A 227611-nucleotide genomic window follows, 5' to 3' on the forward strand; every position below is an offset into this window, starting at 1 on the left:
ATAACACCTAAATACACAATATATAATAAAATTATAAAATGTAGCATGACATATAACACAAAATGTATCATTTATATCATGCTATATGATGTATGAGTATATTGCTTACCACATCTATCACTTAAAATGTATTGAATATATTAATAGTATATGTCAGATATTATATATTACTCTAATAGTATATAATATATATTATATATTAAATTTCTACATTCTGGAAGCACATTTTAGGACTAGACCCAACAAGGGAAGAATCAACCAAAATTCAGCCAAATGTGCAAACAAGGGGAGCTGAAAGTTTTTTCTCTGATATTTCCTTTATGTGATAAGTGCTGTAAAAAGTTATTTTTATTCTTACAGTGAACCTTAAAGAATTAAGAGTTTAGTAGAAAACAAACATGCCATTCTAAGGTTCTATGAATATGGGTGATTCAAATTGTTTTCTGAAAAAATCTATTTGTCTCCTCAGGAGGGGACTGGACCCATGTGCAGCTCAAGGCAAAGGCACCTTGGCAGACAGGCGCCTCCCTGGCCACTCACAAATGCCCCTTTGGTGCTGTGGGTCAAGACACAGGGAAGATGATGTGCTAAAACATGGGATCTGTAGAAAATTCAAGGCAGAGAGTATCCAGGATGCTGAGGAGAGGTAAGAAATCCACGTCAGACCCTCCTGGGCTATGAGAACGCACCTTGTGCTTTTTGGGATGCAGAATGTCATGCCTCTTCTGCAGTTTGGTACTTAATGCCTTTTCTTATAAAGTATTAGGGCACTCAAACCTTTATTTAAAAGCCCTGACAATGCTGAAGAATGTTAACATTTCCTTCAGAGATTTTTAAAGGTAAGATTTAATTTTTACAGTTTCCTTTTCAAATCAACATTTCCTCGCTTACTTGAAAAGAGAGGAGATGGATGTTTCAAGCAATACTCCAGCTGCTATCTACAAGTGCTGTGTAGGCTAAGAAGACTTTTTTTTTTCCCCAAGCCTCTTTGATTTATATCATATACTTAAACACTCATTATAAGTGAAGCCCAAAACATGAGTCTTCCCCCATGTTAGATTGTTTCAACAATTAGCCTTTAGAGTCCTCCCCCTATTCTCAGTTTAACATGTCAGTGATTCATACTGTATGGTAGTGCAGGAACTGCAATGGGCAGGGCAGGCACACACACTGCACCCCACACAGCCACCAGCTGACAGAGCCCTGCCTCTCTCCAGGGTCCCCCCCAGCATGAGCCTGTCATCTCACGGGCCTGCCCTTGTCCCTGCTTGCACCTCCTGCCCACAAGCCCTCATCTCTGAAGCGCAGCCCCATGGTTCCAGCCCCATGGGAGGGCCGGCACTCGGCACTTCTGCACACGGGCGCAGGAGATGGGGAGCACTTACCTGAGGAAATCATCAAAAACAGCATTTCAAAGGAAGACAGGAGAGGCTGTGCTGGCTGGACATGTGGACAGAGCAGGACTCAAACAGCACCAGCTACATTTTCCCTCTGTTTTACTCCCGTTTTCCTGTGCTTGTTTCTCCTCACTACCAATTGCTGCCTTGCTTTCACCACCTTTGCTCCTTTCTCTAAACATCCCATCCAAAATACTCTTTCCCAATAGAGAATCTTGTTCCTGCAGGCAGTTCTTCCCCATCTTTCAAGTGTCCTGGGCAGAGTGCCTCCCATGTACTCATCTTGAGGGATCTCACCCAGCTCATGAGGTGGCTGCTCCCAGTGAAAACTAGGAGGGGCCAGGGCAGGGGAATCCACTGGCCCAGTCAACTCCATGGAGTTCACCTCCCATTCCTACCATGGGCCTCCTTGCTACTTCTGCAAGCCTTTTTTTAATCACAGAATCCAACAAACTTTTAGTAGACTCAGCAGAGGATAGAAGCACACTATGGCCATGTTTACTTTGGCTGGTCCTCAAGGAGCTTTATGCCTCAATGTTCTGCTCTCTGGAAGCAGGCAGTCAGCAACCCTGAGACTGAGACCCTTTCAGGGAATGGGGAATACTTTGTTCATGCCAGTCATACACAGATGTTTGAGACAAACCCACAGCAGCCAGCCCACTATGGTTTCCTTTGGAGAGCAGGACCAGCTTGTGATCCCTCTGGGCAGAAGGGTAGGGGAAATTCCACCATAGTCAGGAGAATGTGTGGGAAGAGGGTGGACTGTCTGAAGGAGAAAATAAGGCTCCAGAAAAAGGCAGTAAAATCACTTTAAAAACCCCATGTCTTTTCATATAACTGGGAGGAAACAAAAAGTCCCTGGGCATCATAAAAGCTTGCTATCAGGAGGTAGTTTTTGATAACCTTTCAGTAATGATTAATCAGTTGCTGTGTTCATTTGAAACAAAGCCTGTGGCTTATTTAGGAGGTGGCAGCATTGTAGCTTACTGGTGTTCAAAATACCATATCACTATCAAGGCTAATTTAACAGTGATGAAATCAATAGGGTTCCCAGGGCTAGGAGTAGATGAGAAACATGGCTCATTACATGCTGCTCTAGTTCTCCAAGCAAAGAGAAGAAATGTGCAGTAGGATGAGAGAAAGCAAACTGGGAAACTGTGATGTCCTGAAAAGGAAGCAGGTGCTTTCGGCTTGCTCCCGTGAAGAGGCATCCCTGAAACAGGGATAGAAAACTGGGAGAAGTTCCTTTCTATATCTGACTTTCTCAGGTGTGCCCCTAGACTAGAATGTCCTTTTTTTTGGCTGTTGTTGTCAACACTTGTTCACTTTGCCTTTTTTCTCTGTCTCTCTACAAAACATACAAAATCCAAGTTTTCTCTACAAAGTCTCTACGCATGTTACCGTTATAGTGCAAAAGTTCTAATGTCATTACCTTGCAAAGGTTCCATATTGCTAGTTTCATACCTCTTTGATGTTTTCTCATAGGCATCTCCTCTAGGCACCAACTCTTCACTGTCCTCACAGCAGCCAACTGACTCCAGTTCCCCTCAGCCAACCAACCCACTCTTTTATAGCACTCTTCTTATTGGCTACAGCTGTGGCCTGTTAACATCAGGCCTGCTCCTAATCTCTAATAATTGGCTCAGCTGCAACTCTTTAGGGGGTATGATTACTTTCTATACTACCTTTATTTACTTATATTCTATCCCCCTACATATTCAGCCCCATTATCTTTGGTGATACTAACGTAAGCATCTCTTTACACAGGACTGCTGGATATTGCCTGGTAAACACTGCTTCCTCCTATGGAGCTCAGAGTTAAGACACAAAAACACCTGGAGTCTTGAAAGAGGGCAGTGACAGTGCTCACACACTGCAGTGCAGGCCAGGTGCCTGGATGGCATGCCACAGGTGTCTGCGCCATGCCAGAAGAAAAAGGTGAACCCCTTGTCCCTCTGGGAATTAGGTATCTTTGCCAGCCCTGGATGGAAAGCATGGACCCCCAAAAGCAGTAGGATTCTTTGGTATTAAAGTATTAAATGAGATGAGAATGTGTGCCTTTTCATAAAAAGGGAGAACCAAATTTTGTATACCAGCTTAATAATTGAAATAGCAATCTATGCAGCAGACAAATAGAGTGCTCAGCAAGAAATTGGGAGCAATCAATTCCCTTTTCCCCCTGCCTGAAAGAATTCAGCTTCATGTTGCCGCAGCTTGGTCAATCAAAAGTGACAGTGTCACATTCCTGCATATCCCTTCTTCCCCTAGTTATGATTTCTTTTTCTTGCAAGTGGGACAACTATGGTACAACAGACATGGATTGGATTTTCATTCTGTCTCTACCTCTTGTACCATCCTAGAAGAGCCCATGTAGTCCTTCCTTCCTCTTGCAATTACTGTGTCACTGTGACTTTTGAAGGCTAAAATTTGGTTGAATTCTAGTACTTTTTATGTTAGACAAGCAAAGATGTATAGCCTAGGCCTTCTGGTCTCTATCAGAGGATGCTGACAGATCCTACATAGCTCCAAGGGTATGATAAGTTGAAAAGCATTGAAGGGTTCGACAAGGCCAGACTATTCCCTTCTGGTTTGCAGGTTCATACCCAGCCTGTCATTGCAGTGATGAAGAGGGAGCTTTGGATGGCCCTTGAGTGATTTATTTGGGAAGTGTTTATTTACAAATTCCTATCTGGCACATACATCATCAACAATCATATTTCATGGTAATGGGAAAGACACTCTGTGTAATTATCTCAAAGAGGCAGTCATTACCTCCATTTAGAGCAAAGATGAATCCTGAAACAGGGCAGTTCAGAAACACTACTCCTTTCCATGGCAAAAAATGGTGTATTTCATGTAAGAATCTTCTTAATTGAGAAAGCCAGCTGAAAAACACATTTGGACCATGATTTCTTTTCAATTGCTAAACATTGTTGCATGAAACAGTTCCAGGCAGTTCCTGGAAATATAATATGATAGTTTTGTACCTTGTTAGAGACGCTTTATTTCTCAAATATATTTATCCATCCCATTTAACTTCTCAGGAATGTCACACATGAATCTGGAGACTGGATTTTGTGGCTTCAGGTGCCTTTCTAGCAAGGTTTATCTAGCAGGCTGCAGATGAGCACAGCGCCAAAGCTTTGCCTCCCCAATAAACTCTGGTCTCTCTACACCTCCTGAAACCTCTGGAGCTGTACTGGAAGTGGCAGTGGCTCTTCTCACAGTCACACAGAACCAAAGAAGCCCCACCCTGGGGCAGAACCCCACATCAGGGACGTCGCCCTCAGTTGAATTTTCTGGGAGTGGCTGGCTGCTGCATGCCAGCCCCTGCTCCCACTGCTGCTGCCCCACCAGCTGTAAACCCACAGGATTTTCCTAGGCAGTCCAGTCCCCCCAGTCTGAAAGAGGCTCAGCCTCCCCATTTCCATGATCCTGTGTATGTGCCTGTTCTTGGAGTCTTTCCTCCTCACTGCAGCCCCTTTTCAGCCCATAAGCATAAATATAGAAGAGTAGGGTCCTAGAGACTTATGAGACTTTGTGAACACTGCAGCCATGGCACAGTATCTTGAAAGAGAAGAAGTGCCCTGGAAAAGTTAACAGAAAATTGAATACAGGGATGTATGCAGGGGTGTAAGGCCTCATCTTCTGTAGAATTTCCACGGAAGATAACTTTGAATGAAATGACACAGTCAAAGTTCAAACCAAAAGAAAATGAGCTCAAGTAAAAAATGAACAGAGCTCAGCTAAAACTAGAATCAATAAAGAATTTAATGACCTGTTCTTCTTAGTATCATGTAATTGAGCCCAAATGACATTTAAGCAGAAAGAAAACTGGCCTTACAGCTTGTTAATAATTACTCACATTCCAGTAACAAGTCTACAGGAGTGTTCCTTTAAATGCATGTTGTGTGACAGCATTAGTACCTACTCCAAGTAAGGGAAGCTGATGAACTCCAGCCATGAAAGAAGAATCAAGTACAAATTAAATATTTAATGGCTTTAGCAAATGCAGTGGAAGTAGATACATAAATTACAGGGAAAATAAAAAAGAATTCCCAAAGTAAGGAGAACTTAATTCAGCAACAGCCTTGTTTAAGCATTTTCAGCCACTTTTATTTTGGAGACTTGCATGATAATAACATTTCCAGTTCAGGAGTTTGTGAGCCCACATTTTTCAGTAGGTTTTCATGAAGCAAAAGGTAAGTAACATTTAAAAAGTGCACTGGATTTATGCAGTACAGTTTGTATGCTTTTAGTCTGCAAATAATTTCATCTACAGGTTTTGAGGCTCATGGTATCTTTATGCAAATTAGCCAGTAATACACAAAATTATGAGGCATCCTATCCAGCTGTAGAAGGGCATTTCCTCAGTTAATTGGCAGTGATGCTTAGTGGAACTAACCAAATAATAACCCATGAAATACATAGGACTAATTAGGGAAAGAAATGTCTTAATTTTTGAAGAAAGACTAGGTATCTGCCTGAGATGTTGCTTTTCCTGCTTATTTCCGTCTTTGCAGGCTAAGAGGATAGTGCTCAGTCATTGTACAAGGGGGAAGAATTACTTACATTGCAGTGGAGTGGGGATCTTTCCTCTCTTTTTTTTGACTAAACCCAGGTTTCTGTGTTTAGTCAGGACTGAAGCTCTCTGAGGTTAGCAAGCCTTTGGATTGATTCCAAGGGGGTTTCTACCAGGGATTAGCTCTGCAATCTCATAGTCTCACTGGTTGGGCTTTCTTTTCCTTTTGGAAGAATAAGTGAAGCCTCAGTACATAGGGACATGATAAAAAGTAATTAAGTTACAACCCCATAGCTGGAAGGCACTGCTCTCTAGCTGAGATAAAGCAACTGACCATGTTGGCTTTCAAAGCCCATTGGAACATGAAGTAGAATCAATTATTTAAATCAACAAGAGTCTTAATGGAACTGTTAGTGGAATATCAGATTTCAGCCATCTGTGACATCTAACATTTTGCATTTTGAATCACATTAAAATGATGTGGTAAGTGAAATAGATGTTGTGACATGAGATCATGAACAGCAAAACATTTTACTTCACAGTGTTACACCCAAGGAAGAAAGGTGGTTACCACAATCTAGCTGGGGAAAAACAAACTTCTTGTAAAGAAAACAACTTTTCCAGAAGTACTAATTCAATTGCTTGTGCTTATGCAAAAGTACCCATACCAGAGCATCAATATTTTCATTCCACTGTGGACCTCAACAATCAATGATTGTATCTGCAGCACAGCTTCTCTCTTTTAATTAGGCTTTTGAGGTTTCCTTTCTCTGCTTATTATGCAGATTAAACATAATTAAAAAGATAATCCTGCAGAAATCAGGTGACTGCAGATTCTAAAGAGCGTTATTCGATTAACTGATGTGTTTCTTTTCTTCATGAGCCAGGCTTCACGAGACGGAGGGCTGATCCAAAGAAAACATAGTTATTAAACAGAACTGGTGTTAGCAAATCAGATTTCAATTACACTTGACTTTGAGTATCCTGGAATTTTATGCAACGCTCATTTCAGAAGTCTTCACATTTCTGTTAATGTTTTTACTTGAGGCATGAGGATAAATCATTTTTATTTATCATTTGACCAATTCTCCATTTAGAAGAACTTTGCTTATCTCTGCTTCACTTAATTGTCCTGGATTTTCAATCATATATGGTATGGACAACATCTAACAGGAGTGTTTTCTAGCATTGCTCTCACATACAATCCTCTCTCTACTATGAAACACTTCTGTCCTAACTTTATTAGCTGGAAAAAAAAAAAAAAAAGAGGCAAGAAGTGCTGAAGAATCTTCATATACAAAACCCAGGGGTAGGAAACCCTCAGCAAAATGGCTGCTCTGATTTTAGTCTGAGTGACAAGGAGGAAATGAATGAGAAAATGTATATGGCATGTAGTTTGGCCAAGTGAGAACGTGAAATGGTGGAGGTCAGTATTCCTAGGAAAGAAAGACATAAGGCCAGGAGAAAAATGTGGGAGAAATTCACACCTTTTCTGAAGATTTGCAAAGAATTGGCCAGTAGATTGGTTACTTAGAAAGTTTATCTGAACTGCTTGAGGGTTTAGGTCCAGTTCCTGGGACCTAAGACGTCAAAGTATGACAAATCAAGAAATCTGAAATTTACATTGCAGTCTTGCAGCTTATGCTGTGACAAATTATATCTGTTAGATTAAATAATACTATTATTATTTTTATTTTAATTGGTAGTAAAAGGTTTTGTTTTCTTTAGATTTGTTTTTAGTATAATCTAATTAGGCACCTTTCTTGTATTTCTTGAGAATTTCCAGCTCCTCTCTTGACTGCTATCCTTTATGGAGACTTTTCTTTCCTGGCTTGTCCAAAGGCATCAAAACCACCTCCTTCTTCCAAAATAGCTAACATTGGACTGGAGAAAAAGCTTTACATCAAAAATCTGATGTGGGTTTTTGTTCCAGAAGTTTTTTATGGGTAGAGACAATTGTCAACAGTCTTATCATTAGGGCTATCACTAGAAACAGTTTATCTATTAAATAATGATATTTAACATTTTATTCAGCATTAGGCTATTGAAAAAATTTTGCAGTTCCTGCATTGGGACTACGATATTTTTGAAAATCATCTAGCACTTTTTCATGCTGGACCTGGGAACGCTCTGTGCCATATTTTCATCCAGCATGTCACATTTCTGTAGGAAGAATTTTTAATTGAACTTGCTGCTGGAATTTTATTTTTTTTTTAATTCCAAGATATAGATATTTCCATTTTTTTTTCCTGAAGACACTTCAGACATCTGCAAAACCATCTGGAAACAAGGAGAAGTAGGTGTTTTGTGACTAGACTTCTTCCAAACATCTACAATATAGTTTAACTATCTATTTTTACTGCATAATGTACATCATCTCCAAAAGTGTGGGTGCTCCAATCTAGAACCCATGGTCTAAAATCACAGAGCTTTGAAACAGGGGTTTAGGTAAACTGCTGTCAACTACAAACTGTCATTTGTAGCTTCTAGTTCTTTGTAGGAGAACAGAAGCAGCCACAACAGGTCACAACAGCACAATATAAGCATAAGGTCTGTATTTTAAAGACAAATAGAAAATGTGTCAGAGTGAACCTTATTTGGGTTATAATGCTGTAGGGGAGTTAAGTTGCAGAGGAAGGAAAACTACTCTGCAAAGCTTCCTGTGTCCATAAGGAAGAGTTTATACTCCCTTTTTCAGGTGCTGGATAAAAACACGGTGTGAAATGATGGCCAGTCTCAAGCCACTGACAATGCTGTCATTAACCAGGATGGAGCTCATACTCAGAGTTAAAACATGTCAGTCACTACCAAAATGCACAGCTCTTCTAAAGGTATTAGCTCAGTCGTGGCACTAGTCACAACCTAAATCCAGGGAGGTCCTGGACATACGAGGGACTGACAGAAATTCTGCCTCTTGATATCCAGCATGGGAGTAACCCTGAAAACTTTGCCTTAAATGTAGAGATCTCTCTGTCTGGGACTGAAATGAAACAGAAAAACATTAAAAGATACAAAGGGAAATACTGAAGATGCTTGGGCATTGGATTTAGCATTTTTATTGAGCAAATCTGTGAGAGCTAGTGTAGCAGGACTAGTGAATGCATTGATGTGCTCTGCTCCCTTGAGGCCTGAAAGAGATTCCTGTTGCAGCATGAAATGAAGGCTTCTGTGTTTGAAAGCATAAGTGGGTTCCACAGAGCTGGGTTTTTGCCTTTCAAGGGTCCATTCCACAGTGGAAAGAGAGTGTCATTCTCAGTGCTTTATTGGTTTCTTCTGGAAATAGCGAAGAAATTCTTCTGCTCCTCTCCTCCATAATTTTTCTGGCTTACACTTCCTGCAGCCTTTCCTCAGTGCCAGAAAATAGGTATGAATCAAGACATCATTGATCATTTGACCATTTTGTGCTGGTTAAAATGGAGGCATTTTTTGCCCACAGAGCTTCCATTCTTCCCAGTCTAAACAGTCAAGGGAAGAGTCTACCCTTTGTTCAAGTTGCAAAACATGGGGCAATGGATCAGGAACATTCTTAACTTTTTCTGACAGCACCCAGTATGATGCTTGGATTTAAGCATTGTCATCTTACAAACACTGTATGTCATGGAAATTTGTCTGAAATAAGATGAATTTTGAAAAAAAAAAAAAAGAGCAACCTCAATAGCAAATTTTATTTTTCCATAATGGATGAAGAAAGTTTTTTATACAAATAATTTACCATAGACATAAATTAATGTCTAACACTCTTGTCAGGGAGAGAAAACAAATTTGCATGAAGCACTTTGATGCAATTGTTAACTGACCCTTTTCCTACTTCCTTTAATTAGAACTTCATATTTGGTAAAATGTATCATTTGTTTCTGACTTCTATGCACCTAAAGAGGAGGGAGAGAGTCATTTCAGAATAAGCATTCACACCTGGTATATATATAGCTATACATCCTACATCTATTTCATAGCTAGCTTGAAGAGTGGATTAAAAAAAAAAAGGATGAAGTGCTGCACCATTTATCTGACTTTTCAAAACAACTATCATCTATTTCCATAGCGAGAAGGAGATGGAATAATAGAAATGTAGGTCTAATTTATTTATCACTCTGTTTTCCTTCTCACATTGTTTATCCAGAGACCTTCTGCCATCTTTATACTATCAAGAAAATAAATAGAGAATTAGGGTTCATATATATTACGCTCTTCCCTAGACACATTTCTAGAGAGGGGGAAAAATCCACAGGAAGGGCATGGGCTCAGCAGTACTGCTGCCTGTCTCAGCTGAGAGCTGGTGAGTAGAATGGGTGTTAGAGCTGAGAGGGGTCTTCCCTTTGTGCCACAGTGTCATGTTATATTAAAAATCACTCAGCCAGCTGTGCAAGCCCCCATGTGGGCTGCCTTGTTCTAGAAGAGCTGGGCACCCTCCTGCTTTGCTGCCCTCTTGCACTTCCTCCCCTCTTGCATTTCCTCCCTGAGATAAAACCATCCACTATCACAGACCATTTCAGTTGATTATTGCTTTTTGCAGCCACAGGCTCCTTCCAAACATAATTATTAAGCTGTGCTGCTCTTCAGAAATAACTGCTGCTTCAATTTCCCACTGTTTCCTGCTTCCCCTGGACTCTACTTGGTAGCAAATGAAACCCAGATCTCCTGGAAGAGATGGAAGGAGGCTCAGGACACCTCAGCAGACTATATCTACAGCCATGGTGCCTCTTGTGCAGCATAAGCACTCATCACGACAGTTTATTTGAAGGCTACCAACAGCCCAGTGCAAGCAGAACACCTCTGAAGCCCATCTGTCATCCACTGAAGTGTCAGAAACAAAGCCACTATCAGATGGACTGAGCTTTTGGATTAAAAAAATCAATGTAGGCCGTGATCATCATGAGTCCAAACTGTGTAAATTGTCTGTTGTAGGTAAGTCTGTATGTAAAGGATTAAGGACAATCTATTTTGCAGCTGGCCCAGGAGAAGATATCATGAATGAAACTGTAAAATTATGGGAAAAGTGAGGGCAGAGTCCATTAATTCATGAGGTTTAGAGATTTTGCTTTATTGTCTGCAATCTGTAGAGCTTGTCTTTGCTTGAAGCCTGAAAGGGAGGAGGGTTGGCTTCTACCTCTTGGCTGGGCTGTCTAAATCCCACTGAGGCATTGTATCTCCCTTATTTTCCCACCTCATGAGTGCAGATGAACATGGAAGGAAAAAAGGTAAGGAAACAGGTTTCTGTGAATCTGCTTTGGTCAGCTAATAGACAAGGATACTGCAAGATTTTAGCTAATTGGAAATACCACATGCTCTTGATTGCACTCATCCCCTGAGAAATCTTTTCTAGCTTTCCAGCACCAGGTTGTACCACTTCATAGTGGGTTAAACAGGTCTTGTAGGTTTTTGAGGACCTGTTTGCAAGTTTTGTCACCAGTGTTGTTCCTCTCCACTTGAGGCACCTGCTGTGTTTTCCCTGGATGCTACTTACATCACCTTCCAACAAATTACCTGCATATCTTAAAAAATACTCAGAATGAACCAAGTATATATATTGCAACATAGGAATGGTGGCTCAGATCTCTGTGGGAATTTGTCTGCTTTAGTTCAGGCTTTACATCTCAGACACTCCACAGGGACATGAGGACATTTCCAGGGGAAATGCAGCATCCTAAAAATTGCCTTCACGGTTTTCCTGTTCTTAGTTAAGAGGACAAATTAGTGAGGTGGATTACAGTCTCTTCTCCCAGGAAACAAACAATAGGGCCAAAGGAAACGACCTCAAATTGCACCAGAGGAGGCTTAGATTAGATATTAGGAAAAAATTAATTCACTGAAGTGGTTGTCAAGCACTGGAACGGGCTGCTCGTGGAAGTGGTGGGTGTCAGCATCCCTGAAGGTATTTAAAAGACACATAGATGTGGCACTTAGAGGACATGGTTTAGTGGTGGATTTGGCAGAGCTGGGTTAATGGCTGGACTGAATGATCTTAGAGGTCTTTACAACCTTAGCAATTCTATGATTCTAAAGGCACTCAAAATCTCACACAGCACACACAAGGCAAGAACACAGGGACAGAGAAGGATTAATTTCACCTCTGAGTTCATTTCCCTTGGCTTTTGGCATGGCCAGAGTAAGACGGGCACTCACCCGGGCTCACTGCGGGGTGATTCAGCTCCCAAGTGCTGAATTGCTTCTGAAGGAGCTCATTTCTTTTAATTGGCAATACTGGGAGCCTTGGCTCCTCACTGAGGAGACAAATTAGATGCCCAAAAATAAGTGGGGTGAGGAATCTGAGCCAATGAGCCTGAGGACAAACACTTTATCAAATGTTGATGCAGGAAAAAAAAATTTAAAAGCACACAAGGCTTTTGTGAAAAGTTGCCTTTACAAATGGGTCCAGGGACTATAGAGTTATACTGTAGAGAAGGTAGTTCCTCTGAACTAGCTATCTCTCTGATAAGGCTTCTATGAGCCTTTTATCTCCCTTATCTCCCAGTCTCTAGAAGCTGCAGTAGCCAGAGCTCAAGTTGTGCACATACATTTCAAAGTCTGGCATTTTCATAAAGTATGTGAACAAAAGATTAGGTCTTAGACCCTGAAATAAGATCCAGCACAATATAAGCATCAAATATTTTGGGGTCCTGGTAGTAGATTTTCTGTGTATCTCCTATCAAACGCTCCCAGGAAAATTTCACCAGTGCTGTTAACAAATGCCTGCTTTAGATAGACCAGTCAGTAGATCCCATAGATGACTACAGTACAAAAATATGCCAACAAACCTTTCCTGCAATTTAAGAACATTGAGAATATTTTGAGTGTTGCTATCTCCTTCATGGTGGTGTAATAGACACCCATTCACAATTACAAACTTTTAATTTTTTTCTACTCCTATTTATTGCATAAAGACTTCTCTATACAGAAATATTTACAGTGAGATTTTTAATTCCAAATTATCACTTTGACAACATTTTGTTGCATATTCACAACTGTTTGTGACATGATGCCAACTGCTGAATTAATTATTAAGTGAATATTTTGTGTGACACTTTAAGGAAAGTGACAAAAGTGCTGGCTCCAGATCCTATTTTAAGATCTCTTATTAACAAGTGCTAGGAGTACCTCCAGGTATGTTGCAGTCCTGGAGATTGCACAATACAACAAAGGAAGCGGAGCAGCAAAATAATCCTGAATTTCCTTGTAAAATGTAGGGACAGAGAACTGATTGGGATGAACCTGTCCTTTGCTAGCTTGCAATGAGGAAAACCTTTTTAATCTAGCTAGAAAAATGGTAAATATCCTACTGATACATCTTTGCACCAAGTCTGGAAATATTGCATGAGAGAGATTCCACTTTCCAATCATGTAATTTCTTCTTTTCTTTCCTCTCCTCATTTATTCTATAGCTTATTTCATATAAGTATTGCAATTAGATACTGCAAAAGCTTATTCAGTCATCTCACCCAAAGCCTTGCTGATCCTGCATTCCCTACAGTAAAAGGCAGTTCCTAGAAAATTCAAGTTTAGCTCACTACAGTACCAGGGATCACAGAGAGCAGACCTTCCACCAATTCACACAGGCACCCAAGTCTCAGTCTGATACTTCTGTGGTCTGCAGCTTAGTTTTTGTCACTCTAATTTCATCCCACTGCCTCTGGCTATAAAACTCCACAGCTTTACAGAATCTCTCTTCAGACTTACTGTCTTTATGCAGCCCCAGTTCAAAACACAAAGTGTTGATTTCTACTTGTCCAAAGCGACATATATTTAAGACAAAATTTTCTGAATGGGATAAGCTAAGACAGGGTTTTGAGATAGGAAGCTGATATTCTCCTAAGTGTTGAGAAGTACTGAAGGCATTGTTTGGATCTCACCACTTCAATAAACTCATTGGTCAGCCTTTGGCTATGAATTATTTTTAGGCAGCTACAACACTTTCAGCTTTCTCTCAGTCACATCTCTAGGAACTGACACCACAAAAGTGGACATCTGAGGCAAGTCTCCTACCTAAGGAAGCAGAGGGTGAGGACACTGTCATCATTTTCTTCAGTTTCTTCATGCATCCCAAACTTTTAGATCTCTCTGGAAGAGAGCACATCAATTTGAAGTAATAAGTTAATTACATATGGTAAAAATTCACTTGACCTGGTTGCTCATTTCTTTCCAGAACTGGTACTTTTCTTCCAACTGATGTTGTTCATAGCCAGAAGACAAGAAAAAAAAGCCAATTTTCATTATTTTTTTTATTTTCAGGTTCTGATGAATTTCAGTCTAGCTTTTGTGAGTGTCCCTCCTGCTTTTGAGAGTTTTCTGCCACAGTCTGAAAGGGAGAATCACAACAATACTTCTTGTGGTCTGAAAGGGAGAGTCACAACAATACTTCTTGAGGTGCTTAAGGCAAGTTCATACATATACACGGAAATTAATAGATTTATCCATATCTTAGCTCCTTCATCAATGAAAGATGATAAAATTTTAAGATAAGAATTTTCTCTGCTTTAAAATCTTGACATGCGAACACCTGGAAGTTACAAAGTGTACAAAAATATGCGCAAAATTAAAAGGTAAATCTTAGTACAAACAGACTTTTACCTCTGTGTAAATCTGAACAAGCCCCTCTTGGACTGAGGGCAGACAGGGAGAGAAAGAAAAGGGACACTCAGATAGAAGACAGCTTTGAAGTTCCCAGCATTGAGTATTTTAAAATCAACCCTTACCTCAGTTCCACTAGCTTGAATGTTATCAAAGCATAACTTTAAAAGATAGTTTTGCACAGTGTAACTTGAAAGGTTTCTGCATCTCAGGAATAAAGATGTTTAGAAACAATCTCAGTAGTTTAGCTCGAAATTCCTCATCTGTAGACATCTGGAGTGTGAAGAGATATTTTTAAAAAGTCAGGAATTTGAAACTTCTGGTAAAAAATACTCTTCAAAAGTGAGAACAGCAACTGTGAGTGAATATGTAGAGATGAAATCCCGTCTGCAGCCACCAGCACTACTCCTTCAACAGTTACTAGTATCTGAAAGAAAAATAGTTTTTCTCTGTGACTGGGGGGTGAGATCCTCCAACAGTCCAAAGAATGGCATTGATCAACAAAGAGGAAAAAACTAAACCCAGGTCTTAAAAAGGAACTGGTAGCTTAAAAATATTTGATAAATCTCTGTAAAACTTTTGCCCTCAGTCTTTTGCAGTGCAAAAAGAAAATGACAAATTGCTTTGTCTGGCACTGTCCCTGTCAAAAAAAAAAAAGTCCTCCCTGTTAAATAGCTCTCAGGATAAACTAGTCTAAAAGGTGCCTTGCACAGCCCTGGTCTTGGCTGCACCATGATGACAACATCCCTCTGTTAGCAAAAGACTTGACTTCCCCCACACACTCTGGTATCTCCCTGCTGGCTCCATGCTGTGAGCGCAGACACAAAGATTTTAATGCAGTCTTTTCTTCTTGCCATATCTGCTGGGCCTTCTTTGTTCCTGTGACTTTCCAAGATGATAGGCATATTAAATAGCTGTTTTAATATCTGGTTGGTATTCTATAAAGAAAGAAAGGTGAAGAGAGAGCATAATTTCCCAGGACGCAGGCTGGGACATCATTGTTAGTTCCACATTATTATAGGCAAGCAACATGCACTTGTTGCATAATAAAGCAAGGACAAATATTAACAGCTGCTACCAGAAGGGTGTTATGCTTACAATAATCAGAAGCAAGCTGCTGATGGGCTGTGTAATAGAATTACAAACCAGTAAAGAAAAACTAACACCCTCTCTGACAGGTTGGTGTAGGTAGAGATGAGATAATTATGACCAAATAAAAACCACAACAATAAAAACTCATAGGGAGGACAGCATCAGGCAGATGCAGCCTGCAGTGCAGAACTAATGAGCAAGTTGTTGGTAAAATTCTACTCTGTTTAGCTGCAAAATGGAGATTAATTTGCTTTGTTATAAGACACAGCTACTAAAAACCTCACAGGCCTACAGATGCAGTGCAGAGATGGTGGAAGGAAATTTCTATGCCAGGTTTGTATTCTTCAGTTATGTGTGAGGCTTTTGCATATTATTTAGGAATCTTAGATAATTAATGATTAAGAATTATTTATGTAGACCTCTACATTACTTTCTTTCACAAAACTGATAAAGATGGGCTTGCTGTCTTCTTTTCTCCCTCTGGTATCCTTCTCTTTTCATCCAGACATATGTCAATTAATGGATAAATATTCTTTCCTCTACTCATGACCCAATTGTGGTTTTTGGGAAAGTGTAAAAAATCATGTCAAAGTGCCAACATTTTGAGGTCCACTTGTTCTCAGACCAGGTCATTATGTTTTGTTGTTAATCAGGTGTACAAAAGCTTTTCAGAAACATCAAAAGTACATAATGGCAAGAGATTCAACTCCATAGCATCTGAAAAATGAAGAGGGATTGTACCTACACTACATCACCTGCCCAAGGCTTTGCCTGTGACAGACCAGGCTGGCAGAATTACCAAGCAGGTTACCAAAATCACAGGGAAATTTGCCAAGGCCATCAGGTCCAGCCTCCATCTGGAGAAGTGTTGGTTTCCACGTTAGCACAGGTGCTGCAGGCAGCAGTTACTTACAAGATCTAGGAACTTCAAGCCACCTGTCTCTGCACCTGGATGCTCTCTCCCTGCTTTGTCCTTGTTTCTAGCTGTTCTTCTTGAATTCTTGGGGGTTTTTGTGTCCTCTTTCATCATCCCTTTATTTTGCTGCATACTAGGAATGAGATTCCTTTTTACTCTAGTAACATGAAGTCCACCTTTATGCCACTTTCTTCTTTCAAGCTTTTCTAGGTATACTGGCCACAACTATTATAAATGTTATATCTCCTCCATTCCTTTGCCTTTCTTTGGGGTGTTTCTTTTAGACTCTCTTTAGATAGGAAAAAATTCAGGGCAGTGTGTGTCACATCTTAAAATCTCTGTAAAACGTTATAGGATACCATGCTGTCATCCAGTAAACCAATAATTATGAAGATAATGATTTCTTTCACAGCTGTCAAATTACTTTGACTAGAACTCAGTTTTTAAAGGTTCAGAAAATGAAGTGTTTGTCTAAACTTTCTGTCAAAAACATGAAGTTTTAAGTGAATATTAATTCCATTTTTTATCATTTTTTGCTCATTTATGTAATCAATCTGCAAAATCATTTGATATGCAAAAAAATATTGTGATGCTGTCAGTTTATGACTAATTTCATACTTTTAAAATAGTAGTTTATACTGAGTTTGCTGTAGCTCTCACATTGTGTCTTACTAGCACCTGCACTTAACAGCAACACCTTAATAACATTGCCGGCTCATCCAGGACTTAATATTTTTTCTTTGAAGGGCTTTTGTTTATATCAGTTTTTTAAAATATACATTTTTTTTAACTTAACAATGTGTTTCTATTTATGTATTTGTTTTTCCCATAATCCACTGGCAGATAGTTGAGGGTCATTAAGTTAAAGCAATTTTCAGGAGCATTTAATTGTAGGAGTATACTTACAGAAATATGTCTTTGTTTTCATGTGTGTACTTTCATTGAATTTCATGAGTTGGTTCCTGTATAACTGAGAAAATTATAAGGTCTATAATAAACATACATAGAAAATAAGCTTGAATTCATGAGTAGAGCTGTTTATTACTGGAGTTATCTGCCAGTCTTCACGGAATCATTTGAAAAGCTTGAAGAAAAAATTAGCAAAAGCTGAAGCACAAACATTTTGTTGCCCTTAAGGAGGATTTTTACAAAAGCAGAACACATCTGCCTAATAATTAAACATTCCTCATTGTACAAAATACTGAGGAATCATTTCAAACACATATGAGCACTGGCTTATTCTAGCAGATGAAAGCATATTTTGCTGTTTTCACAAATCTGATCAGCCATAAATCATCTTACATAACAGCGCATAGGTACATTTCATTCTTTCTTCTTCTGTGGTTAGACACAGGATCATCTCATTATACAGTTGACTGAAACCAGAAGAGGCTCTTCACTTTATTATAAAACTCACAGGTGAAACCTTATTTTTTTTCCTCTTGTTTCCAAAAATATATGTTAGCACAATATAGGGAACCTGGAAAACTTAAGTGCCGTACTCACACCAAAATATGTGTGTGTATATTTGTTACTTGATGACTTTGCAACCTATGAGCACTGTTAGAGCTGTACATGGTATTTGTTCAAAGCCTTCAGCGAAGAGCATCACAGGCAAACTCATTTCAGGATGACCAACTCATGATCTTGTCTGGCCTTAAAATGTTTATTTTGATTTCTGCATTGCTCAAGAGCTCTGCCCATCACAAGCATCCTGCTATGCTAGCTTTGTTGGGTGACTAGTCACATTATTGAACTTGGTTCTGTCCTTTAAAAACATTTAGGTGTCTATTTCTAGGCAGAATTCAACCCACTGCAACTTCAGAAAAATGAGCTTTCTATATTCAGGGTGAGGAAAAGGCTTTCTGGTGCCTAATTTGGTGAGAGGCTGAAACTGGAGATCCTGACCATTGGTGATGGAGTGATAGAGATGGAAATGGAGAGAAGACGCTTCCGAACAGTACAGTCCCTTCTTTACTATCTTTGGTCTGGTCCTAAAACATCAAATTAATGACTGCCAGAAAGCATTTCCAGGCTCTGGAATGAGTCCCCTTTACCAGTCTGGAGTGAGCACTGACACAGTGTGGGCCAAATTCCTGAGCACAGCTCAGACCACAGCATGGACAAATCAGTACTCCTGAAGGGCAGTGTGCATGCAGCCACCGTGTTCTGGGGAGCGAGAGCATTAATAGTGCGCACTTGGGCTCTTCTGTGCCATTTGACCTGAATGCCTGAGGGTGGTCGTTGGAATATTTATTTACCAGTACCTGCATAGTCCAAATGAGATGTAATCAATGAATGAAGTAGCACCAGTTCCTCTTCCTTAGCCTGTCTCTTTAATCAGTTAATGAAAATTGAGTAAGAGCTCACAACTTGTTTTTACACTGTTGATTTCTAGGCAGCATACCTAATTATTTTATTTAAATTTTCCTTAGCCTACTATCAGAATAATTGTGCAAACCATTACTTTCTTAGATCATAAACTCATCCAGAGATTCCTGATAACATGTTATTTAAAAATGGGATCTGACCAAAACTGTACTGTGAACTCATCTCTCCTAATATTGAGAAATTAATCACTGCAAGATCTGCTTTGATTTCAGTGAGGCTGGTAAGGGAACAGTGACATGTTAAAATAAAGAATTTTTCACTTTTAATATTCCTATTAAAACTTTTTACAACTCCTGTGTATTAATATGACCCAGTGTTAAATTAGTATTTTAGATGAAATTGGTATTTTAATTAATACTATTTTTTTAAATGCTTATATGTAGCACATCATATAATCTCTGAAAAATTAACACTTTCTTCAAGAATTAAATCCAGCAATGTTAGATCTCCTCAGAAACTAAATAAAACCAGTGAAAGCTAGAACATTATGTGCCTTTTAAAAAATAGGCATGATACTGGAGCATTACTGGATCACATTTGAAGCATAGCACTCTATATAAATGCAACCAGGTAGATAATTTAATTATTTTATTTGCTGTATGTCTAGAAAAGCTTCCGCCACTTATTTGTTAAGTCAAACAACTTTTTCAGTATTGCACATCCTTTTGAAACTGATTTTGTTGGGCCCCATCAGTCAATATTGAGTCCTTTACCATTTATTGTGTTTACAAAAGCTGCTCTGGAAGCTGTCTCATGCTGTAGTAAAAGAGGGGCTTCAGCCTGTAAATCTCTTGTTAGTTCAATTTTCAGACTTACATATTAATACATTATGAATTATGCTTCTGGATGGCATCATGTATTGCTCACCAGTTCAAAAAATAATTTATCACCTAGATGTAGCCACCTCCATAATCTTAACCCAGATGTGATCTGCAGTGTATTTATTTGTCTTATAACTCACTTGTAAACAGACAATCAATCTTGGTCCAGCATAAAATCTCAAAGGTACTCTAAAGGCAACACAAAAATTTTACACATAATAATATTATATCCCCTTTTTGTCCTAGATGAGAACATTACCAAACAAAATATTTTTGAATGTTTGTTTCTTTTGTTCTTAATAAGCTCCAAATATTTGGATGTAATAAATCTGCATCCTTCCCAGAAATTGCTATACTATGCTGGGCCTGTAGCTACAAGAGATGATTTTTACAGGAGCTTTTAATTAGCATGTAACACCCATCCCACTTCATGCTCTACATGTCAAGCTGCATGACTGACTAAAAATTTCTATGTGACTTCTAAAGCTCCTTGCCTGCACCTGTACTTCACCATCCAAATCCACCAAGGCCTTCAGTCTGGATTTGGGTTGTTTTCTGGCTTCATTTTTGCTGGAAGTATTCCAATGCACCATACACATATATATGGAAATTTGAACTTGCAAACCTAGAGTGTATGCAACCATGGTTCTCATGAATGCAAAACTCCAGTGAAGGCAGATCCATGAAACAGCTTCTTCAGTCCATGGAAGCTGCTTCTTTCTTCCTTTCCACTGCTCAGCTACCACTCCTCTTCCTCCTCTTCCCTCCAGCTTCTTTGTACATTTGGGATTGATAGTTATTCAAAAACAAGGAATCAACACCTTCAGGAGATGCATCACCTTTTTTGGGAAATTTTTTTAATACCTACTGTAACATGACGTTTTCTAAACAGAAGAGATGAAGCAAAACAAAGGCATACATAGCAAATTTTAATTGCATTTAGCTAGTGCCCAGCTGGACTAGTCCTGCTGTTGGCACAAACATATGCTTGTATTATTGCATAATCCTAGAGAAACAACCAGTATGCCTGCATTAGGAAATGGATCTCAATATTGTATTATAGATTTGACTCAGCTTCATTGCAAATCTGCATTTCCTCCTTCAGCTACATCAGTGTAAGTAAGAGGAGTGATAGACTGAGTGAGCAGCAGCTTTCCAGCATCTACTGAACCTTAGATTTTTCCTTACTCTTCCCTGTACGTTTCTGTAAGGCTGGCACAGTCTCCACTGGAAAAGCGAAATTTTCTATCAAATCTTCCTTAATATCCCCATCTTATACAATTTTTGACTGTATTTAATAAGAAATACATGAAAATTATGAAAAACCTTCTGCATGTTTGGGTCAGAACTCATTACTATGCAGAAGTGTACACAGTTCCAATGCGCCGCTCCAAAATTTTGTTGTTGTGGTAGAAAATGCTCTTGGAAGTAAAAGAATCAGATAAATAGAAGGTCAATTATGTACAGAATTGTTAAAGCAGATTGGGTTTCAACCTAACATTTCATCTATAAAATGTATCCTAGAGTTATACCAGTAATGTTCTGTTATTATGATAGAGTCCTCTTAGCAGTACAGCACAATACTTAGCTGGGAAAAAAACTCCTTTTCATTTTGTTCAACCAAAGGAACTGCAGTAGAACCTCATTTAAGTACCAGGATCAGCCAGAAACCAAGTGTGCTTGATGTTCTTTCCATTCCTGTGAACAAAGGCACAAGCAGCAGTACTGAGATATTATCAGTGCCAGAAGACCTTCTTCACCTCCATTCAAAATAAAAGCTTGCATTTGGAATTTCATCAGGTTTTTCCTTGAGTTTAGTAATAAGAGACCAAGAAGATGGGTGAATAGTTTATGCACTTCTGATTTTAAGCATTTAAATACAATCATCACACTTGACTGAATAGAATCACTTTCCTCCATCATTAATCATGATGGAGGAAAAAGACCATTAATCATTATGGAGGTACATACAATAAACTGTTCTCTTATTTTAAAAGTAACAGAGCTGAATTCTCACACACAGGGCTGCAAAGAGGCCTAATACACATTCTCTGTGTAAATTCAGTGTCCATTGATCATTACATTGTTTTCTAAAACTAGATAAATGTTAAATTTCAGCTATGAATTTTTTTAAAGTTGAAAATTAAAATTAAATTTTCATCTCTGCTTGAAAATCTGAGATTGTGCTCCAAGTAAAGGGACAATAATCTGTGTTTAGAATTAGCAAAATAGGAAAAGGGAATAATAAATGGGATATTAGTATTTTGGTTTAAAGTTTTATTATCTTTTTTTTTATTGCTGACTGTCTCTCTAGAAAGGAGTTCAACTTATTTGTACACAGATGACACATGTTCACCTCCCTTTTTCTTGCGATACCATATGGCTCCCTTATGAACGTTATGTCTGCTGAGGGACTCAAAAATGGATCAGATGACTACTGGAAAATTAGAAGGTATTTGTAACTAATTCCTGAGCTTCTGGTGGAGATGTGCCACTGTAACATTCTCCCCACCCTCCATTTCCTAAAAAAGAAGATGCATCAACAGGAACCATAAGGTTTATGGGAGACACATTTATTCTGTTTACCACAGCGTTGCTATATTAAGAGAAGACCTGTAGAAATGCGTAACCATTGAGAGTGGCTTAGAAGTGTAAAAGGCTAAAAACATTATTTCATTGAACTATATTCTCACATTTCTAAATTTCATGTATAACTGCTTTTCAGAAATCTCATGGAGGCCTGTCAATATTTTTTTTAAATTCAGGAAAAAGTAAATGGCTGATTGATTCAGTTGGTAGTTTTAATGTCATATGAGGAAGGCAAGCAGGCACAGGTAAGTGTAAAAACATGACCCAATAGCAGTAACCAAACATGTAGAAAAAAGTTAGCTCTCTTGGATAGTGAGAATTGTGTAAAAATATTAAAATCAGCTTGATTTTTTTATCTGCAGGTCTTGGAAAGTAGTGGGAAGAGACAACAATGGGGTACCACTCAGAATTGTCCTTGGGAGGCTCCTAACTACCCCTGCCCTACAGCAACAGGCTAATGCAGAGGGCAAGTCATTGAGTAAACTAAGCAAGGATACAGGGCACAGCATTTCCTGGGGCACAGCTTATATTAGAATGATCAGAGAGTTTATTTACAGAAGTAAAATATGGTTTTCTCTCATCAGTTTCTGGCTCCTTGTCTGCAGTCATAATAAATGGTGTACAAAATGTTCCTTCAGAATTAATTTTCTAAAACCAGACTATTACTGAATGAGTAAGTCCATGTGGGCAGCTCCAAGGGGACAAGAATTTTACCACCCCCCTCAAAAGATGTTTGAAGTCCAAGGAGTTTCTTAAGCCAGATCATAGAATAATCATGAGCCTTTCCCCTGTTGACAGATGCAAGTTGTTCCAGAGAGCTGCGCTGGAAAACACAACATTAGGTAGAAGTAGTAGAGCCTGAGGACAGAGCAAAGACAGAATGAAGGAGAGAGGATAGGCAGAACTACACATTGAAATCAATAGCTCTGTAAAGGGAAAACAGATATCCAGCAGAGCTTTTACTTGTTAAAAAATTACAGCTACTCTTATCAAGAATAAAATAGTGTAGAAGGATGACTGCAGCTATAAAAACAAAAGGCTTACTTACAGTGACGGGGTTTTTTGCTAATTCATAATGGTACAATAAAATCGTCAGGGAGATAAGGAGACCAAAAAAGCTTTAAAAGGTTAATGAGTTCAGTATCACACAGAGTAACAAAAACCTAGAAAACATTCACACTTCATACTGAGACAACATTATGGGACAGCTTTTGTTTATACTGTGGGAAATCAATGCTTGACTTTATTAAATTCTATATAGATGGTATGTGTATGGTTTGGATCTTTCACTGAGTAGAACTCTATTCTGATGTGCTCCAAGACATGCAGGATATCAGTTCAGTGCGTTCTGATTATTTTCTTTCCCCCTGTTTAGAACAACCAAGTTTTATGGCCTATTGCAAGACTTACAATTTGGCTTTGGTCTTGGAAAAACAAAAGATAGATGATTTGAATGGATATTACTGCTTTTATCTGTGCCATTTCTTTGGTTTGCTCAGAATGATAAATAGGAATATTTTGAAATAGATTTTCATGCAAATATAAAATAAATGTTTGGCACCTCATCTTCTTGTGGTATCAAGGGTCCTGAGCCTCTTCTTGGTGGGCTGTCAATCCTTCTTCCCATCACACCTCGTCATGGGCAGAGGTAGTACAGCTCCTCACCTGTGGGGCAGCAGTACTCCATCTTGGTTACACTGCTGAGGCTAGTGGGTTTCTGAGTAGGACTTCAGGTGCATCCCATTCTCCACCTTTGCAAAACCTGGAAAGCAGCAGATAGGTATTGGTTCTCACCACAAAAATAAGCTTGAGAAGTTCCCATCGTGAAGAACAATATAATTTTTAAGCCAACAGTTATTTTACAGGTTCAGAACATGCTCAAAGATGAAATTCAGACTGGACCATGACAGGGGAGAGACTATGAAAGAGGTGCAATGACACAGAGATACCCATTGTGCAGGAGGATCAGACTGCATGGAGGACCAGGATAGGATTCTGATGACATGAGAGACTAATTACTGGATCCAGCCTCTGAAACAAGCTGTGTGATTTTAATCAGACAGAGGAAGACTGAAAAGAGAAGGACATCATGCAGCTAAGAAAAATATAGATCTCTTTTGAAAAAGGAAAATACAGAGAAAAAAACTCATATGGTGGGGTACAATTATAATAGAACTGAGTCACAAAAGACCAAAAATGAAAAGAGTTTCTTGAAAGGATGTCTTCGTTGGTCTTTCCAAGGGGTTGATGACAAAGAGGCTAGAAATAAATTGTACTATAAAGAACTCCTGTAGCTGCATGGAAAATTTTCCAAAATAATTTACAGTTCTTTTGTGTGCTTGGTCTCAGAATGTGAGCACTATAAGGTATGCAGTTTCATAGTAGGATATTCTTACACAGTCCTTCTCATGGATTACTTCTTGACCACTCCTGAAAAGGGTAACATAACAATGACTACCCTCTGAAAGCCTTAATAGATATTAAGTCCTTTTTCAGTGCAATGAATTCACTTGTTTACCTATTGCCCCACATGCACTTCTCACTTCTAGCAGCAGATTTAGAAACCATCTTCATCTCTGGTCTTGTTCCATGATGGAGGTACTTGGGCTGCTTCAGCAGGAGCTGGTGTGCCTGCATTGTTCATCTGCCACAACGCCAGACACTGGCTGTGCTGGAAGCAGTGTGTTTGTGCTTACAGATAGTGTTATCCTTCTTGGATAATTAATCCAGATTCCCAGCAGTGCTGTGCATTTGCATTCTGAAGCCCACTCATTTGAGGGAGAGCAAGGTGCCATTTCTATGCATAACAGTGGGCACAGATGTCTCTGACTCCTCTGGACACTGATGTCTCCTCAGCTTGTAAGCACTGGGGAAAAGGCTGAGGTTTTCTGACCCAAACAAAATTCATCACACCAAATTTGAGGTGTCTAAAGTCAAGAGGTCTATTTCACGATAAGTACCTCCTTCTTATAAGTTGAAAGTAAAAGACATCTGGAGAGAGTGGCTCACCTGGCCTGCTTCCAACATTAAGGATGAGATGGACTGCAAATGGGAGGAGGCCTGTTTGTCTAGTGACCATAAAAGGACAGAGATCAGCTGTATATCAGGCTTCAGATGCTTGAATAAGATGATGACTCATCTCAACATCCCATTTCTATGGTCAATGAGGAAAAACAGGCACCTCCAGAAGGTTATTCTCCCGTCAGCTTAGAAAGGCGCTTTTTTTCCCCTATATGCTAAAACTGTGGCTCCAAAACAAGGTTTAAAATAGAAGCCTGCATATTGGATAGCTAAAAGAAGTGACATGACTTCAAGGGAAGGTGGACACAGTATTTTTTCTCTATATAGGTTTATACAGGAATATAAGACTTTGTGTTTTTCTCAGGATTTCTACATTTAAAAAATTTGCATGTTCAAATTAATAGTTTTACACTATTGCAAAACTTTACTAAATATGAAGAGATTGTTATTTTCTTTTATAACCTACATGGTTATAAACATAGTCACATTAGATCTCTTTCCTTCATTCATATCTTCTTATTTACCCACACTTTAAAGTGTAATTCTGAAATACAGTGAGTAGTATAACAATAAATTCCATCATAAACATTCTCTGAGTGAGAAAAGATGCTGGACTGCCCCAATGCTGAAAGATGGAAGGCAATAGTGAGCAGAGATTTACACTCATGTGTCTAATGCACTATGATGGAATAAAAATCCAGCATAATTTTGTGGATGGGTACCCATCAAAACTTGTGAAACAGGAAAGAAGTGGCCTTTATCTGCTGCACCTTGACTGCTTTCTTACCAAATATAAAAAATTGCCAGAAAAGTGTTGTCAGACTGGAGGGGTTTCAAAGAAAAAAGGCTACAAAAGGGTGCTAAGGAATTGAATGCAGCGTGGAAAACTAGGGAAGACAACAGTAGCAATCTAAGGAAGAAAGGTGTCACAAGCTGCACAAGATATGCATCTGATCTAGCATTAAGTGCCCTATCATGCACATTTTTCCCTGGGGTATTCTACTCCTGAAAATAAGCATGAACAGGCAATAAAATGGAAGAAACACTCTTCTATAAATTAGGACAACCCAAATCCTTCTCTGGGCTACCAGCTACTGCTCTGTTATCTGCTGCCTAATGTGATTTCCTCCTGTCAACGAGGTAGCAGTTTTTATGACTTTCTTGTTTACTCCACTGGAATGGACTTTGGGCTTTCTGCCCATATTGTTCCTCCAGTTTCTCTACCTATATGGGACATGCATCAGCAACTGGCTAACTTCTTTCTTGCTAGAAAATGAATAGTACATCATCACCTTTTAGCATCACTGTGGTTAAAATCATAACCTTGCCCAAAAGGCACAAACACAGTCTGAACTATAATGGGCAGAGTGAAGTTTTGGTGGATTTTCTGGAGGCAGACTAAGACTTCACTAAGTGAAGACCAGAAACCTTGAATTACTTGAGGATAAATTGCCTAACTTAGCAAGCTGAAGTCAATGTAATAGTCTGATGGTCTAATTTGAAACCCATGCTTTTATTGATGAACTAATATTATGATAACATCAATATTATTTTGTATTTATACATCTGGGTTTGGTGAGGTTTTGGGGCTGGGGGGTTAGGGAATGTTGTTATGTTATGTTATGTTATGTTATGTTATGTTATGTTATGTTATGTTATGTTATGTTATGTTATGTTATGTTATGTTATGTTATGTTATGTTTTGTTTTTCTAGAGTTGAAGAAGCTGAAGTATTCTCCAGGCTGAAAACATGAGATTGACGATTGGGTGGGGTTGATAAGTAGTGAAAGAAGAGAAGAATAAACAACTGCTCTGGAAGAAAACTGAAAATCAAGTTTCTGAGAACAGTTTCTTGCATATTGCTACAGAACATAAATATTTCTCAAACAGGACCCATTCTGGAAAAAAGCCAGAAACACCTCCTGCAAATATTTACAAAAACGGGTAGGCATCTTAGCAATCTGAAGTCATTGACCTTTTTCTCAATACAGCAAATGGAGTGTCTATATAAGCATTTAAGACTTAAGTGTCTTGGAAGAAATGCCTAGACTTAAATATGATTATTGGTGTAAAGAATTACCAAATCATTATAATGCACTCATTTATATAAATGTCACGTAGTTTGGTTTATGGTAAACTGTGAAAGGAAGCCACATAAAACATATGACCAGACAATCACTTCTGAAGTATTGCTAACACAGAACTGCTGAATTGCACTGGTAAGAACAAGAAAAAACTTGTTACAGAAAGGGAAGTCACAGCAACACATGCATACAAATGCTGGTGAAAGAAAAGGACCAAGAGAAGAGATGTCTTGGACTGGATTAATCTGGCTTAATTTTGTTTTCTAATTTTGATCTCCCTTAGTTCCTATTAGTGCTGACAGAGATCTAGTAAACAAGCAGTGGTGTATACAGGGTGGTTTATACAGTGGCTGTTTCAGACCACTGAGTTGCTCTTGCCACTGATATTTTGCCATCAAGTGGGGTGGAGTCAGGCCAATTGTTCACATACAGGCATTCACCTTGTACCTCACCAGGTTTGGAGGAGATGAAACAAAAGAAGAAAGGAGAATGCATGGGCTGATAAACTTATACTACAAATATAGTTATATTATAAAAGTATTTATAATATAAAAATTTTAAAAGAATCAAAATCTAAAAAGAATACCTGAAATTAACTATGCTTGTGGAAAATAAATGTGCCTTTCCATTTGACAACTGTCTGGAATGCCAACTGCATTTTTACCCACCAATTTCAATAAAGATGTGATTATATGGCTAGTTTAGCCATCAATCCTTTAATACAATTTTACATTTATATAATGTGCACAATTACATTTTATATAATTATTATTAGATCATTTTATATTTCTTTTTTGTCAATGGCTATATTTTATTAAAATTAAAGTAGTACCACAGCTTCATAAATCTCAGGAACTGTTCTTCGTTTGATTTGCTTTTTTAGTATCCCAACACATTAAGACTTTATGCATTTTTTGTAGCTATTCAAAAAGGAAATAGGCTTTTGAATGACTTAATAAAATTAAATAAATCATAATTGCACCATTAGGTTGCAGAGCAGATGAGTATTATGAAGGCAACTTATCTTCTAAAGATAACGTTTGCTTGTTATAACTTGAGATTTCATAAACCAAATTCAGACATCCCCAAGTGTCTGATTGATGGCAATTAATTTTCCTGGAAATTCTGTGAATCATAGAACCATACAGTGGGTTGGAAGGGCCCTTAGAGATCACCTAGCTCCATCCACTACACCAGGTCGTTCAAAGTCCATTCAACCTGGTGTTAAACACTTCCAGGGATGAGTAATTCACAAGTTCTCTGCAGACACCACAATTTAACCGGGTTAAGTTTAAAAAGGTCACATATTTTTTAAAATTATGTTGTAGCACAGTTTTTAATTTTTCTACTGTCCTGCCTTTTGTCAGAGTCAATTGTGTGTCCATGTATCAAATTCTGTTATCATGGGATGAGGACTACAGATGAGTCAGGTCTGCCAGGTGAAGACCTCAGTATTCATCACCCTTCCAAACTCTGTCTAAGCTAGAAAATAGTGTGGTTGGAAATGATCCAATCTGCAGAATGAGATAGGGGGTGTGGAGTATCTGTGCTGTACACTTTCCTCCATAGGGTGGCCCTAGCCTCAGCCCAGACTCAGTGACCATCACCAGCTGAAAAGCATTTGGTACATTTTGGGAGTTCATCTCCTGTTTAAGCCATCTGAAAGGAATCTGTCTTCAGGCTTGTGAAATTTGTCCATGACACGCAGTGAGAAGGACAGCCAGGAGACCAGCTTCCAAAGCATACCCCTGACTGAGCTTATATGCTAATATATCTATACCCACAAAAGACAAGGGTTACACCAAGAACAAACTAGGCCAGTGAATGCCCCAGCCCCTACAGATGTCAGAGAGGTTTGATGGGACTTTACAGACCACAGGTTTGAGCTCAGACATTTATCTTTTGCCAGAGTCTGCTTTAAGTAGCTTCCATTCCTCAGGTGTAAGGTGAATTTGATGGTACATCTCTCTGTTCAAGGGAAATTGTGAAGATGAGGAAAAATATTGTGAAGTACTTAAGAAGCTATGATGATGAAAAATAAAGTTAGACTATCTTTTCTAACAGTACAGAAAATGCTTCATTAATAATTTTTTAAAGCCTTTCCACTGAAGCATTCCAGGACTAATAAGCCAGGAAAAAAAAAAGACCTAAGGGTAAATTACCTGAGGATAAAGCCATATGCAGGGATGCAAGGTTTGCTGTGTTGCAGATCACAGGGAAGAGCTGCACGGGGGACCAACTTTGAGCCACACCAGTGTGAGGCCATGCTACTGTTCTGCTGTGCCTGCTGAGACCTCTGGGCTGGCAGATCTGGAAGTCCCACATACACATACTGATTATTGTCCACGGCAACAGCCATGAGAACATAGCTCAGAAAACTGCTTATTTAGGCATTGCAAGAAGTGTGTTTTCATAGGAAAGGCTGAAAATTGTCAGTAAGGTCCAGTTTGTGGAAAATAAATTTCCAGTTCACTTTCTTCCGAATGGCTGATGTACTTTCTCCTACATGGAAATATAGCACTCAGCCCTAGCTAACAATTGCAACAGTTTGAAGAGCTCACAGAGGAGCAAGGGACCAGACATTATTTTACAGGTTCTGTGAATAATAAGACATTTAAGAGAGCTTCCTTGCAGGTGATATATCAACAACAAGCAGGATTTAATTCCTTGATTTATCAAATTTACATTTACAGATCATACAAGTAAAAACTTAATTCTGCTGGAATTGTTTCTCTCACTGAGATATTTTGGAAAGCAATGTGCCCTTCACTCAGAGATTAAAACAGACAACCTCTCTGTTAATTTAAATTTACCATACTCATTTGCTAGGCTATCAGTTGTTTTCATTTTTCTAGACAAGCAGCTATTGTTCACCAGCCTGTGCACTTGAACTGCAGATTTTGTCTGCATGAAACTCATAATTCAAACCACAACAGAATGCAAGAGCCCGTTTGGAAAATGATGCCCATCAGAAAGACATTCATTTCTCTGCATGAATTTTTGGCAACACACTATTCTTCATAATTTGTACTGCAACTGTTCTCGTTTACTGGCACTACAGGTGTACCTTTGTGTTTTCATTTTTAGCTGTAGGTGATTAAGGAAGGAAAAAATTCCTTCAGTGCTAAGTCATCTATCTCATATTTGTCAGATTTCCTAGTGTGTGACTTACAGCTTTTTCAGCCTGAGTCAGCTTGACTATTGGATTAATGAGAAAATTAAGCACCACCAACCCTAGGTCTTGAAAAGATCATCAGACTGCTATTTGAATGAGTGATTACTGTGATCTACAGCTGAATGTGACCAAACCAAGTACGATACCTTCACAGTATATAACCTGTATAACAATAAAGGCAAAAGCACATATTTGCAAGAGTGAGACTTCATTACCAAAAAAACTTGTCTGTCCCCCTGGTCTCCTTAAAAAGGGTGATTTAAAGATTCTGTGCAGGTTGATTTGGTCACTTTTCTTCAGTGTTTGTGCTCAGAGGTTCCATATTTGAAAATAATGGACATATCAGAAAGAACTTTTCCTTGTGTTTTGTACCAAGGGGAAAAAAAAGGATATGGAACCAAATAAATACTATTTAAAACTGATTCCTAGAAACTTATTCAAATGGTGTCATGGACAATCAAAAAGCCAAATTCAAATGGCATACCTGCATGGGGGGAATTATCAAGTTACTCACAAGCACTGAAATTAGGGGGCTCCACTGTTGAGTGTATTTCTACAGGCTCTAGCAAAGACAGAGTCTCAGGATAATGAGAAAAAATGCAAGCCACTTTTTTCTCTGGAGCTCTTCTAACCAAAATTTAAATTATTTAAACTTCTTTTGATTCAGTTATTATGGGTGCTTACAGTAAAGCAGCAAATATCTCTCCATATATTCTCACTGCATAAATATAGAACTCTTGAAACCTACCAGTGGGAAAGAAATTACAAGGGGACATTTATCAACAAATGTGAATTAGCATCTTAAATAAATGCTGACACAGTTATATTGACTAATTACAATCACCTGGGGGGTGGAAAAATCAAATCTTGTGAATAGATCATGTACCTACCCATCCCAGATACCTCCTGCTGAAAATCTATGTTCACTTAAAACAATTCTCTCTTGAAAAGGACAGATGTTCCTGATCAGTGCAATTACACAAGAGAAGGAAAACCATAAAAAGGAACTCAATCTTCAGAGAAATGCAGGCTAGATAATGAGTAGGGGAAAGATAGTTCAGACCTGCATCCCAACCAAGCTTTCTCAAAGCTTATTTGGATATTTCGTTTAAAGCAGAAAGTTCATTGAATCAAGTACAATTTGCATGTTCTCTTTACCTTTTTTTTTTTTTTTGTCTTGGTGGAAACGAAATGGTAATCAGAGCAGCAAATTACTTTGATGGAAATAATGCACTGGAGTGCACTTCAAAGCAGTGATTTTACAATAACTTGCAAGCATTGTAAGTAGTCTTATTTGCAGCTAAGTCACAGGTTATGTGAAGGAAGATTTGAGGGAAGCATGGGAAAATCCATTTGGATATCTGGCTTGACAATGGCTGGCTTGGAAGCACAGCGACATGCAAGTGCAGCCACACTGGATGTGGGACTTGGGCTGACTCCTGTGCACAGCACTGTGCTGCACATTCTCTTGTCCTTGGGAAGGCTCAGCAGTTAGGAGGAGATGCAGCAACACAGCTTTGATAGCTTTCTATGCAGCCACAGCTGCAGTTCCTGACAGAGCTTTGAGCAAGTTCAGACAGCCTGGCAGCATTAGAGAGTGGGATTAGGTTTTCTACCTGCCTTGCCATACCTGTCCTCCAGCTGGCCACTTCAGACACCCTGCTGTGGCTGTGCAGGATTGGGAAATCTAACACCAGAGATGCTTTGCCTTTAGAGTGGCAGCTGGAGGACAAGGGGCTTATACCATGGCACCTTAGTGGCATTTAAGATCTAGGACTGGATCTTGGAATTCTTCCCAAAATGTCTGAGTGCTTCAGAGTAGTGACTTGCTTCAAAATAGGTCTCAGAACTAGCAGAAGAATTTGAGAAATAAAAGCACCATTAGGGTGCACTTTTTATCTTGTGATTTTGTACTTCTGTCATTATCATAATTCTGGGAAATGACAACTTTTAAGAACATGTTGTTTTGTCCTATTAATCTTATCTTCTTAACTAAAACACAGGTTTTATTTTAAAATGTTGAGGAACAGAAAAACAACATTAATAAAGACTGTTTTATAATGATTTGTGTTCTCTTTTGCCAACTTTCCCTCATTAATTTTGTACTATTCCCTTTATATTTGCAAGTAATTCATGGAATATTTGAGAAATCTCATTGTATGTTTTAGCCTGGAGCCCAGTGGACAGAACATGCTTGAACAAGGCATTGAGTTTGGGTTTTCTGATTTATAATGAATTGCTATAATTACTAGGCTGTGTGGTAAGAAAGGGGATATGTAGCCCCTGCCATTTGAAGCAGTGTGTCTTACTCAGTTAATTAAAAAACTTGTAGGATCCAGCTCTTAGGAAGAAATTCAGGCTCTGGATTCTATATAAACAGAGTTTAATACTCCTTATCTAGGATCCAAAAGTGAAGCTTAGGCAAGTATATGTGCTCAGAGGGTCTCCAGATGTTTTGCAGTCTCAAATACTGAGCTCATCCCATCAACTCAGGCAGGATTGTTTGCCGACAGCACAGTCCAATAACAGGAGCTCAGGCAGTGAAGACAATGTGCAGTTGTCCCTCCCTTTCATAAACTTATGGTCTTTACTGGACTGACTCCAAATCCTTAGCAAGGGTTGGTCTTGTACCCATTAAAATGAATGGAAGTTTTCCCACTGAAATCAATATAATGAGAATCAAAGTCATTCTCATTAAGTATAATTCCCAGAGATTTAAGAGCCCATCATTTTATACTGACTGCTTATCAGTCAGTATAAGAAATGGACCTCATTATGGAAAAAAGCTGCATTGAGTTTGCATTTTCAAAGCATGGCTTAAATATGAACCAATTAACTTCAAAGTTTTCACCTGATGCAGTGACAAATCATGCTGACAAACATGCTAGTTCTAGTTATGAATCTCCCTAAGCCAGTCTCCATGCCTAGGAGTTAAGTCTACAAAAAAGTTTTGAAAGAACCAAACTTCTACAGTCATGTTTTATAAGGGAACATGAATCACTTATACAGAGAAAAATAATGAAAGGGTTTTACTCAGAAAGGTATTTGCCTTTATGTACCTTGATGTTAAAGCGCCAGTAAGTTTATATGCTGCTAAGAGAAGTGAATAGAATGGGCTGGTCTCTGAGGACATAAAAGAAGCTTTTTCTTGCTCTCCCATAGCTGCCAGAAATTTTGTGACTGATATTTTTTAGATAAAAAAAGAAGGAGAAGTAGTCTACAGGTATCTCCAGGTTTTTCTTTTTCATTTGATTTTTAAAATATTTCATGTGTAAAACATCTTGTGCACTGCTATTAATGTTGAATCTTCAGACTTTTTTTTGCATATGTCCTCAAAATGTCACCTTTTTTAATGTGGAATGAATGTCCCTGACCATTCCTTGTTTTTCTCAAAGTTTTGGAGATGGATTTGCAAGAAGTAACTTCAGTGAGTTCAGAAAACCCAACTGTAATAACAAAGAGCAGAAAGACACTTCGGAAATCAAAACAAAACAACACTCTCAAAAAAATTAGTCCAACTCCTTGCTCCTTGAAGGACCCCCTAAAACTAAAAGTATGACTAAGGTCCTTGAATTATGACAGTCTTGGCGCTGCGACAACTTCCCTTAGAGCCAGTTCCAGTGACCAGCTGTGCTGTGTGAAGAACCTTCTCCTAATGTCCTGTTTGAACATCCCCATGCAGCTTCACACCATTTCCATGTGTCCTGTCATCATTCACAGAGAGAGATCAGCACCAGCCCTCCACTGACCACCTTGGGGAAGCTGCAGACTGTGATGAAGTCTCCTCCCAGTCTTCTCTTCAAAATTTAACAAACCAAGTGACCTCAGCTATTTCTCCAAAGTCTTGCCCTTTGGGAAGGGCCTTTCACCATCTTTGTTGTGCTCTAGACACACTCTGAGAGCTTTTTATTCCTGTTTTACTGGGGTGCCCCAAGCTGCACATCACACATGAGCCTGGTGCCCCAGGAGCATGGTGCTCTGAGCACAACCCCCTGCCTTGGCCACACTGTGCCACACGAAGGCTAACCACACCTGGGCTGTGGTAGCCACACAGTCAGGGAGGCAAGGGATCCTTCACCTCTCTTCAGTGCCTGTGAGAGCACTTCAGAAGACCTCCGTGCAGTTTGGGGCTCCACTGTGCAAGAAAGGCTCTTTCATACTGGGGCTAATGCAGTGGAGGCCACCAGGATGGTCAGAGGCTGGAAGCGCACGACAAAGGATAAGAGACAGAGGAACCTGTTCATTGTGGAAAAGAGACTGTTTTATGAAACTTCTTACTGGTTTTGCTGATTGAAGGTGAAGAGACAAAATTTTCCAAAGAGGTTGTTGAATTTCCATCCCTGGTGACATTTGAACTGCAGATGGACACAGCCCTAAGCAATACGGGCTGACTGGACCTGCTTTGGTATTGGACTAGACGACCACCAAAGTTTCCCTCCAATCTAAATTATTCTGCGATGCTATGAAAAAAGGGCATAAAAATAAAGATCTGGAGCACATCCTTCCCCTGAGAATAATACTGGATGAAGTAAGCTTTTTTATCATTTTGCCTACTTTTAGTATGCATCCGCTTCTGTGACAATTCAGATTCTCTGGCGAACAAGCAGTTTGAAATGAAAACTAGTTTCAGTGCTTCTGTGCTTCTAGCATTAATTCCTTTTTTTTTTCATTTTGCTTTATCTCGTTTTCTTTGTGTGCAGTTATTTTTGCATTTCCGTAAAAACAAGAATGTTTACCAAGGTATGACTTTCAGTTTTAGGCCTCTCTCACCCAGCATCTTAAAGATCCAAATAAACTGCAAAGTGGCAAATGGACCTAACAGAGAAAGGCTTATGTATAGAGAGATAAGGCCAATGAGAAGGAACACAGGTATTATTACATTGATAAATTCTGAATATCAGAAAAAGCAGACTGAAAAAACAGAGCATATTCTCATTCCCAGAAAAGGAGCAATAATTTTATATTGAAGAGCAGAACAATCTGAAAAAATCAATGATCCTTTAATTTTACATTTCAATATGGCTCAAAAAAAGATGCAACATAGAAAACCTGGAGCCTTTTTTGTTCCTGATATTTTAGCTTGCAAAGCCATTACCATGAATATCTTAATCTTTCTAAATGATCATTGTCTTCTTAATATTCCTTTGTATAATACACCATCAAAATTTAAATTCAAGAGCAAAATTTTTAGCAATGAAGCATTTTCCTGCTGGATGTCATCATCTGCAGGCTGTATACACATAATTTTCCTGCTTCTTTCTCTCTTGCAGGTGTGTAGGTGAACTGTAATAATTTTTTGTAAAGAGTTGCATTTTTCTATTCTAAAAATCTTATTTTCTCCCCTCAGCCATCCCAAGAGAAGTTGAAAACTGTAGATTAATATAATTTGGCTTTGTAGCTTTAGAGATTTTAGAGTTTGGAGGTGCCACTAGGCTCACTTTGTCTTGGAGACAAGGCTCGTATATCCCATTCTTGTGTCCCCAAATTGAATACTACGGTCTGTATTTAACTGAACTATTTCTTCCAAAGAGAAAGAGCTTGATCTTCAAGTTAATTTCTTTTGATAATTTTATCTTTCTATTAAAAGTTTGCACACAACTTCTTCCTTAAATATGTCTGATACCAGCTTCTGCATACTAGCATTTTCTACTCCCTGTTAGATTAAGCAATATTTTAATATATAACATTTTTCTTCCTAAGATAGGTCTTAAATATTACAATCAAATGATCTTTTGATCTTCTTTATGGCAATTTCTTTTCTATGTCATTACTTTGTACTCTTTCTAAAATCTCACCCTAGCAGGCCTCTTTTTCAGCGTCTTGAACATTTTGTGTTTGGCATTCATCATTTCCTCATTGTATTTGACAGTAGAAGAGGAGATTTTCTTTTGGTCTTACATTAAATGCCAAGAAGACTGTTTCTGTATTCTTCTTCATTTCTTTTTATGTATCAGTATGAAGATCACATAAATTCTTCACTCATAACATTACACAGTGATACTGCCCTTACTCTCCCTGGAGTCTTCTGAGACCACTTAGTATCTACAGTATATAATATATATATAATAAACATATGTAAAATTATACTCATTCCCTCAACTGCCTACAACATCCACAGAATGCATTGGCAGTGATAACATACTTGCTTCCTGATGAAGCATGAAAATTCAAGTATGTGGTGTTTAGCAGCTGGAACTGTCCTCTATTCCTACCAAATGTCATCAGGTCAAGTACACCTGTATCGAGTAGATACCAATCCCTACTGAAGTAGTGAATTTACCTTTACCCTTCAAAAGAAGGCCTGGAAGAGCTTTTGTTGTGGCCCATATGATTTGGACATGAAATGTAATCTTTGTCTTTTAGAAATTGATATGAACTCCTGACTATATACAGTTTTTGTATCCATCTCCAAATTGAAGATTCTGAGGAAGCCCATGTAATTTCTTGGCATGTCATACAAAAGGACATTGAATCTTATCTCTGATTTTTATTTGCTGTGCTCCAGTACGCTCCTACTATAAAACTAGAGCCTAACTTACAAACTCCACATCCCTAGGTAGGCAGCAAAAATACTCTGCTCTGTTTTAAAGTTGAAGACTCTTTCAATGTTTAACTTAGTGATTGGTATAAAACACACATCCTCGAAAAGACAGAGATAAAGAAATCCACAGTGGAAAATTTAGTGCTAGGAAAACTCACTGCATCTTTCCCATCACAGTCACTGAGATATCTGTGACTTATCTATGTGCTATCAAAGGACAGCAGTGGGTGGATTAATCTGAACATTGCTTACATTCCTCTGGTGCTCAAATTGACCTTGCTCACCCCTGGAGCACCACTGAGACTTACACTTGCTATCTGTTAAATCCTCCGTTCATCCTTTCCACCCTGGTGCTAATTTATGGGAACTGCAGTGGGTTGGCACTGTGGGCTGGAGTCACCTCACCTCACTGTTCAAAGCTGGCTGTGGCAGTGCCCACACGTGACAGTGTCTTCCCAGGCTCACTTTGGGGTCACTGCAACTTGCTCTGACTTCTTTTAAACATCCATGATTAAATGGCACACAGAAAAGCCTGCCTCTCTCTGTAGATGGTAAGTCCAGGATGTGAAAACCTACAGTGTAAATCTGGACATCTGGTCAGGTGAGCCCCACACAGCAGGTCTGGCTCTAATTGGTGCTGGCTGCAGGGCTCCAGACAGTCCCCTGCCCTTGGTGATAATGGGGATGGCAGGAAGAAAAACAGAGAAGTGGCTGCTTTGCTTTGAAATACTAACTAAATACAGCAGTGGGTCAGAACAAGCCAGTACTAATGCATTCTCAGTGGGAAATGAAAACTATTGAAGTCATAGCAAAAGTCCTCTCAGCTACTGAAACCAAAGGATGTTCAGTTTTCAGTTTCAATTTAGAGGCAACATTTTCAGCTGCATGTTTTGTTTCAGGTAAAACTGTGGGCTGGTTTTCTGTTCAGAATAAAAAAACCCAGCTTTTAACTGATTTGTTTAAATGTTAACATTTAAAATCCAAATTCTCTATCTGTGCAAGAAGGCTTTTATATATTTCCAAAATGTCTCTGAAATAATTCAGAAGGCAGCAACACAGCCAGAACAGATTATTCAAGCGTGAATTATTCAGTTTAGTTCTAGGCAAGCTGTAAAACAATAGATATCAGTAAAAAGAACATATTGCCAGCATTTATTATTGCATATTGCTTGAATCTTTGAAAATTTGTATTGCTCAGAAGGAAGAGGTAAGTTATGCCATCAGGCATGATCCTGCTCACATGGGCCCTGCTTCCTATGTCAAATGGTCTGGACAACATCAGCAGGGAAGACAGAAATGGGACAGTAAATGATGCATGTGGGTCTAACATCCTAACTGTGCAGAGGGAGCAGTGTTAAGGAAGAAAATGACTGCTGGATTCAATGACAGCAGGGAGTTGCACAGACACTTTTCAAATTTGCTTGAAAATTATCAAAAAAGAAGTATAAGGTATTTTTATAGATATATGTGTGTGTATTTTTATACATATATATATATATGTATGTATGTATGTATGTATGTATGTATGTATGTATGTATATATATGAAGTGTCTTAGGAGAGAGGGCATGGAGTGGGAAGAGAACACCAGTGTGGTCCCGTGGCTCCACAGTGCCTGCCCAGGCAGACTCCCTGGGCACAGGGGATGGGGATGCAGAGAGCCCCCAGAGGGGGTGACGGTGTGGGTGGAGTGCAGGGGGACCCACTGTCCTGCAGGGACACCCCCAGGATGTCCTGGTGGACTTGGCGGGGCTTCCCCACTGTGGAGTGTTGGGAGCAGAGAGGTTGACATGCAGCCACAGCAGCCACATCCCTCATGTGCAAGCATATCTGAGAACAGAACTGCTTGGGATCAGCTGTAAAAGGGCAATTTTAGAAACTTGTAGGTTACATTGATATTTTGTAATTGTCTAGTATTTTTGCTTTTCTCTTAAGAAAGCCAAAAGTTTTACCCATATTGATTCTGCATAAATGGTTCATAGATTTTGAGTCGATCTGTCATTAATAAATCAATAAATGGTTTCAATGCTGAACTACTTCAAATTATGGGAAATTGTGTTCACAGTTTTTCATTGTGGCATCAGGAAGGTCTGCAAGTAAACATTTCATTCTATACTGCCATCCTTACAGTGTTTTTGTGAGCTGTTCAAAAATAAAACTCTTAGCTTCACAGTGCATGAAGTATTTTAAAAAATACCAAAAAAGCCAAAAAAATCATTAGATTTCCAAGCCCACTAACCCTGCATCTGATACAGCCCACAGAGAAAGAGAGTGGGCTGCAGATCCTGGCAGTGCAAACATTCAAGGGCATATTTACAAATGACTGGAGGGTAACTCCAATCTATATTTTCTGCCCTCTGCTTCACTGTTGGTTTGCCAAGGAGTGTTTAGTACAACCAAGCATTGCCCAGGTTCCTAAGGACTCAAAGTATTTCTCCTCAGACATGCTTGAATGACCCCTTCCAGCAAGCCTGCTCTGCTATGACTATGACTATGACTATCAGTCACCTACAAAAGTAACAGATAGTGGTTGACCACAGCTTTTTTGCTATATTGGAAGAGTCTGGTTTGGAAGACTCATGAGCATTTGGGATAGGGAGGACCCAGGCACAGAAGATTTCTGGTGTTTCTGTACAGTTGCCACATTCTCCTGGGCTGAATAATTTGTGGGCAGAATTTCTCTTTTCCAGTAAAGCACCATTAACTGCCAGTGCTCTAACACTGTAGTTATATTTTTTCACATTTTCCTTTTTTTCCATTTCTTTTGTGACAGTAATTGATTTTGAAAGAAAAATTAATGACAGTAGGGCCTGCCTGGTCTTCCAGGTATCTCTATAATGGACATAAGTGCACTGCCAGCAGCTACTTCAGCACCTTACAGATACATTAACTGGTAACAGCCTTTTCTAGGAAAAAGGTATGCTATCACTAATGGAATAAATATATACATATATATATGTCTGTGAGGAAATACAGGAAAATTATAGCAGAGAAGAAGCTCAGTACTACATAATTGCAATTTTCAGAGCGAAAGACTTGTCTTGTCTGGCACTATTCTGGCATATCTAACCTGCAAGACCATGCAAGAGCTGTTAAAAGAGACCCCTTAGGAGACAAAAAGTAAAAGAGCCTCTCATGGTGTCCCTCTTCTTCAAGTGCAGCCCTGAACAAAAACTCCAGTCTTTCATAGCAGAGTAACTGGTGCACAGTCCCTGTACAGACCAACCAAACAAGCACAGTAATTAGTTAATTAGAATTAACTGCACAAATACAGTACAAATACCCACCAAACAAGCACAGTAATTAGTAACTGATCCCTGCATTTAGTCAGTTGAATATAAGCAGTTGCTTTCTTCTCTGTTCTGAGCATGTTTCTTCATTCTTGTCCTCGAGCATTTCCATTAAAGCAAGACCATGTCTGCCTGCCTCTTTGCACACATATAATTATGCTGTTGCCAAACTCCTTACTCCTGGAGATTCCCAGGTTCATTTCAACCATTATAACAGAATGTCACCTGCAGGTTTGATTGCTATCATCCAGAGTAAAAATTTATGGCTTTGATTCTACGTGTTCCCTGTGAGAAGAGGAGCCCCCAGGTCTGGGCAGCACAGTCTGTACAACACCAGCATCTGCTCTGATGGTGGAAATCAGCAAATTCTCTTGGTATCAGTGGTGCAAAATTTGGCAGAAATACACTGCACAATTTATAGCAGTGTTTTCTTTTGTGACTACCTGGGTTTTCTGTTACAGGTAAATTTTGAAGATTAGGAAATCCTGACTGTCAGATTAAAAAGAAGAGAATTACTTTGGGGAAGGTTGTTGAGCTCCTTATCCACACCATGGAGAGCATGAGAGGGGCTAAGACATGCAAACTGGAGCACTGGGGCTCAGTTGCAGGAGGGTTGTGAACCAAGAGATATTTGGTATTCAGATGCTAAGTTACTAAGATGCAAGTCTCCTTATAGTGAGAAATTAGGATGTCAAAACCTGACAATCCAGACAATTAAAAGCTTCGGTACTGGAGCCCATGAAGTAAGAGGAAGGAGCAAATGAGGAGACAAAAGGGAGGATAAAGATATAATTACTCCTGCAGGGAAATTAATTTCCATTATAATTTTTTTGTATTTTTGCCAATTTCTGGTTGACAAATGCATGCCCAGAAAGCAGAAATTTTAAAAAATCTGTATGACAACATTATTTTCAATGAATATGAATTTAATATTAACTCCTTGTGGGCCTTAGTAAAGGTTCTAAATAAATAACCTTCTGTAAGTCTGTAAGGTAAGATAGCTGCATGTGGAGTGGGAATAAGAGTGTAATTCCTGATACATGAGAGGAGTCACACCACTGCCTCAATTATCACAGTGGCTGTCCAACAAATGCTTGCAAAAGGTTTCACCTTGAGGCACATTTGCAAGTTCCTTGAATGAGGTTTGAGTGTCTCCTAAAAGTCTTGTGAAATAGAAGTCTCAGCTAATTTTCCTCACTTCCATGAAACCCCCTGTGGTCTGACAAGTATTCCACTGCTGACTTAAATGAAGGCAAAGTATTACTGAGGTACTTCCCCAGAGATTTACAGTGAAATCTTTTTCTTTTTCTTAGCATGCAGAGCTTTTTTGTGGTTTTTTTTGTTTGTTTGTTTGTTTGGGTTTTTGTCAAAACATATATTATTTTACTAATCTAATGTTTGTTTGGTGTTCTTTTTTCCAAACCATTTAATCTGGACTTTGCTGTTTGACTTGATGTTTTTCCAATATCCTCAGAGTCCTGCAGATCCCTGCCAAGTGTCTCAGATCCTCCCTGCTGATCTCTTGGGTGAACAGGCTCAACATCATGGGGCAGTTTTCCACTTCCTCTCACCCTCTGACTGCAGCCTTTCCTCTCTGTTCAAAGGATTGAATATACCCAGGAGCATCCTGAATATACCCAGGACTCGTACTGTGGCAGACCTTCAGCTGGCTGCTTTGGCCAGGGGACACTGGGGGCAGAGACCACCTGGGTTTCAGTCTCGGTGCCCCTGAAGAGTTTCACATTTTCCACACAGCTCAAGGGTTTCAGCAGAAGTGAAGAGCATGCTCTATTCTATGTACCAAGCTGTCTGAGGATAAGGCTCTTTTCCTGGAGTGTGAGCACAGGAGGAAGGAAGGTTTGTGCTGTGGGGGTGAAGTTTCAGCCGAGCTGACGTTGTTCTCCTGGTTCCCTTTCCTCCTAGTGAATTATTTAGCCTTGTGGTGAATGAAAAATTCATTGCTTTTTGTTGATGTAACTAACAGTGGGGCCTGACTACTGTCTTATTACCAGATTCAAAAGTTTTTAGTTTATAGTTTTTGTATTTCATTTCAGCCCTGTTTTTCTCCATTTCTCATGATTAAAAAAAGAGAAATAATAGAATAAGGGTAAAAGACTCCTCCAGCAATAGTTACCTTTCTCTGACAAATTTTATAGTCATGTACTAGCTATACCCACAGCAAACATTATGCAGAAAAAAAAAATCCCAAAACCAAACACAAATCTGGGAGCTGAAAAAAGACTGTTTATGTATTCTTTTTATTTATGTACTTATTTCAACACCATTACCTCCCAAAATGCCAAAGCCCATTTTTCGAGATGGGATTCTCAAAAAGAAAAGAGGAATAATTAAAGATGAGGGATTCTGTAGTGGAAAGTAAAATTTTTCATTTAAAAAGTGGCCTTTATGGGCCATTATGGATCACACTGTTTGGACTACATCCATACTAGGATTGCTGGTCCAGGTTAGGGTCATCCAGCTGGCTGGCAGGACAGAATGAGGCATATGTATGCCCATTCACCTCATGATTTTGGTTCATACAAGGAGGAAAGCCCAGTGTGAGGGCTAATGTAGGTGCACAAGGATGTTTCCGGAGATCCCTGCATGGTAGAACATATAAAAACTGCACATATAAACTTTCTTAATGGATCAGAATATAACTACATGCTGTCAACAGTTAAATTCTAGCCATGGAAGTAGGTCAATCCATTTTTAACTATGGACTCTTTCCCCAAAGTAGAAGTGGATTAGCTGAGTTAAGAACAAGTTTTGCTCTTTCATTCAAGTCACACACCAGCAAGAGATCTGTGTGCACTTGATTGATGCAGTGTCACAGCAGTGCTAAGTGACATGTCTGACTGTCAGTGGTGCTGCTGAGGCACAGATGGATAGTAAGAGCTTGCAGTGTGTCAGACAGTGAGGCAAAGGACATGAGAATGGAAGACTGGAGTGGAAATGTCAGTGGGTGTCTTGCTTGTACAAAGGCCTCAGCACCACAGGAACCTTCAGAGTAGCTGTGAAGAAAACAATTGGAGGAAAATTACCAGTGGCATAAAAATGCTGGTACTAACAAAAGGAAGAAAGGAAAAAAGTAGTAAAGGACACAGCAAATACCCAGTTTTCCAGCCTTGGTGTATAGAACACTGCTTTGGCCATCTTAGACCAGATACCATGGGAGGAAGAAATGTCAATGGAAAATGGCACAGACATTTTAATTGCTACAAGTTTTGACTTTGTGGCATGGTCATCATTCACTGGACCTTTTCAGGCAAAATAAGGTCACATATGCTGCTTTGTTAACATCTCCCCCTTACTAAAATTTTTTCAGTGTCTAAGTAAGACATCAGAAGACATTGTTCCATACCCATGTGTGGTTGCTAAAGTGGGACAGTGAGCAGCTGAAGTGAGTGGGACTGAACCCTCTGCTGGTCTCCTCACTGCTGGCATCCCACAATTCTAATGGAGAAAGGCTCAGCTTGGCCTGTCCTTCCCAGGCTTACACTGAATTCCTGCTTTGTTGTGGCAGAACTTTAAAAACAAACTGGTTACCCCAGGTGGATCTCAAAGCAGATCTTTCCCAAATGGAAATTTTTCTCCAGCCTGGTAGCCTGGAGAAGGTGCCATATAGCCATTGTACTGCTGAGCTGTGGCTTCAGCACTGGCTCTGCCTGCTGAAGGAGCTGCTTTTCTTGTCATGTAGTTCTTTTTCAATCTCAAGGGTGTTATACCTAAGTCATGTGTACATAATTGTATTTCAGCTTTTGCTGTAGCATATAAATCCCTTTTTTAGGGTCAGACCTTGGGAGTTTAGGTGTAATTGACTTAAAAGGGTATTTAGGACCCAACAGACTATTGAAAGTCTTTAGAATTAGGACCCTAACTTGTTTAGCTGTCCTTGAAAATGTTACCATCAAATGTGTCTGGTGAAGCCAATAGAATCTGCCAAATCAACACACGTCAAAAATCAAATCAGAAACAAAAAGTGTCTGTGGATTGTCACTTTCTGCTGTTTCACTTGTACTGTTTTAGGTTTTGCTTCCCTAAAGGGAAAAATAGCAAAGAAAAGTTATTTGCAGCAGCAGTTACATTATTTTTAATATTTTTTAACACTGCAATAGCACTAATTCAATCTTTTTCATTTTATCAGTTCCTCACAGCTGTACTTAAATCCTCATGATGGACTCAGGCAGCTAAGGTCTCCTCACTGACATACAGATATTGCCAGGTCCAGAAAAAATTAAAGTTTTCATTGCAAAAAAATCCCTTTAGTACATCTCTTCATTATATCCACTTAGGTACAGCTTCATTTTAAGTGTCAGAGTTAATTTTAATAAGCATGGGAAGGGAAGGGAAGGGAAGGGAAGGGAAGGGAAGGGAAGGGAAGGGAAGGGAAGGGAAGGGAAGGGAAGGGAAGGGAAGGGAAAATTCACAGTTAGCAAGCAGCCCTCAGAGGGAATGAAGGAAATGCAGAAACATGGGTTGGCATCTTTCATATTGCATCTTGCTGGCCAACCACATTGACTGAATATTTTTGTTTCCTGATGAAGAAAGTTTTTTCTCAGCTTCTCCTTGAATGCACAACCACTCCCCAGATTGCAGCTGTGTGTGTGCAACTGTCCATACCTCCACAGCTCCTAAAAAAATTATCCAGGAAGCAGCAACTGGGAGGAATGCAAAAACCTTTATAAGAAGCTGAATTTCCTTACCCTTAGAGTTCCAAGCCTGGCATGTGGTAAAGGCTGTGTGGCCAGAACTAGCTCTGCTGTCAAGTTAGAGCTTGCAGATTTTCTCAGTGTTTTGCATTAATGAACAGGGATTAATTTTGCTGAAGAAAGTATCAGTGCTACTTAGAGATCTTGTGGGAGCAGTCATGTACAGTTCTTGGCAGAATTCCTTCATCATCTAGTTAATAATTTTAGTTTCCTGCACTGTTGACCCAGAGATATCTTTGAGGAGAGATGGATGATGAAAAGAATTGTTCTTTTAATCTTTGATTAAACATGACAATGACATACTTAGACTGATATACATATTGTAAGAGCTGTTTCAAGGGAAGAGGCCATGGGAAAGGATGGACTATCTTGCATTAGCAAAGTCTTTCTGTATATGTTCCTGGTGAAACAAATTTCTTATCGTGGTAAGTGGTTACCACAGGCTCTTATTCTAAACTGAATGTTAGCTTTAGGACCAAGTTTAATTTATTTTGTCAAAGAAGAAAATTACAGTTAATCTTCCTAAGTAGACTTTAGTAGTTTTCTGGAGTTGGTACAACATAAGGAACTTCATGAAGTTACATGGCAACAGGACCATTGTCTTCGATGTTCAGTCTCTCTTTTGAGATTTCCAGGAGCTAAGTTTGAAGGTGATGTGAATTCTGCTCTGTATGAAGTGGAAACGGAAGCAATTTGTTCTGGAGACATGTCGCAGACATCCTTTTTATGAAAAATCCTTTCTTAGGATTTTTCCTGCTGAAGCTGAGAAGTTTCAGCAACGAGATTTAAACAATAATTATCTGCTGCTGTGGAATGCAGCAGGTGGATCTGTGGTTGGTCTCGGGTGGATGTTCTGATTCATTGACCAGTCACGGCAGAGCCGGCTCTCGCTCTCAGTCGAGCCAGCTGCCTTTGTTATCATTCCTTTTTTTTCTATTCTTAGCTTAGCTTAGCTAGCTTCTCAGGAAACCTTTCCTTCTATGTCTTTTAGTATAGTTATAATGTAATATATATATATATATATATATCATAAAATAATAAATCAAGCCTTCTGAACATGGAGTCAACATTCTCGTCTCTCACCTCACCTGAAAACCCCAGTGAACACTGTCAGAGAGACAAATTTTTGATCAGATCTCAATCTGAAAAATGTATTTTGTCTGGCAAAAAAACCATTAGTAACTTGGATCATTTTACTTCCCTATATATACAAAAACATCCCTACATGTCTTATATACTCAGCAGGGCACTGTGCAAAAACTCAGCAATAGCAGTGCCATATTCTATTCCCCATAGCTTACCCTGAAAATTCATAGAAACTGAAATGTACAGAGATCCAGGTTTTGGATCCTGATTTTGCCTCTGCTGTGTTTGAGGTTACTGAATGCAGAAATATCTATTTTGGATAAATAGACCATGCTGGGCTGTCAAACACACTGATCCAATAAATTTGTCATAGGAAAGAGCTAGAAAGGCTCTTCTTCTTGAGACATTCTTGAGCAATTGGTTGTTTTTATTTGAAAAGATAGAGTTTATTTTATTTGTGCTGTTTTTCTTTGTACCATGGAGGGGAACTGAAAGAATGCTGCAAAACATGTCCTCTTTGTTGTAAACTAACAGTTTTCTGGGATGGGGCATTGAGCAGCCTGGCCTAGTGGAAGCTGTCCCTACCCATAGGAGGGAGTTGGAACTGTGTGGTTTTTAAGGTCTCTTTCAACTTCCAGTGATTGTATGATTTTATAAGTGACCAATAGGATTTTAATAACTCTCCAAAATCCTGTCTGCTTAGCATTAAGGTTTGATTGCTCTCCATTCAGTGCTGATTTGGCTTCCATAAGTCAGCATTTAAGTCAGCCACCTAAGCATTCAGAATCAAATTTCCCAAATGCCCAAATTTTTCCAAGACTAAAATAAAGCCAATCTAAAAAAAGTCTATGATTTCTGAAAGAAGAATGATTAAAAGTCTTTTAATAAGGTTAGATCAATTTATTTATTGATCTTTTGTAAACTTAAAGAAATGTCTAAGAAAATGAAATTATTTTCTAAAAAAATGTTGTAAGTTGCATGAACATGCTCCTTTTTTTTTCTTAATTTCAGAAATAAATTCTCTCCTATGCTCCTCAACAAAATATTTGCTGTCTGAATAGATTCACATAAAATATTTTGTGTTATGTTATCAGGCCATTTCATTGTACCTTCCTACATATAAGATTAAATTGGAATAAGCAATTTATATAAATTAAAAATAGGAATATGGATATGAAGAAAGAAACAAAAAACTGAATCGCTACATTCTTAAAAAATGTATTATTTTTGTTTACAAATCACTGGCTAACACCTCCTAAGACAGACAGGCAGTATTCTGTCAGAAAAGTCTATGTGAGATAACACTGGTACATGTCTGTATATTATTTATATCTTGTTTCATTTAAATCCTATTCTCTTCTCTGTTTCTAATTTGTGTAACTGTGGCAGATTTTTGGAAGCCAAAGCAATGATTAGTGATTAAGAACAAAATTTGTTGGATGAACTTTGTATTAAGTAGCAATTTACAACCTAGAAATACCTGGGGGACAAACCCAGGGCTTGTTGAATATTCAGATGAAAGGCCAAGAGAATGAGGTAGTTGCATGCACAAAAATGTTAGAACTATATGTTTTAATATGTATGATTAGCTCTTATAACAAAACTGGAGTCTAGGAGGAAGCTTGTGAGAAGCAGAAGTATTTCAGGCATAGGGAAAACGTGTGCAAACGTGAATGCTTTACATGAGCTCATTCACATGGCTGAGAAGCCCATCTGTTTCTGTTTTCTTGCTCGCTTCCTTTCAGTCACACAGAGTTCTGTGATACCACCCAAATAAAATAACCACCATCAAAGCAAATAAAGGCATTTCTCTTATCTGATAATTGTGGCCTTTCTCATCCCCTGCTGTGTGTGCTTCTTAAAAACCCAGTGTCATTGACATCAGCAGCTCCCAGTACATGATGTCTCATTTGTACACCACAAGAAACAGAGCTGGTAAGAAATGTTCCCAAGAACTAGAAGGCCATTCATTGTCAATTAACAACACACTTTAATGGGTTTCTTAGCAACAACATTTGCTTTAAGCATAGGCCCCTAAGGGATGTGCTCTGTGTTGTCAAACAGCAAATGAAGACAGCTATTGATTCTTACACTGTTGTGTGCTGAATTGCAGCATACAAGGATAACAATTTCAAAATTACATTTGGAGTCAAAATGCTTATAGTACAAGATGTTTCCATTAAGAATGAAATGCTCCTTCCATTCCCCCGGTGGGATTTGCATCTAAAAATATGATTTGCTGAAGGAATTTTAATCAGGAATTGCCAAAAAATATGTCAAATCTCCAGTCTTGAAGTTATAGAAACGTGGTAAACTCCAAAACCAGTGGAGACCAAATCCAGGTGAAAACATTTAGTCAGAATATTTTAGGGAAGATACAGAACCAAGGCATTGAAAATATTTCAAGAGCCCATCCAGTTCTAGAAAAAATTTTCAATCTGAGGTATGCATAGTTCCAGGGCATAATTTTACCTGATGACAAAATTTCTCTTAACGCTTCATGTCATTTTTCATCTAGTATCTAATTTTTCATCCTTCTGTTATTCAACCACCTGGGCATTCAAGACTGCTCATTTCTTTCTCTTATTTTGGCAAGCATTGCTTTATGTGTGTAAGAATACTATTTTTCTGAATTGAAAAAATGCCATTCATGGATTCATTCTTCATACAACAGGTGTTCTACACATCTGTTTACTTTTGCTTCTTACTGAGCATTTTTTCTCTGGGTTTGTTTTTTTTATTTTTTTGAAGGTGCTAATAGAATCATAGAATGATTTGAATTGAAGGGGACCTTAAAGATCATCTAGTTCCAGCCCTGCTGACATGGCCAGGGACACCTTTCACTAGCCCAGGTTGCTCAGATGTGACAGTGGTCACAAGGGTTCCTGAATTGGGGAAGAGACCAGAATGTTGACTCCATGGTCAGAAGGCTTGATTTATTATTTTATGATATATATTACATTATAACTATACTAAAAAGAAATAGAAGGAGAGGTTTCCAGAAGCTAGCTAGGCTAAGAATAGAAAAGAAAAGAATGAAAACAAAAGCAGCTCTCTCGGACTCTGTCCGAGATAGCTTGGTCCTTGATTGGCCATTAATTATAAACATCCAAGATGGGCCAATCCAGACAGACCTGTTGCATTCCACAGCAGCAGATAACCATTGTTTACATCTCGTTGCTGAAAGTTCTCAGCTTCAGCAGGAAAAATCCTAAGAAAGGATTTTCACAGAAGAAATGTCTGCAACACTCAGAGTCCCATCCAACCTGGCCTTGAACACTTCCAGGGATGGGAACGGGGGATGTTGACCAAAGTCTAATATGCCCACTGACCCCTAACTGGAGGGAAAGCTTTGACTTAGTACTGTATCTTGGAGTCAAAATTCCTGTTAGCATAGACAGCTGTGGCTGTGGATCACATAGCCTCTGTAACCACTTCCCCTCCCTTGTGGTCTGGCTACACATGCTCAGGCCAGCTTTGCTATGGCTTGGTTGAATAAATTGTGATCACATTGTTGTGGAGGAGCTGGCACAGAAAGAGCTCCTCTTTCCCTGGAGCTGCATTTGAACTCATGGTCCCTCTGCTTGCCCTTGCCTATTGCCTGCCTGACTGTTGGTTTAGGCATGGCCCCACCTGGACCGGTAGCTCACTGACCATCACCTACAGACTTAACCTGGCTGGAGCTCAGCCCTGTCCTGGCCCTGTGACCATGCTGAGCAGCCACATGGCTCTGGGTTTACCTCGTCACCATCCCCAGGCTTGCTGAATCCTATGAGACCCTGGCAGGGGGGAGGACAGGATTCCATAGCCACCCCAAGCACCCTGTACCTGTTGTGGCGGCTGGTCAGTGCTGTGGTCTGGCAGCGACTCAGGAAGACCCACAGGATCCTTTCAGACCCAATCAGTGTCTAGAGATTGTATTCCCTACCCTGTACGATGCAGTTGGCTGTTCCAGGTGGAATGCTCTCCCTGTGGTTTACCCGACTAAACTCAAGATGGAGTAGCTGATATTTCTTCAGTCTTTTGCACCACTGCAAAAAAAGGCAATTATTCAGATTTTTAGAGAGTTATTTTAAAGGACAGCTGTTGTTATCTACAACCCAGGCATGCAATAGTCTTCAGTTAAATAAAATTTTCATTTTAGCTAGTTGATATTATTTGCTAGATGCTTTATCAGAGGGTGTTACTCATCTCTGACCAGTGATACTTGCTGGATCTGCCTTGTTTTCTGGGCTCATTCACAGCTGTCAACAATGTTAAGCCTCATTTCAAATATTCCTTTAAATAGCAGTAGCTGTTTGGGCACTATTTTTGTTATGTTTTCATTATTTTCACCATCGTTTGATGTCTACATTTCATGGTTTGAATGCTAAAAGGTAGCCATCAAACGCTGGTGAAAATAAGCCGTATGTTAACTTTATGCAAGGTCTAAAATAAGAACTATAGATAGGCAACTTGTCTTCTCCTGGGTGGACTCCTTTTTCAAGGACTAATTCTTAAAAATAAAAAAAAAGTGTAATACAATTTGTACAAAGCCTGTACAACACAATGGAACTTCCTTGAAAATATGTACAAGGCCTATAATTTTAAAGCTCTATTCGTCTTTCCATTCTTGTCAAGTAGCCATTTTGACCAAGGTAGAAAACTGAGTTTAAAAAACAATTATGAAAGAGAACATAACCAGCATCTACCTTAGTTTCTTTAATCATTGCACTGCCTGGGCCACTGCCAGATGCCTGACAGCCACCCCCATGGACTGTCCCTGGCGGGCTCCCAGGGACTTGCCCTTGGCTGGGAGTGGGATGAACTCTGACTGCCAAGCATTTAGGGACCAAAATATTGTTTCCTGTTAACAATGGCTATTGTGCAGATATTTCTGCTGCCCTCATTAGCTCTGTCCCAGCCCTTGAGGTCAGGGAGAAGCCATTGCTCTGCCTTCTGAGGGCCTTTTTCTGAAAAGACCTCCCAGTAGTTTTGCAGAGTTATCATGGTCTTTTTCCTTGCTGTGCAGTGCACATGTGTACATGACTCCAAGGGCAAAATCAGCCCCATGCTGGATGCACAGATGAGATGAGGGAGGCTGGCAACTCATGTCCCACTGCCATCTGACCCAGGTGTCAGGGGATTTTTTTCCTTTGGGGTGCCCAAGGCTACAAGCAAGTGGTGGATTTAGCTGCCATCATAGGTCTTCAGACCTTCTGCTTTCCTGCTTTGTCTTGGTAGCAAAGGAATGGTTGTGCCTGACTACGTCCAGAGAGGGACCTAGGGATTTCATATCTAAGCCTACCTACAGAAGTGCTCCTTGTTGACAACAGGATTTGAAGCAGGCAACTAACTTGCATAACTAATTTTTATTGAATAGTCTTAAGTTTTCTATTTTATTCTTCTTTCTAAACCCTAGAATAAAGTTTCTGTAGTGTTTCTTCCTTGTATTAACCACATTCAGAAAAACAACACTCTAGTGTTCCAGGCCTTGCAAAAAGTTCAAGACATGGAACAGTTCAGGAAATTGATTTCACTGCCCACCCCATATCTAGCCTCTGAAGAAGTTTATGGATAGACCAGACTGCAAATGCAAAGTCATATCAGTCAGAAAAAAAATGTTACTAGGCACTTTCTTAATCAGATATTCTATTGTACCTGTGTGTCTTGATTCCACTGCTCTTTTAAAGAAGTTAGGACCAAAATAGGGACAAAGAAATGAAAATTTCAAAAGATTTCTTTATTTACTGTGGGCTGCCTGACTGCATTTTAGTTAAGGTAAATAATTCCACCAAGCAAATAATTTAAAAGAATCTTTTAAAAGTTAAACATTTTAACACCACACACAAAAATTCCAACTGGTTCTAAACATATCTTGTAGGGTTCTTGTGGCCTAAAATTCAAATTTTTTTTTTGTGATTTGGCAAAGATTGCACAGTGGATTTGTCACTATTTCTGTGCAAGGATGTTGACTTTATTTCAAGTGGCCTGGATGTTAGCAAGCATCAATACCCAAAGTATTTCTCTCTTCAGACTATTTAATAGTCATTGCTTATGTCCCTTACCAACAGACTTCTCTTTTTGAATTCAGTCCCTCTGCTGTTCTTTTCTGCTAGTTAAGAACGATTTTGGGACTTGCCAGAGAGTTATTTTTTCTTTCCAGTTAATGTGTAAATTTACCCAATTCTGCTACTGAGCTATGAAAGATAAAACAAGGCTAAAAATATGCAAGATTCTTTTTTTGTTTTTACTCTCTCATTACAGGTAAGAAAATTGCATTTTGACCAAAAAAATACCTTCTGTAACAAAAAACTGTTTCTGAACAATGTATTCTAAACCTTGCATTTCAAGAATCTTCCTCAAGTTATGAACAATATTTTCTCTCTATGAAGAGATGAAGTCATCCACCCCCATAAGTTTGGTTTACAAATGGCTCTGTTACCTAGGTAAAGAAAGAAAAAACTTTTCAACATTCTGAAGAAAACTGGTCATGTTCTTTGGGTTATGAATAATTTCTGAAAGTCAGGAGCTCTTATAATTCTAGTTTCTGGCTCTTGTTCTGGATTACATAGTTTCCAAAGTGAATCTATATTTCCCATTAATTTAGTAATCCAGAAGTCCCTCTATTCTATGCCGTAAAATTTCAGAGGTAGTGCATATCCTCAAGAGAAAAAAGCATAGACACAGGAATATAATTCAAGCTCTATTGATTTATATTTGCTGAGGATATGCTGGTTAATGTGGTACAAACAGGGAATGTACTCTTTGAAAGACAGGGGCAATCCTGTAAGGAGACCAGTTGAAGTTGCTACTTGCCAAGGCAGTCCTTTTCTATTGCAAGATAGATAACAAGTATTTCAAAGACAAAGGAAGTACCACCTGGGAGTAATAGAGTAAATTCTTGTCTTATCCTTGGCTTGCCATACATATTTTCAAAATTTTTTAAATGGTCCTTTGTGCCATGTGCCTGATTAGTATGCCTCATTAGAAACATCTCAAAGGGTTTATTTTCAGACAGATAATCTTATAGCTCTTGCCCCATCAAGTTTTTAAAAAATCAGAAAGATATTTCAAGGACAACGCTGGATTAAATATCTGTCTTCAGAAAATCTTGGTCATGGAGCTCACCATCAAGAAATAGAAGTCTGTTGGCTCTATCTTTTTGTCTGTCTTGTGCCCCTGAGTTTAAGAGTTACAAGACAATGGAAAAAGAATTTGTCAAATCTCCCTCTTTGCCAAATCTGAAGGAATTTCCTAACTTCTTAAGACCTTCAGCCTCAGTGAATACTTCTCATCAACTAAATGAGGTGTCTGTGTTTGGCATTGTCCTATTCCCTTCCCACAAGTTTCTGTGCTCCAAAAATACATGAGAGAAATGGCATTAGCATGAAAATAAAGGATGAATACAGTACTGAGACTCCCTTTCAAAGACCTGTCTGTTTCATAACCTATCCTTGAGACCGTGAATATGAAGAGAACATGACAGAGCCTCCTGGTCATGGTATAAAAAAGCTCATCTCAGTTGGTGTAAATCAAATGGGGATCAAAGCAGTTTAATTTATGGCATGCATTTAACTGATAATCAGTGCGTTCAGGACTGATATCAACACAAATGTAAGATATGCCTATGATCATTAATGCAGTCTATTGTGTTCTAGGACAGGCAGAAGAGCAGCACCTCATTACCAACAGGGAAAACCTCAAGAGTCGCTGAAGTAAGATCTTCTCCACAGTACTCTGCTTTGCCTTTTTTCCACATGCTGTTCTCTGCTGGGTTGCTCCTGGCTGCCTTACATGTTTTTCTCAGAAACAAGGAAAAACATCTGAAACTGCTCAGCATGTGGAAACAGAAGAGAGGGGGATGATAGCATATGGGGGTGGAGTGTGATGCCCTAAAAATAGGTACCCATGGGCTATTTAAGTGTTCCAAGTTTTCAGACTGCCACTTCTGAGTGTCCTGAATGTCTTTTAGGATGGAGAACCTAGGAAGGAGCTGTGTCATAACTGATAGACCATAAGGATTTCTTTCCCAAATGTCACTGAATTCCTCATGGTTACATGACAGCACTAAGCCCAGTTCAACACATTTAGTGGAGTTCGGAGACTCAGTCAGCTTTTCATGAAGTCAATGTTACACTTGGAAACAGGGAATCATGGAATTGTTGAGGTTGGAAAAGACCTCTGACATTATGAGTCCAACTGTTAACACTGACAAGTCCACCACTAAACCATGTCCTTAGGTGCCACATCTACGCATCTTTTATGTATCTCCAGGGATGGTGACTCAACCACTTCCCTGAGAAGCCTATTTCAATGCTTGACAACCTTTTCAGGGAAGAAATTTTTTCTGGTATGCTTGGGAAGCAACTTCCTAGTAATGCTAAAATGGAGAAAATGAGTTTATTTTGAAATACCATAAGACAAAAAGTCAAAATAATGTCATGCATAATATACAGTAAGTGTCTTATGGTGTTAGAAACATAGCACTATAGTTCCATTTGGAATCAAATTACTTTGGGGAAGAGGGGGAGTTTGGTAATGCCTTTTCAGTGTTACTGGAAGGATTGTAGCTTCAAAGGCCCTTTTATTCACTTCCTCAGTGCAAGGTAAGGGTTTCCTTTTGCTCGTGTTCCCAGCATCTTGGCTTAATAGGCAGTTACTCCTGCTTGTAACAAACCTACTTTATCCTGATTTAATATCCTTATTTAATGCTAGGACATTTGATTTAAGTGGGCTGAATCTTCAGTGATGTACACTGCATGAGTTACTGAGAAAGTTACTCTACTCCAACTTTGGCAGTCAAAGATCTAGGCTGAGTACCTGTAGTTGGTTGGTTTAAAGTTGGTTCAAAGGAAAAAAGTGCCTCCAAAAATGACTCGTCTTACCCTAAAAAAGTTGTCTAAGAGAGGTTGAGTGAACTACCTCTGGAGGTGGCCATTTTTCCCTAATAACTGTAAAAGGAAACTGCTGGGGCTAGCCCAAACTTAGCCAACTAAAGTACATGCCTTTAGGATCCATTAGATGCCATCTGCTTTGTGGCCTCCAAGGGTGTCAAGGCAATGTTTGAAAAATCAGGTTGCCAAGGAAAAGGGAGTGCTAGGTCCCTCATTCCATTTTGTCAGAATTGTGAACAATACTACAGCCTTTGTTTTGTTGGACATATTTCTATTTTGAAAACAGACTGTGAAATGTTGTTTACTTTCACATTTACTTTTTCTTCATCAAATTCTCAAGAATCTCACACAAACGTTCCTTTCTGACACTCCAGATTCACAGTACTGTGAAGGGAGAGGTATTCACTGCCCAGGCTTGTGTCTTAGTCCCAGGCAGCATATGCACCTCATCCACAAGAAAGAATTTATTCTTGCTTTGCTAATCCTGGAGAAAAGCAGCTCTTACTCTACTTTAGCTTTGGGAATCATAGCATTTAAACAGCCCAGAGAGCAGATACTCATAACTTGGGTCATTTTAAAAAGCAGCAATTCTTAGCTTCCTCTTACAACAAGGTGCAGATTTGCCATTTTAGTTTTTCAACAGAAAGACTACAAAAGCAGTGGGGAACTGACTCCACATCATAAGCTATAGACTAGGGAAGCACAACAATACAGAGACAACTGTGTACAAAGTACATAGAAGCTTTTTTTTTCCCTTTTATCAGTAACAATACTTGGTTTGGTTGTATGAGGTATTCATGTTCCTAGAATCTGCTTTGTTTAAAAAAAACCCCCAAAAAACCAAAACAACAACAACAACAAAAAATATTTATTGTAAATGAAAAGGTATCTGTAACTTTCTCAGTCAGATGTCTAAATCAATGAATCACATTAGAAGAAAAATGTCATAGTGTCTGGGCACAAAAATTTTCTAGAGGTTGTTACTGCTTTCAAATGACATAAACACAGAGACCAATAATGAAGTGACAAAGTCTCATTCAGTAAGAATCCTGTGCCAAATGACAGAGACTCAGCAGAGAGACTTCTGCCATGAAACACTGATTTAACAATAAATTCACATCATAGGAACAAGACAAGAAGTGGTTTTCAGAGCAAGCCTTTGCAGAGTCACATACCAGCTTTCATTCAGCCTTTACCCCAGCTGTGTACCCACTCTAAGGATATCCATGTGAGACTAAGAGGCAGGGTAGACTTGAAGAGAACAACCCCCATATTTCAGTATCTCCAAATCCAGCTTCCCTTTGAAGAGGGTTCTGCTGCTCTGGGAACTCTCCACAGCTGTGCAGAAGGGACCAGATCCTGCCCACAACATCTGCTCCCTTCAGAGACCCTGCAGAGGACCAAAACAGCAAAGGTGTACCCAAGTTGAGTGTCTGTGTCCTGAGGTGAAAGACAGATAATGTCCTCCAGAGAACAGTGCAGGAGAAACTAGGAAGAAGTGGTTACTGCATAACAAGTTTCTGCAGCTTGGAGATGACAAGGTATTTAACAGATTTGTTTACACATTTGTTTACAATTACACCTGCAAGAATACCTTAGACCCTCTCTTATGGGAGTCAAAATGTGGCTTGGACTTGAAACAGTTTATATACACATTAGAAAGAAATGCATAGAAGGTTGTCCCAATAAGGGTATAAATATTTTATAACCAATACTGAAACATGATTTAAGATATCCACAAAAAACTTGTAATCGAAGGTAATTGTGTGAGTGACAACTTGGAAGCTAATTTTTACATTTTCACCTCTTGACTGTTAGAAATTTAATGCTAAATGCCAATGTTTACAGCTTGCACAACTGTAATTGTGTTAATGATGAGTTTATGTTTGTAAGTTCAGGCTTAGCATGATTGATATTTTAAATAAATTTGTTGCGCTAAATTTTAGCACTCATTATTTGCTTAGCATTCACTAAATTATAGGTTTTACTTCACAAGTCTATCAAAACAATAAAACTGAGATAACTTATTTCTCTAAACTACAGGCTACAATCTGATTAAATTAAAATTTCAGTGCTTTGATTCCCATCACTGTTTAATAATACTTCTAGACTTTTCCTTTTGCTTTTTCTTTTGCTTGTTTATGGAAATACCTTAGAGCTAAATGGTAAGGAAAAATCTAGCAATTGAATTCAGCATCATCCCTTAGAAAAGATTGTGGAGGCTCAGTGCAATCTATTGAAAAGGCTGTTCTATCAAAATAAAGGTAAAATTGAATGAAAATAGCTATTTCCACTTCTTTGGAGTGATAGCAGAACAGAGAATCTCATCAATTCATACTCATCTGAGCACAGCAGTTCTTGTTCTCATCTAGAGATATAATCTGTAAATGTGAATTTTGTGTCTCCACCTGCTGTTTGCCTCCTTGAATGAGTTAGGAAAGTTTCAAGGCTGAAGTGCTGCATGTCCTAAGGCCATTTTAGTGGCAGAGACTGTCCTGGTGACCCCATGACCTCTTTGGATATATCACTGCCATTTAATAGGAGAACAAGCAAGGGCACTGTAATTGTATCTGTATGGTCTCTGATAGCCACAGTTCAGTATGGATTTGAGTCAATGGTGCCTGCAGGAATGTGATCTGATTTAAAGACCAACCCTATGCACAAGCCTGTGTCACATATGGTTGTTCATGTCTCAGCAAATTGACTAATTTTTGAGATTTTATCTCCTTTATTACAGGGAGATCAGGACATTTGGGCTCAACCCTAAGGAAAAAGATTACATACGTTTGCAGACTTGCGTTCCACTAATGTATTTGGTGAGTATGACATGTTGAGACTTACAACTCTGTAAGGAGGGAGAGAAGGCACAAAAACTAATAAATAATCTTTTTACACATTGTTTATCAATCTTAACTATTGAGATAGAGATTTGATCAAAAGGCCTTCAATCCTTAGCAACCCCTATTCTCCCAGAAGAGGGATTTTTTAACTGCTCATTTTGCTGACAGTGGTAATGGTGCCAGTAACCACCCATAACAATGTCAGAGAAAAAGATTTTTCCCCAGCTCCTGTCCACAAGTCGGTAGTTTTCCCAGCCGTGTGTTTCAGGCAGCTCCTTAGATCATGCTCTGGATGGCACAGCTGCCTGCTGTTCAGAGCAGGCAGGTTTGCCCAAGCTCCCCTTGTTCTTTTCCCCTTGATATCTGTTGCACTCACTTTGCTCTTCATCCATTCCTGCCCACTAACACATTTCTCAGTCCAGCACCAGCTGGGTAGTTTGCTCCCTGCAGTAAAATTTCCATGGGTGAGCAGTGTGTGTGCTTCAACTGAGGCCAATGCTGTGCAGTGACTCTCCCATATGCTGAATTCTTGCTTCTACTAAATACCCTTCTTCTCCCTCACTCCATCCACACTACTGCTAGAGCAATGATATGAACTCCATCTGAGGCAATTACTCTGCTTTCAATTTCCCTTTAATTTCTGAAGTTGGCCTGTTTGCTGTATTTCTGCATGGGGAAGCACAAATCTACCCTTCACCAAACATTAGGGTAATTTGATGTCTCAGCCTGCTTCATTGTGAATAAGGTCTAATAGACTATGATGATATCCCAGGCACAAACATAGTAATGGGAATATGAATACATTTTATCAAAATATGATCTTGTGCTGCTGTTTCTTACACAACATCCAGCACAAATGCCTTTACAGCTTATCCACAAGTGCACAGCTGGCCTCTCCTCTGTGGAAGGAGCTGTGTGGTTGCATGTGGTTAGTACATTATTTGCAGGCTGAACCTTGTATCTGGAAAATCCAACCATTAGGCTGCTGATTAAAGTGAAAACCAATTTATGGATCCCTGCTTTTTTCCTCCACAACAACGTTCCTCCGACTTATTGTGGCCAACCCTATCCAGGTCATTGTTCAGTTGTAGCGTTTTCAGTTTATTGTTTTTCACATTCTGGCCATGGCACACTATTGTTGATTCCTTCTGCTGAAGTTCCTTTACACAGTATGACTCATCCAGGCTTTCATTATCTTACATCTTTAATAGTACAAAATTATTTCTTCTGCTTTAAGAGATCCCTCTCTTTGCATATCCATTCAGACTGCTGCTGCAAAGTGCTGTTCTATGAGTCATTAATTTTGATCATTATAGTCTTGGTTTGGAAACTTTTGACTGGGTTTTTTTCCTGTTCTTTTCTGTCAGACACAGGCCACTTGTGATCTTATTCAAGGATCTTAACATCTTTGACTTTTCATTTCAGTTCTGTTCATTATCAAAATGATTTCTTGCAACTCTTTTCAGTCTATGGCATCACCTGCATTTTTTCACAAAGTCCTCTAAACCTTTGCAAAGTTACGTCCTTCAGTCCCTCCTCTTTCTCTGTGAAGAAAGCAAAGGCCTTGGCAACATCTAACCTGCTGGTGTGCTGGAGCCAATACATCCAGTGCCTTTGCAGTACAACTCTCTCATTTACCTGATATTTTTGTTGTTTTTCTGCATATAGTGTGAAAACTGTCTGGGGAAAGGATTAGGTTTTTTGTTTTGTGTTTTTATTTCCCAGTCCTGACAGACATGGTCCTCTTCCCTAACTGGACTTCCTAACCACTGCCAGACAGCTGTGGGACTCTTTTAAATCAACATATAGATATGCTGACATAAACCCAAAAGAGAATACAACCCTACTGTGTACTTTCTTGAATGGTATAAGCAGTGTTGTGATGAGCACTAGGGACAGCTGCAATTGAATCTTTTATTACAGTTGCGTAGTCACAGCGGCAAAACATCCTTATTTAGAAAACCTGTATGTCTCAACAATGAGACACTATGAGGATGGAGATGGGAATATACTGCTATGAGGGGCATCAATATTATGACAACAAGGGCTAGAAATACACAGGTAGATATTTGGTATGCAAGATTATATAAGAAACACAGATGTAAAATTGTCTGGCAGGACTAAGAATGTTTTTCAGGGGGATGCCAAGATCCTGAGTGACCACATCATCATTCATCTTTGTCAGTTGTCATGTCTATCAAATCCTCCTCCCCAGCTCCCCAGCACATGCATGGCTTGGTACTTGCAGAGAATTATCCCTATTGGAAAAAAACCCAGAGATATAACTTTGTCTTCTTTTATGTTTTAACTATTATTCAGGCTTCTAATTGCTCTTCATCCTGTCCCATTGGATTGCTTCCCAAAGAAGCAGTACCTAGCTTGTTTTCCTGACACCAGTACCTTAAAGCAACATTACAGGTTTTCACAGCTTCTTTGCCATGATGGTGAAATGCTAAAGCCTTTTTTCTATCAGCTGCAGTAGGTTTAGCCTGCCATGAGCCAACTGAGTTTGTTTGAGCCACCCTTCAAGTTTTATAAAATGGAATAACCCAGTCAGTCAAATCTGTTTAAAAACCTGGATTAAGAGTTGCAACTAGCAAGTCAGAAGTAAGAGGTATAGCATTTTGATCTCTTCTAAATGCCTTAGCTGAAAAGAGTGAAGACTTGATGTACCTGAAAAGAAATCCTTTTACCAGATGTCATCCTGGGGAACTGAACTGGTACAGCAATAACATTTAGAAAGAGTTCAGGTGTGGCTGAACTTGTGAGTCTTTGTTTTCACAGAGAAAGTCCCAGCACACAATCTCACCTAGAAATATAGTTGGGGATATAGTCCCTCTAGTTTACATAAAGCAATCAAGAAGCTAAGGCCCTAATTGAGCAAATACTCTGTTCTGCTAAATGTGTTCAAGTAATAGGCCTCTGTCTTGCTAATGTCATGTCCTAATTAGTTACATGACAAGAAATTACATACAACAGTGGTCAAGGAAGCTGAGAATTAGAGACTGTCATAGGAAATGATTGATAAAGCCTTTTACAGGGGTTGGTGTAATGGGGAACAATGATTGGAATAAAATTCTATTCACAGCAGCAGCTCCAAGCCCTCTAATTACTTCAGGTCTAACAGTGACATATCTGTATAAAACTTGGCTAAATCACAGGAGGAAGAATTAAGGCAAAAAAGGCGGATCCAGAGGTTAGTTAGATTCTAGAATGCCAGTTTTTCTCCTAGACACTCATGGGCTGAGGCAGACTAGTCTTCAATCCCAAATCTTTACATCAAGATACGGTTTGAGGCATGGCTGATTTTTATTTTCCCTTTTCCCTTTTTCTTTTTTTCCAGCCTGAATAAGCATTTGGACTTCTTTTCTGTAGAAGGTTGACAAGAGGTTGGCCAAAAGCATTGATATAGGCCAAGTCACACCCGTGGTGAATCCAGGACCCTGCTAAAATGCACACTTTCAGCAAGAATTCATGTCTTTCCCTAGTTCATTAAGGTAGCCATCCCTCTAAATGGAAAAGTACAGGCAGCGTGTATTTTTTCGGTCTGTGGTCTGAGCCACAGGAGCCTTGGCAAACTGCTCTTGACTGTGGTCTATGAGAGCAAGAGACCAAACACATCTGGGTTGGGTACAGTTCTGAATCCAGCTCAGATCAATATGCTTCATTCCCTCTTCCTATCAGAAAATAAGAAAATTGTCTCTCTGAATCTCAGAGCGGGGAATGACGTGTTAAACACATCACTTTCAACATCAGTTTCCAACAAGCACTTAATCAGACGGGGCTAAGTAGATCACAAAATCAAGCAAGATAAAAGCAGCAGATGTTTTGACTCTAAATAGAAGTATTTTGATAGTCATGAAGTGAATGGCAACTGTCCATCCTTCTTTAATGCAGGAAAAAAGTTGTTTGACAGCACTAAATCATTTGTTGCCTTTTCAAAATGCTGTCGTGTAAATGCCACTTGCATTATGGTCATTCACAAGAAATGTCACTTCAGCCAAGCAAGCTTGTGGCTGAGGCTCTGTCATTTTCCATCCAGTTTGCACAATGAACAAACTGTGTGATGAAGTGGTGCATGAGGCAGATAACTGAGGTAAGAGGGGAGAGGGCGTGCTGAGAAAGCTTGGCAAGAAAATTTTCTCTCAGCTTTATCCAAACTGATAAATGCTAAGAGAATGCCATTTACATTAAAACCATGGTCAGATTGCAAATAAAGTTTGGTGATTCACAAGCTGCTTCTTTCCTTCTGAGATAATATTTGTAGGGTTGTGAAATGTTGCATTTTAAATATAGCAGCATTTAGGGTACCATAACATGGGAAACTGCTTCTGTTAAAAAAAGCCTGCAATATGCATCAGCCCAAGGACACCCAGAAATTAATTTGCCACCACAATTGTATCCCTATTTGATGCCATCACTCCCTTTTTGTCCTCCAACACTGTTCAAAGCCCTTCCAATGGAATTGGAGCTCCCAGAAACGGCTGCACCATCTCCTATGAGCCTGAAGTTCTGCTGAATGGAAGAGGAATCTGTGGATATCAGCAAGAATTAGTTCAGCCCTGCTCTTGCAGTTAATACCTAGAAGAGAGGGTGGTTCTGGCCTTATTGGTGAGACCAGTGCGGCTATCCAAAAGGAGTGAGAGCTGAATGAAATAAAATGCTGGCTTAAGTGTTTTCCACCTCCCAACAGATTAACTGATGTCTCTGTAGGAAATCAGAAAAGAGTGTGTGGGCAAGCTCATCTTTCAAGACTCACCAAGCCAGCAGGTTGGTTGATCACTTCAGGCTGCCTTCAGTGTCAGAATTTATTGCCATGTGAGTTAAGCAAGTTTTCTGAGGTCATGTCCATCACATGCTATCCAGTCAAGCTTACAGAGTTCCCCTGGTTATGTAGGACATTTCTACACTTGTCCCTGCAATAATGTATTTCTATAAATGAACTCTGACTACTGAGTGGACTTTGGGGGCAAATAAAGACCCTGCCATCAGTCTTAGCAGAAAGATAAATCCAAATGTATGTGACACTAAATCCCTTTTCCCACCCCTGCCTTGTTACAACCATCACTCTTAATGGATCGTCTACGTGCAGGTGGCTGGATCGTCCTGTAGGGATGTGTTAAGGGGCACAGAGATGCTGGAGCAATGGTATCAAAACCTGGGATAACAATGGTCCTGTCCCTATTTGAATCATCTCTTGCAAGAATAATTTGGGGGGAGCATCTGACCCACAAGGAACTGAAAAATGAAAGTTAAAACTGAACTAGAAAAAACCCCTACAAGCTGCAGTAAGAAGTTTAGAGTGGAGAATTAGATGCTGGCTTTGCCATGAGTGTTCTCTGGGGAATCAGTACAGTAGCAGCCTAATATATTTTATTCATGACCTGAGGAGAATTTATCCCAAGTGTGAGCATGATGGTATTTCACTGAATGTAGTTGGCTTCACTGATCAGAAGATGAGAGGCCACAGTGCTTAAGAAATAGCCTATAAGAAGGAAATGTTAATGATGTAGAGGTAATAAGGACCATTTGGATTTTTTAAGGACTACATATTCTATTTATCACAGTGACTTTTAACTTGCTCTGTTAGATGCAAAAAAAATGTTTCACAAGAGGCTTTGACTCAAAAAAGTTTGTGTTTTCATTTCTGTAGTAGTTTTTCCTGATTTAAATTTGGAATCTATCTGTATCTACAAGCCTAATTCAGTGAACTGTCTGGATCGTGATATTGCCAGGGTGGATTCAGCCTGTTTGGAACACATGTAATACAGCCTGACCTTCAGGATATGTGCATTTTTGCACAATATCTGAATGAACTAGTAACTATCCAAAAATATTTCTGCTAATATAATCATGCCATTTTAACAAACTTGATTCTCTTAAACCGGCCAACACTAAGTATGGGGTTTGTTATCATGTGGTATAGTTGAGGTCTATGTGAAATATTTTAAGAGTAGGTAAAACATCTGTTTTTAATTTCCCAGAAGTAGAGGGTGATGGCATCTGCTTTTGCATTCTCTTTAAATTATTTTTAGTTTATTTTAATTGATTTTTGTCTTCAAATGTGGTTAACAAATACACTTCAAAAATTTTCCTGGGTGTAGATCACAAAACTATTTCATTCATGGGCAAAAAATTATCAGATACTGTATTTAGTTGTACTTCATTATTAAGAGCAAAATTCATAAACTGTAAACTGTAATTGTAAAGAAGTTTACCACTTATTATCATTTATCCATAATGTTGCCTCTTCATTGTAACTGCAGGTGTAAGGTAACCTTGAGCTGTTTTCAAAACTTTTACCAAAAAAATTACGAAAACTTCTTCTAGTATTTTGCTTTTCTAAAGGAAAATATGACAGTTATAAACATAACCTTACACAAAGACCTTCACCAATGACCTGCAACAACTTTCAGAAGTGTAAACAGCAGGCGTCTCCAGACCTTTCAGAATGAGTTGTATAGGAGTGTGATAGGAGGAATCTGGGGTTCTTCACTCTATATCCTAGAGAGTCTACTCACAAACCAGTTACTGGTACCAGTCTGTGCAATTCTTGATGTGGAAATTTAATTATTGTATGCTTTCTGGAAGTAAATCTGCATTAAAAATAACACAACTGAAATCAAATAAAAGTCAAAACCCAGAAGACTGACATATGAAATAAATTACTATTTCAAGTGGGTATTGAATTCCAGATGTAAATCTTGCAAGACCAAAGCACTGTAGAGTCTAGGACAGCATAAGCTCTACCAGAACACCAGTTACTGAACCTGTGTTCCTTCCCCACACAGGCAGGTTCTTTTACATATCTAATTCAAGCATATGACCCAAAAATCATAATATAATATCACAGCATTTATTTCATTTTTAAATCCATGGCAATTAAAAATAAAACTGTCACAATGAGCCAGAAAGATCTCCTTTCCTATTCCCCATCAAAACAAAAGGGATATTTAAAAATCCCTCTACCACACAAAACAAGTGCCAATGATATTTGGTGTTTGTATTTCCCTTAACAAAGATAAACTATCTAATTCATGACTGCAGAAAGAAAGAGGAGTTTAAATTATTATATACACCAAGGTGTGTTTTCCCAAGAGTACTGTGTGTACTCCATTTACCACTGAAGATCTCAATTTCACTGCTGTGTGAGTTGATTGACAAATTTTATGGAGATACAAAGAAAGACCCAGGACTGTTGTATCAGCATGGTCACCTAGTTGTCCTCCAGGATAACAGACTTGGAGAAGATGAATGTCTGTAAGTAAATTAGTAAGCAAATTCCTGCCTTCTTGTAGTTGACTGAAATGTTGAGATATTATGACACCTGTGGGCCAAAACTAGTTAAAACCATATTTCACAACCAAGTAACTTGTCCTTAGGGTGGGATGCATGAATGGGGGTCTTCATACCATGTGCAGGAAGGGTCTTTTTCTGGTCTTGAGTAGAAGCACATCAATCTAACTTTTCAGCAGAATGGTTGCTCCGTGCCAGCCTCAGTGTATTGGTCACAGCACCTGCTTCCATAACAGCTCTTCAAAGCACAGTTATGTACTTGGCACACACACACACATACAGACACACACACACTCTCACCAGTTTGTCTCTCGACCATGTACCTCACATGGTAGGGACATCCTTGCCATATTAGGATCTGTTCTGTGAATGAAACTGGGGGATACTTGAAAGAGCCACCTTCATCCTTATCATATTGTTAGCATTCCAAACCCCCAATGAAACAGAGGATGATAATTTAATACATATATAGTAGTTCTTTTGTCTTTCTTCTATATTTGGCAATAATTCATTTTATATAATTCTTCATACGAAATTTTAGCAAAAACCCTCCCTCACTGCAAGGTGCTTAACAAGTATTTTGATGCTAATTAATCACATTAATTCTGCATTTTTGAGGGAAGAATTTTTTATCACTGATCTTTTGGATAAGGGCAAAGTTTGCTAGGTTTGGGGTCAGCAAGTTTTTGTTTTTAGACAAATGATCTCTTTGGCTCTTGGAACAGCAATGGTAGAAACACCTCTAAATCTTTCCCAACTAAATGCCAGTTAATACTCTGACCTTTTCATTTACATTTATTTTACATTCACAGAGCTTCAGGCATAGACCAAATTGCAAATCCCTCCCCGTTCACACACTCTGACTAGAATGGCTTAAGGTTAATTAGTTCTTCAACAGACCCAGCCAGAGGTGATTTCTTGAGTTACCTGCTCTTGAACCTGGGTCTCTTGCTCTCTCTTGATTTTTATTTTGTGTCTTCCTGTTTCTGTGGCCTCCCTACAGACAATTTAAAAGCAATGGCAGAAAGTCCCACCTGGATGTGTTCCTGTGTAACCTGGTCTGTGTCATCCTGCTTTGGCAGGAGGGTTGGACCAGAGGATCCAACCAACCAGGGAAGAACCAGGGGACCAGAAATCCCTTCCAACTCCAATGCTTCCGGGAAAGGGAATGGGCTGCTACGGAACCGAAGTGTCACCTGTCCCTTCCTCACATCCTGTGGTTCCCCACTCCTCAGTGCTCTCAGTCAGCCATGGCAGCAATGAATTCAACAGTAAATGTTTTATATTTCAAAACCAAGTCAGTTCTTTATTCTCAATCCTACCTTATAAGCTAGCCAAACCTCTCCCAGGAGCTCAGCTGAGACTTGAAGTTAGATCATGGCATACAAGCACTTCTGGTAGTAAAGAGACACCTGTGAAGATTTCAAATGTTCAAGGGGCTCCTGCTTTGGGATTGCTGATTAAACAATGGCCACATCCTCAGTGGCCACACAGTTGTAGGCAGCTATTTTGGCAGTTGTCCTGGTGCTGTCTTATTGCTGCCTGTCACATCAGAGTGTCAGGTACCATGTCCCATGAGAAAGGCTGATTCAGAAGGTTAGAACAAACATGCCAAAGGACAAGTTTTCAGTTAATTCAAAAGAGGCTTTGTTATTCTGTCTTTAGGCATTTGGGGGGAGGGAGGAGGAGAGTTTGCATTACCCAAAAGAGCTAGGTGTTTTGACAGAGCTGGAGAACATGATTCTTTTGGTCACAGGTGCTTGAACCAGGGAGCAGGGATCAATTTAAAATAATATTTTCTAAATATTTTTGTTTAACTATTAGTTCATTCCCTAATTCTATTCTGTCATCCTCAGACTGTCTGTCTTTAATACAAGTTTCCTGTAAGGGTGCTATAAACCTCCCACTTGGCTATGGTACCAGAAATCAGCCTTTTTCCAGCTTTTCTCTGGCTCGGCAGACATAGCCAGGGTGAGCTGGGCTTTGATACTATTTGCTGCACATTTCCACCAGTAATAGTCTTGGGTAGCTCTGACTTATGGGGATATTGGAGAAGGGATGGAGGAGATTTGAGAGTTATAATCCCTGGGAAACCTCACATTGCGCTGATGAGAGCAGCTGGCTCCTTATGCACTATAACACAGCCGGTGAATTGCAACAGGCCATGGACTGATCTTGTCAGCCACAGCGACAGACATCAGAAAAATGTGTTTCTGTCCAATGTGGGGAATGGAGAGACCAGGTGTCCTGGGGTGAGCTTTTGCCTTCCACATAAGTCAGTCAGGATGAGACTAAAGTTCATCAAATCTCTGCAAAATCTGAAAAAAAAAATCAGTTTCCAGATTTCCAAGTGTTTCTAAACCCCACAGAAACTGTAGTTGAGCCTGGAGCATAACTGAGGGAAGAGAGGTTAGGCTCACAGTTCCCTGAAGAAAAAAGTACAGAACATGAAAGCTTGGCTGAAACAAACTGCTGTGCTTAGCATGTCAGCAGTCCTGTGAGAGCCCAGAGGAATGATGCAGTCCTGCACCTGCAGCTGCAGGGTCACTCCTGCACCTCCAGCTGCCTGTAAGGCTTTGTGTCAACACTGATTATCCAAAGAGTCTGTCCCATGTGATCAGCTTCTGCCAGACCTGCCACAGGAACTTCTGGGGTTCTCCATGTGCTCCAGAAACCCCATGGATTTATGGAAGACTTCGTCCAGTCCTGACATGCTGTGAGGAAACCAGGAGTTAGTACAGATCTATAAACATGCTCAGAGGGAGCAATTACTTCTGGCATATGAATGATAGGATCAATATGTACACATTCTGCATAGTCTTTGCCTGTCTGCTAAGTGCATAGGGGAGATTATTTTTAGCAGTGCAAGTTGTTTGCCAAGGTAGATTTCTGTACCTTTGCTGAAGTTACTTCAGCCTGGGAAAGGCCAGGGGAGAGACATCTGGTGGAAGAGCATGGATGAAGAGCAAGTCTGTTTCTAAAAGAGGGAAAAAGTTTGGACCAAGCTTGCAAAGCCAAAAGCTAGGTTAATTAAAATATTTCATGCTGTCACTCAGATGTTCATGGAAGCAAACCAAAATACTTAATATTGCCCTTCAGGGTCAGACCATGCTTTGCTTCGCTTCACTTCTAGCTGCCTCTCCCAGTCATTGTTAAGTGCAAGCCTCCAGCTCACAGGGACATCAAGCTTATTAATCAGATTTCAGATGAGACCATATTATACTGTCTGGGTCCCAGGACTGTCAGGTGTTTTATGCTGAGGACTGAGTCTGATACTTTAGATGGGTCATCCATTTCTGGGCATTCAGTGGAAACTCATCTACAGTTATGCTGATAAGGTTTCACCCAATGACGTACACCACAAGCTGAAAAAAATTAGCCATATTTCATATTAACAGAAAGTATTTTGAACTAAAGTAGAAGTCCACTGAAAGATGTAGCATGAAAGAGGAGAATATTTAAATATACTCTTCCAACAACCACAAGTTAGGAGCAGAGAGACTAATAAGGAGTGCATTAGGCTTCTGCCACATCTACAGGATTTAAACATTAATTTCTTCAAAGTCCTTGAAAAATCTTAAATTGAATCTCCCTGAAAAGTCATACATCAAAGTGACAGAAGTTGAAGGCTACTCTTGTGACTTCAAGCTGAAGTCCATGACTACCATGGACTCAATGACATGAGAAAAGAAGCAAAAAAAGACAAGAGTGACAAAAAACCCAAAAAATAAGAGAAAGAAAAGAGAGGAAAGAGAGGAAGAGAGAGAGAGAGAGAGAGAGAGAGAGAGAGAGAGAGAGAGAGAGAGAGAGAGAGAGAGAGAGAGAGAGAGAGAGAAAGAAAGAAAGGAAGGAAGGAAGGAAAGAAAGAAGGAAGGAAGGAAGGAAGGAAGGAAGGAAGGAAGGAAGGAAGGAAGGAAGGAAGGAAGGAAGGAAGGAAGGAAGGAAGGAAGGAAGGAAGGAAGGAAAGAAGGAAGGAAGGAAGGAAGGAAGGAAGGAAGGAAGGAAGGAAGGAAGGAAGGAAGGAAGGAAGGAAGGAAGGAAGGAAGGAAGGAAGGAAGGAAGGAAGGAAGGAAGGAAGGAAGGAAGGAAGGAAGGAAGGAAGGAAGGAAGGAAGGAAGGAAGGAAGGAAGGAAGGAAGGAAGGAAAGAAGGAAGGAAGGAAGGAAGGAAGGAAGGAAGGAAGGAAGGAAGAAAGAAAGAAAAGAAAAGAAAGAAAGAAAGAAAGAAAGAAAAGAAAGAAAGAAAGAAAGAAAGAAAGAAAGAAAGAAAGAAAGAAAGAAAGAAAGAAAGAAAGAAAGAAAGAAAGAAAGAAAGAAAGAAAGAAAAGAAAGGAAAAAGAAAGAAAGAAAGAAAGGAAAGAAAGAAAGAAAGGAAAGAAAGAAAGAAAGGAAAGAAAGAAAGAAAGGAAAGAAAGAAAGAAAGAAAGAAAGAAAGAAAGAAAGAAAGAAAGGAAAGAAAGAAAGAAAGAAAGAAAGAAAGAAAGAAAAGAAAGAAAGAAAGAAAGAAAGAAAGAAAGAAAGAAAGAAAGAAAGAAAGAAAGAGCGAGCTCTGTCATGTATAAGGAGAACTCAAATATTTGAGGAAAACACAAAACTAATTCCCAAAGCATTGCACATCACAGACAGAGTGACACACACAGAAGTGTCCAGGTTTCTCCCCTATGTTATCCCCATAAGGTTCTCCAAACTGTTCTGTCTTTACCACACTACTCCTTCTTGGGCCAGAGACTGACAGACTGCAGCATATTTCCTCAGATTTAATGTGACCTTCAAGCCATCCTTGCTCTGGTACTTTTGCTAATAAGAAGTGCAGTATGTCTCAAATAAATGATTGCACTGGACAGTGGGGCACACTCTCCACTTTGAAGAACTGACATAAGCATGAAGTTCAGTGTTGCACCATTCACAAGAAACAACTTCTAGACAAAATGACTAAACTTGGATATATATTCAGATTTATTTCTTCAGTTTAGGTTTAAGGAGGTGATTGTATTTTTCTTGGAAAAACCTGAGGGAGTATGCAAGACAAAGAGCTGACCTCCAACTGTTATAAGTTAAAGAGGTTAAAAACCTAAGGATAGCTTCCATCCCAGCTATCAGTGGTGAGAGATACCACCTGCCTTGCTGCATCTCTCTATTCAGTCTCAGGACTCATCTCATTCATGGAGTCTGTAGTTAGTATAGTCCTGAACACATACCCTGTCTGCCCTGAAATTTGAAACCTGTCTCTCCTTTCCTCTGAAAGATATGATTTTTGTCATGCTTCCAAAATTTTGAAGCAAACAAAAGAAGCTCGACCCATTTCTGGGCTTCCTGGCTTATCAGTTAGGACCAGGAGTTGTGATCCTATAGCTCAGCTCTTCTCTGAGCCCCTTCTGATGTCAGCCCCACTTAGTCACTCTTTGCCTTGTCCTATTTCAAATTCCTGTTCCCCCATCCTCCTGTTTCAAATTCCTGCTCTCAACACCGTCAATGATAAAGCAGTAATTCAGTAATTCAACAGGTGTACATCATTAGGGCATCAGAACAGATTTTTTAAAGAAAGAAAAAAGGGAATTTCATAAAACATGTTCAATTTACTTCACAGCTCCTTCTGAACTGAGAGGAAATTATTCCCTATTATTATCATCCTTTTTTTGTTTTGTTTTGTTTTCTTTCACCGCTATAACAAATTAACCTGAAAACCTTTTTCTTCCTCAGAAAGTAATGAAGAAATAAGCAACAGGTTAAGGAGCTATCACTGTATTTTTAAAGACTTCATCTGCTTCAAAATAACAAGAGCCCAGGTCTTCACCATGGGGATGAATAACTGCGGGTGATGCAAAAGACTGCTTAGCTTTTCAAATGCCACTAGAAACAAGAAATCAAATGTGAGCCCTTCCTCACATCCTCTAGAGTTATTGTAGATCTTCTTCTTAAATCGATTTCTTTCTTCTTTGCCTCAGCTGGATGGTTAGATGGTCTCCAGAACACAGTCCAAGGGGCAAGTGAGGTATGGGGGAGGATCCTGCTGTCCCTTCTGCAAGGTGAGTTATTTCCTCTGATGTAGAGGGAGCGTATTTGCTAGCTCACAAAACTCTACACTTTGGTCTTTTTTACTGTTACTGTACAGTAAATCCAGAATACAGAATCCTTAGAGCCCTCCAGGTGCATGTCTTAACTCAGCTAAAGTTTGTCAGGGGTGTTAAGACTGATAAGAAGCCTGAGAGCCTAGGAGTCCCCAGAACTGGGAAGAAGGTCTGGGGCAGAGAAGGCTGACTGCCCAGAGCACAAGACAGTGTTTCTTAGGGTAAGGAGGTGGGAAGGGGGATGTGGAGCTCACAAAAATGGATACCAGGTCAGCCATTTGGTTGCTGAATGAACTGTGTTGTCTGTAATAATGAGGAATATGAGATAAGGATGAGGAAGAGGAGGTAAAGATGAGGAGGTCAATGTGTAGAGAGCATACTTGAGGTGAAACATACTTGATAATTTTAGATTTTGGGCTGACACATGGGAGGAGATGGAGAATTATATCCCCAAACTCTGAGCATTGGTCTTATTCAGTTGTAACATTCAGCTGTGAAATGAATGTTTCAGCAGAGTGTGTGACTTACTGGGTCTGGTGGTGGCCACACCAGGTGGGGACATGGCACCTCTGTTGCTGAGGGGTCACAAACCTGTGTCAAAAAGGACTTTAAATAAAGGAACCTTGAGTTTCTCTTCTGTTTATGGTTTGGTTTTGTTTGTTTGGGTATTTTTTGTTATTATTTTTTAGCTATGAAGTCTTCATGTGAAACCACTGTAAAATTTTTTTGAAATGATGCTGTTTTTGCAGATGTAATGATTTCAAAGATAAGCAGTGTCAGAATCAGGTATGAATCAGTCTTTGATGACACATGTACTAAATTCCGCCAGTGTCACACCGAAAAGTAGTGTCAGAACATGTAAGGATGCTCTCACATGGCACGCACAGTAGAGGAGAGGTGTTAAATTTGATTATGCAAGCAAAATTTGAGTTTTTCCAGCTCACGAGTGCTTTTTTTTGGCAATGATAGTAGTGTTATTTTAGCTTCATGAGTTCCATGTAAGCCAGTGCTGGAGTTAATGAGAGGCAGTATGTACTGAACTGCATAATGCCATCTATTTTTACTGTGTAACTTTGGAGCACTCATGCCCTTTAAACAGTTTATAGATTTTGCTTTGGCTGCATGTTTATAGCTCAGTCTTTCACATGTTTGAATTCAACCTCTACAAAGTCTATCTATATACAGAGTTTTGCTAGTATGTAAGTAAGCTCATTGTAGATAGGTGTAACAACACATTGTTTAATCAACTTCCTCAAGTAAACTATAAATGGAACTCTGCTTACTTGTTTGTATAGAATATATGTGAATGGCATCTGTGTACCTATGCTAAAAACAGACATATGAAGAAAGAGGCCATAGAAGATTTTCTCAAAAAACATGGCTTTGGCATCCTGCTGTCTGCGTTTGTCTATATTGGGAGTGCATGAATGTGGTAACGGTTTTGTTGTTGTTATTGGTTTTTTGTTTGTTTGTTTTTGTTTTTGTTTTTTTTTTTAAATATAGCTAGGTAACTAATTTATCTATTTCCACAGCATTTTGACTTCTAGGAACCATAATTGGTGTTCCATTAGGTGCAGTGCTAGCTTCACTTCAAGTAAATATAGAAAACTCTTTCAGTATGCATCATTAATGACTGCATAGCACACACAAAATCATTCCCCATGAAAGGAAAACAGATGGCTTCTTTATATTTTTACTATTGCACAGAGTAAAATCTTGCAATTGCTTTTATTCAAGAAAAGCTTTTGTGTCCTCTGCAGTAAGATATATTTTAGCCTTTATGGCCTCACAACTTACAAGATAAATAATTACTGGATTTCCATTTATGACTGCAGGTACAAATATTCTCTAGGTACAGATGGGACTGGAGTGTGTTTATGAAACTTATAGATCATCTTTAATCAGGGGTTCCTGAAGTTACCTTCAGATACATAAATAGCTACCATCAGGTGTCCAGGTCTGAACCTAGATTTCTATGAAGAAAACAGAGTAGATAAGGAATGTCTAGAGGGTAAAAAGAAAAGAAGAATGTCACTAAGTTAAATTGTTCTTTGAGAGGAAGTCTACCTCTGAAGATCAGGTACAGTGCCTAGGAAAAGAATGTGAGAACCTTACCAGAGTCCCAATATAGATACAGTCCCTAGCTGAACCCTTCCCTTGTTCTTCCAAGGAGAGTAGCACATATCAGAGGAGAGAGTATCTTGACAAGTGCTTTGGTTAGAAAATATTTTGAGTTCCAGGGGCAACCTGTGTATTTCCTCCAGCTGAGTTAGATGAGAAGTACACAAGCACACATTCAGCCTCACTTTTGATCTCAGAGAAAGTGTATTACCTGCTGATTCTATGGTTTAGCTAGAAATCCATTTTTAGTAGACTTCTGGAAATTTATTTACAGTAAGATTCTTGTGGCTCTAGATAAGGCAGAGCCAGGCTGTTTACCAGCCATTTTCCCAATCTGTGCCAAGCACTGGGATGTGAGGAAGGTGAGGTGGTCACCTTTCCAGCTATAAGTTAGTGATCTCCTCTAAGATGTTTACCTAATCTCCACTGTGAGCCAGCGAGGGCAGAAAAGTGATTCCATCTCCCTGACTCAGACTCTGAGACACTTTGGTGACACAGTGCACATGAACTGAGAAGGGGCACATTAGGTTTTACAAATCTTGGTTAACCTGTTGCAGTCGAGTATTTATTCTTCAGACTGTTGAAGAGCATAAAAATAATAATTTATAAATAACCTTCCTCCCTGACAATAACAACAGTAGCATGAAAATGAAAGGTGGAGATGCTTGGTATCCACCATTGCAAAGCCCTACTCCTCAGGCAGCAGAAGATCCCTTGTGAGGGATGTCTTGTGCAGCCTCTCATTTGGGCACAGGTTTTGCTCTGAAATTAAATTATTTATTCCAGGGAGACAAATGACTGAAAGCATAAGTGCTCTGCATTGAGACTTGCATCATCAATGGCCCAGCTTCTACACCATCCCAACTTCAGCCTAGAGTTTGCTTTGATGTCATTGTGAATGAGGGCATCAAATGCTAAATCTGACCACTCTGATCCCCAAAGAAGAATCATTGCTTTCTTTTGAACAGTGTAACAAAGGCATAACACAATTGGACAATTTATAAAACGTTGGAAAAGGGCACAATGCTTTCACAGCGCTCTATTTGCACTGGACAATTTTTTTGTTCTGTAATTTTTCAAATTCAGATGAAGAGGAAGCTCAGACCATCTGTACTTTAAGGATAACCTGGACAACAGATGTTTCTCTTACATCATGAACATTTTGTTCTCCTCTGTGATTTGTCATCTGTTTTTGGTATTTTTTTGTTTGCTGTTTTCATTTTTTACTACCAAATTCTTGCCCCACTAAGTCTAACTTTTCTTTGAGCTAAATCAACAATGAGTGTAATGAAGTCAGTAGGTCTGTGCTGACATGGAGACAGTATTTTCTCAGTGAAAAAGTCTTCCTAATATTGTCACACACTGCTCTGCAACCATGCAGGAACTGAGGAAACTAGTGAATTTCTGAACCAGCAATTTTAGTATCTAGTTACAAAATGTAGCCATATGGTCATTTTTGTCTTGGTCCTAAGGGTCTGTATATATTTGCATGTTTCCTCCCGAGGGCCACCACAGATGAAGAGCACTTTGGGGACAGAAAACAACAATAGTAACAGCTACACTCATTTCAGCTGGGGGGCCACAGATTCAGACCATTCCCATGGTATTGTTGGGATCTTCCATTTGTTGGGATGTTTATAATTGTCAGGTTATATAAGTGCATGTGTGCAAAAGGGAAAGAGACCTACACAGAGGGAAAATTCTGTTCAATGCCTTAGTAAAAAAAATGTGTTCACTGGAAATCACAACAAATGCTAATTTGCTTCAATGATATTGAATGTTTTCATTCCCTTTGATATAAAAGTAGGTATTTAGGAGCCCAAAATTTATCTGAAAGTGGAATGGTGGCAGTAATATTAAGCAACATCTTTCTTTTTCTGCAAAACATTCTGTTTTTCATCATCCATTCAATCACCCTGCTACTGGATCTGTTTCATTAGCATGACCTGTATCTGCATTGGAAGGCCACTCCAAAATCTTTGTTGAGGTCAGTATAGCCTGGCAATGCCTCCTGACACTGTGTGGATAGTCATGATGACTGCCTGTGACCAAAAGGACCACTTGTTTCCAACTTTTCTTTTTATAGCATGTCCCATTTTCCTCCTTTCTCTCTTTTACATTTGTTTTCTCTCCAATTGCAAGTTGGAGTATTTCTGGTAAAGGTAGGAGCTTGGTAACCCTGCCACTTAAAACAGTTTAGGCTGTTCATGAAATTGAAAATGAATGTGCCTAAAGTTCCTAAAATTCAGAGAAGGTGATTAATGGTAGGTGGTCATCTCCCTCATGCTTCTCAAGCAGTGCTGTGTGCAGCTATGATCTTTATTTGCCTTTCAATCCCAAACAAAATCTCACCACTATGTTATTCCTATTCCTTACATGTGCTTACAAAACGCCTTGGGAGATGCCTGATGGCTCTTCTCAGATGCATAATTGAAGAAAGGGAAACCCTGAGGAAAAAAAGCCCTTAACCATGCTTAACTTTTTGAATTAGATGCTTAGGAGTCTTTGACCCTATGGATGATCTCAGACACATCCCAAACAAGATAAATATTCAGGAAGGCCCTTGAAAGTGTTGGTTTTTTATTCTCCAGCCTTCTTGAATTTCTCTCCTAGCTTAGAGTATTTTGTGTCACATTTCATGCAAGTTGTAATCTCCAAGGGGAGAAAAGCACTTAAGCATGCTGTCAGGCTCTTACTTCAGGCTCTCAGCAATTTTCTCCTTCCTCTGAACACTTGTGTATATGAATGAGACTTATAGATGTTGTCTGACTAAACAAATCAAATCACTAGTTATCTCACAGAAACTCCAGAGGTAGCTTTGCATCCCTGCTCTTCAAAATGTCAGGGTGTCTTTTAAATATTATTGAAAGTCTGTTAGAAATGCCATTCAAGGTGTTGTAGCTTGAAAACAAACACATGAATCTAGGGAAACAATTTTGATAACTTTGTCCTAATTATCTACAGTTAAATAATAAGATCTCAGAAGAGTACATATGAAAATTTGTGAAATAATATATATACACAATTATATTTTTACTTTATGTGCTTGGTATACAAGAACGTAAAGGTATACATATATATAGTATACAAATACTATAGCAATGTAACATAATAGCACATATATTGTTAGAATACACTATTTCTGTAGGAAGGGACTCACAAAGATAATTTATTCCAACTGCCTGACCACTTGAGGGCTGACCAAAAGCTAAAGCACATTAGTTATGTCCAGAGAAATGCTGTGAGGAACAAAATCAAGAGCCTTACTAAAACCCAAAAAACTGCATTCATTGCCTTTCTTTCTTCCACAAGACAGGTGACCTTATCAAAGATGGATATCAAATTAATTAAAGAGGACTTTCTCTTTGTGAACCCATTTTGACTGTGCCAGAGTTCCTAAAGCTCTGTAAATCTAGGAACCCTGAGAAATCTGGGAACTTTAAAGAAAAAATCTGTGTGTGAGCAAGAATATATTAAATCCACCCTAAATCACATTTGGAAAAATAACAGCAAGTTGCTATGTCTTAAGATATCTGTACCTGAAGTAAAATATCATTTGGTGGATAGTCCACAGAGAAGCAAATTGTCGGGGAAAATCATTCACAGAAGAATAAATTTTCTGAAAAGCTATACATTGATGGATGGTATACAAAATGGGTGGCTTATCAAATTAATGAAAACAGGAAACATCTGTGGGAAAACCTGTTAACTTTGTATATGGGTCACATAAATTAATCACACAAGGAATCATCAAAGTTGACATAACTAATGTCTTACGTTATGTGTATCAGACTCCATCACACAGAGATGAATTGTGCCAAAACTGCTTTTTGTCCAAGCTGGGTGTGCAGAATTGTGCATTCTGATATCCCCTACTGTGAACTTTGGAATGTCTGTATCGGATTATTCATTTTAAAAGGAATTAAATTTCTCTTGCTGGTGTTTTGTTTGATATCCCACAAATGACACATCTGTAATTTGCAGGTCACAGAGGGATTCCTTCTACACTACTTTCACAGCTCTTGAAGATCCTATGGAACGAATGAAGTTCTACAGAAATATAAAGGAAGAGTTTGGATCTAAATTTCTTCTTTTCTTTTCTCACTTTCTTTTCTTCCATGTTTTCTAGCCACCACTGAGACAGAGCACATGGTGAAGAAATCTCAAACAGCCTAAGAAATGGTGAGAACAAGCTCTCAACAAGGTGAGAGTGCTTGCAATTCCCCTTGGGTGTCTCTAATTATAATGTACTGTTCATTAAAAATGGCAACAAGAGTTCACTGAGCCTGCATGCTTGTGATTAATTGCAATGTTCTCCTAATCTTTTATTGTTATTTATACTTCTGCCTTCATGCAACTGATTATGCTGTACATTTGCACCATCCAGAGAGTAAAAGGAGTGACACAAAGGGTGAGTTTACATGATGCAATGGAGCCTTGTGGAGATATTTCTGAACTAGTGCTGACCCAGGCTGTGTGCTGGCACAGCCCAGAGATGTACGTCACTAGAAATTCTCATCTCAGAGCTATAAGGAAGCCACATCGAGTGCATAAGCTCTGCCTCAGAAGGATTTGCTACACTCTATGAAGAGCTCTGGAATCACAGTTTTTCTACTTTCAGTTAAGCTCATGCTACTTCCAGTTGGTGAAAAAATTGCAGGCAGCTCAGTGCAGGTCTCTCTCAGGAACACCCTTTGAGTGTTCCTCCTTGTATGTGATGCCTGTATAAATATCAGATACAAGACTTCTGCTAAATCCTTAAGGCTCCTAAACATATCTTTAAAATTACCTATCTCCACTGACTAAGCACTGATGTACATTAAAGAATCTACTGAGAAAAATCCCATAAAAGTCTCTGCAGCTCCCATCATCAGGAGGAACAGAAATTTTGAGTTATCCATGATAACTTGCCTGTAGCAGGATTGTGGCTTGATCCACCTTGAATTTACATTTGTCATTAAATGATTTCTGATTTTCCTTTGATGATTGTAGCTGAGGTAGTAAGCAATTTTAGGTGCCTGTTATTGGATATCCCAACCTGAGACAGATGTCAATAAATTGATTTTTGGAGAAATTTCAAAGCAGCTATGTCTGAAAATGAGTTAGTCCCTCAGGTACACTAGAGTGGATGGCTTGGAGAGGTGCACACTTCATTGAGTAAAAAAGTGGCTGGATGGCTGGGCTCAGAGAGTGTTGGTAAATGGAGTCACATCCAGCTGGTGGCAGGTCACTAGAGGGGTTCCCCAGGGCTCAGTTTTGGGCCCAGCCCTGATTAATATCTTTATCCATGATCTGGATGAGGAGATCAAGAGTACCCTCAGTCACTTAACAGATAACTTTGGATGGGAGTGTTGATTTGCTGGAGGACAGGAAGGCTATGCAGAGGCATCTGGACAGGCTGGACCAATGAACCGAGGCCAATGGTGTGAGGTTCAACAAGGCAAAGTAACAGTCCTGCACCTGGGTCACAAAAACACCATCCAGTACTTCAAGCCTGTGTCTGGAAAGATATTCAGCCAAAAGGACCTGTGAGTGCTGGTTGACAGGACTTGAAAATGAGCCAATGTGTGGCCAGGTGGCCAAGAAGGCCAATGGTGACCTGGCCTGTATCAGCAATGGTGTGGCCAGCAGGAGCAGGGCAGGGATTGTCCCCTGTACTGGGGACTGGTGAGGCCTCACCTCAAATCCTGTGCTCATTTCTGGACCCCTCAGTTCAAGAAGGACTTCAAGGTGCTGGAGCATGTCCAAGGAGGGCAACGGAGTTGGTGAAGGATTTGGAGCACACGTCTTACAAGGAGCAGCTGTTTAGCCTGGAGAAAAGGAGGCTGAGGTGAGATCTTATCACTCTCTACAACCACCTGAAAGAATCTTGTAGCAAGTTGGATGTTGGCCTCTTCTTGAAAGTAGCAAGCAATAGGACAAAAAAAAAATGGCCTCAAGTTGGGTTAAGGGGAGGTTTAGATAAGATATTAGAAAAAGTTTCTTCCCTGAAAGGGTTGTCAGGCCTTGGAACAGACTGCCCAGGGAAGTGGTCCCTGTCCCTGGAAGTATTAAAAAATTTGTAGATGTGGTGCTTAGGGATAAGGTTTAGCGGTGGACATGGCAGAATTAGGGTAATGATTGGACTTGATGACCTTGGAGTCTTTTACAACCTTAATAAATTTATAATTTTATGATTCTATGCATGTGCATAAAAAATTGTGGCACTGACATACCAGCTTAATTTTGGGGGAATTTTTTCAGAGAAGCCCAGACTTTCTGTGTTGATAGAGATCTTTCTTACATCTTCGTCTTCTATTAGTTTTCTGCTTGCTACGCACCTGCTCTGAAACTCTTCTGTTCCTCAGTTTCAAGCTTTTAGTTGTAATTTAATGCTATTTGCACTGCATTGTTGCCCAGAGGCCTAAGTCAACACTGGCAAGGCTCCTACTGTTATGTTAATAACCACTTGGTTTTGTTCTCAGTGAAAGCAATTTGTTCCAACAACTGGGATTCATCCTGCTTTTCTTAGTGAGTACACAAGTACACCCCAGTACAAATATTAAAGGCCTAGATCCTTAAAAATAGAAAGGTAGGAACCAGCAGCATCGCTGCATCCAAGCCAGCAGCTGCAGGATCCATGGAGCAGCTGCCTGGTCCAAACTGCACACCAGACCTGACCCCATCATCACAGACCACTGCTCCTGAGGGCAAATTTACATTTGCTTACTTCTGATTGAGGATTTTGAGCATCCAAGCATCCCCCTGCCAGCTTCAAATATTCAGAATTTTTAGCAGACAATTGTGGAAATTTTGGCCCACTCTGACATGTAAATACTGCAGGAAAAAATCATGCAGATAAGGACTTGCAATATACTGCATTAATTAATACACAGTAATGGGAATTAAGGTTGCAGAGAGCATGCTTGTCTATAATGTACTTGTTCTTCAGTGCAAGAAAAATATGTCCCTAATATTACATGCATTTGTATTTGGCACCTCAAAGATGCATCTCTATAGTGTAAGCTTGGCATTTTGACTGCCTGGGAAATTTCAAAATAAATACCCCCAGACAACAACAAAAAAATGCTACTCACAGGCAACAAAAAGTAGTATGTTAAAATCTATATTTTTAAAATAAGTCTGTAAAATTTTACAGTCATTTGCATTTCAAGTCTGCAATTAGACTTAAAAAAGCCCACAACTGCAGCTGTGACAAGTACTCTGTTATGTGAAAAAAACCCCACGTAAATAATCCTCTTGTCCTTCAGTGACAGCTCTGATGAGAAGGAATTTTAGCATAGCACTCAACAATTGCCTCTTCAAGGTTGTTTTCATGTTTGATACTGTATGAATGGTAAACCAAAAAGAATTGGCATCCAAACAAGATATATATTTAATTCTACAAATTGCTCTTGGTATTGTACGTGACCCTTTACAGAGCATCTTCTCAGGCTTTTAGGATGAGCTGTAGAACATCCCCAGAGCCACAGAGAGGCTTTTCCTGGCACACAGGGTGATATGACATCCATCAGCTCCATCATTATTCAGAAAAAGGGGAGAAGAAAGTTTCTATGGAGGCCATCCATCAGCTCCCCTGGAGCTGGGAGTACAGATCCTCCCAGGAAGTGGAGCACGGGGCAGCCAGGTGTGCAGTGCACTGCTCTGCACTTTGGCTGGTTGTTGCCATTGCCAATAGTTTTCCCTGGTGTTCATTAAGGGTGACATATGTAAGCATTTTTTATACTTAGCTGAGTTGGCCAAAGGAGGTGCTGAGGTTTGACACAGCCCTGCCCAGAGCACCAGGATTAATGAACAGACAAGGACTTCAGTTTTAAACCCCCAAATAATCCAGCATTTGAAGTCTCTTCCTGCCAGCATTAATGCTGATGTTGTAACAGAGTTGTTTAAGGTCTGAGCCTCAAGACCTCATGGAGGAAACATGGCATCTTGGAAAATATCCATTGCCTACATCAGAAGGCAAGTGGACACAGCAGGGAAAAGTGAATTACAGACACAAAAGATGAATAAAATGACGAGCTAAGGACTGGGCAGGGGAAGAGACTGATGATTGTTATTGGGAGAGTGTGTTGGAATGACACAAGAGAGGACATGATAAGGAAGAATAAAAACAGTAGAAACAGTATATAATAATTTTGTCATTTATGATCCATAAAGAGGGTTATTCTATTTTTTTTTTCTGCAAGAGGTGAAAGACTAAGATGGTGGTCAGGGGAGAAAAGCACACAATGTGACTTAAAATAACTGAACTCATTTCAGCTTAGCAAAAGGAAGGTTGAGAAGGATGTGATTTCTCTCTAGAAATATATCAAGAGTAAATGCCAGATGGAGAAGGGCTATTTGAGCTAGAGGGCAATTTTGGCAAAAGAGCAAAAGGGGGAAATCAGCCATAAATACTTTCATCCTGGAGAGCTTTCTACCCATCTGAACAGCAAGGGTGTGCACTGTCCTGTCCTCTCATCTGGTGCCACTGGGGCAACATCTGGGATTTAAAACTAGAGCCTGATCGCTGCATGGAAAAGTATCAGTGACAGGACTGCCTGGCCTTGGCAAGGCAGGATGCTCATAATGCTCAGGTCTTTGGGAAAAGCCAATGAAAATGGAAATGAATTTGCTGCAGCCTTTTTGTTAGCTAGCCGTTATCAATAAGACTGAGTGTACTGAAAATTTCCACAGTTGGCTTCAACCTCACCCAGACAGTCCCCTGAAACTCTTACCTTCATGTTTTACAACCACTTTACAATGGAAAAGAATGCATACCTGTGAAGACAGTGCTTCAGAAGTTAGCAACACATTTTCTTATTACAGCTGAAGCTACTAAATATGCTTTTCAAAATCCTTTGACATGCCAGCCAGTAGTGAACCCCAAATAAATGGCACCTAAATAAATATTAGACAGAAATTCATCCAAAGTTGCTAAATTATTGGCAGCATGAAGGTAGCCCCTCCTTGGAGGTTCTCCTTCATTTTGGTTGTTGTGATTCCTCTGTTCTTTGAACCTGTAGTAACTCACTCTGAGACTGCTGGACTGTCAGGGGGCAGGAAGGAGCATGAGAGCCAGGCAATGTTTTTAGTTTTGTATATAGGAAAGTTTCTGGCCAAAAGTTCTTCACTTCCCAAATTAGAACTGTCCCATAAATTCAGCATGGCTCAACACTGTTAGGTCTCAGTAAACATTTCCTTTCCAACAAAGCACGTAATATGTCTGATTAAACATCAATAACACTTTAAATATTATATCAACATTTTTATTAATAAAGAATAATTAAATACCTATCTGTTGCAGTAGTATGCCAGCCATCTGGAGATGGGGAGAGTTTTCTGACCTGCCAGATGTGCTCTGCTTCCATTTTTTGGTGGTGGTTTGGAGGGTTTTTCATTTAGTTTAGCATTTTGCTGCTAAGGGGCAAGCCTGGGTTTTGTGGACAACAATGGACAAACAAAAACTCAGCCTGGTTGTTTTTCACTTCAACATCAACAATGTATTTGATTAAACTAAAATCACAAAAAATCCTATCCATTCTGTCTATTGCAATTCCTGGTTTCAGTCCACTACTGTATTTTGATCTTTCCTATAGTCATCTTATAGTCTGGAAATTTTTATATCTTGATCTTCATATAGTCAATTAAGATGTAAATTTTCCAGCAGTCTGGTTAATATTAATTTCAGGCGGTATGAAAAACTTGTTGAAACCTCTGAGAGCTTTTCTTTCAACTATAATGGGCTTTGGATCAGAATTCATAATAGCAGTAATTTGCTTGAATCTATTCTAGCTAATGAGTGATTAGCAGATGCTTTTTTCCCCTCTTTACCTAACACTTGATAAACCAGAATCCATGAGGAGCTGTGTACTAAATAATGGTGTGATTTTACAACCCTCATATTGCTTTAGAAAATAGATTTATAAATCATGCACATAAAGGCAATAGATATTGACAAATTCTATGCTATTAAAGAGGTGGCTTGCTGTGCTTTATATGAGCCTCTCAACAATAAAGTGTTACCTGTCATGGGGCACTGGGAAAAATTATCAGGTCTTTATATATATTGGTGTCTCCTTTCTGTTTTCTTTTATTTGAGGTGATTTACATGTCTTTGGTATTTCAGCTCAAATTTCCTATTTTTTAGGATCAAATCCTTATTTAAATGTTGTTAAACAATTGTTCCTTTGTGCAGAAAGAGAGTTATGCAAAGGAATTACTTGCTGTTATTCTCTAAGTCACCTTTCAATCCAAGCAACCTTTCCAAAACTGAAAGATACTGACTATCAGGATTTGTTCTACTCGACCTTTCTTGATATTTAGGCATCTGGCTTTCCAGCTCAAGTAATCAAGATGATAATTAAACCTACATCTTTGTGAATGTCAAAACTGTCATCTGCATTCAGGATGTTACGGGTCTGCAAGAAATCATGATCAAGAGAAATTTAACAGCAGTGAGGTCATTAGCAAATTGTTCCAGCATTGGCTTCACCAAAAACTACCTTGTCAAAGCAAATGAGATACATGGAAGTGTGTTATATTAACTTCCCCTATAGAATACCCAATCAGCGTCGTTATAAAATAACCATATTTGTCAAATAGAACTATCAGCAGTATTTTAAATAATGTCCAAGCAGTAGTTGCAGGTAATGAGTAACCCTTTAGAGTGTTTCACGTCTAATATCTTGCACCATGTCCAGTTGTATATGCATTTATAACACCAATTAATTACTTTCCTGCTGCACATGGGCACTGTATTTTTAGAGAAATCAACAAAAACCCTCTATGGTTCACATTAAAAAATGGAAAATGAAATAGTAATGTCGCAGACATCTTTTCACTAAAAATCCTTTCTTAGGATTTTTTTCCTTCTGAGAAGCTGAGGCCTCAGAAACAAAATGTAAACAATGGTTATCTGCTGCTGTGGAATGCATCAGGTGTGTCTGTGATTGGGCCATCTTGAATGTTTACAATTAATGGCCAACCACAGACCAGACAGCTTGGACTCTCTGTCCGAGCCACAGATCTTTGTTATTCATTCCACTCTATTCTTAGCTAGCCTTCTGAGGAAACCTTTCCTTCTATTTCTTTTTAGTATAGTTATAATGTAATATATATATTATGAAATAATAAATCAAGCCTTCTGAACATGGAGTCAACATTCTCGTCTCTTCCCTCATCCAAGAACCCCAGTGACCACTGTCACATAGTAATTCAAAACTTAATTAATGATGCAGCAGCCTCCAGCTTAGAATAAGACAGAGTCAGGCCTGTTAAGTTCATGCAAAATCATGTCTTGAAATTGTTCCCATTTGCAAATGAAGCCATGTCACAATCTTCTTATCCCCAAACAATCAGAACTAATTTTCCAATAGCCAATGTGGTTCTGAGTTTTCAGCCAAAGCTGTCAACCCACACTCAGCTCTCACTGATACCAAAGGGAGGCAATCATTGCTGGTCATAATATAGGATCACTCACATCCCAGGATGTCTTCTGTCACCTGCACTGAAACCGTTTCTTCCAAAACATTATAAATATAGGCAAGTGTAGGAATTATTTCCATTTCCCTGGCATTATTTCTCTCTCATGCTCCCTATCACATGGAAAATTCAAGCACAGCAACTCCAGCTGCAAAGCAGCATGCAACAGCACTTCTGTGCACAAGTTTCCTCTGCTCAAATCTTTCTTTGGAGATGGTTTTGCAGCTAGTTGAAGAAATGAAGCTAAAAATATTGGCTTGGAATTCCAAATGTGTGCTTTAAATAGCCAGGATGATAGTATGTATTTTCACGTGTTAAAAATAAGGTTCACAAAGATGGAAGGACTAACTGGATACCTCAAATAAATGCGCCATGTGAGATGGAGTGAATTCAGTCCATGTGTCCTCTCCTGTGGCAGGAGAATCGTACAGCTCTGCAGGGCAAAGCGCACGTCCAGTGTGCAACTGTCCAGTAGCACTGGCAAGAAATAGAGTGTAGGGAGAATCCATGCCTTGAAGGCACTCACAGACATGCCTGGCACCCAAAGCCTTTTCATGACAGGAGACTCCCCTCTATCTAAGATGCAGTTAGATGTAGTGCTTTTGTCAGCTCTTTACATCACAGGCAGATGCCTAAAGCACTTGCCCAAAGAGTGCTCTGGGTCATGTTCCCGGATCATTCTCAGCTGAGCTGGAATTTCCATCAAAACTCTCCAGCTGCTCAGCCAAGAAGAAAAACCTTTGTAAGCAAGAGGAGGACACGTGCCTGACTCCAGCCTAGCTCTCAGCCAGCTTGTGTAGGGAGATTTACTGCGCTGGTTCCTGCTCCTGCAGTTGTTTGTGCCTTTCACATTAAATATCTCCAATGGAAAAAAAGATGTACAGATTTTTGCTAGAAATTTAAAATACTTCAGCATTTACCTACATTAGTTGTGTTTTGTACTGCAAACTCTTAAGAGTAGCCGTGGGCAGGAAATTTTGTACCAAATTACTTCTGTCCCTGTAGATTAAATTTATAACTTGAAGCAAAATGTGAGCCTGGGTGAACAGAGAGAGGTTCTTAATTGTCTGACAGCCTGCAAATTCCTCTTTTTCTAGTATTTTTCAAAGGATGGCAAAACAGGGTCCCTAGTAGCAGTGCTGGCATTTTAGGGGAAGGTGTGAAGCAGCAGCTCGTTGTTAGACTAATTATAGCATCTGATCTGTGAGAGACTCTCTAACAAGAAGAGGATTTAATGGTACAGCTGAGCAAGTCAGCACTTGGCAGCACACACCTGCAGGTCTGGGCTCTCAGTAGGGGGTTGGTTAACCCAGGGCAGGGGCAATGCAAACTCTGACCTGTGGTGTGCAGGAGGGATAGAGGAAATGCCCAGGAGAGTACTGCTGGGCAGATTTAAAGTGTTTGGAAAAACTCCCCATGCTCTGTCCCAGCATCTGGAGACAGATGTGCTAACCCTTGAAGGCTAGAACTTAACTGAAATATATTTAAATACAATACTAGAATGAAAAACCTAAAGATTACCATGATGTATCTTAGCCCTGAGTCCACATGCTGTTTGCCAGTGTACCTTCTGGCAGCTGGGGTAACAGCTACTTTATCTCCAGGTTTTTGCAGCAGGAGCAATAACAGCTGAAACAACCCAACTCCTAGTGGAAAGCTGGGGGATAATTCAGAGTTAGCCTAAGGCTCCCTCTGGAGTTAAAGGAATGATCAGTGCCTCCCAGGAGGGATTCAGAGATGGGATCAGAATCTTTCTGGAGAGCTCAGTGTAGGGAAAACCCAGAGAGGTGCTCTCCCTTTGCCTTGCTGGAGCTATGCCAGTGCAGGGACACTTTCTGGGTTTTCTCTTGTTACTGGGGAGAAGAAAACTTGCTAACCTAAATTAGGTTGCAGTACTGGGACAAAGACATACCACAGTGAATGTTGCAAAGCTAAGGGACATTGTCCAAACAAATATTGTGCTTGCTTAAGCATTACCTTAACTTCAGTTAATTAGTGATTTAAACTCTGGCTGATTTTAAGGGTAGTTGTTTTTTTATTTTTGTAGTATTTCATATTCTAACCACATAGCTTTAGTTTTCAAGTACAAGTGATGCTGTATGTTGGGAAAACTGTCAAAAGGTTTGATTTTCTGAATGTGTATGTCGGAGTCCAAAAGTCAGCTCTCACAAGCGATAAGGACCACATAAATTAAACATCCACGATCTGAAATAATTTTTGTAAAGTGCTGACCCTGACTGATTTGGAGCAGTTTGAAGACACTTACGAGAGATTTCTTTGTTCAAAAGCAATTCAGAGAAGCCTTGAGATCTCCACTGGTTTTAGTTCAGTTTTCAGCTACTGATGTACCTCTCTTAGCAGGTGGCACTTGCTGTTGTGACAGTTGTGACTATAAAACCAACATCTGTGGAAATAGGCTTGATACTAACAGGACCATAACTATTTGGAGAAAAGAACCCATCATTTCTACTAGAACCTGAACTCCTTTGATATAATGAGTAGTACTTGAGCAATTAAATAGTATTTATCAATTCATCATCTCCAATATACACAAAGAAATGCATCTCTTAGCAAATATTCCCAATCACAAAACTAAGCTTGCCACAAGGTTAATCTCTCTTATTCTACAATGCAGGCTGGACTAGAAAAAATAGATCATAGATGTTACTTACAACCTGGGAAGCATTGCTAAAAGTGAGCAGAAATGTGCTGAAATGAGAGGGAACCTTTCTGTTGATTTAAAAGGCCATTACAACTATGGTGCTGAATATTTTTATCTGCTTTTAAAATTGTGACATGTATCATTAGCTACTATGAGATTTAAGCAAGCATATGACAGCTTGTTCCTGCTTTCCAAATTTTCAAGGTATTTTTTGGTTTTGGGGGAAAGGATTGTAGCACTAATATCAAGGTGTCTTTAAAATCCCCATTTCACAAAATTCTCTATCCTGACTTCTCTAAAATAACTTATTTAGCAATAAAAAGTTTAATGAACACAGTACTTGATTGCTGAAACATATAAATAAACATAGTCTTGTTTTGATATTAAAAACCTCTTTTGTGTCCTGGCTAGAAGCAGGCTTTTTCATACAAAGCACAAAACAAACTTTTTGCTCTTAACTGGCAGTGCCACAGCTTGAAGACAGATTGGTTTGCTCTTAAGAATCTTGCTAAGTCAGTGGATGTAGTTTTTCCTTCTTCCTTTATCTATTATATAAAGCACTAGGAAATATAGTTGTTCAATGCTCCAGAATCTCTTCTTCTATTTGTATGTTGTTTAGAAAATGCTTCCATATTTGGTCTTTTTCTGTAAAATGTGTAAGTCTAATCGTTACATGCTATTTAAGATTAAATTTGGCTAAACAGTCATCACACTCTCTCCATTCCCAGAAAAAAAACCCAGTCAAATAATTTTTAAATCCTTTTTAATAAATTAATATTCATTCATCAATATTTTCATAAAGCATATCTTCATCATTCCATTTTACTATTCTTTTTTTCACTGCAGAAGAATACCAAAAATACATAGCTGTGCCTTAAGCAAAAAGAACTGGGTTTTAGTTTATCTTTACAATGGGATGAAATCAACTTGGAGTTAAACCACCATAATATTTCTACTGTTTATTAACCCTTTGGGCTATAACAGAAGATAGTTCCAGTTTTCCTTTTTTTAAATGCCTTTTACAAACAAATTATGTGTAAATGTTATTTATAGTAGTGTTGAGTTACAAAGGAGTTAATTAGCTATGAAATACAATACTCTGGTGTGATTTAATTGAAATTACCATTTTTAGTCTTAAAGCAATCTATGGTTAAAATAATATACTGCAACTAGTGCACAGGGTCAAGAGCCAGAAAATGGGAGGTCAAGGCAAACACTGCTCTTAACACGTGGTTGTACGTGTGTGTTTTTGTGTGTAAGAAGTTGTGCTGGGACTGTAGGAACAGAATTGGCAAAAAAAGGCACAAAAATGTGTAAGATGATGAAGTACTAACCTTAAGCAAGATTTTCCTGGCTTTTTTCAAGTCAAACCAAGACTTGGATCTGTTCAAGGTTATAGCTGTTTGTGACTAAACCAATGAATGTGAAATCTTTTGAAAAAGCTGAAATGTGCAACTGCCTACTTTTTGCAAGGACAGGCAAGATGGGGAGCACAGTTCCCCGAAGGGGGCTGCAGTAATGTGCTGCCCTCCAGTAGTGCAAAGGGTAAGAGAGGGAGAGAGTCCTCAGAGACTCAGCCTCTTGCACATGCAGGGCCCTGAAAAATCCACACTGCCTCTTTGCTCTGTACAGAGGGTAATTTTCTGCCTTCTTGGAAATTCCGGTTGAAGCCACTGAAGAGCTGATTTCAGTGGGATTTGGAATATACATTTCTATCACAACTAAAAAGTCACTTCTTATTGAAGGTTTCTGCCTGGCCATGTGGTTTCTAGGAGGTGGGGCTTGAAGAAAAGGGAGTGATGAGGATAAATCATGAGGGCAGGACCATTCTCAAATCTGGCTTCTTAGGGTAGTTCTTTTAGGGCACTTCCAGGAAGACTTGCTTGGAGATAATTTCAGTAGGGAAATTTTTCTAAAACAAACCCTACCATTTATAATTTTTATTACAATCAGATAATTTTATTTAAACATATTTTGCTATTAAGATAAAAACTTAAGAGAGGTTTTCAACAATTCTTTCTAATATGTATTTTGGGAGGGTGTTAGTTGTTAGTCACTTTGATTATAAAGGTGACAATGTGCTCTATAATCCCTTCACAGTCTGGAGAGATAGAGAGCTCACAATACATTGCGCTTTACCAATGGGATTTAATACTGAGGAGCTTTAAAACACCAAGTTTTTCTGTTCCAGCTATATGGGTTCCTTTGAGGCTCTTCATGCTGTGTAGTTGTCTGCAGATACAGTGCTTAAAAACTGCAGCTACAGCCACTTTGCACCCTTGCCAAGGCTGCAGCGGGACTGCGGCGCGGATCCTGCCCACAGCAGCAGCCGGGGCTCCGGTGAACGCTCCCGGCTGGGGATCGCACTGCAGTGACGCCACAAGGCAACTGTGCCAGCCCACCCATGCTCAGGGAGCAGCCTTGGGCATGGAACTGAAACACCTTTGCACACCAGGCTCATCTACAGCGGAATTTTGGTCCAGAGCAGTTTCACAGTTCAGCTGCAAATAGGGGTGGGAACAGTAATGGGCCGTGCATGGCAGCAGCCCAAGTATCGCTGCTCTCCTCACGGGTAAATCAAGTCCTAGCGAGAACGGGGGCAGTCGTTACAGAGCCAGGGCAGCCTTCTCACTTCCATTAATATTTGGTGGTTTTGCTAGATGCATATCCACACATATTTTTGCCCATAGAAGTCTCCAGCTAGCATTCAAAGCTCTCTGTCAAAAATCCCATTGATGTCCACAGGCATTTAGCATGCAGAGAACTGTCAGGGCTAAGCCTGAATTCTATTTTTTTTTAGATCTATTTATGCTACTGTATTTGTTGTTATTTGAGAATGTACATGATAGAAACACTGTTTACAAAAAATATATCTTCTTTTCTTTAGAAAGATTTAGTTCTGCTAAATAACAAATTAGGTTTAGAGATCTGAAATTGGCATAACTCGATGACTACAATTTACTAGACTGAAAAAAGTTGGAATCCCAGTGAGGGAATGAACTGGGATCAAAACTAAAACGGTCACATTTGCAGGAAGGGTATGTTAGAACACAGTTAATGCTGAAACAAAACATACTCTTGTGATCTGTGATGGCAGCACACTACCTTGGTAAGTGTAGGCGTATACTTTCAGTACATAAATAAAATATGAAAATGCTCCATTACTGAATCAAAGTATCAGAAGTGCTCTATTTGCTCAACTCTAGAGAATAAAAAGTTATAACATCACAGAAACAAAAATATGACATAACATGCGGTCACGATAGCAAGCACAGGAAAGAAAGATTGAGAAAATTGAGAAAATATACTTATATGCATATTATGCAAATATATTTTACATTAACATACAATGTTATAAGAATGTTAAATAATATGAATGCATGTTTAAAAAACGCTACAGCTAGGTGATTTCATGTTGAAGTAACAAATAACCTGAGACATCTTCTATGCTTTCACTGGAATAACAATCTTTAAATCTACAGCAGATGTAGAGCACATTGACAGAAGTTGAATTCTCAGCTAAATTATACTAGAAATGTGCTGTTCTTTTTCAAAATGACATGGCAGCTGGAATCAGTCCAAGGGAAGGAAAAAATGTGCTGTACATTTACAGTACTTACAAAAGATTCATGTCACTGTTGATGGACACTTAAAATGCTTGTTTGAAATATTATAAACCTGTATATGTCTCCAAAGACCTACAACACTCCCATGATCAGCTTGCTTACTGCAGAAGAGAAAGCAAGAGATCATTAAAAACTATGTCCATCCTGGACTGGGAAAATATGTATTATGACATATATAAACCCCAAAAATTTTAGCAAAGAAAAATAAATTTGGCTTGATGAAATGGTAGTTGATGGATCTGCAATATAAATAACTTACTTTAAACTTACCAGTGTAACTTTACTGCTTTATGATTCGTGTGTATGGCAGCATTTACAAAGGATGTTACTAAATACTGACTTTATACATGATTACAGCTGTTCAAAAATGTCTATGACAATCAAAGTTTTGTAGTGATAATATACAACACTTACTTTCTCAGGGCTTGCTTCTTTGATGACACCTGCCTTTCAATTTAAAAAGTTTCTGTGAAGTGCATTCTATGTTAAAGTGTCCATAACCTCAGAATGAATGTGTTCATGTGTGTGTGCATACATATATTTTTGCTTTGCAGTATGTGCTTCAAAGTACACACAGTTCTTTGCTACATGTATTCACACATACATGAGTATGGTCTACATAGTAAAAGTTCATATATATATTTTTTAATATATAAATATATATATAAATATATATATAAACTCTGCAGGCAAGTAGTACTTCACTTGTTATAGTTGAAGTCCTTTAAAAAAACTAAGTCACTCAGTTAACATAGTATAGCCAGTAAATTAAATTGAAAAGAGAAAATGTGAATGGAAACACCATTCTTGACCATCTGTCGATGGCATTCACATCTGTTAGATCAGGGATTTTTATTTTCAGTTGCGAAGACCTTCTTCGTAAATGGCCCCTCTTGCTATGGGAGCCTGTTCTTTCTGACGAACGCCTTCCAAGGCTTTCACGATGTGAGCTTTGTTTTCTGTACTGGATTCCTGAGTTGTCAAAGGATATGGTTGAATTTCGGGCTTCTGTAACGCTGGTGGTCACCTCGTTGCTTGCCACCTCGTTGTGAATTTCAAGCGATGTTAGCAGAATATTTCCATGGGTGTCCACCTAGGGGGAAAAAATAGAAACATAAAGTCTTTCAAAAGACTTGACATCAATGAGCAGAATGTGGGTGTATGTAAATCTCCAAACCCATACATATCTAGAAAAATAACATAATTATTTTTAAGCATGTGATATTCTTAAAAAAAAATGGCACTATTCAACTGCTTAAAATTAGGCAAGTACTTAAATACTTTTACAAACAGGGTTATCATCATACTACCAAACATCGAGTACAAAACCATACTTGGCAAACTCCACCATTTTCTTCTCCCTCTGAACCAGCCACATTTTAAAGGATGGTGCAGTTCAGTGAAACCTCTGCATTGCTGGCAATGGAGCGAGAGAGTAAGGGATGGATCCTCTCTCTGCTACAGCAGGAAATTAAATTAAACTGGCTAGTTTTTTTTTTTCCTAACTGTGATCTAAAATAAGATTTTTAAAAGTGCCTGTGAAGTTTGCTAAAATCACAAGAGCAGTTCTGATGTGCTGAACTCTGTATTTTACAATCACGGAGCTTATTTACAAGTTATCTCCTGAAGTTTTCCTTCCGAAGTCATTTGCAGTTTTCCAATCATGGCAATTTTTAACTGCAGGGATTTTCTGTCTGCGTGATTGATCTTAAAAACCAGTGAACTTAAGGCATAGAAAAAAAGTGGATGAATTAAGGAAATAGGAGGGACTCTTCCCTTTCACTGCCCTGTTCCAGAGGCAGTGACCAGCGTTTAGCACAAAGTATATTTATCATGCTAACAAAGTCAAAGTCTTGTTGAGAGAAACTTGACAGCAATTTCTATGTAGATATTTTTGGTTTAGTATTAATAGTACTTTGCTAAATTTAATAGCAACTACAACTACAGCAAGGTCAATGTTTGTGTTAGCAGTAACCCATACCCAGTCAAGGACTCGGCATCACCCTGATAGACAAAAATCCAGGTCCCTGGTCAGCCATATCACAGAGAGCTCCATACAAAAATCAAAATAACCCCATATAAATTTCCAAGTACAGAGCAGTGTGATGCCATTTTCAATAATAAAGAAAAAGGTTCTGATCATTTAGAGTCTTAAAATCTGAGCCAGACTCTCCAGTCTTCCCAAGTGGCAAAAGAGGAGCAGCACAGAGTTTTGTATGGCTCCATCAGTCCAGAAACTTTAAGAGTTTCCATGAGTGGCACTGAGAAGTTCCAAGGAATGGTGTCTTAATCAGTATTTGATAGTTTCATTGGTGGGGCAGCACAACCCCCATGCCCCAGGCCCTACAGGCTGAAGGATGAGCAGTTAATACAGATAATGCAGGGATCAGCTCCAAATTTTCTGCCAGTTTTGGGCAAGGAAAATGATGGCTGAAGGTAAAAAAAAATGCCATGTGCTGGGTATTTTCAGACAGTTAACACACGTGTGACTCTGTTCAAGAGAATTTATTTCTCCATGTCAGAAATAGATAGTGAATCATGGAATACAGGATAATTTCCAGTTTTACATATGCAATTTATTCATCCATAATTCATCTCACAATTAATACATTTTTCTAACCTGCCACATGATCTAGCTGTTTGAACTGTGTGGCAGTTGAACATTTCATTCTAGAAGCATCAGTTTAAAAGTGATTGTAAAAACAGGCTATTGTCACAGCCTTCTGAAGTTTGCATAGTCATCTGATACCACGTCCTTTGCAAGCTGTGTGATGGATTAAAAGTATGTGCAGCTATGTGTCTGTCCATATGCTTTTAACTTTTTTCATTCTTATTGAAATTTTGAGAAATGGATATTTCTTTCATCAATTATTGATGCTTCAGCTTATCTCTTCTCAGGGAAGACAATTATGATAGCATATCAGTAATGCTTTGCCAAGGTGCTTGCAAATGGAAAAAAAAAGAATGTAAAATGTTACAAATGATATACAGGCAAGTAGGAAAAAAATTCTAAGGTATCTAACAAATCCTGCTGCTGTAGGCAATGGCACATTATGCTGATGAGTGCCTATAAATAAAAATAAACAACATGAACAAAAATAATGGCATGGAGAAGCCTCAGTGGTGATTAAGAAGAATTTATTTTCTCCATTGCAGAAACCCTTTGGGTACAAAAGTAAGATATCAAGGTTTGTAGAAAGGAGTTCATGCTGTTGAGCAGTCTCTGTAACCAGGGAATAAACACAAGTGTAAAATACAGTCATGGATATCATCACTACTTATGGTGGTCCCTGAAAAAACTGATTCAGTTTCTTCTGTTTTTTTTTTCCACTAAGAGTACAAATTATGATCAGGATATTTTTTGTGCAACGTGTAACATATCTCAACAACCTGTTTTTTCCTTGTGAAGCTTAAAACTAAATCTCTCATCCAGACCCCCATGGCATCAAATGTCATCTTTCCCATCTCCTCCCAGGCTTTGAGAAACATCCTTCAGCTTGCTAAAAATGTCATAGCAGAGACCATTTTGGTGGCCTTCGCTCCTAGAGCCCTTGCAGGTCTCTATTCCTTTTCCTTCCACCACCACAAATGTCAACTCCTCTTTCCCTCAGGACTTCCTCATCTCTCCTAGTTCTGTCTGCCACCTACATAGACACAGACATCAGCCCATCCTGGGTACTTTGTCCTTCTACACTGAACCTTGACTGGTGTGAGCTGTCAGTTGAAAGCCTGTATTATGGAGGGTACACCTATGCATTCAGGCTTCTCCTGATAAGGAATTAATTTTATTCCTAGAAGGAAATAATAGGAATAAAATTAATTCCTTAATCAGGAGAAGCATGAATGCACCTTCTTCAACTTCTTCCATAGCCTTCTTCACCTTATCTGCCAACTTCACATGCCACCTTAACACAGCTTCTGCCTTTGATGTGCCAACTTCTCACTGTTTGTCACTGCATCTAGAATCATCTGCATCAAACCAGAAAGGTGGTCAAGAAAGTGGCAACTTTTCTGTAAATTCTTTTTCTGAAGATACCAGTATGTCCTATGAAGCTGCATAACAGTATACATTTTTCTCAAAATGTCAAATGAAACATATTTGGAAGCATACTTTTGAAATTCATCTCTTTGTTAATGGAGCAACAGGCTTGCATGTCAAATATGAGGAAGGAGCAGATGGAGAGAAGAAGGGGTCTGCAGAAACTAAATCAGCCTCTGGTCCACAGATACTCCTGAGATTTATTCTCTCAAATTGATTCCTTCAGAGGTTTTGAATAAACCACCTAAGCTGTTGACAACATTAGAGCACTATATGCTAATACTTTGTGACAATCTTAAGGTGATGTCTTAAAGTATGAATACTTGATGCATGCAGCATGTTAAAAAGTATTTGCACATAAACATGACTTTGGAATCATTTAAACAATGATTTAAATTACTTTGACAAAGGTACACAAGCTCTCTCAACAAATAAAGAAGCAAACCAGTAATGGCAGGGTAACCAGTGCAAGTTGCCTCATGCTTGCCTGAATATACAGGGAAGGCAACATCCTCCATGAGTGAACACAAGTGTTGCTCAGTGGCTCCAGGGAAAATGTTACCCCAGGTATAGATTAAGAAAAGTAGCTGACTGGATTACAGGCAGTCATGGCTATGTATGACAAACAAGGCCAATGTCTTTGATAAAATTTAGTTTTACTCTGCATGAGCCTTAGAATTCAATACCTGGCTCAAAAATGTCACTCTGTGCACTGGAAATTCTCCCCAAAATGCTAATAGCAGGCTTTACTCTCAAATGTGTTATAAATCAGAGAGGACACTGTGGATTTGGCCAATTTCCCCTCAATTCTTACCATCCTTCCTTGACCAAAGTATTTCCCTTTTTTCACTTCTCTGCCAGCCCTGTGCTTCCGTTCTTTCTGCAGCCTTCTTTCTCCCACTTTGGCTCCATCGAAGCCATTCCTTCCCACTTCTCCACTATGGTCTCCATGTTTGGTTCTCACATCTCCTCCCCAACACAAGCAAGGGTTGGTTGTTTCCTTGGAGTATTTCCCAGTAATTTCATCAAAACAGATGAAAACAGCTGCATACCAAATCGTTAATTAATTCTCTGCTGAATCAGCATGGATACAAATATGGAAAACCAGTGCTCTTATTTCAAAATAAATTTTTATCAAACTCCATCCCTCCCACCTCTGAGTAACTACAGCTCCTGCACAAGGGTGAAATGACTGAATCTCATGTAAGTGCATTTTGAGAAGCAGATTCACCTTTGAAGGTTCACCATTTCTGAACTATACATATTACAGTACAAATGAAAAGTTCAAATACTCCAGCAGCCTAATGTCATTACCCAAAAATGACTGTGACTCACCTAACTCAAGCCAGAAGGAGGAGAATTAAGACAATGTTCACAAAGAACCCTGCTCTTGTAGGAACACCATGTCACCAGTGGACTCAACTTGGATTATATGTTCCAGGTCCAAAACTTCAGTGCCCTGTTATATCTGGGAAGTCCTAAATCTACTTCTTAATTCAGCCTAGCATCCAGGCTCATTTAGATGTTAGCTATTCTAGTTTAAAAAACAAAATATAATAGCTGCTATTAAATACCTTTCTCCAATATTTTTTTAAAACGTCAACTTTAAAGCCAGTTTGAAAGCACTTTACTAGGGTCAGAAAACTACCATAAGCCTTGATTTATTATTAGGTAGAGTCTGAATTGTTTCAAGTTCATTTAGTTCTCTGTTTAATATTCCATAAATTTTAAAGAGTATGTTTACAATGAAATCTCTTTTTCCTCATAAGTCTTTCAGAGGAAGCATTTTGCTCAAAAATAGGAAGCATTTTGTTCAAACCCCATGGGTATGTTTACTTGTTCATCAATCCCAAATTTTCAAATACCATGTAAACACTTCCCATCATGTGAAGCAATATAAATGCAAATAGGGGGTTTAAATAACATAATGAAAAGCTCTGTCTCTGTAGTTAGTCTTGCATTATTTTACATCAAAATTAGTATTTAAGTACATACAGAATCACAGAATATTCTGAGTTGGAAGGGACACACAAGGATCATGTGGTCTGACTCCTGACCCTGCACAGCACCATCCCCAACAGTCGCACCATGTGCCTGAGAGTGTTGTCCAAACATTCCTTGAATTCTGTCAGGCTGGGGCTGTGACCACTGCCCTGAGGAGCCTGTTCCATTGCCCAACCACCTTCTGGGAGAAGAACCTTTTTCTAATCTCCAACCTGAACCTGCTCTGACACAATTTCAGGCCATTCCCTTTAGTCCTGTCACTGGTCACCTGAGAGATCAGTGTCTGCCTTTTCACCTTCTTTACTCATGCATAAATGGCTTTCCAAGATATAGAAAAATATGCAATCAGGCCTTAAGTTTTATCTGTGCTTAAAGTTAAATACATTGACCACATTATGCCTTGGATATTTAAAAATAATTTAATTTTTTAAATATTATTATTATTTGCAGGCAAAACAAAAATTATAGTGTTGAGTGTTCTCCCTGAGTCTAAAAGTTGATATTTCTCTTACTGACATTTAAATATGTTTATATTAATTAATAAGCATCAAAAAATGGAAGAGGTAATTATGTTATATCAGCTTAGTAGATGAGCCCAGGATAACCAGCAGAACTGGGAAGATGGAAAGACCTTGAAAAGCAGGGAAAGTATGAAGAAGCAAACTAATTAAGAATTTCCATATTATTTGCACTGTCTATCAAGTAATAATGAAGTTTTTCAATTAGCCTTGATGTATTTCAATGGAGGAAGAAAAGGAAACAGATGCATAGTCCGCCTTTGCCCTGTATTTCACATTGTCTGGGTTATTACAGCCTCTGAGATGTCCTATGCACATCCTTCTTACCATCTCAGGATTTGCACAATGCATACTTGTGCAAAATGGTTGCAAAACAAAACTTGCACATGTATGAGTCTCAGTGCACAGTGAATGTCCCCACCATGAGCTACAGGATGAGTGTTCTTCCCACAAGAACTGTGCTTATCACCCTTGACAGATATATTTCAAAATTTGGTACCTACTCATCACAGTGGTGATATAAAAATCTCCCACTGTTAAAAAAAGCACTGAAAAAAGTATCCAGGAAAGATGAAGATACACAGGAGAATACTGCCAGTTTTGCTATTCTCGTACTTTCCAATTTAGACTGAGTGATAATTCTTCCACAGAAGTCAAGATATTAATCTTCACAATAAAACCCCACTTATGAGAAGGGCTGCTACAATTAACAAAACTGCTAAGTAGATGTAAGTGGCCTGAGCCTCTATTCTCAGCAATGCCTGGTGGGAAGCAGCTGCCTTGGCCAACAGCGGGGGTTGGAGCCAGGAATCTCCAGGGCTAAAAATATATGTAGACACTGCCTGATGAGAAGGGCCTTTTTATAAAGGGTTATTGCATTATTCTTGTCAGAGGAAGCTCTTCCCACATGTCTGACAGCCATTGAGGATTTGAAGCTTGAATGAGCTTGTGTGGTAGTTACCCTCCTGATTGAAACTCTGAGGCTGAACTTTTGGTCCCACCAAACTGAAAACATAAATTGCCACAGTTTGAACCAAAAAGCAATGTATTCAGCAGGGGGCTTTAACATATATCACATAAGCTCTGTGGATTGGCCTAGAAGGAGCAATGTCCAAAACACATGCTCACCATCTGATTATACAAGTAGCCTCCACCACAAGAGTAAACAACAAGTGACAAGAGGATTGCCTTAAAGCTCTGTCATGCTGATTTAGCCATAAATTAGGCTTTATCTGAGCCCTATGTAAAATTAACAACTTATGTTGCAAAACTGAAAGCTTTGAGAGATAAAAATGAAGCCTCAATCTGCTAACACAAACAGGATAAATGGAATTGATTTGTAACAATGGCAATCAATTTTCAAAGGAAACATCTTTAGAGTCCACCTATTCTTTGTGACAGTTTTTCTACAATCAGAGGACTTTAATTTAAGCATCAATACCATATCAGAAGAAATATTTTTTGAAAAATAAAAATTAATTTTTTCCTTGATCCTTGAGCTTGCCTTCATATATGAAGCAGAGGATCAAAGGCTTTCAAAAGAGAGTTTTCAATCCCAAACAAGTAAGTGTATGAAAATTGGTTATACAAAAAAACCCAAAAAAACCCAAAAAACCAAAAAAAAAAAAAAAACAAAAAAACCCAAAAAACCCCCCAAAAAAACCCCAAAAAACCCCCAAAAAAACCAGCATCCTGTGTTTGTCTCAGTAACTATGGTTTACTGCTATAGGCTGGAACAATTCAGTGATTCAGTGAGGAACACTATTTACAGTGCATTATCTGAAATAAAATGTGATGCAAAAGCAGTCAAAAGAAGAGACAGCTAAGTGTGAAATTTCCTCTGTAGTCAGCCGCTGATCCACAGATGAGTCACTCAGAAAGGATCACTCAGGTTTCATCTCATCACCAGCTCTGAATCTTCTGAAACCTTTTCCAGAGATTCAATTTAGTCAGACGTGCTTCAGCCATCATGCCACCTTCAGCAGTGCTGCACAGGAGAATAGAGAGCAGAGTTTTTCTCTCCCCACTGCTTTTCTTTGTCATCTCTGCAGCGTGAGGACACTGGCTGTGCCAATTCCATGCTGCAAGAGCTCTTCTTTCCCCTACACCTGGAGCTATTTGGCTCACTGGATTCAACACACGGACAGAGCTGGACAGCAAGCCATAATGGGAGCATTGAAGCCAACAGACAGCTCAGCAGCAGCTGGTGGAGACCTCCTCAACACAGCAAGCCTTGGTGGTAGCATATCAGGAATAACTCAGAGAGAAGTACCCAAAGGCCTGGCACTGGAGAGGCACATCCAGAGCAGCAGCACCAAAATGGGGGTGGCTGTGCCAGTTTTGGCTTTTCAAACCCATAACCTCTGACAACGCAAATGCTTTCATTATGAAGAAGACTTACTGAGCATGAAGTTACTGCTTTGCAAAGCAGTTATCACATACAAAACCAACATACCCACATCTGTGCATTTTGTTGTCTAGAACATTTTTTTTACTAAAAACCTCCCTTGCTCTACAGTCCAATAGGAAAAGCAGGAAAAGCCCTTTTGCTACTGTAAGAGGAACATTTTAACCAAGCCTGCTAGCTTGCACTCCTGATTTCAGTTCTCTGATGTGCAAAAAATAGACTACAATGGTAGTATCTATGCTGGTTCTACTGGTTTTCATGGGCTAATACACTTCTGGGTGGAAATAATGCGGCATTTTCCCACTGCCTTCTCTTGTTCCCTTTGCCTGAGAGAAAGACACTGTCTCAGCAGCACTGCAAGTCTTGGGAACCATAAAAGAAAAGTCTGAACTCAGGGCATGAGCACCAGGCAATGTGTTGAGCCACTCTGCTAGTGCTGCCTCCCAACACAAGGGATTTCCACCACACCACCAGCTCCTCCTGACTCTGGCTGGACCTGATACAGCACTAAGTGGTTCTGTCACTACACTCACAAGTTACAGCATCTGATGTGGACAATAAATTGCATAATGTTTATTTTTTTATTTGGCTCAGTTGTTTTTTGATTTGTTTTGTTTTGTTTTCTTAGCACCCTGAGCTAGTATTCTTAATCAGTGGCGGGGAGCTCATGCACATGGTTCATAAACAAGCAAATTCAATTACTAAAACAAAACAGCAACAGAGCAACCCAAAATAGTAGTCAGAAATAAACTAATAATAACGCCTTCTTCCAGTTTTATATTTGAACATTTTTCAATCTCCTTTCCAGCACAGCTTACATTTGACAGTCATGAAATAGTGGTGATAAGCGCAAAGTGGGCTGCCTGCTTTTGGCATTCTCCTTTTCTTTAAAAATGTTGCTCAGCCCCAAAACACATGAGATTGGAAGTATTTTCCAGAATTAGAAACCTTCTCTTTCTGAATGGAATTACACTCCATGGAAGACTGAAGCCTCAGCAAAACCACAAAACCATTAATTTCATTGAACGAGCACAAAATAGTCTTCCTGTGTGTCTCTGAGCCGCCCTTACTGTGCAGTATTGGGGTACACTGCATGAGCCTGTCCCAGAACATCCAGCACCAGAGTCCCAACTCTAAAGCAAGAAGCAAGCAAGTGTTATTTCCATCAGATTCAATGATTTTCAAGAGCCACCAAAGGAGATACTGGAAGTTAATCACTCTTTCCTATCTCTGAAATGGTCAGAACCAAGGCTGCAGAGCATTCAGGTACTGTCTTGCATAGAAAGTATGCTAAGAACTCTTGCATGACTCCAGTCCTGCTGCATCCATGGTATCTGTATAGCATGGTAAATGGTGGACATGATCCAGAAGATAAGACATTTTCCTGCTTCAAGGCTGTGGTATCTCGAAGCCATGGAAAACTTTGTCCAAAGTAGATCTGTTAGATGTATTTTCTCTGAGATGCACATCTTGAAATCCATGGGACTTCTTGCCTGTTCTGATCAGTTTCCTATGCTTCACATTTGCCAGTGTTTCTCAAATGAGAAATTTGACATCCTACATCCAATGAATCTTCTATCCATGTTTTTTTTCAAAGGAAGATTTCTGATTAGCTCTACCTAATGTTTCTGTGTTTCAGTTGCATGCTGGCACTGCTTCTCTGAAGGCACTGAATCCAGAAACTGAAACAGAGCTCTGCTGAATTCCCTAGCTGAGGCCTGGGGACAAAATGTTTTCTACACAGAAAGGGACCACACCATATTATTTATCCTCTGTTATTTGAACAGCAAATATTCACAGTAAATATGAGTATATATGATTCTACAATGCATACAGAGTTCCCTTTCACACCTGGGACTCCGAGGGACAAAGTAACACACTCTTCTTTAAACTCTGGTACACTGAATTTGTATCCTTATTTGACAGAACCATGGAATCTCTTTGGTTAAGAAGTCCCCTAAGGTCACTGAGTTCATCTGTTAACCCAGAACCATGTTCACCAATGAAGCTTGTCCCCACATGCCACATCCACATGAATTTTGAACTCTTCCAGTGATGGTGATTCCAATGCCTGACTTCCTTTTCTCTGAATAAATGTTTCCTAATATAGAATCTAATCCTCCCCTAATGCAACTTGAGGCCACTTCCTCTCATTCTGTCACTTGCTACATGGGAGAAGAGACCAACCCCTACCGCGCCACAACCATGTCTCCAAGTGCCACATCTGAACATCTTTTAAATATCTCCAGGGATAGTGATTCAACCACTTCCCTGGGCAGCCTATTCCAATGTTTGACAACCCTTGCTGTGAAGAAATTTTTCATTCATGCACGGTTGCTATTAAACCAGCAGAAAAAGCAGAACAGTTCATTATATTTGCTTGGGATGCTTCAGAAACAAAAGACAAGGTTATAAGTCAAAAGCCAGGGAAAAAAAAAAAGATTGCTATATGGTATGAGCAGATTCAGGATATAAAAATGGCATGAACTGGGTATAAAAATATACATTTTCATTAGTTAAGGTACTTATGAATATTTTTAAAATGTAGATAAATTGATCTCAAGATAGAAGAACTGTCAGGCATGGGGTAGTATTGGACCCATTAACAAGTCTTGTACTGAATTATGTAAATCATTTAAATGGATGAGATACACCAGATGGTTTCCAGCAGGAGAATTAAACCTTAGTGCATACATCTGCATTACCTGCTTGCAGTTAAAATCTTCTCCATGGCCTTCAATTCAGATACTCTTTTATTTCCCCATCTGTATTTTCTTATTATTATGACTATTTATTTTTCCAGTAAAGGGAATTTCTTTGTCCTGATATCTTAGTTCTAAGCAGAGCTGCCAACTGTGATGAGAATCTGGTTTCATAATACAGTGGAAAAAATATGTTTACTGGTTCAGAATTGTTTCACATATAGGAGTGCTGATAATTAGGTGTAGTTCTGCATTACATTTACTATAGCAGACAAAATCATTAGGATAAACAAATATAGCCTGAAATTACTTTTATGATACCGGTTTTGATAAACAGGTAGTAGTTTTGTCACTGTGAATTCTTCTAATTTATAGCTGATAGAAAAAAACCCAGTCTTACTCAATTGAACTGAATGAAAAAGCCTCATTGGGAGCATTTTAGTAAAAAAAAAAAAGAAAGATGTTCTATTCAAATGGACATGGCTTGTTAATGTCAGATACTGCTGAATACCTTGAATTTTTCTCCCAAAGATTAAAAAATGAGGTATTCACTGGACAAAGTAATACTCCAGGCAAGGAAATAGACTGGAGGATAATCAGCATAGACCTTGCCAATACCATGCTTCAGAAATCAATCTGAAAGTTTCTCTAGGACTTACACTTTCCTGCTGGTTTTTAACAGCAGCAGATGACAATGCCACACACAGCATTGAACTATGCTGGTCAGTTAATTAGCATGGCAGAACTAATCCTTCTTTATCTGTTCTCTCCCATGGTAAATGCATCTCCTCTAAGTGAAGTGAGAAAAGGTGTGCTCAGATCCTGGATTATATCACACGGGAAATGTACATATGTACTTAAAATCACACTTCAATTATATTTGATTTAGACAAATAAATGCCTTTGTAGATCTGAGCCTTTATTTTCAAGCTAGCTTCCCTCCCACTGTCTTCTTCTTACACTTACTTGTCACACAGATCATACTCCCTTCCACATCTGTATGCCTACATATAGTCTTCTATGTCAGTTCCTGAAAATGAAAATGGCCAAGTTTGTCCACAAAAAGATGTGGTTGGTTGTCACCAAATGGTTTCTTTTCGGGGTTCTTTCATACTGATGGTCTTTGCAATGTAAAAATAGAATATATATAAATTCAAGAAACCTACCCGACTGCCTTCAAACCTTGAGCGATCATTGTTTGCCTTTGTTGTTTTTTCTGCAAGTTTCTTCTGCCTTTGAGGGCCTTTTCCAAAGAAAATATAGTTGACAAAGGCGTATTCAAGTAAGGCCAAGAAGACAAACACAAAGCAGCCCATGAGATACATGTCAATGGCTTTAACATATGGAATTTTAGGCAGAGTCTCTCGCAGGTGAGTGTTGATTGTTGTCATGGTCAGCACAGTCGTAATTCCTACACAAAGAAAAAAGATCGCATATCTTACAACTCCAAGTTTTCAGTTTTATTTTCCTTCTTGGCAAACATCCCTTGTCAGTGGGAAGAAACTCAAAAATTTGTAAAAGATGTCTTGCAGATGACATCACTGCAAAAAAAGAGCAAAATTAAAACTTGATACATTATTATTCTGTTATAATTATTTCCTTCCTATGAGTGGGGGAACAGCTAACAAGGGGATCTGGCACCACTGCCATGAGTTAATGTAGCTTCATGGAAGCCAAGTGTAGCTGTATTGAAAATCTCTTCCATGGAGACCAAACTGATGTGCAACAAGAACAGTGTTCACACAGATGGTGAAAGACTTCTCCCACAGTTTGAAATTCCTAAGAGTCAGGCAGTTTGTTGATGTCAGTCTTGTAGGGTCTCCCTGTGGTAGATGGGGAGAGACAGGTACTTTTCTAGAGCAGTTCATCCCATCTAGATTAGATACCTATTTCAGGAAAGGACAATCTATAAGTGGAATTTGAGATGACTAATTTGAAGCAGTGGGCTAGTTACATAGAAACAAATGAGGTGAGCAATGAGAGATAGATAGGTATGTGAATTTTTGGAAGAAAGAAGGAGGGAGAGCAGTATTTTTATAGCAACAAACTGGATACTAATAAAATATCTACAAAATAACTATATCAACCTTATGTCAAGGTATTTATCTAGGGACGGACACAGCACCTGAAAATATACTACAGAGCACTGTTATGAAAATCTGGACAGAAAAGCAAATTTATTGTCAGTCTGCCTGACTTCACCATAAACTGCAGGATCTGTATCTCCACTGGAAATTCTATGGGAATTGCAAATCACAGGTTGCTGAAAACACTGATTTGTGGAATAAGTATCATTTCAAGGCAAGTCATTCTATTAGTTCTCCTCCATTACTATTTTCTTTGATTCCATAATTATACCATCAGTTTACATGTAGTCACTAAAATACAGACAGAACAAAAATAAAGGACGAAATAAAATAGCTGCCATATAATAAGGCACAGCTTCTTTTACCTGAAGAGACAGAAATAAAGACAATATAACTCAAAACCAAGCCATCAGTGTAAGCAGTGCCACTCCAGGGAACTGTAGTAATACCCTATGAGATTGTATAACAGATATTTTTGATATTTAGTGGGTGAGTGTCATGCAGTTTTCAGTGTTTTTTCCTCTAAACTGTGAAACAAGTGTGCATTGATGCCAGACGTCTGGTGATCCAGAAGATTAGGCACACTGAATAGAAAGGTAGCTATCACTAACCAAAGGGAAATACATTCCCTGGGAGATCCTGAAATCCTGTGGCCAAATGTCCTTCTGAAGCTCAAGAATTTATTTTAAATCACAGCTGGAGAAGAAGCTGACACTCCCTTAAGACAAAAAAAATAAGATAATCTTGTGATTATAGTCCTTCCCACAAGGGAGGACTCCAGAGATTACTCTTCTCCTCAAAGCACTGAATTCAGGAACTTCTAGGGCTAACTAGCAGAAAGTTGAGAGCAGAATTGATAGGTCTGAATATTTCTCTTGAGATCAGCCCTAAATCATTGTCCATCCGCACTGTCCATAGCACATAGTCTCTGAATGAGCTGCCTTGGCTCTGCACCTTGGCTTCACTCCGGAGGCAACTACTTGGTTCAGTGCAGCAAGGGATGCGGCACAGGGGCAAAACATGGAAGTGAAGGAATAGAATCAGGCTCTTGCAGAGGAATAGCGGCTTCTGGCAGGGGTTGAGTAAAAGTTTGTGTCCCAAGAATTGCACTGGGAATGCTTCCTTGAACAAATACTTCTTTGTACTGCGCTTTTCAGCCAGTCATACAGGTCCAAAGGTGCTATATTGCCTTTGAGATTTTATAGCAGTTCACATTAGGATGCCATGTAAGTTCACAGACACTACATAACAGGGAGCAGCTGTTGCCTCCCCTGGAGGCAGGAACGCCCTGCAGAGAGACCTTGACAAATTAGAGGACTGGGCAGGCAATCACCAACCATGTGGAATTCAATGAGGGGAAATGCTCGATTCTGCACCTGGGATGGGGCAAACCTCAATGTACAGACAGACTGGGGAACAAAAGGCTGGAGAGCAGTGCTGCAGAAAGTGCTGGGGGTCCTGGTGGATGGCAGCTTGAACATGAGCCAGCAGTGCCCTGGCAGCCAGGAGGGCCAAGCGTGTCCTGGGGAGCATCAGACACAGCATCACCAACTGGGCAAGGGAAGGGATTGTCCCACTCTGCTCTGCACTGGGGTGGCCTCACCTTGAATATTGTGTGCAGTTTTGGACACCACACTGTAAAAAAGATATTGAACTATTAGAAAAGTGTCCAGTGGAGGGCAACGAGGATGGTGAAAGGTCGTGAGGGGAAGCTGTATGAGGAGCAAGTTAAGTCACTCGGTCTGTTCAGCCTGGAGACCCCATTGCAGTCTACAGCTTCTTCATGAGGGGAAGAGGAGGGACAGGCACTGATCTGTGGTGACCAGTGACAGGACCCAAAGGAATGGCCTGAAGTTGTGTCAGGGGAGGTTTAGGTTGGATATTAGAAAAAGGCTGTTCACCCAAAGGGTGATTGGGCACTGGAACAGCTCCCCAGGGCAGTGGTCACAGCACCAAGCCTGACAGAGTTCAATAAGCATTTGCACAATCCTCTTGAGCCCATGGTGTGACTCTTGGACATGGTCCTGTGCAGGGACAGGAGTTGGACTCCTGTGGGTCCCTCGTGGGACCTTTCAACTCATCATTTTCTGTGATTCTGTGGTACCAGCTTAAGACTAATAAGAGGGGGTATACAAAGGAACATAGGATTAGACCCATGATACTGAACTTTATTATACAAACGCCACTGACATAATCACCAAGGCACTAATTGTTTTCTGAGAAGAAACTATTAGATGAATTTTTGTCCTCTCAAAAGGACTTTTTACCAATTGGAAATAGAACATCTGGTCTCCTGAGCTTGCCTTGTACTCTATGATTTTTGCTCTGATATTTGTTTTACAGTACTTGATGAACTTTTCCTACACAGAAATGGGTCACATGAGACAGTCTTGCTCCTTAAACAAGGAAAAATCTCATTAACCTGTAACAGAAGGGCATGGAATGTCACTGGGTATGGTAACTTCTGTCTAACCATCTGTTCTCTGCAGTCCTGGCCAGTATGTATCTAATGGTGATGGTTGTGTTTGAATGCAGCATCACTTGGTCCACCTGGGTGGATCTCTGCTATCCAGTAGCTCATTTATGAACACATCAGAGGTGTTTGGGCTTTATGCCCCACTTCCTATTAAGCTACTACTTAGCTACAAGCTGCTAAACAAGCCCTGGCTGCTGAATGGTAATGCCAGACTGTGTCATGCCCATACGCACCAGCTAACCCACAGGATATGCAGAATTACTGCACAGTAACTGCAGTTAATCTACAGTGTCTCCAGCTACCCAAATTCAAATGCTGGATAATATGTTGCACAAAGGTGGCTAGCCTGCCTGCTTTGGTATGTGGGACCTTGGGAGACATGGGGTAAGGAAAAAGGAAATCACAGGGACACGGGTTGGAGTCTGGGTTTGCTGTGGTACATTACAGAAAATAAAGGGAAATAGGGAGTGTGTTCCTGTTTTAAGAAAATAAGAGAATACAGCAGGCAGATAGCACAGATTTAGCGACAAGTTTTGGGTAATGGGGATGTGACAGGGTACGTGTAATTGAGAAGCACAGGGTTGAAGACAGAATTTGGGACAAGATGAGAGGCAGAAGTATTTGTAAGGATTTATAGATCCATTTAATCTTCCTTAGGTGTAGCTATCCCTGAGTATGCTTCTGTAAAGGATGAAATATTTGCTGTGAGATATTGCCATAGAATCTGTCCTGGTCCTGGCCAGGACAGGGTTAATTTCTGCAGTAGCCAGGAGGGGGCATGCCTAGGAACCAAAGGTTATTCTATATCATCTCACATCATAGCCAGAGGTTGCTGGAAGGGAGTCTTTCCCTGGGAGGAAGGTTTCTCTTCAGGCTGGGGCAAGGGTGGCCACCACTGAGTCACAAGTTGCACAATGAGCATTTTTGCTTGGGAACCACTCTCTTTTGTACAGTTTTGTTATTAGTGTGTTGCTGATCCTGCTCTTTTTCGTGTCTCATTGCTGTTTCCAGTAAATTGTTCTTACCTTATCTTTGCCTTTTGTGCCTCCAGTTCTCTCCAGCCACCCGCAGGGGGAAGAGGGACAGGGGAATAAAGCGGCAGTGTGGTTTTAAAAGGACCACTAAAATGGAGAATATCCTAACCCTAATCCTAATCCTAATCTTAAACTATGACAGAATCACAGAATGGTTTGGCTTGGAAGGGACCTTAAACACCATCTAAGTTTGCTGCCATGTGCAGTTCAAGTTGCTTGAAGACACATCTAACTTGGCCTTCAACATTTCAAGGGATAGGGAATCCACAACTCCTATGGGCAACCTATTCCAGCGCCTCACCATCCTTACAATCAAGAATCTCTTCTTAATTTAAATCTATTCTCTGTCATTTTGAAGCCATTCCTCCTTGTCCTGTCACTACATGCCCTTGTATGAAGCCCCTTTCCAATGCTCCTGTAGGCCCCTTTTGGGTATTGGAAGGTGCTGTAAGATTTGGCTGAAAAAAACCAAGTCTCTTGGCTTGCCTTGAGAGAGGTGCTCCAGTCCTAGATCACCTTCATGACCTTTCTCTGGACTCACTCCAACAGGTCCATGACCTTCTTATGTTGGAGACCCCAAACCCAGATCCAGTATTCCAGCTGGGGTGTCATGAGAGCAGTCAAGGAGAAGAATCACCTCCCTCACCCTGCTGGCCACACTGGTTTTGGTGCAGCCCAGACACAGCTGGCTTTCTGGACTGCAAGTGCACATTGCTGGGTCATGTTGAGCTCCTTGGCAACCAACACCCCAAGTCCTTCTCCTCAGGGCCGTTTCTCAATCCATTCTCTACCCAGCCTGCACTTGTGCTTGGGATTGCCTGACCCACATACAGGATCCTGCACTTGGCCTTGTTGAACTTCATAGGATTCATGCAGGTTCACCTCTCAAGGTTTTTCTGGATGGCATCCCTTCCCTCCAATGTGTCAACTGCACAATTTTCTAGCGAACTTCCCTTATTTAAAGGATACCTTGATCTGAAAAGTTCTTGGGCAGGAATCACATACCTGTACCAAATCCATGTTTTTCTGTCATGAGGTAAATGACACTTTAAACTGTCACAAACATGCACTTAACACGCCATGTACTCTGAGGGTTGGGTGGCATGGCATGGTCCATAGCTAATGTGCCCCTGCATGCTGAACTGTTTCTGCCAGTGTCAGTTAAAGCTGAGGTCCTCTCCTAGGACTTCAGGAGGAGGCTTGGAGCCACATTTGTCCTCCCACACTGAGCTGGACTAAAGCCCACACTCAAGTATGATTGTGGAACTGGTTTCTTAGATGAAATTACAACAGCATTAACTTGATGAGAACAAGTCTGGGACCTGTATGAGCAGCTCATGTCGGAGATTTAGTGGTTACACTCTTGCATGAAGGGGGAAACATCACTTTTGAGGCAATGCTGGATGACATGATTTTGACGCAAATTATTTTGGAATTTCAAAACACTGACATCATGTTGTAGTTTTTAACAACCTCTGAAGGCTACATTAAATCTGACATTTTAATGTCCCACTCATTTTTAGCACATACCAAGGGCAACTCTTGCTGCTGATGCATCATAATTGATCCAGAATGACACCCATGATAAAATGGTAATCAGTATGGAGGGCATATAGGTTTGAAGAATAAAGTAGCCAATATTTCTCTTCAACCTGAAGCTCAATGAAAGTCTTGGATAGGCACCTGAGAAAAGAGAGAGGAAAACAGTGTTATTTATAATGAAGGAAAGACACTTGTAGATAGCTGCCTTCAGTTTCTACACGTTCTGTGGGGTAATATGACATCTGCAGAACAGTAGGGATGACACCTTCACTGTGTTACTCATCTGTATTAAAAGAAACCTTGCAGTGAATACAGTGATAGCCAAGTAATTTGTATTTGGGAAGAAAAAGAGAGACAGTGAATTACTTTAGACTATTGAACAGATAGGTGAGCACCGGTTAGTTTTTACAAACAATTGCTTAGGTGTCCAAGTAAAATGCTTATCCAAGTACACAGTTTTCTGTACAGAATTTATATTGAGAGTATACGTAATAGTTTTTTCCTTTACAATGAGGAGTTGTTCAAGAGATGAAACTTCTTAATTACATCTGAACCATCTGAACTATGAGAAACATGCAGCCTGTGGTGTCAAAAATAAATTGTAATGAATTCCACTACAGAAAAAGCCTTCAGACTAGATCCTCTAATGTCAATTATAACCAGACCAAATTTTTCTTCCAAACATATTTTAAACAAAAAAAATTTGAATTTTGTGTGCATATATATAGTTCATGAACAGTTACAAACAGAAAAAATTAATAATGGAAAGAATTAATAACCTCAACACCAACTTAATTTCAAATTGGCACTAATCTTACTGAATACATTTTAGACATATATATATATATATTCAGATGAATATATTTAGAAATCTCAAATTGTTAAAAATAATTGTGACTTTTTTCACCAACTGCAAAGACGATTAAATCTGAGTAGAGCTGTATAAGAAAAAGGTAGTCATTCACACATTAGCTCCATGATTTCAGTGTTCACAGTACCAGTCCTAGATATACTTTTAACAGCTCATCTAAAAGATTTAGTCAACATACTAAAAAAAAATTCAGCACATACCAAGAGCCCAACCAGATATTAGAACACTTCCCACCCATTCTAGTGCAAATACGTAAAAACTATGAAAGATTACATCTAGAGAAAAAATGAAAAATTAAAAACTTCCCTTACAATTATATTCATGTGTTTGCATATGAGCTTAAGGAACTAGATTTGCCCATATAGACATGAATGATGGATTTCCTAAGAAAGAAAGGGAAAGAAGGAAGTGAAAACTGCAGATTTCTCTCCATCACATTCCTGATAGTTTGTTATGCTTTGAGTCATACAACAAAAAAATGCCACACCATTTCCAGGCAGCAGGAGCATCAAGGTAATATCAAACTTGTGCAAATATCTCTAACTGTTGTATCAAACAATCTCAGAACAACTATCACCAGGAAAAGAAATATCTGGTACATATATCTGGTTGGTGTGATTACTTCAATCAGTAGCATTTTTTTCAGAATTAAATGCCTTTTAGTTTCACCAATAGAAGTATATTGGTGGAATCAGAAGGATGTATTTCAGCCTGATTAGACCAAGGTTTTCTGCTGTCTGGGGCAGTTGACACAATTTTCAGCAAGCAAACATCTATATGCAGCTTGCTTAACATCTTCATTTTCAGAGAAACAATCTTTCATTTCAAAAGACAAGTTTTCTCATTGAAACCAGCCCTGCTTTTTTTTTTTTTTTTTTAACATTTTCATTTGGATTTTTATGAAAATGTTTCTGTGGTCTTGTGTCTGCAGATTATATAAATAAAACAGGAGACCATAATGGAATATATAAACTGTGCTGTCATGAAATACATCAAAAATGCAGCAGACCTGATCACCTTTCTGCAATAAGAGTAGAACATCAGACAGAAATCTTTATCAAGCTCTGTTGAGAAAAATTATTTCATATAATGCACTACCCACCCAAAGGGATTCTCTATAAATGTGTATAAAACTTTCAAAAGCCCTGTCCAGGTCTGGATATCTGTGTTATATTACTGATAGAGGTGACAACTGAAATACTGATTCTTTGATTAAATAATATGAAGGATTAATTCAATAAAGTTCAGTAGAACTGAATCACTGAATCAAAGTCAATTCTTGGTTTGCTCCAGAGCCAAGGACCCCGAATGCACTAGGTAAATTGAGAGAAAGAAGAGAGAACTTCACCATTGATAAAGCACAGGAAATGGTGTGGGTGAAACTGATGTGTATCAACAGGTGAGAGAATAGTATGTCACATATGTTATTAATGTTCAGTAATGAAATCCCAAACTGAGAAACCATATAACAGAGTGAGCTTTAGACATGTATCTTGAATGCCTCACCTGCGACCATAAACCATTACCTCAGCACCATTTCTGTCTAATTAGGTAAGGTAATTACTGAAACTAGTGAGATCTGGCCTTAAAGGGGGACTCCCCAGAGAGCTGACCTCAAGACCAGAGACACCAACCTAAGTATGCTTGAAGCACCAGGTTTTTGTTCTGAAATTAGAACCCCAAGAACCATGTCTAGGGCCAGGGCTGTCAGTGCCTTTTGTCTTCCTGCTCTAGAGTTGGAGTTGACTGTAACAGAGATTCAGTTGCTAATCTGATACCGCCCTGACCCTTTTGAGATGCCCTGTGACATCTCTCAGACACCAGCATGCAGCTGATAGATATGATTTACCCCCCTATATCTTTTTGATCAGCATGTGGATACCATGAAGGCTGCTGTGTGCCCTCTCAAATAGCAGTTGAATAAGCAACTCACTTGAGTTGCTTACACATGAGCTTGGTTGTGCTTACACATAAGCTCCAGTTCATCCAGTCAATCTAGCAAATGAAACCTAGAGAATTATCCACCACCTCCTAAAATGGACTCCTGTACATGCACTGAATTTGTTTCCAGACTCCACCAACTGCATGGACTGTATTCTGACCAACTCAGACGCCTGCTTCAAATGTAGACACTGAAATTATATTCCCCATAAATCAGAACAAGATGAATCCACACCCTGCAAGTCTCAGGGTAGATTTTTATGGTGTGAGGCTGCTGGGCAATATAAACAAAAGTTTTGCTGACAAAAGAAGTTTGATGCTTACTGCAGTTGACACGTATAGTAGAGTATAGACTTCGTTAAGATCAGGTTGAACTGGAAACATGAACTGGTAGCCTCATTTTTTATCATACTACATAACCAGGGTTCTCCTTTAGGTACCTCTCCCTGAGACTGTGAGTTTATATTACTTTCAACTGAATTGCTTTCATGTCTTCAAAAATTATCTACTGACCCTGCATTCAGCCTGCCCTCTCTGCTGCAGTATCTTACCTCCAGCAAACAGGCCACAGGAGTCTGTAGAAAAAGCCTGTTAAAAGAAGGACCCCTCCTTATTTCCTGTAGTTAATTCCCCCTCTTTGTCTGATTGGCTAAAGCTCTGTGAAAAGGATGGGTCCTAACCTTCATGGAGCAAGAACTGTAAGTCCAGATCTTTATTTATCTAGAAAGATCCATTCTGTGGATTACTTATTTAATATAAGTTGACTTCTGGGTAAGCTCAACAATTACATTGTTACTTGTCTGATTATGATTGCATAATGATTTGTCTATTAAGGCTCAGTACATTTAGAGATTAATTGCCAGGAAATTCTAGTTGTTAAGTTTCCATAAAAAACTTCTGGTTTTTTTCCTTTTAACCTTGTTTTGCCTTGTTATCCTTCCTGCCATCTCATTTAACAGGTTGATGTATATGGGCTAATTTAAATACTACAGGAATAACAGAATTTTGCCAGAAGTATTTCAATCTAACAGTATTGGGAATGAAAGCATGAAAATAAATACTTAATCAATACTTGAGCCCCAAATGTTCCTTTTTCACAGTTTTGGGCACTTGATAAAAAGAGATTACTTGTTTCTGTTCCAATTTCATTAAAAGTTAGCAAGCTGAAATATCTGGCTTCAAGGCTAAATTAGTCTCTTGCTGTTTTATCCAAGTATGAAACAAGATAACAGAGTTGGTCAGTTACAGAATTTTTCTTTTAATATGTTCTTCTGGGAAGGTTCTTTGGCTAATTGGAAATGTACTTTACATACTGATCTTTCAGAATACAGCAAATATTTCATTTTCAAATCTTTTAAGACTACCCTGCTCTTACCAACAGGTTGCTAATATGGCTTTGACTGTTATGTGACTTAAAGCTTTTAGGCGGTGTTTTACATATCCCCATTCCTGTTCACTATCCAAGCATTTTGGGATAACAAACATTTAGGAGGCAGATTCAGGTAACAGACTTAGCACATACAGGTGTTTGAATGCAGGTATTTGCTCATGCATGGAGCATGAGCTGTTAGTGGAAACCATGGAGATCTAGACCTAGAGCCATCTGATTCTAAGGGTATGATTTAACTGTCTATACAGAGGTGTCTAAAGCCATTTGAGATGTGATAGGCTAAAGAAGAGCAGAACAGAACACTACTTAAGCAATCAATACTGAAGCAGTAGCTGGTGAACATAAAACACAAAGCTGTAAGATGCCAGAACAGCAGCCTAACTGCTAACCAGGATCTTCTACAGCAGCTCAAGAAGCAGCAGATTGTTATGTTTAGGCAACTGAAGAATGCCTTAAAATATTCATTTGAGAAAACAGAGGTGTTCAAGAGCTGAATAGCTCTTTAGGCTTCACTGACAGCACTGACTGGATAGCATTTGACTGTGGGCTTCATTCAGTTGCTGACATATGGGCATCCAGTGCCATTTAAATATTATGGTATCCTGTACAGCCTTCAGCTGGTGTGAGAAGGATAGTCAAACCAGGTATTTCTTCTTCATAGCAATTTAAAAATCATGAATAAAGGGAAAAGACTATTCTACATGGCTTTGCAGGTACTTTCTAGACATCTGAAGGTTTTATCCAATTCCCAATCAAGCGTTCTCCTTTTTTTAAACTACATGACAATACTTGTTTCTCCATTAATCTCAGTTATGCCATTTGCCAGATTTTCACTCACGCTTACTTATTTTCCATAAACCCTTTTCTACTGTGCCATTACTGTCTTCAAGAGTGCTACCCTTGACCAAATATACAAAGCTTAAGCATTATCAATGTAAATCAGACTTCTTTTTATTATGAGATTTGTGGTTTTGTTTGTTTCTTTTCTTTTTCTCCCAAAAAAGATCTTATTGGCTCATGTTCAGTTTGAGATCAACAACAACCCCCATATTTCTACGCACAGAACCCTGACATAACCTGGCATTCTCTATCTTTAATTTGGACAGGAATAATTAGTTGCACAGATGCTGTATTTTGAACTTGTCTGTATTGAATTTTTGTCAGATACTTTTTTTTCAAATACTTTTTTCAGATACTTTTTTTGCTATTTTGGCAAGATAAATTTTAGCTTCCATTCTATACTTCAACAGGTATGCAGTTCCTCCAGCATTCTTGCAGCTCCACCCAGATTTCTGTCATTATTGATGAGGGCTTTGCCATGCTTATCATTGCTTCTCAGTAGTAACTATGGGAACAGATTTTTTTCCTTTGCCTAAGTTACACAAGATTATACAGCACAGTTTCTCTTGAAGGATAGGAGAAAAAACTAATCCAAAAGCTGTTTATGGCATGACTCTGAAGTCTTCTTTTAGTTTTATTCAATCAAAGCACACTAGGACTGAAATCTCTGAAATGTTCCCTGAGATATTGCGCTCAAAGAAGTAATATCTCCCCCTGAGACTTCAATAACCTCAAAGCCAAAAACATGCCTAACTTATTTTCCAAAAAAAAAAAAAAAAGTAGAAACTGGCCCTAATTACTAGGACTGTAAAAAACTCTTGAGAAGAAACTTGAAAAGTGTCTGCTGACTTTATGTATCCGAGCTGCTGGCCTCCTTTAGATTTAGATTTGAACGTGGTTTTGAGAAACAAATGTGATTTTTCCCTGCATGGAAATACTTGTCACAAAATGTCATAATTAATCAAGCATTTTTATAATGTCCTGTATCAAAGCAATAGTAAATTCAGTATTGTGTCTTCATCAGTGAAAAAAAAATTAAATGTTTCAGAAAATGGCACAAGAAACATGCTGTTCTCTGTGAGTCCCTAATGCCAAGTTGCCTTAAACCCTGAAGCATGAGACTTTTTTATTCCTTTCACTAGTGTTTTTTTTTTAAGAAAGAACCATTAATATTCTGAACATTTGGTCAGTCACAGAAATATGTACTCCTAGTTTTTTTAGTCTCTCTTGTATTGGTAACATCTCTTTGGATTTCTTGTTTTCCTGATTTTTTACAAATCTCTCATCTCTACATTACTAAGTCATGCATCTAGTGAAATATTTCATACTGAACTAAAAGGTGGCCTTGGACTGTCATAAAAGTCACTGCACAAATAAGTTCTCTGTATTCTCATTGTTGTCTAAACCAGCCTTCCTACAAAAGCATATCCAGTCCTGTGGAGGGCAGGTAAGCCCTGGCTGCCAAAGGTGACAGTAGCTGCAGGACAGAAGGATATAGGATTAGAGCAACTGATTCTCTATATAAAAAAATCTTCCATTCACAATGGTAAACGAGAACAGCAGCAGCTGGCAAACCCCCTCATACTAATTTCAATCCCAGCAATATTTACATTTTGTTCTGAAATACAACTTGTGTTTCTGTGTACTTTGAAACAGATGCTGTGTCCAAAGAGTGGGTGAAGTGATGCTTACAAACATGATTCAGCTGTGCTTCATTTGTTCTGGTGTGCTGAGACAGATGGAACAGCACACTCCTGTGGTCTGAACTGCACTGAAAATCTGAAGGCCCCAATAATGAACAAAGTAATGGCCCCACATGGGCTGATGGCTTTCTGTGTTGCTTTGATTTTGTCACACATATTCCTATTTTGGTGTCTAGCACAAAATATGTAAGCCAACCTTGCACTTTGTAATCTAAAGACATCCAGTACTGTGAGTTGCTACTAGCTTTTATTCTATCTTCAAGGAAACAAGCAGGGATTGAATTTTAACACTTTAACACTTTACAAATGCTCTGGATGGCTGTATATAAAGTATTGTATATCTATCAGTGCAAATCAAGAGACATTGCATTCACTATATAACAACAAAACAAACATGCACTGAAAAGTTGCAAGGAGGTGTTTATAAAATTGGTGGCTTTTTGACCTAGCATGCCAAAACACATTTATGAATGATCAGCTACCCTGTAGGTTACATTTAAACTCATGATTCAGAGGTGAATGACTTAACACTTATTTAGATCATAGATATTTAGGTATCTAGTTAAGTATCACACACATACACAAAAAATAAAAATAAACAAGGAGGCAAAGAATCTCAAAATTGTTTGGATTGGAAGGGATCTTAAAGACTACATAGTTACAACTCCAGTGCCATAGGCACGGACACTTTTGACTAGACCAGGCTATTCAAAGCCCCATCCAGCCTGGCCTTCAACACTTCCAGGGATGGAGCATCTACAACTTCTCTAGGCAAACTACTGCCTCACCACTGTTACAGTAAAGAATTTCTTCCTGTATCTAATCTAAATATACCCTCTTTCAGTATGAAGCCATTTGCCCTTGTGCTATCTCTTCTCCAGGCTTATCCCCAACTCTCTCAGCCTGTTTTCATTGGAGAGGTGCTCCAGCCCCTGATCATCTTTGTGGCCCTCCTCAGGACTTATTCCAACAGGTTCACGTCCTTCTTGTGTTGGAGGCCCCACAGCTGAATCCAGTACTGAATGCCAGTCTGGAATTTTCATGGGCTCCTACCTCCAGGCTTTGTCAAGTAATTTCTTTACCCAAACATGCAACACAGGCTACATATTGTGACTGGTAAGAATAGTTAATTATTATTAACAAAACAGTAATTTCATGCACAAGAAAATGAAACACTAAATGGGCAAATGGCAATACTTGCCTGTGGCAAAGACAACATTCTTTGACACCAGTCTGTATTCCACGATGGAGAACTGAGGAAGTTCAATCCTCTCCACGCCAGTGACTGCGTTGTCTCCACCTCTCCAGTAGAACTCTATGTCATCAGTTGTGTAGCCATCTGCAGGCAAAGCAAGAGAGTCAGAAATAACAGCAGACTCAAACATAGCTTCAAACATGCAGCTTGTCATTTGTGACAACAAAAAGATTTGGTACAGCTGCAGAGCTGTATGGTATTTTGCCTGTGGGAAGGTCTCCCAAATCGCTACACCATTACAGTCTGCCTGGGAATTTTAGGCAAAATACTCAGCTTTCTTTTTATTTTACCTTTTTTTTTTATCACTCATGTATTATTCACTAATGGTCACAGTGAGAAGAAAACACTATCCAAAATTTAGGGTATCAAATGCATTTAGCACTGAAACTAAATGTATATTTACACTGATAATCACCAGAAGAAGGTTGATTATTCAATGAACACAGAGAAACATAGCTAGGGCAGACCTTTTCCACTCATAGTAAACTGTGAGTTGCATCATTTCCATAGCTTCCACTAGTGGAGGGCAACAGCTGAATGTGGAATATATACTGGTATTTTTTGTATATGGCCCACATTTTCCAGCCAGTAGCAGAAATGGACCAGATACTTCTGAAGAGCAAATATACATCTGAATATTGCAATCCTAGGACATGACTAGGTGAAAAAGAGAATGCTGTTCTTTTTGTACACAATTTCAAATCATAAATGGGGTCAGTCTGAAATCCCATGGTAGGTCCTGCACCAAGATGATCCATACCTAATAAAGCATACTGAAAGGAAAGTGCATCACAGTGCTTGCTCTCTTGAAAATAAATCTGATAAAAATACAAATATTCATCCCTCGTGTTGAAGATAAGCATCCAGTCACTACCTCTGCCAAGTGAGGCAGGAATACTAAATTACTTCATTCTGTCCTCACTTCATTTTTCTAGGATGTATTCATCTATGTAGAAATGGATGACTCCTTATATCTTTTAATAATTCAAATAAACAGACAAACAAAAAATCCAAATGGTGACAATTACATGATTCAAATACTGTTTATAGACACATGTATAAATATTACACAGTTCTATAAAACAACAAAAAAAAACCCAACTCTATCCAAATTAGATTTTACATGCATTTTCTTAGGTACGTACAGCTTTCTATTTCCAGAGTACAGTTTTGTTCATCTAATGGGTATCTTCTCAAGTCCATCATACATGCTGCAGTGGTTGTGATTCTGAAATATAAGCATCAAACAGTTTTACCATAAAGCCAGTAATCCAGGTTTTAGGTGATGGGGTTGTTCCTCTTCCAAAGTGAAGACCCTCTGAAGAATAGCTTACAATACCTGAGAATCTGGTCCATATTTTTACATTGAGCAGCAGCCTAATAGAGCAGCAATTACACTGACTTTCAGTGGAACAACTGGCTGTGAATTACCCTTATGCAATCAGCCCCTTTGGGGTTCAATGGACCTATCCTCATATGCAAATATTACATGAACATTTGCTGAGATTAAAAGATACAACTTTATAACAGAAAGCATGAAGTGAAAATAGTCTGCTACAAATGTCAAAATGATTGCAGCTGCATGAATAACTGATTTCTTGGTTTTGTGGCAGGTCTAGAAAAAAAACCTTGAAATGTTGAAAAAAGTTTTAAGTCCAGCAAAATGCTTTGTTTTAAATCTTACTTCTCTGGTTTTCAAATGGGAAGAGGATTTTGTTGTGAAGCTCCATATTGAATTTTAGGTTTTCTCCTCGAATAACAAAACACTTTCACTTCTCTGTCTATTTAACCATTTAGCACCCTAAGGACGGTTTTGCAAAACATTTCACTACTGATGAATCAGCATTATTCATCAACCTCTTGTAGATCAGGAGAGTCAACAACAAACATGTGCAACCAGAACAACTGTCTTAACAGCTTCACACAGTACTGTCACTTCATTTTGTAATTAATGGATTTATATATTTGTTCTAACTTTAGACACATAAAACCATATGCTCATAATTAATCTGCAGCATGTTCTGATGTTTTTCTGAATCACAGCCTTCACCAAGGGTATGTACATTATTATGCATCATTGTTTTTATAATGGCTTCGTATAAATTATCTTCTGAATCTGACTAGCTCCATTCCTTACTGATCCTTTTTTGATATAAACAAGACATGGATGTTGCACAGTTTGTTCCTAAACAAATAATATTCTAGTGATAATTTATGCTAATAAATACAAGATGGGAAAATGCCTTAAATGTACCTCTAAAAGCTAGAACCCTCAATGTTAATGTTTTTTTCATGTGTTTTCTCTGAAGTTCTTTCTTCTACCCATTAACCTTCTCAAATTACAGTCTTCTAATCTGATAAACTACTTTAATATTCCCGGGCAATGTTTCAAAAGAAAAAAGTATTTAGGTGCTATTTTTCACATCTTTCACAGTAAAAAACCCCTATGTTGTTATTATGTATGTTCTATCCAATCTCAAAGAAAAGGAAGGAAAGAATGCTTATCCTTAGTATATAGGATCATTTTAGATGAATAACTACATAATATCTAAAGAAAGGGATTAAGACCATTATTGCTGTCTCATAGGACAACAGAGGCTACCCTTCACTGACTGAGAAGGCTCTTTTGCAAGAAAATATTGTCATTTCTTTGCACAGGGAGAGACAATTGTATGAGCACAAAGGCAATGAAAGAGGAAGGAGAGGAAAAAGCTCAAGGATCTGTTACTCAGCCCATCTTCTAACTTATATTCCTACCAGTAGCCAGTGAGAAAGGCACACAGCTGATCTTTGTGCATTCCAGCCTTACGTACAACGTGATCATGTCTTTGTCACCACTGGTTCCTCTGACTGTCCTCTGAATAGGCTTATGCTAGTCCCACAGGATTTCAGGTCCCAAGTATTGTATCACAAGAGGATACTCAGGTCAGCCTTCCTCCAAGCTGCGTCTGGGAATTGCTCTGGCTCCTCTGTTAACAACACAAATTCCAGTGGGCTGGAGCTGTGTACAAACAGCAGCTCCTCAGCTGCTCTGCAGTTTAGGGAAATGTCTTCTCTGCAACCATCATCTGCAAATGCCCTTCTGGAACATCAGGCAGGGTGGTAAGACACAGAGCTATTAACTATGGAGATGATTAATCATCTGGGTTATTTAGCCTGGAGAAGAGAAGGTCCCAGGGGGATTTTATAGAAGCTTTCCAGTACCAAAGGAAGAGAGAGAGAGCTGGAGTGGGACTTTTTAGGAGGATGCGTAGTGGTAGGACAAGGAGTAACAGCATTACACTGAAAGGTGGTAGATTTAGATCAGATTTTAGGATGAAATTTTGACTTTGAGGGTGGTGAGGCACTGGAACAAGTTGCCCAGAGAAGTTCTGGATTCTCCATCCCTTTAAGTGTTGAAGCCTGCACAGGACTTTGAGCAACCTGATCTAATCAAAGATGTCCCTGCCCATGGCAGGATGATTTTAAGGTCCTTCCCAACCCAAAGCTTTCTATGATTCTTTGAATGCCTCCTTGATATGATTACTAAGAGCAGCTAGAGCTAAGCATATAAAACAAGGATTAACATACAGTCTTTGAGGAGAAAACTTATTCTTAAATCTGTGATTATTGATAAGCAAGCCATGATGCCCTTAACAAAACCATACTGATTGTGCAATGAAAGGGGCTTGCTCCTGAGTCAAATAATAACTGTGTTCAAAGTAAAACAAGTAGGCATGCTTGGAAATTGTTGATATGCAGGTTCTCTCCCATGCTTTAGAAGATTCGCCTACACTAACCTGGGTCTCATGTGGGATCCTGCAGCAGAATCCACATGAGCTAAGTTGATACAAAAGGGAATGTGCTAGCAGACTCTTAACTATTATGTTGTATAACTAGCTATAAATGCCAGCCTTACAGAACACAAATTATTAATTTTACAATATTGTAAAAAAATTATACAGCTGGCAAATTTATATTCAACTTAATAATTGTGTTATGACTTTTAAGGAATGTATTTTTATTTTGATCTGTTCACATACTCTAGGGGTTTGCATCACAAGTTCCAGTACCAGAAACTGCATATTCTTGCTAAAGAAAATTTTTTACACTACAGAAAAATGAACTAGAAAAGAGGATGCAGCCAGAAATAGACAGAAACAAATTTACCTCATTTTTTCAAAGTAAGTTTAGTACTCAGAGGTCCCTCCTGAATGAACATTCAAGCAATCAAATTTAACTTGCACAAATGCACACCAAAAGCAAATATGAATGGCTCAGGCTTGTGCATGCTCCCAGGGAAGAGCAGGTTTACTTTTTATGGGATAGGATGGTGCCTGACACAAGACAACAAGGTTTCAAGAACTCATCATTATGGCAGTGACAGAGGAATGATTACGAGCCAGACAAAGATGAAGCAGGACACAGACACAGACACACATACAAATTGGGTCAAAGCAACACACAAAGGAAATGGTTTAAAATTTTTATAATTTCATACTCTGGTTTTCTTTCCTCTGGATATAGATTCTCCTGTCCTTTTCTGGGCTCAGATTATACTGCTATATTTTATAGGAGGAACCCCATCTGTGATGGGCTGTGAGGTGCTGCCTACATAACCGAGAGAAGGATATTTTATGTCCCCAAAACTTTTACAGTATGAATCAGTCTAGGCAATATAGATACTTCATATGTGACTAGGTCACAATCCTGTTTACTTTTTTGATAAAGAAATACATTCATCCAAAAAGAATAGAAGTAAGCATGGTTGCCTTGTCTGACTGATCACAACTAATCTTTTCACTCTACGAACATCTATAATGTTTCAAATATGGGTAATAATTATGTGAGTCCATTCAGATAAAATACATATATTCCTCAGCTCCATTTACTTTTAATGGCTAACATTGTACTACCTAAAAACAAGAGGTTTATGCATGAGAAACACACAAGCAGTCAGACCCTATTTTTGATCCCCAGACTATAAAATAGTTACTTCCTCCATAGTCTCTTATGAAAAAAAAAAGGTTTTGTCATTTTCCTTGTAGATTATTCCAGAGAAGACAGAACAAATTCAGTGTGTTGGCCAAAGAAAAAAATTCCACAGAAATGGGCTGAACTTCAAGAAGCTACTGTTCCATTCCCCACTATCACAGACTTCTGCTGCAGTAGCAAAGTGCTTTCTCTAAAGCAGAGAGGAACCTTAGATGACTGAAGGTTAAGTCCTTCAAAAGTGTGATAAATCCTACATTGTTCAGAAGAGAACATACATCCAGTGTGGCCTTGGGATCACTTTCAATTGTATTTGTGTTGAGGAACTGCTTTGTTCTGTGGATATCCTGTAATTGGTTGCAACCCTCCAAAATTTCACCTATTATTCTGCGTGACCCTGTGCTTTATGGAACATAAAACTCCAAGTTCTGGCCTCAACCACATTGCTTCTGGACTGCAGCTTGAGCTCACTGCCATTGGGATGCTCTGAAGTCATAAAAGAGGAAGTAGGGTAGTGATGGAACAACACAAAGAACAGGTCTTTAAATGAGCAGAGATAAGGCTCAGATATTTTCTTCCTTTTGATGACAATGTCTATATTTTGACATGATTTAATTAAAGACAGCCATTCTTCACTATGCAACTTAGCTGCTTCATGCCATGGATATCTCACCCTGGATATTACATGCTTTCAGAGAAAAGGAAAGGGAAGAAGTGTGCTACACATGAGCTACTGGTGAAAACCCTGCTGAGCAAATCCTATTTTGTGAAATGCACCTGCTGTGGACACTTGTATTTTGCAGAAGAGGAAGCCAACTTATTCAAATACACTACTCTGTGACAGATAATCCTCACCTGAATGGGTCCAAATATTTTTAGAGTGTGACAGAAAGACTTCCACATATTACAAGAATTCTAATCTCCTTTACTTTTTTTATTATATTGCTGTGGGGATATTTCTTGACATGAAGAAAAAACAAGTATATCTCAGATAACTTTTCTTACATGTAACCACTTGAGAAAAGCATCCTAAACCTGTAGTGTTCCATACTGGGTCAATACCTTTTGCTAAAACTGGTTAATTACAGAGAAAACATTCTAAACTTCTTTGAAGTTTCATATTAGGCTGAGTCTATCTATTTTGTCTAGAAAGATTCATTCAATTCTCCATAATGTAATAGGAGTTAAAAAGGTGAGGGCCAAGACCCAAGTCAAGGATGAAGTTCAACCAATAAAAAAGAGAAGCAGGCAAAATACTGATACTGGATATATAACACATCTGCACCACTTTTCTGATCTCTTTCATTTCTATATTAGGGACTTTTATCCTTCACTATCTATGTGCACCGATCTTGAGTAATTATCTCTGCTTAAGTATACAAGGAAGTTCCAACTACGGAAAAGGAGCTTTCGCTGGCAAAGACTTGTTTGGCTGGTTTAAACCACTGGAGCAAATGAAAAACCTGTTCAAAGAAAGCAATATTTTGATACTTCTGGGTTTTCCATAAGGATTTTTGCTGGTGTACTTAAGTTTGCTAAGGGAAGGATACTTCAGCGTTTCTAACCGTAAAAGTTATGGCAGAAAAGAAAGAAAACACAAGTCAAACCTAAAATAGGTAGAAAGCAAGAGAATGTAAGGTCACTTTGCACCTCTGGTTTGAAATGTAGCAATTACAGTGCTGATTCCTGCTTGAAGAAATCACTGAAAATACTGGGTCACGATCTTAGCTGTGGCTGATTCTCCCCAGCCAGGGCTACTTCTGGCTTTTTTTTTTATAGACTATGAACAAATCAAGAGACAACATAAGCACCCACATTCCATCTTACTGCCTGTATTTTAGACAGGATTTTCAGGTTTACAATTAATATGTGCCTTTCTGCTGCCTATAGCCAGTGGGCTTTCCAGATATGGTGACTGTACAGAAACAGATAAAACCTGACTGAAGGCGCTTCTGGCAAAATAAAGAAACATCGAGTGTGTCATTTGTTTTCTACTGGCATCTCTTAGAGTTACAGCGAAGGTTACATAATAAGCTAGCCAATGTTTGTAATAACCTTGTACCAGGAAGCAAACATCAACAGCACATTGCATCAGTGATGAAATCTTCATCGTGGGAGCACAGACCTGAGGCCGTAAAGCACCGTTCCGTCCGGGTGGAGGCGAATCATTCGATTCTTCACAGTAACACCGTGCACAAATGATTTCTTGTCGTTTAAGAAGTAAGTGTCAGGCACCCAAAGCTGATCTGCCACTCGGTTATCAAGCGTGAGGTTGAGAGGTATGCCAGCATAAGCCAGCCTCTTATCTCTCCAGTATTGTTGAAAATACATAGTCAAAGTGTAATCCTGGTGAGGAAAAAAAAAGAGAAGTACAAGAGTCAACCATACTTTGTGTAGCTAGGACAATATTTTCCCTCTTGATAGCTTATTCTGCCGTTGATTAAATTTATTATTTTTAAATGTTTAATAAAAATTAAATATTTGCATCACTTAATAAATAGTTTATATCATTCAAGTATCGCTCTAGATGAAGGGGGCATTTCAACTGCTATGAAATCCAGCAGGTATCAGTATCATTTGTCCTGCTCCTGCTTTTCTTTCATACAGTTCCACTCACAACTGCCCAAAATTATCATATTTGTGGAATGATAAATGACACCATGGGTAAATACTGCCATCTTCCCCATTTTTAAAAATGACAGATAAATGGAAAAACATTTAAAGTAGTTTGAAGCAGTATGCAAATTTCTGCCTGAAAAATAAGCTGAAGGTATGTTGATTATACATGTACGTTTGTGTGAGACTGCATTTTGCAGTAACACAAATATTTTCTCATCAACAGACTACACTGATATTTTGAATAACAGTAAATTGTATTAAAGTCCCACTAATATCAATGTTTGGTTTTCATAACTTTGTCAGTTTTAAGGTTTATGGTATTTTCTACAAGCTGTGATCACTAATGTAAAAGCCTAAACATGGATACAGAAGCTTAAAACATCCATTTAAAATTTCTTTATTTCATTTCAGAATTTGCTAACCTGACTTCCTCATATCGTAATAATGCTATATTGAAATGCTTTGAAAGGCTTAGATGGTAGGCCTCATTCATTAGCTTCATGGTATTACAAAACATTAAAAAGAATGCCTCTGAACATTTTAAAGTTATGCACCAGCAAAACTGAAAAAATAAATCACATTAAATAAATGAGACCATAAGTACAGGCCATTAAAACTCTGATTTTCAAATTACAGAAGTGCTCTAAACAATAAAACACTTCATGAGATTCTTCACAAAATACTGAGAAATTTATGTGATCTCTAAACACATTTAAATATTTAGCAGCAGGTGTGCAAGCCACAGGATACCTGCATTTGCATCTGGTTCTACAAGCTGGTAATGCAAAACCTCTCAGGCTTGCCGCTCGTTTGGGAAAAGGATGCTCAAGTTTTCCAGCACAGCTGTTGGGAATGGTCCATTCTTGTAATGGGTTTCATGTGGACCCAATCCAAGTCCAGGCACTGCTTTTGCCCTGTTTCCCTCAAGTCTTTCCTTGAAATCATATGAAACTTGAGCCTGCCTTTCACACTTAGAGACTTTGCATTTTTGATTCAGTGATTCATTCTCTTTAATGAGGGAGCTGCTATGGTTTAAAGAAATCAAATTTAATTGCTTAGAAAAATAAATCACCATAGATATCAGGGAAAAGCTGTTCCCATTTTAAGAAACTAATAGGAGACCTTTGAAAACAAAAGGGCCCAGTGATGGGAGAAAGGAGCCCACGTGGAGCTGCCTGGAAGGAATCTCATTCCTCAAACCTCAAATCTGACATGACTGCTCAAGAGAATGAGCTCTAACCTTTTTGTCAGCAGCTTTCTTCAGTGGGACTGATGGTCCCTGCTCAGCAGTGAACGAGGTGCATGAGACACTGGGCACACCTGCCTCGCTCCCATTACCACGTCACAAAGGCCACCGCTCTCCTCACATGCTCTGCAATCAGTTTTCTAACACTGATGCATTAGAACCAATATCCTCTACCAGCTGTGTTTTGCTCTGTTTAATTAAAGCTTGTTTCAATTAACACTCAAAACTTGCTGGCTACTATAATGGTTTGCACAGCAACGTCAAGAAATTTGGGATTATAAAAGTTTTGGTCACAAGAACGGCACACCAAAAGCTCACAACATGTAATTGCAGAGTATATGCACAAAATAATACTTAGAAATGAAGTAAAGGGGTAGTACTGCATAGCATTGAAAGAAATGAGCTGGCCAGCACCAAAATATAAGAGAAGCAGTACATCTGAAAAAAAAAGTTTTAGGCTAGCTTTCTTTTTCCTTTAGTTTAAGATAAAATATATGCTAACATCTAATGAATGGAGTAATTAATTAGCTAAATAAAACATACATAACAATACAAGTACTAATTATCTGGCATTTTATTTTAAAGTAACATTTACTGTGTCAGGGAACAACTTTACAAATTGTGCACAGAAACAGAACAACCATCAGACATCCCAAAACTACTGTGTCTTGAATGAAAAAGGACTTCCAAAAGACATTCTCTAAGGTACAAACTTTTACTAGCGCTTTCTCTATCAACCCTGTTTACTTATTATATCATCTTAATTTTAAATTTTAAAATCCTCAAAACTCTGTCTATTCATGTTTATGATTATATTTGCATTTTGTACATTTGGGCTTGCCAGCCTCACCTTCTCTGAAGATGATGACAGAAAGAGTTAATATGAACCATGCTTGGCCACCATGATACTTTCTCAATTCCCTCAAAAAAAAAAGGAGCAACAAGCTTATATAACAACTGCACTGAAACTGCTTGGCTGTACAAGGAGTAATAAATGAGCAGGACAGGCCAGTTCCTTAGGGTGGCTCCACCAAGCTGCTCACTACCTGCAGAAAATATACTTCTTAAAACCCATACAGATCAGTTCTCATTCTTTGATTAACTAATTTTCAAGACTTTGTATGTATAAAGAAAGTTTTTCCCTAGTCTAGACCCCAGAGGAAAATGCAAAAATGGTTTGAGTGTAGACTAGAAAATATGAACTAGATATTTCAAGTAAATGAGAAAATGAACTTTTAACACTCAGTAAGTAGTCTACAAAGTTTATTAAGGGCCACCTCCCTCCAGGGAGCTTCTGATGACTAGTTCTGATATGGAGGTCAAGAGGGTAGATGTCTAAAGCCAGAAGAGATTCATACCTCTACAGCTTCTGCATTAGGGTGCTATTGTATGTCAAAGATGACACAGAGCTGCCAGCTTTGGAAATTCTAGCTGCTGCAAAGAGCAGTGGACAATTTTCTCAGCAGCAAAGACCTCCATAAAACATATTTTATTCCCCCAAACAATACAATGCAACATTCAACATTTACCTCTCCAGATCCTCACAGGAATAACATGCTTCAGGTCAAGCATGGTAACAAAATCACTCAAAGCTCTGACAGCCAACAAACACAGTGCTTCTCAAGTACAGGTGAAATGTCCTCAGAATGGGAAAAGCTCGACTGCACAGGCAACAAAATCTTTCTTTTGTGAATTTAAAGACCCTGAAACATACTACAAGCATAAAAGACAGTGCTAGGCATCCTTGAATTTCTAGCATGGCAACAATGCCACTGATGTAAGGAAAGGCACACAAAAAGTTGTGATGGCTGTTCTTTCAATATAGTTTTCCCCAGTCAAGGGGCTTGGAAAACAGAATTTAAAAACCTCAAATAGGAGATAATCCTTTGGATATTATCAAGATAAGACATTTAGATACAACAATAAAGAGGCTAATATCACAAGTTAAATAGTGTATAATATCTGTGGTCTTCGTATGTACTGCTTATGATTTTAATATTTTTTTTATCTTAACCAAGAATTATAGACTAATAAATATTGTATATGCTAACCATGTACAAAGACATTTTAAGCATTTTCTACATTATATTTTTCTCTCTTGGACCGAGCATGCCATGTAGGAAACAGAACTAGCCCTCTCCTAAAAAGCCACTTCACACAGATAATGTACAGTACCTAATGCACTGACTGTAAGACCAATTATTGAAAAATACTAATAAGCTGTAACAGCAAAGGAAACAATTACTTGTTTTCTATTACAGGATTTGTTATCTCTAGTTTTCCTCTCCTTCACTTAATAACAGTGAAAGAAAAATTTGAAAATATAGTTTGTTCATCAAAATAAAATTAACATAATTATAGCAGCAATAATGCTCTAAATTTGACTATCGCTGTTTTCTGTCTTACTATATCATGAATCACTGATGTTACAAGTCTTCTATTAGGTGTAAAAATTTTCCTTCAAAATGATTGCTAGATAAAAACTGCAATTAATACTTAAGATGGAATACTGGTAATATGGCAAATAAGCAATAGAAATTCTTAATGTGAAATGAAAGAATATATTGAAAACTATTGGAAATATTGGGGAAAAATGGTGCAAAAAAAGAACTATTTCCCTGCTTGGGAAGATAGCCTTGTGTCTACCTGAAATGCAGTTTCCTGATTTAAATTTGCATTCGTATGTAAATTCACACCCTTGTTTTCTTGACCAAAAGACAAATGTGATTATTACCATCAGTTTCTGGATTATTTAATTTTGATGAGTTAATAAAGTAAGTACTTGTTCATTGGATAAAAATATTTACTGAAAATCAATGTCTGAGTCTCTTTAATAACTTCAAAGTCTCTTCCATCACCTTCTACATGATTTCAAAAATTAGATATGGCTCCTGTAGTATAAAGAGCTATTTCTGCACCATTGATGATTGAGTAATAGTCTTCCCAATAAGCCCAAAGTGAGTTGCAAAGCCAAACTCATGAAACCTATGCTCTGTCAACATATCTGTAAATCTCTTACTACCCTACCATACACAGAAGAGACCTGACAAATGGATTAATGCACACATTAATTCACATTGTTAAAAAAGAGTTTAATAAAGACATTTTCTGAAAGGCTAACCATAAGAAATCAGAATTTACCAGCAATGCTAGTCAGTTGTGTAAGATGATCACATAAACATTTTTCTCAGAATTCAAAATTTTTTAATAGCTTCAGTAACCTTCATATTAAAGAAAAAAATTATTAAAGAAAGAATTTTGAATCACAGAATCATTAATGCTGGAAAAGACCTCTAAGATCATTGAGTCCAAACACTAATCACCATATTCAGCACCAAACATTTACAGGCCTTTTGAACACTTCCAGAAATGGTGATTCCACCACCTCCCTGGGCAGCCTGTTCTAATGCCTGAAACCTGTATTTTCACATTATATTTTACTTGGTGACATTTTGGGTTGTCCAATGTCTAAACAATACAGTTTCTTACTCAATCCCCAGAAAATGGAGAAAGCCAAAAAGTCTGTTTTTCTGTAAAATCTTTTACAAGAGAACTGCCTGATGAGAATGCCTCTGGCAATAGATGGAGTTCCTGGGCAGCATGAGTGAAGGAGACCTGAGCATGCACACAGACACCACACTCATCCACTCTAGTCCACCAAAGCTGCTTCTTCTAATGTTTCTTGGCCTACCTGCTGTTACAATAAAGGCTCATCTCACCTAGAAGATCCTGACTTGGGCTTTTCTTTGACATTATGCAAAACCTCTGCAATATTGACAGGTTGAAAACATAGCACATATTTTCCCCAGCATGTGGTTACAATACTCTTCCATTAAGAAACTGCTAAAGCACCTCAATCATGCTGATTTCAGCGTGACCCTCCATACATCAATCTTGTCTGGGTACCTTTTGTACAAAATTATCATTACTGTTTTCCTTTTCTACTGAAACACAAAAGGATGGTGTTATAAACAAGAATTATTTAGCCCCGAAAAACCTACTTGACTCTACAAAACACTTTTCCAAATAAATGTGTGATTCCATGGGTTTTTCCTGCCCCTCACACCCTCTGGCACAAGAGCTTCCACCTCCACTGATACCCCAGTGCCTTCTCCAAAGAGCCTGTTCCCCATCAAGCATCCCTGGGTGCTCCGAGGAGGGTTGCCATACCAACCAGCACTTGGCTTTCTTCAGGCAAAGAGAGCACAGTTGACATAGCAACCAGCCAAAGCAGCTCCTCCACTGCTTTTTGGGCACAGGTGGTGGTCCCTGCAGTGGAATTGAAGCTTCTGAGCAGGAATGAAGGGAGCAACCAGGCACCCTGAGGGGTACTGCCCCCAGCACCTTCCCCATGGCCAGTGGAGCTCACTCTTCAAAATCTGGGTATTGGCTCTTTTCTCTCTGCTCCTCTACCCACCCCAAACTGATGGGGATGCTTTCCTGCTCTTGGGATGCTCTCTCATCCCAACATCAGAGGACACCAGCTGACAAGAAAGCAATTGCTTGGGGTGAGCTTTGGACGGTGAATATAGAGAAAAAACAAGTTCCTGCAAATATTTAAGTCGAAGGACATAAGACAACAAGAAGACAGCCTGGGCTATTTAATCCCTGACAGATGAGAGTGGGGGTAGAATACTTCAATATACCTTTTCTGATTCAGAGTGTCACAGGTATTACAACACCCCAGGCTTCTCAGTAATCAGGAATTTCTATTCCCAAAGGACTGATAAAGGAAAACTAACACACACCTTTACACCTCATGGGTATAATACTCTCAGACCCAGAGCAAAAAGCTAGCAAAAAAGAAGTATGGTCTTACACTACATCCCTGAAGAGCTGTCCACAGAATTTGTGATAAATTACAATCAAAATCCACTTACTGATGGACAGATAGAACAAAAATTTCCGTATCTGATAGGTGACTCCTGAGAAAGATGAACAGAAATGCCAGATGTATAGATGCTGTTCTTGAAAACTCTCAAAGAGATCAAGTCATAAAAAATACCATTAAATACCCTTAAAAAAAAAAAAGACATACAGGAGAAAACTAATGCTAGGCTAAGTGATTCACTGAACTTGTTTCAAGAAGCACATTTTAATGCCAACAAGACCTCATAAAAACAGGTACATTCAACTGCACTAATTGAAATCCTGCTAACAACATACAGGGAAGAAAAAATCAACTTCTATCAGCTGTCAGCTGGTTCCCATGACTGAGGCAGCTGACCTTAGAGAGATGGGAACTGACAACTAATGGATTGTGCCTCCTACACAGTAACAGGATGTGCCACCAGTGAGTTGGAGAAATGAGCTACTGCCCTATCATCTTAAAGCTGTAGGTTTACTTTGGTTTTAGTTTGGAGGTATGAAAAGAGGTTAAAAATTTGGGATATACGAGGTGCCCATTTTAGAGAATGAAGGACTTCTCACACTTTTACTTTATTCTTTCCATAAATACACAATCTTGTATCTTTCCTTTGCATTTTTGGAACTATCAGTATAAATCTGGGAGGGAAAAAACCTCTCTGATAAAGCCCTGTAAATTGATATTATTTGTCATATTTATTCAGGCCTTACAACTTAGACAATTGAATGCATACACTCTTTTAGTGTCTGCAAGGTGTTTCAGCACAGACCCTAAAGTTGGGCATACACAGATTTGTTTCAAATACTGTGACCATAAATACATAGCTCCATGCCCCTCTTATTTACTGTGATTAAACATGAAAAACATTAAAAACATTAAAAAAAATCAGTAAACAGTTTTTCACGCTGAAAAGTCTACAGTTTTTTTGTCACCACAGAATTGTAAAAAGACCATTGTAAAGGCACTTGTAGATATTTTTTTAATCACTCCAGAGTCCACAAAAAAATCAAAACTATATTTAGGAACAGAGAGCTGATGGATACATGCACTTGAATGAAAATACATATCTGTTTACATCCATGTTTTTTGGTTAAAAAACAAAAAAGAGTATTTACTCCACTGTGAAGAATTTCTTAAATTTTTTCATTGCCCATCCATTTGCTGACTCTGGGAGCCAGCCAGTCTCACTGGCACTGGAGCACCAAGGCTGATGCCCTAAGTTCTACTTGCTGTCTGTAATTATGTGAAACAGCAGATATTCTTACAGGAAAACCCATTCAAGACAGACACAGTGAACAAAACACCCTTTGAGAAACAGAGCAAGAACACATTAGGCATCAAATGCTTTAGCTGTGCTAAACTTGTAACATAATCTGTGTACCTTCAGTAGCAGGCCTGGAGGGCATCCCCACACCCTGCCAGAGCCAAGGGCCCAGGACTCCAGGTCATCCTCCTGGGTCCATCAGCTCCTGCCCCAGCAGTGCCATAGCAGGGCTGATCTCCAGTTTCCACAGCTGCCCTAGGGCCAGCCAAGCCCAGCCCACCCATGGGCCCATGACTTGTCCCCAACCCCAGGGAGGTGCCCACACCCAGGCTGGGGCTGTCCTGCTGCCCCCAGCTGCCCAGCTCTGGGCTGGGGATGGGATGGCCCAGGCTGCCCACTGCCTCTCTGCCTTTCATGAGGATCCCCTGCCACTACAGACACCTTGGCCACTGTGGCTCCCTCTGTGTAAGAGAGTGGTTCATTAGTACCAGGCAATGAAATCTGTTCATTTCAGAGCAAGGGAACAAACTGGAAGGGATTTATCCATGGTGGCTGAGGATTGCAAAGGTGATGCCTGAACTATCTTCTGCTGCCTCCTCCCTTCCCTCCAGATGTGTCACTTACACTGCCAGCTTCTCTCACATCTTCCTTTCACTCCATCAGTAATGCTAATTCCAACTCTACATCTTACAGCAACAAAATTAGGATGCATGCTAAGTCAAAAGGAAAACATGCATTTACTCACAACTCATTACAGTGGGTAGGACAAACACCCTGTGACACAGAAATGCTCATGAAACTCAGCAAAGCACAAAATAAATAGATCGACAAAACCCCCCTCAAATGCTGCCAAGAGGACATATTGCAAGCATACATGATATTTAACATCCACACAAACTTCTTGCTATACAGAGACCTGTGGAAGAAGTGGAAGAGAGCAGGTCCTTCTGACAGTGTCCTTTAAAGATCAGGCTGTGAGTGATTTTACAGAGAAGTACCGTGCTGGAGGAGAGTCTCCCCTCTTGCATGGGATCTGAAAATCCTGAAAAGATCTGTTAAAAACCTTTGGAAGGGAATCAAAACGTGCAATTGCAAAAAGAAAGAGGAGAGTTTCAAACTCCAATGCTATCTAACCCTTAAGCCACAAACAGCATGGTCTGTAAAGGCAGATATGTTCTGGGATCTGTGTCTATTTAGGATATTTAAGCAAAACTGATCCTGTAGGAGATAATTACTTTCCCCTTTGTGTGAACCTCATGAAGTTCAATAGGACCAAGTGCAAAGTCCTGTACCTGCCTCAGGGCAAACCCAAGCACAAATTCAGGCTGGATAGAGAAGGGATTGAGAGCAGTCCCAAGGAGGACTGGGGGATGCTAGTGCCTGGGAAGTGGGACATGATCCAGCAATGTGCACTCACAGAAAAATTCCTCATATACATCTGTGCTAGGTGAACACACAGATTTCAAAGACACATCTCAAATTCAGAAGGCAGGGACAAGTTATTTACAGGAACTGAGTAGCCTTTCCCACAGGTACAGCCTATAACCACTGCTTGATTACTTACCTAGTTCATCCTACTATTGTCAAATATCTCAGAAGCAGGAAGTGCATTTATGAGGCAAGAAATCATTTTCCCCTTTGGGAAAGGGGAAAAGGCCTCTGGGTGGAAAAAATGTTATTGTGTAAATCAGCATGAGCAAGGTACACTGCTTTGAGACAGAGATTAGTATTCTGCAGGCTCACTCAGCTAGGATGACCAGGTGACCTCCCAAATATGAAAATTATATCCTTGACCATCTATCTACCTCTGCTCTTGCTCCAGCAGTGTTTTTCATGCTGGCTTCAGACAATGGTGTAGGAATGGAGGGTTTAGACTCATCAGGAACTGGACAAACTTTGCACAAAGTCTTTACAGCAAAAATGGGATTCAGATAAAGCTGCTGTAAGTAAAGACCAGGAAGGTCACTGAAGAAGGAGACTGAATTAAAGAATAGAAGGAACTTAAACAGGTGCAGAAGAAAATCTGGCTTGGGGATATATCACAGAGGGGTGACATTACAAAAAGCTTTATATCCTTGAGAAGAAACATAGGACAGAAATTCATAAAACTCAGGTAGGACACAAGCTCTTCTTGCCTGAAAATACCATTTAAAGATAGCATAAAGAAAAGAGCAACCAAATCAAGTACATACATCCTACTATTGAAATGCTACAAGTTTTAAATTAGATGCAGGAATGAGGACACTTAGTTTTAAGAGACAATATTGACCTAACAGGAGCATGAAAGACCTGATGGAAGGAAAGGCTGTTAGTGGGAACTACAAACTACACAGGCAAGGAAAAAAGGATGCAATGTGTGTTAAAGAATGCTTTGCATTAGATAATTGTTTTGAATGTTGCACATTATGGATTAAGACACCACGACTACAGAAATATTAGGAAGAGCTGTCACTCCCTAATCAGGATGACAGTGGTGTGAGTGAGGTACCAAGAGAGATTTAAAAGACAATAAGAAAACAAATTAGTAATCAAAAACTTCAATCACCCCCACACAGACTGGGTAAATGTCAGGTTGGGGTGTGATGAAGAGACTAAATGACATCACAAATGACTGATTCATGGAGGAGCTTTTGCTAAAAGCTGAAACAAGACAAGATACCCCTGACTGGGTTCTGAGAAATGGTTCAAGTCATGGGGCAAAAATGCTGTGGCAGAAACACTGCTCATTAACCTGATGGAATTGGGAAATTCTCTTTTTAAACTGAGAAAATACTAAATTAACATAAAAATAGTTTTTGACTTCAAAAACAAAAAAATATAAAAAACTTGTTTCAAAGTTGGAGAAGATTGTTTATAGTCATCATAATATGATTTTTTAAATATCGAAAGCAACTGTTGAATAACAAACAAAGAAATCCTAGAATGTTTACTTTATTACAACTAAAAATATGTACTTCAAAAATAAGAAGTCACATCCAAAGGAGAAGAAAATAGCTAAGAAGATAAACAAGAAAAGCAAAATAAAAAAGCAAGACAAAATTGCCTGTGCATTAATGTTTTAAAGGCATAAACACTTACTATAAATCCTCAAATGTTACTAAAAGAAAGCCTTGTAAAGCAAGAATGTTTTACATTTGCATTGTTAATGACCAGATATAAGACAAGAAACAGAGACCAGCAGTTTTTGCAACAGTGGGAGGTCACCTGCAGACCTGAATGAGGATGTTTGCAGGCCTCCATCACCCTCATAAACATGACAGACAGGAGATGAACACTGAGGTACCTACATTTGCTACAACATTTCTTTGAATAGTAAAAATGAGAGATGTGAGTGTGAAGAGGTGCAGGAGGACAGCAGCGTTCTGTATGCCTGAGTGATAAAACAAAATTTAAAAAAACAAAAAAATCAACACTGATGCAAAGTAATGCACATGGGGAAAAAACAAGAAACAATCCTAACTATGGACTAATTCATAGGTTCTGAGCTAACTATGGCCATTCAGGAAAAAAATTGTGGTATTAGCCAGCATTTTTGTGAATAAATCAGTTCAGTATTCTGTAAATTCCAAATAAGCAAACATTACTAACATTATTTGGAAAAGAGGTAGAAAGGCCAGTCTGAATGGAGCTCTGAGCAACCTGATCTAGTGAGTGGCATCCCTGCACATGGTGGCAGGGTTAGAAACAGATAATCTTTATGGTCCAACCCAAACCATTCCATGGTTTCTGAAAGTGTTGAAGAAAAAAGGAAAACTCACTGCACTGCATCATTTTAGTCAACTTACACCTTGAATACTGAGTACAGTTCAGGCCCCTGTTCCCACCAGGGCAGAGCATAACAAGGTACAAGGAACTGCAGCAAGGGGAATGAAGGGCAAAAAACTCCATATAAAACCAGACTAAACATGCAAGGACTTTTCTGCTTACAAAAAAAGCAACTAAGCGATAAATTGAAGATATCTGTAATAACATTGTGGAGGAGGCCAACAGCTATTTACTCCTCCTCACTTGTAAGAAACAGAGACCAGCAAATGAAATTATCAGATGTTGGGCTCTGAACAACTGAAAGGATACTCTATTTTCACACATATGTATATGTATATGTATATGTATATGTATATGTATATGTATATGTATATGTATATGTATATGTATATGTATATGTATATGTATATGTATATGTATATGTATATGTATATGTATATGTATATATATATGTATATGTATGTTTAAACTAGGTGGTTCTTGCTTACACTGCTTGACACCAAAAATAAGCAGATGTCCCAGGAAGTCCCTGAGCAGTTTCATAGTTTGATGCTGGAAGAATATCAGAAAACTAACATAACTTAGTCTAAACCTACTTTTATACTATGCTAGAGCATTCATCATTGCTCACAGCAGGAAACTGAATACCAAGAAAGGCAGATTTCAGGTTAAACTTCATTTCTCATGTCTTTATCTTCTTGGAGCATGCTATGAAGTCATTTAGGACTCTACAGTGCTGTTCAGGAGCTGATGTGACTGTCCTGTGGTGTTAATAAGCATTGCTGTCAGGGCTGACAACTTATCTTTCCCAGGGGAAAGGAAGTAGAAATTGTAACCTGAAACACTTATACAATTCATTTTTGATCCAACTGCATATGATGATTTTGAACATGAGATTTTTGCAAATAGCACAAATATGTCAATGTAGAATATTTTACTGCCTGTCAAAGTTCAGACATTACTTTAGAGTCACTTCTTTAATGATTTTAAGTGATACTCATGTTCACTTTAATTTGTCTAGCATCTGCTCCTGGCAAATGTAAACAGATGTGTCTAATTATTACCTTTTGATACTTGTAGATGCGTAGCATGAGTAAGATCATGAAGAAAACAGACTTTTGTGAAGAGGAGGCAAAATACCTTTGAAGCCAATGACATGGCAATGAATCAGATAGCTAAAATATCTATTTTATAGTTGTGAAGTTGGCAAATAATCACAAGCCATACATTATTCCAAGAGAAAGCATAGTTTGAAGATGATAGATACATATGTAAATTTAAATTAGGTTGGAGCTCGACATCAGAACTGTGCTCTTTCCAATTTAAGCTCATGAAATCATAGAATCAGATCCTGAGTCAGAAGGGACCTAGAATCATTGAAGTCCAACTCCTGATGAGTTGATCAACAGGGGTAATATCCTTGACCTTATTTTTCAACTATCCACATTTTGAGTGGGTTTTGCCTATTGAAAGATCTTAAATTGGTTAAAACATCAGTTTAAATGGTGCTATTTAACACAACACAACAATTACAGGCAGAAGTTTAACCATAAACCTCCTGTAGAACCTCTAACCCCACACCTTGTGTAGCTTCTCCACCTCCCTCAGGTACATCTACAGTCTTGGATTTTGGGCCACAGCTCAGCTCCTGGACTTGCTGCTGTGTCCAGGGACAAATTGCTAGAGAGTCTCTGGAATCTTTGGGGTTATAAAAAGTATGTCAGAAAGGGAGTGTGGTGGGTTTCTAGGATGATATCATCAGGAAAAGCTGAAATCTGACACTGCTGTGAGAGCAGTGCAGTCTCAAATCAAGAGGTCGCACTGTTCATACCAAATGCAAAGTTGGTTATGTTATCTCATCCACACAGACCATGCCAGTAAAGGAGGAAATATTTTATTTTAAAGTATCTATTAAAACCACAGAAAAATTCTTTTAGCAGTTTAAAATTTAAGAATGTTTATTTCAGTATTATATCACCTGGTTTTGTCCACAGTATGCAGACAAAATTATTCTGCTTATGACCAAGTATCAAAATTTGTACATGGTACAAAACTCGTAAATAGTTCAAATTCTGCTAGATGAGAAAGATGTACCTAAAACCATATTGCATGCCAATACAGATCATTGGAGGTCCTAAACATAATTGCACCTCCACCTTATTGCACTATATTCAAATTTGATTCTGTTTCCATTTATACAAACAAATACTTTTTCTCCACTATTGGCTACTTTTTGTGACAGATACTATAGTGTTTATCTTTTTCAAATCAAATTTGCAATTTTCAGCTACAAGCAGGAACAGAATTACCAAATTATTAATTGTATAAAACAAGAACATAAAGTAGCCCGTATCTCTAAGTCAGAAACTAAATGTAAATCTATGTGTGATATAATCTAGTATTACATTATCTCTTCCACATTTGCTCAGTTTCATCTCACCAAGAATTCATTCCTATATGACCAGCTGTTCTACATGGTCCCAAATCCAGCAGTTCACCTTCAGAGTAGAAGCTGCTGGATGCTGAACACATTGAAACATCTGATGCTATAGTGGGAAAAGAGATCTCAGAAATTTGGCTGTAATGACAGAAATGGATGCATTTGAAAAACATGGTTGATTGATTAGCTTTTACAACTAACTGTAATAAATGAGTTTACACTAAAAAAAGAACTGACTTTCTTTGAACTCAGACTCTGTTCCCCAGCTAAGTGATTTATTCTCTGCTTAGAAAAAGGCCTTTGCTTGAGTTATTGATCTATGCATTATTACTACAATAGCATGACGTGGTAAACATATTGCAAATTGATTCATAAAGTGAGTCCCTGATTATATAATGACTAAATACAAATATAAAGAATTTATCTTTCCTACCAGGAGCACAGATTATGCATGCATTTGTACGTGCAGACATGCAGTCTCTAAATCCTGGTTCCATGCTACTGTATATGAGAGAGACACACAGTGCCTTTCAATCACAATCATCTTTTCAGTAACATGGCTTGCCTACCTTGGCTTTAAAAAGGTTCTGGCTTATAGTCAACATTTCAGAAAAACTAATTTGTGATCATTCACAAGCCACCTGGACTACAGGAAGGATTGAAGCTATTGTTTCAAAACCTTTACGTGTGGCTATGAATTCTAGAAGGTTAATTTAATTAGAAGTGATTTTTAAAATATCACTAGGCAATATTCCTTTTTTGGAGAAGAAGTATTTATTTCACATACTTCAATTTTTCAAAATTGATTGACACTTCTTTGCAGGAAATGTCTACAAAATGCAATGCCACTTGGGTGTTTCCATTAAAGACAATGACAAATTATATAGAAAATAGTGGAAAATTAGCCCCTGCCTTTCATAAGACTAGACTTTATTTGACTGTCATAGTTGGGGGTGCACTTCAGTTACTCTCCTAAGCTCTCCTTTCAGTGACAAGGAATTAAATTATTTGAAATTGGGGAACACAGAAGAGGAAAGTTGCATGAGCAGGGGCCGAAAACAACAATAGCTGATCAGTTAGTAGAAATCACAGATGATGAAGCTGGGTATTTTGGACAGTTATAAGAGCAGGCATGTGTGCCTAGCGATACTGATATTTCATATCAATGAAATGCAAATGTGAAAGATGCTACTATAATCCTAGCATGCAGCAGGCAATGGAAGTCAAAGTGCCACTGTACAAGGCACCAGTTCAAATCTCCTCTAAAATAGGCTGAAAAGTTCTGGTCACCTTTCTTCAAAAACTTCAGCTGGGGAAAGTGCAGGGGAAGGGCTAATAAAAGCCCAAGGGAAGAGAGCACCTGTCTCCTGAATCAAACACTGGCTGGTTTAGCTCAGTGACATGAAAAATGGAGTGTATGGTGACTCCATCCATGCACCACATGCACTGCTTCCTTTCAGACTGAATAACCAGAGATGGACAGATCATCTTAGCAAAACACACTGTCAGCATGTATCTGCTTTATTTACTTTGATTCTAAGGAAGGAATTACTCCATGCTCAGATGTAATCAAAGACAGTGTACAATTGATTGCCTCAAGAACCACCCACACACAGTTCTTCATCATTTAGCATTAACCTTTCACAGAAAGTCAAAAAAACCTCCAACTTTTAAAAAAATAACCAACAGGTCCTTTTTTTTTTTTAAAGGTGTTTAGGTGCAGTTAGGATGTAGGTTCCTAAGCTACCTATGATCTTGAACTCCTTACTGAAACTCTATGAAAAAAAATTGTTCACATTTTAATGGGAATTCATTAGAATAATGTAATCAAATATTTTTCTTATTTATTAGGAAAAAAATTATATTTAGAGGCACCAGTTGCCTAATTAATGTTGATCTGATTTGTTGGTTGCTGTCATTGATTGCTACTAATGAAAGATTCAAGTAGTGCTAAAACCAGAAAATCTGAACTAAACCAGAAGTTGTGGGACTTGTCCAAGCCCTCTTAGGGCTAAAGCCACAAGGCTACTTATGTACAGCAATCCTGTTCAAGTGTGCACTTCACTGCATTTGGAAACCAAAACACAGACCTCAAGAGCAGTGAAACCATGAGCAAAATGTCTGCTGATATTGGAGGGATGACAGCTGCACCTATGCAGCCTGTGGAGACACCATGGGGCTGATGGGCTGCCTGACCAAAAAAAGTGACATAAAAGCTCAGGAGTATGAGAAAGGGAGACAAGACCTTGCTTTGAGGGTGCAGTTTGAGCAGCCTGATGAGTCAGGAGACAGGAGCTGCAGCCCTTTGTGCCCTGGTGATTTGAACTGCGGTTTCCTAGGAGTGGTCCAATGCCCCAGTACCAGGTCCAAGTGTGACTGATTTACAGGGAAGAGCTCATGAGAGGCTGATGAAGAAAGAAGACACAAAGCAGGGCTAACACTCTTCTTTGGCATCCCAACTCCTTGCAAAACCAGGGTGTAAGTTACAATGCAGGTATAAGCAATTTCTGCTTCCAGACTCTTTCTACATCATCATGTCAGGATGATATCTTATTTTAAGTATCCTTATTCTGGAGTTCAAGGGCTATGCTCACTTTTGACCGAAAGGAAGCATCACATGGAGAAAGTATTGGCAAAAACCTGGAACAACAGTGATAGTGTGCAGCTTACACTCAAATAATGTTAATCTTGCACTTAGATAGGATGAAAGCACATTCACAGCTTTAATGGAGACCTCTGGCATGTCCATGCCCAGATAAGCATTCTCTAGAACACAGCCACAGCAGAAGAGCTGCCCATTTAAACTATTTCTATCATGTGATTCAGATTCTGGACTGAGCTCAAACAGACAATTTACAGATAATGGGCACATTCAGCTAATGTGATGCTATTAGAACTCTACAGGTTCTGATGGGGTTGTACCATTATCTCCTGTGCAAAGGAGATGTTAATTTCTCCCAGTAAACAATAAAATAATGATTCATGTAGAATGCTATGATGCAAGACTAAATACAACCCAAAATTAAACATGTATTTTCCCCTTCTTTCAGGGAAAGCATTTCATTGGCTTTTTCTGCCTGCTAAACATTTCTTCCTCCTTCTATAAACTGTGTTTCTGCTCAGGCAAATTCTTCATTTATTGATTCTTTTCTTTTTACTATTCAACCTACAATCATCCATTATATGGTCTATGTCACTGGAGCTCTATCCTATTTGCCATATTTTTGTTTCTGAGTGTATCTAATTTGATCTTTGCTTTTAAATGCATTTCTCCTTCCATGGAAATCATATTTCTTCCTATAAATGTATTCCCCCATACTTGTTTCTGCCACTATGTGCTTTTTAGATTACCTTTGTTACAGTATTATCAAACCAGAGCAATAGATTCCTCCTTATTTCTCTGCTGTGGATTTAGTCTGGATTCACACAGATATAATGGTGCAGAAACTGAAATAGAGCATTTTAAGGTGTTGGGATCAATCTTTTTCCAGAAGCCAATACTTGTATTTATGTGAATGTGTTTTAATAAATATTTCTCTTCCTTCTGAAAATGCTGTGAATAACAAGCAGTAATGGAATTCTGCAGGGGTGGTCTTAGAAATTTTGCTGGTTGCTATTTGCTGGCTTTTACCATTTTTCTGTCCATCAGCTGTGTTTATTCACTGTTAGATGTAACCAGTTTAAATCTCACTTATCTAAACCTCTCTAAAACACATAGGTACATTTTACATAGGTATATTTACATAGGTAGTAAATATAACTCCCTGCCTTAGAAAAAAATACAAATCTTTGAAGCCATCTAAAAACTAACCATTTTTTCATATGCTCAAGTTTTTACATATTATCTGAGCTACCTGGACTCATGTTTATCAGGACCATAAATTCAATACACAGAAGGAAGAGGAGAGACTAAAAGACTTCTGAAGTTCAACCAGAAGCATTCCACATTTTGTTCTAAGATTTACATGCAGGTAAAAAAGGTAAATGGTTACTGATCCCTCTCTTTCTGGGAGCTTCCAAGGGCTGATACTGCTGTGTGTTTTAATGTTGAATTACAGGAGGAGGAGTATTCACTGGTTCATTCAGGTCTCACCACCTGGATATTTATGTATACAGTATTAAGGAACTGGCACTTAGTAGTTTAAGGAAATGACATTCCTTAGTTCAAAGGAAACTTTCCTTTGAATTACACAGATTTCAAACCAGTCCCTCCAAAAGGCCTCAGGATAACTGTTGAGAATAATTAAAACATTCATTCTCAAGAAATGAATTACAGTAGATTGCAACCAAACTAATCTGATGCAGGGACTGCATTCCCTTATTTGTTGCCTTCACAAACAACATATATCACAACTTCCCCAGGATGCTGAAACTTCCTTCAGATGGATTAGCCAAACTATTTCTAAGCAATTTTTAAAAATCCATTCTAAAAATAAGTAATTCTATTCTGAATATAGCACCCTTACTGAACATTTTGTTCTTTTAGTCTTCACATGTTGCATCTTTACTGATCAATTCATTCTTTACTGAACATTTTATTCTTTTACTCTTCATATGCAAGGAAAAAGTTGACACCTTTTACTCAAAACATACTAAAATATTCTGGAGTGTACACACTTTCTCTTTACTGATCACTTTAACTGTGAAGTTGTCACCAGAAAATTTTAATCAGAAATTCTTCAGCAATCTTGGCCCAGCAAGTTCTAAACGACAAAGTAACTTCCAACAGTCTTTGCTGTTTTCTGTCTCAGAAGAAAACTGGAATAATCATAAAACCATAAAAATTCAGCACTAACATGTTAAACCTGCAGTGCAGTTTTTACTAGGGCCTTCAACCATAATGATGAAACCCAATTCATTTTGTGTAGCTGTCACTCCACAAGAAGAAACAGCTTTGCAGAAAACACCACAACCGATTTGTACCCCTTTGCACGTGTACAATTTAGGTACAGTCTAGAAATAATCCAAGCAGCAGAGATGGAAACTGTTTGGAAATACAAACGTTCTGTTGCAATGAAGTCAGCCTGGCTTGAGGGGCTGTGCTCGGTCTCGTTTGGCAATGCAAGATGCAAATATTTTGATTATCTACTGCTGTCACATGACACACTGTCACTAGCTCATAGATTTGAAACCAGTACAAATGAAAGGAGCACAGAATGACACCCATATGCAATAAATATTGACCCCAAAATATTTACATCATATATCTTCACTGAAGCTGTAGGAAAAAAACCCAAGCTCTAGCACACTCTCCTTAAGAAGCCTTGCAAGTATTTCAGTGAAATGGAGGTACAGCATTTTTGCAGTTATGCTTTTCACCAGAGAACCCACACTTCTGATGAAAGAACAGAAATAGCTGAAACACTAGGAGGGCAGCACCTTTCACATGATTCAGTTAGGCACGAAAAGCTATGTGTCATTCCAGTGCCTGAAACAATTTGAAAATGCAGATGTTGGAGATTTAGTATCTTCATAAATATACATATGGATAGCAGAAAGGACCAAAGTAAAAATCACAGAATCACTCAATGGTTTGCGTTGGAAAGAACCTTAAAGACCATCTAATTCCAACCCCCCACCATGGGACACCTTCCACTACATCAGGCTGCTCAAAGCCCCATCCAGCCTGGCCTTTCAATACTTCCAGGGATATGGCATCCACAGCTTCTCTGGGCAACCTGTTCCTCACCACCCTCACCACCCTCAGAGCAAAGAATTTCTTCCTTCTATCTGATATAAATCTACTCTCTTCCAGTCTGAAGCCACTCCCCCTATCACTACCCATCCTTGTACGCAGTCCCTCTCCAGCACTCCAGTTGGCCCTTTTACATACTGGAAGGTGCCATAAGGTCTCCCTGAAACCTTCTCCAGGCTGAATCATCCCAGCTCTCTCAGCTTTACTCCCTAGGAGAGGTGCTCCATCCCTCTGACCATTCTGGTGACCTTCTTCTGGACTCTTTCCAACAGAGTCCCTCATCTTTCTTGCAGTGGCGGCCTCAGAGCTGGCTGGAGCACTCCAGGTGGGGTCTCACAGGGGCAGAGTGGAGGTGGAAAATCACATCCCTTGACCTGCTGGCCACGCTGCTTTTGATGACCAGCACATGATATCCTATTTGATAGGATATCATGTGCTGGTCCCATACTGACCCCTGAGGAATGTCACTGGGACATTGGGCAGTTGAGTGAGACCATCCAGACAATTCTTCATCCACTGAGTGGTCCACCTACCAAATCCATGTCTTACCAGTTTAGAGAAGAGGAGCTTGTGTGGGACAAAGTCAAATAGTTTTCTAGGCTTGCACTATCACTTGCACTATCAGTGAGGTGATCTCTGCATGTGCAGTCCTGCAAGAAAGCCAAGACTCACAGATGGGGTTTTGGGTGGAGTGCTTGTGACCTACTTATTTCTGAACACAAGGGAGATTTATCTTGTTTCCACACAATGGGACCAGGAAAACAAGACTTTTCAAATACTCCTACTTTTGTGTGCTTTCCTTGTAAATAAACGCTCTTGCTAGACCAAACACCACTAAACACGTTCATTTTCCTTTCTCACCGAAAAGGTAACAAGATCCAGTATGCTATCACTCCACATGAATCTCAACACATTCATGTGCTACTACAGTTCTAATGATTAACTAACTAATATTCACAAACTAAATTTCACTATTTAGCATTTACAAAATTCTTTCTGTCTGGACTACACAGTATGAAACATCAGATGAATGCAGAAGATGAAAGGCAACAGGCTCAGAGGCTGTTCATATATTAATTTATTTTAATATGCTTGAAATAATTTTTCATAAATACTTTACTTTTCACTTCAAATGTTAATACATATATCACTGTTGAAGTAGAGATAATTGACACCCTGTGGATGCAGAATAGAAACAGACAGTTTTTCTTAATACATACAATATTAAAAAAAAAGGTAAACAAAGGAATTCCTAATTACCTGTGTATTGAACTCAAGGGCTGGCTGAATCATCTCATTCCTGGAGCTATGCTACCATTTCAGTGCTTCCCATTCAGTAAGACATCAGTCTACAACAACTGGAGTATGTGGTTAAAATACAAGATTTTTTTAATTTCCTGCTCACAGAACATTTATTATTTTATTAAATTAAATTAATTTAAAAAACAAGTTGCCTGCTTAAGAAATAGCAAACATCTTCAGCTTAATGCCTTTGCTGAGGGTAGCAGGTGAAAACACCTCTTTTTTTCAGAATCAGTGACTGCCATTTCAGGCTGCAAAAAATAGAAAGCAGTAAAATGTCAGCTGACACAATGAATATCTGTATAAAAGCAATGATACAACTTGGCTAAAGCTAGGGAGATGTATGTGATAGCTGAGGGCAGTAGAGCTGTCAGACTGCTATGCAGATTTTATTGTATTTCTTATTAAAAAAAAGAAACATCATTTATATTGTGCACCACAGATACAATATTTTTGCATTTGTTAGTACTTACTTTTCTATCAGCACTTTTACTTTGTCACTGACATAAATTTGAAGTATTTGTAGCCACAGAATAAAGATATGCAACAGGATGTAGACTTCATTAACTGGCATCTGCTTGTACATTTGTTCAATTAAATCAGGTCAATACAAGTGTTAAAGCCAACTTGATCAAAAAGTAATCTTATTTACTTAGATAAACAAAATAATTGCATTAATCAAACCAGAGCATCTGCCAAATTTCCATTATGTCAGTTTTAGTGAAGAAGCAATCCCAAACTCCATGGGCAGCCATTCCAATGCTTCTGAGGATATTTGACCTACACAAGTGCACATCATTTGCATCCCCATAAACATGAGAAAAACACATTTATTTCTTACATCTGTCCTCTTTTGGTAGCTTTGGACTATTATGTGACCTTTCCTACCAATATAATCTGGCTGGCACTTATTCAAAGAGTTTGTTCCTGCCAAATAATTTTCCCTATGACAAAAAAGCTTCCTACTTCTCCCTCTGTACTCCCACACATATTTACATCCATCTTTGATAGCCTGTGGACTGCCAGGCCTTAGCAAACACTCAAAAAAGTTGGCAGAAAATAAACTGTTCTAGCTGAAGAAAAACTAATTCAGAATGTTTTTATTATCTGAGAAAATATGTTAATATTCACTGTCCACTGCAGTTGATGTTGTTGTTCTCAATGGCAGTACATAAAGACCATGAGCTCATAAAAAACAGGACAAGGATTAAAAGAGTATCTAAATGTCAAATAACTTGGGTAAACTGGGGTCATCAGTAAACAACATGGTGAAGCCAAAATGTATTTTCCTGGTACACAATGCTGATGTGACAACACATAAGAACAGTGAGAGTAGTAGCAAATGATGTAAACCACTTCCTACTGACACCAGTACAAGCCTTTACATTTTTTTAACAAAAAAAAAGGCATCATATAAAAACAGAATGAAAAATCAATGGCAACGACTGGCAGGAGATTTTATTCCCTTTTTTTACTCTTAATGAAGCAACAGTACAAAAATTATAAAAGAAAATAAGAAGAAAATTCTACCCAACAGACACCGTTAACTTACACAGTAAGAATTTAACATAAACTCAGCTAGATCTATAATTCCTTCCAGTTTTGCTTCAATGTTTGTGTGTACACATTGATTGAAAGGATATATACATAAAAAACATAATATTTTTTTCCCTGAAATCTGTGAAGTGGTCATGGAAGCACATTTGGTCTGAAGACCAACCATTACAAATATGAGAAAGCCTATTCAAATCTAGGACTGTAAACACTCAATATGAGATAGATTAACTTAGAAAAGTTTGGGCTTTTCTCCCAAACAGTACTTATTTTAGGGTCTCATAAGACTTTTTTCAGTGACTCTCTATAAAATTATTCCAGTCCACAACATACTGTCTTTAAGTGTATTACTTATAGCTCATTTAGTGCTCAAGGTTGTGCCTTTTCGGAGTGCTCAGAGTCTGGCATCCAAGCACCAGTTTGTGATCTTATAATTCAGTAACCCATCTCAAATCTTTTACAAAAAAGAACAGATTCACTCTATTGGATACTTGACATAAGAACACTGAATGTTTGGCAACTTCAGGCAAAACCACCAGACAAAACTACCATTTTCTGAACCATCTAGTAGCTTGCTGACTACTTCATAAAACAGCTCAAATTTTCCTGTTCCAAGCCATGACTTCTTTTTCCTTTACTCTTGCCTTTTTCCTCTCCCCTCCCCTTCCCTAGCATCTGCTTCTCTTACTCCAGTTCTTCCCTTCTCTCTTTTTTCTTTTTTTTTCTTATAAAAAATAGCAACATCTATCATTAGAACCACTGCGCAGCAAAGGCAGTGAAAAGAAACTCAAGTGAAAGTTGTGTGACAACAGGAATGGTAGTCCTTGAGCTCACCCAGGATACTCTTGCTATATTTTAGTGCTAGTCTATCACATTCTTAACTCTCCAGCCCTGGCTTCCTCCTGAGCAGAGATGCACACAACCATTTCTCAGCAGGAAGATGTGATAGCATATTTCAGTTACAGCTTCCATATTCTGAACACTTGTGATCACTGAAAAGCTCCTTTACTGCCAATAATACCATATATTGCTGGACACTAAAGAGGCAAAAGATTCTACGGAAAGAAATACACGCTATAATAAACATCTGAAATGAGGCCAGTCTTGAATTTTGTTTTATGAATTCTAGATACAGGCTACATGGCAACCACATTTCCTTTTTCATGAATGACAGAAACAAGAAAAAGGAAAACTGCTATTAATTCTTCAGAGAGCATCAAGTCCTTAGGCCCAGGGTCACGCTGCTGTATTTTAAGCACTTACATGAATGAGATACGTAATTGCCCCAGGCCAGTGGAGAGGAATATTTAGATCTTTGACAAGATGAAGCCTCTGAGGGGCACTTCCCTTTCCATTGACTGTATATGCAACCTAGGACAAATGCACTCATAATTTAGATGGCTCATATGAACCCCAATACAGATTTCATAGGCAAGTTACTCAACCTGGACTAATTAGGGTTGAAACAAAACCATCTCTGAACAAAATACTGCAGAATCTGAATCAAATGTCTACTGCAAATGCAGTTTTAGATTTGCTGTTCCAATTTGCACCACATAATTGCAAGCAACTATTGCCCATTTCATCTCCTCCTTACATTTCTAGAGCTCAAGAGTTGATATTTGTTTGTAATGGGCTTAGAAAAAAGCTTTACATTTCAATTTCCTGATGCCTCTAAATATTCTGTTACAGGGAAGATTGTCTACTTACCCCTCAAGAAAGTAAACAGATAACTAACCTCTTCAAGTACAACATATGTCTCTATAAATATTTTACCACACATTTTGTTGTAGAAATAAAGTAAGAAATAACACACCCACTTCCACTAGAATTGATTCTGGCACTTACACCTGCCAGACAGACTCAACAAGTACTGGACGATCATTGGTGTGTGGCTGTCATCTTACAAATACACTTTAAATTCTAATCCCAAAGTTATAAATAAATCATTTGTATTTACAAGCCCTACCTTAATTTGGTTAGACTATCTAAAGCTGTAATTCAATATTTATTAGAAAAGCTTTTTTGTTTGATTGTTTTTTTCATTTACTGAAAGGAAAAAGGGGGTAAGTGAACAAAGAAGGATCACAGAATCATTTAGGGTAGTAAAGATGTCTAACATCATTGAGTCCAAACACCACCTTGTCAACTGGACCATGGTATTGTGCCACATTGTTTCCTGAGCACCTCCAGGGACAGTGACTTCACCTCTTCCCTGGGCAGCCCAATGCCTGACCACTATTTCCATAAAGAAATTTTTCCTGATGTCCAATCTAAATGTCCCCTGGTGCAGCTTGAGGTTATATCATCTCATCCTGTCACTGGTTACCTGGAAGAAGAGCCTGACCCCCACCTGGCTATGACCTCCTTTCAGGGAGTTGTAGAAATGATAAGGTCCCCCCAAGTTTCCTTTTATCCAAGCTAAACAATCCCAGCTACCTCAGCCACTCCTCATGGGACTTACCCTTGAGACCCCTCACCAACTCCACTGCCCTTCTCTGGACACAGTTCCAGCACCTCAGTGTCCTCCTTTAATTGAGAACTGAATATGGGATTCAAGGCATGGGCTTACCAGTGCTGAGTACAGCAGGACAGTCACTACTCTGATTCTGCTGGCCACACTATTGCTGACACAGGCCAGGATGTCATTGGTCTTCTTGGCCACATGGACACTTTGGCTCATGTTCAGTGGCTGTGGATGAGCATCCCTAAGACTTTTTCCATTGAGCCATTTTCCAGTCATAAAATAATTAACATTACAAAAGAAATTTTGACTCATAATCAGACCCTAAATTCAACCTAGCCTTATTCTTATTTCCACAGAGAAATAAAATCTTGGTCTAGAGAAATTATTAATCACAAAGCCAAGTCAGTATTTCTACCTTAGAAGCATAACGTGGGGGAAAACCCTGTCTGCCAAGCAATTTATTACAACAGTTGTAATTGTAGAGAGGTGACTGGATCTCTGACACTGAAATTCGTCCTCCTGGAGCCTACTGTATTTCTGCACTGTGCTCTGGCAGATCTTGGTGTTATGTGGTTCTGTGCTTCACAATACCCTGGAGTAATGCCTTTGGCAGGCCTGGAAGCTGATTCACCTGTCCCTTTGGTCCCTGTGAGCAGGGTTTGGTTACCAAGATGTACAAACCTATTCCTCTGGGATAGCTAAAATTTCTGCACAAGGCTGCAGATGGGACATATAACTATCAGATGAGCCTGGAATTCTATTCCTGGAACTGTACCTGGATGCCAGATGGAATAATTGCAACACCCAAAGGGACACTGACAAGGGATACTGGCTACCTGTGATTCAACCAAGGAATATAAAACCCTCAATTACAAAATTAACACAGATTTAAAGAAAGAAAAAAAAAAAGAAGGAAGAAAGAAAATAGAAAATAGATGACCAGAAGTTGCAACGGTATTGGACTGAAATAGCTAAGCACATCAAAAGTAGCAGGCAAAAATATGGCCCACAAATTCTGATGCTAAACAAATTTCATGTCTCCTATGTAAATTCTCCCATTTTCTGTTCTATTTTGCTAATTTAATCATAGAAGAAGCCCCACACTGTTTCATTTTTTCTTCAATGAGTCAAAAATAAAAAAGGCATGACTGATTACAATAAATACTTAACTGATTCAACTCCTTTTTCAGCCCCTGTCTGTGATGTTCATTTACACCTTTTCCACCCAGACACCCTCAGAGTACATTACTTGAATGGGAATTTCAACTCTCAAAGCTGCAAAAAACTCCAGACAAACAATGTTTTACAATGTATGCCCTGGTACTGTAAACATTCACTTTCCGGAATAGCTCCTTGCCAAAGTCTTGAAAGGCAGCAGGATTTTTACCTTGAGTAAGTGATCAGTTCTTAATATCTCTACATGTACAGGAAATAACCATATAGAAACAGCATCTTCAAGGAATTAATCCTGCTGGTATAAAATTTGTCCTTCAGAATTACATGCCTGGTACCTGTGCTTCTGATTCAAGCATTCCAGTTCTTTCCACATAGAAAGGGGAATAAAAACATAACTTGATTACACCAATATTACAGTTCCTACCTATTTTTTGACCTAAAACGATAAAAGGTGTACATTTGAGTATTCAAGTATATGTGTATCTGAAAACTAGAAGAGTGGCTACATTTATTCATCTCCTGTGTTCAAAAGTAATCTTTGAAAATTCACAAAACAGAGTCAACAAGAAAAGCAGGGAAAAATTCAGTTGTTCTCCTTAATTCTACATCAAATTAATTGAGCAACTTAATAGCAGAAGTGTATCTGTCAGACATCACTCACTTTACAGTCATTAAAACTCAAGGTAAGAAATATCAGATGGAGAGTAGAAGAGCTGTAAGATACAAGCCTTTAAACAGAAGAGTAAAATCATACTCCATGCAAATTGTTGTTCAACTAAGGCAATTTTACATATTTCAATTTCTTTACAATAATTATTTAAAAGCTGTTGAACAAACTTTTGGGATTTAAAACAGGCAATATGATTTAGTTCTGGGACAAAGTAGGACCAATTCTGGATCATGTGTGTGCATTCTCTTCAAGAAATCTAGTGAGGCAAAATAAAAATAAGCCCATCCCACGGGGGCATCCATTAGAAACTGGGAGAAGACTTATTCGTGCCATTCCTGAGTATATTTTCTGGGGAAATTTGATCAGGATAAATGTACTGGAAGGATACCTCTGTAGAGAGGTAGTCAAACAGGAAAAATGGCTCCAGGCAAAGCTGCAGTACAGACCTTCCAAGAGAGTGGCTTGAAACAGGTTCAGCAATGAGTTCACTTCTGCTGATGGCTGACAAAAGATTGAGAGACAGAAAACGGGGAAGGAGCAAAGGAAGGCAGGAGCTTTCAGTGTGATTCAAGCCACTGTAGCCAAAGAAATCAGAAATTCCAGTGGGAAATTTTAAAAGGCTGCAGGTATTTCAAGTGGATGTTGGCTGATTTGAGTGACAAGCTGAAAATAATGCTGCCCAGTTCGGTGCAGCCACAGTGGAGCTGCTGCTGCACAACTCTACCCATGTTTGGCACAGATAAGGGGAGCTTTTACTGACTGTCTGGAGAGACCAAGGACTTTGAGCAAGTTGTTCCATCTGAAAAGGAGCTATGAATGATTAAGCATTGGATGTATGTGTCAGAGTACAGGGCAGTCCTACAAGAGCCCTCGAAGGTAAGCCATACATCCGCCTGACTGCCCCCAGGCTTCTGCCCCCTTGCACAGGGCTCCCAGGCTGTCTGCAGAGCACAGAACAGGCTGGCAGACAAACACAAACCTGGGACATTGCTCTAAAGCACGCAGGTGCATGGGCTGCTTCAGAGAATCTTTGGATAGTGACAGAAACCAGAGACACTAAATCTAAATTATACCTTTGTTTTCAAACATGCAAGAAAAACCAGGACCAGCCAAAATACCAGCAGATAACATTAGGAGCAAGGATGCAATTTTACCTCCCTGGGAAAAGAAGTTAACATCAGTAGGCTTGCAGTACTGATGCCAGATGGACTTTTTCAAGCATCTGTAGATCAAACTGAAGTCTTCAGGCAAATCAGAGACAAATACATGTCAGTGTCCATGACCCACTCATAAACAGTATCAGGGAAACTAAACCAACCAAATAAGCAAATGCAAACAAACCTGGAGGCAGAACTTTCTATGTTTTAGGCATTAACTGAGAAGTGCAATGCTGTAATTCCTTTGTGGTCAGCTACTCCAGCAGAGACATAAGGCAAAATTACTCCAGCTAAGCAGGACTTAGAATAATTTTGATAGAAGTGTGCAAAGCATATGATCAGAATCAATATGCTTTTAAAGTAAAAAAATTGTTTACGCAGAAAGGTGTTACAGACATGACCAGAATATTGCAAAATTCTAAATGAACATTTTTCTGCTTGGATTAGCCATGCTAAATGGGCAATAGTTTTGCCCTTTCTTTCTATTTCCTTTTTCTTCACAACTCAGTGCTTAACACAGTGCCTCTTAGTTCAGATTAAAGTGAGAAGAGGTAGGTCACTTGTGGGGAAAAAAAAAAGACAAATTAACTATTTGTACTGATAATTTAGCAACAGAACCAAGAAGTACCAACATTTTGAAAATGCCAGGATGGTACTTTAGAGCCACACTTCGCTTTTTTCCATGGTCTACGTATAAAGCAATTGTTTCAGTCTCAGGAAACATCCCTGCATGTCACCTCCAAGTGTTGAGAATGGTGAATCTGAGCAGCAAGGGACCTGCTTCTTGGCTGTAGACAGGTGCTTCTCACTGAGCTCTGTGAGCACAATGCCTGGGAAGGATGGAACTGAACCTCCAACCAAAATCTCTTCCCTACTCATACTTGTGTGGGAGAGCAAGAGCCACACAGGTCTTGCTGTCTCCTTCTCTGTTCCCATACCCAAATACATGAGAGACAGCCTATGGTAGCATTTATACCAACAAGCTACACCTTTTCAATTTCCAACTAGGATTAATCAAATCAGCTGATTTGATTAAACTGACCATTAAAAAGGAGCTAATGAGACAATACATAATATCACAATCAATGTCAATCACTTTAAATACAATCACAGTAACAAAAGCAGAAAGACAGACTTTGAACTACTCAGTACAAGAAAGAAGGAAAGCAAAAAGGGACTACTGCATCGTTTTCTGTAATTCTGAAAAGATAAGTCCCCTTCATCTCCAAGCTACTGCAGTAAAATATAGTACTTATGGAATCTGAAATAGATTTTCCAAGGAAAAAGATATGCCACTTTCATGCCAGCCATAGGAATGCTACTTTACTTGTTGTTTTCCAATGACAGTCATAGTAAATCTTAAGCATGAATCTTGCATAATCCTGCAGCTCGTTCTCTCTTGTTTGTGGATTTAATTACAGATGGATAAGGTATGGCCCAGATAATTTTAAATATAGGAGAAAAATATTTACAACAAGTTACACAATAAAGTAATTATATTTACCACTGCAAATGTATGCTGTTTATTTAATTTGTTTAAAAACATTGCCAAACACCTTCCTCTAATAACCATCATCTAGCAACACAGAAAAGACGTGAAGGGTGTACAGTTATGCTGAATACTCTCTGCTGGAAACTTTTATTTCCATGGAGGTCCCTGTGAGTGCATATTATGTAAAATGAGTGTTGAAAGAATAAACAGGGCATAGAGAAAAGGGATGGACTGAGGCTTTGTGGTCTGAGTTAGTTGTTTGTATTTGGTACTTTGATGATGCTACAGAGTTGTTATAGCAACAGGCCAGAACGCTCTTGGGGAGAAAAAAAGAAGGAAAAAAACCCCAACAAACCGAAACAGTTTATGTGACATGCAGGTCACTGTGCATGTTTTTATTGACCAGACATGGGGAATGGACCCTGTCTCATTCTGATAACCTCCATAAAAGCTTGAATTTCTCCATTGTTTCACTTGGGACTTTACGATCCATTAGACTCACAATCAAATGTGCACATCCCTCCTTTAATCAAAATAAAATTTTAGCCAGCCTGGTCAAGTAGAGGAAAACATATGAGGATATTCCAAAAACCAGAGAACTTTTTCCTGACTGTATTGGGTCTGGCTGAGCTGGAGTTCATTTTCCTTTGGCAGCCCTCACAGTGCTGTGCTTTGCATTGGTAGCTGCAAAGGTGCTGATAACACCCCAGCTTTTTGGCTACTGCTGAGAAATGCTGGCACAGCATCAGTGCTGTCCCCTCAACATTCTGCACCCCACCAGCAGGATGGAGTCAGGCAAGATCCAGGGAGGGGACACAAGCAGGCCAGCTGACCCAAATTAACCAGAGGGACATCCCATACCATGTGATGTAAGCTCAGCTAGAAAAGCTAAAGGAGGGAGGAGGAATGGGGAGCATTTGTTATTTCACAGTGTTTGCCTTCCAGAGCAGCCCCTACACGTGGTGAAGTCCTGCTTCCCGGGAAGTGCCCAAACACTGCTCATTGATGGGAAGTAGAGATAATTTTTTTTTTCCCCTCTGCTTAAGTGTGCACCAACTTGCTTTTTTTTCTTCCTTTAGTAAACTGCCTTATCTCAACCTACAAGCTGTTTTCTATCTTTTTCTCTCTCCCCCCTGTCCCACTGGGAAAAGGAGTGATGGAGCTGGCACCTGGCACCCAGCCACGGCCACCCCAATGCACTGACTGCTTCATAAAAGCTCTGAAAATCCTTAACTTTTCCTCTCCTGCCACTCATGCCTTCACTTCACCTCCTGCTTTTGTGATCAACAACAGCAGCAACTTCTAATGTAAGTGTTTTGAAAGGATTAGTATGGTAAGAGAGTTGACCTGACTTAGACTGAACTTGGAACCATGGAAACTCCTGAACTGCAAACAATGTCAGGCTCTTCATCATTTACTGTTATGCTTGTCTGCCTCCTTCTCATTTACCTTAGATGGATTTTGAAAGACTCACCAAAACCTGACCATTCCTAACAAACTTCTCAAGAATAATAGTTAGTGTCTGGAAATTTCAAGAAAACCTTTTCCATTTTATAAATATAAAACACCAATAAGGGATAATTCATCATTATAGGCCAATTTTAAGTATTAAAACTATCCAAATATGTTATTCTTACTATTTTTTTGGGCAGGAAAATCATGATAAAAATTTATTTAACAATGCATCACAAGAAAGAAAGCATTAAAAAATCTGAATTTTAGTATCTTCATCATCTTGAAAACAATAGAATTAAAAGGGTATTTTAGAAATGAATTAATTCTAAACATGCATGTCAGCATTGGTGTGGGGAAACTCACACATCACCTTGATGTGGTAATGAAGACTGACTATAAAGAACCAAAGCAACCTGGACAAATGTTCACATCTGGGTGCATGGCATGTAGCATATTGTAGTTTTTGGTTTAAATTGTCAAATGTAGATACAGGAAGGGTAACATCAAATTATGACAACTACATTATTTGGATACAGCAAATCTAAGTTTCTAAAGCCTTCAGGGCTCTACAGCATGTCAAACATTGTTACATCCTCATGTTTAGTGGCCCTTAAATGTGGATACTAATTATGTAAATACCTACATTTTACATAAAAATCCTCCAGGACTACTGGCAGGCAAGGGGACATACCTTTTGTATAAACAAACACACGCCAGGAAGTGGCATCCACAATGTTTCAGCTCTTTTTAACCTAGGACTGGCACAGAGCTGGAGGAGGAGGTGAAGTGCTTGAGCGGAGCATGACTTTTCACTGATGCCTTTCACCCACTTACCAAATTCACATACGACATAAATGTGACTCCCTGCACTATGCAGGGAACAAAGATATTTTCGAAAACACATTCAGTTCAGCCCAGAAATGAATTGGCCCCTGCACATTCAGCTCCGTGGGTATGTGCTGAGGATGGCTAGCTGACTGAGGATTACTCATGGCTGTGAAACCTGCTCTCAGCATTCACAGCTGATAAGCATACAGTGCATGGCCTTTTGGCTGTCTATATTTGTATCACTCTGCTTAGAGGGCTTTGCATTTGCTTAGCATTGGTCAGGTCATTACATCAGGCATCAGTGCTTCCCCGTAAAGCAGAACGATTGCCTGAAGCAGTTTTAATCAGTTTGTAACTGGAAATGTTCCATACAGGTCAATGGCTATCAGTTGTTGGAGTGCGCATAATGTAATTAGAATGGGCTATAATTGCTATTTTGGACTTAAATAAGGGCCTTTTTGCTAAAATCCACAGCTCTATATGGATAGATACTGAAGTCTCTATCTTGTAGTAGTGTCACTGTCCACGGAGGCTTTACTCTCCAAATCAAGAAAATTTGGACTGTTTGAAGAGAAACATTATGCATAAATACTTCTGGAAGGTCAGAAGGATGAAGGGCTTGTTTGGCTTTCTATAAGTCAATATTCTGCTGCCCTAGCTCGGCAGAATTTAGAAGCAGTCTTTATCTTATTAGTCAAAATAGAACATGTATTGATTAATACATGTTGGGGTGCATGAAAAATGTTACTACTGTTACCACATACCTTGTAAAGCCCTCCACAGACTGTTCCCTGTTATGTCACACATTATTCACTAGACAGCAATTTTGTCTTCTAAGTCTTTTGGACTCAGCTGTCTTATTTCAGCAGAACCTTGGAACAACAGCTCCTAGATGTCCACACCCCTAAAAGCATTCATAAACTAAAAGGTCAATACCTTTCCTTCAAGCTCCCTCCAAGCTTCAGGATTTCCTGCAGCTCCTCCTCAGCTAAACCAGTGAACAGCTTCTAAAGAACTTCCCTGTGTTTCTAAGTTATTTGGTAATTAAACAGACCTGTCTTTGAGAGGAAGGTCATACAATTATTCTGAGGAAAACAAGATAACTTTTCCAGGCTCCTGATGGTATCTGCTGCCCTCTCATTGCATTTTACATATTTAAAACCTAACTTTCATCACAAGGTAAAATTAGCACTGAAGCAGATAATTTTTAAAACATCAATTCATAATGTTAAACAGAGCAAGGGACTTTCCCTTTGAATTCACATGTTAGCATCCATCCCTACAGTCTGTGTGTTTCTTTTTTTAAATGGCAACAGGAAAAAAAAACCAAAACCAAAAACAGGGAGGCAGAGCAACTGCAATGAGTAATTATGAACTAAAATTGTATTTAGTGTTAGAAAAAGTTTCCTTTTGTTATTAGACAGCAGTGTTGACAAAGCACTTGGATGTATTGGTTTAGATTGGGCTATATTTGGTAGCTACTTCAGAGAACAGACATGAGCACAGTCTTCATTCTGTTTATGCTCTCAAAGACACTGAGATAGAAAAGGGTGTTTGGGCAGAGATACAACCAATTCTACTGATATACTCACTGCTTTGCATACTAAAATAATAATCTGTTTCTGTTTTTCATATTCCATCATCCTCTCAATGTACTGGAAAGCACTAAAATTTAGAGCTTTGTCACTGGCATTCCAGCAGAAACGGGACATGAGCAGCCCAAAACCTTACCTGTGATGGAGAACTGCATAAAAAAGTGTGGGGAAGATAAGGACAGCTCCCTTTGCAGAGGAGTATAGAGCAATTTGATAAAATACAAAAATTAGCTAGACAGGAAAGATATAGTGGCTTCCACAAGATGAAAAGCACAAAGTGAATGTGATGGAAGAAGATGAGGCAGTGCAGGGATTCCCAGTGTGAGAGTTCTGAATCCAAGATTACCAGAAAAAAAAAAAACAAACCTACAATTGCTTTGAGTGTCTGCACTTAAAAGAAGAAGGAAAGAGGAGAAATATGTGAGATAAAACAGAAAAGGAAAGGCAGTGTCACTAAAGGGCATGGAAGTAAGCTTGGATCACACCAGGATATGTTTTAGAAAATGACTGTAGATATGCATTGGCAATTACAAGCAGAAAGAGAAAAAATAAAATTAGTTGTAACCTTAAACAAAAATAGAATATGAATGGAAAAGCGAGCCTGGGGCTCCTTATTTATCTATGTATTGTTGAATCTTGATCAAGGAAACCTTTGGATCCAAATGGCAACAATGATCAAATAAAAAAATATATTGACAATAGTTAGTTCTCATCCAGATGTAGGCTAGAGAATTCACAAAAGAGTTTAACTATCATATATATACAAAGGGAATACTTTGGTAGCAATTAGAAAAAAGAAAGAAATTCAAGCATGGTATCTTGTCTTAATACAGCCAATGCTGAAGAAACCTTTCTAATCACATTCTGCACATTTAGAACTTGGAGGGGGGTGTTTGTTTTTGTTTGTGGTTTTGTTTTTTTAACTGCTGTGCCTGTAACATAATTATTAATTATTCAATGCATGGTTCTGTGGAGACAAATGCCAGTCTGTTTCAGATGACCAGCTGCTGGAATTACAGCCGACTTGTTTGCTCACCTTTCTTCTTTACAGCCTCAGTCTAGTGCCTCTCTGTGGTCTTTGCACACTCCTTTTGCTGTTCCCCTCACCCCATTCTTGATAGAGAGGCGGAAATTTTGAAGACGAAGAGTGAGAGGAAGGCAAGAGGAAACCACTTTGAAGTCCTTCTTTCTCCTCATGCTCTGCAGACTTCTCTACTTGCAACCTGGGGTATGCTTCCCTGTTTCTGAAAGGCAGAAGAGAGGGAGGGGGCCACTTGGCCTGGTAACTTGTGCCCAATCTCCTCACCTGTTTGTAGAAATGGGTATCAGTGCAACAAACTTTAGAAATATTTGCTGTTCACAGCCATTTATAGCTGAGTGAAGAAAAAAGGGGATTGAAGAGCATTGCTACCCAAATATGTTTTGGCTTGAGTCTGATTGCAAACTTTAAAAAAATCCAAACAAACAAAACTTCACTTCCTCTTCACAGCAGGCAGGCTTCACGGGAGTAATGAGTGCACTCCCAGATATTCTTGTTTATCCTTGTTTAATCAAGACCAAAATGCTAAGCTTCATAGGCAAGATCTATTATGCAAATTAACTTGAATAGTTCAAAATGGCTTAATTTGTATTAAAAAGATCCCATTAGTATGTGCATTCTTCAAACAAAAGGAAATCTGTATACTTGTCTAAGGTGTTTTTATCTGTATAATTAATGTAATTGTAATAGCTGCAAAATGAAAATCTGTAGGCATATCCTAGAAAACATGAAGTAGCCAGTAATAATTACCATTCCTATTGATATAATATGCTAACTGGCTGAAGAGCTCCCTTGTAGAGACTTTTAAATGTGTTCAGTTTTGAAAGAGCATGAAAAATCCCAACATCACAGAATGGATAAGACTGAAAGGGAACAATGGTGGGGTCATCTGGTCCCACCTGCTCAACCACGGTCATCCCAGAGCACACGGCACAGGACTGTGTCCAGACAGTTCTTGAGCACCTCTAGCAAGGCTAAATCCAGCACAGGTTAAAAAGCTAGACATTCAATTCCATACCAAGCGTGGTTTACAGCTTATATGAAATATTTCATTCCCCTTAATGAAATCTAAAAAGCACATAAAAAACACAGTTAAGGCACAAATGCTGAGAGACAAGAAGTTGTTGGTTTGGGGTTTTTTTAAGCTTGACTAAATAAATTCACATTGTCCACAGCATTCCTAACTTTATGCCTGGGCAGAGGTCACACCTAACGAGGGGGCACAACATACATGCTCCAGGCTGAGGACACACCAAAGTGAGCTGCTAAGTAAGACCTAAATTACACCTTTGTGAGGAAGCTCAGCTGAGAGGGCAAAGCCATAGAGGACAAATTGCCACTTTGCCCTCAGATATTTCTTCCTTCAGACACAAACAGAATTCCATTCTCCCCAGGGGGCTGGGGAGTTTTTTGCCCTGAGGATAGATAGATATGATTTTCTATCCAGACTAGGCAGAGCCATAATACAACAACCCCCTCCAATAGCCTGGCTAGCACTCCAGGGGACCTGGGCTTCTGAACTGAGCTCCTGAGCAGATCTCAGCCTGGCTCTCCACTTCTTGTGTAATAATCATGCTGCTTTTCAGGATGCTAACATCATGGTCTCAAATTAAAACCTGAAAATCCACAGACAGAATCTAGAATGTGGATTTTATTCCAGATTTGAAGGGCTGTTCACTGGCATTCGAGTAATGTAGGAAGGTAAAATATCCTGCTCTCAGAAGAGTAGGATAACCTCTGTTAATAAGACCTTTGGAAAGCACACACTATTCAGCTGAGTATATAAGAGCTGAGGATATAATTCTCAAGCAGCAGTGACTGAATTGTGTCTTGAGACAGGAGTGTCACTCTACTGAACACTGTTTCCAATCTAGCTGTTTGTTATGGTGTCCTTACTCAAATGATTTGTACTCAAATACATATCAATATATCCAAAGAAAAAAAAGACTTTTTATGCTACTGATGAGCAGACCATAAGTGAGCCTGCATCTTTGATATCTAAGATGAAAATATTACTATTTCTATTATCAGAGAACCAGGCTACAGAGCTCCCCCAAGGAGTTTTCACATTATTTTCTGCTCACTATACTCTTGGATTTATATTCTAGTAGAAAACAGAAGTCATTTGTTTCCTAGCATACTCCAGTTTGCAAGAGGAGATCAAGCACATTATGTGAACAAGATGTCAGAGGAAAAAAAAAAGTCTAGCTGTTTGAAATGATAATTAATTTACCATAACAAATAGAAAGAAAAAACATTTGGCAGGTGGTGATTGACTTAGCATTGCTGCTAGCAAATTTCAGTTTACTTTCAGTAACAGCATGTTCACTGCATAGTAACCCTGAGTTCACTTTGCCAAAATCAGTGGAGAAACAGTCTGTCAACTGCAATAGAAGTAGCTGGCTCTAGGGAGCTGGTCTAGAGTACTCAAAGTACTGAGTAGACAAGGCTTGTCTTCCATTTGGGGGCACACCATTCACAGAATCAATTAGGTTGGAAAAGACCCCTGGGATCACTGAGTCCAACCTATAACCCAACACCACCCTGTCAATTAGACCATGGCACTGAGTGCCAGGTCCAGTCTTTCCTTAAACACCTCCAGGGACAGTGACTCCATCACCTCCCAGGGCAGCCAATTCCAATATTTAATTGCCCTTTCTGTGAAGAATTTTTCCTAATGTCCAGCCTAAACCTCTCCTGGTGCAGCTTAAGACTGCGTCCTCTAGTCCTGTCACTGGTTTCCTTGGAGACCAACCCCCACCTGGCCACAGCCTCTTTTCAGGTGGTTTTAGAGAGTGATAAGGTCACTCCTAAGCCTCCCCTTCTCCAGGCTGAACATCCCCCATCTCCATCAGCCGCTCCTCATAGGACTTGCTCCAGACCCTTCACCAGATCCATTTCCCTTCTCTGGAAGGCACATTCCAGCCCTCCAGAGCTTTTCCTGAACTGAGGGGCCCAGACCTGGACATGGGATTTGAGGCACAGCCTCACCAGTCCCCAGTACAGGGGGACCATCAGTGCCCTGCTCCTGCTGGCCACACTATTGCTGATACAGGCCAGGTCACCATTGGCTTTCTTGGCCACCTGGGCACTGCTGGCTCATGTTCAGCTGCTGTGGACCAGCACCCCCAGGTCCTTTTCCACCAGGCAGCTTTCCAGCACTCTGTCCCCAGCCTGTAGTGCTGCACTGTGGCCAAGGTGTACTTTTTTAGTCTTGCTGAACTTCATGCTGTGGTCTCAGCTCATCTACCCAGCCTGTCGAGATCCCTCTGCAGAGCCCTCCTAGGTCCTAGAGTCATGGATCTAGGAACCTGGAGTCATCTGCAAATCTGCTAATGGAGCACTCAATCCCCCGATCCAGCTCATCAGTGGAGATATTAAACAGAGCTAGGCCCAACACAGATCCCTGGGGACACCCCTGGCACCAAGACATCAACTGGATGCAAAACCATTCACCAGGACTCTCTGGGCCTGGCCATCCAGACAGTTCTCATCCAGCAAAGGGTGCACCCATCCAAGCTTTTCCAGGAGTCTGCTATGGGAGATGGTGTCAAAGGCTTTGCTGAAGCCCAGTAGACAATATCCATGGCCTTCCCCACATCCACCAGGCAGGTCACCTGGTCATGAAAGGAAATCAGATTGATCAGGAAGGACCAGCCCTTCCTAAAATCATGCTGGCTGTTCATAGTTATCTTTGTCTCCACTCTATGGGCTGTTCTTTATATTTACAGAGGCATATAAAGTACTGAATAGTAATCTTCTCATTTTATCTGACCATTGATGTTCAATGAGGCTCATATTGATCTATCCTGTACATCAAAATGTGTAATTTGAGAAAAAAAAAAATACAATTCTAAAATGGAAAATGGAAACAGGAAACAAGGACTGAAAAGGAGGACTGCAGATTAAATATTAAAGAACACAAATATGGCTTGACCATCTAAAACAATTCCTCAGCTGAGAAATGTCAGCTTTCTACAAACAGAGTTGCTTCCTTGTAAGTATTTTATAAATCACTATTCTGCTGATGAATAGTATGCAACCCGTTAAGCCCCTAGAGATGTTATATCTACATCAGAAAAGAATGGCTCTATTTTTAGCCACAAACATGTTCTGGGTAAAGAAAGGCAAAGTAAAGCCAAGGCAATTAAACCTAATAGCTGTGCACAGCAGTCCTGTCAGGCTGCCTCTCCATAGGTGAATGGAAAATGCAGTGGGACTAAAAGCTCTGTAGCTAAAGGAAATTGCACAATTAAGATGCTTTTCTGATTTGGTATTTGTAATTTGTTTTTTAAGGGGAGAGAAACCATGCGTTTGAGATTTTCTTCTAATTACACAGAAAACATTTCAGTGACATTTGGTCCCCTGATCCTATACCATATTCCTTCCAAGAATTAGAAATAGTGTTTTTCAATTTCTTAGCTCCTGCTCTTTTATAGTTTAAAAAAATTAAAAAACGAGAGGAAGATCTAGTCATGCACCATTTGGCTCTCTGCTTTCCTTCGACAATTCTCAACTGCACCTCTAGTCTTTAGATCCTTGGGAAAAAAACCCCACCAACAACCAAGCAAACACTGAAAAAAAATCAAACAAACAAAAAAGCCCACAACTAATGAAACAAACAAAAACAAACAAACAAACAAACCCCCACACACACAAAACCCCCCACAGCCCTGAAACACAAACCCAAAAGAAACTCCTAACACAAAAAAATGCTCATTTATTTTTCAGATATTGCAGATATTTCTCCTTAGCCATTGGCCCAAATCTGACAGTGCTTGGGTACACAGCCTTTGTAAGATACAATACTCAGGATAAATAGGTGCTAATTATGTTTTGAAGAGTCTCTTAGCACTTTTTGACATGTTGCATCTCCAAAAATTGTCTGCTCTGAAAATTCAAATAAAGCTCATCTGAAGTGAGATGTAGCTGAAAAGAGCCATTAGAAGCGGCATGAAGGCATTCTGGGACATTATTTGTTGGCAATCACAAAAATAAGAAGAATCCTAGGAGCTTTGAAGACTTTTAAAGAATGCAAAATTACAAAATACTATTTGGAGTCCAATCATTATGCTCAACTATGGGAAAGCACAGTTTTGGAGGAAACAAAGGAGTAACAAGATTGCTAAAATGGTGGAACTGAGCTGTCTACCACGTTGTTGAGTGACATCCACTTTTCACAGCAACAAGCATGGAAGTTTTACATCCAGCACTGCTTTAAGATCAAGTTTTCAGCATGACATTAGTACCTGATTTAAAGAAGCTGCATTTAGGTTTGCATTGGAAAAACATAATATCACTAAACTGGAAGATTTACCATGCTGAGGCTTACACACTATGCCCGTGGTATCACACATCTGGACCTTCGCATCTTATATCCAAAGAAAAGGACCCAAGAGCTCTTCCACATGATGCTGTGAAGAGCAGAAAATAATCACAGTGTTTATCAGCCAGACCCCTGAACAGGGCATTGAAGTCCAGCATTTAAGATATGTCTTGGAGTCTTCTCTCTGAGTATGAAGTCTTGCAGTGCTTCTGCTCACAGGCTGTGATAAGGGTCAGCTGCAGGTGGAAAAAAAAAGGCTGATAACTGGTATATCTAATTGAGCTTCCAGCACCTGTGAGGGTTTTTCCTTCTTGGGAAAACATAATCAGTAGCAGACAGCTTTTTAATGTATGTTTATAGGGATGCTGGAACCAGACATTTACAGAGTGGTAAAAAGGATTTCAAACCACAGCCAACAAAAATATACAATCTCAAAATTTGCACATTAGAATTCCCTCTTAAAATAAAGGGTTAGAACCCATTTATGATCTCTGAACAAACCTAGGGTCTTTGACAGTCTCTATGCAGTCATTTCTTTATAGAACTGCCTTCTTCTTACTCTCCAGCCCAGAGCTTCATAGCTAGAAGCACCATTACGTGTGACTCCCTGTCTTAGTCAAATGGTTTGCTTCCAAATGGCTATCACAAAGATTTCATTTTTCCTTTCTTAAGAGGGCATATGCTCCTACCAACTCAAACCCTGAGTCTGAAGTATCTCCTCATTTATAACAAAGGCATATCACAGCAGTTACAGATACAGACTCTGTGTCAGCGAACACCCAGGACCACAGCCCTATTTGTTACAGCTTCGTATCTCTGAAGGTCTGCAAGGAATCAATATGTGCAGACAGCAGGAATACTGAGTAACTGCCAAGGTGGACAAACACAGCCCTCCAAAGGCTGGAGGAGAGGCAAGGGAAATGGAGAATCATAAAGTAGAATAAAGAACCCACAGACCCATGAAAACTCCTCTCCGAACATTTTGTCCCCATGTCTTGCAGAGAAAATACACAGAAAATATATTTCTAGAGGAAAAAGTCTGTATTAAGCTAAAATTACAGTTCAGAACATACTTCAGTAACTAACAGTAATACAAAAGTATTTCACCTGTTGTGAAATAAACATTAAAAGAGGAGGAAATTGAGTGTTAAATACAACTAAAACTGAAAGATTCAAAAGCATTGAAAAATGTGTTATCCAAGTACCCTTGGGTCTGTCCAAAAGCTATTCAATGCAAAAACCAACAACAACAACAAAAAAACAGTTCAGTAACTCAAAGATATCCTTTTTTCACCAGAAAAAAAGGGCTTAATTTTCATCGGCAATACAGAAAAACAATTATTTAAATTCAACTTTTAAATTTTTATACTAATATCATCCTCTGGGATCAACAGAGAGCTCAAGACAGAAACTTAGTGCTGTAACTCACATCTGCTTGACTAGGGGCAAAAGACTCAGGTCCACCTTCCACAAGGTTTTCCTGGGAACCCTTACATTATGCTACAGGAGGTCACTGTGTCACAAAAAGACAGAGGATATATGAAATAAGACTTGCACATATATATATATATATATAGCAGCAGAGGGAGAAAGAACCTGACCTTAAACTGTTAATTTAACAAAAAAACAATTGCACTTTTCAGCCTGAAGCCAGTGTTACATAAGAACAGTAATAGAGAAAAATGGTTTCCATGCAACATAGCCTGATAATCTATCTGAATAAGAAGCTATTTTTAGTTTTCAAGAAAAATGATATCTTCAGATGAAAGCATCACTTTCACTACACTGAAAAATTACTTCTTGTCAGTTGTAAGTATAATGTGTACCATCTATTTACATATTTTGCACAGATTTGATACTTTACCTGATACATCTCCTACATGTTAATTTCTATCAAAATACATATAATTTAGTAGAATATTTTATTCCAGTAAATTCTGTTTATTGAAATGAATAAATACAAGATTTTTCTTGAAGCCAACTGCATTATGTTCTGTAAATAGAAGTCAATGATGTTTCTGTAGCTGTAATTATTAAAGACACTGATGTAATTTCCTTGCAAACCAATTTCTAATAAACAGTACTTACAATAGGATAATAAAGATTTTTTTCCCCCAGCTTACCCTTTGCCCAGTTAAAAATTCTTTCTCCTGGATGCATGGTACTTATACATAATGTTCATCACAAGCAGAATTCAGAAGATGCTGTTAATTGTGTCACTGTTGTGTACTGAAACTACACTACAGGATTAATTTAGAACAGGATCCCACACGAGAAGTCTCTGAGCTAGTACCTAAAACAAACTACTCACCAAAAAGAGGAAAGTTAAAAAATAAAAAAGTAGAAAGGAGAGCATGAAAGCAAAAGAAGTCATGTTAGTGTCACAGAGAGAGAGCACCATGATTTCTACGTATAAATATAGGCAGCATCACAAAAGAATTGGGAAGGGAAAAATGTCAGCAGAGAGGGAACTCAACAGAAGAGGGAATGGTAGAAAAAAATTTGCATATTAAAAGTTTAGGCAGAGTTAATCTCTGTGGAGATTAGTGGATGGACAGATGACCACACAAATGATCACAGGTGACTAAAGGCCTGTGATTCCAGCTGTAACTCTGTAACTCGAGAGTACTACCCTCAGCCCAACCCCTTGGTGAAGTAAAACCACCTGGAACGCCAGGCAAGTGACTTTAACCAGTGAAGTGTACTTGATGAACAGGAATGCAGGATTGTGAGTACAGTCACTTGATCCTGAGGTACCATCCAACTTCTCATTTAGTGAGAGCAGCTCTGTGTCCTCAGCAAGAGCAGCTCTTGTCTGAGCTGAGGGCACAATCACCACAGGCTTGTTCACACACACTTCTGTTTACCCGTACCAAGAGATAGTGATGGCCAGCATGATTGTTCAGATTTATGTTTTTCCATGACGATCAGTTCTGCATGTGTATGTTAGGAAAATTGTGGATTTAGTTCATCTATATTTGAAGGTAATAATGCAATTCAGCACTACCAACTTCATCTCCTGGAAAAAGGAACAGTTATTTAGCATAAACACTTTGTTTACAGCCCAAACTCAAAAACAATGCTTGCTAGCCAGCTGACATATGCCCAAAGCATGTTTATCTAACAAAGGAAAACTCCCTCAAACAAGGACAACACAGTAATAAACAAACACATTATATCTATTGCCCTCATAACACTGTAATTAGGATGGGATTTAAAGATGGCAATACCTTTAAGGGAAAATCTGGGGGGAAACAAACCAAAGCAGTTACTGTTTCTAGAAGGAAAGCTGCAAACGTGTCAAAAATTATAACTGAAGTTATATATCTACGAAAGCCATTTCAAATTTCTGTATCAATGCCTGCTGTTTTATGCCAATGCCTCAGTTATAGAGCTTTTTTGTGAAGCATATTAGCTGAAAAAATAATTGACACAGGTGGACTGAGTACTGCAGTGCCGTGACCATCAACCTGGCACAGCAGTGGCAAAGGCCAAAGAAGCACTTGGGGTGACAGGGAGGAGGAAGCAGCAAAGCCACCTTTGCCAGTGGAGAAAATATGGCATCCTCAGTTCCCTTGGCAGCAAGTTCCCTTTTCCCTGAAACAAGATGTCAATACTCCCTCCTTAACTTTTAAATCTTTTATGAATTCTGGTACTGCTTCACTAACATTAAATTCAGAAGAGCAGTCTATGTTAAGCCATCAGGCTTTGGCTTCTGTTGAATGGATTACTAAGATATTATTATTTTCAATGTTGTTGATATCAAACATATAATGGAAGGGGGTTTTTCATCATTTCATCATTTTATCACATGTGCTACATAATAAGAACTCCTACCAAAGAAAACACTGATGCTCTAAAGTATCACAATGCAATATAACAAAATATCTAAGATATTTTAAGACTTTGAAGAGAAAGTAAGAATCAATGAATGAACAAAAATGTAAATCTATTTATGAATATGTAAACAAGAATAAATCCTAAGGTGTTGGGAGTTGCCTTTGGTGGATTTTTTTTCCATTTTACAAAGTACTGTTTAGAAGAATATACAAGATATAGATTAATATATAAAAGACATATATTATCACATTTGAAACTTATTGCTACCAGAGCCTTATTTTTAGGCTTTGGTCTGGGATGACGGATGAGCTTGACAAGGGCTATGTAGCTCTGGAACACAGAAGAGTTTGACTGTCACCTGAGGCAGCAAGAGCCAGAAAACTCTGAATAACCATTTTGTGTACGTATGGGAAAATCAGTTTTTATGAGCGAGGGGGCTCTCACACAAGCCCATTTAGTGCCTGAATGTGTAGAAGGGGAACTTGTAGATGGATAATGTGCTGGTCACCAGGGAACCTGGGAAAAATAAGACGCATTTTTGTGGATCTTTTCCGGCAAGTCTTTTGCAGAATTCAGAGCAGGACACTCCATAAAGAAGTGTGTGTCCTTGTGGCATATACAAACAAAACTTCAGTTAGTAGCTGTAAATTCTTTCTTTATTGCTAATACTATGCACCAGGTCTTTATTTAAGGGGTTTCTGTTTCTTCTAATATTGTTGGGTTTTACAAATTCAAACAGAATTATAGCCGTATTTCAGTTAGAGTCAGCCTGAAGATCATTACAGCGATTGCTGGCACAATTTTTGACCAAATGTGTTTGGACTGAGACAACTTGGTTATTTAATTTAATTAAGTTCTCTACTCTTCTCTTTTCCATCACATATAATTTAAATCATGTGTAGAATCTTAGATTAGTGCAGCAGTGAGAAAGCAAATCTATCTACTGCCAATTCTCCAAGCAAATCTTACAGTTGGTGTTAATAAAACGAGTCAGAGACTGAATGAGAACAATCTTATGTTTAATAGTTTTTAAAACATTGTACTTTTAAGGAATAATAAAAATTCTTAATGCTACTGTATCATTGGTGCTCTTTTATACTATATACTCTTTAGCTGGCACAGACCCAAGCATATTGCTGATAAAGCACCATAGCTGAAATCATTATGCCACTTACACATTTAGGATGTTGGACTAAGCAACCTGATTGCTATTATCAGCATTTGCCTTTTGATGCAAAATAATAACTCAGAATATAATTCAGTGGTAAAGGAGGAAAAAAACAAACCACAAACCAATTTCACCTGTGGCACAATTCCAGTGAATATACACGAGGAAGACTTTGGAGCAATTCATCAACTAAATCTCTTGTATTACATATGTTCACTTAAAGTACCATGATTTTATTCTGAAAAATGCTGAAGCAGCACAAAATAAGCAACGAATCTGTATGCAGCAGAAATTTCAATTACCTGAAATGTTTCTTGAAGCTCCAAGTCAATCTTTAGCTGCCATTGAAAGATCACAATACAAGATTTTCTAATATTTTTTTCTTCATAAACTACACCCTTGTGGGTCCCTTCCAACTCAGGATATTCTATAAATCTATAAAGGCAGCCTATGGGGCTTTGTGCTTGTTTTTCTCCCTGGATTTGAAGACTTGTATGTTCTAAAGCATTGCTAACCTATTGCGATGTAAAAACTTTTCCAGCTGCTGTTTCCTCTGTTTTGGATTCCCTATTTCAGCCTTAAAGCAAATTAGTCTCTGTGTAACTACCTGGTTGGACTACACACTTCTGCTCAATACTGAAAAAATCAGAGCACATACCTGCTCCCACATCACAGTAATCACAACACCAGTCATTTTTTGCTGCCAAATCTTCTAAGGTCAGTGGTGCCTCCTGGTCTCCCATTTTTAAGGGTGAGGATACTGTGTTCTTACAACCCACTTAATCCCATTGTTCACACCTGTAGCCAATCCCCAATATACCCTTAAAAAAACCCCTGAAACAACCCGAAATAAGAAAATGATTAGTCAAATACACACACATGCTTCATTTTGGTGGTAAAACAAGAGGAAATGGCCTCGCATTGCTCCAGGGGAGGAAAAAATTCTTCACTGAAGGGGCTGTCAAGTATTGGAATGGGTGGCTCAGGGAAGTAGGTGAGTCACTCTCCCTAGAGTACTTAAAAGACATTTAGAAGTGGTGCTTGGGGATACAATTAACTGTTGGACTCAATGATCTCAAAGGTCTTTAACAACATACATGGTTAAATGACTCTATGAATGTTACAACCAGTAGAAGAAAAATTCATTAGTATTGCAGAATGTTTCTTAAGATGTATAATATATACTATTTTATGTATTAAGCAACTGAAAGGACATTTAAAAGGAAAAAGAAAATTAGACATTGTGCATTTATGAGCGTTAAAGAGCATTATATGCAATTATGACATTTCAGTCCTGAAAGCGGGGAAGAGCCAAAAACCAAAAAATCTGATCACCCATGTTCTAACAGGCCCAAAAAATTTCCCAGTATCATAGGAAACTCTGATGCTTTCAGCCCAGAGTTAGAAAAACTTTTGTCTACCACAGTACAAATAATTAAACTTATTACTGTGCCAGAAGTTTTCTACTTTTCATGCTATTTATTAACTGCTGGCAAAAATTAGTTTACATGTCTTGCATTTTTAATGGAGATCTATGTCTACTGCCCTCTGGACAGTCTGGATCTCTTAAATTACATCTACTTACTAAGAATTTTAATAACTGTTTCAGTGATTGATACTTTCTGGATCATTAAGAGCTGAACACAAAGAAAGCAGCACTTCAGTGATAATTATCAAACTGTAGTTTTAGGTAAACACCCAAAACAAAAGGAAGTCTTCAGCAGGAATGGAAGTATCTTGGAAAAAAAAATCTTGCTTTATATATAAAATGAAGTTTCCTAAGGGAATTTGGAAAAACTCTTCATAGAGAATGACACTTGGGGCACCCATTATATCCTGAACAGGAAAAGCAAGGAAAGGAAAGCGTGTGAGTGGGAATGGGTGGGGGGAATCTTTCAATGCAAATTGTGTCACATAAGTATCATATTATTTTGCATAAAATTGATAATATTACATAAGAAAACTGCAGGGAAGGCTGGACTCTAGTCTTCGTTCTGCTGCAGTAAGCCTTTCAGAAGCCACTGGAACCCCAAATGTAAAATAACTGATCATTAAGGTTAGGACAATCAGAATCAGATCCTACTCTCTCTTTTCAAAGTGAAATCTGATGGTTTTACTAGAACACAGATTTGACTTGAAAAAAAAAATCAAATTAAATATAAGCAAGTCCCAGAAAATTTGGTGTTCTGAAAAACACGTCCCCAAGTTATTTGCAATTCTTTTGGTGTTACCTAGCAATTCTCTTCAGTTTTTTTTTCATCGGGGTTTTGGGTTTTTTGGTTTGGAGGTTTTTTGGTTTTTTTTGTCGGGTGTTTTTTCGGTGTTTGTTGTTGTTGTGTTTTGGGGTTTTTTTGTTGTTGTTGTTTTTGGGGTTTTTTTGTTTAGTTTTGTTTGGTTTTGGTTTTTTGAGGTTTTTTTGTTTGTTTTGCTTTGGGTTTTTTGGATTTTTTTTTGTTTATTTGGGCTTTTTTTGGGGGGAGGCGGGGGGGCTTGGCAAAACGTCCTATTAAGTAACAGAGAGAGGAGCCCAGGAGTAATCCCTGCATAATTTACTCACTACCAGTCTGATTCCTTGATCACTAAAAAGTGTAGGTGCAAAGAGAGCTACAGTAGATAGTGGATATCAGAACACAGATTAGGCCATTTTAACAATGATAAGCAGAATCAGGGAAAGGGAGAAAGGAAAATACAGAGAAGTTGTAATAGATACTCCAGCTGGTGCACAGCAAAGGTGATGGCAAGGGTATATCTAATCACACATTGCTTTAAACATACACCAGATGACATAAGAGAACTGGGATTTCCACAGCATGAGAAAGCTTGAAAGAAGCAAAATCTCTGAGACAACAATTTTGCTGCCTGATGAATACATCAGAAGGCACTCTAGAACTTGAGCCACCATAAATACCAAAACTACAAACTGATAATGCTGAGGTAACACAAACAACAAAAAGATGGGTTAGAGCAATCCCTTAACATCACAAATACTAATCAGCAAAACACCTGACACAAATTCCAGCATCCTCAAAGAAAGGTAATCTTGTCAAAAGTTCTGTTTCTAAATTGAAAATCCATCTTCATTTGTACAACTGCTGAGCTGGCATTAACCTCACCAGTCCAGCTGGAATGGCTGGGATGCCTAAATCACAGAAGACTATGATTTACAGATTTTACCTCTTTCCTGGCTACCCAGAGAAATTTCTCAGCTAAAAGCATGGTTTTGAGCAGGAAAGATGTGCAAGGTGAAGGATGCTGCAGCTCATGTGCTACAAAATATTCTGCAAAAGCTGTTTATGACACAGAAACCTGTACAGTTGTCTGTGCATCTCATCAGCTTGACTCATTTACTGCCACATGGGCCCTCTTAACAGCCAGTAATCATTACAAACACCACTGCTTACAGTTCACCCAGTGCTCTCCATCTGTGGACTGGCCAAGAACAACTCATGAGATTTGTTTTCCAAGCTGTACAGATCATCCTGATAAACCAAACAAGCTTGAAAGTGTTTCTGCAAAGGAAACTAATGATTTGTAGAAGAGAAGTGTCTTAAAAAAACTGGGGTTTTCCTATGTGGCACAACCTAATGTCTGAGGACAAACAATATACAGATAATTTGTAAATAAAGCCTACACTGGTTATTGTAAGATTACTTCAAGGCTACATCTGCACTTACTGTCTGTCTGCAGTCACTGGACTGTCTTTCCAGGCTGATTTAGCCTGCTGACATTTTTATGAAGGTATTTTCAGCATTTTGAAGTTCTGAGTCTTAAGGGTGAAAGGAACACCTTTCAATCAAGCAAGCATTCAAATAATATCCAAATAATTTGAGCCTGCACACTGGTCTAGCCCTGAATGCTAGAATTATTATTTAACTCCTTACTGACCACCTCTTCATAACTTTAATCATGTTGCACACAGGGCATGGTAGAGTCCTTCACTCTGGAAATACTGGTTGCATTTAAATAAATCCACTACAGATTTCTAAGAGAACAGGAAGTGCCATAAAAATTACTGAATGCTATCCCTTGCAATGGTAGGATTCGATGGAGTCAGAATTCCACCTCCTGTTAGAGCCAGAAGTAAGTTACTAAACAGTAGCCTTAGAAGGGCAGAGGCAGACTCTTAAATTAAGGTTGATGAGATGAAGACTGGTGGACATTGTTTTTCCTATTACTAATCATTATGTTAAAAGTGAGACTTTCACTTTGCAAGCTTCATGTTCCCATTTCCAGAGCCCTTCTCTGGGCAAAATTGCTTCAGTGCCTGCAGAAGTCACACACGGCAGTTTGAACAGAGGCAATGCCTGCTCGGGTAAACAGTGCAGCACAGAAAAGAGTATCTTCTCCAAAATCTCAGGAACCTCACTTCTGATTTGTTTTACCATGGGGTGGAATGACCAGCCTTTGAGAGTGCCAATGGACAGAACTCCACTGTCATTTCAAAATCAAAGTTCTTGTACACAATGCAAACTCTTTTGGCATATTTTGGGTAGGCAACTCCTGATCAGCTTCAGGACTAAAACGATGCCAGGTTAATCTCCTGATTGTCTGCCAGGGCTGTTTCTTCAGCATCCAGGTGGTCAAACAGTGAAAGCTCACAGATAAAATCTAGCAAATCAATATCTGCTTGACTAGATATTTCAGTGTTTATACACAAAGTACTGCCTTCCTATATATTGAAATTATCAGTGATGCTGGAGCAGGTCTGCTTCCCAAAGTAATCTGATGCACTGCAAGATAGAAATTGTTTAGACATGACAGGTTTTTCTGTGTGGTAGGTGACACAGAGGAGGATTTGTACAGTGCACTGTACAAATGGAAAGGGAGAGGTAAAACGTCCTGCTCGTGCTCTCATTCCCATGGCACAGCAGGAGGATGGCACCAAGCTCAGCAGCTCCAGCCAGGTCCTCCAAACACATGATCTGTATGAGGACCAGGACACCATTCCTCCAACAGGCACAGCCTCTGTGTGTTTTGATATGCCCTTGGAAGAACCAGTCCCATGGAGACACAGCCTTGAGGAGGGATGCAGCCTGCTCCAGCCACTTCTGGTTTGGATGACTTGACAGACTTCCCCATACTGAAGTGGATGACTGCAAGTGTAGCACAAGCTACTTGTCTTTTGTTTCTGGATGTGGGGCATTTCCAGAAAAGGGACATTAATGCTGACCTGTCGTGGTCTTGGTTCAGAGTAGCAAAGTCTGAAAGCTTCTAGTAGAAAAACACTCTGGTATTTTACCAATAGGGAGGGAACAGAAGAAACAAACAGGAAAAAAAAGGCAGAAAATCTGCACTCCAGTAATGTCGGAGAAATATACCAGTGAAAGAATGTGGATAATGTAAGGCAGAGGTGGAAAAGAAAATGAAGACAAAGATGAAGAAAATGGGCTAGAGGCCCTAAGATAATTTTTTAAATGCAGATTTTGTTCATTGCAGCAGAAATAGAGGTGATTTCTTTTGAAACTTACCTTCCATATCTATACTACTACTGCACTGTTCCTTTGGGGTGTCCTCTAAGGCAAAAGCTATTGCAAGTGCAAAACAAGAAACATCACTCTATGGAGCCAAATTTCAGCTAAGGAGGAAATTACTGAACCTTTTTATAAATCAAGTTTAAAGTTGAGATTTCTAGTACTGGAGGATAGTGGTTTGCACGAAGTATGGACAGCAAAGAACTTCCAAGTTTTATCACAGTATTTACTCCATTTCAGCAAGTGTATCACTTCAGCTAATATCTTCCTAAACCAAAAAGAGCTAGGCATTTAAATGTATTTTTAAGCACATAGATAGGTGGTTTGATGCCTCTCAGCTGCAGTTTCAGCAAAGTAAATAAGGCCCGTTAAATAAACATTAAAACATTACTAAACATTTCATGAAGAAAATATTGTGATGTGATGCATCAGGAGACCTGAGTATGCTCCACTTCATGGTCTGTTGCCACACTGCTCAAAAAAAAGCAGCTCAGGCTGAACATTTTTGAAGGCAAACATTCAATACCTAATTACATTTTACACGGACACAAGTGGTGGCACCATATCCCAACATTACTAAAAGGAGTACAAATATTATCAAATCATCTGTATAGATAAAAGCTACCAATTTTTATTTTACATAATCCATTACAAAGCAGGCAAAGAAGTTATTTTCATCTTAACTAATCAAAATTCCAGCCTGGAATAAGCAGTGTGAGTCGCAGTGTGATTGCTGTGCAGCCATTCAATAAGAGCCCAGTATACATCTCAGTAGGATAGTGGAGGGCAGAAGAAGCAGTTTTGTACTTAAGATCCAGGTGTAATATCTGCCACATTTAGTTCAACTACAAGTTTTTGAAGCAATAATTTGTGACAGGTATTATCATTAGAGGATTCATAGCAAAAAAAGAGAGTATTTTTATCTGTATTATCAGTTCTTGAACTCTGTACCCATGGATATTATTCTTTCTTTACCTAAAATATTCACTATCATCAAAGTAAACAATTTAATTAGTGTTTCCAGTATATTTCTGGATTAAATCTTGACTTACATGTGTTTGTTTACCAGCAGCTTCTCCTCAAGATACTGGTGTTACAGAACATCAGTGTTCCACAGTGGTCAGCATGAATAATCCAGGCTGATGTTTGCTAAAGTGGGTTTTTTCATCTTGGCATGCGAAAATCTGAAGTGGGATTTGTGACCCAGCCCTTGCAAGCATGCAGTAGCACATTTGACTATAGATGTGGAGCACCTGTGGTTGAGGTCTATGTTCAAATTCCCTTCCCTAAAATGCAAAAGCAGCCTTAGTCTCATCAAGAGAAATTCTTGGCAGTTTGATCAGCTTAATGTGTAAACCCTTACAGAGCTTAAGATAGGTTTTTCAATACCCTCCAAATCAAACAATTTGTCCCAAATACAACCAACTAATTTAATTAAGTACACTAGGATGTATCAGGCTGTGAAGTGATTTGGCAGTAGCTTTCCATATAGACTCAAACCTCTGCAAACACAAAGAACAATCTTTTCCAAATTTCCAGCAGCTTTTTTCATTCCCTCCCTTATTTTTCAAAGAAATGGGGATGGACATCAAATAAATGGTTTGAAATAGTCCTGGTAAAATTATATGCAAGCTCAAAGCTGTAAACAACACAGGCCAAATTAGTTCTTCCTCTTCTTAACATTTTCATTAGAGAGTAAAATTTTTCCTTTACATGCCTTGAAAACCTGATTCAATTTAATTATCCCTTAGCTTTCATCCAAATAACATAAATGGAGTGATTTTGGTGATAAACAAATATAGTAGGACTACAACCCACTTAGACAGCATATTCAAATCTGTTCAATAAATACATATTTAGTTGATTAAATGACTAGCAATTCACTCAGTGGACAAACACTGAAGCTAAACACTGACTCTTAAATATGCATAACATAGGCAGTTATCAATTCTTAATCTGGTTTCATTATCTGGAAAAAAAAGGGAGCCTATTGCACATATCCTAATAAAATTCTCAATTATTAACAAAACCAAAGTATACCACGCTGTAGACAGATTTCAGGTAATAATAATAATAAACTAGGCTGTCTGTGCTCTTGATACATGTAAACATTACAACCCCCTATAAAAATACCAAAACAGTGGAAGAATTATTTATTGTGTTTTCTCAATAATTTATGGGTCAAGAGATTTCAATGAAACCTGTCTTTTTTATGTTCTCTGTGAAGTGCCTGAAAATTCAAATAAAATGGCTGAGGTTCAGAGCTGTCAAGCCAGAGAAATCTCTCTTGGAGGAGGAATAATGAATCATGGTGCCTTTCAGATAATCTGGACTCTTTCCTTCTCCAACATTTTCAGGTACATTTATTGTAGCTATACAGCTAGAAACACATCTGGGTACATAGCTGGCAAATAAAACAGCTGAAGACTATCCACTTCTATATTCAAATCTTTCCACCCCTATCAGAAGTGAAAAAAGAGCTTTCCATTACATACAGAACCTAATGGAAGATTGAAGAAACTTTGCTACTATTTATTTTACATTAGTCTGTAATGGAAAATGTTTCTTTCAATCACTTATTATTTACTCACAGTACTCCAACTTCACATCAAGAAATATTGTGTAGGGCCTTGCATAAAGACTTTTTGAAGGACCAGCCTCATGAGAGAAATCAAAAATTATGTCTGCTTCACTAAAACTTCAAGGAAGAACAAACCCTGCCAAATTCCTGCACTTTTCTCTTTCATCATGACTACCTCCCTCTGATTTTCTTTCTTCTGGAGGTTTTGTTCAGAGGTACATCCCATTACCAAGGAGTTCTGCATAAAAAAATAAAGGTACAGGAAACCAGCTCTGGTTTTGGAGACAGATAACTCCATGGTTTTTAGAGGTTTCTAGCCCTTACAGTTGCATTAAAGAAAAACTTTAAAAAGTGAGTTCTCATGGATCAAAACCCAGAACACAACAAAATGGTTTCATATCTGAGAAGCACTAAGAGAACTTCATAATCAGTTTCAAGTTGTGACAGACATAATTGACTTCACATCTGACACCTGGCCATAAAACAGAGCAGTGCTGCCTTCCCGCTCAGCACTGTGACTTTCTCCAGCCAGATGATCCCAGCCCATCCCTCTGCTCCAGTGCTGGCTCTCTCACCTATCGGGGAGTATGGATTTCACACTGCTCCAGTTCTACACTCTTTCCTGGAGTTTAAGATCATGTCATGAATATGACTCAGACCCCAATTCAAAAATGAAGACAAAAAAGTGTTCAATGAGTCCTTCATAGGCAAATATTAGAAGCTCAATACTTCTGCATTCTCAATCATTTGTCTTTGCTAAGGATCACAATGGTATTGAAGAAATAGGTTTTACAAATGAGGTACGTACACCCAAAACTATATTATTCAAATTTTATGAGTGAGTCATCTTGTCCCTTAATGATTTGAAATTGTTTCTTCCTAAGCATGTAGGTATGCAGTTTATAAATGGAGATTTCCACTAGTTAACTGTAAATCTCCTCCGCAGCTCAACAAATCCCACTGACCACCTCTTCCTCACAGTTGTTCTGAACAACCACCACACAGATTATTCATGGGTATGCATATGTTATGTTTCCTCTAATGACTCTGGATTGCTCTTAATCTTTTCAATATCTGTGCACTATAAGCAGAGATTATCTCAGGATTAGGGTGTTAATTTAGAGTGTATCATGTGGTTAGAGAAACTATTCTTGTGTTTGATGTGATTCCACTTAAACCTTAAGCCAATTTGCAATTCCTTCATTGAGATGTAAACAATTTCTAGCTAATTGTTAACAATTATTTGGACTTTTTTTCCTGATCTGATCTTCCTACAGAATGTGCGTTCTGGTTTTAAAATTTAAAATGCAAAGAAGATTATGTGGCATAGAACAAAGTGCCAGTTAATACTGTACATGATGTTGTACTTGAACTAGCCAAGCATGTGAACAATGTAAGGGGAAAATAAGGCTTTACTCATAAAATATTTTACTCTTGAAGTATCAGGTCATTTATCAAATTGTGCTTTTAAATGGACCATAAACCCTGAAACTGTATCTTTTAAAATTTTCCACAAAAAATATTTTAAAAGCATTTTTTCTCCAGTTACAACACCAAGTCAGTAAAGCAGCTTTATCCACTTTTATTTAGCAAAACCTTTCACATCAGGACTGCTTGTAACTCACACTCTCAGCAGAGCATGCCTCACAGTAATGCTGAAGCCAGGACTTAAAACATCACTGCCAGTTTGAACAGCCGTGGCAAGGCTTCCCCCTTGCTCTCCATCCTTTCTCTATCCATCACTGTGCCACTGTGAACCAAGTCAAAAGGACTGTGGAAAAGCCTGACTGGAATGCCCAGAACTTTGGCAGTCCCAAGGGGGTTTTGAATGGATGAGCTGAAAGGAAATCCTGCAGCCAGATTACAAACTGTGGGCCTTGGGGCTATGCTCCTGCAGAGGCTGAGCATGTTTCAGCAGAGCACAGAACACTGACAAAGTTGACCCAGAGCATACACCATGGTTTTTTTTTCCTTCCCTTTGCAGCTGGCAATCTGTCTTTGAAGCAGGTACAGAGGTTTGTGCTGTCAGCAAGAGGGAAGAAGAATTAAAACACCACAGCTGCTGCAACATTCCATCACCTGGGGTGAGCAGCATGGGTCTGGAAATGGCAATTCCTCGGGAAGGCTCCCAGAAGGGAGCAGGCACTCCCTGCCTCCCCTCCCCTGTGTCACTCACTCTACTGGAGCAATCTGCTCCTTCTGAGACTTCTCAAATGCATGGGAGTTAAATATTCTCAATTTGACTAAATCTAGTGGCTCTGAGGGGCCAGTAAGTATTTCAAGTTCTATCTGATTTCTGTCAGGGCAATAAATTTAGGTAGTCAGGATGAAATTTAAATTTGGGAAGAATAATTTATTTTTGATCCCTGACTCTTCATTTCTCTGTTTCTTTGTGATATAGAAAATAATAAAAATGGCAAACCATATTTATCTTTTAAAACCACTTCTATTCCCAAAAGGTGAAGCTGCATTTGCTCATATTTCCACTCAAGAACATGATAAAATCATTTAAGCCAAAATGAATAATTCTTGTCAGAAATCATCCATGCTTCTAAGACATGACAAAAACTGGATTAGAAATTTATGACTATAATCAAGGCAGGTTCTCTACATTAAAGAAATTGGTTTTAATTAACATAGCAGAAAACCTACCCAGAGCCTCCAGAGACTCTCTGGGATGCTCTGGGAGTTTGGAAGTCACTTCCAGCCTATTCAGAGGGTTTTTCCTCCAGTGGCCACTCTGCTGCATTATGAAAGGCACTCTGTCTCACTGCAGTACAAGAATTGTAACAAACTCCATTGGCACTAGCATTAGAAATTTATGATGAACTCTACAAGTATAAAAGGCCATTTAAAATAACTGCCAGAAGGGAGAATGTTAGAATTGCTACTGCTTTTATCAGTTCCTGCAGTAAAACCAATGAAAAAGTGTACTTTAGAGTTTTAACAGTAACATGTTAATAAGTATGGGTCAACACTTGGTTTTGAAAACTTTAAATATAATAATGCAATTGCAGAAAGAAAAGAAGCCTTTTTTGGTACTGTTTCTCTACATTTTGCTTGCAGTCATCCAATTTATTATTAAGAAATACTCAGCAACTCCAGCAAAAGAAAACAAATTTCAAAATAAACAATTTATTTAATCCTCTAATTTTATCCAAGTACTAGGAAAAAAATGCTCAAGGTGGTAATGGAAACAGGAGTTATTTTTGTTAGCATTATAGGTCTGAAAGAAGGATACTCTTTAAAGCACTGGCTTTTTAATGCACAGGAACAAAAAACAGAGTTTAGTGAAACAATACAACATTTAGTGTTGGTTCATTCTACTTCCTTCTTTTTGAGAATATAGAATTATCCATGATTTTACCTTTCTAAAACATTAACTGGAAGACTTGCAGAAGACTGAGTGCAACACAGGACTCTACCTTGGAGGCAAATGCCTACCTAAGAGGAGAAGCAGTTGAGACACTACAAAAATGCATGTGAATTGTTCAAGCAGAAATATGATCTGTGCAAAAAAAAAAATGTTATTTTGAAAAATTAAATGACAACAGACCAGGACATATTAATGTAAAATGTCCAAAGTTTGCCTGTGTTAATTTCTAATAGTATGAGATATCTTGAAGGAAAATAAAATGACAATCCAGATGACTAATGTTCTATCAAGCAATCAAGAAGTTATAAAAAATGACATGTTCATCTATGCACTATTAAATGAATATTTTTTACATTTATTAGTACCCTCACATGCACATAGTACTAGAAGTCTAGTGCATCAGTAAGATATACCCAAAATTATAAGAAATAGCTTTTTATGTTAATATGTTCTTAGGACCCAGTACAGAGATATTTTGGAAGCTGGGATTTTTGCCTACCTATTTTACTGTATTCCTCTGTGAAATGTTTCCAAAGTCATCATGTTTCTGAAATAGTGGTCCTAAGACATGTTTTGCAATTGTCATTCCAATTAATTTAAATAGATTGTTTTATGCATAGATATAACTAATAAAGTTTAAAGTTAAACACTACCACCCTAACACTAAATTATTCTTCAGGCAAAGGAAGAAAATGCAACACTTTCCCCCCAAAAATCACCTGAACAAAACCTGGGCAGTTTATGGAGGGCAATCAATTACATCCGTCATTTTATTCTAGTGCACCGAATCTAAACTAAACTATTGAAATGTAGCATATTAGAATACCATCCCATCTCCTATTCATAAAAGAGATTATATAAAGCATCTTTAAGTAAAATTCTCAATTGATACAAAATAGTCACAGTTTTCTGCACTAACTTCAGAAGTGAGATATTGCAGGCACTGGCACATGTCTTGAGTCATGGCATGATCTCATCAAAGAAACAACTTTGTCATCTGTGTCGGGTGCATGACAGTGCTCACAGGCCACCATCTGAGATGCATGTCATGTGTCAGCACCAAGAACAAGAAAAAACTTTCTGCAGCAATTCAGAAGGCTCTGGCAAGAAAGCAGCTTGTTGCTTGCTACTAGCAGCCTCACTGGAAGACGCCACTGATAATACTGTAACTTCAAAAAACCTTTTCAGTTTCATCTGGAGTATTTCCTTCCTCTTCACTATAATTCAATAATATATATGTAGCTGCACAAGTTATTGAGGATATAAAAGATGTACTTTCTGGGGTGGTTAAAGTGTAAAAAACATATTAAATAATTCTATTGTGAAAATAAACGGGCAAATTATGCATCAAGCATAAGATTCACGGAGATTCAGCCTCTATTTTAAAGCAATTTGTAAAGCAGTCTTGCTCCTCCAGTAGCAATCACTCTAATTCAATGACATGGCTTTTAAAATGCCACATCACTGCACATACCTGGACCTACTTTCCTGAGCTTGGACTGTAAGCAGAACAGCAGGATCTTAAGGAGCACATAATTATCCCAGCATGGCCCCAGCTCTAAGTCTGTGCTGAGAGCTGAGGGCTTTCTGTGGTTTTTGTGATACCTGTGGTCTTACCTAGGAATTAAAAATCTAATCAATGCATGCATCAGTTAATGACTTCTACAATCCTGGTATAGAACAACCCTTAGTCTGGCTCTGCTTCAGTTCAACCTGCTGACAGAGTCTTAAAGGATATGCTGCTGTATCTGTGCACACCGAGCTGGCTGGCACACCCAGTCCTAGTGCTACACCTTTCATCCTGGGCTTCATCAGATAAAATAGCTTAACAACCCTTCACATCTGCCCTGTCCACAGTGACAGCCATACACTTCATGCAGTCATTCAGCTAACTTGATAGAGGAAACAATACCCTAAGAGCAACAGACCTTTTTTGAGTGGATGTAACTATACAATGGCTTATAAAGATCTGGCTAATAGGCTGTATTCACATGCTATCTTTTGAGACTAGTCAGTCAGAATTGATTGCAACTATAAACCCTCAGAGAAATATTTAATAGGTATGTGGTGTTTATTTCTCTGAAAGTATCTGATGCATCTGGATCTCACTGGGAAGGACTAAATTTTTTTAGGCACACTTTTTTGGAAAAAAAGACCCTAAAAAAGAAATAAATGGCCAATCATATCTATGCAATAAACTGATTTCAAACAGAGACTTCCTAGAACATGACATGGAATAAATTACAAAACACAGGAGTGGTCATCATATGCTGAAATACTGGTTTTACCTGTGCTGTTTAAAGTAACAGTGACAAAAGAACTTTAAAGCTCAGGCTTTAATCCACTTCTGCATTCCTGGAGTTAGCTGTGCCATTGCTTCTACAAGTACTAAGTAAAAAAAGCCATTTTAAATCTTTATTTTCCCACTTGTGCCAAAGGGATTCAGCAAGAACAGAGAAGGTGGCTTAGTTACACACACACTCTTTTACTTTGCTAGGAGTGCTTAGCACCATAATGAGTAGATTCCAAATGCATTGTGGTTGATCCCACAATGATAAAAAGTAGCATCAAAAATTGTCTGCCAAAACATATTGATTTTGAGAAAACGTAATTTAGAAAAAAGAAGTGATTGAAGAAAATCAATGTTTTGTTGCAACATCTCTAAATGTTTCAGTATTATATTATTCAGTATTCAGTTCAGTTTCATATTGAATTAGATGTATATAGGAAAAAAATCAGCATTATGATAATAATACTAAGTCTACTACTTGGTGTGCTCCTGCCCTAAACTCCAGAATTCTTTCAGAAGGCTTCTAAAGAGCCTTTTCTTTATACCCTGCCAAGCTAAGAGTTTTAATTCCTCAAAAGGCACCTTGAGTCTGTCTCCGATCTGATCACCGCAGGAATCAACACTGGAGTCTAAAAACTCGTAGCTGTCCTTAAGGAGGGGTGAAGAATGTGTAGGTATTTGTGAATTCTCTTGCACCATCTGGTCATTTGGTGAAAAAAGTCTTTGAACTGAAAAAAACCACTTGAAATAAACCACTGGAGGGATTTGGATTTTTGAGCACTCTGCAGCAAGGATTAGCTTCTCCCTTTGTCTGCCTACTTTCTGTTCACCTCCTGCTCTTCAGCACACCTGAAACTACAGCAACTGACTTATCTGGAAAACTCTAGACTGGTTCCAGGGTAGATAACAGGAAAGAAGATGCTGAGGTGAAGAACCTAAGAAAGTACATTCCGAAGAATTAGGACTGTGTCTGTGTGTGTAATAGGAAGCACAAATTATGTCTAATCTGAGACACTGGGGGACTCACCACCAGCTTGTGATTAAAGGTGTTTGTCTTCAGGTGCCATACCTCAAGTATGGCCTCCCTACAGGAAAATAATCCTGTTTTCCACTTTTTTATGAAGCAAATACAAATTATTGCCCACTCCCTGAGATGCAATACTTAAACCTGAGTTCTATTGGATTTCCTGTCCCAGCTTTCACAATGACTTAGTTCTGAAGCTTTATCTTTTTAGAAAGGACGAATCACGAGTTCCAGAAAGAATACCTCATCTGCTCTCAATTCCTATTCTGCATTTAAAAAATACAGATTTTAAATTCTTTCAAAATGTATTAACAGTTTCTTTTTTTAAAGTTCATTGAAGTCATCAAAAACTCTCATCTCAGGGATTACACACTACCTTATACTGTGGAGCTCGGTATTGTAAGCAAAAGGAGCTTGAGGAATAGTCTCTATTAATCCATGACTGAATATTCAAAGACATTTGGATTTTCTCTTACTGAATTCCCAGTAGCATAATTCAAACATTACTTCCAAAAGATTTTTGAGGACTAGTGCAAATTAATGCAAAAGATCTGCTGCTTGCAAAATTCTGGACTAGAAAGTCCAGAAACTTAAGAGAGAGTTTACAGCTTTTCCCTGTTACAGCCACAGATAGATACACACTGCTTTATACTGCTTGCACCTGGAAGTTTTCTGACATTCAGAGGAAACAGCTGGTGAAAGTAAGCAACTTCCAAAATCTGCACGTGTGCACAGAGGCAGATTTCATGGCAGTGTCAGTAGTTAGCACTGGGCAGCTCGGGGGATTTAATGAGTGTAGCTAACAATGATGATGATGAGAATTACAACAATATGTTGTAGAAAAGTATGATGTACAAGAAAAAATGTGGCTAAAACTTATATATAGCTGCTCCCTTCATGTAGGTGCACATAAGCTAAATAAGCAGAATAATTTATTTTAATATCCTTTAGATTAAGCATTAAGAAACCCATTGCAACCACATATATTCCCGAAGCAAAGTCATGGATGCTGGGAGATTTTCCAGGGAATCACGGCTTTTTTTTGTTATTTATTAAGTATCTGACTCTAGCCCCAGTGAGAGATATGATACTGGGCTAAGACACATTTGGGATGAACTGACACAGCATTTCTTACACCTGTTTACCACTGCCACTCACAAACAGTCGAAAAATGAGAGTAAAGAGGAAGGTATCACTTCAAAGTAGTTGCTAATTAAGTCAGGAATAAGTAACACATCAGACAGAGATGTGCTTCAGTGTCCCAAAACGAAAAGACAATTAATTCTAGAAACAGGAGTCAGTATGGCTTTGAGTTATCTGTATTAGCACTGTGGTTCTAATTGGGAATATGCTTTTGAAGCGCATCTGCCAAATGGTCTCCCTTTCTACACCTTGGTGCATGCTGCAAACCTGCTCTGGAACACGTCACAGAATCGTAGAATAACAGGGACTTCTGGGTGGGGAGAGACTTTAAAGACCACCTAGTTCCAGCCCCACTGCCCTGGGCAGGGATACCTTCCACTATCCCAGGTTGCTCAAAGCCCCATCCAACATGACCTTCAATGGGGGGGATCTACAACTTTTCTGTACACCTTGGATGGGCCCAAGCCAGAGGTGCTCTCCATAAGCATATCTAGAGCACCAACTATGAAGTATGCCCACTGAACCAAACCAGAACTACTTGTACAAAGCAAACACTCAGCATTTAATATGGACATTGGCCACCCAGCTGCATTCCACAGATCTTCACCTACTGGGCTGAACAGTACCAGCTTTTGTCACCAAAAATTGGACCAGACCTCAGGAAAACAGGTTTCACTGGTCAGCTGAAGGATCTAGGACATGCTTCCTCTCTTCCCCCAGCACAAGACTTTTAAGCCCCTTTACTTGGAGACCTATTAATGAAAAGTGATTTCCAGTTATTTCGAACACATAGTAAACATGACATTCTGGTAATCCATCCCCTTACAGATTGTGTTGTACCTTGGATTTGTAAACTACCTATTCCTCACCCACATCTCACTTGTCAGACTCTTCACTGGAGCCAAGACATGTTTGGGCAGAAACAGACTCTCTGGACCCTGTGAGGTCCTCCTGCAGAGCACACAGGTAGCTCAGTGCCAAGAAGTCATTTTTAATGGAAATCTTACAGATTGCTGCTAGGAATGGCAATGTCTCTTGGCTTCCTTTTCCACTGATTTGATTCCAAAAGAGACAATTTCCCACTTTTGTTAACATAAAGCCTCCACAGTAATTCTACATGGTATTAAAAAAAAAATCACCTAATTTGATCAGTATAGATCAAACAAATTTTTATCCATGTTAAGTTTATTGACATTTTTTCCCTCATCTCTTATACATACTGAATATGAAATATTTCTTTGGAGCGCTATAAAGGAAAGTGGAAGCTAAATTTGCATCATAAAAGCACTCTAATGGTGCCAAGGATGAAAAGAACAAGGTGATGGCATCACACAACTGGCCATGGCACCCAACAGAGACAACTGCCACTGCAGCATCAGCTGTAGGTCTGAGGTTTGAGTCAGGAGCCATGCACACATAATTTTTTTGTCCAGAAAAAAATTATTTGGGAAAAGCTAAACTGCAAACATCACTGGAGCCTTTTGTCACAGAAAACTGCAGGGAATTTTTACCAACTCTGAATTCCTGCTGAGAATTCACCTCCATTTAAAAGTTCAACACGTATGGCTTAGTGAGGATGCTTAATAAGGTTAAATGCAGTACAGACAGTACTTCTGGTACCAAAAAAAAGCTGAATTTATTAGGCCTGCAGATCAGTAGATAAATTTCTCAAAGAGACTCTATAGCTATATCTCTACTAGTGCATTAAACATGACTAGAATATTAAACATATACTCTGGCAAGAGCATCTCAAGTCCTTACTATTAGACTATCTCACCCTCCAAAATGGGTGTCAGAAGCAACTCTGGGTGTCAGAAGCAACTCCGGCACTTGCAGACTCCTGGGCAGTGCCTGGAAAGCCTGGAAAGAGAGTAACAGCTGGCAGGGGCCAAAACCACATGTGAGTGCTCCAAGAATTTACTGGTAGGGCTGGTTGGAGTTAGAGTACTCTAAAAATCTGTTGTGAAGTAACACATTGCTGCCATTAGCAGCAATGTCTGTACACATCCCCCCACTACATTTTTTTCTGGAAGTCAGGAGTCATGGTGGGGCAGCAGAAGAAACACAGACACACACAAACATAAAATAAAGCTCAGGGAAATTCAGTTCTTGAGGATATTTCTTCATGGTCCAGCAGTAACTGTTGAACTGTACAGTCTTTAAAAATTTCTTTAGGATGTATACTAACTCTAAATGACACCAAGGCTCTGAAGATTACTGAATAATTAAAAAAAACATGTTGCCTCCCCTTATATCATGTTTAATACTCTGATTTGTTTATTCCTGTGAAGGGAAAACAAAGGGAAAATTGGTGTTGGACCTATTGGTTGATATAACAAATTTTTTATTTAGATTTCATATTTTTCACAGGGCATTTAGCTTGAAAAGAATTAAGAAAATATTTTGATCTCCATCAGATAGAATAGAACAGCTCAAGGGAAAAATGGGAGAAGTTGTCTCAAAACACCTTCTTTTTCCTCTGATCCCAAGCTAGCCAGGCTGAGCCAGCCCTCAGCATGAACTGCAGCACTGCAAGGACTACAGAAATAAGAAAGACAAGTCCTCTAAGTGTCAAACAGAGCCCGTTGCACACAAATTCTATTTTCTGCTCAGCCTGACAAGCTCCTTTCTGTACCTCACCCAGACGGAAAGAGAGTATTAGCTCCAGGGAGGCATTTTCAACAGCATGCCCAAAGAGAATCCTCAGCTTCTTATTTAGTCTCTTGTACTGAAACAACATCCAACACCTAGACCCCAGAAAAGGATCTGGCTATTTCCTAGACCTCTAGATTAAAAAATCCCCTTTTCATACATAAAGCTTACATAACAACACTAGAAAGGTATCAGCAGGAATCCCAACTGGCATTATTGTTATTGGCCACTAAAGAGAACCGTCTATTAACAACAACAAAGATAAGCTGGAGAGTAATTAATGCAAAAGGGCAGGTTTTAGAAACACATCATCATCTGGGAGCTCCAGCCAATATTCTTGCAAGCCTGAGGAGTGATACTGTTCACATCTGTAAGAAGATGTTGAACTGAACACAGCCTCAGTTCTGTTGCATATTTTGCTACTTTTGTTTAAAAAATGAAAAAAGAAAAAAAAGAGTGGGCAGGATGAGTCATGAAATTTGTACATATCAAGGGACAGGTAATATCTGAAAAAAAATTCAAAGAAATGAAGATTTGAAATGTTTTTTGAATTCAGTTTTGTAATTACATACAATTCTGCTGCTGCTTTTAGCACACACTCCAATACTCACAATGCTGGAGTCCTAGTTTTTCAGGGATTATACACAGAATTGGAAACATGGCCATTCCTTGCCCTTCAAAGCACCTAAAAATTCAGGTGATGATACCTAACTACTTAAAAATTCTGCTCTTGGTGTGAAGATCTGCAAGTCTGTAGCTTTGGTGCCATCCTACGATGACACAATGGGATAACTGATGGTTGGGATATCAGCAGTAGTGCTGGATGGATTTGCCTCTGCCATTCTGTATGACAGACAGCACAAGATGGGCCAAAACCTCTTCTCTTTGACCACTGGAATTGCACCACTGCATGTAACAGCCAAATTTGACACAGTATTTGCCCTGGAAAGGAAAAGACAATGTGTTCCTCAGAAGTCTGATATGACATAATATGCTAAACTAGCCTCCTCTGGAGTTTTTTCAGTCAATCAATAAAAGAACTGTCTTGGAGGATTATTGAATACATGATTTTGATGACATGGAGACTACAGCTGCTTCTGAGTGCCTGCCTGTTTACCGATGGGTTTTGTGAAAAACAATCAACATACCCTGTCCCCGCTGAGCGATGATTACCAAATAAAATTGAACTTTCACTCCACTGTGATCATAGAGTAATCTAAACATCGAACAATTCCCTCCCACCTTCCTTCCTTGCATTCTCTAATGCCATTAGAAACAGTCACAGTTATGGTATGGCTCAAGGCAGCAAAAGCATGGGTAGGAGTATACTGGAGGATTTTTTTACAAAGGTCTGGTACAGCAACCTTTTTAAAAATATAACCCTTCTTAGATTTCATTATACAGCACAAATATCTGCTATTCAAGTCAAAAGTCAAAATAAATAAACAAGTAAGGCATTGTGTAATGGTATCATTAAAAATAAGCACTTTCTGTTTTCAAAGAAATTAGCATACCATAAAACACAAATAAATAAATAAATAAATAAAATTACTGACAGCTCTGCCACACCAGCAGAAAAGGCAACATGGCAAAGGACTTGAGGCTGAGCATTCAGCACTGAGGCCGGGGTGCTGGCTGTAGGCAAGGGCATCTTGAAGAATATGAAACAGCCTAACTGGCAGGGGGTTGGTTATGCTGCACAAACTGATGAAAAAATATCACCCTTCTGACAAAAAAAAGATGACTAGAGAATAAAAGACATGAAGGGGACAATAGGGAGAAGAAGATGGAAATATACTAGTGGCCACAGTAAGAGCTAGGACAAAATCTAGTTGCAGTGATAGATGACCACAATTCAATGACAGATTGAAAAGTAACCCTGACACTTTCATCCTTTGATTGCCTTCATCAACATTACATCTAGTCAATTTTTCATACCCATTATTTCCATGTATCTGAAGATTTATCACTCATTTTTGAAAGGTAGTGTTTAATTTTGTGTCCTCTAGAAGCAATTAACTAAATCCATCTTCTGAATCTTCAGGACTGTTACTGCATTATTGCCATGTTTTAATCGAATCCCTCCAAAGTGATCTGCCATTAAGTACAGATTCATCATAACATTTTATTTCAGGTTTGCTCTTATTTTATGATCATGAAGGGCACCACAATAACATGAATATATAAAGAGACAGAGGATTCACCAATGCCACACACATCAGGGTACAAATGACATCCAGTGTTGTGTAAATGTTAAAAACAAATGGCATATAGAGGTGCAAAGAATTTTAGAACTCATTTATTACTATATTTTGCAATATCAAGCCCAGAAGAGCTAGCTAATTGTGTGCCAGAGAGTACCAAGCTATGTTTGTATTTAGATTCATTCAGCAGTGTTTTTAGGGAGAGGGATAGATCTGGTTTTCCCTGCAACAGGTTTTTTTTGTTTGGTTGGTTTTGGTTGTTGGTTTTGTTTTGGTTTTTTTTTTTTGAGACTACATATCCTAGGAAAAGGACTATAAAAATAATTATGAGAAAAACCCAGCCTCCTGCTTTCCAGCACAAAAGATGTGAATAATCAAGAATCAAGAGGGATAAGAAAGAAAAATTGCAGAAGATTCATACAGGAGTCTCATGAGATCTGGTCACTTGCTCAAGCTATTAACAAAAATCATTCAGGGACTTGCAGGGAAAAGTAGCAGTAAATGACTGTGACTTCTGTCTTAAAGACAGCTGCTCAGTGAGCACCAGCAGTCAAATTAATGGATATACTTACATCTCAGTAGAGTAACTCTTTTTTCATTTAGCCACCTTGCTCATACAGAAACCTTTGTGCCAGCAGGTTACTAAATGATGTGTCTATACATGTGTGTCTCTAAGTAACTTACAGGAATATAATGCAAGATTGCAAATGAGATCCTTATACATGTGACTAATGAAAGGAAAGCATAACACCACAAGCGTTAGGGCTAGATGACTCCTTGAGGAAGGCCATGCAAAAGGGATCTTCTTTGGAGGTTAAAGCTTTTCTTTTTAATGTAAAGATCATGAAATCATAGAATACCAGCTTGGAAGGTATCCCATCTTCCAGATCCCTCATGATGGTATTACACAGATATTTATAAAACCAATAAAGAATATTATACTAATGGATAACAAGATTTCATTATGCAAACTTCCGGCTTCCCTTTCCAAATTACAGCACCAGCATCCAATTCAAAAGGCACCCAACGCCACATAAATGGGTATGCTGGGAAAGACATACAGTATTAGCCTTGATGCAGTCAGGTTAATAATATATGAGCATGCGACTAAAGTGGGTCTACTGGAAAGATAAGCTGATCAACTACCTTAAATGCATTTGCTAATTCACTGCCCATCTTTTTATTCCTCTTTTTTTTTTTCCTGTCCATTTAAGGGGGACGGTTTATAAAAAGAATTGCAGGCAGATAATCAGCATTTTTAAAATAGCTAAGTTATTCCCCAGCTAGTTCAACCATTTTTCTGAGGGAAAAAAAAAAGAATTAAATGCCAAAGGAGGCACCATTTTTGATTAAAAGGAAATGAGATATTTCCTCCTTAAAATTGATTTCTCTTAATCACTTCTCGTTCATCACACAAACACACACAGCTACTGCTAACTACTTTTCTACACATTCCATAAGCCCTTGCTGCCCAAGGACAAATTGCTTTCTCTGTCACACAAGGTTAAAGTGAAATCCAGTCCATCTCATCTGTGCAATTAATTTGCACCTACGTTCTAGGTACCTAACAAAGGCTGCTTATGGGACTCTGGTACTTTCTTTAGTTTGCTTTCACAAAGTAAGTACGCTGGAAGTCCTTCACCTATAGACCCTTATCTATCTAAACTGAAGTGAACACATCTCCTCTGACCTTAAGTGCATGTAAACTGCGCAGTGTAGCTGTCCTGTGTTCCACCTCAAGCTCCTTGTTTTCTTCAGCGGCTGTCTCTCACCTACCACATCTTTCTGCTCAGTCAGGCAGGGCACCATGCAGCATTTGAACTGTGTGGAGTTGCTGTCAATGGGCAGGAAGCCAAGCAAGACCAAGAGACAGAGTTCACCCCTCATAAACAAGTCTGCAACAGCAGTTTCCCAACATGCAGGGAATATCTGTCCACCTATTTTCTCAAAGAGGGAAAAAAAAAAGAGCTGACAGCTCTGACACCAATGCAGGTGGCATTCACATCACTGACTGCCAGAAGGGTAACAGATGAGCATTTGGCTTAAGCCACATTCACTGTACAGAGAATGGAAAGAACAAGGCACAATGAATTATCTACAAGCTCATTGAGCTCTGTAATGAGCTGTCTTCTAATACAGATCTGCCAATCAGATCAGCTGCATGGCCCTCTGGGGAGTCACAGCTCCCCTACTAGAAATGATGGCTACGTAACCTCACATGGATGCAATGAATTGCACTTTCTGGAGAGATCTAACCTAACAAATTAAGTGAGCCAAGGAGTTTTCTTGTCTGGAGGACAAGTGTTGTTGCACAGCACAATTTGTTTCCATCTAGGTTAACTTATTTCACAGCACAACTAGCTGCATCCAAGCTGCCAACCAGCAGTGGAGCTGGCATGTGCTGACCTCCAGAGAGTATCAAACCTGGGAAACTGCTGAGACAAATCCATGCTAGTTACTGACATACAAGTACATGACTGAGCACAGGTGCTGTGCTCAAGCACCTAAGTACTGACATTCTACAGATTATCAGCAGCACCACAACTCTGAAATTTAGCAGTGCCATACTTTCTGGCTCAAAACCAAAACTAAGGGTCCTATATACTGTTCTGCAAATCCTGAAGACCTCTTCCTATGTAAAGTTCCAGTTGATTTGGGAGATATTTTTGTTATTCAAACAGAAACCTATCATACATGATTGGAAAATGCTTAGAAAGTCCAAATGACTAACACAGGATTCCTATCTAAATAGCCTAGGAGGTCAGAAGCTAAAGCAAATCACTTCTGATGCAGAGAAAAAAAGACATGTCAGTGTGTTATATTATGGAAAAAAGGCTTAAATAAATTCTTTGTATCTTTAACAACAAGACTTATCGCATTACCCAGTAATATTGAGAATTTAAATGCAATTTTGTATCATCTAGTATTTTCAACTTCAAACTTTCAGCACATTCTAAAAGGCACAGTAGCATAAGAAACCACCAGGGAAAATGGTCATCAGAAAACACCAAGAAAAATGGTCATCTGTATACAAAATAACATTTCCTACTTTGATAAAGTAGGAAAATTAGTTTGCATTTTAGGCTTCTAAATCTGGAAGATACAATTTCTTACTCCTCCTGAATTATTTCCCCACTGAAAAATGTGACAGGGGCTCTGACTCCCTGCACAGCCAAGTGCAGCTCCTGTAAGGCAAAGCCCTCAGATTTTAGATTGCGCTTCAGCCCAGTCCCAAAGCATGAAGGACCCTGCCCAGCCAAGCTCAGGTGCACCTGCACTGGATTACAGCTCAACCTTTGACATTGCAGCTAAGCAATGAGCTCAAGAGCTAAAGCCATGATGGGTAAGGAACAACAGAATGGGAAACCTTAAAATATCCCTCATGTGAACAAGACATAGTTAGGGGAATGAAGCTCTTCCTTTCAAGTAACTTTAGGGTTAACAGGCCAGCAGAGTAAGACAGTGGGGCTATCTTGTATCTCAATTCAAAGAACAAGGGATGACCTATTTTTAATCACATGGATTTGAGCTTACTTTCAAAGCCTATCTTGGCTGTCCTACATGTATTTTGATCCAGAATTCACACAAAATCTATATGAAAAACCCTCTGCAGTTCACACTGTGCACAGAATTCACGTGCAGGGCATTGACCTGCTGGCTAATACTACTTAGTCAACCAAAGCTCAGCTGTGTACCAGTTCAGGGCTGTCTTCTAATTATCTTCAAAAAGACAGTTTAAGAAGGAGCAACAGGTGGAATTCACTCCAACATGAACTGGAAAAAAACATCTATTCTACGTCAGTCAACTCCTCTCATTGTCTTCTCCATCCCATTACCCTATCAGTACCTCCAGATAGGTACTTCAGGAGAGCCAGTCATCCTTGTCTCAAATACCTGTTTTAGAACAAAAAATACTCCCTTACAGAAGTGCTCTTCTCTGTTAAAGGGCACTCTGATGTATGCTGGATGCTGGTTATACACCAGATAACCTATTTAAAGCTTGTGAGACAAGTCTTATTCTGAGACCCAACTCCCACTGGTACAACCATTCTGTACAGAGCTCCATGTTGACATAACTTCACAGCATCCAGAAACTCTACTAGCTGCACCAGAGGTACCTCTGGCATCTCTGCAGAGTGCTGTATTGTGCCATGGAGACATACCCATGAACTAATGAAAATTCAACATTCATATTAGTATTAAGAAAAAAGTCATTAACTGCTATTGAACTGCCAATTATCCAGTGTAACTGCAGACCTCCCAGCACAGCTGTTTTATCTTCCCTCTCTGCTGCGTGCAATATTACATTCATATTGCAGATTACATTATCACAGCGACCTGTAACCAGCTCCTAACTGCTGAGAGAACAAATTACTTTGCCAAAGTTATCGGTTCAAATCTGTAATAGTGAATAATGAATTAGACATGCCCAGACTTGGGGATTTTTTTCCTTGCAATATCTGTAGTTATGAGGAACTGTGACACTCAATTACAAATATTAAATAAACCATTGCTTTGAAATTATTCTTCTTCCAGCTATTTTTTATGACTCCATGTCACAGGAGAGAAAAAAGAAATTTTGTCCTGGATAAGCTAAAACCCCTAATGGTAGCTTAATATTATTCAACCTCTTCCACTGAAAGTTTTTTATTATCCTTCAGTATTGATGGATTGCACTTGATACTACCCAAGTTTAAATTGTTTATATAGTCATATCTTTATTAAAAGGAAAACTGGGGAAAGTGGGGAAAGTGGATTTTTACTAAATCATCCCAGTGCTCTGGTGACACCTAAACAAAAGGTACTCTCTTCAAGTTACAAATCACTAGCCATGGTAAAAGTAAACTAGAGAAGTAATAACATGTTTATTGGTCTCCTCCCCAAGCATCCACCACCAGCAACCAGCAGAGTCAGGGCATTTGGCACTGAGGACCATTGTGGCAGTTGTGTCACAGAAGTTTCTATGTTTGTCTCTTGTCTTCTGCCAAGCATGACATTGCCTGCCATACCTTTATCAAATTACTAAGCTTTCTGTATCACTAAAGACATTAAACTGTCTAAATAAAAAATCAGTGCACTTATAAAGTTTTTCATATAAATATCCCTCTTTCCTTTATCTCTTTTTCTTTCTGTCTTCAAGGGAGTGAAAAAAATTGCTAGGTATAGAGTAGGTAAAAATTCATAAAGTTTCTGTCAATTTTCCATTCCTGCTAACTTAAATTACTGCACTTCTTCATTACCTGGGCATGATAAAAATCTTTCAGCAAAAGTAAAAATATATAATGATTACATGCACAGAAATCCTCACCTTGTAGCTTTATAACTTTTTTCAATGACTACAATATATATTTGAAAGAACATACATGTGACACCTGGTGCAATGGATGCAAAGGTACTAAGAACACAATAAAGATTTATATACAGTGTTGGTGCCTAATGACATGTCAGCTGGCAAGGCATATACTTATTGCACTGGCATTTATTTACAAATGTCCTAATTGAAACTTCCCATCTTCTGAGACATCTTTATTTACAAATGTCTTACGGGAAACTTCTCATCTTCTGAGGCATCAGCATGATACCAGCAGGAGCAGCTGAAACCCCACCAAGACACACTTGTGAGTACTGACAGAAATAATAATGAAATCAGAGCAGAGATTCACAGAAACAGTGCTGGAAAACAGCTCAAAGCATCAGCTAGCCCAGCCTCCCCAAAGGCAAGAGCAACACCACTGGAAGAGGTATTTATTGAATCCCTTCTTGAAAACCTGGAAAAAGGAGATGCTACAAAAAATGTAACTAGATGAAAACCATTTTGAAAACAATGCCCTAATTTCTTCAGATCTTAATTCAATTGGTTCCAAAGAGCAACTGATCATCATTCTCTCACTGCCAGCATCCTACTTATTGAGAACTTTTATTTCTTCTCCCCATCCTATCTTTCAGTGTTAAACAAAACCATTTACTTCAATGTCACGACATATGCCCTGTTTTTTAATTATTTTAATTAGAAACACTTTTTTTCTGTTCCTTACACCTCCTGTTTCTTTCCATCTCCCTTAAAGACAATGACGTAACACTGGACACAACATTCTTGCCCAGGCTTAACTAATGACAAAGCAAACTCTGTGTCTTGTGAATGACACTTCTATTTATGTACCCCAAGGTAAGATGTGTCTTTTTTCAATTACACTGCACCTGTGACTTTTTCACTTGCTTTAGATTCTGGTCCAGTAAGACCTTTTTTTTAGTGTCCTACTGCTTAGCCAAATCTTTATCATTTTAAATAATGGATTCCTCATTCCTTATATAACGCAGCACTTCATGTTTGCTCCCTCTTTATTTGGGCTATTCCTCTAGTTTGTAAGCATAATTTTGAATCCCTTTTTGTTCATGGAATACTTGCAATTATTCCAGATTGATGTCATCACAGATCATATCTATTTCATCATCCAAGTCTGGATGATTCAACACTGGCAGCTGGAGTTGTTTTTTAAATAGACCATTGGCACCTCCCAGCAACATTTACTACCTCCCTGTTTCTGCATGAGCAGGTATTCCTTCCCCTTCAGGGTAGCTGCTTTCCACTGCAGATAAGCAGAAGCCTGTCATCAATTCCCCTGGACAAACAGGAGTCATTTTCCTATCACACCGTCTGCTACAAGCACTTCTTTCTCTCTCTCTGTCAGCAAGAACTATGAAACATGACAGAGATGGAGAGAGAGAGAGAGAGAGAGAAAGTGAGGCAGGCTGGGGGAGTTCATGGGTGCTGTAGTGAGGAAGAAAAACAGATGGAGACAAGGCAGAGGATGGGTGATCTTGTGGCCAGCTGGTAACTAGAGAGTAGGTGACCTGTGAGATAGACTATCCTCCAGGAGCAGTGCCTGTTGCTGTGCCCCTCTTGTAGTGGATGGATGCTGGCTCATCACCAGCACAGTGACAGCATCTGCAGGGCTATGCTGGCCTCGGGAGATCCTTCCCTGCTTGGACACTACTTCTTTCTGCATCCTTTTTCCCCCTATATTATCTATCAAATACATGTATGTATGTATGTATGTATGTATGTATATAACAAATATATTCACACATACATGCAAAATTATCTATGTCATCTTTCTACCATAGTATGGTTTACTATTCTCCCTAAAAAATATTAAATAAAAAAACCTAAATTATAAAATATATAAACACAAAATCAGATTATAAAGTTACATATTCTATTTTATACTCCTGTGATTTGTGAACTAGTAATAGGCACTGCACACATGGATCATTTTCTAGCTAGAAAACTTGTGTTTGCAATATGATTATGTAACTATTGTATCAGAACAACTCCTTTAATTTCTCCATCTGAATATTCAAAGCGAAGTTTATGAAAACTTGGTTATGATTTCCTACAGGAGGTAATATCAAGATTCTGCCTGCAAAATATTTAAGAAATATCTGTTTATGGCAGGAAATAAAAGCTACATTTCTGGTTGGAAACACAGGTTACATTTCACTGTGTGTACTCAAAAACTAGCCAAGTTGCCTTGGCTCTCTCCATAGCCATTCAGGAAACAAGGACACCTCCCAGAAATATTAATCCTTCCATTTTAAAAATAACAACCACACAGACATCTAAGATATCTGTTGTATGTTAGCGACTGTCTCCTTCTTCTGATTCCAGAGGGGGCCTGGAGGATAGGCTTTGGCTGTACACATAAGGAACAATTCAGTTACCTAAGCAAAGGTGTCTGGTGCCATTTTGGATGCCTGGATTATACAGGACCCCTGCATAGGGCTGGCAGGTACTGCAAAGGATCTATGCAGGTTCACTTAAGTTCTAGAGAGGCAGCTGGAGTCCAAACAAAACACCTTGAGGCACCTAAAATATCTAAGAAGCACTATTACATTGCCTCTTTTGTTTTAAGCTCTCTTGATTGCATCACCTGTATTGACAAGAACAAGACTCAGTTGTTTAAATTTCAGGAGCTGCTGTTGTGTCTAAAACCTGGGCACAGAGACATGGCAGAGGATTTGCAGGAGATCTGCACCAACCTGGACTGGAAACAGAAGGACAAGTATGAGACTGTGAAACCAAAATGGCAGTAGACACCTTTGCCCAAGCATCCACATTCTGTTCTAGATCTCCATTAACTGCACTTGTAGAGTTTAGCAATCCAGCTCTCACTTAGATGTCTAATGCTATAAATCTCAATTTACATAAATGGAATCCACCAAATTTTTTGTCATATAAAGTAAGATGTGACAGACTTCATTGACAGAAGCATGATGTTCTGCACCCTCAGAACTTCAGGTGAAGTATGAATTAATTCACCTAAAAAAATTATTTGTGTATCCCTGTCAAGGAAAATAGACAATATTTAGTCTCAATGAGTAGTAAGTTCAGTCAACCTTAGGGCAGCAACTAAAACAGCTTGTCAGAAAGATGTCAAAATTGCTTTAAAAATCAGCAGGCACCTAATGATGTCCATATGCATACTTGCAGTTTTATAAAGGCACATGCATAAAAATAAAAATTACAGTGTTAGCAGAGAAGAGATTACATCTTTTATAGAGTGACAGCATAGAATAGATGACATCTTTTTCAGAAACAACAACTCATCTGTTTTAAGGTCTGACTTTATGTCAAACTAATTTTCTGACTACAGTATTCTCAAAACAGCAGGATGACTTTATAGCAAATGATGCCTCCTGGGTTTTGCTGGTTTAATTTTATAAAAATTAGAGCCTTTGAGAAACCCTAGATAGACAACTCTGAAGTCCTCTCTATAAACAAAGACAATGCAGACAGCACTTCTGAGAGCAGTAGCCCATTTCCTATTCTCTGCAAAACATTATCTCTAAGAAGAAAGGTTCATTTTTGCACTAATCCCCTTGTTTTCTCCATCCACTTTATAGCATTATTTCCCATAAACTATGAAACACATTCTAAAATTATAGTAAAATGAAAGTACAGTACTTTACTCTTCCAGCTATAATAATGACTTTAAAGAGGGGGTTATTTGGAGATTCAAAGCATTGATTATTTAACTTCCTAAGATACAGAAGCATTTAGATGCTTGAAAATTGAATGGCTGGAACTAACGCATTTGATTCACAGACCAAACATTCAAGAAGAATCAGACTGTTAAAATAATTGCAAATTGTGGTCACTTGTCTGAATGGAAATAGGCTGACATACTAGTAAAAGCACAAGAACTAGTTATTTTTCAATTCATGTAATGTGAGCAAAACACCTAAAAACACAGAAAAAACCAAAATATAATCAACCTGAATAATGAAAAATGACAAAATTTATGGCTAAATTCTTGAAACCTGGCAACAGTAATCTTCCATACTCTTTGTTTGTAAGATGATTTACAGTATATTCTCAGTATTACATATGTTTTTATTATTGATCAGTACTTTGGAGATTTATATTTCAATTTATAATGGTTTTAAATGCAATTATTGGTGGTAGGCACAAAAATAGGCAGGTGCTTAAGTATCCAGTTACACATATTTCTGAAATAGGTAAATAATTATGGGAAAGAATGTACAGGTTAAGCAGGAGAGTAAAGCACACTTACATGTAGATATAGAATAGACATATGTGCAGGTAATTAAGGACTGCAGCCCTTTCCTGAGCAATGTTCTTCTTATATGCAACTTCATTAATTTGCCCTTGCTACCATATATATGTAACTTAAATTATAAATATTTAATCATGTGATTTTTATAACATACAGGTTTACAATTTCACTAATGCTCCTCATTATTTTCAAGATGTTGTGAAATCAAATAGAAACTGCTTATTTACAACTTTTCGGTAAAACAAGTTGATGGTTTGCAATCCTGATACTTGCATCTGTCCTCCTGATCCAGCTTAGCATTTCAGCATCAAAAATAAAGAAAAATGTTAATCATTTCATGTAATACAAGGAAGATGTACATGGCTATCAGTAAGTCTATTCTAAAAAATATCTACAGGTACCCTGGATGTATAGGCAAAGAACTCTTAGTGATTTTCAACAGAAAGACTAAAACCGCACAAATAAATTTTTAAAATGCTGGAAAGCTTAATAAACAGCTAGCAAATAAAGACTCATGGAGGAATATATTGTATATAAACCTACAGTTTGATTATGAATAGAAAAGAGCATGATACAAGCTGTAATTCCTGTTACAAAGAACTGTCATCATGTCACTGAAAGCAATATTACAGGCTGCCTAGAAAGTAGCATGATAAAACTTGCTGTAATAACATTTTATTTATGTCCATAAAATTGAAGAATGGTAAATCTCTGGTTATTTTATTTTTAATACAGAGATGAATTTTAACAAGCTGATTTATAAAAGGTTACACCAGTGTCTAGATTTAAATCAAAGGAATTAATGTCCACACTACCACAGTTCACACAGAGAAATTCTTGTAACACATTTCAATAGCTGATGAGGCTAAAGGTCAACACTCACAATATCTGTTTGGAATTAAATGAAAGAATATGCCAAAGTTTAAAAGTTTAGTTGGCAACTAGAATGAAGTTCAACAGCTATGCCTCAGGTCTTCAAATTAACTAGGCCTTTTTTTTCCAGTCCAAATTACTATTTAGAATAAATACTTGAGTAATCTTGAAAAGCTCTGTCCCTTCACCCTTGTACACTGTTCACTGATATATACATTGATATATATTTGCTGTACATTGATATATACAAGAATAAGAATTCTTGCAGACCAGTAAAAAGTTACTTAAAACAAGTGAAGTAACCAACTCAGGTAGTACGTGAACATAGCTGCACCTAGTCAAAAATGACTTTTTTTCCTGGCAGGTGAGACGAGCTTAGCTGAAATTCTGGTTGTAGTAAGGTATTCATCAATCAGAAGCTCTTCCTGCTCATTTTTCCTGAAGTAAACTACTACAGTTTTTATAGTAAAGGTACTCTAGTAACTTGCTTCAGAAACACATCATTTCTTTCTGTTGCAAGATCTGTATTGATGTTTATCAGATTTTGCATTGCTCCATGAGAGGGCACAGAAAAAAGCTGCCACTTCTCTGCAGCTGCTCTGGTAACTAATGGGCAAGAGTGGGCACTGACTCCTGGGGCAGCCAGAAACTTAAGCACTTGGTGCACTGACACACAGTTTGGGGACAAACTGACCATCTTCTTGAGGAGCTCCTGTATCACCGAGGATCTGATTACCCAGCCTAGCATAAGAAGCAGTGTAATTACTTACTTTTCCTTATACCCTTGCTACAGTGGGTTGGACAAGTTATTTAAACCTAATAGGCTTTCCTGCAGCTAGGAAAAGAGAAAGAAAAAGCACAAAAAGCAGCATACATCCCCTCATTTTCTTTCCAATCTCAGTATGCCTCTCTCTGATATTTATTGCCTCTCTGGCACTTCACATACACAGTGTTATATATTAATTTAATGAGTCATGTAATGCTTCCCTAAGACTGGAACATATCCAGAGGTGGGGAAGGTGGCAGTGGGGATAGTGAAGTCAGATTTTTCAATTACACTTCAGAGAGAAGCTTTCATTCAGCTCCCATTTTTTTCACTTGAGAAGAAATCCTACAGGTATAGAAAAGCCTGTCAAATACATGAGGTGTCTCTGCAGTTGCCTGAATCTGCATGAAGCCTAAGATAAACTCTTGTAAGAACTATCTCATTTTTTCCCTCCTGAATGAGTAGAAAGGTTGGCATTGGTGACACTTTCAACTGGAAACAGGTAATTGTATCTCTGTCAAAAACACTTTTTAGAAGATGAGAAGTAGAGCAAAAGTTTCTCTCTCAGAATTTCAAGTAGAGGGGGTGAAAGTAGTGGCAGGATTAATGAAAACTCAGGGAGTATGTATCAAGCCAAGATACGCCAGCATGTAACACTGCAACAGTGCATTGAAGGAGAGGTAGTGCAGTGTTAGCGTCATGTGTACTACAATAGAGCTCAGCTTCCAAATGTATACATATTATTTTTAATGCCATAAAGGTTACCTACAGCACTGCAGAGTGACTGGTCTTTCTACCTTAGGTTTGCAAAAGGAAGAATACAAGGAAAAAAAAACCTGAGACACAGAGGGAAGGAGTAACTTCCTGAGGAACATAAAAAATTCACCTCAGATTCAGGATTAGGACAAGAAACAGAAATTGTAGCTTCTAACATTGAATCATCAAGGTATACTGACGAGAGGATCAAAACACAGAAAAGAACTAAACACCTCCCTGTCCATCCGTGAACACAACAGCCCGACACTGCATCACTTTCCGAGACAAGACTAGACTACTATTCCTCCCAAGTCCATTCACAACCGCGCCGGCTCTGGGTGCTCAACAAGCCTTAAAGCACTCGCACATGTCAGAGTTTACCCACAGACAAGCTGGGCTGATCGGTTTTTTCGCCCTGAACCGCGCAAGAAGCAGGGAGATGCCCATAGGCGCGGCCCTCCACCACCGGCCCCGGCAAGCCCGCCGGCCGCCCCGCATCCCGCCCCGCATCCCGCGGGCTGCGAGGCCGCCGCAGGTGCCTGGGGCCCGGCGGAGCGCAGCGAGCTCCGGCCGCCCGGGGGTACAGCAGGAGGAGAAGGCGGCTCGGTGCAAAAGGCGGCCCGGCGCACTCGCGGAGACGGCGGCCGGCAGTGAGAGTAGAAAAGGGGGGAAGGAGGAAAGCGCGTCTCCAGGGAAATAAAGTTTTCAAGCGAAGAGGGCAGCGCTCGGAGCGCCGCGCAGCCCCGCCGCCGCCCGCCGAGACAGCGGCGACTTCGTGAGAAACGAGGGACGGGAAACGGGCGGCCGTGACCCGGGCGACAGCCCCGGCGCCGGCCGGGCTCGCCCGCCACTCACCATGTTGACTTCGGAAACCATGTCGATGCTGGCGATGTCGATGTTCATTCCCACGCAGACGGGCGGACCTGCAGGCAGAGCAGACCTTTAGCCGGCGGCGAGAGGGGCCGCGGCAGCGCGGGCGGGCGGGGTGGCGGGACCTGCCGTGCGGCAGCGGCGGCAGCACCGGGGACAGCTGCGGGGGAGGGGGAGATCGCCGGGCGGCCGGCCCGGGCAGGGCGACTCACCTCCGAAATCTGGCCGGAGGCGGATGTCGTAGCCCTTCAACAATTTATCCACAGTTTCTTTCACGAAGGACATGTTGCCGGGATCGTTCACACTGCGGGGAGAAAGAGACGGGGGTGTCGGACGGGAGAGGCAGAAGCCGGGGTGCGGGGGGCCAGGGGCGACGGCGGGAGCGGGGCGGGAGGGAGAGGGCGGGGGAGCGCATCAGCCCGCTCCCCTGGAGAAACGCATCCCGCTCCGCCGCCGCCGGGGCACGCTGGCTCCTACCTCTGGGCGCAGCAGACCACGGCCACCAGGACGGGAGCAGAGAAGATCCCGAAGATCCTGCCTCTCCCAAAGCCCCACATCCCTCCGCTCCACGCTCCCTTCGCGCAGCAGCAGCAGCAGCCGCCGCCGCGATCCGGCTGCCCCGGCTGCTGCTGAGGAAGAGGCGGAGGCGACAGTCCCCGTTCTCCCCCCACTCGCCCTCCCCCCCCCCAAAAAAACAAATCCCCCACTCCTTGCCCCAGCACCACCACCCGGCCCTCGGGAGCCGCCCGCGCACCCGGCTGCGCTCGCCCCGCGGCCGGACGCCGCCGAGCCCCGGAGGAAGCTGCCCTCCGCCGGAGCCCGGCCAGCCGCCTCCCCTCCGCCCGCCCCGCCGCCTTCCCGCCAGCCGGGAGGGGAGGGGACGGAGGGAGGGCGCCGCCGTCCCTCCGGGCGGAGAGCCCGAGGTGGGGCGGCGGGGGCGCGGGGCTAGCGGGGCCAGGACCGGCAGCGAGGGGCGGTGGCTCCCCGGGCACCGCCTCGGGGCACGCCCGACCTCGGCGCGGCAGCAGTCCCGCTGTACCGCCCGGAGTCGGCGATGGTCACCGGCAGCCCCCGCGGGGTCTTCCCGCAGCCCGCTCCTTCTCCCCGGGGTAGGAGCGGGACTGCGGGGCTAGGGCAGCCCGCAGGGTCCCCCCTGGAGCCGGGTGAGCAGGGGCTGCCCGACGCCGTGCCTCTGCCCGCCCCTGCCCCTCGGCCTGCCGCTCTGTTGTGGGGATTGTGCCCACCTGCCCAGTGGCGCGTCCTGGGAGCGATGCCCGGGGTATGCCGCTGGGGCGGGAGAAGGAGCTGGCCTGGGAGCCCTGCCCTGCCGTGACTTGCAAGGGCCTGAAGCTGTCTCTGCCCGGCCAGGGATATGGTGTGCATGTACAGGTGCCGGGCCTGAGGCTCCCTCAGCCGTGCCTGCGAGGGTGCCAACTGCACTGGCCGAGATGGACGTGCTCTGCCAGGCAGAAGCTCTGCTGGGTTCAAAACGTGTGGAGCCAGGCTTATCATAAGGGACAGGAATGATGGGAAATGGCACTGGTACCAGAGATGTAGGGTGAGAGTTGTCTCCTGTGAGCTTCTGGATGCTCTCAACTTTGTATAAAACATTGGTTGGGGGAAGACAGCACAGTTGTTATTATTTTTAATCTTCTTCCATGCTAATTAGTACTTTCAGCAGGACTTATTGGCATGGAAACAGAAGAATGTTGACTTAGGGATATTGGCTTTGGTTGCAGAGGCAGCTCCTCACCGCCTCTTCACCATGCTCCATGAAAGTACAGACCCTTGGCCAGCTTCTGATTCTGGTTACACTGCAATCAATGGCCACTGGTCCATGACAAAGCATAACATTTCAGTAGCCAAGAGAGAAAAGCTTTGTCTTTCTTTTGCACTTTTTCTCTTAACACCTCTTTTTCCTTCCACACATTCTCTTCCCTTATTATAGAAACTGCTGTGAAAAGGATGGACATTGAGTAATGCCGTTCTGTTAGCTACAGGTGAGAAAACATGGGTGGCTTTTCCTCTCTCCTCAGCAAATTACTGGAAAGAAAGACAAGTGCAATCCATTGTCCCGACCTTGTTGCTGTTACAGTTAATAATAGAGATCCAAATAAAAGAAGGAGCAGGCTCAGTTTTAAAAACAATATCAAGCTCTAAAGGCAATGCATGAAAATGTAAGAGTAAGAGAAACTGAGTGTTGCCAAATCTTGTGATTTCATGTTAATATTTGGATTTTTAATAGTGCCATAATTACAATGATTATAAAGTAAGTGAAAATCCTAGCATTTATTTAAAAACCTTATTAGGCTTATGATGAAATCTTGAGAATTGTGGCATGAAGCATACATGACTCAAGGGCTCAAAAATGAGAAGTCAAATAATAAGTAACTGTGTAAGTAATTTTAAGGCCCTGGGTCCTGATGATTTTTTTTAATGCTTTAGATGGGCAGTATTGAAGACCAGTTCTTTCAAAGATTTCAGAGGGAGTGAATGTAGGAAAGGGTACTAATTCAATTCTGTCCCCCTAAATTCTGAAAGAAAGTATTAACACCAAAGAAAATATTTCCTATGAAGAGTTTAACGTGGTTTAAAAGCACATTTAAACACTAATAACTTTTCTTAAATAGATTGTCAGTTTTATAACAGAAATAAAAAAAGTTAGAAAGCACTATTTCTGATTAATGTGCTATCCTGGTACTTTGGAAACACATCAGGGGTAGGAATGAATCAACATGCTGTAGAGTCTGTCATATTTTATCACACTTCATTTAAGTATTTGTCTTCTTGATCTTGCAGAGCAACCATTTACTTGGGAACAGCATAAAGATAATCTAGGCTGGAGCTGATGGAACATAGAAGTATTTAGTGGGTTAAGGAGCTTTTGTTCCATGGGACCCTGGGTTCCATTAGGCTTAGCAGTAACCGAAAGATGTTAAAAACTATAAACAATCAATGAATTTCATGAAAGGCAAAAATCATCTTGACTTCTCTGTGACATGGCACTTGCAGTTAAAGTAGCACTGTTGATTTTGTCTGCAGGAAAGGCTCATAAATAAGCTTCTGTGGCAATGGACTGGAGGTGAGACCCAGCAAAGACCTGCACCAGGCACAGTATTAAAGAAAATAGTGTAAGCCCAGACTTTTGGGAAGCTATTTTATGTGGCCTATGAGGAAAAAATTGGCAAAGAAATAGACTCCTTGTCCTGCCCCAGAATTCAACATCCTGACTGCTTCTGGAATGAGGTTCCCAAATATCTCCTTTTAAAAGGCAAGCAGATTATTTCAAGGCATGGCTGGAAGGAGTCTGGGCACTTTTATTCACTAAAGCAAAACTAAGCATCCAGTCACAACCTGTAGATTGTCCATCCAAGAACATCCCAAGGATGTATCTCCTGAGATAAGCCCAGACTCCAGGATCTCAGGGTAAACTTTTGTTTTTTGAAATGTTCCACTTTTCAGAAAATAGTTAAGTAGGAGAGAGAGAAGGAGTTAACATTACTCTGTGGTCTAGTGGTTTGGCTGTTGCCTGGGAAGTACTGTTATTTCATAAATAATCCAGCAATTCATGAATTAATTACTGGGTAAAATAAATCAATGTTCGGTGGTATAAGGAACAGAACTCAATTCTCTCCTGCCTTTAGGTGCCTTCATCATTGTTCGTTCTCTCTCCCTGCTCTTTTTTCAATGTGCAGTCTTACTGTCCCAGTAAAAGTATCCCTGTAAGATATGAGACTTTGAACATTGTAGTTCAGGGACTAAAATTCATCAGTTTGGTGAATGTTCCAGCCTCTGGGCCGCTCGAAAGTTAAGATCTATGCTCCTGATCAAATTTTGTTCAATCAGGTAAGCACAGCATGTGTTCTTTACTTCCTCAGCATTGCCAATATCGTAAAGGCCACTTCAGCAACGGATAAGTCTAAACTGCAAAGGTGAGCACTCTGTGTGAAGGAGCAAAAGGACTGTCCTTGCTCCAGTGCAAATAAGTGTGGAAGGATGCAACTGCCAAGCCTACACATGAAAGAAGTCCTTGGGGGAAGTTGGATTATAATGGATTCATCAGCTAAGTCTGGGTTAGCAGGTACAGGGGCTGGTCTCTAGAGCAAAACTCATTGCTGATGATCTGACATCCATGCATACACATTTGTTGTTTTGAGTTAGATTGTTTTTTTTCTACTCCATTAGGAAAAGTAGGGAAATCTGGACCACTAGACTAAATGCTCATTAGAGGTTAGAGCAACGTGCTGCTGGGGTGCATTTTTCTACTTAGAAAAGGAGTTTGAAAGGAGTCATGTTCATGTACTCTGAGATGTGAAACAAAGCACAGTAAGTGGGAATGATCAAGTGATTCACTTTGCAAGCACAGTCCTGGTCTGCAGTAAAATGCTATGTAGATGCATCCATCATCCCATTTCAGAAGGAGCTGGAGCAGAGCACACTCAGCCCTTGTCAAAGGACAGAAATGGTTGAAGGTAGTGGAATTGGAATGAGAAGTGACTCAAAATTTTGGAACAAATTCCAGTTTCCTTCATCATTGTCAGTACTAATGGAGATACAGCAGAGGAGGCAATGATAGGAAGGCTAAAGCAGAGGAGAGAGGTCTGCTCACAAGTGATGCATTTGCAGTACTACCACTATCAGTCACCAGATGCAGGAGAAAGCCTGGCTTGGGAATCAGAGAAGAAGTATTTGATCACACCATGCAATACATCACTGAACTCCTGCATTGGAAAGTGGTGCTAGGGGTTTACCTGACAAAATGAACTTAACTCCACTTAGAGACTGAGGTCAGAATCACTTATCAAATATTTTCTTTTTCATTTTCCTTTCCGGCTTGTCTGTCATTTAACTGATTTTGACAAAGATCCACTCTTATCCTGAAGCAAACTGCAATCACAAACAGTTCAGAGATACAAAAGAGAGAGAGAGAGAGAGACTGAAACTAAAAGTAAGTGGGAAGAATTGCTGTTATGGCTGAAATGTTGTCTTCTGAGGAACAAAGGACATTAATCTTACTAGGCTGAGACCCATACTGCTGCTTACCTACACTGCCTTGCAGCAATTTTAATAGCCTGCTGGTTTAACCTGCTGAGAAGGTGTAATTAATAAAACTGGCTGGGAAAAAGTACACAAGAAAAAATTCAACTCTTTTTTTTTTCCTAAACCTGACTTCTTTTTCACTTTAGGAAATCAAAAGTTGAGGATCATTTTTGTCAAAATACTATACAACAGAAAATTAGTATTTCCGTCATGAAGCTCAATTTTCCTATTTTCTGCCCTGCAGTATCTCAGCAGAAGCAGAGCTTTAGAGTGACAGGCAGATGCTGGGAAGCATTAGGGCTTAGGGAATACTCTGCACTTAGCCAGTTTTTACACTGTGTTTTGCCCATTCAGATAATGAGCAGTGGTTGTTGGACATACTATGTGAGGAGAACAAGATTATGTTTATTTACTATATACATTTATCAAAATTGTGTGCAATATTTGCTGTTGGGTAATACTCAACAGTTTATTTAACTGGCAGTGAGTTTATACTCATTGTCCCCATTTCTGTCAGACAGATTGAAGCAGCCTTGCATGAATGCATTTGCTTTGGTTGTATAATTTGCTGGTTTACATTTAATTATACAGAAATATTAATGGTGTTATGTCAACAGTTCTGATGTAGTGGAGATCTGAATGTTCCAGTGGGCCACATAAAGAATAAGTTATTAATTCATAGGAGTAATGGGGAAAATTTGCCTTTAATAAGAGGCTTGACCCAAATTGTCTTGAACAGCTCTTTAAATTTCAGATGGGTATTTTTTCTTCATATTCAAGAACATAGAACAAAAATTTGAATTATCTGAATGAATTTAAAAGAGTATTCTGGCAACATTCAATTCCTTATGCGGCAAAACCTCTGGATTATCACATAGTGAGTCAGACACGTCAAAATAAAAATCCATTGACACTTTGGCAGAGGAAGAAATAATCATGGCTCTTTATAGCGCACATTTTTTCATCATAAAGATTAATCATTATGCACTGAAATAACACAAATACATTAGAGAAGCCTATCGTGCATTAGAAATACTATTATTTTAAGTCTCTGTCTGGATGAAAACAGAGTCTTTTGAGAAAAACAGATAAGTAATTGAGTTATGACATTTTAATTTTTTTTAACTGTTACTGCAGTTGAGGAAGTGCTATTTTATATAGGGCTTCTGTGTTAAGTTTCAACTCGAGTGGATTCATCTAAATCCCTTTGTCAGGAGCACATTATTCTTAACAAAACAGTATGCAGTATGTATACCTTTTTTCTATAAGGCTTTATCAGAAGGATGTGGTCCATATATTTATGTTTTCATATTTATCAATGCCTTTATGAACCTTTTTTGTGTTAATTATTGGTTATGCAATTTTTACTAACAGCAGCCAGAATTCCAAGTTAAAATCCCAGCCGCCTTTTGCAGGAGATTATACAGAGTGAAGAAGACAAGCATGAGTTGTTTGAATTGCTTATATTTAATATTATGTATATTTAAAGGAAGATCAAGCCAGGATCCTAACTGATGCATCTGTATTAGGACTGGCTAAAACACCAAGATGTTGGTTCCTGGCATTTTCATCCAAATGTCCCTTTGAATTTTAACAGAGGAAAAGAGGAAAGACAAGGGAAACAAAAAAGACCAAGGGAGGGAAGTGCAAACACTTCCACATAAAACAGGATAAGCAATGAGAAGGAAGTGAAGTGAAATTTTTTCATTATCTAGACACCACTGAGAAAGTGAAAATCCAGGGTAACAAAGAAAAAGCTATGGGTAGAATAAAGTGAAAATCTGATGTATGTCTTGCTCTTATCCTTTCAGAAGGACACATATACTTTTTTCCTTCCTCCGAGGAGTGCCCTTAACAGGAACCAGTCCATGAAGGATGATGGGAAAGGAAAGGCTTCAGAATGAGGAGGTGTGCTTATGCAGAGGCTGCCTCCACAGCCTTCCACTGCCAGAGCACAGCTCTCTGCTGGTCTCTCTAAATGCATTTTCCTCTCCCCAGGCTGTGCCAGCTAGCCCTTCACTTCCATTTCCCAAACACTGGCATCAGAAGCAGACACAGTTAAGCTCATAATACACAGATCAGGATGGTGGGCCATATTCCATCTGGGAAATAACATGTAAATTAAGCTGGTTGTGTAATGGTATTTCTTTGTCATATGCAGTGTACGCAGAGGGGGAAGTCACTATAGTTTAGGGGAAATCATTATTAGGTATATATAGAATTGTGTGTGATGCGTTAAAATATTTTTCATTTTGCCTTAAAGATTACTTTGTGGCTCTGGAAAAAAATGTTAATAATAATTTTTTAACATTTTGAAGGATTTACATTCTATTACAGATAATAATCACATGCCTAAAGTAATTATAGTAACTCACCTTGTGTCATAAATTGCATATAATTTTTTGTTTTCTTCAACTGCATTCCTAAAAGGAGAGAAAAAGAGCATATTAGTTGCATGCCTTGTGTTCATTGACAAAAAACCCCCCTTGTTTATGGCTCTAAATGTTTTCAGACCATTGTTTTAGAATCTAGAAATGGGAAAAAAATAGCCTATAAATTGACTTGTTCAACCCCTCACATGACAAGATTGTAATAATCCTTTGGAAATTGCCTAAGTGGGTTTTTAATTATAGATCCATGACTCTGTTGCCAAGAAATGAAAAAAGAAAAAAATAGCAACTGCTTTTGTGAAAAACACAATGAAAAGATATGTTTTTGATAGAGCTACGTGAATAATTTTCAGCAATGCTTTCCAATTGATCCAGGTGAACATTATCCAATACAGTTATTTCATTTTTTAAATAAATGAAACTAAACAAATGCATTGAAATCTAATGCAATGTTCTCAATGCGAGTAGATCATTTAACTCTGATATTTTGAATACTTTTAGGTATGATTAAACATTAAGGTTCATATACAAAAAAGCATATTTAAAATTTGAAGCTGGAGTCTATATTTTTGAGCTTTATTCAATTGAAATCCATATGACTGCAAAACACATTTTGCATTCTTTAACTATAAAAAAGAGGGGTTTTTTTCCTGAACTTTTTTTGTTGAACTGTTTCTGAACATGTGGGGAAAAAAAAGTACTCTTCTGAAATAGTGCTTGTGATTTGAGGGAGAGCAAGAAATGTTGTCTGAAATGTGTTGGCTTTGCTGGAATCAGCAATAAAATATAAGTTTTAGCTAAGTAGTTTCTGAGAAGGCGTGATGAATCTAAGAGGCACTCCATAATAAGTATTGATTTGTATCTTACAATCTGATTTATGTCTCTGTGCATTACTTTACCTGTCTGCTTAGAGAAGTCAAAGAGAAGCAACTTGAAAGCATGGGGTAAATGATCCTGAGTTTGGATGCATTAAGCTCCACTTGCCTGGGAAAGTTAGATGCTGGGTTTGGTCCCTGTTCCTGGAGTGGTTATGTCTTTTCCATTAAATATGCACTGGCTAAAGGATATTAACAGCTGAGTTTTGTGCATGCTCAACTCTCTTGTGCATTGGGTAAGGAGATGTGGGGCCTCTCTCATGTCTTGGATCTCCCTGAAATAGCCATCTGTGTAAAACACAGTGGGTGCTGCTGGGCTGGGCTCAAATTGGCTGCCAACATCTGATCCATTTAAGGTGTCCTGAGGTACCTGAGACATTGCAGAGTTGCCAGTTACCACACCTACATGACACCCACACTCTACTGGAGGTTAATTGCAGTTCCAGGGGGACACCTTGGAGAATTCCAATGGCTCAGAATGCTTGTGTGTGGGAAGAACTGGGCTGAAACTCTCAGGTCAGATTCCACCCAAGAGAAGGATCCCCAGCTTTCTGTACAAAGGCTACATTAACTGAGTTGACTAGATCTCTGTTGACATAATGGGAACACCCAGGTCTTGTGTAGACACCTACGCCTAATCTTCAGATTAATCCTACTCCAAATTTCAAAATATGTTATTTTGATTGTTCTAGCATCAAGATTCACAAACCACATTGCTCTGGATTTAAAGATCATAGTATTGGCTGTCTGCAACCACACCTGGGCATGCTCTGTTGGGCTTTGATGGATATTCTCAAGAACGGTTTCATTTATTCTCCACACTTCTTAGCTCTCTGTTCCTCTGTGACCCACACTGGGTAATTTCTTGAGCTCAGCAAAGGAGAGAGAAGAGGAGGAATAGCAGAGAAGCAGCATCTGAAACCTGAACACTGACCCAAGTCTATCTCCTGATTATAGTTAGGGATCTCATATTGGTAGAGTCATATGGTCAATGCTGAGACAAGGAGATGGCTGGGCTCTCTTCTGAAGTGCACATTGCAACTTGCTGCAAGGTGCTGGAGCATCCACTGCATTTGCAGAGGCTGAGTCCAGAGAGTGAGGGAGCAAACTTAGCCCTCATCATCTTTTAGGACTATGGTCCCAAACACAGCCAGTGACACCTGGGAGACAGACACAGCTCAACTTGTAACCATGACAACTGGCATGGGACATAACAGCAAATTAGCTATGGGTGGCACCACTTCTAAATGAAAACTTACAGTATAGATGGAATAAGTATCTGGTTTTCATGTCATTACCTAAACAGATCCATACCCATGAGATAAAAAGAAATTTGAATACAATAGAGTTTTCTTTAACTAGTAGATTTGTGAAAATTTTCAGAACGAGGCAAAACATCCTGTGTGGCCACTCTGTGTTTATAATTTCTGACATCCACCATCAAAAATGCCAATGGCAGAATGGAATTAGCTTCCTTATTGGTAGAGAGATGACAGTGGCAAAAGGAGATCAGGAAAATAAACCATCAGGCAAACGTAACAGGAAAGAATCAAATTTAATCTTTCCAGTGTTGAAGTTTCACAATCAGCTTTTATTCAGACTGATAATGCACTCCATTTTTTTCTTCTCTTGCAAAAAAATGTAGACACATCTTAAAGTTGAAATTCTCTTATTCAGCAGAGTGGTAAAATCATGTGGTCCCTCCATTGAAAAATGCCTTCTTGTGAATGAGGACTAAATGGAATTCAGGAGTCTCCTAGTGTGGCTCTGTCTGCCTGGCACCAACAGAAGACATACTTCTGAAAGTACTACAAAATTAATTCCCCCGTCACAAAAGCAGCGCATTAAAAGTACTTATATTAAAAGCACTTTGTTGTATATGAATATCATTATATAATTGATTATTCCCATTAAAATGCTTTGCCTCCTTATCACAACTTTAATAAAAGAACAAAACTGCTTTGAATATTATGCATGCACTTGCCTAGAGCCACTATTAAGCAGAGAGGCTCTGTGTGCAGCCAGGCAGTTGTTGATGGTAAATCAAATGGAGGGCATATGGTTTCAGTATGGCTGCTGGTGGAGTTTTTGCTGCTAGAAAGAGATAATGTTTTGCATTTAGGATTATTAAAGTAACAGAAATAGTAGTTTATCTTTTCGCCTTTTTTTCTTTTCCAGCTCTCTTGAAGGTCCACTAATATAATACAGAAAAACATGCTGGGAACAACCCATGCTGGAATGTTAGGACTTCCCTGAACTTCAAACTTAGAATTTTGTGTGTTTTTTTTAAAGACCACACAATTTCTGGATGATACCATGAGTCAGAATGCCTCTGGTTGGGATTCCTCCTTGCTGATGTAAGCATCAGAGATTAAATGTGTAAGTCTGAGCCAGTTACCATGGACTACTTTAATAATCAGTGAGGACAGCAAATGCAAGTCCAAAGACTGAAAGAAACTCCAGAGGCTGAAATAGACTAAAATAGTGTAAATGAATCACCCTCCAGAAGTACCTAATAACTATGTACATATAGCTCATAGCTAGCAAGACATCTAAGTTTTGGGTAGGTAGTATTGCCTAAAATCTATCCCATTCATATGATTTAATGGGAATGAAGGCAAGATCTGTTTCAGTACATTGAGCATATTGCCCTACAAAAGTTTATTAGACCAAGATGTCTTTAGGTTGGAGTTCCATGAAGAATATCTCTGCTAATGTCAAGTGGGCAGCAAAGAAGCAGAAAAGCTGCTAAGTTAATACTTTATTTCTGGACTTTCTGGAGTCTTTTATCCAAATGGAAGTAGAATTTTAAACAAGGATCATCCTTTCTGTATTAAGGGTGCAATACAAAGCAGTGCTGGTGGATGAGAAGCTGGACATGACCCAGCAATGTGCACTTGGAGCCCAGAAAGCAAATTGTATCATGGGCTGCATCAAAAGCAGCATGGCCAGCAGGGTGAGGTGAGACCCCACATGGATGGATTGCTGCACCCACAGCTGGGATCCCCAGAACAGGAAGGAGATGGACCTCTTGGAGCAATTCCAGAGGAGGGGCACCAAAATGATTGGAGGGGTGGAGAACTTCTCCTATGAGGAAAGGCTGAGACAAGTGGGGTTTGCTCAGTCTGGAGAAGAGAAGGCTTTGGGATGACCTAATTGCAACCTTCCAGTACCTTAAGAGAACATATAAGAAAGATGGAGAGGTACTTCTTGCAAGAAGATGTAGTTACCATACAAAGAGAAATGGATTCCGACTAAAAGGGCGTTAATCTAGATTAAATATTAGAAAAAAAATTCAAACTATGACAGTGGTGAGATACTAGAACAGGTTGTTGAGGGTGCCCAATCCCTGGAAGTGTTCAAGGCCAGGCTGGATGGGGCTCTGAGAAACCTGGTCTAGTGGAAGGTGTCCCCGCCCATGGTAAAGGGATTGGAACTAAATGATCTTTAAGGTCCCTTCCAACCCAAACCATTCTATGATTTCATACCTCACTGCTAGTGAGTCACAGGATGCTTAACAAGGACTCCTGACATTATGTATCTAACAAAATGATTCAGCATGAAAATATAGATACAAAAGCTAATTTTATAGCTTGTTAGACAATGATAACAGTAAGGAAGTGAGATATTTTAGCTTCAGATTTGAAAGCATCTGAACATGGAAGGCCACCACTGAGAGAAAAATACTTGCTTTTTCTTCTTTGGGAAGAATTCTCAGAGTACATCTCACACAAGTTATTTTCAAACAGGAAGAAAAAAACTGTGATGCTAAAGTCCGTCTCCACTGGCTCGGGGAATGTACACCTCATTACATTTGAGCCTTATTCACTTGAGCCAGCATACACAATAGAGGCCGAGTGAAACCCATTTGACATAGCTTTGGTGCAATAACTATTGGTTACAAAGGCAAAGCCCAGCTGTAAAATTTCCTCCCTAGAACAGCTGATTTTAGGCTTCTACCTCAGGACTGTTCAACCCACTTTGCAAACTCTCCCTCCAGAAACTTCAGAAGCAGTGAGGCACTCGCATCAATGAGTCAATAAAATTCACTTTTCCTAGGAGGTACAACCCTTGCTAACCACGTTAGGTATGCAAGGGCATCACTGTCACATAGCGTGATAGGCACTAACTAATTATTTTTAGTACCTAGAAGCCTATCAAGAAAAGTAAGAAAGTACAGACTAAAATGTCAAATGCAAAAATGGGAAACTATGTTTAAAACTCCCAGGATATTGTAGACACAGTTATTGAATTACCATTGTAGATCTGCTGAAACCTCAGTAAGCAGCAGACGATGGAAGTTTTTGCTAAAAATATGAGATTCACATAGCTATCTCTTATTTTTAAAATATAAATTAAGTGGATGCAAGCCAAGTTTTCATAAATAATGCCAAAAATGTTTATGTATGAGCAGCTTAAACTATGTAGCTCTAGCTGAAATAAATGTTTCAGTGAACATGATTTTAAACATGATTTATTCAAATGTTATGTTAAGTAAGCATTCAATATGCTTTTATGTAATACTGATGCCCAAGTTACATGTAATTATGATGACATTATAGCATCCTTGATCTTTCATGACTTTCCTGGATTATGAATCCCCTGACACACACTTTTACAGATAAAACTAGTCTCCTGCTATGCATGGAAGAGCAATTTTAAGATGATGAAACCACATACCATCAGATGAAATAATTGCCTGGATATGTACATGGTAATACTTTCTCAAAGGTTGCTACTGCTTTGCAAGTACAGATCAAAATAATTATTCTAAGTGATCTTTAGCTCTTTTGGTTGTTTAGATAGGAAGGAAGTCTTTATAAATTCAAAGGCTGTCAGCCCACAGTGTGTCAGGAAACTTGAATTTAAGAGCCCAGCCCTAACATTTACATTCCTCTGTTACGTTTCAGGGTTGGTTGTAGATGTTAAGAATATTGCCTTTGGGACCTCTAAGTGCATTATATCATAGCCTCGAGCTGTACTTTCTTTTATCTGCTCTTCTTTAATCATCAGAAGTTTTGATTTAAAAGCGAAACAAGCTGTTTAAGGAGCCTATGCATCTTTGCAGTTCCCCTACTTCACATCAAGTGTGAGGGTGAGAGAACTGTAAAGTGTAGTTAAACAGTCATGCCAGTCTATGAAAGATTGGAAATGTTCTATGAATTGGAAAACATGGAAATGTTCTTTGCTTTAAAAATGCATCAGAAGAACTAACACTTTTTATTGTACAGGATTTCGAGATGTGAATCTGAACACTGAAACTGTCCTGAATATATTGGGACATCCCCCTATCTGTAGCAGTGATGCTAAAACTTTTATTTTCTTTAAATGAAAATAAACATCCAGTGACATTAGAATCCTCTCAGATCTCCTCTTGATCTTGGTAAATATAAAAAAAAATAACAAAAAGCTTTTTAAGGATGACATTTTACAATATACTTTTATTAAAATGATTTTTCAAAATTCCCTCCATCTTTATTGGAAGACACTGTGAAGTAATTAAGTCTAAAAAACACTTATGAAATCCAGAGCACACATTTCAACACCTCAGTTTATCAAGAGTTTTATAAACAGTTTTGGATATGCCTGAAGAACTTTTCTATTGCCTGTAAGCAACAATATAAAATTCATATTCATACCCCTTTATTCATAGTCATTCAGTGTTTAGTCATCCACTAGAATCTCTAAATTGCCTGGCTTTGTTATCATCAGCTTTATAAATTGTACCATGCATGCAAGCTGGCTAAAAGGCCCTAACATAAAAGGCCCTAACATAATTTTCAACTATATTTGGTATTTTTCTTTCAAAGTTCTCAAATGCTGTGTGTACATATATATCAGACATTGTAAAACTGGGACATCTGAAACCTCAGAGAGGAGAGCAGTTATTAATCTCCATTTAAAAATCCCACTTGAGGAATATGGGGCAAACACTACAGAATTAAATCATTTATCAATGTCAGCATGTGAGTCCTGGTTATAAGGTTTTCTTGGCAGATAGGGAAGAGAATATTAGCCTCATACTAATAGTAGGGAAGAGAATATAATGCTTAATACTTTGTTGTAACTTCTAGGAAACATAAATTATATTTTCCCATATAGAAAGCAATTCTACATTTAACAGTACTTTAGAGAAAATAAATCAATTAGACATCTATTTTACAGTATTTCAGACATCCTAATACCCTTAAGTTAGCATGCAGAACTCTTATATAGAAAGATGTATTATATATGATTAAGTACCAATTAACATTTAACTCTAAGCTGCAGATTGCTAGAACCTGGGAGTTATAGAAGATCTGACTTTCCCTGGAATGCTGGGTACCACAGAATGCAATTTTGGCCCTTCAGCCAATGGGATATTAATTCCTTGATCACCAGAAAGTTTCTCATTGCTTCCAAACTACCACCCTGGATTTTTAAATTTTTTTTAAGCTTTTTAAGCCTCTTGAATTTTTGGCATGTGGGCCTCAGGCAGAGTGGAGACTCTGACTGACACCCAGAGCACAGTGGAACCACAGGAGGAGGGGATGAGAGGCTGGACCCTCTCACAGCCTTCCCAGGCCTTCTTTGCTGCTCAGCACAAGGGGACTGCTCCCTCCTTCAGTAGTTGCGCAAGTACTTGTCCTCTTATTAATTTTCTGTAAATTTAGGGGGAATCACTGAATAGGGTGTTTTGGTCTGTTCCAGTGTTCCCATTCTATGTGCTTATAACTGTACAGAGATTTGCTATTTCACTGGATGCATCCAGCAGCAGTTTTAAATCTTGACAGAATCTCTCAGCAGAAGTATCTATAATGAAAATATACTATAGTTCACTGAACTTCAGACCAAATTTCCTTTTTGCTATAGAAATCAATGTCATATTATGCTTTAAAAATTTTTGTGCTTTTTCTTCAATGCATATAATCTAACAACTTGCAGAAAGTTTAAGACCTCATTCTTTAAGACAGTAGCAAATTGAATAAAACACATAATTTGTCAGCCTTTATTCCCACCTTAATATGATCCCTTCAGTGTTAAGTGAAATTGCTACAAGTCCACTGTAATTAATACTAGACTGAAAAAGGAAATGATAGAGCTGACAGCTTCCACATTTCAATGTGGTACATTCTTGCATATTTTCCAGTTCCCCTTCTGGAAAGATGAATCTAGCTCTTGTAACAGAAATAAATTTTTTCTTCTTTTGGTAATTTCTTTCCGATCTGTTTTCTTTGACACTTATACACACAATCCACTTTGAAAAATAAGTAAAAGCAATAATACTTAGAAAAAGAAAATATTTTTCTAAGTAACCACTCCCTATTTTCCTGCTAAACTAAGGGGATTTTATGAAATGATGGGCCAGATTGTGCCTCACACAGACATGCGTACTCTGGAGGCTATGGCAAGCTGCACAGCCCACTGGGAGCTCTGGAGCTCCATCGGGCATGGCAGACGTGCCAGATGCTGCACCTTTCTCAGGCATGCACCATGTCCTTTCCTAGGGGTTTGGTCAGTGTGGAAGATGGCTAGGTTTTATTTTCCCATCTTGGAGGATGGTTGATAGGCCAGTCACCCTCCTTGTCTCAAGGTCTGGCTAACATTAAGCCAAACTTTCCCTTAGGAAATGTCTCTTCTGGATACCTAGGAATGAACAAAAATGCTTGAGATTCCCATCAGGAGGAAGGGAATTGCTTGAGCACTCTGGCCATTTCTGCATAGGAAGCCTGAATGAGCAAACACAGGGAGCCGGTCATATCCCAAGTTAAAGAAAATTTGGTGCAAATCTCTGTTTCATACATGCAGCTCTCAGAGAGATAGAAAGAGCTAAAATACTTGCATAAGTCCAAACTTCAGGAAAGAAAACCTGGAGCAGACTGGATGATGGCATAGCATGAGTTCAGGAGTAATTTTGCTAAAAAACTCAATGGATTGACAAATTGACTTTGTTTTTTCTTTAGAAAGACCCCCACCATACTGTGGTACTGGATAGCAGCCTCTAGCAACCACCATAAATAATTTGGTTAGCCTGAACTCTGGGGAACTCCAATAATCTTTAAGGATCTTGATGTACCATCAGATAGAGGTGTAATTTTCCTTAGAATATTCTGATAATTTTGGGTAATTTTCCTTAGAACTAGATAAGAGGAAAGCTTTATAACATGGGCAGCATGGGATATTTTAGGGGGATTGGTCATATATTCATTAGCAGAAGTCAGAATATTTTGCTAAAAGAAAGTGTTCATCTAACATCTAGGACAGACAACCTTACAGGAACAGATGTGGTCACATCTTTCTCAGTGACACTCCTAAAGGCCACAATGAGTTCTCCCTTGAGCTTTCTCTTCTTCAGGGTGAACAGCCCCAATTCTTCCAGCCTGTCTTCACAGCAGAGGGGATGCAGCCCTCTTTGTAGCCTCCTCTCCGTCTGCCCCAGCGGTCCTTGCCTTCCCTGTACTGGGGACCCCAGAGCTGGATGCAGCACTGCAGGTGGGGTCTCACCAGAGCAGAGCAGAGGGGCAGAGTCCCGTCCCTCACCCTGCTGCCCACACTGCTTTTGATGCCCAGGGTGTGATTGATTTTCTGGATAGTGGGTGCACATTGCCATGTCCAGCATCTCATCCACCAGCATCCACAAGTCCTTTTTGACAGGGCTGCAGCATCGAGGCTGCTCTTGATCCTCTCATCCCACAGCCCTCATTGTTACTAGGGGTTGCCCTGACCCAGGTGCATCACCTTACACTTGGCCTTGTTGAAGCTCAGTAGGTTCCCATGGACCCACTCCTCAAAATGTCCAGGTCCCTATGGATGGTATTCCATCCTTTAAGAGTATCCCTGAAAAAGAAATGACCACATTGCTAAGGTTGCACTGAGTATTAACCCATCTGTTCTTGTAAAGGTTCTTATCTACTTCCGCCTGTAGATGTGCACAGTTCTACATCCAAGTCTTATTTTTGCCCTCTTCTCCTATTCTGCTCTGCTGGGTAGCTATGTCCTGTTACTATTAAGAAACATATGTACTGATGCTATTAAAGAGCATTTAGTTCATGGCAAGTGACATTTTCTCTAGAAGGGTCTTAAATAGGGAGTAGATAATTCAATTTCCAGCTAAGAAAAAGAATAATAAATAAATAATGCTGAAGCTGTCTTTTTGTTCCACCCTAATGGGAGGGTAATCATTAATCTTTTAGCCACTGGGGAAATACATTTAAGGAAAAATTAGGAGGATGGTAACAATTAAAAATCAGATTGAAATGAAATTACCCACATTAGTCATGTTACTAATACCATGGAGTGCCTACATGCAATAGAGAGAATGACAGAGAAAGCTGTCATTATTTATGTAGGTATCTGAAGGCCTAGCAGCAATGTCTGCTTTCTTGTTTGTTTGTTTTTTTAAACATAGGAAATCTTCTGAATGATTCAGGCTATTTATATAATATGGACCACTCCTCAGGTTTTCATGCTGTCACCTGGCCTTCCAAACACGCTCAATTCTCTCCATGCATCCCAATGGAAACAGTTACACAGCAAAACTTACAGCATCAATCTCCTTTCCACACTTAATTCCTGCCTTTAAAATGTAAACCTGTATGCAGTGAGAACTGGGTTAAACAAGCCACAATTGCATAGTTGCTGCTGGCCACCACAGATTCTCTTAAGGCATCTTATTATAACCTTGCTTGTGGTGTGCTTGCAGCTCTGCTTTACAGCTGGTGCTGAGGTACTGGGTAGATGGTACATTCTTTCTCCACTCAGGTTTTTCCCTGGTGTCACTCTGACCTTTTCAAAGTACATTCTGTGGTATGAAAGATGACAGTGATCTCTCCTTGCTCTTAATCTCTTTCCCTGACACCAAGAAACAGACATCAGTGTTTCAATTTAGTTTTGATTACAAGCATCAGGGTGCTATTCCAAGAAGATGAGAGTTTTATGTTTAACTCCAAGTACAGCTAGGTTACAATCATTTTCTAGCACTGAATTCTGTGTATTTAGCACAGTCTCTGCTGAAGTTCTGCTTGTTGCAATTTTGTTCATCTCATACTTTTCAATAGTAGCATTATTTCAGTGGCCACCATTTTCAGGGGAGATCATGCTAGGAGACTTTTTCCAATGAGCTCATCAGTGGCTAAAGAAAAAGGACATTTCTGACTTCTCTTTCGTGAGGGAACCCACATGAAAATTCACATTCAAATAATCCCCATTCCATTTACTTCACTGTGTTTTCTATTATCTATGTCCCTCTGAAGGTGTAGACATACCCCACAGCAAACACTAAGCAAAAGATACTAAATGAAATTTGGGCCATCAGATTCTGTCAGACAACAGTGCAAAGGGCGATGTACTTTTGGCAAAGTTTTCCTGAGCAGCAAAGCTGCCATGGTCACAACACACTGAAGATTTCTTCACTGAAATCTGTTTTACAGTCATCCTTTTTAAATGCAAACTATTTTTAAAATGTTTTCAATGTGAGACATTAGATGTTTAATTCATAAGTGACTAGAGGTAAAAGCCATCCCCAACAATAATTCTGTGCCTGTTGTTTGTATCCTGCTCATAGCTGGTAGCACCCTTTGTTAAGTGAAAAGTAAAAACCTAAAGTGTTGCAAATATGTTTCTACTGAGTTAATCACTGCTATGACTTTCCACGTGGGCTCAATTGCCAAAATATCTCATGCTGAGAGTGAATTATGTGTGTAGATCATAAAGGCCTATAAAGAAACATCCATGGAAATAATTTGCTCCAAAATATTTGCTTGTAAAGGTTTTCAGTGTAAAGTTGCAAGAAAAAACTTATTTTAAGATCTAAATATAAATATCCTTTGAGGACATATAGTACATTGTTTTATGCAGTTTATTCTTTTTATTTCAAATAGATCTTAAATATCACAAATAATAACTACAAGTAAATGTCTAGAAATGTGTAGGGCTAGATTACAATATAACATGCTTTATTAGATACACCGAGGGGCTGTAAGTATTATGCAGTGGATGATTTCCTGTTTTATCAAGACTACTGCAAATACCACGATTCTAATTTGATATGTCCTAATTTTAAATATAGCACAACCAAATGGGGTGCAGATCAGACTAACAAATCTATGCATACCCCGTCTTGGCAGAACATAGATTTTTCTTCTGTATAGAAAAGTAAGCATGACTCAAAACTATACTCAAAAAGACCCATTGGGGGACTGACTGCTGCACTAACACCTCATATACACAAGTACAAAATAGAGAATTCCAGAACTGCAGAACAGCTGTGGCTGGAAAATATCTCTGGAAATTGTCTGCTCTAAGCCCTCTTCTGAAGCAGGTGTACCTAATGCATGTTGCACAATACAGGCAAGTTTTGAATATCTCCACAGGAGGAGACTCTACAACCTGGGAAATCTGTTTGAGTGCTCTGTCACCCTCAAAGTAAAGACTTCTTTCTCATACTGAGAGTGAGAGTATCTGGAACCATCCTCTTGGCACCCAGCCTTAAGATATTTGTATGCATCAATAAGATAGCCTTTCATTCTTCTGCAGGCTAAACAGTCCCAGATCCCTCAGCCTTTCCTCCCAAGAGAGATGATCTATTCCTTAATCACCTTCATAGCCCTCCACTGGACTGCCTCGAGTAGTTCCTTACGTTTCTTGAATGGGGAAGTCCAGAACTGGACAGAGTAGTCCCAATGCTGCTTCACTAGGACAGAAGAGAGGGAGAGGATCACCTCCCTTGACCTGCAGGCCTCACTATTCCTAATGCACCCCAGTACAACACTGACCTTCTTGTCCCCAAGAACACACTGCTGGCTCATGGACAGCTGGTTGTCCCCCTGGTTCTCCAGGTTCTTCTCTGCAGAGCTGCTTTCCAGCAGGTCATCCCCCAGCCTGTGCTGCAGATCAGGGTTGTTCTTCCTGAAGTACAGGACCCTGCATTTCCCTTTCTTGGGCTTCATTAGGTTCCCCTCTGCCCAACTCTCCAGCCTATCCAAGTCTCACTGACTGGCAGCAGAGCCTTACTGAGAGCATGCTCCATCCCTTCATCCAGGTTGCTGATGAATAAGTTGAATGAGAATGGTCCCAGCGCTGACCCCTGGGGAACACTGCTTGCTGCAGGTCCACAAACAGACCCTGTGACCCTGATCACAGCCCTCTGAGCTCCATCCCTCATGCAGCTCTCCATCTGTGTGCTCCTCTCACTGTGTGTTCACTCTCACTGGGCACTCGTCTAACCCACACTTCCTGAGCTTACCTGTGAGATCTTATGGGAGACGACTCCAAAAGCCTTGCTGAAGATAAGGGAGGCACTTCTTTCCCCTCATTTACCCAGCCAGAATGATAATACAGATCTCTGGACAATGTAATTGTAAAGGGACATTTGGCAGCTTGTTTTGAGGATTGCACATGCTTTTAACAGATGTGATAGCAATGGTCTAATAAGCAGTTAAACTGCAGGATAAACATGCTCAGACTACTCCAACAAAGTTTCAAGTGTTAGCATTCCACTGTGTACAGTGGCCTTCTTTGTTTTTCTTGCTACTTGCAACAGCAGAAATTTATTTGTTAAGAGAGGAGCCCTTTAGGGGAATTTTATTTGTGTACAAAGAGAAAGGCACTGTATTGTGCAGGTCACTTACCTTGAAACTAATCTGAGAACTCAGAAAAATGCAATATAGGAATGGGAATATAATGGTGTGATCAAAACAGCCATTGAAAAAAATAACATGTAAGACTAGTTTTTCCTGCTTTTCAGAGAGAAATAATTGCACATGGAGAATGATACATGTGCATAGTCACAATGTTATTTTTTGAGTAAGGCATCCCTTCGGTCTTATGGCAGGGGGCAGGTTACTACACCTAAATATGTGCCTGCACAGAAGACAATTGCCTCGGAAGAATATTATGATGTCTGCCAAATCAAGAGCTTTAAAGTTGAAGAACACTAGAACCTAAATGGATGATGAAATCCTAACTGTACCTTCCTGTAAATCAATATTAAGATTTTCTTGAAATCTGTCTTTACTTCCCTTTTTTCCCCCCAAGGAACCCTTTATCATTCATTACACAGGATAAGTAGGTACTGATTACACAGTACCTGCTGAATAAACAGCTACTTAGAAAAGTAATCTTCACTAGCCAGTTAGCAGTGCCTTATTTATTGCACACCCAAAGCCTGCTGTAAATACAGAATTATTCATTTTTTCATGGTCTTTTCTGGGCCCCTCATCACTGTAGTATTTGCATGCCTCAAGAACACAGATGAATTTATCGCTGCCGAAAGATAGGAAACCATTATTATTATTCCCATTTTACAGCTGAAGAGATAGGGGCTTGCCTGGAGCTACACAGTGAATTAGTGGCAGAGTAAGGATTAAAATTCATGGCTTGCAACCCTGTGCACTTTACTGGAGATTGCACTGCCTTACAGTCTGAAGTGCTGAGAAACCATGGCTCTCACCAACTTTGTCCACCATTTCAAGTGCTCCATAAGCCTTGGGCAGCCTAAGCTGGTCATCCATAAAATAAGACATGCAGTTAAAGGTCAGCTTCCAAAATGTTGGAGTTGTCTTCACATTGAGACTAATACTTCAGTCCAGTGCTTACAAAAGTGCTCACCCATGCCTAGGTGAATGCCTTAGCTGCCAGGCTGCTGGTGGTTCCAGGGTGGGTAATTTTCTTTTCCCTGATATAGATGCTGGAACTCAAAAAGCTGTGATAAAAGCACCCTAATCTGATTTCAGAAAATGGCATTTCATGATGAAACACAGTAAAGAGTAGAAAACTAACTGGCAGGCTCTCCTGATTTCAGCAAAAGTAGAATTAATTTCTTCTCAGTAGCTGTTACAGTGCTGTGCTTTGTATTTAGAATGAGAATGATATTGATAGCACAATGATGTTATTTTTTTTGTTAAGTTGTTTATATCCTAAGTCAGGGGCATTTTCCTTGTCTCATGCTCTGCCAGCGAGGAAGTACACAAAAGAAACTGGAAGGGAGCATAGCTGGGACAGATGGCCCAAACTGAGAAAAGGGATATTCTGTACCACAGGATATCATGCCTGGCATATAAATGGGGGGAGTTACCCTGAATGGGGGCTGACCTGGGTTTGGAAAGGGGACTTAAATCACGACAGGCCTTTTTGACACCCAGTGTGAGGCACAAAGGGCTGAGATAAGGACAGATCTGACCAGAGTGTGTTAAAAGAAACGTGACACAGCTCTAATTTCCCTTTTCTTGGATTCTTCACCTGAAACTCATTCCCTGCAGCTGTCTTGGACATACCCAGGATGCTGCCCCAGCACTCTCCACACAAAAAGCATCTGATTAACATTTGATGGATATTGTTTTGTTCTTTTTAGTAAACTGGGAAAACACCAGTAGATCAAACTGCAATCACTCTAGTGGTCATGATTTATTTAAGTCACTATTTTCTCTTTGAAGATACTCTTTTGATCCTCTTCTGTGCAACTGAGATGCTGTGCTCATTGACCATTCCCACTTTTTGGCTGCTAAAATTAACATGGGTGTTAGCTCCTTTCATCAACAAGTGATCTGTTGAGACAAGCAGGTAAGGTTTCTTGACCAGCAGTCTGTGATCCATTCAAAGTATATAGCCCCAAACTAATCCAGTAGTTTTCAGTTCCTGAAGGTGGAAGGCATAGTGATAAATCCAGTTAATCTTACTTAAGCAAGCAGTCCTCTTTCTCAAAAATATGCAACCAGTAAAGTTGTTGTGGACTTTAAAGAAGGACCAGACACAATAGATATGAAGCCCTGTCCCTATCCCTTCAGTTCATATGCCTGGTTCCTTCCTTCAAAAACTACAGCACAAGCTGTCAAGAAAAACACTCTGCACCTAGGAATGAAACTGAATCTGCTACATCCTAAATATGTTGAACACTCATTCACCTCCATAAAACTGGAACAGTCTAAGAGGAGAGAACAAGGAAAACCCACAAAAAATTCCCAATGCCCCAAAAGAAAATGTCTGCCCACAGCAAAGAATTAATTTGACTTTCTCATAGCACAAGTGAACATCTAAAGCATGGGTTATCTGATGGCTCCTCACAGCTGTTCTTAAGTTTTTCTGCAATTATAGCCTCCTCTCCCATCCCACTGATGTTTTCAGAAATATTAAAACCAAGATGCTTATTAACTCTGCTGTTTTAATCTACTTTTTTTCCCTTGACTAATACAAATCGGCAAATTTGAGGCTGCACTGCAGTTGTTCTGTGAGCAAGCCACCTGCATTTTTCATTGAATAACTCTGTGATAAAATGAAAAAAAATATGCCCCTCTTTAATATTTGTGCCAAATCTCATTCTTCAGATTCAAACAAACTCTCATTGACTGAGTCATAATTACTGGGTCACACTCCAGGCATAACCTCAGCGGATGAATGGGTGTAGTTCTACTGCCCTTTACTTAGCCAATTTACATTGCATGAAAACCTGGCTTATTGACTGATATATGCTACTATTTTTATCTTTCTGAATTGTACTGCACTGGGACTGATAAAATATTTTCCTACAAAGCTGCAGGACTGGCATTACCTTGCATTGGTGTGATATATTTTAATGGTTGCTATAGTTCAATCATTAATATTTAACATCCTGTAAATATTTTGAAATAATCAATATCCTTTCCAAAACAAGGCACTGTCAGGTCATTTCCTTTTTTTTTAACCAGCTCTGTTCAATTTCAGTAAAAGCTAATTCTAGATAAAGCAATTTAAAAACTAATTTTTCCTGAAATTTTATTAATTATACTACTTGAATATACACAACAGAAGTCACATTTAATGGGATTCGGAACTGCTGAGAACATTTATTCCCACCTAACCTTTGCCAATAAAT

The 227611-nt window shown here is 39.2% G+C and overlaps 1 protein-coding gene across 1 annotated transcript; it reads right to left on the bottom strand.

The window, feature by feature from the left end:
• Window positions 1–88271: 88271 nt before the first annotated feature.
• GABRB3 (gamma-aminobutyric acid type A receptor beta3 subunit) lies at window positions 88272–204125 on the bottom strand. Its single transcript, XM_030957985.1, has 9 exons — window positions 203958–204125; window positions 203693–203784; window positions 203466–203533; window positions 125057–125277; window positions 119106–119188; window positions 117907–118044; window positions 109949–110101; window positions 103988–104232; window positions 88272–92244 (listed from the first exon to the last, which is right to left on the bottom strand). Exons 1-9 carry the CDS (start codon window positions 204035–204037, stop codon window positions 91894–91896), a joined length of 1431 nt encoding a protein of 476 aa, XP_030813845.1. The 5' UTR covers window positions 204038–204125; the 3' UTR covers window positions 88272–91893.
• Between the last annotated feature and the right edge of the window lie 23486 nt (window positions 204126–227611).

Source organism: Camarhynchus parvulus, chromosome 1 (genome assembly GCF_901933205.1).
Source record: "Camarhynchus parvulus chromosome 1, STF_HiC, whole genome shotgun sequence".
Classification (NCBI taxonomy): domain Eukaryota; kingdom Metazoa; phylum Chordata; class Aves; order Passeriformes; family Thraupidae; genus Camarhynchus; species Camarhynchus parvulus.

Excerpts from the sequence above, each read along its gene's own strand:
- GABRB3 (XM_030957985.1), bottom strand. The coding sequence starts at position 204,037 with ATGTGGGGCTTTGGGAGAGGCAGGATCTTCGGGATCTTCTCTGCTCCC. Across the intron at positions 119,189-125,056 it reads ACGGTGCTTTACGGCCTCAG|AATCACAACCACTGCAGCAT; the intron begins GTCTGTGCTCCC and ends CTTATATTTCAG. Across the intron at positions 92,245-103,987 it reads CAAGGTTTGAAGGCAGTCGG|GTGGACACCCATGGAAATAT; the intron begins GTAGGTTTCTTG and ends TTTTCCCCCTAG.